The 288,358-nt window shown below is 41.0% G+C and overlaps 1 protein-coding gene and 1 long non-coding RNA gene across 2 annotated transcripts; one reads left to right on the forward strand and one right to left on the reverse strand.

The window, feature by feature from the left end:
* Positions 1-68,695: 68,695 nt before the first annotated feature.
* slc2a15a (solute carrier family 2 member 15a) lies at positions 68,696-223,295 on the reverse strand. The gene is made up of 12 exons (XM_062058896.1): positions 223,149-223,295; positions 176,437-176,535; positions 172,691-172,851; positions 168,292-168,416; positions 156,466-156,611; positions 156,139-156,271; positions 139,328-139,515; positions 124,942-125,052; positions 124,762-124,863; positions 122,109-122,184; positions 101,675-101,802; positions 68,696-69,530 (listed from the first exon to the last, which is right to left on the reverse strand). Exons 1-12 carry the CDS (start codon positions 223,191-223,193, stop codon positions 69,288-69,290), a joined length of 1,557 nt encoding a protein of 518 aa, XP_061914880.1. The 5' UTR covers positions 223,194-223,295; the 3' UTR covers positions 68,696-69,287.
* On the forward strand, positions 187,451-192,789 carry LOC133656880 (uncharacterized). Its single transcript, XR_009827188.1, has 3 exons — positions 187,451-187,496; positions 187,884-187,919; positions 191,550-192,789. It is a non-coding gene; the product is annotated as an uncharacterized LOC133656880 (long non-coding RNA).
* Positions 223,296-288,358: the final 65,063 nt, after the last annotated feature.

Genomic DNA, 288,358 nt, shown 5'->3' on the forward strand with positions numbered 1-288,358 from the left:
TGACTGAGTATTTCATGTAAGCTGCTTTTATACCCAATCATGGCACCCACCTGTTCCCAATTAGCCTGTTCACCTGTGGGATGTTCCAAATAGGTGTATGATGAGCATTCCTCAACTTTCTCAGTCTTTTTTGCCACTCATGCCAACTTTTTTGAAACATGTTGCAGGCTTCAAATTCCAAATGAGCTAATATTTGCAGAAAATAACAAAGTTTTCCAGTTCGAACGTTAAGTATCTTGTCTTTGCAGTGTATTCAAAGACAAATCATTGTATTCTGTTTTTAGTTACAATTTACACAACGTGACAACTTCACTAGTTTTGGGGTTTGTTGATCAAACCTGAAAAGTAGCCTAAAGCAAAATATAGAGAAATGTGTTAAGCACACTTGCTGTGTTTTGTGTAGGTGCTGATTTTCCTTGTCATGACAATTTGTTGTGGATTTGATTTCATATTGTTAAATATATTACTTAGTTATAATTGGGATTCATTTAAATTAGTATTCTAGTGTTTTTCACCTAATGTCAGGCTTGGACGAAGGAAGGGACTCAGATGCAGAGATGGGAGTTCTAAATAAAGCTTTTATTTTGAAAAAACTCTTTAACCTCCAGAGCAGAGAATATTCAATTACTATGAGGTACAAAACAGATAGCGAAAAAAGTTTCCAAAAAGGGAAAAACCGAAAATCACTCCAAAAGGAGGAAATACAAAAAATAAGACGAATTATAATTAGCACCGTATCTGCAATAAAAACTTTTAACAAAAAACGCTCCAACAGGAGGAAGAAAATAAGGACTATAAAAATTACTACTCTAAATTTTATTCTAATAAATGTAAACAAAAAATCACTCAAACACTTTGAGGAAGGAAGATCATTAGGAAAAAATCATAACTCACCTCTGCGGTTGAAAAAAAGACTAGATAACAAAAGTCGCTATGAGGGAGGAAAAAAGTTAACTCAAAATTACAGCGTGAGCAATACTGGATACAAGGAAGTAGACGTGGGACGAGGCAAAGCATGGACATGAACATGGATGCTAGACAGGCACGAAAGCTCGAGACAATCTGGCACAGAACAAGGGGAGGCATGGGCTTATATGGAACATGAGGGTAATGGGAAACAGGTGGAAACAATCAAGGGTCAGGGATGACGTCAGACTGGTGACACAAGAGGAAGGACCCGTGATCTGAAACAAGAGGAGTTGCTTTTCAAAATAAAACATGCAAATCACAAGACAGAAAAAACCAAGACAAGACTTTCCTCACCGCGGTGTGACACCTAACGTGTATGTTTTTATTTGATTAAATAAGAGCTTTTGCACCGTTTCAAAACTAGCGATTTTGGTATCAGATAATATCTAAACGATACATAGATTTGTGAAGTGAATTATATTTATATAGCGCTTTTTCTCTAGTGACTCAAAGCGCTTTACATAGTGAAACCCAATATCTAAGTTACATTTAAACCAGTGTGGGTGGCACTGGGAGCAGGTGGGTAAAGTGTCTTGCCCAAGGACACAACGGCAGTGACTAGGATGGCGGAAGCGGGGATCAAACCTGGAACCCTCAAGTTGCTGGCACGGCCACTCTACCAACCGAGCTATATCGCCCAATTTATAAGCTTAATAAGCTTAATAAATTAAGCTTAATAAATTATATTATATATTATATTATTATTATATTATAAAAATGCTTAAAGTGCTTAATAAGTGATGTTATTCTTCCAAATGGTAGCAAGCTGGACGGAAAATACTTTCATTTTTTGCCGCTCGCATTATAACCATTTTTGCAGGGATTAGCATGTTTACTATAAGCGAAATTATATTTTCATTTATTTATGTGAGTGAATTTGTATTGTGGTTATACATTATTACATCATATTATGAATTTAAAAGATATCATCTAATGAATATGTCATCATCATCATGTGGGTTTAGGTCAGTGGATGTCATTGTGATCTTGTAAAGTGATTAAGGGCTGTATAAATAAATGTTGAATGATTAATTAATGTTAGAGTTATTATACACTTTCATCATATTATGAAAAAAGATTATATTATCATCATGTTATGCATATACTTGATAATATCATCATGTAATGATATTGTATCATAATGGAATGATATTATCATCATAATATAAATGTATATTATATTAGCATCATGATATGATTGTATATTCTATCATATTTTGATTGTACTTTATCATGTTATGATTATAAATGATGTTATGGTAATCAAATATGATTATATTATTATTTTACGAATATACTGTATATGGTACTATACTCATGTAATAATATATTATCATTATACTATTCATTTAAATATTATCATGTTTGATTATAAATTATATTATCATCCCGTTACGATTATACATGAACATTATGATATGAAATTAAATTGTATTATCATCATGTTATGATTATTAATTATATTATCATCATGTTACAATTATACATTATCACATTATGATTTTAAAAGATATTATCATCATATTATGATTGTAAATTACGTTATCATCACGTTATCATCAGTAAACATGATACTATCGTCATGTTACAATGTATATTATAACAAAGAGACATTGTAAAAATGCCATGAATGGTGTTTGTGTCATGGTTGAAAGTAAAAAGCAAGTAAGTCGCAGGGGCGTCACTAGCTTTTAAGGACGGGGGCTTAGCCCCCAGGAGATGCACAGGATGCGAGCGAACTTAGCGCACGATCACAAAACTTCACAAACGGTTAACAAAGACTTAGAAATTAATCATTGTTATTATTATTATTTCAGTGGGTTTATTTTCAATGTGTGTTCAGTACAACAACTAAGATGGGTTTGCACAGTGACATTTTGTTTACAGCATCAACAAGAAACAATGACTTGCATGATCCTTCAAGATACACTGAAACACAATGAAAGTCATGGCAGTAGCCTCTATGTTATTCATTCACAACATAGAGGCTAATGCCACCACTTTCGCTCACGATACAATAATTCTTTGTTCCCAAATATTTTGAAGTTTCACGGATTACATTTTGGGCACATATGTGACTAAAATGGTTGTAAATTCAAGCCCTGGAAATATTACTTAATTACTTGAATTAAAGTAATATCTGGATCGGGATAATTTGGCTTATATATAATATATTTATATATATATATATTATGGCAAGCCGTTAAGGAAATTAAATATATATGGAAGTCTGAATAGAAATGAGAAACGTATATATATACAGTAAATAAGAAAGACTTACAGTCCGTCTGCTGATCTGAAAAAGAGCCAAAGCTGTCAAAGAGCTGAGGGACCATCTTCAAAGTGTAATGCTGAAACAAATAATGCAAACAATAAAATGTAACTTCCAGGGTTTGAGATTAACGTAGTCCCGTCGTCGCGGGGACGGTAAAAAAAATGCACCGGACGAAATTAAATGCTCCCCGGGACGATGGCTTTTAACCATTTTTTTTCTTTTTCTTTTTTTGTATTTATTCATTTTACATTTTATATTAAATGTCTTGGTTTTTCCACCCTCCGAAAATCCTATGAAATGTTTAACAAGCCATCATATAATAATACAACAGCTATTAATGTAACAATACAATAAAACAAATATATTTAATTATGTTTTTTTCATTATTTTAACAATAGGCTAATGTATATTACTTTATATAGATTCTACAAGAAACACAAAACTTCAAAAATAAATTATTTACAATTGCAGACACAAGGTTCTTGTTCTGCAGTGCTGTGTGCTAATGTGCTTCGTACACCTGGAGGACCGCAAGCAAGGTCGCAGAGACAATGCAGACTGGATTTTGAGTGATGTGGGCATTTTCTATATGAACAAGTCCAAGGACCGCAAGCAAGGTCGTAGAAAAAATGCGGACTGGATTTTGAGTGATGTGGGCATTTTCTATATGAACAAGAGCAATGGATTGGATACCGACGCACTAAAGGGGCTCTCTACCTTATGCTATGAGGTGAGGGGAAACTGAGTGAATAATGACAGGTTATATGATTATTTATTTAAACTCATATTCCGGCCACTTTATAATGAATATGTTGGCATGTATTTGTAAAAAAAACACCAAATTATTTAGGGGGGCTTAAGAACATTTTAGGGGGGCTTTAGCCCCCCTAAAATAGGCATAACAACGCCAATGGTAAGTCGTATAGGAAAAAATCTAGAAAGGATGTTGATGCCAATGCTAATGCTATTGCTAATGTAGTTCGTAGTTGTTGACAGTGTTTACAAATCAATAGAGTTGTAGAAAAAGTGACTTTTCTCCCAGCGTGTGTGTATGTTGGGGGTGGGAGCGAGCTGCACCACTTGATTCTTGTGATGGTGGATCTCTGACAGGAGCTGTCGCTGAAATAGCAGGGGGGTCCTTATCAATCAACCCGCTGGCCGCCAATCAAATCCTCCTGCCAGGACAACCAAGGCAATCTACACAACTGTCAACTCTCTCTCTCTCTCTCCCTCAGTCTGACACGCTAATCACTCTTAGCGCTTAGTCAATGCATCTTTAACCACATGGAACATTCCTTTCAACACATTAAATAGAAGATTACAAAGTCCTTCATTGTGTGTTTGAATTCATATATTTTTTTTACATTTTAATGAACTTCAGTCCAAATAAAAATAGCAAACATAATGTTGATGTGACATGTACATGCACATGTATATGTATATTAAAGGCCTACTGAAATGAATTTTTTTTTATTTAAACGGGAATAGCAGATCCATTCTATGTGTCATTCTTGATCATTTCGCGATATTGCCATATTTTTGCTGAAAGGATTTAGTAGAGAAAATCGACGATAAAGTTCGCAACTTTTGCTCGCTGATAAAAAAGCCTTGCCTGTTCCGGAAGTAGCGTGACGTCACAGGAGGTAATATTCCTCACAATTTTCCTTTGTTTACAATGGAGCGAGAGAGCTTCGGAGCGACAAAGCGACGATTACCCCATTAATTTGAGCGAGGATGAAAAATTTGTGGATGAGGAACGTTAGAGTGAAGAACTAGAGGCAGTGCAGGACGTATCTTTTTTCGCTCTGACCGTAACTTAGGTACAAGCTGGCTCATTGGATTCCACACTCTCTCCTTTTTCTATTGTGGATCACGGATTTGTATTCTAGACCACCTCGGATACTATATCCTCTTGAAAATGAGAGTCGAGCACGCGAAATGGACATTCACAGTGACTTTTATCTCCACGACAATACATCGGTGACACACTTAGCTACTGAGCTAACGTGATAGCATCGTTCTCAAATGCAGATAGAAAAAAAATACATAAATCCCTGACTGGAAGGATAGACAGAAGATCAACAATACTATTAAACCATGTACATGTAAGTACACGGTTAATAACTCTCAGCCTGGTAAAGCTTAACAATGCTGTTGCTAACGACGCTAAGGCTAAATTAGCAACTTAGCAACCGGACCTCACAGAGCTATGATAAAAACATTAGCGCTCCACCTACGCCAGCCAGCCCTCATCTGCTCCTCAACAGCCGTGCTCACCTGCGTTCCAGCGATCGACGGTGCGACGAAGGACTTCATCCGTGGGTTTGGCGGCTAGCATCGGCTAGGCGTCTGCTATCAGGGTAAGTAGTCCTTGTTGTGTTGCTACAGCCAGCCGCTAATACACCGATCCCACCTACAACGTTCTTCTTTGCAGCCGCCATTGTTCATTAAACAAATTGCAAAAGATTCACCAACACAGATGTCCAGAATACTGTGGAATTTTGTCGAAGAAAACAGAGCTCTGTGTATTGTGTCCAAACACTTCCGTGGACCTCGCGACGTCACGCGCATACGTCATCCTCCAAAGGCGTTTTGAACCGGAAGTTCCCCGGGAAATTTAAAATTGCACTTTATAATTAACCCGGCCGTATTGGCATGTGTTGCAATGTTAAGATTTCATCATTGATATATAAACTATCAGACTGCGTGGTCGGTAGTAGTGGGTTTCATTAGGCCTTTATATGACAAATGCAAAAAATACAAGTGAAACTCAGAAAATTTGAATATTTTGTAAAAGTCCATTCATTTCAGCCATTCAACTTCAAATGATATAAACTCATTACATACAAAGTGAGATATGTCAAGCTTTTATTTACTATATTTTTGAAGATCATGGTTTATAATTTTTGATTAATAATTTTTTCAATTCGTAAGCCATAATTATCAAATTTATATCAAAAGAAGTCTTGAAATATATTGAGTTGCATGTTATGAGCCTCTGTCATAACATGTCATATTAGTTTCACCTTGCGGGTATTAGCCAACCGTTTGCGTGATATTCACATGTTTTGAGTTTCACCTGTATACTGTATCGTTATTCAGTGTAACTGTCCTACTCACGAGAAATATTAAATTTCTTCATACGTATGTGCAGATGCGGGGCGGCATGATTTCCAATGGGGGGCACGTCTCACCATAGCACTGGTGTAAACGCTGCCTATACAATGGAAACAAAAAAAAAACCCCAAAAAACCAATGCCTTTTATTTTATGGCATTGAAGTTGAACAAAATGGTAATTTAAATACTCCAATGATATATGTGAACTGATATCTAGTTAATCCATTGAAAAATAAGAAATACAATCCCCAATATATTGTGATAATTATTGCGGCAATACATAATATAGAGAATATGCACAAAAAAAAAGACTTTAGTTTGTGTTGCAACGTTGTTACTCATAATTCTCACTGCTCAAAAAAATTCTGTGTCCTGTTTTCAAATGTACATAAACGTATTATAAACATATTTTACTAGTGTATGCAACAGAATGTACACAATTATTGTGTTATTTGTTTCCATGACATCTACAACAATTAAATACTTTGTCACTGATAGTTTGGGTACACGACTAAAAGTGGTGTGACTTATCTAGTAACTGCACATCTATGGTTGTGGCTACTGGCTAGCACTATGGGCCATAGCGGTGTTATGAGGGCTGCTGTTAGCGTGTTAAAGGCCTACTGAAATGAATTTTTTTTATTTAAACGGGGATAGCAGATCCATTCTATGTGTCATACTTGATCATTTCGCGATATTGCCATATTTTTGCTGAAAGGATTTAGTATAGAACAACGACGATAAAGTTCGCAACTTTTGGTCTCTGATAAAAAAAAGCCTTGCCCCTACCGGAAGTAGCGTGACGTAGTCAGTTGTTCGCCTCCTCATATTTTCCTATTGTTTTCAACGCAGCTAGAGCGATTTGGACCGAGAAAGCGACGATTACCCCATTAATTTGAGCGAGGATGAAAGATTCGTTGGTGAGGAACGTTAGAGTGACGGACTAGAATGCAGTGCAAGACATATCTTTTTTCGCTCTGACCGTAACTTAGGTACAAGCTGGCTCATTGGATTTCACACTCTCTCCTTTTTCTATTGTGGATCACAGATTTGTATTTTAAACCACCTCGGATACTATATCCTCTTGAAAATGAGAGTCGAGAACGCGAAATGGACATTCACAGTGACTTTTATCTCCACGACAATACATCGGCAACGCTCTTTAGCTACTGAGCTAACGTGATAGCATCTGGCTCAAATGCAGATAGAAACTAAATAAATAAATCCCTGACTGCAAGGGTAGACAGAAGATCAACAATACTATTAAACCATGTACATGTAACTACACGGTTAATAATTCTCAGCCTGGCAAAGCTTAACAATGCTGTTGCTAACGACGCTGAAGCTAATTTAGCAACTTAGCAACCGGACCTCACAGAGCTATGATAAAAACATTAGCGCTCCACCTACGCCAGTCAGCCCTCATCTGCTCATCAACACCCGTGCTCACCTGCGTTCCAGCGATCAACGGCGCGACGAAGGACTTCACCCGATCACAGATGCGGTTGGCGGCTAGCGTCGGCTAGCGCGTCTGCTATCCAAGTAAGTCCTCCTGGTTGTGTTGCTACAGCCAGCCGCTAATACACCGATCCCACCTACAACTTTCTTCTTTGCAGTCTCCATTGTTCATTAAACAAATTGTAAAAGATTCACCAACGCAGATGTCCAGAATACTGTGGAATTATGAGATGAAAACAGCTATTTTGTATTGTTTTCAATGGGGTACCGATACTTCTGTTTCACTGGCTGCGTCACGCGCATACGTCATCATCCAAAGCCTTTTCAACCGGAAGTTTAGCGGGGAATTTAAAATTGCACTTTATAAGTTAACCCGGCCGTATTGGCATGTGTTGCAATGTTAAGATTTCATCATTGATATATAAACTATCAGACTGCGTGGTCGGTAGTAGTGGGTTTCAGTAGGCCTTTAATGTCAATTATAAAGTTTAAAAAATCACTACTGCTACTACATTACTTACAATATATTACTTGTACACAATCACTTCTATTTTTCATTTTTATTTTGCATTTGTTCACACACACACACACACACACACACACACACACACACACACACACACACACACACACACACACACACACACACACACACACACACACACACACACACACACACACACACACACACACACACACACACACACACACACAATAAACATGAAAACTACATAAAAATACAACCAATAGGAAAAGACAAATAAGTCTAAAACAACGTAAATAACGACTAACAAATATCTTTAAATAGAAACCAGAGTGCGAGGTAACATACACAACAATCCATTTGGAATGACGGAAGAGTTGAAAGTTTGAGGAAGTGTTGAAAGTAATTCCAGTCGCATGTTGCAGCATAACTAAAATGGTTTTGGCCCAAAACTGTCCATGGTTTTGGAACAGACAGACTAATGCAGTCACTGGATCTCAAGTGATAATTATTATGGGAAAGGTGCTACAGATTAGCGAGCTATTGTGGAGATTTTCCTGATAGAGTCTTGCAGACAAGCAGAAGCCAGTGATGAAGCCGCCTGGTGTGAAGACTATCAGACTATCAGTTTGTACAGATCGCAATGGTGGGTAGAAAAAGGCACACCAGAGGTCGAATGGATGGCTGAATGGTGGAGAGCATCCAGCCCATTGAGGGCACACTTGTAGGCCATTTTATAGATGGCATTGCTATAATCAATCATGGGCAGTATGGTAATCTTCACCAGAGCATGTTTGCCAGAGCATGATAATGAAGCTGTATTGCAGTAGAGGTACCATGCATGACCTTGGCCTGCAGGTCACTGATGTGAGTCTTGAAGGAGAGTAAGCAGTTCAACCAGAGAACCGAATATTTGTAGGAGCTGACAAACTCTAATTCTGAGCCGTCAGCACAAGTAATATTGAGGGGACAGGTGACATTATTTTTCTAGTCATACAACATACATTTGGTTCCATTTGAATTGAGACACAGTGAAGGTCACAAAAAGATTTTTCAACAGAAGTGGGGCGAGGTGGATGCAGCAGAGTGGACTGAAGGACCAAATGAGTAGATGACGGTACAGCAGCATAAAGATGTATCCAGGAGGCGCTGGTAGCCTTGGCCACATCATTTATGTAAATGGGGAATAATGTTGGGCCCAAGATGGAACCTTGGGGCACACCTTTAAAAATAAAACATTTTCAGACTTCGCTTGTTGTATGCGGTTATTAAGATAGCTCGCAAACAAGTTGATGCAACTCTTAGACAAGCCAATATTAAAGTGTGTAATTAGGAATATGTTATGGTCTACTGGATTAAAGGCTGTGGCCAGATCTAAGAAGGCAGCTATGCAGACATGTTTATTATCCATGGAATTGATGACATCATCAGGGACCTTAAGTGTAGCGGTGATGCATCTGTGGCCAGTTCTGAACCCAGACTGCAAATCTGACACGATAAGATTAATGAGTCAATGAAGTTAAGTTAGCTGTTAGTGTACTAGTCTCTCTAGAACTTTAGCCAGGCAAGGCAGGATGGATATAGGCTTGTATCACCGCACCTGCTGTTTTGGGTTGGGCCCTCTGGGTAGCTGGGGTCCTACTTTGACTCCTGCACACACTGGGAGACAAATATATTGTACATGCAAATTCACATAAATACTTACATACACACAATTATGCATACATTTATACACACATATGTATATTAATTCATTAATCCATATATACGTGCACACATTGGTACTTACCCACATACTGTACATAGGTACTACGCTCCCATATACATACACAAATACAGTACATACATACACACTCAAGGTACATACCTCCACACGCACATTCACTGTAGAAACATACACTACCGTTCAAAAGTTTGGGGTCACCCAAACAATTTTGTGGAATAGCCTTCATTTCTAAGAACAAGAATAGACTGTCGAGTTTCAGATGAAAGTTCTCTTTTTCTGGCCATTTTGAGCGTTTAATTGACCCCACAAATGTGATGCTCCAGAAACTCAATCTGCTCAAAGGAAGGTCAGTTTTGTAGCTTCTGTAATGAGCTAAACTGTTTTCAGATGTGTGAACATGATTGCACAAGGGTTTTCTAATCATCAATTAGCCTTCTGAGCCAATGAGCAAACACATTGTACCATTAGAACACTGGAGTGATAGTTGCTGGAAATGGGCCTCTATACACCTACATAGGTGATAGATATTGCACCAAAAACCAGACATTTGCAGCTAGAATAGTCATTTACCACATTAGCAATGTATAGAGTGTATTTCTTTAAAGTTAAGACTAGTTTAAAGTTATCTTCATTGAAAAGTACAGTGCTTTTCCTTCAAAACTAAGGACATTTCAATGTGACCCCAAACTTTTGAACGGTAGTGTACATATACACACACTGTATATATACAAGCACATGTGCATGCATACATCTCATTTCATAAACATATATTAACGTTGTTCCCTTGGGGAGAAACTGGGTAAAGCACAGCACACTGACAAAGCTTAACCTGATGTTACTATAACAATCTACAAGGTTAATACAGTTCGCTTCTCTTTTTTCCCTTCCATTTATCTACTTTCTTTTGTAATTCAAGTTGTAATTACATATATGTATTGTTGCATTTTAAATAATTGTATTATTGATAATAGAGGTAATAATTGTTACTATTCATTATCAATAGTGCTATTTCTATTAGTATTTTTATTGCTCCATTTGTAGTGTAATAATGTTCATTGTTCTGTGTTATGAATATAAACTTCACTAACTGCTTCTCTGCTCTCACTTTTACTATCATATGTGTACATATCGTATTTGCTGATGCTGTTCTGTTGTTGTTGTTGTTGTTGTCGTCTCTCTGTCTTATCCTCTCCTCTTGTCCCCGCAATTTCCCCCTCTGTCTTCCTTTTTTCTCTTTCTATCCCCTCCGGCTCCAATCCGGCTGTGTCAAACACTAATATAAATCCATTTAATAAATTAAAAATACAAATAAGAGAAGTATCCCGCACTTGTCTTTTGTAAAGTAAATATGTACAGCCGATATGGGCATCTACATCAACAATATACCTACTCAGTGGCCTTGGTACCTACTCAGTTATCTTATGGTTAGAGTGTCCGCCCTGAGATCGGTAGGTTGTGAGTTCAAACCCCGGCCGAGTCATACCAAAGACTATAAAAATGGGACCATTTCCTCCCTGCTTGGCACTCAGCATCAAGGGTTGGAATTGGGGGTTAAATCACCAAAAGTTATTCCCGGGCCCAGCCACCGCTGCCGCCCACTGCTCCACTCACCTCCCAGGGGGTGAACAAGGGCATGGGTCAAATGCAGAGGACCAATTTCACCACACCTAGTGTGTGTGTGACAATCATTGGTACTTTAACTTTAACTTTAAATATGACTTGCCTGAGTAGCTGGACAGGACAAAAAAAAGGAAAATAAAATAAAGGCTGAAATATACTCTCGCATCACATCTTGTTTGATTTATGTTCCTCCCGTGGTGGGTGGCGCTAGACTTGGAATTCTCCTCCAAAACACTAAGGGGCAGTGTCTCCCAAAGGAGCAACCGCATTTGCCGTTGACTAGATATATTTCCTTCTTCGTAAATAGTGATGCCAATCGCAACGTCGACATCTTTGTCTACACTAGAACTAATCATTAAGAATAATCATCCATTCAGCCATCCATTTTCCACCGCTTGTCCCTTTCGGGGTCGCTGGAGCCTATCTCAGCTGCATTCAGGTGGAAGGCGGGGTGCACGTATTTTACGTATAAACCTTGCACAGTCCAGCTTCACGTTTTTGAAGCTGGACTGTGCAACTTCTGAACGAGTCGCAGCACAGGACGGCCGAATTTGCAACTCTGTTGGGCAGTTCGGGACATGAGAGAGCTATGTAATTGAAAAACAAAACAAAACTGTTAAAAGACTACTTTAAGTTAACAAAAAGCTTGCGTTAATGTGTATGGTCGTGTGTTATTGATGTATAAAGTTCAGATGTTCATGAACATACCGTGCTTGAAAGATGATTGACGGAGAATGCGGAATCGTCTGCGGGAGAAAAAAAGTTTAAAAGAGTGTCATTTGTATGACTTCTATTGGACAAAACTATTGAATAAGCTGAAAAAAGAAACATTCAGTAATTATTTTCAGACGGCACCGAGATACACAGTATCAGTGTTCATATTTAATCACTGTTGCTCTATTTAATACACTAATATGTTTTTTTTTCAAGCACAAAGTCTGGTCTCCTGTGCTCAGGGACCCTCTTCTTCAAAAGCTGACCAATCACAGCGCTGCGGTCTGTGTTGACGCCGACACGAAGCTAGGATTTTTGGGAGGTGCACGCAAAGTCTGCGAGAAAGGTACGCAGGGACGGGGGGCAACACGGCGTCGTTTACGCAAGTTATGTGATGCAAGATTTTGAACTAGGTTAAAGAGAGAGCACAGCTCGTAGGTTCAATGTGCACGATAGCAATGTGTTTATATACGTTAATTCTGGGTTATGTCCTTTCTTAATGTGGAAATATGTTAATGTCTCTTGTTGTCATGTTAGTAATTGAACTAGCGAGCTGGTGCCAGACAGCCCAAAGTGCAATTATCAATCTCGGTTTTTCCATAATTTGAATTTAAACCAGTAATATCAACCACCGGGAGTTTAACCGCGGTTATAATTAGTGACATCCCTACTCTCGACTTAATGATTGGGATTTCTTATCAGTTGTTGTATTAACTTTTATTATTATCACAGCCATAAACATAGCTGACCAGGACAGTAAAACAACAAAAAGCTAAGTATTAGTATTGAAAAATGTAAATTAAAACGCAGCAGTAAGCAGTAAATCCTGTTTCTCTAACTCTATACACAATTACTACACCAACACTTTACAGCAAGCATGACCAAAAAAATAGGGTAAGTATAAAAATAACAATAATATCAGTCAGTTAGTTTTCAAACTTTAGTCAATATAAACATTAGTGCATTACATAAGATTAAGTACTGCTTTCTATCATGAGTTTGTCCTCAAATGGGATTGTCTCCGTAACAGTAAAAAACACTTAAACAACCCCCAACACACACACTAGTAACACACACACACACACACAACACTGGCACACTACCTTTGTTTAGCAGCAGAATGAATATGTAAGGAACATCTCAGAAAGACAGCTGAAAGACCCCCAACGGAGGCAGCTTTGGGCTTGCCTCTCGCCACAAACGCATGCAGGCTGACACACACACACACACACACGCACACACACACACACACACACACACACACACACACACACACACACACACACACACACACACACACACACACACACACACACACACACACACACACACACACACACACGCACACACACACACACACACATACAGTCTTTTAGAAAGAGACAAGCAGCACTCAATCAAGGGTCTGTAAGGGAAATAGTTCTTAACTGATCAATCACCTGTAGGATGGAATCACAGAGGACCAATCAATCTATTACTAATGTCACTGCTTCACCTGACACACGCACACACACACACACAGGCACACACACACACACAAACACGCACACACACACACGCACGCAGGCACACATGATGAGTTGACTTCAACTCATTACAAATATTTTGGTATGTCCACAGATCTCGACCAAAATTATATTTCTCTTTTCGTCTGAAATACTGTCTGGCGTTAGAAACTAATTCACTAAAAAAACATTACCATTGGTTATCCATCCATCCATTGTCTACCGCTTGTCCCTTACGGGGTTGTGGGACGTGCTGGGGCCTATCCCACCTGCACACCTCATCGCAGGGCCAACACAGATAGACAGACACACTCACATTCACACACTAGGGCCAATTTAGTGTTGCCAATCAACCAATCCTCAGGTGCATGTCTTTGGAGGTGGGAGGATGTCGGAGTACCCGGAGGGAACCCACGCAGTCACGGGGAGAACATGCAAACTCCACAGAGAAAGATCCCGAGCCCAGGATTGAACCAAGGACCTTCGTATTGTGAGGCACACGTACTAACCCCGGTCCTACTGTGCTTCCCCCATTGATTATGGTATTAGTTTATTTTGAACATGCATACAATAACAATATACACTATTAATTATACCTTTAGCACAACGAGCTAACTGATCCCAACACCCGAAATTAAGAAACACTAAAATAAATCAAGAATATACTGTAAATTGTGGTAGTCAGTAACAATTTCATTTTTAGATAAAGCAGAGTGAACAGTTTTTTGGATGCACTCAATTCTGAGAATTTTGTTTTTGTTTTTTTTGTCATAAAAAAATATAATCATGTGTGCTTACAGACTGTATCCCTGCAGACTGTATTGATCTATATTGATATATAATGTAGGAACCAGAAATATTAATAACAGAAAGAAACAACCCTTTTATGCGAATGAGTGTGAATGAGTGTAAATGGGGGAGGGAGGTTTTTTGGGTTGGTGCACTAATTTTAAGTGTATATTGTGTTTTTTATGTTCATTTAATAAAAAAATAAAGAAAATAAATAAAAATAAAAATGTTTTATTTATTTTTTTATTTCTTGTGCGGCCCGATACCAATCGATCCACGGACCGGTGGTTGGAGACCACTGTCTTAGGCCATGTCTACACTAAGTCGTTTAACTCCTTAAACAAATAATTATTTAGCCTAAGCCCCGTTTCAGCCACTGTAAACCAGCGTTTAAGGTCCCCCTCCTCGGACAAATTTTTACACGGGTAAGTCAGCCATGTAATTCTTGAATCTCCGGCTCTTAGCTTTGTATGGACTCATTGATCGTTTACAAAGTGAGTTCTGAGAGGAAGTGGCACCGGGAAGACATCGCCCACACAGGAAGTGACATCAGAAAGAACACGCCACAGCCACCTTCATAATAAAGCGGTTTCGTAACTTGGAGCTAACCGCTGGAAATATGAAGGCGAGTCATCCAGAAATTCCCGTGTTTCTCCTTTTTCTACATATACAGACGCTTGTGGAAATCACACATGAATACCTTAAGAGAAAGCGATTGCAGCTATTTGGGATACAACACTTCTCAGACGGCAAGAGAACTTTCCAATGTCTGGCCGGGTCAGCTGTGATGTTACTTAGCGAAAAACTTTGTCCATTTGTCGAAGGAGAGACAACGAGAATCCGAGCTCCCGTGGATGTGATAAAAAAGATAGCGTGTGCTTTGAATTACCTGGCCGTCGAGGAAAACGGCGAATGCATTTGGACTGGCAAAGCAAACTGTATCAGTTATTGTCCCCCATGTATGTCACAGACTCAACGCCTCGGTCCAGAGTATATAAAGTCACCAAAAACGAATGGACAATGAAGGTGAAGGCAAAAGAGTGAGGAGTGTCCTGACCAGATATCGAGATCCCTAGATTGATTAATGTTAAATGTTCTTTGTCACATTGTTTACGTGTCTAATAAATATTTTATTAATTTAAGATGGCTCAGGTGTGATTCACTACAATAGGGCCCCACAGCACACTGGATTTCAGTTATTTGAAATACCGCAATACTGGATATTGTTCAGATAAGTTAAATTTAAGAACTGCACACAAAGCAACACTGGAAGTGACTATGTCGTGCGCATTTTCTGCGTACGCGTACTAGATCGCGTTGCGCCGGCGGAAGGAGGGTGGCGGGGGTCTTAAACGGTGGCATTGTTGTGTGTGGACACGGATAAGGTTAGTTGTGATTTACCCTGGATAACCTTATCCGGCTTAGTGTAAACGGAGCCTTAGGCATGGACTTATTAACAAGTGACAAACTGTACTTTTCTTGAATGTCAGCTTTGCAGGTTGGAGTCTTGTCATGGACCATTTTCTTCGATTTCCACAAAAGATTTTCAATTAGTTAGAAATACAGACTATTTGCAGGCCATTACATTGACCGTATGTTCTTTTTCTTCAAGGAATGTTTTTACAGTTTTCTCTGTAGCAAGATGCATTATAAACCTAAAAACTGTGTTATCAACCCAAACATCCTTTCAATTGATATAATAAGAAGAGTGTCAAAAATGTCAATGTAAACTTGTGCATTTACAACATTGAAGATGTCATGACAGCCATCTCCTCAGTGCCATTACCTGACATGCAGCCCCATGTCATTTGCATGTTTTCCTCAGGCAGTCGTCTTCAAAAATCTCATTGGAAATGCACCAAACTTAAGTTCCAGCATCATCACCTTGCTCAATACAGATTTGCATTCGTCACAGAGTATGACTTTCATGTAGGAAAATACATTCAAAACAGGTTCTTACTCAGAACCGGCTCCTAGTGTATCAATTTCTTGGAATAACTCTCCAATTTTTCAAACAATTCCCTTAACAATGGCAATCAGTGGCTTAGAATAGTCACAACACGATGTACGTCGTGACGTCAGACGGCACAATGGTGGCGCCCGGGCAAAACAAACGCTCTAAAGTTAAATATTACAAGAAAAGACTGCAATAGTGCTACTTTTAATAATTGCAAGATTTCATCAAAAGGAGGACATACGAGCAATATGCTAAAACATTTGAACATACAGCATGCAAAAACTATAAATGAAAGTCAGGTTTTAGAACCATCTCATCCCAGCAGCAGTAATGTTAGCATGTCATCTGCCATTAATACATCAGGTATTAACTACCTGTCTATTTTTGCGCTATTATTTGTTAAATTGAAATGAATTCCTTCTGATTTAGATGAGCAAAACAGTGGAGAGGTTCTGACTGGCTCCGAGGATGGCAGTAAGAACCTGCTCAAGTTCATGTCTACCGCCCGGCGTAATAGCGTGTCCTTTCACCACAACAGGGAAGGGTACACGCAAGACAGACAAGCAGTGACTAAGTTTGTGGTCAAAACCTTATACTAATTTGCCACAGTGCTCCTGATTTTCATGAGGTGAATCACATTTTCACTTAATCATTTCCATTATGCAGGTGAAACCCCTAAAATTAGAATATTGTGCAAAAGTCCATTCATGTCTGCAGTCAAACTTCTAATGTGAAACTAATATGTCATATAAACTCATGTAAAGTGAAATATGTCAAGCCTTTATTATCATTTTGATGATCATAGCTTACAGTTTTTGAAACCCCACATCTTCTGAGATTTTCATTGCGGAAATCTGTTTATCGAGGTCATGTCTGGTCCCAAAACTAGGAACGACTGTCTATACAACATGAACGACAATACAAATAGCTGTTGTTGTCACACAAGGTATTAGGTGACAGCTACACTAATAATACACTCAATAAATGTCACAGTTTCAATGATTTTTCATCAATATGTGTTTTTCATTCAATTCAAAGTACATTTGTACAATACTAAAAAAGTGTATTGTTGACTACTTTCGAATAAGGAATCCTGTTAAATAAAAAAATTAAAATAAATCAGAGGCACATATACTGCAAATACAAATGTAAAAATCATTATTATTCAAAACTGTAACAATAATATTATTATTTGTATTATTATTATTTGTATTATTAAACACTGTACAAACAAGTGTGAACAAGGGAAACAGTCAGCACAGAATTCAGTCAGTAATTGCACATACAATTGTGTTTAAAATGTTTAAAAAGTAAAAATTGTCAATCGAAGAAAATAAACAGCAGTAGCAGAAAGAAAAACAAATGCAATAATCCATCCATCCATCCATTTTCTACCGCTTGTCTCTTTTGGGGTCGCGGGGGGTCGCTGGAGCCTATCTCAGCTGCATTCGGGTGGTAGGCGGGGTACACCCTGGACAAGTCGCCACCTCATCACAGGGCCAACACAGATAGACAGACAACATTCACACTCACATTCACACACTTGGGCCAATTTAGTGTTGCCAATCAACCTATCCCCAGGTGCACGTCTTTGGATGTGGGAGGAAGCCGGAGCACCCGGAGGGAACCCACGCAGTCCCGGGGAGAACATGCAAACTCCACACAGAAAGATCCCGAGCACAGGATCGAACCCAGGACCTTCGTATTGTGAGGCAGACACCACACATTACGAAGAATAAAAGTGAGAAATCAAAAACATTAATTGCTTAAATATTAAAGTATTCTAACAGTTGAAAATTCAAGTTACAATACATTTGTCATTAACAATGTGAAATATATGTACAGTAAAATAGTGACATTTCAAATAGTGCTGTCAAACAATTACTATTTGTATTAATCACACATTGAATTATGATTAATCGCGATAATCACAGTAAATTACTTGCTTGCATGATTTCAAGTAACTTAAAAACGACCCCAATATTTGGACACAAATGTAATTTTAACAAAACACTTTTAAAATGTTTAACAATATTCAACAAAACAATACATGTATTTTTGCTTTGGTTTGCTGTCATTGTTTTTACATTCTATTCTATTTATAATATATTCCTTTTAACCTCTGCTATTTATAACCTGCTTTATTTTATGCGGTCCTCTCCAAGGTTTCTCATAGTCATTCACACTGACGTCCCACTGGGGTGAGTTTTCCTTGCCCGTATGTGGGCTCTGTACCGAGGATGTCGTTGTGGCTTGTACAGCCCTTTGAGACACTTGTGATTTAGGGCTATATAAATAAACATTGATTGATTGATTGATTGATTGATTATTTTTACCTTATAGTTAAATATTTATGCCCAAACTATTGTTGACATGGTAATCATTAAGATAAACCTGGGACTAAATGTCTTATCATCTTTTGTGTGCTGCTCTGACAGTAAAGTTCCTTGAATACTGATTTGTTCAAAATTCCTATCCGATTTTACATGAATAATGTGATAATTTTTGTGATTAATCGCATGAGTTACCTCATTAAATTGGACAGTCCAAATGTGAATGCATGCTGTGTGTTATAGCCTCCATTTTTGCATTGAAACGATCCTACAAATGAGATGACCTTGATTTGAAATGCTTCTTATATGCAAACCTACGTTGTCTCACACTGACTGTATTGTGATATTCTATTAGATAGATTGATGGATCAACAAGCTAAAGAAAGTTTTGGACATTTAATGCCACAAAAAAGCCCAAGAATGTGAGCAAAGAGCCGTGAAAAAGTCGTATTGTTATTCGTAGAGGCAGACACTTGCTTTCTCTTTGGAGTGCTGCTGTGGGATCCTTCATTTCAGGTAGTTGTGAAGTGCCGCTACTTGTTAAGATGAGGGTGTAGTACACAATGAAGTACAATGACTTCAAATAGCTTTCAAACTACAACACAAAACACAAAAGAAGACTCAGACTCTCCTTGCTGCCTTGCGTATTGAGCTGTGTATTGCTGATTGTTTCCGAAATGAGCGATGACAAGTGTGTGTCGCTTTGCCAGTTAAAGGAAGATGCAGAGATAGGAGGAGCAATGCCGGAGGATCAAATGGAGGTCTGGAAAGACTCCACTTAACATCCTTTTTATTATCACATTCTACACATAACATTAAGACTAAGAATAACAAAACAATGTTATCAAAGTGATACTAATGTTTATTTATGAAACGCAAAGCTGACATGTACTTTATATGTACTATATACTGGGGATGTCCGGATCCGATGTTGATGTCAGATATTGGTCCAATATCACTCAAAAAAAACAAGTAGCAGATGATATCGACTTGCATATAAAATGTGTGATATAATCTCCGATAAAAGCACGCCTGCAGTGTTTACTTGTGCAAGGCTGTTCAGCCAGTTCACGTCTAAATGTTCTCCAATAAGCACAGATGGTTGGTCTTTTCTTCTATTTTAGAAGAAAAGACCAACCATGCGTGCTTAAACATGGTAGGCTATAGGCTACTAGGAGCTAGCAGCTACACAAGAGCTAAGCACACAATAGCACACAAGCTAGACATACACAATAAGTGTCCTTAATTGAACAATATTGCGGCTTCAAACAGCACATTTGTAAATATAACAGGTATCAAATAGTTGCATATCACTTACACAACTTACCAGTGGTGTGCCGTCAGGACCAGCACAGCTGGCCTAACATAACTAGAAATCATGATCATAATTAAAATAATTATTTTTTAATTTACTTTACCTAAATATACACTACCGTTCAAAAGTTTGGGGTCTCATAGAAATGTCCTTATTTTTGAAGGAAAAGCACTGTACTTTTCAATGAAGATAACTTTAAACTAGTCTTAACTTTAAAGAAATACACTCTATACATTGCTAATGTGGTAAATGACTATTCTAGCTGCAAATGTCTGGTTTTTAGTGCAATATCTACATACGAGAGAGTTTCAATTCCCACCTCCGGAAGAACTTTGAACATGTCACGAGGGAGGTGCTGGACATTGAGTCCGAATGGACCATGTTCCGCACCTCTATTGTCGAGGCGGCTGATTGGAGCTGTGGCCGCAAGGTAGTTGGTGCCTGTCGTGGCGGTAATCCTAGAACCCGTTGGTGGACACCGGCGGTGAGGGATGCCGTCAAGTTGAAGAAGGAGTCCTATCGGGTTCTTTTGGCTCATAGGACTCCTGAGGCAGTGGACAGGTACCGACAGGCCAAGCGGTGTGCGGCTTCAGCGGTCGCGGAGGCAAAAACTCGGACATGGGAGGAGTTCGGGGAAGCCATGGAAAACGACTTCCGGACGGCTTCGAAGCGATTCTGGACCACCATCCGTCGCCTCAGGAAGGGGAAGCAGTGCACTATCAACACCGTGTATGGTGAGGATGGTGTTCTGCTGACCTCGACTGCGGATGTTGTGGATCGGTGGAGGGAATACTTCGAAGACCTCCTCAATCCCACCAACACGTCTTCCTATGAGGAAGTAGTGCCTGGGGAATCTGTGGTGGGCTCTCCTATTTCTGGGGCTGAGGTTGCTGAGGTAGTTAAAAAGCTCCTCTGTGGCAAGGCCCCGGGGGTGGATGAGATCCGCCCAGAGTTCCTTAAGGCTCTGGATGCTGTGGGGCTGTCTTGGTTGACAAGACTCTGCAGCATCGCGTGGACATCGGGGGCGGTACCTCTGGATTGGCAGACCGGGGTGGTGGTTCCTCTCTTTAAGAAGGGGTACCGGAGGGTGTGTTCTAACTATCGTGGGATCACACTCCTCAGCCTTCCCGGTAAGGTCTATTCAGGTGTGCTGAAGAGGAGGCTACGCCGGATAGTCGAACCTCGGATTCAGGAGGAACAGTGTGGTATTCGTCCTGGTCGTGGAACTGTGGACCAGCTCTATACTCTCGGCAGGGTCCTTGAGGGTGCATGGGAGTTGGCCCAACCAGTCTACATGTGTTTTGTGGACTTGGAGAAGGCATTCGACCGTGTCCCTCGGGAAGTCCTGTGGGGAGTGCTCAGAGAGTATGGGGTATCGGACTGTCTGATTGTGGCGGTCCGCTCCCTGTATGATCAGTGCCAGAGTTTGGTCCGCATTGCCGGCAGTAAGTCGGACACGTTTCCAGTGAGAGTTGGACTCCGCCAAGGCTGCCCTTTGTCACCGATTCTGTTCATAACTTTTATGGACATAATTTTTAGGCGCAGTCAAGGCGTTGAGGGGATCTGGTTTGGTGGCTGCAGGATTAGGTCTCTGCTTTTTGCAGATGATGTGGTCCTGATGGCTTCATCTGGCCAGGATCTTCAGCTCTCGCTGGATCGGTTCGCAGCCGAGTGTGAAGCGACTGGGATGAGAATCAGCACCTCCATGTCCGAATCCATGGTTCTCGCCCGGAAAAGGGTGGAGTGCCATCTCCGGGTTGCGGAGGAGACCCTGCCCCAAGTGGAGGAGTTCAAGTACCTCGGAGTCTTGTTCACGAGTGAGGGAAGAGTGGATCGTGAGATCGACAAGCGGATCGGTGCGGCGTCTTCAGTAATGCGGACGCTGTATCGATCCGTTGTGGTGAAGAAGGAGCTCAGCCGGTAGGCAAAGCTCTCAATTTACCGGTCGATCTACGTTCCCATCCACACCTATGGTCATGAGCTTTGGGTTATGACCGAAAGGACAAGATCACGGGTACAAGCGGCCGAAATGAGTTTCCTCCGCCGGGTGGCGGGGCTCTCCCTTAGAGATAGGGTGAGAAGCTCTGCCATCCGGGGGGAGCTCAAAGTAAAGCCGCTGCTCCTCCACATCGAGAGGAGCCAGATGAGGTGGTTCGGGCATCTGGTCAGGATGCCACCCGAACGCCTCCCTAGGGAGGTGTTTAGGGCACGTCCGACCGGTAGGAGGCCACGGGGAAGACCCAGGACACGTTGGGAAGACTATGTCTCCCGGCTGGCCTGGGAACGCCTCGGGATCCCCGGGAGGAGCTGGACGAAGTGGCTGGGGAGAGGGAAGTCTGGGCTTCCCTGCTTAAGCTGCTGCCCCCGCGACCCGACCTCGGATAAGCAGAAGAAGATGGATGGATGGATGGATGGATGGATCTACATACGTGTATAGAGGCCCATTTCCAGCAACTATCACTCCAGTGTTCTAATGGTACAATGTGTTTGCTCATTGGCTCAGAAGGCTAATTGATGATTAGAAAACCCTTGTGCAATCATGTTCACACATCTGAAAACACTTTAGCTCCTTACAGAAGCTACAAAACTGACCTTCCTTTGAGCAGATTAAGTTTCTGGAGCATCACATTTGTGGGGTCAATTAAACGCTCAAAATGGCCAGAAAGAGAACTTTCATCTGAAACTCGACAGTATATTCTTGTTCTTAGAAATGAAGGCTATTCCACAAAATTGTTTGGGTGACCCCAAACTTTTGAACGGTAGTGTATACAAGTATTCATATTCTCTTCATGTCATATTATGCTCGTTCCAGTGCTGTTGTTTTTAGTTTTAGTTTGTATCCAATCAGAATTCAGCTAGCTTATGTTGCCATGCTGTAATAAATCTGCCAGGGGGCCTTCAGAATCAACAATGTGGGCGTCTGTGCACTGTCAGTGAACAAGGACATACAGTTGATAGACAGTTGCGATAGCCAATCAGATCACAAGCTGTTGTCAGTAAGGCCTTCTAGATGGCCTAAGGTTGAACGTGACATTTACGCGTCCTGTGATTGAATACCCGTAGGGGACTGTTAGCGGATACATTTGAGAACAAATAGAGTTGAGAGACAGTTGCAATAGCCAATCAGATCACAAGTTGTTGACTGTAGCCTATCTAAGTAGCCTGATGTTAACAAGACTGTGATTGGATACTCCCTCGTCACTCCAAAGTGAGTATCTATTCACAACTTTCAATTTAGCAGGAAGCATGAAGTGTTGCACCGTAGCCCGACCGGGATAGCAGAGAAGGAGAACAAAATGTTGATTAGGTGGCAGATCGATATTTGCAAGGCCATTTTCAAGAAGGATATTTAAAGAGAAACTATATCTTGTGAGACGCTGTCGGCCAACCCCGGAAGCTAGCTCAGCTAAATGATGAAATGGGGAAATGCCCGCCACTTCCACTCGAATCAACCGACTATGAGCGGTACCACTGGCTTATATGGCGTTGAATGGGTGCTACAAATGGTAATTTTAAATATTTAATTTTTTTCACTTTTAATATGTTTTTTACAATTTTAATTTTGACAGTGCCACACAAGATATGTTTTAATTGCTGATGCATTTTAATTGATTTTTAAATGCGCTAGAAAATAACCCGTATTGTACACTGCCTCAGTAGGGCGTAAATGTGTTCCTATATAGTATTTCTCCAGCAATGCTCAGGTGGTGACATAAATGATGGTGTTTTGAGGAGTAATCATTGAAGTCGGACATCACTGAAGGCCTAGGTGGGGAAACGCACGGGCCGCCACTGCAACTTACTGTGTCACGAGTTTAAATAATAAATAGGTTAGTGGTTTTCATACCTACCCTTGTTCTCTGTTTGACTAATTTCACTATACCGTTTCCAACAATCTACACTACATAACGCCCCATACTTCCATACTTAATGATGTGTTTTTCGTAAACCTTTTCAAACAAGTTTTCTTTGCTTTACATCCATGTCTTTACTTGCTGACTTTTACACTTTTAAGTACTTCTTATTGCTTCATAGAAAGGTAACAATTGTCTCACATGAAATTGGTTTGTTTTTTCTTAAAAGTACGTAGACATTATGAAAAGGTCACAAAGCAGTAATCATGCTTATTTAATCAAACTGCTTCTGTCCTTTTAAGCATGCTCCATGTGCCCATGCCAATCATAACTGTAAATACATTCATAAACATAAGTTGATCATCACATGCTTTTCCTCGCCAAAGCTTCCAAACCTTACACCAAGAAAAACAAAAAACAACCCTTAATAAGCACATATGTGGTCTAGTTGGGACAAAATACCATGTTCCATTGTTACCTTTTGACCCTGAAACAACTTCACACGCACGCACGCACGCACACGCACTCACACACACACACGCACACACACACACACACACACACACACACACACACACACACACACACACACACACACACACACACACACACGGACACACACACACACACGGACACACGGAGAGAGAGCGAGAGAGAGAGAGAGAGAGAGAGAGAGAGAGAGAGAGAGAGAGAGAGAAGTGTAAGTGTCACAGACATTGAGGCAGAATAGGCGGCAATCAACAAGTAAGTGATTTTAATGATGAGAAAAAAACAAGCCCTCAGTTATGGAAATAACAAATATGCTAATTGGGTCTCCTCGTTAGCACACATTAGCATACTAATGCATTAGCGCATGTCTGGTGCCCTCTGAAAAGTACGGAGTCCCTAAAGGGACATGGATGTTTTGCGAGATTTCGTAAAGGTTTTTTTTCCTATGTCAGTGAACCGGAAGTGAAACAGACACAGCGATGGAGGAGCGGTAGCCTACCCATCATCTGTGCTCTGTTGTGGGACCATAATACGATTTGATGTCTTTATATGTTAGGCCAGTGTTTTTCAACCTTTTTTGAGCCAAGGCACATTTTTTGTGTTGAAAAAATGCAGAGGCACACCACCAGCAGAAATAATTCAAAAAAAGAAACTCAGTTGACAGAAAAGAGTTGTTGTCGCAATTGTTGGATGTGACTTTAAACCATAACCAAGCATGCATTACTATAGCTTTTGTCTCAAAGTAGGTGTACTTGACTTATTTGGAGTTTTTTGCCGTTTTCCTGTGTATAGTGTTTTACTTCTTGTCTTGCGCTCCTATTTTGGTGGCTTTTTCTCTTGTTTTGGTATTTTCCTGTAGCAGTTTCATGTCTTCCTTTGAGCGATATTTCCCGCATCTACTTTGTTTTAGCAATGAAGAATATCTCAGTTGTTTTTATCCTTTTTTGTGGGGACATCGTTGATTGTCATGTCATGTTCAGATGTACATTGTCTTTACTCCACAGTAAGTCTTTGCTGTCGTCCAGCATTCTGTTATTAATTTGTAGCCAATTCAATTTTAGTTTTGTTTTGTATAGCCTTCTCTAAGCTTCAATGCCTTTTCTTAGGGCCACTCACCTTTTGTTTATTTTTGGTTTAAGCATTAGACACCTTTTTACCTGCACACTGCCTCCCGCTGTTTCCGACATCTACAAAGCAATTAGCTACCTGCTGCCGCCTACTGATATGGAAGAGTATTACACGGTTACTCTGCCGAGCTCTAGACAGCACCGACACTCAACAACAACACGTCATTTGCAGACTATAATTACTGGTTTGCAAAACATATTTTTAACCCAAATAGGTGAAATTAGATAATCTCCCACGGCACACCAGACTGTATCCCACGACACACTAGTGTGCCGCGGCACAGTGGTTGAAAAACACTGTGTTAGGCCAATACTAAAATAGAAATCAATAAACTTCTCCCACGGATGATGGGCATACTTGCCAACGCTCCCGAATTTTCCGGGAGACTCACAAATTTCAGTGCCTCTCCCGAAAATCTCCCGGGACAACCATTTTCCCGAATTTCTCCCGATTTCCAGCTGGACAACTATATTGGGGGCGTGCCTTAAAGGCACTGCCTTTAGCGTTGTCTCTCACCTGAAAAGGAGACTATTATATATGTGTCCGTTATCCATAGGTTTATCTATAACCCATAAAGTTGGCGGGCACGGAGCTATTTTTCAGCGTGTGTTTATACCAGCCGGCATGTTAATACACTGACACACAACATCCGGATTCCCATCATGCATTGATTCAAAACTACGGCAAGTAGAAATGTCCAAAATTTCCAGCCGGACAAACAATATTGGGGGCGTGCCTTAAAGGCACTGCCTTTAGCGTCCTCTCACCTGAAAAGGAGACTATTATATATGTCTCCGTTATCCATAGGTTTATCTATAACCCAAAACACGGTGGCCGAATTGATATAGTCACGCAAGAACGGTCAGAGAAGCACAAGGCGGCGGCAACGCAGTATTATGGGCCACCTTGCAAGCAACATCCCGTTAACATTTGCGGATGTTTTCAACAAATCCGTGAAGGATATGTTCCTGGATTCAGAGATCGCTCGCCAGTACTCAAATGGTAGAACAAAGGCTACTCAAATAGTGAAAGGTAAGTGTTATTTTTTTTAAAAGTAAGCAGCAAGTACAGTACAGTTAGTAGAACAACTGTGTTTTCATTACTGTGTACTGTACTATATATATATATACACTACCGTTCAAAAGTTCGGGGTCACCCAAACAATTTTGTGGAATAGCCTTCATTTCTAAGAACAAGAATAGACTGTCGAGTTTCAGATGAAAGTTCTCTTTTTCTGGCCATTTTGAGCGTTTAATTGACCCCACAAATGTGATGCTCCAGAAACTCAATCTGCTCAAAGGAAGGTCAGTTTTGTAGCTTCTGTAACGAGCTAAACTGTTTTCAGATGTGTGAACATGATTGCACAAGGGTTTTCTAATCATCAATTAGCCTTCTGAGCCAATGAGCAAACACATTGTACCATTAGAACACTGGAGTGATAGTTGCTGGAAATGGGCCTCTATACACGTATGTAGATCCATCCATCCATCCATCCAAAAGGGCCGTCATAAAAAGGATACAAAGTGTATTAAAATTGATAGCTAAAAGGTGAATTAACTAAAATCTTTATTAAAAAGAGAAGTTTTCAAATGTTTCTTAAACATTTCAACACAGTCAAGATCAAGGAGGGACTGGTGCAAATTGTTCCAGAGTCTGGGAGCTATAGTCTGGAATGCCAGGTCTTCAAGGGTTTTAAAATTGGGATCTTTAGAAGACCCTGGCCTGAAGACCGGAGGCTGCGCCCAGAAGAGTAGGGGAATAGCAAGTCAGTGATGTACTGAGGGGCCCCACCATGCAACGCACGGAACGTCAGGACTAAAATCTTAAACTCAACTCAGTAAAAGAGTTAGGCTAATTGCACTCAGCTTTACGTGTATTAAAATGCATTTTATCAGTGTTAAATACTATAAAATTGCAGTAATAAAAAAAGTAAAAACAGTCATAAAAAAAACTGTAAGGGTGAGATCAACTCAATTTATTGTTCATCCATCCATCCATTTTCTACCGCTTACACATGAAAAAATCAATACTGCTTTTTTTTTTTGGTGTTTTATTTGTGGAGTTCAGTAGTCTGGTGGCTCTTGATAAAACACATACATACAGACAGACAGACAGACAGACAGACAGACAGACAGACAGACAGACAGACAGACAGACAGATAGATGGATAGATAGATTTTTGTTTGTGTCCCACATGTGTGAATGTTGTCTGTGTATCTGTGTTGGCCCTGTGATGAGGTGGCAACTTGTCCAGGGTGTACCCTGCCTTCCGCCCGAATGCAGCTGAGATAGGCTCCAGCGACCCCCCGCGACCCCGAAAGGGACAAGCGGTATGAAATGGATGGATGGATGGATGTGTTGAATTGATGTGCTCGCCCTCACGATGGTCATCCACACATGAACCAACACTGACCTCTGCTGGTCACAATGTGACCAAGAATGTTCAAGTCTCAATTTTTTTAATGTTTACTGCACATTATTGTTCAGTCTTCATATGTTTTCATCATATTGTATTTTTGCTTACATATGCCGTGAATTTGGTATGGAAGTTAGGATGGGCTCCAGTTCACCGAGTGCAGATCTGCGGTATAGAAACAGGACGTGTAGGATATCCAGTAAGTCTAAAAGTAAAAAAAAGTCTCACATTCTTAAGCACAAAACATCCCTTTGAAATTTACATTGTAAGCATTATTTTTTAGGATAAATCTGGATTTAGGTTTTAGAATTGGTCAAGTTCACTACTCTCCAATAGATGGCACAATGTTGACCAAATTTGGCAAATGGAGAAAAACATGCCATTGTAACCTATTTCCACCAGATGACACTATCTCACATCACCAAGCCTTTGACCCTGAAAAGCATCTTGTGTGTGCGTGTGTGTGCATTTGTGCGTGTGTGGGAGTGTGTGTGTTGTGTGTGGTGTGTGTGTGTGTGTGTGTGTGTGTGTGTGTACTTATGTTGTACTGATTAAACAAGTCAGATAAATGTCTGACATTCACAATACATTTTTAAAGGATTCAGAAATTAAAACATTTGATATCGAGAATATAATTAAATTTGGGTAAAAATTGCAATTATAACCTAAACTAAGTAGGGCTGGGGAGGCCTTCTATGCCCTCCATCACTCACTCACAATATCAAACGTTTTTATTATTATTATCATTATCATAATTATTAGTAGTAATAATAATTGTAATAATACACGTACAATATTACTATTTATATTATTATGAACATATTATGTTTATTATTATCATCAGTGTTATAATCATTATTATAGTATTGTTAATATTATCACTTTCGTATTATTATTGTTGTTTTTGATTTAATTATTATAATTATTAATTACTAAGTGGTGTCACAAATAAAACGACTGCCATGATCCCACATTGTCATTATTTCTTTAGTTCTTCCTGTCTTGAGCGCTAAACTACACACCTGCCTCTGATGATTGATCACAGGACTCACATGCCTCAAATGAACAATCAAAAGATTTAAATTTTATCTTTATCGTTTTTCTGCCGTGCTGCAAGTATTCTATTTTCGCCCAAAGTTGACTGCTCTGTATTACACATTTATTTGCTGACAGTTATTATACTATTTTACCTGCACCTTGTCTACCGTCTCTGTCATATCACGACAAACAATACAACCGACTACGATTGTAGATAGACAGACTTCACAAAGGTAGCAACACGGAGGCAAAGTTTTAAAAAACAAATACTAAAGATGTCATCATAAGCCCTATAAAATATCCACGACAGGCTGACACTGAGGATGAGGAAACACAGGCGTTTGTGTTTTTGTATCATAGAATACCATAATTTATCAGTGGTCAGTGGCGGCTGCTGGTCTTTCAAGTAGGAGAAGCTCAAAGACGAGTACAGTCTCCAATAACAGATACAAGATATAAAGATGCTAGATTTTACAAAGAAAACATGACTTACAGGATTGTAAAATTCTCTATATCAACACAGAACAACGAAATGAAACTTAAAAAATGCACTGGCAGTGGTTTATATTTCAAGATTTGCTCATTTGCTCATTTTACTGTCAATCAAAGGGATTACGACTCAGACAGATCATCCAATCATCATGGCCCAGGCCAGCCAAGGCCGCGCCCACTAATCGTTCACTTCCTGTGACGCTCAGCGTCTGTGGGCTGTACAAAACCGAGCATTTATCCAACAATTGTCTAGTTTGGCTGCAGTGAAACAACCCACCCTGAGCTCCCCTATTGAAGTCAATGAATGCTCAGCTTCAACACTGTTTTATGCACTGTGACTCCAAAGAGGCTGATTATGAACATAAGTTGAATGCATTTTAGACCAAATTTAGTCAATGAAATGTACACAAACACAAAAGTACATATTGAATCACTTTTTTTTTTTTTGTACATTTGAGGGGAATTTGAACTTCCCTCCCAGTCCCCACATCTGCAGTCCACTCCAAGGTTTCGCATTACACCAGAGGTGGGACCAAGTCATTGCTTTGCAAGTCACAAGTAAGTCTCAAGTATTTGCCCTCAAGTCTCAAGTCAAGTCCCGAGTCAAGACAGGCAAGTCCCGAGTCAAGTCCAAAGTCAAGACTGGAAAGTCTCAAGTCAAGTCACAAGTCCTGCATTTTGAGTTTCGAGTCCTTTCAAGTCCTTTTAACCACAGACTAATATTTTTACACAGATTGTGTATGCTTTTAAACCGCTGTATTTATTTATTAAAACAAGTGCATTTGAAATAGCAGGAAAAAAAATAGTACTGACATTGCAATTCATAATAGCACTATTAACCAGTCATTTTAATAGTTTAAACAATTTTAAACATTTAACTCATTCCTTTACAGAATAAACACATTTGCAAAAACAAGTGCAACTGTACTTATTTGTATAAAAGTGTTAACATTGTATTTCCATGGCATATTGCATTGTAACTAGTTCCACAGCAGTTTCTATTCTGTTCTTACCTTATCTCATTGATCTCATCTCATACTGTACGTGTGTTTATGTGTGCGTACACATGAAAAACATAACAAATACATGAACATAACAATGAACAGAGTTGTACTTTTTAGATGTCAGGGCCCTATGTAATATGTACACATATTCTTAATATACTATACATTTTAACTGACCTTTATTTGACTATGTTTGTCTTTTTGTAGGTGGCTAAAATACGCGGTGCTGCTGACCGCCGTCTAATGTTATGTTACTGTGTGTGATACATTGACTAACGTAACGTTATGTGTAGGTACCTCATGCAACCCTGCTTAAAAAAATCACTTGACAAAAAGTATGAATAAGGTAGCAAACTGCAGTGGACGCAACATATTGCTGTGGTTGAAATGATGTTATAACCATAGACATCTTATAAGTAGACGCAGTATTGGTTGCTGTGACGCGAGCAAATTGCATCTTGAAGTGGTGATGAGGAGCCGGCGAGCAGCCTAAACTGACAGTTGACAGGTAGAAAACAAAGATGCCGGGCTGGTGTTCAGCGTTTTCCTGCTCAAATGAGCGGACTGTTGAAAATAGGAATCGGGGGATTACTTTTCACAAGTAAGATTTAACATTAATGTACTATTGGTTGTATTTCATGAAAATAACATTACCACAGAGTTGAGAAGGAGCAAAGATCTTCAATATTTGTATGTGAAAATCACAAATAAATCTTCTGGGGGAGGATGACGCCCCTACAGGGGTTTGGTTTACAAACTTTCAGCCCCACCTAAAACAAAATTCACCAGCCGCCACTGATTAGGATGCATTCTCATTTTAGGCAAAACATAAGACAATACTTTCTTAACAGTATAATTGTAACCAGGAATAAGTCTTCAAGTAACAATATTCAAATACTAACATTGTTGGGTAAGACAGCATTTGGTTTTATTCTGAATCCAGTGAAACAGATTGGTGGTTTTAGCTGATATAAAGACTTTCAGGTGTTTATATATGTTTAAGTATTTGGCAGACGCTTTTATCCAAAGCGACATACATAAAAAATACATATATAACAATCATTGTAAACATGATCATTTAAGGGAAGAATGTAATAGAAAATATCAATACAAAGTGTCAAGACAGAATAAACTCTCTGCTGCTGCAGCAACAGAGATACAGTCTATAAGATATATAGATATCTAATGTATTCATACATTGTTTATGTAGGATATACGCATGTATATATAACGTAATTATATTGTTTCTTCAACTTAAAAATAGCTGGCCGTTTTTTTCCCCCTTCTCTGGGCTTATATTCCCAGTTTTGATCTCGGACGTCTGGTCACTTATAGCATATAAGAATATTATATTACTGTTAAGCAAACTATGAATAATAAAACATGTGTCCGTTATCATAGCTACACGTATGACAAAAAAGCGCGTGAAAATGAGTGGTATTCAGTGAGGTAAAATGAATTAAATGCGCTGACAGTTCATTGCTCCTGCCAAATGAATTGCACTGAGTGGAGCGGATCACCACTCCAAGATGGCGGCCCTGCGTCTCGTCTGCGCCAGTAAGCAGTAGCGCTCGATGCTGCGTCTACTTATAAGTCTATGGTTATGACGTTAGCAGTGAGTTTACAGCCTCACTGATTTAACTACACAGCAAATAAAAGTCATGTTACTTAGCCAATAAACGTTATCTTACATTCAAAACTTACCCTTCTTTGTGCAACTTCAAATGTCGAACGAAGTTGGAAGTTGTTGCGTCTCCGTCTGTAATATTTGAACTGCGTGATTTGCATACGGCAATTCGTTTTTTGTTGACCAAGTCGTAGCTTTTATACCCGAACGAAACCAACTTTGGTATAAATCTTTCTCACTGGCGCGTTGTTTGACAACTCTTGTTCATTGGTTGTCCTGCAATTTGATTGGCTGAATGCTGTGTGATGAAAACAATGTAGATCTAATTTGATTGGCTGTTGTACTGAGAGCACACACGCTGACACGCAGCACACACACAGATAGACAGACACCTACAAAATGAAAGCTACGGAGCGCTCCCAAATAACTTTTTAAACTTTAGGTTTTGGGGTAAGTAGCAAGTCATGTCAAGTCAAAAGGCTCAAGTCCAAGTGAAGTCACAAGTCATTGATGTTAAAGTCTAAGTCGAGTTGCAAGTCTCTTTACATTTTGTCAAGTCAAGTCTAAAGTCATCAAATTCATGACTCGAGTCTGACTCGAGTCCAAGTCATGTGACTCGAGTCCACACCTCTGCATTACACCCATTGGGTTGAGTTTTTTCTTGCCCTAATGTGGGATCTGAGCTGAGGATGTTGTTGTGGCTTGTGCAGCCCTTTGAGAAACTTGTGATTAAAGGCCTACTGAAATGAATTTTTTTTTATTTAAACGGGGATAGCAGATCCATTCTATGTGTCATACTTGATCATTTCGCGATATTGCCATATTTTTGCTGAAAGGATTTAGTATAGAACAACGACGATAAAGTTCGTAACTTTTGGTCTCTGATAAAAAAAAAGCCTTGCCCCTACCGGAAGTAGCGTGACGTAGTCAGTTGTTCGCTTCCTCATATTTTTCTATTGTTTTCAACGCAGCTAGAGCGATTTGGACCGAGAAAGCGACAATTACCCCATTAATTTGAGCGAGGATGAAAGATTTGTGGATGAGGAACGTTAGAGTGACGGACTAGAATGCAGTGCAAAACTTATATTTTTTCGCTCTGACCGTAACTTAGGTACAAGCTGGCTCATTGGATTCCACACTCTCTCCTTTTTCTATTGTGGATCACGGATTTGTATTTTAAACCACCTCGGATACTATATCCTCTTGAAAATGAGAGTCGAGAACGCGAAACGGACATTTACAGTGACTTTTATCTCCACGACAATACATCGGCGAAGCTCTTTAGCTACTGAGCTAACGTGATAGCATCTGGCTCAAATGCAGATAGAAACAAAATAAATAAATCCCTGACTGGAAGGATAGACAGAAGATCAACAATGCTATTAAACCATGTACATGTAACTACACGGTTAATAATTATCAGCCTGGCAAAGCTTAACAATGCTGTTGCTAACGACGCTGAAGCTAACTTAGCAACTTAGCAACCAGACCTCACAGAGCTATGATAAAACATTAGCGCTCCACCTACGCCAGCCAGCCCTCATCTGCTCATCAACACCCGTGCTCACCTGCGTTCCAGCGATCGACGGCGCGACGAAGGACTTCACCCGATCACAGATGCGGTTGGCGGCTAGCGTTGGCTAGCTCGTCTGCTATCCAAGTAAGTCCTCCTTGTTGTGTTGCTACAGCCAGCCTCTAATACACCGATCCCACCTACAACTTTCTTCTTTGCAGTCTCCATTGTTCATTAAACAAATTGCAAAAGATTCACCAACACAGATGTCCAGAATACTGTGGAATTTTGAGATGAAAACAGAGCTTTTTGTATTGGCTTCAATGGGCTACCGATACTCCTGTTTCACTGGCAACGTCACGCGCATACGTCATCATCCAAAGGCGTTTTCAACCGGAAGTTTAGCGGGAAATTTAAAATTGCACTTTATAAGTTAACCCGGCCGTATTGGCATGTGTTGCAATGTTAAGATTTCATCATTGATATATAAACTATCAGACTGCGTGGTCGGTAGTAGTGGGTTTCAGTAGGCCTTTATGGGCTATATAAATGATTTTTGATTGATTGATTGATTGAGTTGCGATGAGGTGGCGACTTGTCTAGGGTGTACCCCGCCTTCCGCCCGAATGCAGCTGAGATAGGCTCCAGCACCCCCCGCGACCCCAAAAGGGACAAGCGGTAGAAATTGGATGGATGGATGATTGATTGAGTATTACAGCAATCGCCACTGAATGTTAACCATAACATTTTATTGAATCATGGACAACAGAGACAACAACATGCAATAAAATGATGAAAATAGTAGTTTCATATTCCGTATCAACACCGTGAGCTTCAGTTCTTTCGTAACTGTGCAACTATGGCAAGTACACCTAAAACAAACTGAAATGAATGCATGCTTGCAAATGAGACCAGAAGTGTAAGAAAACATGATACAGTGGAACTTCGATTCACAAACTTGATTGGTTCTCGAACAGTAAATCGAAAACTTTGTATAGTGAAGAAAATTTCTCCATAAGAAACAATGTGAATATGAAGAATGATTTCCAGCCTTGACAAAATTCCATATTTTAGTGACAGTGTGTACACTTTGAACACTATATGAAGTGCTTTACAGTACTGGATATCAAACAAACATAACAAGAAGGTAATTAACCAACTTTCTACTTATCAACAAGTCAAAACAACAAGGAGAAGCTGAAGTCTCCTGTATGCACTACTCTGCAACACACAGAAGTCCCTTTGGTGCTCTCACAAACGTTCAGAAATCACGAAAATCGTAAACTTTAACAACAATTTTGCAACAATAATAAAATGATAACAAAAAAAGTATAATTTACTTACATTAACATCGGCAAAAGAGGAGTGACGAGAAATGTGCAGACAGAGAGATGAGGAAAGGAGCGGGTGTGTGTGCGGACGAGGCACCACCGAACGAGAGGTACTGTAGCTCTTTTCCTCCACTGTGATACAAGTTTGCGTTGGCATCTTTTCTCAAAAGGTCCGGTCTCATCATTATTAAAACTATCTGTGGTATGAAACCTGTCTCGACAATTTTTCCATACGTGGTACTCACAAATAGTCTTTTTTTTTTATTTAACCCCACAGCGATTCTCTCCTTCTTACCACGTTGGTCTGTTGTCTTTTTGCGACTCATATTGATTTAGCCAAATGGACAAAACTTGTCAAAAGGTGAACGAACACAAAAGGGCACATACGTTGAACACGAAAGGAATGAATGAATGATGTGTTCGTACACAGAGACAAGTTTCCCACACAGAGGCATGCTTGGCTCCATTTTGTAGCTCGTAAATTGAAACGTTTGCAAATAGAGGGGCTTGTAACAGCTGGACAGCACATTTATTATCAGCTCCCTGTTAAACATTGTTAAATTTTACATGAAAAATGGGTTTTATAATGAAATCAATTAACATTTATTACCACATGAACACACACAAAAGTACCAAAAATTTATACCGTTGAGTACTGGTATTGAGTACCACAGTTAGACTATTGTGTAGCAAATATACATTTAAATGCACTTTCCAGGCAGCACGGTGGGACAGGGGTTAGTGCATGTGCCTCACAATACGAAGGTCCTGAGTAGTCCTGAGTTCAATCCCGGGCTCTGGATCTTTCTGTGTGGAGTTTGCATGTTCTCCCCGTGACTGCGTGGGTTCCCTCAGGGTACTCCGGCTTCCTCCCACCTCCAAAGACATGCACCTGGGGATAGGTTGATTGCTAGCACTAAATTGGCCCTAGTGTGTGAATGCAGCTGAGATACGGACAAGCGGTAGAAAATGGATGGATGGATGGATAGATGCACTCTATGCAGTTTTAAAGGCCTACTGAAACTCACTACTACCGACCACGCAGTCTGATAGTTTATATGTCAATGATGAAATCTTAACATTGCAACACATGCCAATACGGCCGGGTTAACTTATAAAGTGCAATTTTAAATTTTCCGGGAAATATCCCGTTGAAAACGTCTCGGTATGTTGACGTTGGCGTGTGACGTCATGGATTGAACGGAAGTATTGGGACACCACTGTGTCCCAATACAAACAGCGTCTGTTTTCATCGAAAAATTACACAGTATTCTGGACATCTGTGTTGGTGAATCTTTTGCAATTTGTTTAATGAACAATGGAGACAGCAAAGAAGAAAGCTGTAGGTGGGATAGGTGTATTAGCGGCTGGCTACAGCAACACAACCAGGAGGACTTTGACTTGGATAGCAGACGCGCTAGCCCCCGACCGCACCGATGATCGGGTGAAGTCCTTCGTCACGCCGTCGATCGCTGGAACGCAGGTGAGCCCGGGTCGGGATGAGCAGATGAGGGCTGGCGTAGGTGGAGAGCTAATGATTTTAGCATAGCTCTGTCGAGGTCCCGTAGCTAAGTTAGGTTCAATGGCGTCTTTAGCAACAGCATTGCTAGGCTTTGCCAGGCTGGACAGCATTAACCGTGTGGTTACAGGTCCAGTGTTTGGTTCGGTGATAAAAGTCACTGTGAATGTCCATTTCGCGTTCTCGACTCTCATTTTCAAGAGGATATAGTATCCGAGGTGGTTTAAAATACAAATCCGTGATCCACAATAGAACAAGGAGAAAGTGTGGAATCCAATGAGCCCTTGCACCTAAGTTACGGTCAGAGCGAAAAAAGATACACACACTTGTGGTGACACAAGGGCGCCTCCTGATGGCCTTGTTGTGCCAAAGCCACCTGGACTATTATTCCTTGCACTCGCCCCCACCTTAGTGCAGCCATGAGTGTGATTGTCTGGCCCAGATGGACTTTGTTTTGCATGGATTATAAGACGAACGAATAATCATTGATCCAGGTTCATTCCTCTCGGCTGAAGCTGATTGCTGAGTGAGACCAATGCTGTCATATTCACCTGTGACCTGTTTTGAATAAATCTTGTTAAATCTTTCAGAAAGCCATGGCCTCTGATTGTTCAATTGGAGAACACCACATACCGAGAATTGGTACTATATTGGTTCAAATATGAAAGATATCCATCCCTCGTTGTCACTTCATTAAATAGTTGTTCATTATACCTCAGTATTAGTAGTAGCAGTAGTTGTAGTAGTACTAGTAGTAGTTTGTTACACTACACACTACATGTTTTTCCGCTACAAGGCATTCCGGTTGAGGTCGTTGTAGGGTGTGAGTGTGTGTGTGTGTGTGTGATGGAGGGTTGGGCGTTTGGGGGGCTGTTCCTGTGTTTGTATTTATGCTTTTCTGGTTGTGCTCGCTCTCACCCTCTTGTTGCCATGACGCCAGGAGAAGGCTGGAGCATTGAACACACCTGCTGGCAGTTATAACTGCTCCTTTAGGTTGATTGCACACACCTGCAGATCGCTGGTTCATTCCTTCGAGTCCTTACTGTTGAACACTAAACAAAAATATAAACGCAACACTTTTGTTTTTGCCTATTCCTCTCAAGTATTGTTCACAAATCTGTCTAAATCTGTGTTAGTGAACATTTTTTCTTTGCCAAGATAATCCACCTATATTATCTCATATTTCCTTTTCTACAATATTTTTTTTCTCCATGCTCCTCAGCTTTCTCACGAGTAGTCTTATTTTATTACTTTGCTTCCTGTATTTTTTGTGCCAGGTGGTTGTCCCCTCCCTTACAACGTTCCCCCCATGCTTATAAATATAGACTTCCATATGCACAGACACACTTGTCTTTCTGGGGTCCATTCTAATACTGAACGTAACATCATGAGCTTGTTCAGTAATATGACTTTACATTAGAGAATAACTGAAAGCGCACAGAAAATACTGAGAATAAAAGGTTTAAAAATTGAACAATAGAAAACATGTAAATAAAGTTACTATCCTCCCTCCCCTACAGAGTCATGTGAATCCCTTCACCAGCGCTGAGTGTGGGGCGAGAGAGAGAGAGAGAGAGAGAGAGAGAGAGAGAGAGAGAGAGAGAGAGAGAGAGAGAGAGAGAGAGAGAGAGATAGATGAAGAGTCATTACTTTGTCCACTGTGTGTCCTGGGACAGCCTTTGAACGAGGTTGTGTCCACGCTAAACCCCCTCACTGCATGTGGTGGAGTGTTGCATCCGCAGGTGCGCTCCGAACACAGAGAGCCAATTCCACGCTCGTCATGTGAAGGCCGTGACTAATTTTAAGTGTCTTTTAGTGCAGTTGTTATGTACGGCGGAGGGAAGGAGACAACAACACGGCAGAACTGCGGTTTACCAGGTTTATTTAAACCTTTGATGAGTGTGTGGGGTGTGTATGCTACTTCAAGTGAATGAGTGAGGATGAAGTGCAGAATTAACAATGTGAATGTCACCAGGGTTTGTTGTCTTTGAGTGTTGGATGAATCTTTCGTCAAACCAAGGGGGCAAGGCGAAGAGGCAGTCCGTGGGGAGGCAAGCAGTCGAGGGTTGGAGAGAGGCAACGATATCTGTGTCCAAGCAGGAGTCGAGGATCGGGGAAGGCCGGCAGAAATCCGGATGGAAGTCGAGAAGCAAAACTCGATTACAGAAGACGGGGAAGACACTGCGAAAGACACAAGGGACATCAACTAGTGGACACAAGGAAGGAGCACAGAGAAGGCGAGCGAGTGTGAGGGAGGGAAGCCAGAGACGTGATTCTTACTGTAGAAGTTAGGCTACGTTCTGGCAAGGGTTCTTCTTCTTCTTTTGTTTAATGGCGGTTGGCAAGCAAACTCCTGGTGTGCATTACCGCCACCTACTGAAATGGAGTGTGGACCGAGGTGGATCCCTACTCTATATTATTTTATTTAGCCCAGTGTTTTTTAAATATGTGTATAATGCTTTATAACCTATGTACAGTAGTCTGAGTGTAATCCTAAAATATCTTCCACCGCTAACCTAATCTTCTCTTTCGCGAACTTACTTTCCAGTATTTCCCTTTCTCTACTGTATTTCCTACAATGTGTTAAAACATGTCCTACACTTTCTCTCTGATGGCAACAGTCACACAGTCCTGTATTATGTTTCCCTTTCAATTCCAGTGAACTATTTAGATATGTATGTCCTAAACTCATTCTAGTAATAATGTCTTCTTCCTTCCTATTTCTATTGCCTCCTCTCATTACGCCTACTCTCTTCTGGACTTTGTAATACTCTCTACCTTTTGTTTCCTTATTCCAATTATCCTGCCAATTTTTATTGTGTTCTATATTAATTATGTTCTTCATGTCTTCTTTACTGTGGTTAATCTCCATGTTTACTTCTGTTTTAGTGGTTGCCTGTTTTGCGTATCTGTCTGCTAACTTGTTGCCCACAACGCCTACATGAGCAGGAACCCAGAGAAATGTTACCACACCTCCCGCTTTATTTATTCTGCAGATTGCATGAACTATTTCATAAACTAAATCTTGTCTTGTTTCTGATGCTATGTTTTTTATGCTAATCAATGCACTGCTGGAGTCCGAGCACACGACTGCTTTCCTTGCTTTATTTTCCTCTATTCAATTAACTGCCATATAAATTGCAACCAATTCCCCCGTAAAAATAGATAACTTATCACTGATTCTTTTATTTAATACTATGTATCCTTGTGGGATAACTGCTGCAGCTCCTACTTTATTACTTATAGTTTTTGATGCATCTGTATATACAGTTGTGCTCATAAGTTTACATATCCTGGGAGAATTTATGATTTCTTGGCCATTCTTCAGAGAATATGAATGATAACACAAAAACCTTACTTCCACTCATGCTTAATGGTTGTGTGAAGCTATTTATTGGCAAACAACTGTGATTACTCTTTTTAAATCAAAATGACAAAAGAAAGTACCCAAATGACCCTGATCAAAAGTTGACATACCCCAGTGACTTTGATTTGATAACATGCACAAAAACACAAACAGGTTTGAATGGCTAATCAAGGTTCCAATCCTCACCTGTGACCTGTTTGTTTGTAATTAATGTGTGTGTATAAAAGGTCAGTGAGTTTCTGGGCTTCTGACAGACCATTGCATCTTTCATCCAGTGCTGCACAGATGTTTCTGGATTCTGAGTCATGGGGAAGGCAAAAGAATTGTCAAAGGATCTGCGAGAAAAGGTAATTCAACTGCATAAAACAGGAAAGGGGTATACAAAGATATCCAAGGAATTGAGAATGCCAATCAGCAGTGTTCAAACGCTGATTAAGAAGTGGAAAATGAGGGATTCAGGTAGACCAGCAAAGATTTCAGCCCCAACAGCCAGGAAAATTGTTCGAGATGCAAAGAAAATTCCACAAATAACTTCAGCTGAAATACAGGACTCTCTGAAAAATTGTGGTGTGGCTGTTTCAAGATGCACAATAAGGAGGCACTTGAAGAAAAATGGGCTGCATGGTCGAGTCGCCAGAAGAAAGCCATTTCTGGGCAAATGTCACAAAGTATCCCGCTTACATTACGCCAAACAGCACAGAGCCAAGCCTCAAAACTTCTGGAACAAAGTAATTTGGAGTGATGAGACCAAAATTGAACTTTTTGGCCACTCGACCATGCAGCCCATTTTTCTTCAAGTGCCTCCTTATTGTGCATCTTGAAACAGCCACACCACAATTTTTCAGAGAGTCCTGTATTTCAGCTGAAGTTATTTGTGAATTTTTCTTTGCATCTCGAACAATTTTCCTGGCAGTTGTGGCTGAAATCTTTGCTGGTCTACCTGAATCCCTCATTTTCCACTTCTTAATCAGTGTTTGAACACTGCTGATTGGCATTCTCAATTCCTTGGATATCTTATTGGACCTTATTATCTAATCACCTGTCGCTCTGTTTAAGCAGCAGCCGGGAGAAGAGACGTTGTTGGAGCTGGGGCAAGAGCGTGAGAGAGAGACACTTTATGCTAAAAAGCAAAAAATATGAAAAATAAACCAGCGTTGTATCCCGGAACCCGGGCTCTCGTGTCAATGCTTGGTGGTCCGGAGGACCCACGGGAGGGCAACCTCCACAACTTAATTTATCATTATCAAAAATACAACTGGACTTATTATACTCACTTGCGGGGTCCCATTTTCCACTTCATATTCTCTACTATATTCATTCTCTATTTTTACTAAAATAGTTCTACTTGTTAATAAGTCTTTTATCCATCTATACATTTTCCCTCTAATCCCAATTGTATTTAATTTGATCAGCAAACCCTGTTTCCACAACATATCATAATCTTTCTCTATGTAAAAAAATACTGCAATTATACTTTCTTTATTTATTTGTCTTTTTCTAATTTCCTCTTCCAGCTGCACTGCTGGGTTGTTTGTGTTTCTTGCTTTCCGAAATCCACTTTGGTAGTTGTTTATTATTTATTTTGACTCTAAATAATATACTAGTCTTTCATTAATAATGTTTTCCATTACTTTGCACAAATTTGAGGTCAATGCTATCGGTCTATAATTACCTGCCTCTTCCGGGTCTTTTCCTGGTTTGCATATTGGAATTATTACAGATCAGAATCAGAATAGTTTTTATTGCCATTGTTTGAGAACGGGTTCTCAAACTAGGAATTTTTCTTGGTGTTTCTTTCTACTCAGCTGGAAATTTTCCTTCTTCATATTTCCTCTTATATAATTTCAAGACCACTTCTTTGCCAATATTACCTAAGTTTTTGATCATCTGATAACTCACCTGGTCTTTTCCTGGTGTCACATTTTTAACCTTTTTCAATATTCGAACCAAAATGTCATATCTATAGTGTTGCAAAAGCCATTATCGTTATCTTCCATCATTTCCACAATATTTAAACTAATTGTTTCCTCTCTCTTTTCTTTTTCTACATTTCTCAAATTATCATTACTGTGCACTTTAACAAAGGTTTTTGCTAAAAGTTCTGCTTTTTCTTTATTTTCTACCACACAGTGTCCCATCTTTCATCACATGATTTTTATGTTCACTTCTGATCCCTGACATTTTCTTGATCATTCCCCACACTTGGCCTAGAGGAGTAGTTATATTTAGTGATTCACAAAATGTTCTCCAATAGTGTTTTCTCGTCTTTTTAATAACATACCTTACTTTAGCTTGGTGCTTTTTATACTGGATCATATCTTGAAAATTATGTGTTCTTCTTAATATTCTAAATGCTCTATTTCGTTCTTTTATTGCGTCTGTGCACGCTTGTGTCCACCACGGCACTATCTTCCTTCTTTTCCCTATTCTACTCCTTGGTATGCTTTGTTTGACTGCTTTCATTATGCACTTTGTAATATCTGTAATTAATTGTTCAATATCTTGATTTATATCCACTTCCTTTAATGTCATGTCTGTAATTTCCCTAAATTGTCCCCAGTCACCATGACTATACTTCCATCTTCCTTCTTTCTTAGTGCTTTCTGTCCTTTGGTTTATGTGAATGAAAATTGGGCAGTGATCACTTCCTATAGTGCTTCCTATAGTCTTTATTTACTTCCCACTCCACCTTTCCTGCTAACCCTTGTGATACTAGTGTTAAATCTATTGCTGTTTCTTTACCCGTAACTACATCTAACCTTGTTCCCGACCCATCATTCACACACACCAATTGTTTTTCCTCCAAAAATGCTTCCAATGTTTCCCCATTCCAGTCATCCCTTTCACCCCACACTGTGCTATGTGCATTAAAGTCACCATTAAGCCATCCCTTTCACCCCACATTGTGCTATGTGCATTAAAGTCACCACACCAAATGATATTGCCACTCCAGTGCTCGACTATTGTTTCTAGTTGATGTATTTGTAATTTCTTGCATGGATTGTAGAGGTTTAGCACTTTGTACCTTTCTTTATTATTCCATATTTCTACCTCTACTATTTCTAGTTATTGTGTTACTTTTAATATTGTATAATGCATGTTTTCTTTAATAAATATGGCACATCCCCTCCTTGCCCGCCATCCCTATCTTAACGTATCCTTTTATTATAAAGTTCAACTTTGGCTTCAGCCATGTTTCTTGAATACATATTGTATGTGGTTTAGTTTTCACATTATTAATAAATCCCTTTAATTCCTGTCCGTTTGCTATTAAACTTCTAGCATTTCACTGAACAATTAACATGGTGTTGGATTGTGGTAACATGACTCCCTTTTGTCTACTCTGTGTAGTTCACCTTGCACCTGTTCCCAAGATAGTTATTTTATATTTAAAAACTTTGCTGCTGCTTTGACGATTATTTTGATCTTCTCAGTCTTATTTATTGCCTGTTCTGTACAGTTATTACATATGCCAGGAACACAACTAGTTTGTCCATGGAAATTCCTGTATTTGCTGCCTTTTGTTTTTTATTACTTGAACTGTTCTCACTTCTGTCTTGTTCTCCACTTTCTTGCTGTCTTACTTTAACTGCCTCTGCATATGTAATATTTATTTCTACTCTGATTTGCTGTACTTCTGTTGCCTGTTTCCTTATGACGCAGCCCCCATACGCTGCTGTGTGATTCCCGCCACAGTTACAACACTTGATCTGTTCATTGCCTCCACATTGTCCATATTCATGCTCCCCTCCACACCTTCCACATCTCATCTTAGCATGACACACACTAGCTATGTGCCCATAGCGTTGGTACTTGAAACAGAGTACTGGGGGTGGGACGTAAGCTCTAACGTAGAAGCTTAAAAACCCTATCATGATTCTTTCCGGGAGGACTTCCTCGACAAACTGCACTAGCACAGATTCGCTCTCCGTCTTTTCTCCGTTTCTAAATGCCATCAATCTCTTCATCTTTGTGACAGTTTCCCCTTTTATTTCTATTTTCAAATAATCTAACTTCTTGGGATTCCTGTCACGACTCCTCTTGCCCCTTTTCGTTCTCCCACTTCGATATTTTCCTTTATTATCTTGTTGCACAGCTTTTGCAACCGCATTGCTTTGTTCTTTTGCTCTCCATTTTTACATTTGATCAAAAGCCGTCCGTCCCTTAGCACCTTCGCCTTCTCCACTTCTCCAATGTCCTTTTTTAGTCCCTTAACCAATGTCATCAAACTAATATCGTTCATGTCATGATCTGATTAAAATGTATATATGATCCTGCAGTTATCTATCATAATCCTTTTCCTCTTTTATATTCCTTCATCATCTTCGTGTACTCTTTTTGAACTCGACTTTCCTTCATGACCTCCTTTCCCCTTCTTTCCTCTCTCCCCTCTAGTACTATCCATGTCCATACCTTCCTCATACACCCCATCACTATCCCCTTCCATCTCGATCCAGTCACAAATCAGTTTATGCTCAACCGCCAAAAAGATTCAGACACTCTCACTGTCAGCCACCGCGCCTTGGTCCACTTCCGCTTCCGAGCCCGACTCTGGCAAAGGTTCCTCGGGTCCGCTGGTCTTTATGCCGCTCCCTCTCATTAGTCCCAGGTGCGCTGATTCTTGATTGCCTGCAGCCTTGTCGCTGCGTGGGTGTGATGCGCCCAACGCGAGCAGTGGCGTGTCTGGTGCAGGTGCTGGTAGACCCAGCTGCCGGGGAAAAGTGTGTTCGAGTCCGCACCGTGACAGCAGTGTAACCTTTAGTTTGGTGTGTTGTTTTGCATTAGGTATTTTGTTTGCTGTTTGATCTGATTTTGTTTTATTTTGAAGTTATTTTACTTACGCTTTGCATTTTTTCATTTAAATGATAAATAAATGATAAATGGGTTGTACTTGTATAGCGCTTTTCTACCTTCAAGGTACTCAAAGCGCTTTGACAGTATTTCCACATCTACCCATTCACACACACATTCACACACTGATGGCGGGAGCTGCCATGCAAGGCGCTAACCAGCAGCCATCAGAGGCAAAGGGTGAAGTGTCTTGCCCAAGGACACAACGGACGTGACTAGGAAGGTAGAAGGTGGGAATTGAACCCCAGTAACCAGCAACACTCCGATTGCTGGCGCAGCCACTCTACCAACTTCGCCACACCGTCCCATTTGTGTAATTATTGGGATTTCTGTCATCATGTCACTATTTTAAATAATTTTATAACTGTAATAATATAAAATAAAGTGTGTATTTTTGTATTCAGTTCACTGTCCCTAAATAATTTGGTTAGATTTTATTTTTTATTTTAAATGCAGAAAAATACAATATAAATATGCAGGAATATGAGTTTAATCAAATAATAATATATAACCTGACATTTTTCACTATGATTATAAATCATTTGAAGGCCCTTTGTCAGCGCTGATTATCCAATCCAATCCGTTCCACCAGTAACGCCCACATTAGTATATTGAACATTCAATCCACGTTTTCACTGTTACCTGAGCAAGGTCGAGCAAGACAGAAGCAGCTACTTTCAGTGCTCTCACAAGACTGCAAGGTAGGATGTCAAATTTAGATACATTCTTGTCAAATTAAAATTGTATGTAGTCGTTCACATTCCAAAAAAAATGTGTCCGGACTCCAATGTGAATGCAAACTGACCCAAATATACAGACATGGCGTCGCACGTCCTGCAGTGTTTACGGAAGTAAACATGCTTCAATTCTAGTCTGTGCAATAAAAGTCAACATTTTCTGAACCATGGGTAAGAAGACTATGAAAGAAGATGTCTCCCGCAGTTTTGGGGATATTTGCCTCGATGTCTGCTCTGAAGAGCGTGTTGGAGATCAGTGGTGGAACATTTGATTGACTTGAGTTCCTAAAACAAATATTTTCGCCTGTTCCTGCTAATTTGTCAACTATTTACTTTGTATCCGTCTATTTTGGTGAATAATGATGAGGCGTATATAAGTCTGCATCATTATTCACCACTATGCGACCAGAGCGTGGGAGAGTTCACACTGAAGTTGCATCATAACACTATCTGATTGATTTGTAATATAAAATCATAATAATAATAATGTTTATAATATTGCTGACAGAAAAATAACCATATGATAAGCAAAGAACATTACTTCAGCTATGCAGTATAGGTGTGCTACTGAAACCTAATTGATGTAGTTTAATTATAAATGATAAATGGGTTATACTTGTATAGCGCTTTTCTACCTTCAAGGTACTCAAAGCGCTTTGACAGTATTTCCACATTCACACACACATTCACACACTGATGGCGGGAGCTGCCATGCAAGGCGCTAACCCGCAGCCATCAGAGGCAAAGGGTGAAGTGTCTTGCCCAAGGACACAACGGACGTGACAAGGAAGGTAGAAGGTGAGAATTGAACCCCAGTAACCAGCAACACTCCGCTTGCTGGCACATCCACTCTATCAACTTCGCCACGCCGTCCCTACTAATAACCTTAGTGTTATTTTAGAGTAGTGTTTTGGGGGCTCTGAAGACTGAATGCACTGACAGACTCATAGTCAAAAAGGTGGAGTTCTATGGGTGTTTTTTATATTCACTTTTAGCGTTTTCACCATAAATGGCAGGTTTTTGTGATCGTCTATATCACCCATCCCTACTGGCCAGGTGTGGCCTGTGGGCCTTGAATTTGACACGTGTGAATATAAATGCCTTAAATTACCATTACAGTAATAACAGGACACTAACATTATTGCTTTTCAACCATTTCGATTTCTTCAGTATTTGCTGTGTAATTCTAATACAGTAACAACAAATTGTATGCAAAAAAATCTTGCAAGTGCAAACATTCTGAATCAAAGAGGTTGTGCACAGACGACATATCTTTGGGTGGACTTCCAGACAAGACATTTTATTTCCACCAGAACCTCCACTGTTTTCAGGTCAACTTTGTAGTGCTGTGCAAGTTTGTTTACTCTGCTATCATCTGTGCAATGTTTCCCTGTTTGCAAGTTGATTGCGAGCTTTTCCAAGCAACAACACTGTCCTTTTGTGTTTGGACCATCTCATGCTTACTAAAGATGACTAAAGCGTTCTTCCACTTCCACTTTCAACCCATTAGATGTATTCAATGTGTGTTGTGTAATTCTAATGCAGTGCAAAAAAAGCTGTGAGCGAAAAGATCTTGCAAGTGCAAACATTGTTTGCTTGCATGCTTTGCGTCAGGTAGCCATCAGGTAGCCTCCTGGGGGCTAAGCCCCCCGATGTTCTTTAAACCTTGTGACGCACCTTAACACAAAACTCGTACTGGTTGGGGTCCATTTTATCCCTAATGGCGTTGACAGCTTTCACTTCATTTAAATATGCAAGTATTGAATTTAACCGCTCCTGCCATGTCTCTTGAGTTAAGTCAACTTAATTCAGGTATGTGTAATGGGAGACACCTGAGGGTGTTGTGATTTTAGGGATGCAGATGAACGAGGTAGCGGCGTAAAGTAAAAAGGGGTATTTATTAATAACTGAACAAAAAGCGAGAGCAACAGGGAAGGGCTCTGACCGCACAGGCTGTGACAAAACAAAACAAAATGCAAACCACTTACAGGAAAGGTGGAGCAGACAGCATCCACACACACGGATGTAATTGCAATAAGCATCAACAAGGGATCGTCTCTGGTCATCAACGAATAGGGAATCGAAAACATCCACAAACAAACAATGTCCAGAGAACGAAGGGAGAAAAGGGATCGAATTAAATGGTCTTGATAGCTAACAGAAAGCAGGTGAGGGGAAATGCCCTGTGACAAAAGTGAAGCAGCACTAACACACCAAGATGGCGCCGCTGTAGTGGCTGCTGTTGGCAGGAGCTCTGTGCTCTTTTGTCATCCTTTTGTGTTTCCTTCTTGTTTTCATGTGTTATTATATATATATATATATATATATATATATATATATATATATATATATATTTTTTTTTTTTTGCATTTTGGTTCGGGACCCTTTGGGACTGTGTGACAAGGGGTGGCACTTTTGTGACTTCTGCGGTGCTTTTTTGTGGACTTCTGGATCTTCCTCCCGGGAGCCTTTTGGCCATGGAGACTAGCTGCTGGGTCTCTGCCACACCAGAGTCCGTTTGGAGAGACTGGAGGAGATGCAGATGAAGAGACAGGGCTGCGGACCTCGCACTGAGCGCCGGGACGGACAGGCTTCACAGTGTCTTGGCTGAATGAGCAGGTATCGGACACTTCAGTCTCCTTAGACGTATCCTCGCTCATCCATGCGGACTGGACACTGGCCGAGAGTTAGTGGGCGGTTGAGGGTGGAGTCGGCTCTCTTGGTTGCTTTGTTGGGTCTGCACCTGTCTCTGGCCATGCTCCCTCCACCCCAGCAGACGATGGCGTGGAACACCGCAGAGGCCACCACAGTGTATATGTTTCTTTTACTTTTTATTCCTAGCTGTATGTAGAAGTGGCTGGTTGCATAAGCTCTGCTCTTTTGTCTTTAATGTCCTTTGTGTTCTTTGATGTTTGATGTTTCCCTCTTACACAAATGTAAGAGGGATGTGTGCTATGGCTATGAGTTGTTTTTTCCCTTGGCCTCAGTCTGGACCCCCTCTCCAGGGGCCCAGGCTTAGACCGATCCCCCCCCCTCATTGTTTACCTGTATCTCACCTTTTTTGTAAGGGGCGCCGGAAGTTGGCAGACCCGTCAGCGATCCGGTTCTGTCTCCCTGTAATGTTTGTCTGATCTTGAATGGGACTGTACTGAAAATTTTAATTTCCCCTCGGGGATTAATAAAGTATTTCCGATTCTGATTCTGAAACACTAACAAAACCAGAAAAGCCGCCAAAATAATAGCACAGAACAGGGACTAACACAAAACACCGGAGAACACTAACAAAACCCAATGTAAAAGGCACAGACTAGTGTAACCAGCAGTGGCAGGATGGTCACTTGTCCATTATTTAATTGCTAACTTAGTTAGTGTTACCAAGTAACATCAACAGTAGCTAAAATGTTTTGTCATTCCCTTTCAGGTAGCAAAATGCCACTAATAAAAACAGCAACAGGATTTACTGTTATTTTAAAAAGAGTAATGTCAGTGTGAGTAAAAGTAGTGAAGTGAAGTGAATTACATTTATATAGCGCTTTTTCTCAAGTGACTCAAAGCGCTTTACATTGTGAAACCCAATATCTAAGTTACATTTAAACCAGTGTGGGTGGCACTGGGAGCAGGTGGGTAAAGTGTCTTGCCCAAGGACACAACGGCAGTGACTAGGATGGCGGAAGCGGGGATCGAACCTGCAACCCTCAAGTTGCTGGCACGGCCGCTCTACCAACCGAGCTATACCGTCCCACTACAACACAAAGACAACACCTAATTATTTGACCATTTGTCAACATGTATACAATGATATCAGTTATGATGTGCAAATATGTCTTACAGTAGTAATGATAATAATGAAGTGAGGCAAGTGAAGTAATGAAAGGTGGAGGGACTGAGGAAGCTAAAGGGATGTCATGAATGCATGAGTGAATCATATATTAGCCTTTTATTACTTTTTAGACAAACCATTTTATTTTAACATGAGAACTACTAATAAAGTCAGGGAAGTGAAGGCAGTATCAGGTGGAGCTTCAGGGTGTAGGAAAATATTTCAAAATCCTATTATTGATCATAAGAAAGGAGATCAGCCTTTACTGATGTCAAGTAGATTTTTTTTAAGACATTTAATTTATTATGATAATTTCTTAATCATGTCTACCATACTAGGGTTTGGGTTATGTTTTTACGACAAATGCTGGACTATATATAATGCTGTCTGTTGTGAGGAACATCACAGGCTTGAGGCAGGGAGTCAAAGTAAAGGAGAGAGGAGCAAACTGACAGGTAAAAAACAGTAACATACCTGTATAACAGTTGATATTTTACAAAAGTTGACAAAAAAAGTAGAATATGGTGTAGATTGCCTGTAGTAAGTGCGGTTATGTGACATTGTGACTTTTGCCACACCCAAAATTCATGGACACACAAGTCGTGTAAAAGAAAGTTCATTATGATGTTGTTATTGCAAGGCAATTAACCAGGACAAACTCATACTATTTTCTCTAAAATCAGAGCCCACCTTCATCACTTCTGGATTTAGAAATTGGAACAAAGCTATCAAAAAATTTAAAGCACATGAAAATAGTCATACATGCTGACTGTGACTGGAAATGCACACTTGTCCTGTGCTTTGGCAAAACAACCAGCAGGCAACAGGTACTTGTAAACGTGTACGTGTGTGTACGTGTGTGTGTGTGTGTGTGTGTGTGTGTGTGTGTGTGTGTGTGTGTGTGTGTGTGTGTGTGTGTGTGCACACGTGTGTGCATACGTGCATGTCCCCCCCAATGTTGAACACGTTCCTACACCGCTGGGTATAAACAAAAATAGTTTATGTTTACTGCAGTTTTTGAAAAGACAATATGGTCCTCTGCCATTTTTACCATGCAATCCAATGTCACACAATAAAGCTGGAGACACGACAAGCACTAGGACCCAGTGAAAAATGGTTTCCCTTTATATAACTCATTAATTGGCTTTTCCGCTTTTCTGCTATGAGTGTCTGTTCCCTCTGTTACTCAATCTGATCGTGTTGAGGAGTCCGTGTTCATGTGTTGCTGGAAGTTGTTTACATGTTTGTTGTTGTTGTTGTTCTGCCTGGATCACATCAGCTCGACACACTTTAAAGGCCTACTGAAATGATTTTTTTTTATTTAAACGGGAATAGCAGATCCATTTTATGTGTCATACTTGATCATTTCGCGATATTGCCATATTTTTGCTGAAAGGATTTAGTAGAGAAAATCGACGATAAAGTTCGCAACTTTTGCTCGCTGATAAAAAAAGCCTTGCCTGTACCGGAAGTAGCGTGACGTCACAGGAGCTAGTATTCCTCACAATTCCCCGTTGTTTACAATGGAGCGAGAGATTCGGCGCGACAAAGCGACGATTACCCCATTAATTTGAGCGAGGATGAAAGATTCGTAGATGAGGAACGTTACAGTGAATGACTAGAGAGGCAGTGATGGACGTATCTTTTTTCGCTCTGACCGTAACTTAGGTACAAGCTGGCTCATTGGATTCCACACTCTCTCCTTTTTCTATTGTGGATCACGGATTTGTATTTTAAACCACCTCGGATACTATATCCTCTTGAAAATGAGAGTCGAGCACGCGAAATGGACATTTAAAGTGACTTTTATCTCCACGATACATCGGTGACACACTTAGCTACTGAGCTAACGTGATAGCATCGTTCTCAAATGAAGATAGAAACAAAAGAAATAAACCCCTGACTGGAAGGATAGACAGAAGATCAACAATACTATTAAACCATGTACATGTAACTACACGGTTAAAAATTCTCAGCCTGGTAAGGCTTAACAATGCTGTTGCTAACGACGCTAAGGCTAATTTAGCAACTTAGCAACCGGACCTCACAGAACTATGATAAAAACATTAGCGCTCCACCTACGCCAGCCAGCCCTCATCTTCCCATCAACAGCCGTGCTCACCTGCGTTCCAGCGATCGACGGCGCAACGAAGGACTTCATCCGTGGGTTTGGCGGCAAGCATCGGCTAGGCGTCTGCTAAGTAAGTAGTCCTTGTTGTGTTGCTGTAAGTATTGTACTTAGCCGCTAATACACCGATCGATCCCACCTACAACGTTCTTCTTTGCAGCCTCCCTTGTTCATTAAACAAATTGCAAAAGATTCACCAACACAGATGTCCAGAATACTGTGGAATTTTGTCGAAGAAAACAAGAGGTTTTTATATCGGGTCAGATGGGGTACAACCACTTCCGTGGATTTTGTGACGTCACGCGCATAAATCATATCCAAAGGAGTTTTTCAACCGGAAGTGTGGCGGGAATTTTAAAATTGCACTTTATAAGTTAACCCGGCCGTATTGGCATGTGTTTCAATGTTAAGATTTCATCATTGATATATAAACTATCAGACTGCGTGGTCGGTAGTAGTGGGTTTCAGTAGGCCTTTAATATCACAGTTTTAATTTACTTTAACATTTCAATCTGTGTCTGTGTCTGTGCGTTCGGTAATAAATAATTAGCCTCAAATCCAAATTTTTGATGGATATAATTGATACACATGGATCAAATGGATGTTTATAAACTATTTTTTTAACATTTTACTTTAAATTGTAATGTTAAATTATATAACATGCATGCAAAGAACTCATTTGCTAACTCTATCCTGTAAACACGCCCCCTTTGTTTACATCCGTCTCGTCAAAAATATACCTTTTCCCTGGCTACTAATAAATACAAACAATGTTTGGACTGTAATCATCCAAATAAGTTTGACAGCAAAGTGGACAGCCGCCAACGTTGTGTCTCGGAGAGCAAACGAAGGCAACGACAAGTAAGCTAGCTAGATGATGCTAACTATGCTAACTAGCAACTTGTTTTCGGTGCCCCTATTCGTCTCCCTGTCCTGCAATTCAGTGGGGCATTTAGGCAAGAGGAACAGCGAGTACAGCTGAGGCAAGCACTCAACAAATTTTGTTTGGATCGTCAATTTTTAATATTTCATAAAAAAAACGCGCAAGTGATATTTAGACGCAAAAATTAATTTGTGTATCAATTTGTCTTCCGTAAAAACCGCACAACACACTCTGCTAAGGTGAAAAATGAGATGGCAGCAGAGACAAAGTTGAGGATAAATATCTAATACACACACTCTGTGGGGAGCAATTGCCTCATTTACAGAACACCAGGTGACATGCTGGGCTGGACTAATCCAACCATTTGGCTCGCTCTTAAGGAAATAAAGAATATCTCCAATCCAACCTTCCAATTTAGCACAATGAGTCTTCATTGGCGCCCTTACAAAGGTGGGAAAAAGGTTGTGCTGAGGAAGGATGAGTAAAAAAAGTTGATCTCAGACTGGGCTCCTATTAGGAAAAGGGCACAGACTGGGGCTGAGAAAAAAACTTGATAGCAGAAAAGCATATAAACTTTTTTACACAGAAACCAAAAGACTTGCAACAGGGGAGGAGGGGGCAGGCATTCGTTCCGAAGCTGCCAGTCACTAGGGCGCTGCTTTGTTGTCCATCATGCCACGTGGGGTGAAGCGGTGGCAAAGGCTTGGAGTGGGGGTGGGAGGTATGTGTGCATATGTAGCCATGGTCCATGGTGTGTGTGTTAATTCTGTATAGGCCTTGGAGACGTTCTGCAATCGGTGTCAGAGTAACAGAGTTTATCTTTCCAGGTGTTGTTGGCAGGAAGGAGTTTGTTTTGTCTTCGCTGCACTGTCGCTGCAATGTCTTCCTAAATATTTCAGTCCAATAACTGCACAGGGATGGACGAAGCCAAAACAAATGTATGAAGTAAGCTGGAGACTGTTGACACCGATTTAACATTTCTGTCCAGGGTCCCTCATACGTAAGTCACCCTCCCGAAGTGACTTAATTGAATTCAGAGACTTACGGCTTAAATAAAAAATGTGATAGTAAATATTTGTATTTGATCCTTTTAAAGTCGGAAGTGGTGTCAAAAAAGCATCGGTAAGTTTGGAAACCTGAGAAAGGTAATACGAACAAAACTGAGGATATGTAAATATTTAAAACGGTGTTGATTAGGGAGTGAAAATGTATCACATAGTCGCTGGAAAGAGGTAAAGGGGTTGCCAATGTATACATCTTTAATGTTGTTGATCCCTAGACTTGACCATCTTAAAAAGGCACTGTCAACAAGAGAGGGAGAGAAAGCATGATTAGCAGTGATGAGTGCAAAAATAAAAATAATCTGTAAACCAAAATAGCGCTTAAACTGAACCCAAATTCTGAATGAGGTTTTTACGATTGGATTTTTTGTAAAAGCGGAAGTAGAAGAGTGGATGGTAGAGTGAACCAGAGCCCTAAGAGCAGGGGTCTCAAACATGCGAGATGTATACATTGGTAACCCTTTTACCTCTTTCCAGCGACTTTGTGATACATTTTCACTCCCTAATCAACACCGAGACGTTATTTTGCGGCCCCCACCTTAATATGAAAGTTTAATGTTAGTCAACACGCGAGTTTCAAATGAGTGGCGCTTGACAGCGTTGTGTGCGGAGCTGAAGGAATCTACCAATCACGGTGTGGCGAGGGCGTGCCGTGATGGCACTGCCTTTAGTGTCCTCTAGAAACTGTCACCGCATCATCTTTTTGTCCATAGTAACAGCGTGCCGGCCCGCAAGTTATTGCAAGACATACTTGAGGAACAGCCATACTTGTCACACTGAGGGTGGTCATATTTTGTTGTATTTATTTTTTAACACTGTTACAAATATGCGCCACACTGTGAACCCACACCAAACAAGAATGACAAACACATTTCGGGAGAACATCCGCATCTAAACACAACATAAACACAACAGAACAAATACCCAGAATCCTTTGCAGCCCTAACTCTTCCTGGCTACAAAAACACCCCCGCTACCCCCAACCCCGCCCACCTCAACCCCCCACACACACCTCAACCCCCCCCCCCCCCCCATCTCCCGAATTCTGAGGTCTCAAGGTTGGCAAGTATGCATTGACGTCACTTGCGTGATGCAAGCAGAGAAACATTTTGCCGCTTTTCCACGACACCCGCACACGCTCTTCCTACCTCCCTCTCTGCCTCCCTCGCTCGCCCGCCTGCTCGCTCGCGCCCCCGTTGTAAACAGTCCGGGCGGGGAAGACGAGCACACCGCCGAAGGACCGAGTGACAATACAAAAGTGTGGTGCACTGGACCCCAGCGCTGATTCTCCGACAGAAAGTCGCTGGGCGAATCAGCTGTGTAACACGTTAGTGGTGATGTTAGCCCGTTCGGGGCTAATTGTGCTACCGTAACTGTAAACTCCACGGCGAGACGCCGCAACCCCCAATAGCGGGCCGCTGCTCCCCCCCCTCCCGTTGGCTCCAGACAGAGACGATTTTTGATGCAATATATTCTTATTTCATTACATTTTTATTTATCTCCTTCATTGATGTGCATCTTTGATCGATAGACAATTATACCTCAATTTTTCAATTAAACATTTACACACCAATGCCTGAGAAGGAACAGGATGAAGAAAAATCTTATATTTTTTTGCCCCCTTCAACATAATACGTAGTCTACGTATCATACGTATCATCCATATATAACGAAAACAAACAAAAAAACACACAAAAAAACACAAGAAGTGCAAAACTTCATGAAGTACAAACCGAACAAAAAAAACAAAAGAAGTAATATACCATACTTGCCAACCTTGAGACCTCCGATATCGGGAGGTGTGTGGGGGGGTGGGGGGTGGGGTGGCGTGGTCGGGGGGGGGGGGGGCGTGGTTGGGGTGTGGCTAAGGGCGTGGTTAAGAGGAGAGCATATTTACAGCTAGAATTCACCAAATCAAGTATTTCATATATATATATATAAATATATATATATATATATTTATATGTATATATAAATATATATATATATATATATATATAAATATATATATATATATATGTGTATGAAATACTTGACTTTCAGTGAATTCTAGCTATATATATATATATATATATATATATATATATATATATATATATATATATATATATATATATATATATATATATATATATATATTTTTTTTTTTTTAATATTTTTTTTAATTTAATTTTATTATACATGTAAATAAAATACTTGAATTTCAGTGTTCTGCAGGCTATCCAGTAGATGGCAGTATTGTCCTGTTTAAGAGTGTCACAACATTGCTGTTTACTGCAGACGAACTGCTTTACGGTAGACTAAACGTGACTGCTGTTGTTGTGTGTTGTTACCGCGCTGGGAGGACGTTAATGAAACTGCCTAACAATAAACCCACATAAGAAACCAAGAACTCTTTCTCCTTGTTGTGCACTCTACTCTCTAAAAGCCGTAGATGTTATGACGTCATTGGGCAGGCAAGCTGTTTATATCGTGGGAAAGCGGACGTGAGAACGGCTGTCCCCACTCAGGTCCGCATTGAGCTGGAGGGGGCGTGGCCTCCAGCTCCGGCTGAATACCGGGAGTTTGTCGGGAGAAAATCTCTGCCGGGAGGTTGTCGGGAGAGGCGCTGAATACCGGGATTCTCCCGCTAAAAACGGGAGGGTTGGCAGGTATGTAATATACACCTCACAGGATGATACAAAACAAATACAAACCAGGAAAAAAATAAGTAAAATAATAAATATAAAGCTAAATGTAAACACTTATGGCTGTCCATATGATCTTATTGTTCTGTCTTTATATTTTTTTTCAATTGGAATATATTTTTACAATCTTTCATCTCATTGTAAAGATAATTCCATAGTTTAACCCCCACCACTGATATGCACATTTGTTTTAAAGTTGCCCTTGAATACTGATGTTGGAAATGACCTTTTCTTCTATGCTCTTCATTCTCAGAAGTGATGACAAACATTTTTTTGTAAATTTGCTGATAATGTTTTACTTTTAGCCTTAAACATGACACATAATGTCTGTAACTTTACTAGCTCCTGTAATTTCAATAAACCCGAATTAATAAATAATATGTTAGTGTGTTCTAAGTAATCTACTTTATGAATAATCCTTAAGGCTCTTTTCTGTAGTTGATACAGAGAAAGTTGCGGTGCACAAGGAATACAATTTGAAACGTCATTATACAACTAGACATGCTGAGGAGTATGCAAAATACCAGGGAGATGAAAGAGTGAACCGGGTTGCAAATTTTAAAACCAGTCTACTGAGGCAACAAGATTTCGTCAAGAAAGCAAGCGAAAAGAGCGATGCAGCAGTCAAAGCTAGCTACATGGTGAGTGAGATGGTTGCTAGGGCGGGAAAGCCATTCAAAGAAGGTGAATTCATTAAAAAGTGCATGTTAGATTTTTTTTAAGAAATCTTTTCTTGCGGCCCAGCCTCACCCAGTTTCTGCATCCAGTGGCCCCCAGGTAAATTGAGTTTGAGACCCCTGCCTAAGAGATACTTATTTTGTTGAGTTAGCCTCCTTAACAAGCCATAACGAAGGGGGATCAAAAGCTTTATATTGCAGCCAATATTTAAGAATTCCAGCGTTGGTGGCACAGTAGTGTAGTGGATTGTCCGAAGCTTAAACAGCAACAAAAGTGAATTTAGTACAAAAAGTTTATTTACCCATAGTCAAAAGTGCAAGTCGGATTGAGCTGTCCATGCAGACAAACAAACGTCCTCCGGAGGACACAATAATCAAGCAATCTTCTAGAGTCCTGGGGCCATACTTATCAAGCTTCTTAGAGTGCCATTTTACACTTAAGTCCTGAGAATTTGCGAAATTTAGTCCTACTCTCAAACTTAAGAATAAAAGCTTTTTATCAACGTTCTTAAGTCTAACAATCACTCCTACTCTCCACGATATTTAAGAGACCTTCAGAGGTGTCTTAAGTGGTTAGGAGTTGCCAGCAGGGGATGGCACTGAGGCAAGGGAGACGTGCGAGAATGTTCAGGGAACGGAACAATGTTTTTTTTTTTTTGATGACGAGCAGCTGATCAAACGGTATCGTTTAGACGGATATTATTTTTGTCACAGATTTAATACTTTTCGATTCCTTGTTGATTTCTGCATGTGTCTGCAGTGGGCTAGTATATATAGAGCCACCCACACCAGTTTCAAATTAGTTGCCTAATTAATAAATTGGAAAGAAAATGTTATGACAGTAGCGTATATGTGTGGCCGTGAGGTGAGTGACGTCAGTGAGTGTGTGGGCGATAGAAGAGAGGGAGCGGTAGCGTGAGTGCCGGCGGGGACTAGTTTGTTTTGTATTATTTTGTAGTTTATTGTCAAAATATACACTCCCATTGTCCACTTAAATATTTCCAAGATATTTCTTTATTCTTAGACAACGGATTCCCTTCCGTGATTGGTCATTTCTATGGACACAGAAATGACGTCACCTAAAATTCCGTTTACGGCACATAGTAATGTCGTAATTCAGCTCTGAGTGTGACACTTAAGATTCAGTCCTACACTTCGCTGAAAGTGTGAGTAAGACGCTTGATAACTAACTTTTAAGTGCAGCTTTCAGCGAATAATTTATTTACTCTTAAGTCAACTCTTAGCAGACTTCTTAGGAGTAATTCTAAGAAGCTTGATAAGTACGGCCCCTGGTCTCCTGGCCATTTTATCTGTTTCCCCACGCCCCAAGGTCCTGTTGTTTTCGACATGTTTGTTTTGCAACATCCTTGAATCCCTTAGTCATGCTTAGACAATCAAAACATTTTGTAGAATGGTCAGAGCGACTCCATATTCAACTTTGTCCTACATCTGGTCCTTCAATGGTATAGAATAGAAGATAAATGAAATGAGCAGACATTCTTAATAGACACGAAATATAGTTCAAAGGTCAGAAATTCTACTACATATCCCTCTTCCAGGGTTCTAGAACCCTGGCCCATACCGATTTCTGACGTAGGCCACATACTTAACATCTCTACCACAGATAGAGGCAAAAACCTCAATGTTTTTATATGAGGCGAAATTCCTCTATGACCCTTCTACGGAGCGATCGCTGTTATCAGCTTGTAGTAAAACCATATCACAGAACACAATTAGTGGCCTACCCTTTGATTTAGTAAAGGAATAACAGAATACTTTGATCATGAACATCATTGAACGTAATTAGATTAATATATATATGCTTATGCTTTTTCAGATGTATTTCACATTAATGATCAAACAAACAAATCTGTACAGTATATAGACTTATGACTATAAGGCATTTGCATAATTATTTTTCCGACATTTGCAATGCATGTAGTTACCAATATTGTTGATTACCAATTGATTTTGAACACAAAACTGAATTTCGTATGAGTCCATGCTCGATTAGTGCTCGTGTAGATGGCTCGGTGGTGCCGCAGACAGGTGGCCTGCCGACACCTCGTTGGGCTTTTGGCTGCCTTAGTGAAGAAGGAGATCCACTCAAACAGTCTGTCTCTGTCTCTCCTCGGGGTGTGGTTCAGTCCATTGGGCAGACTGTTCAATGGCATGTGCGCGCTGGTCGCAATGGGGAAAGCTGAGGTAGAGTTGGAGCTGTGCAGGCTTTGGGGAAGGCTGGGGCAGAGTATGGGGCGTTGGGGCTTTGGTCCAGGCCCTCGGCTTGCTTCAAGGCCTCCTCGCCGCTTCGGCACTCCCAACACCTCCTTCCACAGCTGCTGGAGTCCCAACGGACGCATCGTGGCTGGCAACCTTAGTCGTTCTCGTCATCGCTGGCAAGGTGTTGTCTCTCCTCTCGGTTCCTTCCAGTCAGGTATCGGGTGTTGGTCCTGGATTGGCTTTGACCCTGCCCCTCTCGGCGGGTGGAAGGGAATCTGGAGTGGCGGCTATCATCATCGAATCTGCACAGAGGAACTGGCACACAAATTCTGCATTTTGTAAACATACCATTTTGGTCTCATGGTCTTTCCGCCTTCCTAGGAAGCTGCTGGTCCTGGGAAGGGCTGATCTGTATGCAGTTCATTAGGGTGAAAAATTCAAAGGCCGTAAAAACAGTTTTATTCAGGGGCATTCGAATGATCATTAACGCTAATGGCAACATGTCAATCAAATTCAATTTGGTCTGTGCACAGATTTTAGCCAATTTGTTTTGATTTTCTGGTTCCTCCTTTCAACCTTACCTTGTGACTAAAGATGATAACCTGCTTTCTTAAAATGGGTGCCGTTGTTTGACCTAATCTTTTTGGGGAAACTATGTCGGGATATTAGATCATTCATAAACACTTAATTACTGAATTGGCATCCTCCTTTGAGGTTGGGGTTGCTTCCGCCAACCACTGTAATTGTCAACCTAAATCATTACGTACCTTTATCCTTGTACCGGATTGATCATATCAATTAAATAAAAAACTTGACACGCTCAAACTTGACACAATCCAAACTCACCTCCCCCCTCTGTCCCTGAAACAGGGACAGTGTTAGTCGTAGTAATAGTAATAGTAGTAGTAGTAGTACTAGTAGTGGTAGTAGTAGTAGTTTCTGAAACTTCCAAGAACAAGAAAAGGCAGCTGATAGTCAAGCGCAACAAGAACAGAGGCGGAGGACAGGTCATGTTTGAGGTCAATGTTTGCTTTTGCAATAGTAATTTGATATTTTACAACACCTAGTGAATTATTGTGGCCTCAATAATTCACTAAATAGTTGTATTTAATTTAGTCTATCTATGATGGGACAATGCACAGAAACATTAAGTTCAGAAACAGATATGTTCTGTACCAGATTATATCTAAATAGCTACTTTCCATCTGCAGTCCCTGGCTACCTAAATTAAAGGGATCCACAAATCAAGCAATACATTATGACACTAATATCATACTAAATAATATATATACATTCATAATAATTAATAATTAATCAATAAATAATCATACTATAGCATGTCATAAAATTTAAGAAAAGTCACAAAATGCCCCTTCATCGACACATACTTAATATACAATACAACCACACCTTATTTACATCATCACCTCTAAGACAATACATGCTCTTGTTCACATCTGTCATCATTTGTAAAAACAACAAAGATTTTAACAGCCATACCTCACAATTTACAACAAAAATGCTCTCATGGATAAATATAATATAATACACATTAAGTTGATGTGTCTACATAATGCCCCTCTTAGTGACCGTGTGAGCAGCTTTGATAGCTCCAAAGCCACTTTTTAACTATACATTTTCTATTCCTTTGGATATAACGGGGAGAAGGCTAATTGGTCTGTAGTTGTTGATGTCTTGAATTATTTCCTGCTTTATGGATTGAATTATAGTAGCAGTTTTTCAACGTGGTAGGGAAAGTGTTTTCTGTTATTGATTTATTTATCAATTGTTGTTATAGGAGCGATAAGACTATCCTTGATATTTTAATGTTATAGTGTTGTTTCTTGTTTGCTCTCTTCCCGTAAGTTTGTACATGGTTTTCCATAACTGTCTAATGTTCCCTTTTGCGGCTTTGATTAATTCTAAGTGAAAGTCAGCATTAGACTTCCGCATAAGCATTGTAACTTTGTTCCTCAAAACTTTCAAAATCATACGATCTGTATTTAGACCTGTTTTAATTGCTCTTATGAGAGCTGAGTCCCGATTTTTCATTAGAATCCAAATTGTTTTATTAATCAAAGGTATTTTACATTTTAGCACTCTTCTTTCTGGTTTTTGTATTAGTGTATTTACAGATGATCTCTTTGATTTTTGTCATCCACATGTAATTCTAGTAGGGCTGCTTATCATTTGTATCATGTAGAAGCCATTTATAATATCCTTAAGTTTTGTTTTTTTCTACGCGTCTTATTTAACCTGTCCAGATTAAAGTCCACCATGACGTTCAATTCTTTCATACTGTGCTGTTTGAGGATGTCTGAAAATGAATCGAGAAAAATGTCTTTAGCTGTGGTCGGTTGGTATACTACAATTACCTTGAAATACATTTCTGAGGAAATGTGATTTTAATTCCAACACACTCAAGATGAACTACTGGGAGGGTTATCTGTTCACTTTTAATGTTTTCCCTTACATAAATCATAACTCCTCCCCCTTCAGTCACTTGATCTGTTTTTTCTGCAATCTTGTACCCCGGGACATTAATTAGAACAAAAGGTGTTGCAAGTTTTAACCATGTCTCCGATAGACAAAGGTACCCCAGATTAGAGTCCGACAGTAACTGCTGGATTTGTTCAGTATGTTTCCTGTTGTTTAAAGTTTAATGATGCAGACATGTTTGTTACTGAGTACTTTCTACAGACTTCTGTCTCTATGCGACTTTGTGTATGTAATAAGAAACTATAATTCTTTGATATGCTTAAATGTGTTATTTCAGCTCAGCTGTCGATTGTAGCTGAGATAGGCTCCAGCACCCCCCGCGACTCCGAAGGGAATAAGCGGTAGAAAATGGATGGATGGATGTTGTGTAGCTTCTAGCTCCTTGTAGCCTACAGCAGTAGTGTCCAAATTGCAGCCAATAGCTATGTTTTTAACAGACAACCGAAATAATTAAAAATGTGGTATTTGCGTATCGGTTCACTCAGCGGCAGCTACGCCCTGTTTTATCATTCGACCTGAATCTTTGGTTTCGTAGGCAGGACAGAGGGCAAGGGAACAATGTGGGACAGCAGTTGTCCATCTTATACCATGCTAATTGTTGTAAGGATAGTTCACATGAGCGGCCATACCTTGAGTTCCACCATATATAAGAGTCAAAGGGCTCCTATTATGAGTCGTCTAATTGGTTTTAATCACAGCCAGAAAGAGTAACTTGTGGGGTTCCACAAGCCTTGTTATTGGGACCTAAGTTTTTTATACTTAATCTAAATGATATTTGTTCAGTATCTAATAAATTAAATGTATTACGTTTGCAGATGATACAAATGTATATTGTTCAGGAGAAAACTTGAAGAAAGCGTTGAGGAAAATCGAGGTTGAGTTGACACTTATAAATGGAGTCCATTTGCAGCTCCTTCTGACCAAAAGCATCGATAACTTGTTTATAGAAGTCTTCCTTATTTTCTTTCTTCAGTTTTAAAAGTATCTGTTTCGATGGAGATATTCCTTTAATTATTACCTCCTGCTTCGATTGAAAGTCCAGTTTAGAAAACTGTTTTATTTTAGATACCGGTATGTAATCCTCCATGTTAAAAGTTCAGGCAGAGGAAAAAAAAAAAATCTCTTGCTGCGTGTGTTCACTTCTTCTGCAGTACCGGAAGTCGCAAGAAGGATCACTAGCGCGGCAGCGCCCTCTACCACCAGGAGGCGGGAGTCATTTAATGACTTATACAGTATTTCACACACGCAGCTACGGTATATTAATAAAACATAGCTGCTTACTGTTCTCTTTAGCATACTGTACCGGTATTCAATAGCTTGGACCTTAAATCCTACTGAAAAGCTCTTTATCTTTTTTCCTTTGTGCGATTGTAAACTACTGAAAGCAGCTTCCTCCATTTTGAAAATGAGGACAGATGCGTCACTCGTGACGTAACGAATTTGACCCGGTGGAAGTTCTAGCCATATGCTAAATATTTTGCGAAACGAGTTTGACCCGGCGAAAATTATAGACATGCGATAATAAAATTAATATTTTGCGAAATGAATTTGATCCAGCTTCAATAATAAACCGGCGATAAGGCCAAGCATGCGTTAATTATTTTTGAGAAACGAGTTTGACCCGGCAGTAATTCTAGACGTGCGAATACTATATTCCCTGCGCCAATTCAAGGAAATACGGTATCTTAGTTTTATTTATATTCAAAGATAATTTATTTGTGTCCATCCATTTGTTTACCATGTTTAGTTCTGTGTTTACTGTATTTATGAGCTCATTATAGTCATCACTACTGTAGAATAAATTTGTGTCGTCTGCAAAAAGTATACATTTCAGTATTTTGGATGTATTAAACATATCATTAATATATACATTAAACAGTTTTGGCCCCAACACGGACCCTTGGGGGACACCACAAGCAATGCCAAGAGTATCAGATAAAAATTTACCCATTTTAACAAACTGTACCCTCCCTGTTAAATAACTTTTTAACCAGTCACCAGCCAGCCCCCTAATTCCATATATTCCCATTTTATCTAGTAGAATTGAATGATTAATGGTATCAAATGCTTTCTTTAGGTCAATAAAAATACCAACTGCATATCTTTTATGCTCCAGTGCATTAGTAATTTCCTCAATAGCTTCAGTTATTGCCATTGAAGTTGTTCTTTTGGACCTAAAGCCATACTGACCGTCATTGATTATATGATGCTTCTCAAGAAAAGATTCAAGTCGAGAGTTAAATAGTTTCTATAAGATTTTTGAGAACTGAGGCAAAAGAGAGATTGGACTGTAATTGGTGAAAGCGTGTTTGCTGTCACTTTTGAAGAGCGGAGTTACTTTAGCGATTTTCATTTGACTTGGAAAGCAGCCAGTCTGGAATGATAAATTACATATATAAGTTAATGGTTTTACAATATTCAGGATAACATTTTGAACCAATATCATGTTGATATCATGGCAGTCAGTGGAGCACTTACTTTTACACTTCCGCACAATGTTTGTCACTTCCTGCTCATTTGTAGCTGAGAGGAAGAATGATGAATAATTCTGTTCAATAGTTGATTTTGTAACTCCATTGTCTGGGATATCAACAGCCAATTTAGGACCAACATTTACAAAAAAACTATTGAACTTGTTTACTACATTACTCATATTATAATCTTCACCGTTTTCATCAATAAAGTAATCAGGATATGTCAACTTGGAATATCCTTGTTTTATTAGACTATTCAAAACATCCCAAGTTCCTTTTATATTATTTTTGTTTTCATATAGTTTTTTTTGACAATATAACCGTTTGCTTGTTCTTATAATATCAGTTAATTTATTTTTGTACTTCTTGTATCGTTGTTCGACTTCTTTTGTTTTTATTTTGATGAAAAGTTTGTAGAGATTGTTTTTCTTTTTACAGGCATTAATTATCCCTTTTGTGATCCAAGGGCTATTTTTATTTTTTCCTTTTATAAAATATTCTTTTACGGGGCAATGTTTATTATGCAGGGAAGTAAAGATGTCTAAAAGATTACAATAAGCACTGTCCACATTAGGTTCTCTGTATACTGAAGTCCAATCCTGAACTGCTAAACTATTGTTTAGGGCACATATTGTTTCCTCAGTTGTTATTCGTTTAGAGATTTTTGCCATAGTGTCTTTGGTTTTCTTGAGATGACAGTCATATAAAGTAAAAACAGGTAAATGGTCAGTGATATCACATGAAAATAGGCCACTGGTGACTTGATTTCCCATAATGTTTGTAAAAATGTTGTCAATGATTGTGGCACTATGTGTTGTTATTCTGCTTGGTTTGGTTATGGTTGGATATAGAGACTAGCTGTACATTGTGTCAATGAAGTCATCAACATGTTTTTGCTTGGTTGAGTTTAACAAATCAATGTTAAAATCACCACAGATAAATATGTTTTTTTGGTTCACAGAGGAAAATAGTTTACCCATCCACTCATTGAAAGTTTCTATGCTTGAACCAGGTGCCCGATATACAAAACTCATGAAGATATTTGTCTTTTTGTCATTTAGGATTTCCACTGTTAAACATTCAAATAATCCATCGACTGCTATGGTCATGTTTGTTAAAACTTTAAATGTAACAGTTTTATGAATGTACAATGCGACCCCTCCTTCTATTTTATTTATTCTGTTTATGTATGTTAATTCATAGTCATTCGGACTAAAATCAATACCTTTATCACTGTTGAACCAGGTTTCAGTGATTGCAACAATGGTAAATGAATGACTAAATTCTTTCAAGTAATCCTTGATAGCCTCAAAGTTAGTGTACATGCTTCGACTATTGAAATGTATTATAGATAGACTATTACACTGTATATTGTTCACTGTTTTTATATTGTTCGCGGGAAAAATAATTACAGTTTTTAACAATCGCAGAGAAAAAATTATTATCAGGGTCTATGTCCATATCAGTCTCTGTTGTGGTGTGCTCTTCATACTCACAAATGTCCAGTTCTTTTTGTTGATGTTGGAGATTCTGTAACATGTCCATATTAATACTTGGTGTGGTCTGTGTTCTTGGTGTGGGTAGCATTGAGATGATGTAAAAGTCACAAGCTACATTGATACCAAGTACTGCATCAATGTCAATACTTATCAAGATCTTCTATTTTCCTTATCACCAAGACTTTTGCTTCCTCCGGCATCCCATTTAGTTTGATGAAGATCTTACAGTTCGTTACCCAGGTTTGTTGAATCTTGCTTTGCCTTTTAAGTTGTCGTGCGACCCTTGCGATGTCAGCATTTTTCTTGGTCAAGTGTTCATTGATGAAAACATCTGTTCCTTTGAGTTTGCGTCCTTGCCTTAATAGTGCGATCTTCTTCTTTCTGTTTGCGAATCTCATGATGACAGCGGGTGGTCTCTGGTTCCTCATGGGCAGTGGGTGACAAGCCTCGATGTGCTCCAGGTCCATCTCTATCCCCCTGCTTTGGAGATAGGAGGCCACCTGTTGCTCCACCGACTGTGCCTCCTGCACGCTGGGCTCCCCGCTGTCCGCGGCCACCGCACGCGCGCAATTGCGTGGCTTGATCTTGATCCCGGTGATGACCACATCATTCATGCGGGAATATTGCTCCAGCTCGTCCACTCGCTGCTCCAGGTCCACAATGCGCCGATCTTTTTCCACGTTCTGGAGGCGCAATTGTTTCACCTCCTCCAGTAGACCCAAACGCTGCTCCTGGTGCTCCCTCACCGCAGTCACATCACCGCACAGGGAAAGGAGTGTGAGCCTCATCTCCTCGAACTCCTCCGATGTGGGGCTTTTCCTCGGTGCAGGCATCACGATCTATCTGCCGACGCATCCAGCAACAGAAGGAAAAATCCACCTCCGTATCTCAGGCCGGTAATGCTAGCCGGCTCCGGTGTGCTAGCTCGCAGCACCGATCGACACAAGCTACAAAGTGTCACGGCACAGTGACACAGCGAAGCCAAAAAAGCACAAAAGTACAAAAAAGTACAAAAAGCGATTGCCAAACTCAACAGCCCCACTTCGAAAACAGCCAAACGCACGCAAACTCCAAACCGGAAGTGACGTGAGATGCTTCACACTCCAAACCGCCAAAATTCTATTAACAATCCCCTTATTGTTAAAACAAGAAATCACAAGTTTTCAACAAAAACACAGACAAATAATCACATATAAAACAACTCAATCCAACCATAATTTACCCCATTCCAGGTTGTTTTTGGAGAACCTGACTAGACCTATATTTGATCAAAAACAGGTTCAGCAATTAGTCTTACCGATCCCGTTCTCTCCAGACAGACAATTTTTACACATTAAGCAAAACTGCTTACCTTGTGATGTGCGCGTGCAACCTTTGTCTGCCTGAGAGAGAGAGAGCGGGAGCAGCTGTCGACCTGCAGCGTTCTGGACCATTCTGTTCGTGACGCCAATTTTGTGTAGTGGATTGTCCGAAGCTTAAACAGCAACAAAAGTGAATTCAGTACAAAAAGTTTATTTACCCATAGTCAAAAGTGCAAGTCGGATTGAGCTGTCCATGCAGACAAACAAACGTCCTCCGGAGGACACAAGAATCAAGCAATCTTCTAGAGTCCTGGTCTCCTGGCCATTTTATCTGTTTCCCCACACCCCAAGGTCCCGTTTTCGACATGTTTGTTTTCCAACATCCTTGAATCCCTTAGTCATGCTTAGACAATCAAAACATTTTGTAGAATGGTCAGAGCGACTCCATATTCAACTTTGTCCTACATCTGGTCCTTCAATGGTATAGAATAGAAGAGAAATGAAATGAGCAGACATTCTTAATAGACACGAAATATAGTTCAAAGGTCAGAAATTCTACTACAGTAGTAAAACCTAAAGTTTGGTAGTACTAATCCTCCTGACGATGTGGGTCTCTGTAAATAATGCTTACGTAATCTGAGTCTTTTTAGTCCAAATGAGGTCTACAATCTGACCATCTAATATACGAAAGAAGGACTGAGGGAAAAAAAGTGGTATACAATGGAACACATAAGAAAATCACAGAAGTACATTTAATTTAACACAGGACCAGCAATCAAAATCTCCCTGGATTCTGGACAACAGTAGAACAAGGTTGACTTTGTAAAGCTATGCAAGCGTATGTGTGACCTGGACGGCCAAGTATGTGAAACTTTGCGAGGCAATTTTAAGGGGAAAAATTGTGCAGAAGATATTTCATAGCAGCAGCATTCACAGGAAATATTTCACTTTTACCCAAGTTTAATTTGTAACCAGACACATGACCAAAATCTTGGGGAGAACTTATGGTAGCCGGGACCAAGAAAAAAATGTCCGAGACATACAGAAGGAGGTCATCTGAATAGAGAGAGACTTTCACCTGCACAATGTATCTAGATATGCCCGTAATAAGAGGATTGTTGGAAAGCGCTATTGCAGAGGCTCATTGGCAAGAGCAAAAAGCAATGGGCTCAGGGGAAAACCCTGCCGCGTTAAAAGGTAAAGGCGAAAACATTCAAATAGAATATTATTTGTCCTGACCAAGGCCTCAGGAGATTAATATAGGAGCTTAATCAATTAAATAAAACTGTTACCAAAGCTGAATCTCTCCAGGACATAAAATAGATAATACCACTCCACTCGGTCGGATGCCTTTTCCTCATCCATAGATATCACTGCCTCTTCAGTGTTAAGAGCAGGCATATCATAAAATATATTGAAACAACGTTGAATATTAGAAAAGGAGTGCCTATTCCGAATGAACCTGGTTTGATCCACATTAATAAAAGAAGGGAAAATAGTATCCAGACATAAAGCCAGCAGTTTGGATAATAATTTAAAGCCTACTTTTAACAAGCTAATAGGACGATACGAAGTTCACAACAAAGGGTCCTTGCCTTTTTTCAAGAGGAAATACATTGACGCTAAGTTGAGCATTTGCGGGAGACAGCCAGATTCAAACGATTCATTGTACATGTCCAATAATAGGGGGGCTAGCTTATGCCACATTTTTTGAAGGGAGGATAGCCATCTGGTCCCAGGGATTTTCCGTTTTGTAGTGACAACGCTGCAACATTTAATCCCGCAGCAAAAATATTTAAAAACAATATTAAACTCAGGAGTAGAATAAGCAGATGAGTACAGGGATATATAGAAATACTTAAATACATTATTGACCTCAAGATCATCCATAACTATACCTGAATCAGATTGAATCTGCAAAATATAATGGGATGCTGATATTTTGCGTAGTTGATGAGCTAATAGTTGACCAGCTTTATCACCGTGTTAATAGAACTGAGATCTTGATCGCAGCATTTGTTCAGTAGCACAATCTGTCACAAGGACATCAAATTCTACCGAGAGCTGAAGTATTATATTTTAAACATGAATCATAATTAGCTTCAAGCAAATTATATGCGTACAAATATTAGTGTAAGAAATAGAAGATAAGGAATCACATGTGTATCTGTATTGGCAGCCATACAATACAAGAGTGCAGTATTCTGAAAAACATTAGAAAGTGGTTTCAAAACAACCCATGCATTATCCTAAAGTAGATAAAAAGGTTGCACATTTATATAGCAGAACTACATACCACAGAGTATTGTGAGCAGTGTTTTGAACCTGAGTGGATACAAACGAGCCCTCCAGCTTGACACAAATACAGTATGCAGATATAGTAGTTTGGTAGCTTTGTTATGGTACTGATTAGGAGCTGTCAAACGCAAATGATGCCGGTTCTAGCACTCCGTAGCCGTTTATCTTATTCAGTTTCATCTGGTCCACAAGGAGAAGGCACTCGGTCTCCAGAACGGGTTCTTTCTTGGTGAACAAGTGGCTGATCTCCATGAAAGTCTTGTTTTTGGTTTCAGGCATGACAGCGTAGACGTAGACGGCCACAAGTATACAAATGCTGGCGAACACCAAGTAGCAGTAAGACCCAGCTGACATCTGGTAGGATGAAAAAGAAAAGCATGATTATGTCTTAAGTTTTTTATTTTTTTCAGGTTTTTTGTTGTTGTTTTTTTTAGCATGTCCTGTCGAGCTACTTAGGCAAATAATACTCTTGATGTATATGCCCATATCTGCTGTACAGATGTACTCTACAAAAGACAAGTGTGGGATACTTCTCTTGTTGCCTTATTTGTATTTGACTTTATTAAATAGATTTATTTAATGTTTGTCGCAGCTGGACCGAAACAGGAAGGGATATAAAAGAGAAAAAGGATAACAGAGGAGGGGGAGATTGCGGAGACATGAGGGGGATAAAAGATACAGAAAACAAAAAAACAAAAAAAACAACAACAACAGAAGAACAGTAGCAACTACGATACGTACAAATTTGACCAGTGTTGGGTTAGTTACTGAAAACCAGTAACTAGTTACAGTTACTAGTTACTTTATTTAAAAAGTAACTCAGTTACTAACTCAGTTACTTACACCAAAAAGTAATGTGTTACTGTGAAAAGTAACTATTAATTACTTCTATTTTTACAAACCCCGTTTGAGTTGGGAAATTGTGTTAAATGTAAATATAAACGGAATACAATGATTTGCAAATCCTTTCCAACCCATATTCAATTGAATGCACTACAATGACAAGATATTTGATGTTCAAACTCATAAACTTTATTTTTTTTTGCAAATAATAATTAACTTAGAATTTCTTGGCTGCAACACGTGCCAAAGTAGTTGGGAAAGGGCATGTTCACCACTGTGTTACATGGCCTTTCCTTTTAACAACACTCAGTAAACGTTTGGGAACTGAGGAGACACATTTTTTAAGCTTCTCAGGTGGAATTCTTTCCCATTCTTGCTTGATGTACAGCTTAAGTTGTTCAACAGTCCGGGGGTCTCCGTTGAGGTATTTTTGGCTTCATAATGTGCCACACATTTTCAATGGGAGACAGGTCTGGACTACAGGTAGGCCAGTCTAGTACCCGCACTCTTTTACTATGAAGCCACATTGATGTAACACGTGGCTTGGCATTGTCTTGCTGAAATAAACAGGGGCGTCCATGGTAACGTTGCTTGTATGGCAACATATCTTGCTCCAAAACCTATATGTACCTTTCAGCATTAATGGCACCTTCACAGATGTGTAAGTTACCCATGTCTTGGGCACTAATACACCCCCATACCATCACAGATGCTGGCTTTTCAACTTTGTGCTTATAACAATCCGGATGGTTCTTTTCCAAAAACAATTTGAAATGTGGGCTCGTAAGACCACAGAACACTTTTCCCACTTTGTATCAGTCCATCTTAGATGAGCTCAGGCCCAGCGAAGCCGACTGTGTTTCTGGGTGTTGTTGATAAACGGTTTTTGCCTTGCATAGGAGAGTTTTAACTTGCACTTACAGATGTAGCGACCAACTGTAGTTACTGACAGTGGGTTTCTGAAGTGTTCCTGAGCCCATGTGGTGATATCCTATACACACTGATGTCGCTTGTTGATGCAGTACAGCCTGAGTGATAGAAGGTCACAGGCTTAGCTGCTTACGTGCAGTGATTTATCCAGATTCTCTGAACCTTTTGATGATATTACGGACCGTAGATGGTGAAATCCCTAAATTCCTTGCAATAGCTGGTTGAGAAAGGTTTTTCTTAAACTGTTCAACAATTTGCTCACGAATTTGTTGACAAAGTGGTGACCCTCGCCCCATCCTTGTTTGTGAATGACTGAGCATTTCATGGAATCTACATTTATACCCAATCATGGCACCCACCTGTTCCCAATTTGCCTGTTCACCTATGGGATGTTCCAAATAAGTGTTTGATGAGCATTCCTCAACTTTATCAGTATTTATTGCCACCTTTCCCAACTTCTTTGTCACGTGTTGTTGGCATCAAATTCTAAAGTTAATGATTATTTGCAAACAAAAAAATGTTTATCAGTTTGAACATCAAATATGTTGTCTTTGTAGCATATTCAACTGAATATGGGTTGAAAATGATTTGCAAATCATTGTATTCCGTATATATTTACATCTAACACAATTTCCCAACTCATATGGAAACAGGGTTTGTATTTTTTATTTTTTTTAAGGCCCCCTTTATTGCCCTTTTAGCTTTAATTTCAGTACTGTTATTGCACCGGAGAATAATACAATCTGTTGATCAACTTGACATGCATTTGCATCACTGAACTCTGCTAAGCAATGTGGTCTACATACAACACACAAAGACAAAGATATGTTTCAAAGTGCCAATTTGTTTCAGGCCAGAAAAAATGGACAAACGTATTTTAAATAGCTGCAACATAACATACATAATTAACAAACATCATAATAACAACATGTCACAACATAGCTGTAAACCTGGCTTCACCCAAGGAAGGCACACATGACAAGCACACAAAGCCTAACCAGGTGTTTTTTTCTCTCAAAGAATTCTGAAATAAAATCATGTTTTCAGGAGATCAACACTGTACTGAAGCCCAGAACACTCTACACATTTCCCCACTTTTAGTTTAGAGATAAGGAAAGATTGGCCTTGCCCACTAGGATCCCTCTTTATGTTTGTGAACTTTATAGTCTATACATTTAGAGTGATGTGATAATTAGACAATCTAGAATGAAAGAGCAACAGTATATAAGAGAATTGACTGAGTGTGTGTACCTTCAGTGCTTAATGATAAGCAGAGGCAGAGTTTGGAGTGTTTTCTTTACCTTGCTTTCCATTTGTATGTCCTCACTGTCCAGGTACTTGGAAAATGTTTTCCGTGCCATTTGCCATTTGCCGTTTGACGGCGGGTGTCATGCTAATTAGCTGTCTGAAAGCGGGTGACTCCACTGTAGAAATAGCCTGCATGTCTTCTAGCACATACGCTGCAATGGCTCTATCAATGTTGTTCTGGCTAGCAGTCCCTCCGTTAAAATCCAGCCGCTGTTGCTTAAGTGGTGGTGGAGGTGGAGGTGAAGTGTGTCTCTCTTTACTAGCTTTGTCCAAGCATGTTGCTTTTGTAGCTGTTTAAGCAGATTTGAAATGCTGTTTTGGGCAGTAGATAGGATCTTTGATCCAAGACACAACTTACATTTAACTAAAATGTTCTTTTCTTTGTGCTCGACAAAAGAAAAGTAGTAAGAATATCTCCATGTTAAGAAACTTGACTTCGGCTCCGCCATGATGTCTTGTTAGTAAACACAGACACAAACACCCCCCACCCCACACCACCCCACCTCCACACACACACAGCGCGCCTCTTCTCCCCCTTGTGACACAGGAAGATTCAGAAGGACGACACTGCAGCTCTCCAATAAAACACACTCAGATATTCTCAGTTTGTAGCTGATACTACATAAAAAATAACGTAAAATAACGCAGTAACGCATCATGTAGTTAGATTACGAGTTACCGCCGAAAATAACGGCGTTACAGTAATGCGTTACTTTGTAACGCGTTAGTCCCAACACTGCAGATAACACAGAAAGACAATGAACATTAATGCACTACAAAAGGAAAAAATTAAAATACCAATATAAATAACACAATTGATATTGAATAATAATAATGATTACCTTTAACAGTGCAATTGTTTCAAATGCAACAATACATAAATGTAATGAAAACATGAATTACCAAAGAAAGCAGATAAATGGAGGGGAAAAAGAAAAGAGTGCTACATTAACCTTGTAGATTGTTAAAGTATAATAGGTTAAGCTTTATCAGAGTGCCTTTTTTTACCCAGTTCCCCTCGGGCGTGACAACATAAATATATGTTCGATGAAACATGATTATATGTATGTATACATTGATGCTTGTGTGTGTATAGTATGTGTATATGTATGTTTGTACAAGGAACGTGCGTGTGGATGTATGTACCAAGTGTGTATGTATGTACTGTATTTGTATATGTATGTGGGAGCGTATGACCTATTGACCTATGGGCACAAAGGACGGCGCAACAGAGTGGGAGGGCATGCCTGGGCCGACACCTGAGAAGCCAAACAACATGACAACAAACCAAAACTAAGCCTTGACAACCATCATGTGCCATCACAAGCCACAATAGCAGCCACCCCCTCGAACTAGACTAAGCAACCACAGGTGCCAGCACCACAAACAAACAAACAATCACAGCAAAACCCCCAACAGCTAGCACCACCTGATGAAATTAAACGACCGAAAAACAGCGACTGACAACCACACGCCGACAAAACCATGGACACTAGCCAGCGCCAGACCGTTAGTCAGCGCAAATGCCACTACATAAACATGAGACATCAACGCCACTCCCTAATCCAAACTTGCACAAACACACCGCCGAAACAACCAAGCCACAGAACCAACACCAAGCAAAAGGGCTGCGCTGCCCTCACACCAAGTCATTGATAGCGCTAAGCCGACACAGACGGACACGGACTCGTGCGACGCCACAAACAACCGACAACCTAATCCACATCTATAAAAAAAAACTGTCAAAAAGATGACAACCACGTCTAAATACACAAATAAAAACACCATGAAGCCAGAACAACACTACATGACCCCTCCACCCAGAAAGCCTACTGCGCAGCCTCTCAATCCAGTCAGACAAACCCCCCCCCAAAAAAAACCACACAGCGCGGCAAAAATACACCAACCTGTGCACAACCAGCCCCCGAGTACACCAAACAACACTACAACCACAATCGCGGAAAATAAAACGACACACAACAACTCCATCCAGCCACTCCACTCCACTCATTGCCTCGGCTGCGCATACCTGAGGGTCCCCCACTCCCTCCCCAACAGAGATAGAACCCACCCCACTGGCCTTAGATGTGATCTAAACCAAGCGCAAAACTCCGCCCACAGACAGAACACGTCTCACTCTCACACCATCAGCGAGGTCCCTGCACAAGATTGGTAGACCAGCAGACCACAGTCCCCAGAGCCTGTGCCAGTTGTGAAGGAAATGAGGGGCCCGGCGCACCCCTAACCCCATCCCACTTGTGCATGTGATATGGGAGTGTATAAGGCCCCCCAGAGTGTCTAATGTGTGTTAAAATTAGGAGGTCAGCCATCACAGCTGACATCCAGTCCCTGAGGCAGATATGTATGCAGGTGGGGACTAATGATACGATTAAAAATGGGTGACATTAGGGTCATGGTGGGTACCTCTCATGTCGAGCTCCCCTAAATGTGCAGTCAAAATTGAGGAATGGACGAGCAGAGGACAAGTCAGGAGGACTGGAGCCCCAGAGAGGTATCCTCCTACCCCCACCACACCTCCCCGCAGGCTATTCCCTCAAAGTCTAAGTTGTAAGTTTTAAGCAAAGTCCAAAAAATGGTTGGAATGTGTTCGTCTTGTTGCTATTGTGCTGCTGATTCTGCCTCTGTCTTTTGTCTGCAGTTGCCCTTGTTTGTACTTACTGGGCAGAGTTGCTGCAGCACACCTGTGGCCACTTCCTATTAGGCCAGCTCTTAAGCTTCATACTGAGACATGCTCAACGCTGACACCAACGCTCCTTTTACACTGGACACCAAATCTGATGTTTTTTGCCCTGAAGTGACACAGATCGGATATTTTTTTTTACCAGTTTAAACACTGTAAAGTTCGTCAAAGCTGATATTTTCGCATCAGATTTGGGCCACATCAGGAGTTAGTACGAATCCGTTTATAACCGGATCTTTTCAAATGTGACTGCAACTACAGTGCAAACAGCACTGGGACCCGTTTGCAACTTTTTTGTCATCTTTGGTCTAGCTATGTAATTTGTGTGTGCAGCACGATCACTTTCCTTTTTGCAATTCTTTACTTCCTCCTCCTGCAGCTGGTTTTCCATCATCTGCCTATTTTCTCTACACAACAGCCACGGCACAAACTTACTAACCCACTGATCTGTGGCGTCCATTTTTCCCCGTGAAGTAGCAAGTTCCTTGTTCATTTACGGAATCCGGTCAGATACATTTAGAGTGATGTGATAATTGTTTGCCGCATGCAAGTGACTTCGTATAACAACAGTAGACGTGTTATAGGAAGTGGATAAGCTAAATTGTTGGCGCAGACATTTTACGAAAGCTGGATGACGGAGGACAGCAAACAGCACACAGTACACAGCATTGCGTTTGCCTGCATACTCAACAGCAACCCTCTGCAGCCATTTATTGATAATTAGACACATCGATGTGTTAGTTCCACCCACACCCAGAGTCAGACCAATGGTCAGCAAGAACATACAACTAACAAAGTTCAACACCCCCACTTGTTCTTGGTTTGACAGGATACAACACAGTGCATTACATATTTACATCCCAAAAATAAGATACACATTTGGCAAAGTTGTAAAATTGTCTATGTGGAGGGGGGCGTGGTCGGCACACCTGCTGCAGGAGTGGGGTGTGTAAGGACCGGTCTCGAAGCACAGCTGGCAGGTGATTGGAATACCCAGCTGGGGCTGATCATCCAATCACCTGCCATGCTTATCAGCAGCAGACACACTGTGGGAACTGGAGTTGAAGCAAGACCCTCAGGTCAGCTGATCAGCTGATCCTGGAGGTACCCAAAACAAAGCGAAAAGCTCAGAGGGGACAGAGCCTTCTCTGTTGCGGGTCCCAAACTCTGGAACGATCTCCCTCTCCATGTGAGACAGGCCCCTTCTTTGGCTATGTTTAAGACCCTTCTTAAAACCCATTTTTATTCACTGGCTTTTAACCCAGCATGAGATTTTAAAGGCCTACTGAAATGAGATTTTCATATTTAAACGGGGATAGCAGATCCATTCTATGTGTCATACTTGATCATTTTGCGATATTGCCATATTTTTGCTGAAAGGATTTAGTAGAGAACGTCAACGATAAAGTTCGCAACTTTTGGTCGCTGATAAAAAAAGCCTTGCCTGTACCGGAAGTAGCGTGACGTCACAGGTTGAAGAGCTCCTCACATCTGCACATTGTTTACACCAGCAGCGAGAGCGATTCGGACCGAGAAAGCGACGATTACCCCATTAATTTGAGCGAGGATGAAAGATTTGTGGATGAGGAAAGTGACAGTGAAGGATTAGAGTGCAGTGCAGGACGCCAGGGTGTATCTTTTTTCGCTCTGACCGTAACTTAGGTACAAGGGCTCATTGGATTCCACACTTTCTCCTTTTTCTATTGTGGATCACGGATTTGTATTTTAAACTACCTCGGATACTATATCCTCTTGAAAATGAGAGTCGAGAACGCAAAATGAACATTCACAGTGACTTTTATCTCCACGACAATACATTGGTGAAGCACTTTAGCTTCGGAGCTAACGTGAAAGCATTGTGCTTAACTGCGGATAGAAACAGAAGAAACATGCCACTGACTGGAAGGATAGACAGAAGATCAACAATACTATTATTACTTCTACTATCAGGAGACACCGAACCAAACCCTGGACCTGTAACCACACGGTTAATGCTGTCCAGCCTGGCGAAGCCTAGCAATGCTGTTGCTAACGACGCCATTGAAGCTAACTTAGCTACGGGACCTCGACAGAGCTATGCTATAAACATTAGCTTTCCACCTACGCCAGCCCTCATCTGCTCATCACCACCCATGCTCACCTGCGTTCCAGCGATCGATGGCGCGACGAAGGACTTCACCCGATCATCGGTGCGGTCGGCGGCTAGCGTCGGATAGCGTGTCTGCTATCCAACTCAAAGTCTTCCTGGTTGTGTTGCTGTAGCCGGCCGCAAATACACCGATCCCACCTACAGCTTTCTTCTTTGCTGTCTCCATTGTTCATTAAACAAATTGCAAAAGATTCACCAACACAGATGTCCAGAATAATGTGGAATTTTGCGATGAAAACAGACGACTTAAGCTGGCCACCGTGCTATTCCAAAATGTCTGCTTCAACCCGTGACGTCACGCGCAAACGTCATCATACCGAGACGTTTTCAGCCGGATATTTCCCGGGAAATTTAAAATTGCACTTTATAAGTTAACCCGGCCGTATTGGCATGTGTTGCAATGTTAAGATTTCATCATTGGTATATAAACTATCAGACTGCGTGGTCGGTAGTAGTGGGTTTCAGTAGGCCTTTAAATTGTTTTTAGCTTTTAACTTTTTTAACTGTTTTTAACTTTTAAACAGTTTTTTATCTAACAACTGTTCTTAGGGTAATTTATATTTGCTTTTTCAATGTGTATTTTTATTTCTGTTTTAAATGTTATTTTTTAGTCTGTCCTTTGCCTCTATTTCTTTGTGGTGTACAGCCCTTTGTTTTTCAACTGTGCTTGTTTTTAAAGGGCTTTATAAATAAAGTTGGTATGGTATGGTATGGTAAGACACACGTATGCAAGACCACGCCACGCCACGCCAAGAGGAGGGAGAGAGAGCAGAAAAGACTGAAAAGTCACAGAACAGTGTGCTGTCCTGGCGCGTGTGCGCAAATAAAAGCATTGTTAAACCTGACTACCGGGCTCACGAGAAGATCTGTCGTGATCAGGGGAACCCACAAGAGGGCAACCTCTACATCTGGCACCCAACAAACCTGATCATCAAAGATGACAAGGTCTGACCCCCTGGCAGCATTGGGGCAGGTTTTTGCGGAGGTGATGGCGGCCAGCCAGCAGCAAGGAGAGGCGCCCCGACTCCAGCTGGCCCAGCAGACCCGGATCCTGCAGTCGCTGGTGGACCGGGTCAGAGAAGCGGCGCCAACATCAGCGGTTGCGGCCATCCACCGCATGGCGGAGACGGAGGACCCCCAGGCGTTCCTGGACATTTTTGTGGCCACTGCGGGGCATGCGCTTGGCCGGAGGAGGAGTGGGGAGTGCGGCTGCTGCCGCTGCTGGCAGGGGAGGCGCAGTGAGCGGCGCCCAGCCTGCCGCTGGCTTCCTGCGTGCGCTTCCAGGACCTGAGGCGGGCGGTGTTGGACCGCAAAGGGTGCTCCAGAGAGGACCACCGGCAACGATTCCAGGTGCTGCATCTAGGCCCGGAGGATTGGCCGTTTGCGCTAGGGCAGCGGCAGCAGGACGCAGCGACGCGATGGCTACAGCCAGAGGAAGCCGACGGCCGGGTGGTGGAACGGCTCATCCTTGAGGAGTTCCTGGAGACGATCCCGGCGCAGACATCGGCCTGGATCCGCTACCACCGCCCTCGAGACCTGGCAGCAGTGGTGAGAATTAAAAGTGTGCATGGGGATATTCACGAGTACCCTATAATGCCGGTGGAAATTTGTTTCAACGGGAGAAAATATAGTGTTAAGGTGGCTGTAAGTTCGCACCTGACGCACCCCTTAATCTTAGGGACCAATTGGGCGGGGTTCGGCGAGTTGGTGAAGCAGTGCGCAGGGGTGCGTTCACGACCGGTAGGGAAACTGAGTATCTGCGCTGTTCTCAGTGGTGACGCGAGGTCATCCGACACTGCCAAGGGGAGGGGGAACCGGCGGGGGATTCGCGGGAGGCCCCCCTGGCTCCCCTGTGTCACCCCATGGAACATTTCCCACTTGAGCAGTCTCGTGATGATACTCTACGCTCAGCCTGGGACCAAGTGATATCCATTGATGGTCAGCTGGAGCGCCCGGGAATAGCGCGGGTATTCCCTCACTTTGCATTAATCAGGGACAGATTATACAGAGTGAGTTGTGACACTCAGACGGGGGAAGAAATCACCCAGTTGTTGGTGCCTAAAAGCCGTCGGTAAATGGTTTTCTAGGCGGCTCACTTTAACCCCACGGCCGGACACATGGGGTATGATAAAACACTCAACCGGGTAATGGTCCGGTTCTATTGGCCAGGCAGACGTGCACCGCTGGTGTGCAGCCTCTGGACTGCCAGCTCGCCAATCCAGCGTCCACCCTCCGGGCGTCTTTGTGCCCATTACCACTCATGGAGGTCCCGTTTGAGGAGATTGGCATGGACCTCGTCGGACCATTTCACCCGAGCACCCGGGGATATCGTTTTGTGCTAGTCCTGGTGGATTATGCAACTCGCTATCCCGCAGCAGTGACGTTGCAGTCCATCTCAGCAAAGAGTGTGGCGCAAGCGCAGTTTCAGGTCATCTCCCGAGTCGGAATCCCGAAAGAGATTCTGTCTGACCAGGGCATGTTCTCCGTGCCATTTGCTGTTTGATGCCCGATATCATGCTAATTAGCTCCACTGTAGAAATAGCCTGCATGTCTTCTACCACATACGCTGCAATGGCTCTATCAATGTTGTCCTGGCTAGCAGTCCCTCTGTTAAAATCCAGCAGCTGTTGCTTAGGTGGAGGTGGAGGTGGAGGTGGAGGTGAAGTGGCATCGGAGTCTGTGTCTCTCTTTACTAGCTTCGTCGAAGCATGTTGCTTTTGTAGCTGTTTCAGTAGATCTGAATTGCTGTTTTGGGCAAGAGATGGGATAGGATCTTTGACCCAAGACACAACTTACATTTAACTAAAATGTTCTTTTCTCTGTGCTCGACAACAGAAAAATAGTGAGAATATCTCCATGTTAAGAAACTCGACTTCGGCTCAGCCATGATGTCTTGTTGTTAGTAAACACAGACACGCCCGCCCCCCGCCCCACACACACACACACGCACACACAGCGCACCTCTTGTGAGACAGGAAGATTCAGAAGGACGACACCGCAGCTCTCCAATAAAACACACTCAGATCTTCTCAGTTTCTAGCCGATACTATATAAAAAATAACGTAAAATAATGCAGTAACGCATCATGTAGTTACGGTAACTGAGTTACTGAATATAAAAAATAATGCGTTAGACTACTAGTTACCGCCGAAAATAACGGCGTTACGTTAGTCCCAACACTGCCAATAACACAAAGGTTTTGTCTTTATATATATATATATATATATATATATATATATATATATATATATATATATATATATATATATATATATATATATATACATATATATATATATATATATATATATATATATATATATATATATATATATATATATATATATATATATATATATACATATATATATATATATATACATACATATATATACATATATATAAGGGGTGTGAATCTTTGGGTGTCCCACGATTCGATTCAAAATCGATTCTTGAGGTCACGATTCGATTCAAAATCGATTTTTTTTTTCAATTCAACACGATTCTCGATTCGAAAACATTTTTTTTTTGTTTTTTTTTGTTTTAATGAAAACAATACACAACAATACCATAATAATGCAATACAAATTCAAAACCAAACCCGACCCAGCCACATTCAGAATAGCAATAAACAGAGCAATTGAGGACACACAAACATGACACGGAACTATCTAAAAGTAGTGAGACAAAAATGAATATTATCAACAACAGTGTCAATATTAGTAACAATTTCAACATAGCAGTGATTACAAATCCCTCATTGATATTATCATTATAAACATTAATAAAAATAAAAAAAAATAAAAAATGAACAATAGTGTCACAGTGGCTTACACTTGCATCTCATCTCATAAACTTGACAACACACTGTGTCCAATATTTTCCACAATGATATAATAAGTCATATTTTGGTTCATTTAATAGTTGAAACAAATTTAAATAATGGATCCCATATCCCAATATATGACTCGTTATTATCTAAACTAAATGCAGTTTTTTCTACTGATATCATCGCCATAGCTTGTGTCAGTATGAGTTGGACTATCAACATCTATCCATGTTTTCAATATTACCCTTTTTGTTATAATGCATATTGAAAGAAATGCATTTTTACTCTTTGATGACACGTTACTAAATTGATGGAGATCTCCAAGAATACAAGTTTGCAGTGTCATTGGACAATTTATATTAAGGACTGTGATTGCTTCTTTTGTTGTTTTCAATGAACAAGAGTTGCCTCGGCTGCCCGACACTTCATACATAACTTGCTATCTACTACTTCAATTTTAAACAGCTGAGAAGATGTAAAATACAAACTATTCAATATCTTAAATTGAGTAAGCTTATCTTTAATGCTTCTAAAGGGCTTATTGGCATTTTTCCAAATATCATTCCATATGTCTCTTTCATCTAAAATGTTTAAGTCCATAATCCATTTCCCAACACATGCATCATTTGCATTTCTAGTGTGGTGTTCATTTATTATTCCATAAAATAGTTTAATTCATTTCTTAAATGTATCTTGATTAAAAAGTGCATCTTCCAGTTCATGGCTATTTAAAGACATACTTTCAGAGGATATGCATTTATTTACAGCGTGTTTTAAAGAGATACAATTTTAAAAATTATTTCTGGGTACATTATATTGCTCAACTAAATCATTGAACGGTTTAAAAGAGTTTTTATTAATAATATGATGAGGTTTAGTAATACCTCCGTCTTTCCATGTTGTCCATTTAACCACATTTTTATTAATTATGATATTAGGATTGTACCAAAGCGGTTGATTTACAGATGTCATTGACTTGATTCCTAGTATTTTCTGACACAGTTTTAGAATGTTAAGGGTGGCTTCTATTGGGCTCTGCCTCAATTCATTAGGTATTTTTTTAATATAATATAAACTCCCCAAAACAATGTCCAAATTCATTAACATATTTTTTTCTATGTTGATCCAGTCCTTATCTGCAGAAGAATGAAACAAGTGGCTTGCTTGTTCACAACCGAAGGAGATATAATAATGTAAGAAGTTTGGTAATTGTAGTTCTCTTTTAACTTGTGTACAAGACAACCTTAAGTATGAACAACTGGCTTTCTTTCCACACCATATCAAATGTGATATCATTGTATGTATTTTCTTAAACCAACTTTTATTAATTAGGACAGGCATCATTTTCAGTATATAATTAACTGCTCGCAGTATACTAATTTTTACTATGTTCACCCGACCCCAAAGTGATATTTGGAGACGTGACCAGCGTTCCATTTTGGATTCTATCTTATTTTTTAAATGTTTAATATTTAGATCTCTGCTTGTATAAAAGTTTGGTGTAATGTGTAGTCCTACATATATGATTTCTGCCTCTTTCCATTTAATTTTGGAGTTCTGAACTTGTGATTTCTTGCAGTGTTTATTAAGTGGTAATATTTCACATTTGTCCCAATTGACTTTATACCCTGATAAACACCCATATTCAGTGATGACATTATTGGTATAGTGATGAGAGGAGTTAAAATGTGACAGGTAGGGAATTATGTCATCACAATACATCGATAGCCTATTATACTGAGAGCCAATTTTTATACCATGAATATTATTTTCACTTCTTATTTTTGCAGCTAAGGGTTCAATAACCAAATTAAATAATAATCCATATGCAGGACATCCCTTTTTTAGTCCTTTTTTTTAACAAAAAGGTTCTGAAATATGATTATTGGTTTTGACTGATGCCATGGGCCTTGTATAAAGCATCTTAATCCGTTGAATAAAATTATCTCCAAATCCAAATTTACGTAATGTGCAAAACATAAATGACCAGTTTATGCGGTCGAATGCCTTCTCCGCATCAACAGTACATACTGCTGTGGGATAAGGGAGACTTCTAGCATAGTAAATAACATTAAATAATTTCCTTGTATTGTCTGAAGATTGTCGACCTTCCATGAAGCCAGTTTGGTCAGTATGAATTAATTTTCCTATTACATTTGATAATCGTGTGGCTAAGATTTTTGCCAAGATTAAAAAGGATTCTCTATTCATTCAATACATAGGATTTCAGCAGGATCTACCCCAGTCTGCTGACATGCAAGCAGAGTAGTAGATTTTTGTAAAAAGCTTTTATAATTGTAAAGGACAATGTTTTATCAACTGATTGCAATAATGTAAATTTGTTTTAACTATTAAATGAACCAAAAATATGACTTATTTTATCTTTGTGAAAATATTGGACACAGTGTGTTGTCAAGCTTATGAGATGCGATGCAAGTGTAAGCCACTGTGACACTATTGTTCTTTTTTTAAATTTTTTATAAATGTCTAATGATAATGTCAATGAGGGATTTTTAATCACTGCTATGTTGAAATTGTAACTAATATTGATACTGTTGTTAAATGATAAATAAATGATAAATGGGTTATACTTGTATAGCGCTTTTCTACCTTCAAGGTACTCAAAGCGCTTTGACAGTATTTCCACATTCACCCATTCACACACACATTCACACACTGATGGCGGGAGCTGCCATGCAAGGCGCTAACCAGCAGCCATCAGGAGCAAGGGTGAAGTGTCTGGCCCAAGGACACAACGGACGTGACAAGGATGGTAGAAGGTGGGGATTGAACCCCAGTAAACAGCAACCCTCCGATTGCTGACACGGCCACTCTACCAACTTTGCCACGCCGCCCCATATTGTTGATAATATTAATTTTTGTTTCACTACTTTTGGTTTGTTCTGTGTCGTGTTTGTGTCTCCTCTCAATTGCTCTGTTTATTGCAGTTCTGAGTGTTGCTGGGTCGGGTTTGGTTTTGGAATTGGATTGCATTGTTATGGTATTGCTGTGTATTGTTTTGTTGGACTGATTAATTAGATAAAAACAAAATTAAACTATAAAATTTTTTTTTTTTTAAATCGATTTTTTAAAAATGAGAATCGATTTTGAATCGCACAATGTGACAATCGCGATTCGAATTCGAATCGATTTTTTCCCACACCCCTAATATATATATATATATATATTAAGATTAAAGATTAAAGTACCAATGATTGTCACACACACACTTAGATGTGGTGAAATTTGTCCTCTGCATTTGTCCCATCCCCTTGGGGAGCATATATATATATATATATATATATATATATATATATATATATATATATATATATATATATATACACAGGAAGTCCCCGGTTTATGGCATTTCAACTTACGGCAACTCACCGCTACGAACGTGCTCCAGGGGCGGGGCGAATAAACGAGGAAGGAGGAGAGACTAGTTTAACGACATATTTGATTGAAACGTTTCGCACATCCTTTGAGTTCCGTGCATTTTCAACACTGTTTTTTTGGACTCATCATGCCTCCCAAACGTGCAGCAGATGCGGGTGCAGGTGGTGAATCAAGGAAGAGTAAGGCTATCACGATGGAGGTGAAATACATAAAGCATGATAGAGCATTCTGAAAAGGGTGAGACGCCATCGATCATTGGGAAAGCATTGTCTTTAAACCGTTCGAGTGTAGGCACCATTGTGAAGGACAAAGCACGCATTCTCAAACATGTGAAAGGTTCAGCACGTATGAAGGCCACAGTGATTACTAAACAACAAAGTGGCCTCATTATCGCGATGGAAAGATTATTAGTGCTTTGGCTAGAAGACCAAAATCAGCGTTGTACGTCCGTCAGCTTGTAGGCCATAAGGTGAACCAGGAAAAAGTGGCTAGAAAGGGATTTTCGTTCCCACGTCTGGGCACTACTCTTTTTTTGCATTTTTGCATAGAGAATGCCATTGTGCACATTAGGTTAAAAGTTATACGCAAAATATCCTGGCCTTTTTTTTTAGAGCCATAAATGTATAACAATAGCAATTACAAAAAAACAAAAATCTTATGTAGCTGTTTTTTCTTGTAAATGTACATTCATTCTGTTAACAGAATCTCTCTCAAAAATTGACATTAATACATATACCTAACATTTGAGACAAGTATTTTAGCATTGGTATACTTTAATTTGAATTTAAACAATGAAACATACAAAAAAAATTAAACAAACGCTTCAAAATAAGTGAATAGCAACCTGTACAATTGAACATACACATGGTACCTTTTGCTAAACAATGATGTTTTATACATAAAAAAAATTCAGTAGATACTGTGTTATAAGAGGAAGTAAAAAATAAAATAAAATAAAGAACAATTTGGCCCAAAATGGCTGACATCAATCAAAATATCGAATAATGCAGAAAAATGAAAATACAACAAACACTGCATTACAGTTTAGAATCTGTACACAATATGGTATATAACAATATTTAAATGAACAAAACAATGTATTGATGTCACAGCAGGTCTTGAGTATTTTTTGTATACATTTTTAATTATTTTGTCTTAACTCTGCACATTGTTAAAGCCATATCTCAAGAATTCTTTGATAGATTTTCCTCAAATTTTGCACAAACTCAAACTATGATTATTATAATTATTTTAAGGTCAAGTGCACTGTAACCTAACATTCTATTTTTAAAGTATTTAACTTAAGTAATTAAAAAAACGGAAATAGTAAAATACTCAGGGATTGTTCTCAAATGTGGCAAAAACTCACATTTTTATTAGAGAACTAACTGATTAAGTGTGACTTTGCGTATTCTGAACGAGGGAGACATTGTTCATCTCTTAGCAAAAACTATCATCAGAGCCATCTTCCCATGTGCTTTTATCCTCTGTTTCCATGGAAATATTGGCACAATTTTGGCACCGACACAAATCAGTACAGGACAGTCGTGCAGACATACAGGAACATCTTCCTATCTCACATTTGCTCTGCTTGCAGCTGCAGTGGACTACCTTTAACATACTATCAGGGGCAGGATTTGAAGTCATCCATGTAACTTTTAACTCCCCATCCTCAATGTGCCATCCATTTCCATTGGGTGATATACCTTTTTAGAGAATGCCTCATTATTGCAGCCTGGTAGTTTGCCCTTTTGCAGTGTTGGTGCAGGGCGTGACTTGTAGGGGGCATTGAGAGTTCCAGCAAAGCTGATGATGCCTTGCAGAATACTCTGTACCAGTGACGTGCAGTCAGGGGAGTCAGGTGAGGCGGGGCCTCACGTGCCATCATGCAAAGAAAAAAAATGTAAAAATAAAAATAAAAATTAGATTGTTATATGTATCCAGTGATTATACTATAAAGTTATTTTCCATTTAACTTCACCAGTTTTAGATTATTTTTGTTCAAAATCGCTGAATTTTCACATTTGTCGTTCAAATACTGGAGAAGAGACTTGCGGTGAGTCACCAGCCAGTTGAGGTACGTCACTGAGTTGAGCCTCACCATGGATTGCGCAATGACTCGGCTAACTGCTGGCCTGCTGTGCAGTGAGACCGTATTGCTATATGAGATATATTATACATTTCCATAGTTTAGTTAGCTGAGGTATATAATATACAGTGTATTTTGTCAACAACTGTATGTGTGTAACATATTTCTTGTGCTGAGCAATCATAAAACGGCTACAAAAGACGCACTGTGTGAGGCTCGCAGTAATCCCGCCTCCTGGTGGTAGAGGCTAGTGATCCCAGAGATCATTCTTGCGACTATTCGGCTGCAGAAGAAGTGACAACAAGCAGCAACAGTTAGCAGCGATCGTTTATTTTTGCCTCTTGCCTGGACTATTAACATGGAGGATTACATATCTAAAATAAAACAGTTTTCTAAACTGGACTTTCATTGTAAGCAGGAGGTAATAATTAAAGGATCATCTCCATCGAGACAGAGAGACTTTTAAAACTGAAGAAAGATAAGGAAGACTTCTATAAACAAGTTACCGATGCTTTTGTTCAAAAGGAGCTGCGCATGGACTTCATTTATAAGTAAAGGTAAGATCATAATAACGTTTTTTTTAAATTAAATGTGCTTTTTTGTGTGCTACAGTTTGTATGTGTAAAGTTAAAGTTAAGATAAAGTACCAATGATTGTCACACACACTAGGTGTGGTGAAATTTGTCCTCTGCATTTGACCCATCCCCTTGCTCACCCCCTGGGAGGTGAGGGGAGCAGTGGGCAGCAGCGGCGCCGCGCCTGGGAATAATTTTTGGTGATTTAAACCCCAATTCCAACCCTTGATGCTGAGTGCCAAGCAGGGAAGAATGCTGGTATGAACTTTTAAACATAACCCGTTAACTGCTGCCAATGAAATGGTGAATAAGATACTCTTTAGGGTTCATATGTTTGTAAATCTGACTGTGATGAAGTCAGTGCCTCACCAGCCATGAACCTCACCGCACGTCACTGCTCTGTACCTTGCACCGTTGACATTTTCTGCAGATGATTGGCCATACAGGTGGCACACATATTTGCTCAGCACATCAAATGTTGACTGGTTCAATTCAAAACTGCTTCCCAGATGTGTAAATGCAGACAGGTATTCTACCTTTTCGCAAGCAACAGAAAACGTCTTTCTTTTCCCCTTGCCATGAAAGGCGCTTGTGGAGTCGCAACCTGAGAAAGTATGAAGTCCAATAAGTGCCGAACACACAATGTTTCCAAGGGCTGTTGACACCTTAACAAGGTCAATGATTATTGTCCTGTTGCCAACTCCCGTGAAGAAATACAAGCTACATGGAAAATCTCTCTGCAGACTTAAAACAATAACTGCCACATCTGTATCAGGGCTCTTAATGATGAGTTTCATGTTCTTGTGCAGCATGATGTGCATGTAAGAACACCCTTGTGTCACATTCCTCATGATCACATTCAAGATCCTTAACAGCATTTACAGTTTGTGAACCATCGGTTACTTTCAAGTAGTGACACAGATCTCCATGTGCTATGTACACAGTCAAGTCCTTGCCCACATCTGTTAGATAAGCATCTTTCCACACATCAAAGAGGAATTCAGCCAGTGCCGCTTTGTTTGTTCCATCAGATAGAAACTGTTTCCATTGAATTGGTGTCTTCTGGGTCCTGCCATAAATTTGCATCTGTTGTGTGCCACCAACGGCTCTACGTGACTGTTCTACATTTGTAATGCTCATTTTAGGATACTGGTCTATCACAAAGTCTACCCTTTCACACTTGTACTGCAGAGCCAGCTTGACTAAGTACTGTAGTATGGTCTCAGCGAGCTCTCCAAAGGTGGTTGGTCTGGACTGAAGGGCTTGTATGACCGCCATGCCATCGAACAGAATAGCTCCATTTGCTGGGATTGTATCAACTAGGCAGTCCCCACCTTTAGCCTGTAATAAATCCATGAGAGCTGATTTGTTAGTTTTGGCAAGTGAACCATCCATACTGGCTATAGGATAGGAAACCGTTCCCAGTGAGTAGGATATAATCTCCTTAAGGTCAATTTTTCTACTCTGGCCTAATATGAACATTGAACAGTTCAAGTGGCACAACAGATTTTGCATCGGACACATTTAAATCATCTGATGTGGGTGGCCAGGGGCACGTCATACCGGGAGAGTCACATAGTAGCTGCTTCAATATCATCGCTGCACTATAAAGTGTCCTCGTGTTCTCAGTAGTTTGCGGACCAGCTGTTGTTCTTTTCATGTGTTCAGTGTCACTTTCACCTTGGCTTACTTCAGTTGACTCAGTTGTGTCTGTACCTGATGGACGAGGTAGCCTGTCTATCAGCTTATCTGCAGACAATGTCTCAACAAAAAACAGTTTGCAGATGTTGCCATGCCGGGGCAGTGAAACACCAGTTGGGGAAAGTCCAGAGTCAGCCTTTTCTTTAATTTATCCTGCCTGCAACATAAGAACACAGGGAACGAGGAGCACAAGGGTGTTAATAAAGATATATTCATACTGAAAAGTATTAGTAGTTTAAATATACTATCAAAGCCTATTTATTATCATTCTGATATTTTCCAGCATAAAAGTGTTTTACATCGCCAAAAAAAGCTTCTGTTGTTACCTGTAGTTTGAAGCATCACAATCTTCATGTTTTTGCACCGTATTTAAAAACATTTGTCGTAGCTGGTTCATTCTCAGCACCTCCTGATTAACAGTTATCCTTTGGCGGATAATCCTCTCGCAGAATATGTTGTAGCTGGCATCAAAGGTTGGTTCACTTCTGAAAAGAAACACACAGTCACACACACACATTTAATATGTGCCAATAGGTATGCAGTCAAGATTGTAGCTACATACAAACAGCCTTTACAAGTGCATCTAAAACAAATGTAATATCATGGAAAAGTCCATTCTAAAAGTGAAACTTTTATTTATTCTATATTCATTTCATAATTATTGACACTGTATCTGTCATGCATCTTTAATATGAATTGTAATTTATAGTGTGTAAATAATTGATAATGCAATTTAATAACTCACACTTCTTCAACTGCGGTTCCAGTAACTGTTACATCAGACTTTGTCATGAACCTGATGTACCGTCTGTAACAGGACTTGTGGTACCGTACCTCCATGGCCACACAGTCTCGGTCTTCAATATGCAAGAGAATGCTATTGTCTTGCTTTATCCTGGCAGCGTTCATCAACTGGCCTAAAAATAAAATATGATTAAATGGTTTGTATGTGTGTAAGTGCTACGTGTAGTGTGTGTGTGTTTACCTGCTGAAAGCGTTTCTGCCTGTGAAAGATGGTCCTTCTGCCGTTTGCCTCCCACAGTAACTCTCTTGTCCGTTTTCTTGCAAATGATACAAATGGCAGGGAGCACAGGGCCAGCAGAACTGATAGGCAGGCCCGTCTTCGATCTTAGTTTTTTCTTTGGAATGTCACTTGTCGAGCCTGAAGCGTTGTCCGATGCCACTGACTCATCTTGACCCCCATCCAGCCGTTTGGCCAATTTTTAGGCAGAATCCAAACACTTCTTATCAATGAACCGCCGGAAACAAGTCGGGTGAAGCCCAGCGTCATCAGGAATATCTTTAAATTCAACATCGATACAGGATTTTGAATGTCTCAGCTACTTTATGAAACTCGCCATCACAGCAAAGCCACCGTTTTAAACAATTCCTGTAAGTATCCCACCTTGTGATAGTGAAATCATTCACCTCTTCATTCCTTACAGACGTAACATGCATGTAGCATATTTTGTTGTTCTTTTTTCGGACTTTTTTAAGGTGTTTTAGTGTATTTTCCTCTTCATCGCTAGACGTTGTTGACATCGCTATTTTGGATCTGCGCGGCTACCTGATTGGTCGAATGTGAAGCACGTGACAAAAACATCACCTCTTGGGACGAATATATTGTTACCCTAAGCAAGAAATAGTCCCGACTTTAAACACTAATTAAAAAAATACTCCTGGATGTCAAGTGGAGAACCTTTTTTTTCTCATTGAAAACCAAAATATCTTTTTTAAGAACCAAAAATTATTTAGTGCCCAGACATGGGAACGAGATGAAACGAAAAACGGGTTCACCTTACGGCCTATTGATGCTGATTCAAGAAAAGGCCGAAAGTCTTTTTGAAAAGTAAAAGGCTGAAAAGGGTCCCGAATACGAAAGTGAAGAGTTTGCTGCCAGTCGTGGCTGATTTCACCGTTTTAGGTCTCGTGCAGATTTACATAATATTAAAGTGCAAGGGGAAGCGGCAAGTGCGGATCATGCTGCAGCAAGTGACTTTCCTGATATGTTGGCTGAAATAATTAAGGAAAGGGGATTACAGTGCCGAACAAGTATTTAACGTGGAAGAGAGTCTTATTTTGGAAGCAGATGCCGGATCGTATGTACATCGCCAAGGAAGAGAAATCAGCGCCAGGACATAAAGTGGCTAAGGAGAAACTGACACTTTTGCTTGGAGGGAATGCTGTGGGAGACTGTAAACTTTAGCCTTTGCTTGTTTACCAAGCTGAGAACCGAAGGGCTTTCAAGGGTATTTGGAAGGGCTCACTTCCAGTTACCTGGAAGTCCAACAAGAAGGCCGTCTTTGAAGATTGGTTTACCAACCATTTCGTACCTGAGGTTGAGAGATACTGCGCTGCAAAGAACAATCCTTTCAAGATGTTAGTTCCTGACAATGCACCTGGCCATCTTGTATTTTTAGATGACTTTAATCCTAATATTTGAGTTGCGTACCTTCCACCAAATACCACATCCCTTCTCCAGCCAATGAACCAAGGTGTGATTGCCTCTTTCAAAGCCTTCTATTTACGAAGAACATTCTCGAAGGCAGTCAAAGCAACTGGATGACAAGATGGCAAGACGTTAAAGGAATGGTGGCGGTCATAAAGCATCTATGAAGCTGTCAAGAACATTGCTGATGCATGGGATGAGGTTAAGATTTCCAATATGAATGGTGTGTGGAAAAATCTATGTCCTCAATTTGTGAATGATTATCACGGTTTTGAGGATACAGTTGAAGAAGTGACTGAGAAATTGATGGCTCTTGGTAACCAGCTGCAACTCAAATTGGAGATGGATGATGCGACACAGCTGCTCGAATCTCACGGCGAGGAGCTGAGCACTAAGGACCTCATTGAACTGGAGAAGCAGATGACAGAAGAAGTGGAAGCAGGAGAAGAGCCAGAACCCAAGAGATTTATAGCCAAGGCATTGGCATAAGCTCTTTGGATGATCGAAGAGGCAATATCAATGATAGAAGGCCAAGATCCCACCTCAGCAAGGTACACTAAGGTCTACAGATCTGCGACAGATTCTCTGAGGTGGAGATTTACGAAAAGAAAAAGAAAGCTTCTTATCAAACGTACCTTGTACGTTTTATCAAGAAGGTTGAAAGAACTCCATCACAAGACCCTGTGCCTTCTACCTCCAAAGCATCACAAGACCCTGTGCCTTCTACCTGCGCAGACCTTGTACCTCCAATCGACAGACTCTCCAACTTCCTTTGCTTCAAGCTCTTCCGAATAAGCCTGTTTTTGTGCAAAGCACAATAAAAGTAAGTGCTGAGACTCAATTGTTGTTTATGTTATATTTATGTATATACTTTAGATTTACGTACGTACCCGCATAAAATAGGCTTGTGTTCCGACTTACATACAAAACCGACTTACAAACGTACGTAAGAACGGGGACTTCCTGTATATATATATATATATATATATATATATATATATATATATATATATATATATATATATATATATATATATATATATATATATATATATATATATATATATATATATATACACTACCGTTCAAAAGTTTGGGGTCACATTGAAATGTCCTTATTTTTGAAGGAAAAGCACTGCACTTTTCAATGAAGATAACTTTAAACTAGTCTTAACTTTAAAGAAATACACTCTATACATTGCTAATGTGGTAAATGACTATTCTAGCTGCAAATGTCTGGTTTTTGGTGCAATATCTACATAGGTGTATAGAGGCCCATTTCCAGCAACTATCACTCCAGTGTTCTAATGGTACAATGTGTTTGCTCATTGGTCAGAAGGCTAATTGATGATTAGAAAACCCTTGTGCAATCATGTTCACACATCTGAAAACAGTTTAGCTCGTTACAGAAGCTACAAAACTGACCTTCCTTTGAGCAGATTGAGTTTCTGGAGCATCACATTTGTGGGGTCAATTAAACGCTCAAAATGGCCAGAAAAAGAGAACTTTCATCTGAAACTCGACAATCTATTCTTGTTCTTAGAAATGAAGGCTATTCCACAAAATTGTCTGGGTGACCCCAAACTTTTGAACGGTAGTGTATATATATATATATATATATATATATATATATATATATATATATATATATATATATATATATATATATATATATATATATATATATACTTGTCCAGGGTGTACTCCGCCTTCCGCCCGATTGTAGCTGAGATAGGCTCCAGCGCCCCCCGCGACCCCGAAGGTAATAACTGGTAGAAAATGGATGGATGGATATATATATATATATATATATATAGCTATATATATATATATGTTTTTAGCATTTCTTTTTAATGGTAAATGGTTTACACATGTATAGCGCTTTTCTACCTTCAAAGTACTCAAAGCTTTGACACTATTTCCACTAAATCGGCCCTAGTGTGTGACTGTGAGTGTGAATGTTGTCCGTCTATGGCAGGGGTCGGCAACCCAAAATGTTGAAAGAGCCATATTGGACCAAAAATACAAAAACAAATCTGTTTGGAGCCTCAAAAAATTTAAAGCCATATTACACATAGTGTGTCATGAGATATAAATTGAATTAAGAGGACTTAAAGGAAACTAAATGAGCTCAAATATACCTACAAATGAGGCATAATGATGCAATATGTACATATAGCTAGCCTAAATAGCATGTTAGCATCAATTAGCTTGCAGTCATGCAGTGACCAAATATGTCTGATTAGCACTCCACACAAGTCAATAACATCAACAAAACTCACCTTTGTGGATTCACGCACAACGGTAAAAGTTTGGTGGACAATATGAGACAGAAAAAGAAGTGGCATAAAACACGTCCTAGAAAGTCAGAGAAAGTTATACATGTAAACAAACTACGGTGGGTCCAAGGACCGCCAAAATTAGTAGGACAAAACGGTGCTCGCCAAATACTCGAATCAGTGAAGCATGTTTAATATAAACAGTGTACTTTAAAACAATTAGGGAGATTTGTGTCATGTTTGTCCTCCTACAGAAACCATATTAACACAAAAAATATATTTTTTTCCCCTCATCTTTTTCCATTTTTCATACATTTTTCAAAAGCTCCAGAGAGCCACTAGGGCGGCGCTAAAGAGCTGCGGGTTGCCGACCCCCGGTCTATGGGAACAATCAATTCTAGCTCTAAATCACTTTACAAATGTATAAAAAAAACATCAACAATACTTCACTTACGTTCCGTTCCATAACCCATAAAATAACCAAACTGTAGCGACAGTGTTATTGTAATAGCAAACTTACTCTTTTTCTAGCAGTGTAACACATTGGCGTGCTACAGCAATCAATTCTAGCTCTAAATCACTTTACAAATGCATAAAATAACCGTCAACAATACCCATACAATAACCAAGCTGTAGCAACAGTGTTATTGTAAGAGCAAACACGGGGGAATTATTTTTCTAGCATTGTAACACATCGGCGTGCTACAGTATTAGCCATGAAAGCTTACTACGGCAATTTGATTGATTGATTGAGACTTTTATTAGTAGGTTGCACAGTGAAGTACATATTCTGTACAATTGACCACTAAATGGTAACACCCGAATAAGTTTTTCAACTTGTTTAAGTCGGGGTCCACTTAAATTGATTCATGATACAGATATATACTATCATCATAATACAGTCATCACACAAGATAATCACATTGAATTATTTACATTATTTACAATCAGGGGTGTGGAGGGGGGGGGGGGGGGGGGTAGGATATGGACAGCAAGTAGTGGACAGAGAGAGAGAGAGAGAGGGATCAGAAGGCATAAGAAAAAGTATCTGCATTTGATTGTTTACATTTGATTATTAGCAATCCGGAGAGGGTGTTAGTTTAGGGTTGTAGCTGCCTGGAGGTGAACTTTTATCGCGGTTTTGAAGGAGGATAGAGATGACCTTTCTTTTATACCTGTTGGGAGCGCATTCCACATTGATGTGGCATAGAAAGAGAATGAGTTAAGACCTTTGTTAGTTTGGAATCTGGGTTTAACGTGGTTAGTGGAGCTCCCCCTGGTGTTGTGGTTATGGCGGTCATTTACGTTAAGGAAGTAGTTTGACATGTACTTCGGTATCAGGGAGATGTAGTGGATTTTATAGACTAGGCTCAGTGCAAGTTGTTTAACTCTGTCCTCCACCTTGAGTCAGCCCACTTTGGAGAAGTGGGTAGGAGTGAGGTGGGATCTGGGGTGGAGGTCTAGAAGTAACCTGACTAGCTTGTTCTGGGATGTTTGGAGTTTAGATTTGAGGGTTTTGGAGGTGCTAGGGTACCAGGAGGTGCATGCGTCATCGAAAAAGGGTTGAACGAGAGTTCCCGCCAGAATCCTCATGGTGCTTTTGTTGACCAGAGAGGAGATTCTGTAGAGAAATCTCGTTCGTTGGTTAACCTTTTTGATTACCTTGGTTGCCATTTTATCACAGGAAAGGTTAGCCTCTAGAATGGAACCTAGGTAGGTGACCTCATCTTTCCTGGTGATAACAATGTCACCCACTTGTATAGTGAAGTCATTGACTTTCTTAAGGTTGATGTGGAACCCAAACAGGATGGATTCCGTTTTACCCAAGTGTATGGATAGCTTGTTGTCAGCGAGCCAGGTGCAAGTTCTACAGAGCTCAGCACTGAGGATTTTATCCACCTGTGACTTGTCCCTGTCTGATTCCAGCAGGGCAGAGTCATCCGCAAACAAAAACAATTCACAGTCGCATGCCGATGACAAGTCGTTTATGTATATTAGGAATAGTAAAGGTCCCAATATACTGCCTTGGGGGACTCCACAGCTCACCGAGAGGGGGGGGGGGGGGGGGGGGACACGGTGCCGTTTACCTCTACCACCTGCTCCCTCCCCTCCAAGTAAGATTGCATCCAGCTCCATGAGGTTTTGTTAAATCCGATTGCTCTGCGCTTATCCAACAGTATGGCGTGGTTAACGGTGTCAAAGGCCTTCTGAAGGTCCAGCATGACCATGCCGCAGTATTTGCCCGCGTCCACCTCATGTTTGATGTGGTCGGTCAGATAGAGAAGGCATGTCTCAGTGGAGTGGTTAGTTCTGAAGCCGGATTGAAATTTGTACATGAGTTTATTAGTGGCAAGGTAACTATCGACCTGCTCATAAACTATTTTCTCCCATTACTTTCGAAATGGAACTGAGAATAGAAACAGGTCGGTAGTTGCCAGGTTCCAATTTGCTTCCTTTTTTAAAGAGGGGAGTTACTCTTGCTATCTTAAAATCTTTTGGTACTTGGCCTTGTGTAATTGATTTATTGTGCGTTATTATTGATTTATTATGTGCGTGATGATCGGGGCAATGATGGAGGCAGAGTCCCTGAGGAATCTGGAGGGAATATTATCAAGGCCGGTGGCCTTGTTTGGGTGGAGCGTGCTCAATTTTTTAAACACTTCATCAGCTGTGACCATTTCTAATTTGAAATCATCGTTGGTACTCCTAGCTTTCTGTAGAAGGCTTTAATGTGCTCTACACCAAAGCGACCAAAGTGGTGGGACAGCTTGTTGACAAGAGTTGCGGCTATGCTGGTGAAAAAGGTGTTAAGTCTGCTAGCTACCTCCATTTTGTCTGTAATGAGGGAGTCGCCCTCCTTGATGCTGATGTTGGTGAGTCTGGTTTTAAGTTTCTGGCTGCAACCAGGAAGCTGGTTGTTGAGAATTTTCCAGAACTCACGTGGCTTATTTGTGTTTTTCTCTATTTTGTTGTTAATGTAATTTTTTTTTAAGGATTTAGTCAGGTTGGTTGACTTATTTCTTAATTTATTGCATTGCTTTTTGAGAGTTGAAAGGAGTGATTTGAGGTTGATATTATTGGGTTGTTTATCTACTTCTGTTTTACATTTTTGGTATTCGGAGTATTTTCTGTCTCTGTCTTTTATGGCAGCTAATAGGTCCGGATTCATCCATGGCAAGAGATAAGGTAGCTTCTACAACAACACAAAACGCTTTTGAGTTTGTAATGCACAACACTGCGATACGACACCAATGTGTACTGACTGAAAAACGTGAACAATTATATGCTATTATCATATTATATTAGTATTATATAGTACCTGTAAAGTATTAGCCCACATTTCATGTTTTGTTTGCACACAGCTAAGCTCGCCAGACAGGGAATGTAATGTAGTTGTACTAACACGCATGACGTAATGCGTGTATCATGATCGATATTCAAGTGACTCACTTGATGGACATTTATTCGTAAGGTCCAGCTGGCCGGGGACGTTTCCTGTTGATTTCGGGTAAACAATCCATTTTTGTCGAAATAGCTTGGATTAAACTTCCATAATTATAGCAACAAAATTGCTTTCATCCCCCTCTCCTGGGTTACGTCTGCTCCAACGTCTTGCTCTTCTTTCGTGCTCGCTTCTATAATAGCAGTACATTTAGCTTCAAAAGTATAAGGTTGTAAATCCTCATTTGTCTAAAAATAGTAATTTTCGTTGTCTATTACCAAGTCTGCCATGATTAGAACACACACTCGTGTTTGATTCCGAAGTAGGAACACACATGTTGCCAGAAGTCAGACGTGCGCTGCTATAGAAACAGAAATCCAATGCGCAAAATAAATCAGTCCCAGAAATGATTAAAAGGATCAAAATACGGTAAAAATTTAACATATTACACATTGTTATGAACGTGTCTGTTACTAAATTATATAAAGACTTGCACTGTGTATAAAACGTTGCTGGAGGGTTTTGAAGTTGTTTTAGAAGGCTTCAAAGGCTACAATGGTGACTCCCATTAGCCCCATCTTTCAAGCTTTTTTTTATCATCTTTAAAAAATATTAAAGACATGTGTGTTCTTGTCTCTCATAATGATTGTGAATGATAGGCAAATTTTCCCCAAATTAAGGATTTTTACATGAAAACAAATACAAGTAATATAGTACTGTAGTCTCCAGAAGAATCCACACAAAGTCAGAGGCTATTTTTAACCTTTATTGCCAATCTTATGATAACAACCGGCCCAAAATCCACACACATATGTCACCGTGCTTTCCCAGACACAAAACAACACTTCCTCATTCTCCGTCAAGCTCATTTCAGTCACGGACGGTGTGTTTGCGATGCTGGGAACAATAAACATCGAAAACACTACGAACATAAAACATTACCACCGGCAGGTCGTTGTATGAATGGATATATATATATATATATATTATAATATATATATATATATAATATATATATATATATATATATATATATATATATATATATATGTAACCCGGATAATAATCCATGTGTAATATAAAGTACATTAGATAAATTGTTATAAAAGTTAAAAAGGTAATTCATTTGAAATGGTTAAAACATAGTTACAAGGTAAAAAATGTGAAATACATATTTGTTTTATTTACAATATGGTATTTGTGGAGAAGTGTTTTTTCCGATTCTTTTTCCGGTCCTTGAAGGGGACATGAGACCTCATGTGGGGAGAGACGAGACAGGCGTGATGCTCGAGATACAGCGATAGCTAAAGTTCTTCGTTTTAGAACTTTCAGTCAAGTTGTGTGCCATGGTTTGTCGACAAGCGAAGCCATTGTGAGTGTGTGATTAGTGCTAAAAGACAGTAGCTACAACGCGGAGCTGTGGACTGTGCTTTTGCCGCTTATTACTAGCTTGTCGAGTTTGTAGCAAAACAATCTCGCTAAAAGACTGTTTCACCAACAAGGGAGAATCACGGAGCTTGCAGTGTATCGTTACCTAACTGGACAACGAGACAGACGGACAACAGATAGCACTCTCAGTGCCCACGACGCTCAGAGTACCTCTGGATATGTGGGAGATGGAGAGGAGAGATTTTGGACCGGAAGGTACCGCGCACCTGCTCCGCCATTGAAGTCACGCTGAAAACTGGGATAACGCTTTGTCGAGAACACGAGGACATCACAGAGCTGGACAGGACACGTAATCTGATTGAATTAAAACGCTAAAAAGTTTTTGGTCTCATCGCACACAAGCATCGATACAGGCCTGCAACGTAGGGTGTATTTGAATGCCGGCTTTAGTTTAGTTATTTCCAAGTCATTATTCTGGGTGAATAATATACTGTTGTTTCTGTGTGTGAACAGTGCTGTACATTCATGTCAAACTTGAGATAATAATTTGCACTTTTTTCATTTTTGCATTTTATTTATTAAAGGAGGGGTATTTTTTCATACTTTACCTGGTGTCTGGTGTTAATTTAATTCAGGTCTTTATGTCTGGTAGATTTTAGACTACTGTGTCATAGTTTAAAAGGTATAGCCCTGTGACCCAAATTAATAAAAATATCTTTAGATTTTAATATATAAGTACATGAGTACACACTTGAAAGAACCCAATAAAGTACCAACCCAGTAAACAAGGGCTACATATACACTATTATTTGCGCACTATTGACAACTGATGCAAGCAAAATTTGGCCACCAAAAAAAAGACCACTAGAAAAGCGCTGCCAAAAAAGGGTGTTGTGATGACATAAGCAATATGCACCGGATTGTCTGGAGCATAGTCAGCATGTCTGCGATGTGGACTCACTATAATATATTCCCAATATACCCGCGGGCAGCAATCCACAAAATGTGCAAATATTAAGACATTATATTATAACAACAACAAGCCCTGGTTCACACCCAAGATCCGACAGCTGCGCAAGAAGAAGGAGGCTGTGTGGAGGAGCGGGGACCGGAGTACTTAAAGAGAAGCGAAGTACCACTTCAACAGGGAAGTGGAGAAAGCTAAATCTGTGTACTCTAACCGTCTACAGGAACAGTTCAGCTCCAATGACTCTGCAGCGTGTGGAGAGGGCTAAAGACCCTTACGAACTATAAGCCCAAAGCCCCCCAGGCCCTGAATGACCGGACTCTCGCTCAGGGCCTCAACACACATTACTGTCGTCACGAACGGCCTTCAACTCATCAAAGCTCTGCTCCCCCCACCAACGCCAGCACTTCATTAAAGGACTTAAAGAACTCCGAGGACATCAAAGGGCTCCAAGAACATCACAGGACTTCATCAAAGGCCCTCTCTATCCGAGAGGAGGATGTACGCCGGCAGTTCTTGAAGCTGAACAAGCGGAAGGCCCCCGGGCCGGATGGTGTCTCCCCCTCCACCCTGAGACACTGCGCAGGACAGCTGGCTCCTGTCTTCACTGACATTTTTAACACCTCTCTGGAGCTATGCTGCGTGCCATCCTGCTTTAAGACCTCCACCATCGTCCTTGTCCCCAAGAAACCACGGATCACAGGACTTAATGACTACAGGCCGGTGGCGCTGACAACTGTGGTCATGAAGTCCTTTGAGCGCTTAGTCCTGCCCCACCTCAAAGACATCACCGCCCCCTTCCTGGGCACACTGCAGTTCGCCTACAGAGCCAACAGGTCTGTGGATGATGCAGTGAACCTGGCCCTCCACTTCATCCTGGAGTATCTGGACTCCCCAGGAACCTACGCCAGGATCCTGTTTGTGGACTTCAGCTCTGCATTCAACACCATCCTCCCTGGACTGCTACTAGACAAGCTCTACCAGCTCAGCGTGCCCGACTCCCTCTGCTGTTGGATCAATGACTTCCTGACGGACCGAAGACAGCACGTGCGGCTGGGGAAGATTGTCTCAGACAGTCGAACCACGAACACTGGTACTCCTGAGCGCTGTGTACTTTCCCCCTGGCTCTTCTCGTGGTATACAAACTGCTGCACCTCCAGTCACCAATCCGTAAAGCTGCTCAAGTTTGCGGACGACACTACCCTCATCGGGCTCATCTCGGATGGCGACGAATCCACCTACAGGAGAGAGGTGGACCGGCTGGCGACCTGGTGCAGCCTCAACAACCTGGAGCTGAACGCCCAGAAAACAGTGGAGATGATCATGGACTTCGGGAAGTCACAGCTCCACCATCCCCCCTCACCCTGATGGACTCTCCCACCCCTGTCTCCATTGTGGACTCCCTCCGTTTCTTGGGCACCACCATCACCGAGGACCTCAAGTGGGAGCTGACCATCAGCTCCCTCATCAAGAAGGCCCAGCAGAGGATGTACTTCCTGCGGCAGCTGAGGAAACTTAAGGTGCCGACCAAGATGCTGGTGCAGTTCTACTCAGCCACCATTGAGTCCATCCTCACCTCCTCCATCACCGTGTGGTTCCCCGGCGCCACAGTCCGGGACAAGCATCGACTGCAGCGCATTGTACGTGCTGCTGAGAAGGTTATTGGCTGCAAGCTCCCATCCCTCCAGGACCTGTTCTCCTCCAGGACCAGGAGGCGTGTGGGTCGGATCACAGCTGAGTCTTCTCACCCTGGACACAAACTATTCTCCCCTCTCCCCTCAGGCAGGAGACTACGATCCATCCAGACCCACACCTCCCGCCATCTGAACAGTTTTTTCCCCTCCGCCATCAGGCACATGAACAATAACAAGATCTGATAACTCAGTTCCAGCTCATTTTATGACCTATTCTGTTTTATATGTGTCTTATGTTGCACGATTGCACCCAGAAAAATTCCTAGTTTGTGAACCTGTTCTCAAACAATGGCAATACAAACCATTCTAAAATATGATTCTGACAATGGCGGCTTTTAAAGAAAATTAATGAACAGACCACATCAAAAGAAACAAAGTTGTAAACAAGACAAAATCACTCACACATGCTGTTCAACTTAACCTATTAGAAGCAATAAACAGCTGGCCACATCCTGACCACCTCCTCCGCGGCTGAACAACCCGTGTTAGAAGTACACTCAGATCCTACAATTTGGTATTCATGCAAAGTTTTCAAGCAGTTGTCTTCAAACTTGTATACAGATAATTTAGTACACAATATGTCAGAACACATATCAAAATGTAAATGCAATAACCCATATCTGAAAGAGATTGGTATGTGTTCCTTGTTGGAACAATGTCGTGTGTCTTTTACAAACAAATTGCTGAGGTTAACTATCAGGTTATTTGTTCTCACCTATCTGACTTGTTAGTGCAGGTCGTTGAAATGTTTTACCTGTAAGAAGGGGAAAACAAATCCCACAGTGAAGTTGGACAGCCAGTTGAGAGATCCTCCAACAATGTAGGCTGCTGGACGGTGGGATTGTGTAAAGAGTTCTGCTGTGACCAGGAAGGGAACTCCAGCTAGAAAATGCAACAGACATGACATTTTTATAACCATGAATATAATTAACTTTACTCAAATATCAAATAAATTATGGGCCTGTAAAAACATTTAAAAACATCAACATCCATTAAAATAAGATCCATAGGGGTTACAGCTCAGAACAAGTGGAACACATAAAAAAACAAAAACAGTAAAAATACAAAACCCATTTTTGGCGATTTCACAAAAAAACTGATGTTTCATTCAGGACATATAACAGCAAGTTTTCCCTCTTTGAACCAGAAAACATTCTATATTTATTAAAATATGAAGAGTTCAGGCACAAAAAACACCATTCCACCGATTTTGAGCAGTGAGTTCCACTGAATAGTTAACATCATTCTCTACCGAGAGGTAAAATCTAATTTTCCCCAAAAACGGCTGATCTTTTGCATTTCAGTGTTGAATATTCCATTTTAGAAACCGACAACCGCCCTGCTTTTTCTTTGCAGCACAAACAGACGAATCCATCAGGACCAATCAGTGCATCTGAATTTGATGATGTCGTTCAACGTCAGCGCTCCTGTTCGCTTGCTTTGTGTCTGTATGGTTGTGATTGTAACTAAATTAAAGCATCAATAGCAGCTGAGATAGGCTCTAGCCCACCCGCGACCCCGAATTGGAAAAGCGGTAAAAAATTGATGGATGGATGTATAATGAGTAACTTTGATGAAATCAGCGAGTGTGTGGTGCCCTCGCCTACTGGGCGCAAAAATAGATGTAGCGGTCCATGAGAGCCAGAAATGTCGACACAGTGCAGTGGGAATATGCCGTCTATTGCCTGTGTACATAATGTACAGGATACATGAGTAGCCACTATTCGCTTGAATGACTAACTACATTGTGTGTTCACTGAGCTGTTGTTGTCTTGTGATGCAGCTGTCAATGTTATGATGTCACGATCCACCAGTTAATGAAACCCCTGGACCTCCATGTCCAGGGTTTACCCAAAAAGGTGTTTGTTTAGATAAATGCATTCATTACAGTGATGGAATAAACATTCCTTTGAAAAAACTGATCTGTTTCACTCGTTATTTACAGCCAGGCTGGCACCATGTAGGATTAATCTATTTTGAAAAGAAATGTTGTTTGGAATTATCTGTTTTTGTTGCAAAATATTATCAAAATGTATGTGCATTTTTTTAAATTGAGACTATCATTTTGGTTCTTATAAACTATTTATTTGCAACCCAAATCAGAAGAATGGCTGGTTCATGAAAAGTTTCAAAAATACTTTAATTTACTGTATTTTTAGGACTATAAGTCGCTCCGGAGTATACGTTGCACCGGCCAAAAATGCACAATAAAGAAGGAAAAAAAACATATCATGTCGCACTGGAGTATAAATCGCATTTTTTGGGGAAAATTATTTGATAAAATCCAACACCAAGAATAGACATTTCAAAGGCAATTTAAAATAAATAAAGAATAGTATACAAAAGGCTGAATAAGTGTACGCCATATGACGCACAATTAACCAACTGAGAACGTGCCTGGTATGTTAACGCAACACATCATGGCAAGAGTCATTCAAATAACTATAACATATAGAACATGCTATACGTTTAGCAACAATCTCTCACTCCCGATAGCTAAATCAGATTAAATCTTCCTCCCCGGTGTCGCCTCTGGTATGTCCTTTTTTTCTGCTGCTCGATCACTGTTCTCTGCTGCATATTTCACTACGTCCAGCTTTTAATCTGCAGTATATGATTTCCTTTTCGGTGCCATTTTAGTTCAGTCCTTCTCAGTTTTTATAAATTACCGCCAACATTGATGTGATCCATTTTAATATCTACAGCAGTAGCATATAGCATATAGCAAATAGCATCCCATGACCCACAATGCACTTCTGCCATGACCCTCCCCCGCCGAATTCTTATTGGTTAACGTGTGAGTGACGATTGCTGACATGTGTGTGACAATTGCTGCCATTTGCTTCGTCTCTTACGCGAATGAGATAAATAATGTTATTTGATATTTTACGGTAATGTGTTAGAAATTTCACACATAAATCGCTCCGGTATATGTCGCACCCACGGCCAAACTATGTAAAAAACTGCGACTTATAATCCAAAAAATACGGTACTCAAAACAAGGAAAATGGAGATATTTGTTTTTGCGCTTGAACTTTTACGGCTCAGACTCCTGCTGCCTCTTATTTATCTGTGCGCTCCAGCGAGAGCCACGCAGCGTTTCCTCTCCGCTGCGGACGCGCATCCGCATGGCTGCAGGACATCTGCAATCAGCGCACCTGCCTGTGAAGAGCGAGCTGCCTTCTTAAGCTGGCGCAACCTTCGTTCCTGTGCCAGAACGTAGCTTCATGTCGTAGTACTGTAAGCCCACACGTATCTAGCGCCTCTCTCTCTCTCTCTCTCTCTCTTTCTCTCTCTCTCTCTCTCTCTCTCTCTCTCTCTCTCTCTCTCTCTCTCTCTCTCTCTCTCTCTCTCTCTCTCCGTGATCTCTGCCCTCGTGCTCACCTGCCTTTGTCATCTCCCTTGTTCCCTCAGATACCCTCCGTTGCCTTGGAAGTGAGCTGTGCACCTCACTTCCCTGGACCCATCTGGATTCGGACTGCCTACGTCTATCCTCGACCCCGCTTTGGACACAGACCTCTCGAAACCTCTCTCTCCAGCCCCACGGACCTCCCGCTTGTGTGACCTCCATCTGCCTAGCCCCTTTTGGACTTGTCTGCTTCTTCACTCAACACGCACCTTCAACAACCCCCCTGGTAATATTTCATTGCTAACGCTTTACGTAGTCCTGCTTGACACACACCTAGTAGCATACACACTCCACCGCATAATCAATACTCAATAAAATATTATTGAGCTATACCTTCTGCCAAAGCGCCGTTTCCTTCTCCATAGTACTGTCACAGTACGTTCTGGCCATGCCAGAACCGGACAACATTGTCAGAGTGAAGACCACGCTCCCTCCCCGAGCTCCAATGAGCCCTGAAGTAACTGCGATGCACGGGATACTCCAGCAGCACCAAGAGCGCTTCTCTTCACTGGAAAACAAGCTAGAAGTCGCCTTTGCTAGCCTGCTCGCTAGAATGGACTCCTTAACTCCGAGTATGCCGACTTCCCCCACACCAGAACCGGCAATTTCTGCTGCAGCTTCCCCCGGGAATCCCCTTTATACCCGAGAATCAAAGATTGCCAGTTCCAGTCCCTTTGAAGGCGATTTTGGTCTATGCCGTGGATTCTTGGTCCAATGCGAGATGACTTTCCAACATCAACCGTCTCGCTACGCTTCTGATGGGGCCAAGATCGCGTTTATTTTTTTCTCCTGGCTGGAAGAGCGCTCAAGGGGGTCACGGCAGCGGTGGACCGGAACTCTGGGGTGGGCACAAACTATTTCGCCTTCCGCTCTGAATTCCAGGCCGTATTTGCTTAACCGGAGGACGGGGGGGGGGGGGGGGGGGGGAGAGACGCCACCTCCCGCCTCCATTCTATTCAGCAGGGATCCCGCTCTGTAGCTGACTACATCCTCGAATTCAGCACTCTCGTAAGCCGACAGTAAGTGGGGCAACAAGGCACTCCTGAGTGCGCACCGGCGGGGACTAAGTGAGGACATCAAGGATGGCCTACTACGGGACCGTCCAACCTGTTATCAGGACCTCATCGTATTGGCTCTTCAAATGGACCAGAGATTAATCGAGAGAGCTGCGGAATGAAGAAAAGCAGCTCTCTACCAAGTCCCCAGATCTACCTATGTTGAGACTTGAACACCTGCATTCTCTCCCTCAAGTCCCAAGTTCCAGCCCGCTAAGCACACAAGCATGGTTCCACCAACCACTTTCCCCATACCAGTTCAGATGGAGGAACCCATACAGCTAGGCAGAGCACGCCTAGCGGCGGAGGAGAGGGAAAGGAGATTCCGGCAGCACTTTTGTCTTTAGTGTGGGTTTGCGGGACACGCAATGAAGACATGCCTGACGCGACCAAAAGACAAGGCTCACTAGCAGAGAAAATCCTAGTGAGTCACACTTCCGTTCTCCAAGTCAATAAAGACCTTGGCATGGTGTGGAAAACTATGTGCCCATAAAACAATACAAGATATACCCAAACCAAAAACCCTGGATTAACAGTGATGTTCGGTCCAAGCTACATGGCTGCTCCACTGAATTTGTCTCAGGCAACGCTGAGGACTACAAGAAGGCCAGATATGACCTGTGTAGATCCATCAGCGAGGCCAAGGGACAATACAGACTAAAGGGATTATACTCCACCACAGATTCCCGGCACATGTGGCAAGGCCTGCAACACAAACACATCACAGACTACAAGCAGGGGAGCAGGGGTCACAAACAGCCAACCCCCAATGCCAGATGAGCTGAATGAGTTTGTTGCCCGCTTCGAGGTCCCCAACACCAACCAACAGAGAGGGGTTCTGACCACGAAGCGCACGCAGGACCCACCACTCACTGTGACAACAGCAGAACTACGTACAGTTTTGAGGAGAACAAACCCACGGAAGGCAGCCGGCCCAGACAACATCCCTGGCCGGGCCCTCAGGGTCTGTTCATCAGAGCTGGCTGACGTACTTGCTGACATATACAAAATGTCACTAGCACAAGCTATAGTGCAAACCTGCTTCAAGACCACCACCATTGTGCCCCTGCCAAAGAAAAACACTGTAACCTGTCTGAATGACTATCGCCCCGTTGCACTCATCCCAATAGTGATGAAGTGCTTCGAGAGGATAGTCATGTCACACATCAAGATGACCATCCCAGACACACTGGACACTCTGCAGTTTGCCTACCAGCAGAACCGGTCCACTGAGGATGCAGTCAACACCGTCATCCACACCACCTTCACCCACTTGGAGGGCAAGGACATCTATGCCTACAGCTCTGCTTTTAACACAGCCATCCCACACAAACTCACTGCTAAACTCCTCACTGTTGGTCTGACACCGGCTCTCTGTGACTGGGTGCTGAACTTTCTCACAAACCGACCTCAGACATCAGGCACAAAGGTTCTAAGCAAAGGGACCCCCCAAGGCTGCGTGCTGAGCCCCATGTTGTACACCCTCTTCACACACGACTGTGTGGCCTCCCAGAACAACACCAGTATCATCAAGTTTGCAGATGATAGTACGGTTGGACTGATCACCGGGGGAGCTGAGGAAGCGTACAGAAGGGAGGTAGCGGAACTGGTGGCCTGGTGTCAGGATAATAATCTCTCATTGAACACAGACAAGACCAAGGAGATGATTATTGACCCACGGAGAAGGAGTGCACAGTACACATCTCTGTACATAGGGGAGACAGAGGTGGACAGGGTGAAACCCTTTAAATTCCTCGGGACCCACATCAGCGAGGACCTCACCTGGGCTCACAACACCCAAAAAACAATAAAGACAGCCCAGCAGCGACTGTACTTCCTAAGAAGGCTGAGAAAATTTGGCATGCCACCCAAAATTCTCAGCAACTTCTATAAAAGTACGGTTGAGAGTGTCCTTACCAGCTCAATAATGGTCTGGTATGGAAACTGCGCTGCTAAGGACATGAAGGCACTCCAGCGAGTGATTAAAACTGCTCAGTACATATCAGGAGCAGCCCTCCCCTCACTACAGGACATGTACTCTACCAGGGCCACCAGGAGAGCACACAACATCATAAAGGACAGTACACACCCCCTTCACAGTCCCTTCAGCCTCCTACCATCAGGCAGACGATACAGGAGCCTGAAAGCCAGGACTACGAGACTGACAAACAGTTTCTACCCACAGGCTATCAGGCTTGTGAATGCTAACCTGTGAATGCTAGCTCCCCCAGCTATCCCCCTTGTAGCTTTTTACTTTTATCTTTTGAACAAAAGATAGCTACCATGACCACCCCCAAACTGTGAACCATCACTGTAGACACTTTTAATCTTTGATCACTAAATACACTTTAAACTGCTGCTGTGACCCAATGTCACCTCCATATTTATACTGTTAACTGTGAATCAGAATGTGCAATAATGTTATGTTATTCACTGTGCCTTCTATATAGCTTATACTTTTTTTAATACCTTATTTTAAACTGCTAAACTGTACATTTTTATTTTTTTATTTTAGCTAAGTACCGTGACTTGTTGAAGGGTGGACTAACAAAGAAAGATTTTCATTGTACGGCAAACTGTCTGTTTAACTGTGCATATGACAATAAACAATCTTGAATCCTGAATCTTGAATCTTGAATTATCTTCCCGGCTATCCTGTCCTGGAGCTCGAAGAACCTGACCGCCGGGGCCTATCTGGACTCGGGGAGCCGACAAAAGCTTTATGGACCAGGAGTTTGCCCGACAGGCCGGAATCAGTCTCCTTACCCTGGACACCTCACTACCGGCTCAAGCCCTGGATGGACACCCTCTGGGACCTATTACTCACCGCACGGAACCCTTATCCCTGACCCTCTCGGGCAACCACACCGAGACCCTCAGCCTTTGGATCCTTAATGCACCGATCGCTCCACTTGTCCTTGGCCCATCCTGGCTCCGGAAATATGACCCTCATATTTCCTGGTCCTCGGGAGAGGTCTTGGCCTGGAGTACGGCATGTCATGAACACTGTCTGAAATCTGCATTACCCGGGTCAGAGAGTCCCAGACCTACATCCCCTCCCGCAATATTCCTTCGGTTTACCATGATCTCGCCGCAGTCTTCGACAAGGAGGGTGCACTCTCCCTTCCCCCACACAGACCTTATGACTGCGCCATCAAACTAATCCCCAATGCTGTCCTTCCTTCTAGCCGCCTGTACAACATCTCCCTGCCTGAGAAACAAGTGGCAGTAGGATTTTTCTTTGTGGCTAAGAAGGACGGTTCATTGCGGCCCTGCATCGAGTACCATCAATTAAATAACATCACCATAAAGAACAAGTATCCACTACCCCTCCTGAGCTCGTCCGTCGAGCCCCTTGCGCCAGAGACCATCTTCAGCAGAATCAACCTCCATAATGCCTACCATCTAGTCCGCATCAAGGAGGGCGACGAATGGAAAACGGCATTCAACACACACCTGGGCCATTTTGAGTACAGGGTAATGCCTTTTGGACTTACTAATGCCCCACTGTCTTCCAGGAATTAGTTAATGACGTCTTGAGGGACATGTTGAACCAGTTTTTCGTTGTTTACTTGGATGACATTCTTGTGTTTTCTAGAAACCTACAGGAGCATCAGAGACACGTTCGCCTGGTTCTTCAGCGCTTGCTCGAGACCCGGTTATTCGTCAAAGCCGAGAAGTGCGAGTTCCATTTCCCCTTTGTCGGATTTTTGGGCTATATAATTGAGAAGGGGCACATCAGGGCAGACCCCAGGAAGGTCAAGGCAGTGATTGAGTGGCCCCAACCGACTACCCGCACGGAACTAAGGCGTTTCCTTGGGTTTGCGGGGTTCTACTGTGTCTTCATCCAGGACTTCAGCCAGGTAGGCGCTCCTCTTCATTCTCTCACATCTACTCTTTCGCTTTTTCAGTGGTCCAAGGATGCCAGCACAGCCTTCCTGTTAACAGAGTTAAACGAACGGTACCCAAGAACCTAAACTAACACTGAATGAGGAGCAAACAAATACGCAGCAGGCGGCAGGTAATGTGAAAAGGGAAGAACAAAAATTTATTAGCACCTGTGCAGCACATATACAATCAGGGCATGTCACGTGACCAGCAAGTGGCCAATCAGTCATTGAGAGCACAAGAGACAATACGTCAACACTCCCACTAGCTCTCATACTGTTAACATCATCATAAAAATAAAAACATTTGAAACAAAATCAAAAATCACATGTCATAAATCACATGAATTATTCTCCAAACATAAAGCTTGAGAATTTCGACAATTTGCATTTGGTTGCAGGCTTTGTCATTACATCTGCTACCATTTGATCTGTGGGAAGATATTGTAGACATATTTTACCATCATTCACAGCTGATCTGACAAAATGATATTTTATGTCGACATGTTTGCATCGCTGTCTGTTTACAGGATTCTTGGCTAATGCAATTGCACCCTGGTTATCCTCATAAACCTTTGGTGTAGCAGACTGACTCCCATCAATGCCATTTAAAAGTTGGACTAAATACATACATTCTTGTGTAGTTGCAGCTAAGGCCATATATTCTGCCTCACATGTTGACAGTGCAACTGTTGGTTGCTTTTTGGTCTTCCATGAAACCAAAGGACCATTTTCACACAAGCTTATACAATATCCAGTTGTACTCCTATCAGTGGCGTCAGTCGCCCAATCGGCATCACTGTAAGCATGTAGACTCAAACCATTTTCACAATATTTGTAACACAAAACTTTGTCTGTTGTACCTTTTAGATATCTCAGCACATGTTTCACAGTAACCCACTGTTCCTCTGTTGGATTACTAAAGTATTGTGACAATTTGCTTACTACAAAGCTTAAATCTGGTCTTGTACATGTACTCAGGTAGATCAAACTTCCTACTACTTCTCTGTACAATTTTACATCTGACAAGAGCTCAGAATGGCTGTAATTTAGCTTTGGTTCACAAGGTGTCGCTCTAGGTTTGCAATTCACCATGTCAAACTTTTCAAGCAATTTTACTGAATATTTTTTCTGTGACATTTTCACACATGCATCACTCTGGCTAAAATCAATACCCAGAAAATGTTTCAGATGACCTAAATCTCTCATGTGGAATCTTGCTTTAAGCATTTCTTTTACATTCATCACTGCATTTTCATCACTGGCAGCAATGGTCAAGTCATCAACCCATATTATCAGAATCACTTTTTCATTGTCAGTTTCTCTGATGTAAACACAATGGTCTGTCAGGTTTTGTACAAAGTTGTTGTCAGATAAATAGTCATGTAATAACTTGTTCCAGTTCCTGCCTGACTGTTTCAAACCATATAGTGACTTCTCTAACCGATACACCTGTTTGGTACTAGAGTGCTCTTTATAACCCTCAGGTTGTTCAATATAGATTTCGCAATCTATTGGAGCATGCAGATACGCTGTTTTAACGTCCATCTGATGTAAAATCAGGTTCTCCTGAGCTGCTTTTTGCATGATAACACGGACACTGGTCAAGTTAGCTGTAGGAGAGAACGTCTCGTCATAGTCAACGCCCATTTTCTGACTATATCCCTTAGCTACGTATCTTGCTTTATATTTGTCAGAACCATCAATGTTATTCTTAATTGCATAGACCCATCTACCCCCCACTACGTCTTTACCCACAGGTAAGTTGGTCAGGGTAAATGTGTTATTCTCTCTGAGTGACTGCATTTCGTCATTCATTGCATTAACCCACTTTTCTGAATTAGTTGAGTTTACAGCTTCCCTGAAGGTCAGGGGTACATCACACATGACTCTATAACAATAGTCCATGCTAAAATGTGTCTGGTCATCACTATCCACTTCACATGTATAATCTTTTAAATATTCTGGTGGTCTCCTATCTCTGGTAGGATAACGTGTAGTGTCCTGTGCTGGACTGCCCTCAGGTTTTGTCACTGGACTCTGAACATGGGGACTTCTCTGAGCTCGACCTGGACTCCTCTGTGCATGGTCTGGACTCGCATGTCTATGCCTAGTCTCCTTTTTCACCCCAAAGTCATCATCATCGTCATAAACAGGCGTTGTGTCAGTCTGAGTCTGCTGCTCAGTAATCTTCCTGCATGAAAATTTCACAAGTCTGTGCTTTTTCACTCTATGAGTGCCAGGATAATAGACTATGTAGGCCGGGCTATTTTTGTCATATGCTACAAAAATACCCTCTTCACACCTTGACTCTAGCTTTGTCTTGTCCTGTTTATATGCATAACATGTTGACCCAAACTTTTGCATTCTAGATACATTTGGTCTTTTTCCAGTCAACAGTTGGTAAGGAGTCTTTTTAGTGCGTCTGTTAAAACACCTATTTCTAATGACAGCAGCTGTCTGCACTGAATATGTCCACAAACACTTAGGTAACTCGCTCTCTATGAGCATACACCTAGCCATGTCAAATAAGGTTCGCCAACTGCGTTCAGCAGTACCGTTTTGATGCGGCGAGTACGGTGCCGACGTCTCATGTCGGATTCTATTAGTACGAAGCAGTGTTTGGTAATTCTTACCAGTGAATTCCGTACCCATATCAGACCTAATACATCTGACCTTCCCATAAGGGGCTACGTCTGCTAAGAACTTTTCAGTTGCTTGGACTGTGTCACTCTTATTTTTAAGAAAATAAGTAAACATTGCACTGGAATAATCATCCGTAAAACATAATGCATATTTATGCCCATCCTTAGACTCTGTGGCTATTGGTCCTGCTAAATCAGTGTGTACCAAATCTAGAGGAGCTTTGGCCCTCATATCAGGCTTCCTGTTTCTAGTTTGGACAAACTTGCCTTGTGTACAGACATCACATTGTAATGTTGACTTGTCTACTTTACCTTTAATAGTCATACCAGAAACAACATTTTGTAATTGTTCTACATCTGCATAATTACAGTGACCTAGGATCTCATGCCATGTCTGTAAATCATTACATCCCATACACTGGTCATCACATTCATTTTTCTCCACTGTGTGTAAATAGTACAATCTATTGTGTTCATGGATATAGAATTGTGTACCGTTTCTGTGTTGTAGGACGTCTTCACCCTCCTTGAAGATGACGGTTGCTCCGCTGGCAGTAGCTGCTTTCACAGAAAAGATGTCCTGCGGGTATGAAGGCACAAATAGTGCATCTTTCAGCACTGTGCGTCGGTGGCGTCCTGCGCTGTCCACCAAATACACCTCTGCATCTCCTCTGCGCTCGGCGACCCCTTTGCTCCTGGTTCCATCGGCCAGCTCCACACAGTGAGTTTCTGCCTGGAACCCGTCGTCAAAGGATTTGAACCTTGACACGTCGGTGATGATGTGAGAAGTGGCTCCTGTGTCCACCATCAGACCTTTTCCTCTGACACCAGATCCGCGTCGGATGTCTCTGCGTCCACTTTGGATGTCTCCGCGTCGGATGTCTTCGCGTCCTCGCTGGATGTCTCCGCGTCGGATGTCTCCGGCAACGAACGCGTAGTCATTGTCCTCCACTGCCTCGGAGACCCCTCGGGCGTTGTCTCGCCTCTGTCTCCGTCTGCAGGTTGCGTCACGGTGTGTGTTGCTCCTACAGTGGCTGCACCACTGTGTTTGTTCACATGAGGTGGATTTGTGACCTCGTTGGCCACACCTGAAGCAAACAATATTGTCCACACTCCCCGTCCAGCGAGTCCCACTAGCACTGGCCGTAGCAGGTTTGCCCCTCGGCTGAACTCGGGCCTTCATGACGTTGTCCTCTGATGCAGTCGTGCCGCGTAGTTTCTCTGTATCCTCATAGCTGCGGAGTTTTGTCTTGAATTCAGCAAACGAGAGTGTCCTCTCACTCTGCGTAACGTGGATTGAGAACGGTTTGTATGATTCTGGTAATCCCTTCAAAACCATAGCTATTAAAAGCCCATCACTCAAAACCTCTTCCGCGTTTCTCAATGCAGTAATTGCAGTCTCTGCACGTATCATATATTCAGTCACACTTTCACTGCTCAACTTTTGCAGTGAAGTAAGTTCAGTATACAAACTGATTACACGTGGCTTCCCTTTACCTGCGTAGTATCCCCTCAGGATTTTCAACGCCTCGCGCCCATTGTCTGCTGCCTCCCTCATTACAAGGGACAGACTCTTATCGTCGAGGAATTGTATGAGCTCCGCGTAGGCTTCACCATTCTTTTCTGCATCTGCAGCGCGGACAGCAGCCGTTGCTCCTTCTGCTGGCGGTGTCAAGATTGTGTCTCTTAGTTTCTGTAGGCGAAGGTGGCCTAAAAATTTGGTCTCCCATAATTCATAGTTCTTTTCGTCTCCGTCAAAGACGAGTCGATACCATCGACCACCACCAGTACCTCCATCTCTACAAGCCATGGTGCTAGTAGTAGTAGCCTACTACTAAAACTAAGACACGCCGTTTTATCTCGGTGGCTCACCGGTAAAATAAATATCCTCTTGGGTAAACTCGACCTGGGCCCATAACCTGTTAACAGAGTTAAACGAACGGTACCCAAGAACCTAAACTAACACTGAATGAGGAGCAAACAAATACGCAGCAGGCGGCAGGTAATGTGAAAAGGGAAGAACAAAAATTTATTAGCACCTGTGCAGCACATATACAATCAGGGCATGTCACGTGACCAGCAAGTGGCCAATCAGTCATTGAGAGCACAAGAGACAATACGTCAACACTTCCAGACCCTCAAGAAGAGATTCAGTTCAGGGTTAGGTTTTTTTTTTGGAATTTTGCCTATCGTTCACAATCATTAAGAGAGACAAGAAAACGTCTTTTTTTTTAGGATTTTAAAGATGAGAAGAAAAAAAAACTTGAAAAATGCGGCTAACGGGAGTCACCATTGTATCTTTCAAAGCCCTCTATAACAACTTCAAAACCCTCCATCAACGTTCTATATACAGACTGCAAGTCTATATATAATGTAGTAAGAGACACATTCACAACAATATGTTCAATATTTACCGTATTGTCATCATTTTAATCAATGATGGGACTGATTTCTTCAGCGCATTGATTTATGTTTCCATAGCAGCGAAGGTCCAACTTCTGGCAACAAATGTGTGTGTTTTCTAATCATGGTAATAGACAACGAATACGACTATTTTGGGATAAAATAAGGATTTACTACCTTATCTTTTTGAAGCTTGATATACGGAGGATGAACTACTGCTTATAGAGGCGAGCACGAAGGAAGGGTAAGATGTTGGAGCAGACTTAAGTGAAGTGAAAATGTCTTTGAAACTAAAAAATTTTAACTTGAGCCAAGCTACTTTGATGTAAATGGATTGCATACCCAAAATAAATAGGAAAAAACATCCCCGGCCAGTTGGACAGGATGAACAACTGTCCATCAAGTGAGTCACTATACTATCAATCATGATACATGCAGCACGTCATGCATGTTAGTACAACTACAGTATATACGCTGGCTGGCTAGCTGTGTACAAACAAAATTAAATGTGGGCTCATACTTTACAGATATTGTAATATGATTGTTCATTTTTTTAGTCAGTACAGATTGGTGTCTTATTGCAGTGTGTTGTGCATTATAAAAACTCAAACACGTTTTGTGTTGTCGTAGAAGCTAGAAAGTGTGCTAGAAAAAAAGTTCCTCAATGTTGCCTCTTACAATAACAATGTTGCTTCAGCTTGGTTATTATACAGGCTACGGAACGTAAACAGAGGTGGGTAGAGTACCCAAAAATTGTACTCTAGTAAGAGTACCGTTACTTTAGAATAATATGACTCAAGTAAAAGAAAAAGCAGTCATCAAAATAATTACTTGAGTAAGAGTACATAAGTATTCTGTGAAAAAACTACTTAAGTATTGAGAAACTTTTTGAATAACTTCTGATTTATTTAGTAGTTATTTCTTAATGGTTCTTGGACTACAAACATACTTAGTGTGTGTGTGTGTGTGTGTGTGTGTGTGTGTGTGTGTGTGTAAAACATTAAATTAATTTACAATTTACTTCAACATGTTTTCTCAAGTTGAAAGTGGAATTCTTGTAGGCTAAAATGTGAACATTTCTACTGACACAGTAACAGCACATTCTACTAATATTCTTTTTACAAGTTTGAAAGAATTCATTGAAGATTGTTTTGCTGCCTTGTCTGACGTCATGTCACTTTTTACAGTCAGTACATTCCTTTTTATTAAATTAGTCTGATTTTTCAAGTCATTCAGTTTCTTCTATTTTCACAGCAACATGTGAAGTCGTAGTTTCCATGCTCTTATCTCTAATGTGACTGATGGCCATACGCAGTGTGCCTCTCATACACTAGGGGGCGACTGTGGTCATTTCAGCTTGTTTAGCTATGCGAGATGTAAATACAGTAGAAGAACATAATGATGCATGCTAATAAGCTAGTGCTAGTAACTTTAAAGCTACGGATAAACAGTTAAGTACAACTTTCCACTGATTTTTTAAGTTGTTGTTAATATTTTAATGTGTTTAAATGATATTTGTGGTAATTAGGATCATCAGAGATATGCATAAAGATCGTTTTTTAGTCAACTGTTTTAGGAGGTTTCTGTTCAGCAGTTCTCTAAAACATGTCTTCTATGGGAACAGTCTTATACTTATTAAATGAGTCAGTAGATCTCCATTTTATCATATACTTCAAAAAATACTGACCTATTTCAGTTTCCAATAGGAGTGTTGCAATCGCGTGACCTCGAGACACGTCCGGGCAATTCCGAGTTTCGGGCAATGGTCTAAGCCCCATTAGGCTACTGTTTATTTACTTGAATCAGTGCAAATTGAGGCACATTTTGAAAGGTTTAAAGGCAAATATAAAAGTGATCATGAAAAACATATTTTAAATGGGATGGAGTGGATTTTTAAACTCTTAGGAAAAATATTTTTTTTAAAAAGAGTCTTAAACCATTTATCATGACCAAGAGATTACTGCTACATCACTTCACTTGACACTCATGGTATTTACAGAAGAAAGGATTGAAGGCACATCATGTCTTTATATCTGAGGGGTCCACAAATTAAACAGTAATCCGTGAAAGACAAAGTTGGACTTATTCGTACATCAATAAGCAACGTATTTGATTGACATAACAAGTCCTGCAGTGATCGTGATGCTAATGAGAAAAAAGGGATACGTTTGTTTGCAGTTGATTTCCTGCAACAAATATTAGTCTCATCTACAATTCATGTCTGCAGTTGTTTTTATGATGTGAAGTTCATATTTTGTGTCATTATTTGACTTTAGATGTCCCTGTTGTTCAGCATGGATCTTTGCTAGCGATATTAAGATACAGTTTATGCGGTTGAGCCTACAAGAGATGTATTCATTTAGTTTATTAATACTATTAAGGATATTTTCCTGATGCTAGCAAATATCACCAAAGACGCTATCATGTAGTCATCCTTGTCGAATAAAGCACTTGGCTCTTCTGCATAACAACAACTAAGCTTCAGTTTCTGTTATGAAAATGGAAAACGAAAACACGGTGAATTGGACCAACAATCACAATATTAATTACCAGGACTTAAGATGACGTTAGTTTATTTGCACAACCAGGTCTTTGTATTTATATTTAGGCATAGCAACCACAAAAGAACACAAACTCATGTGATCTCTTGTCCTTTCTTTACGTTTAGTTCTGCTCTCAAACAATACACTCACTCTCACTTGTTTTAATGCTACACTCAAGCTTCTTGACCATCGTGTGAACAAAGTCGCGAAGAAGAAAAACGGACGTGATGTCACATGCAACCCTCCTATATCTGTACTTTGTGCTTGTTTGATTGGTGAAATAGAATCAAACGTCACTACTGCTTACGTTGGATTGGCAAAACAGAGTGAAGTGACAGTGCCTGCCGGAAGCATGGTCGCTGACATAATCAATCAATCAATCAATCAATGTTTATTTATATAGCCCTAAATCACAAGTGTCTCAAAGGGCTGCACACGCCACAACAACATCCTCGGTACAGAGCCCACATAAGGGCAAGGAAAACTCACCCCAGTGGAACGTCGATGTGAATGACTATGAGAAACCTTGGAGAGGACCGCATATGTGGGTACCCCCCCAGGGGAGACCGAAAGCAATGGATGTCGAGTGGGTCTAGCATAATATTGTGAAAGTCCAGTCCATAGTGGATCTAACATATTAGTGAAAGTCCAGTCCATAGTGGATCCAACATAATAGTGAGAGTCCAGTCCATAGTGGGGCCAGCAGGAAACCATCCCGAGCGGAAACGGGTCAGCAGCGCAGAGATGTCCCCAACCGATGCGCAGGCGAGTGGTCCACCCCGGGTCCCGACTCTGGACAGCCAGCACTTCATCTATGGCCACCGGACCTGTGTGTCTCCCCCTCCACAAAAGAGATGGGGGCAGAGGAGAAAAAAAAGAAACGGAAGATCAACTAGTCTAAAAAGGGGGTCTATTTAAAGGCTAGAGTATACAAATGAGTTTTAAGATGGGACTTAAATGCTTCTACTGAGGTAGCATCTCTAACTGTTACCGGGAGGGCATTCCATAGTACTGGAGCCCGAATAGAAAACGCTCTATAGCCCGCAGACTTTTTTTGGGCTCTGGGAATCACTAATAAGCCGGAGTTCTTTGAACGCAGATTTCTTGCCGGGACATATGGTACAATACAATCGGCAAGATAGGCTGGAGCTGGACCGTGTAGTATTTTATACGTAAGTAGTAAAACCTTAAAGTCACATCTTAAAGGCCTACTGAAACCCACTACTACCGACCACGCAGTCTGAAAGTTTATATATCAATGATGAAATCTTAACATTGCAACACATGCCAATACGGCCGGGTTAACTTATAAAGTGCAATTTTAAAGTTCCCGCTAAACTTCCGGTTGAAAACGTCTTTGGATGATGACGTATGCGCGTGACGTAACCAGTGAAACAGAAGTATCGGTACCCCATTGAATACAATACAAAATAGCTCTGTTTTCATCTCATAATTCCACAGTATTCTGGACATCTGTGTTAGTGAATCTTTTGCAATTTGTTTAATGAACAATGAAGACTGCAAAGGAGAAAGTTGTAGGTGGGATCGGTGTATTAGCGACGGACTACAGCAACACAACCAGGAAGACTTTGACTCGGATAGCAGACGCGCTAGCCGACGCTAGCCACCGACCGCACGGATGATCGTGGTGAAGTCCTTCGTCCTTCCGTCGATCGCTGGAACGCAGGTGAGCACGGGTGTTGATGAGCAGATGAGGGCTGGCTGGCGTAGGTGGGCCGCTAATGTTTTTATCATAGCTCTGTGAGGTCCCGTTACTAAGTTAGCTTCAATGGCGTCGTTAGCAACAGCATTTTTAAGCTTCGCCAAGCTGGAAAGCATTAACCGTGTATTTACATGTCCCTGGTTTAATAGTATTGTTGATCTTCTGTCTATCCTTCCAGTCAGGGATTTATTTATTTTGTTTCTATATGCAGTTAAGCACGATGCTATCACGTTAGCTCCGTAGATAAGTTAGCTTCAATGGCGTCGTTAGCAACAGCATTTTTAAGCTTCGCCAGGCTGGAAAGCATTAACCGTGTATTTACATGTCCGTGGTTTAATAGTATTGTTGATCTTCTGTCTATCCTTCCAGTCAGGGATTTATTTATTTTGTTTCTATATGCAGTTAAGCACGATGCTATCACGTTAGCTCCGTAGCTAAAGTGTTTCATCGATGTATTGTCGTGGAGATAAAAGTCACTGTGAATGTCCATTTCGCGTTCTCGACTCTCATTTTCAAGAGGATATAGTATCCGAGGTGGTTTGAAATACAAATCCGTGATCCACAATAGAAAAAGGAGAGAGTGTGGAATCCAATGAGCCAGCTTGTACCTAAGTTACGGTCAGAGCGAAAAAAGATATGTCTTGCACTGCATTCTAGTCCTTCACTCTAACGTTCCTCATCCACATATCTTTCATCCTCGCTCAAATTAATGGGGTAATCGTCGCTTTCTCGGTCCGAATCCCTCCCGCTGCTGGTGTAAACAATAGGAAAATATGAACAATCAGTCCTTCCTCCGGTGTCGTCACGCTACTTCCGGTAGGGGCAAGGCTTTTTTTTTATCAGAGACCAAAAGTTGCGAACTTTATCGTCGTTGTTCTATACTAAATCCTTCCAGCAAAAATATGGCAATATCGCGAAATGATCAAGTATGACATATAGAATGGATCTGCTATCCCTGTTTAAATAAAAACATTTCATTTCAGTAGGCATTTAAGTGCACAGGAAGCCAGTGCAGGTGAGCCAGTATAGGCGTAATATGATCAAACTTTCTTGTTCTTGTCAAAAGTCTAGCAGCCGCATTTTGTACCAACTGTAATCTTTTAATGCTAGACATAGGGAGACCCGAAAATAATACGTTACAGTAATCGAGACGAGACGTAACGAATGCATGAATAATGATCTCAGCGTTCCTGGTGGACAAAATGGAACGAATTTTAGCAATATTACGGAGATGAAAGAAGGCCGTTTTAGTAACACTCTTAATGTGTGACTCAAACGAGAGAGTTGGGTCGAAGATAATACCCAGATTCTTTACCGAGTCGCCTTGTGTAATTGTTTGGTTGTCAAATGTTAAAGTGGTATTATTAAATAGATGTCGGTGTCTCGCAGGAACAATAATCAGCATTTCCGTTTTCTTGGCGTTGAGTTGCAAACAGTTAGCGGACATCCATTGTTTAATTTCATTAAGACACACCTCCAGCTGACTGCAATCCGGCGTGTTGGTCAGCTTTAGGGGCATGTAGAGTTGGGTGTCATCAGCATAACAGTGAAAGCTAACACCGTATTTGCGTATGATGAGTGCAGGGCCAAGAACCGAACCCTGGTGAAATCCGCACGTTACCTTAACATAGTCCGATGTCACATTGTTATGGGAGACGCACTGCATCCTGTCAGTAAGATAAGAGTTAAACCAAGACAAGGCTAGGTCTGACATACCAATACGTGTTTTGATACGCTCTAATAAAATATTATGATCGACGGTATCGAAAGCAGCGCTTAGATCAAGAAACAGCAACATAGATGACGCATCAGAATCCATCGTTAGCAATAGATCATTAGTCATTTTTGCGAGGGCTGTCTCCGTAGAGTGATTTGCCCTGAAACCGGATTGAAAAGGTTCACAGAGATTGTTAGACACTAAGTGTTCATTTAGCTGCTGTGCAACAATTTTTTCGAGGATTTTCAAAATAAAGGGAAGGTGGGACACCGACCGGTCGGTAGTTTACCATGAGGTCAGGATTGAGGTTAGGTCTTTTGAGCAGAGGATGAATAACTGCTTTTTTGAATGCTAGGGGAACAGTGCCAGAGGAAAGTGATAAGTTTATAATATTTAGCACTGATAAGATATGAAAGATAAAAATATATCTTTGCAAGCCTTAATCGATAATTATAAATACTTGTCATATAAATAAATGTAACGATCGGAATGAAACTCAATGTAACAGAGTAAAAGTAGTGTTTATTCTTCTCAAAAACATGCGAGTAAAAGTAAAAAGTATGTTACATTAAAACTACACTGACAAGTACAATTTATCCAAAAAGTTACTTAAGTAAATGTAACGGAGTAAGTGTAGCGCGTTACTACCCAACTCTGAATGTAAATTAAGTATTGTTAACGATTTTTGAATGTATTTTTAAAGTGATTTTGAGGTAGAATTGATTGCTCCCATTAGTTGCATTGCTAGCCACCAAAAACGAGACGATATGTACATGATCAAATGCAAAAAACCACAACTTTTGTCTTCTTGTCTCTCATAAGTAATGTGAAAAAAAAATTGCAGTTCCCCTTTGAACTAGAATTTATTTAAAGGATGCATGTTTTACATAGTTTATTAGAATACATGCTAAATAAATTGTTTATTTTTAGTCTACAATTCTAACAATTACAATAAAGAAAACAACTGTGGCATACCCCCTGCTTAAAATATTTTCTACTACAAAAACACTAACGGCTGGACCACCAGAAAACGACATGTATCAAGTGAAAGGTCAAATTCAAAAATGTCAAAAATTAAACGGTGATAGGTTAATTTGTAAGGTGAGTAGGTTTGTTACAAATTTCACATATAACACCCTGTCATTTAAAACTACTGATGGCTAATCTATTCCTGTAACCCATCACAATGTAAATGACACCTGAGTAGAACAAAGTGTATTATCTCACCGACCAGTCTAACAGCAACCATGTTTATATATTTTATATCACAAACATCTCTCTCTTCTGTAAATGATCTGGCAGACGCATATCTGTGTACGAGTCCCATAAACTCGGTGGCCCCTACGTTTTAACCCTGGTAACCCTGTGCATTAGGTGCCACTGTACATTCATATTAAAAATGTTCGAGTGAGCTAAATGTTTTCATATTTAAAGCCTTAAATCAATTGAGAAATGTGGGGACTTAAAACAAAAACTAAAATATTTCAACAGGGATAGTTTCGTGGGAAATGTGGAATTTGGAATTTATGTGTCCATAATGTCCCTCATGTTCATGATAGAGCTGAAGATTCTGATGTTGGAATGGTTTAAGAAATGTAGAATGAGTGGAGCATCATAGAATGGGTCAGAATAAGAATAATAGAGAGAAGAATGTTGGTGAACATACATATTTTCATCTTTTACATTTCAGTCACCATGCATGGAATTCATGAGAGCATTTAGTTTGAACAGCCAAACAAAAACAATGAAAAAAACATTTTCTTTTCTGTGTACTACTACAACTGAGCAAGCAGTGAAGTAACTTACCTGGGCCGATACAGAAGCCACCGATGATACCAACCACAAAGCCAACGCTGATATAGCGCATGAAAGGTGAATGATTCTGTGGAGATAGACAATAGTATGTCAGTTCTTATTATATACTACTATGTGACAGTCAGTCTATTTCATTTATATAGCATCAATTATCAACAGAGGTTATCTGAAGACATTTTCCACGTAGAGCAAGACAACCAACCGAACTCCACATTAGCAAGAACTTGGCGATGGCCCAGGGGCGGACTTACCATTAAGCAAACACAGGCAGTTGTCTGGGGGCCTGAAATTTCCAGCGACCCCACAGATTCTCATAAAAAAAAAGATTGATAAAGTTTTCTTCAATTTAAAACAATTCTTTATTTTTTGTGTTGATTTGTGTGCTTTAAAGTACATTAACATGTTCAATCAGTTATGATCATATTCGACAGGTGCCCTCTTCCTTTCTTACGCAATATCAATCATCCATCCATCCATCCATCCATGTTCTACCGCCTGTCCCTTTACAGATAACATTCACACTCACATTCACACACTAGGGCCAATTTAGTGTTGCCAATCAACCTATCCCCAGGTGCATGTCTTTGGATGTTTACTGACACGGCACCTTGAAAAAGGGCATGCAGTTTCCCAGCATGCCTGGCCGTTGAGCTGTTGTCATTGTGCTGTGAGCTGAGCTGAAGCAGTAAAATCATATTAACGAAGATAATATGTGTGTGCCGGTTCATCTTTGGTACACCACATACCCAAACCTGGTGTCAGAAGTGGACGTAACCTAGTGTCTATGGCTGCATTGTGTCATCGAGCTCAAGCCCCAGGAGGTCCAGGCGGGGAAATTAAGGAGTGTTTAGGAAGCAAAGTGTCGACGTGTCGACAAATGTTGACAATAAAATTTGTCGCCCATAATTATATTTGTCGACAATAGTCATGACGTCACACTCGTGTTTTTCCTGGCGGAATCAGGTCTGCATCGCCACTTGCAAAAACATTGTCAGTGATAACATGTTAAGTGTGAGAATATTTCCTCTTATTCTTGTTAAAAACATGAATACCTTCCTCATTTTGCAAAGCAGACCTTGTTTTTATGGCTGTATATCTGTGATACGAGAGCATTTAAAGCGGAGGCATGATGTCGTACATCTGTAGGGAGGACGTGGTCTTAACCTCGGTAAGAGTGTCAGCTTATGCCTTGCTACCTAGTTAACACGTTTGCGTTCATTTTAGTCTAAGTCAGCCAGCTAAACTTTGTCTACATTCATTCAAGTACTTTTTAATGCAGTGTCAATTTGCAATGCCGTATAAAAGGGCACAATAACAAACGCGAACCGCGTGCGCACAGACGCAGACACACTCACACATAGACAGACAAGGCACCAATGCGGAGGTATCATAATATTAAAAATACAATTTATTAACACATTGAGTCTATTAGAGTGCTAAAACTGCCAAGAGTTAATCAATAGTCTTGTGTGCAGCGTTTTAAACTCATCATCACAAAATGCTTTATTTATTTTTGAGGAAGTTAGATTTTGTGTTTTATTGTTTGTTTTCATTGCTGCTATTTTACCAGTTTTTTTTATACATAGATAAGGTTATTTTTGTAAATCAATTTGACTTTCCTTTCTTTTAAATAGACAATGTTTAATAGTAATTTTAGTTTTTGCAACAGCTGAATGAGCAGCAGTTACAGTAAAAATTAATATTTATGAATTAATTAGTCGGGCAGCACGGTGTAACAGGGGTTAGTACGTGTGCCTCACAATACAAAAGTCCTGGGATCTTTCTGTGTAGCAACACTAAATTGGCCCTGGAGTGTGAATGTGAATTTTGTCTGTTTATCTGTGTTGGCTCTGCGATGAGGTGGCGACTTGTCCAGGGTGTACCCCACCTTCCGCCCATGTGCAGCTGGGATAGGCTCCAGCACCCCCGCGGCCCCATAAGGGACAAGCGGTAGAAAATGAATGGATGGAATGCATTAATCATCTTTGTTGTTAGTAAGCACATGCCTAAAATAACTTAAGCTGCATTTAGAAGTCCATGGAAAAATTAGAGCCATTAAATATGTGTACGCTTTATTATCCGACTAATCGTGAAGATAATTGTTAACTAATCGACTATCAAAATAATCGTTAGTTACAGCCCTATTGATGAGGCAGGAGTTGAAGTGCATCGAAGAGTTGTTCTGCCATAAGTTGGTCAACTTGATTGTCACGGCGCCAAGATTACCCACCTTGGTGGTGTTAGCATTGTCACCCTTGACCCGGAAACAGAAGTTCCGCTTGGTGAATATCTTATTTGATTGCCACAACATAATAGTAGAAAATACGACCAATACGGCACTCTAAGACATATAAGATATATACATTTTCTTAAATCCATAATGTATTAAAGCTGCAATATTTGAGGCACACTTAGCAAGGGATGACTCTACTTTTTTTAGACAAATCATAAGCAATTATCTGTGTGCTCATTCTATCCAAATGAGTTTCAGTCAGGCATTTTCCATGGATGAGCTGGAGACTAAGCATTATTTTACTTTTTGTTGTAATATAATAATTATAATACCATACATGGAAAAGGATGAACAATTTATGTAAACCAATGACTTGGTCCTCAAAGAAAACCCACAAAAACACACACTTACTTGTAAAATTAAGGAACAAGTGATCCCAGCACTGCAGACACCCATCATGGTAAAACCACCAATCATAAGAGGCTTCCTCCCCAGCTTCTCTATGGTGAAACACTGCAGAAGAAGGTCAGAATGACACACTTTTTATTAATAACTTAATAATAATAATTATTATTATTATTAAGCATCTACCCCAATGAGTCCAGCAATGATCTCTATTACTCCAGTTCCTGCTGTCGTATACGGTATTTCCACCTCAGGGATTCCTGCATTCTCAAATATGTCATTGGTGTAGAACCAGATCTGCCATGGAAAACAAATTTTTTTCAATGCATTTGTAAACATGGAATACTTACATCTAGTGCAGTGGTCTGCAAACTGTGGGCCTGGAGCCGCATGCGGCTCTTTTATCCCTGTGTTGTGGCTCCAGCTAGTTTATGCTTCTGTGTACTGTAGTCACTATGTCATAATGAGACTTTAAAAGCTCTGCATCAGCCATTCAATTCTAAGGGCAGTGTTTTCTGGTGAGAAACCATGACACCCAACTTGTCATGATTTAGCTTGTAAGCGTCCTTTGTTGCTATAAACAATGGTAACTAGAGAGCGATTGAGTGTTTTTGGAACTGTTGCTGTGCTACAATATTTGAATTGCAAACAAAACATTTTTCAAAGGTGGGCAGTATGTCTCATAATTAAATCACAACAACACAGGACAAGTACTTTGCCGCGTCGCTACTATCAAGGTTAGGCTTTATTTTAGGTGTACATCACGCTACACAAAAAGATTTGGAGGGGGACGCCATAGCTCGCCTTAACGCAGCAACATATACAAGAAACATGGAAGAAATAGGGATGTGTGACAACTAGTGTTAGGTATAATGCTGTTACATAATAATGGCGTTACTAACACACACACAACCTTAACTTCAACGGGGGAATAATACAACAATTTAATGAAGTGATGCATGTGATCCCACACTACTCTGTTTGTGGACAAGTAGACATGCAGCCACCAAAGCAGATAAATTAAACATTTATTTTTCAAAGTAATTTGCCTAACACTGATGATCACAAAACAAAAATCCAGCAAAATTTGATTTTGACTAATTGCCAGGTGGCTACAGGTGTGGGTCAATGCCTACAGTGAGGTAATAAGGAAAAACTAGAAAATAAACCAGAACCAAAATAACATTCAAAATATGGGGGTGGGGGGAGAACAAGACAGGAACTTAATGTTTTAGATCAGGGGCAACATGACCTTGCTTGTGATTTTTTTATTACATTAGCTGCACATCTTTATTTTTGAGAATATCCCATTGTCAGTTTGTCGGGCACAATTTTTTGGGGTGTGTTTAAAGACCCAATGAGTCAGTGCGAGCCTATTGTGTCTAAAATAACTACATTGCAGGCTATGGCGACACAACCAGGACGTTTTGGTTTTGTCGAGTGGCCAATACTAGTGTAGTATTGAGCCATTTTTAATCTTGCAAAAGCTTAATTTAGAGCAGAATTACATAATGTTTTACTATCAATAAAACAAAGCTAAGATGTGGATGTTGTGTTTCAAATTTAGCATATATTGATAGACCTATATTGTATTGGTTTTAGTATCTTTAATGCACAAAATGTATCAAAATGGCATTGCATTCTTCAAATGTTGTTTATGTGGCCCTCGCTGGATAAAGTTTGCCTTAAATCATGGTCCACATGCCCCTCCCAGTCCAGTCAGACAATTTACTATCCTGAGGTCCATGCTCCAGTGAAGTTTAGGCACAGGCGGCTAAAGTTACGGCCAATATGTGGGATGAGGATAGTAGGCGTACATGCAGGCAGTGTAACCAATCGGGTCACATAGCAAGATCTTGTAAACTCTTCTGAAACCATCACAGGTTTGAACTAAGTGCCCCTGCATATCCGATGTGTGACCATCACCTTAGGCTCCTAGTGGATGTTGGTTTAAGGGTTGCTCCTGTAAAACATTGCGAAAATGTAATTTGGGTTAAAGAGTATCAGAAAAAAACAAAAGAAGAAACGGAAGGTCATGGGAAACTGCACAGTTGGTGGGATCCAGATTCTGGTGGTTGAAATAGTTGGGAACACAGGGTTGGTTTATCTGGATAGGTCAGAAAAGGGAGGCAATGAAAACACTATTCACAGAATGTCCTTAAAACGTGCGTTGGCAAAATAGACGAGGCACCCAGAGTCAGCAGAGGAGAGAGCAAGCCATATGAGCCCAACACTGTACTAGTAAAGGCTTTTAAACGCAGTTGCCATTGTTGGGACTTGGTCAAGGTGTTGACCCCGGATGCAGAGACGGGAGGCAAGATGGAATCAAAAAAGGACAGTCTTTAATTAAGACCAAAAGCTTAACAAAAGGTGATGGGGCAAAAATGCACACCATAAAACATAGCCAATAAGCAGGAACTTCAGAGGTCGGTGGGGGGAAAGGCCAGGGCACACTGAGCAAAGGAAACGTCCACAACAGATATCTTCTCCACCTCAGGGAGGAAAGAAAAACACACGGAGGTTAGGTGTATAATAACAAGGGCGAAAAAACGTACCCGGACTTGGAGGTCAAGCAAAAGCATACAACGTGAAAAAAACAGGAAACAATAACCAGCAAGGCACAGCTGTCTGTGCCCAGTTTAAATAATCCATGAACTGATTAGCTGCAGGTGTGCCCCAAGGCCCGCCCCTCACCCAGGAAGAGTAAACTAAAGAAAGAGGCACAACTGGGAAAATACAGGCACAAAATAAAAGGGAAGGCAGGAAAACAATAAAACACAACAGTACCCCCCTCCTAAATTTATGCCCCCTGGCGGCTTATCTGGCTTCTCCGGAAAACGATCGTAAAACGCAGCTAAAATTGTAGGGTCAAGAACAGGGGCGTCACTAGCTTTTAAGGACAAAGGGGGCTTAGCCCCCAGGAGATGCACAGGATGCGAGCGAACGTAGCGCACGAGCACCAGGCATGTGATTTTTCCGTCTAAAGTCGGAATTCCGTCTTTTTTAATCTCGGGAAAAAAAAAATTATCTCCCGTTTTTCAGTTTTTTTTGCCGACCCTAAATCAAGATTCGAGACGTAGTTTATATTACGCTGTAGTTGATTGGTCGATATGTTCCTTGTGACCAATCAGGACATCTGTTATGAATGATGACGTTAATAACGTCATCATTCATAATGGTTATTACCGCCATTGTCCATATGTAAACGATGTCGGTTCTCGAGAGAAAGGACGCTTTACGAGTAAAAGAAATTGATAAACATGTCAAAAATAAGTTTCGATGGGACTGGATGGAAAGGGAAATCACTGATACTGTTGGGAAGAAGGAAGTTATGACTTTGTTCGGTGATTTTATTCGGAAAATCGATCGTCCCAGAAAGGTTTTGTGCACGTGGTGTCATGATAATATTGACTATGGATCACGAGGTTTCAAGGCTTTGGAAGTACATGCGAAACGCCAAAAACATATGAAACAACTTGAAGCAAGGAAAAACAACTTTTCACTAGCTGGTACTTTTGGATGTCAACCGAAAGTGACATCGAGAGGAAAGATCCACCCACAACCCACTTCAGTTGCAGACAGGGTTGTTGTTAATGAGGTAAGCTAAAAAGTATTTGCTTGCGAAATACGCATGTTTGTTTTAAATATTAACCAATTATTGCTTTGCGAAATATAAATGGGTTTTTCTAAAAATAAAAAGCCACGTGAAAATATATTATGAAATTACAGAAATTCTTAGAGTCGCATTATTGATTCCAGTTAACAATTTATTTGAAATAAATTTGCATAAAATACTATTTTGTAATATTAAGTTCTTATGTAGTCTCTTGAAACTATTGTCAGTGGTGTAACAATCTTGAAGGTAAATATTTTCACACTTGTTTCATGCAATATGTAAGTGTCCTCACATTATTATTATTTCCTATTTTCAAATATGAGTAAACAATACTAAACATGTTTAATTATTTTCATAAATTTATATCCTATTTTGGCGAAAAGAATGAAATGTTTACATTTGGTATTTTGTTATATTTATCCAAAAATCCAAAAAAGAAGCTACAAAAGCAGAGACCAAAAGGAAAATGCAGGCTGTTCAGAAATTTGCAAGGAAAGCTCACGTTAGGGCTCTCCGAGAAAGCTAATGTGTGAAGTGAACTGAAGTAATGTGGTAATACTGTAAATAAACTGCAGATAATAACACTGATCAATGTGACACCTGTGGATGTGAAATGAACACAAGATGTAAATATTAGTGACTAAATACTGTTGGGACTGAACCATATACAGTGATTCATTAGGATAATTGGGTTATGTATGTTCTATTAATGATGTTTTCATGTCTTTAAACACTAAAATATTTTCTTCAAATGGTGCTGTCTTTGTTAATTTTAGCATGTTAAATTGGTGAAAAACCAGGAGCTTCGGGGGACGTTGCCCCCCTTGTCTCCCCACCTGGCCTTCGTCCCCCAGACCCCCGGAAATGTTTTCAGTCTTTTTCATTGTGGTCAAATCACATGCCTGGAGCACAAAACTTCACAAACGGCTAACAAAGACTTAGAAATTAATCATTGTTATTATTATTATTTCAGTGGGTTTATTTTCAATGTGTGTTCAGTACAACAACAAACATGGGTTTGCACAGTGACATTTTGTTTACAGCATCAACAAGAATCAATTACTTGCATGATCCTTCAAGATACACTGAAACACAATGAAAGTCATGGCATTAGCCTCTGTTATTCATTCACAACATAGAGGCTAATACCACCACTTTCGCTCACAATACAATAATTGTTTGTTCCCAAATATTTTGAAGTTGCACAGATTACATTTTGGGCACATATGTGACTAAAATGATTGCAAATTCAAGCCCTGGAAATATTACTTAATTACTTGAATTAAAGTCATATCTGGATCGGGATAATTTGGCTTGTACATCATATATTTATATATACACTACCGTTCAAAAGTTTGGGGTCACCCAAACAACTTTGTGGAATAACCTTCATTTCTAAGAACAAGAATAGACTGTGGAGTTTCAGATGAAAGTTCTCTTTTTCTGGCCATTTTGAGCGTTTAATTGACCCCACAAATGTGATGCTCCAGAAACTCAATCTGCTCTACGGAAGGTCAGTTTTGTAGCTTCTGTAACGAGCTAAACTGTTTTCAGATGTGTGAACATGATTGCACAAGGGTTTTCTAATCATCAATTAGCCTTCTGAGCCAATGAGCAAACACATTGTACCATTAGAACACTGGAGTGATAGTTGCTGGAAATGGGCCTCTATACACCTATGTAGATATTGCACCAAAAACCAGACATTTGCAGCTAGAATAGTCATTTACCACATTAGCAATGTATAGAGCAGACCTGGGCATTGTGCGGCCCGCGGGCCGCATCCGGCCCTTTGTACGTCCCTGTCCGGCCCGCGTGAGGCCAATTATAAATTACAAAATACATTTTAAAAAGCATCTATTTCGAGTGTGCAATACAACGGTGCTGCTTTTGTTTTGAAAAGCGTTATTTGTATTACTTCCGTGTGGACGTATGCTCGTGCGCGCAGCGGCAATCTCAAATTACAAAATAAATTAAAAAAAACATCTTTGTCGTGCGTGCAATACAACTGTGCTGCTTTTATTTTGAAAAGTGTTATATGTGCGTATGTCCTGTGAGGGAAGGCGCACAGCGACAAGTGATGCCCGCTAAAAAGAGAAAAGTTGATGACGAATGGCGTGTTTTCAACAAGACAAGTAAAGGTAAAGCTGTGTGCTTATTTGTGGTACACACGTTGCTGTGTTTAAAGAATATAGTGTAACGACCTGCTGAAGTAGATGTTGTCTTCTTGAGTTGCGTAAATGAGGAGTGAGGAGACGTGCGTGTGGAAGGAACGAGATATGTTGAGCTGTGTTAGTATACCGGTAGCTTGCTCAATAAAAGTTTAAAAAGAGCATCAGACTTGATGTGCACTTCTTCTGGACGCTACAATTGGTGGCAGAAGTAAAACTTTGCGCATACTGCACTGTTTGTGTGCTACGTCATCGGGAGGTACGTGCCACGTGAGGAGCTCGCCGCAAAGAGAGAGAGAGAGAGAGAGAGAGAGAGAGAGAGAGCGTTTACAGGTGCAGCCACGCTGCTTGCCACGGGGGGAATTCCGCCCTCAATGAAGACTCCCAGGTTTGATGGCAAGGCGAACTGGGAGGCATTTCATCCCACTTCTGACATCAATTGTAGCGTCCAGAAGAAGTGCACACCAAGTCTGATGCACTTTTTAAACTTTTATTGAGCAAGCTATACTAACACAGCTCAACTTATCTCGTTCTTTCCAAAAGGAAAACCAATCCTCACTCCTCATTTCCGCAACAGCAACGCTTCCTCCTTCTTCGCCAATCACCTTACAGGCGTGCTACGTTCACAACGTTTTCTTATCTGGTTAAATAAAGGTTTTACAACAAAGAGGATGTAGGATAAAGTGACAGAAATTGAAATGTTTGTATTGTAATATACATCAGGAAGTGTTGTGTAAGAAAGTGTTAAAAATAAAACCATCAAAAGCCATCTGCTTTTGTATAAAGATAAGTTAGGTTAAATGAAAATATTATTATTATTATTATCTATCTTACGGTATATCAAAAATAATTTGAGCAAAATTTAATTGAAATATTGTCAGTGTGGCCCTCCAGCAGTGCTCGGGTTGCTCATGCGGCCCCCGGTAAAAATTAATTGCCCACCCCTGGTATAGAGTGTATTTCTTTAAAGTTAAGACTAGTTTAAAGTTATCTTCATTGAAAAGTACAGTGCTTTTCCTTCAAAAATAAGGACATTTCAATGTGACCCCAAACTTTTGAACGGTAGTATATATATATATTATGGCAAGCCGTTAAGGAAATTAAATATAAATGGAAGTCCGAAAAGAAATGAGAAACGTTTATATATACTGTAAATAAGAAAGACTAAGAGTCTGTCTGCTGATCTGAAAAACAGCCAAAGCTGTCAAAGAGCTGAGGGACCATCTTCAAAGTGCAACGCTGAAACAAATAATGCAAACAATAAAACGTAACTTCCAGGGCTTGAGATTAATGTAGTCCCGTCGTCCCGGGGACGGTAAAAAAAATGCACTGGACAAAATTAAATGCTCCCTGGGACGATGGCTTTTAACCATTTTCTTTCTTTTTCTTTTTATGTATTTATTCAAGATCTTTAATCTTTAATTTTACATTTTATATTAAATGTCTTGGTTTTTCCACCCTCTGAAAATCCTATGAAATGTTTAACAAGCCATACTATAATAATACAACAGCTATTAATGTAACAATACAATAAAACAAATGTATTTAATGATGTTTTTTTCATTATTTTAACTGTATATAGATTCTACAAGAAACACAAAACTTAAAAACTAAATTATTTACAATTGCAGACACAAGGTTCTTGTTCTGCAGTGCTGTGTGCTAATGTGCTTTGTATACCTGCAGGACCGCAAGCAAGGTCGCAGAGAAAATGCGGACTGGATTTTGAGTGATGTGGGCATTTTCTATATGAACAAGTGGAATGGATTGGATACCGACGCACTAAAGGGGCTCTCTATCTTACGCTATGAAGTGAGGGGAAACTGAGTGAATATAGACAGGTTATATTATTATTTATTTAAACTCATATTCGGGCCACTTTATAAAGAATATGTCGGCATGTATTTGTAAAAAAAAAAAAAAAAAAATTGAATTTTTTTAATTTATTTTTTTTAACACCAAATTATTTAGGGGGGCTTAAGAACATTTTAGGGGGGCTTGAGCCCCCCTAAAATAGGCCTAACAACGCCAATGGTCAAGAATAAGGGAACAAGGAACCCCGGATTGGTCCTCTGGGCCGAAACCTTCCCAGTCGACCAGATACTGGAAACCCCTGCCCCTTCTCCTCACGTCGCGAATGGCCTTGACTGTAAATGTGGGATGACCATCAATAAGCCTGAGTGGTGGAGGAGGCACTTCCAGCATCTTTGAGTCCAACTGAAGAGGTAGGTCGCGAGATGACAGCCACACCCTCTGACCGGGCTTGTATTCTGACACTATGCTGCGGTGGCGGTCAGCGAGACACTGGTTGCGCTCTGAGGTGCGCTAAAGTGAAGTCCGGGTATTATGCCAGGCTTGACGTGCACGGCGCAGGTAGGCAGCCACAGACGGGACGGAAACCTTGGATTCCAGGGAAGGAAAAGCAGGAGGCTGGTACCCGTAGGGGGAGTGAAAAGGAGACATGCCTGTTGCAGAGCTGACTAGAGTATTATGGGCATACTAGATCCAAGGTAGGCTGAGTGCCCATGAGGCCGGCTGATGGTGGCAAACGCAGCGGATAGCGGCCTCCAGATCTTGATTGGCGCGCTCAGTCTGACCCTTTTTCTGCGGGTGGTATCCCAAAGAAAGGCTGGGCGATGCTCTTAAAGACTTACAGAAGGCCTTCCAAATAACAGATGAAAATTGTCTATCCGAAACCACATCAACAGGGATTCAATGCAGCCGGAAAATGTGGCGTACCAGCAACTCAGCAGTCTCGAGTGCAGAAGGCAAATAGGGAAGAGCAATGAAATGGACAATTTTAGAAAAACGGTCCACCAAAGTGATATAACTGTTTTGCCATTGGATGGTGAGGTGGCACAGGCCGACACAAAGTAGCCCAACAGAAGCGCTGGGATAGGAGAAAAGATGTGCGGGTTATCCCTGGGTGGCAGGCGACCTTGGAGCTGTGGGCCCAGTTCAGGACTTCTGGTCGAAGCTCTAGGACCACAAACAAACACCCCGAGACAGTTCTTGGGGGAGGGAAAGTTCTTTAGTGCCTCCATCACCCGACCTTCAATGTCCCACTGTAATGCTCCCAGCACTCGGAGGGATGTTGGTCTCCGCCTTGACCTCTTCCGAGGGACAGGAATATATTCTCGACAGGGTGTCCGGTTTACTGTTCTGGGATATGGGGCGGAACGTCATGGTGAAGTTGAATCTGGCGAAGAATAGTGCCCACCTTGCCTGTGTCGGGTTGAGCCGTTGAGCGGTGCGAATGTAGGCCAGATTCTTGTGGTCTGTGAACACAACAGCCAGTGCCTCCATTCTTGAAGAGGCAAAACAACAGCAAGTAGTTCTCTATTGCCAATGTCGTAATTGTGTTCCGCTGGAGTATAGCGACGGGAGAAAAAAGCGCACGGGTGCAGTCTCTGGTCGGATTAGGAACGCTGGGAGAGGACCGCCCCTGCGGCGGAGTCTGATGCGTCGATCTCAACAAAAAATTGAGAAGAAGTGTTAGGATGAACAAGAACCGGTGCAGTGAACAACAATTTGAGTCTATCAAAAGAAGACTGAGCGTCCGAGGTCCACAAAAAGCAAAGCTTAGTGGATGTAAGTCTCGTCAAGGGTTCAGCTGCCTGACTACAATTTCGGATAAAACGATGATAAAAGTTTGCAAAACCTAAAAACTTTTGGAGGTGCTTTCTAAAGGTGGGAGTAGGCCTATCAACTACTGCTTGGATCTTAACCAGATCCGCTCGGAGTTGACCCCTCTCCACTATGAATCCCCAAAAAGGAACGGACTCAGAATTAAACACACATTTCTCACCTTTACAAAAAGACGGTTTTCGAGAAGACGGAGAACAAAACGAACATGCTGACGTGTAATTCGGGAGTGGGTGAGAAAACAAGGATATCACCAAATACACCACCACAAAGCGGTCGAGCACGTCCTGCAGGACATCATTGATGAGGCCAAGAAACACAGCGGAAGCATTGGTGAGACCAAACGGCATAACAAGGTATTCAAAATGTCCTAGTGGTGTGTTAAATGCAGTTTTCCATTCATCTACCTCCCTTATTCTAATCAGATGATATGCGTTGCGGAGGTCCATTTTAGTGAAGTGTCTAGCAGCGTATAGAGGGTTGAAAGCCGAATCGAGAAGCAGGAGAGGATATTTATCTTAACAATTAAATCATTAAGGGCGTGGTAATCGATGCAAGGGCGTAGTGACTTATATTTCTATTCCACTAAAAAGAAACCGGCAGCTAGAGGAGAGTTGGAGGGACGGATGAGACCAGACGCAAGAGAAGTGGTAAAATAGTCCTCTAGTGAATCTCTTTAGTGTTTAGAAATGTTGTATTGTCGCAAATAAGGGAGTGTAGCCCCAGGTAAGAGATTAATACTACAATCATAGGAGCGATCTTTGCTAAATACTTCTCTAAGATTGTGGAAAACAGTGGGGACAACAGACAAATCTATGACTTCCTGGGTGTCAACACGTTCCCTAAGATCTTCTTCATCCATCCATCTCACTGTCCCTTTATTTAAAGTGTCCACCATGGGTGCCCGAGCTTTCAGCCGCTCTGCCCCACATCTTTGGAACTCTTTACCACCAGACCTTCGCAACTTAAATTCAATATCCCTCTTCAAATCAAGACTCAAAACATATCTATTCCTGACTGCTTATTCATTGTAATCATCTTTTCTTTTCTCTTTGTTGTTGTTGTTGTTGTTGTTTTTATCCAATTTGATTTTATTGTTGTGATTTTGTACGGTGTCCTTGAGTGCCCAGAAAGGCGCCTTATAAATAACATGTATTATTAATATTATTATTAAGGCACTGTGCGAGGGCATGTTAAGTTAAAGTTAAAGTACCAATGATTGTCACACACACACTAGGTGTGGCGAAATTATTCTCTGCATTCGACCCATCACCCTTGATCACCCCCTGGGAGGTGAGGGGAGCAGTGGGCAGCAGCGGTGGCCGCGCCCGGGAATCATTTTTTGGTGATTTAACCCCCAATTCCAACCCTTGATGCTGAGTGTCAAGCAGGGAGGTAAAGGGTCCCATTTTTGTAGTCTTTGGTATGACTCGGTTTGAACTCACAACTTACCGATCTCAGGGCGGACACTCTAACCACTAGGCAACTGAGTTGGATGTGGACCGGAGACAATGTGTATGGCAAAATACTCCCCAGTTAATGATAGTTGTCTTGGCCCAATCGATATGGGGATTGTGTTTAGCAAGCCAGGTAAGCCCGAGCACAATTGGAGCAGAACTAGAGGGAATGACTAGACAATTAATAGATTCAAAGTGGTTACCAGATAATTGAAGGGATAAGTGATTAGTCTGATGGGTTACGCTCGCCGGGTGGCCTCTGTCAAAAGATCGGACAACTCTAGGTCTAGGTAATTTAGAAAGAGGTATGGAAAAACGCTTAATGACTGATTCATCAATAAAATTATAATCGGCACCAGAGTCAATGAGAGCCCTAATGTCCAATTTCTGATCCTTAATCCAGGCAAGTTTACCCGAGAGTTGAACCCTAAACAACATCTGTCCTGTAGCTGGCAGTCGAGGAGCAGGGTCGGTCGCTGGAGATCTGGATCGTAGCTTAAATAAGACGGCGGGCAGGGCGAAGAGGACAGCGCGCGATGAGATGTTGCGCTTCGCCGCAATATAAACACAGCTGCAAATGAAGGCGTCGACTCCTCTCAGCGGGGCAGAGACATTTTCCTCCAAGCTGCATTGGTTCCCCCTCCAATGCTATCGGCTGGGCATCGACATTGGGTGTTGGTCCGATAGCAGTTTGACAAAAGCAACAGCACCACTCGCACTATACGCCGAGGCGCCGCGTCCCTGCTGCCGGGAGTCTCTGTCTCTCCCAGTCAATGAGACGATTTTCGGTCTCCACTGCCAAAGCCACAAACTCGTCTAGGCTGTTGGGGGTATTAAGTGGGATCATCTGCATCTGGACACGATCAACAAGGCCGAGGGAAAATACGTCCACCAATGCAGAAGTCGGCCACCGGCTGTTAGCAGCGAATCTTCTAAACTTAATGGCGAAGTCTGTGATGCTCTGCTGTCCATGTTGCAGCCGAAGCAATGACCATGCCATATCACATCCTGGTATTTCGCGCTGAAAAATGTTCTTCATAGCCTTGGCGAAGGCAGCGTACGAGGCACACACAGGTGATCGACGTCCCCACTCTGTTGTAGCCCAGGCGGCCGCCCGGCCGGTCATACGGGACATGACAAAGGCCACAAAAGCTCTTTCAGTGCAAAAAGAAGTGGGTAACAGTTCAAAATAAACCTCACACTGGGTGAGAAAGGGTCGCACGTCACCTGAGAATCGCTCGGGCATGGAGAGGGGCGGAGAAGTGGCAGGGGGGGTGTCGCAAAGTGACGGAATGTCTGCGGGTAGAGGAGGATTCAGCTGGACCATTGGATCGGCTGTGGGGGAAGTCATCGCCTGCAGCGTGGTGAGTACATTACCCAACTGTGTGTCCAGAGCATTGAGGCGAGCATTCCGCCAAGGCATTGACGCAAGTCCCAAGAACACCAAACTGTTCCTCTTGTTGGCCTCGTCGTCTTGCCTGTTGACGCAGAGCCATCTTGACCTGGTCGGTCTGCGCGGGTTCCATGATCGGGCTGGTTATTATGATAGAACTTGGTCAAGGTGTTGAACCCAGATGCAGGGACAGGAGGAAAGATGGAATCTTTAATGAAGACCAAAAGGTTAACAAAAGGTGATGGGGCAAAAACGCACACCATATAACATGTGACAGTCATTGGTACTTTAACTTAACTTTACACTTACAAACTGTAGCACACAAAAAAGCACATTTAATAAAAAGAACGTTATTATGGTCTTACCTTTACTTATAAGTGCGGGAACAGTGGTGTTCGTGTTGGAGGAGTTGTGAATGAATGAAATATGAAATCCGTGCTTCAGTCTGCAGGTGTACCTAATGTTGTGTCCCTGCGGTCGTTCGCGGCTTCTCCAGCGCGAGCGTTGTTGTTTTTGCACTTTTTGGCTTCTTGTTAAGTGACTTTTTTTGGGTGGATTCGGTCTTGCACGTGGAGGGTTTGGGTGTGGGCTTTGGTTGGTGTGGCCGCGGCGCTCCCGTCGGGCGGTGCTTTCTGCGGCGGAGGTGCTTGGCACCGGGAGGCGGGGTTATGAGACGAGCCTCTCACAGTGCGTCTACGCAGCAGATTTATGATCGCTCAGCACAAGAAATACTTTACACACATACAGTTGTTGACAAAATACACTGGACATTATATACCTCAGCTAACTAAACTATGGCAATGTATAATATAATTCATATAGCAATACGGTCTCACTGCACAGCAGACCAGCAGTTAGCCGAATCATTGCGCACAATCCATATTGAGGCACAACGCAGTGACGTGCCTCAACTGGCTGCTGATCACAGCACCGTCTCTTCTCAGTATTTGAACGGCAAATGTGAAAATAAAAATAAAAACAATCTAAAACTGGTGAAGTTAAATGGAAAATAACTTTAGTATAATCACTGGATACATATAACAATTACATTTTTTTTTTTTTTCTTTCCATGATGGCAGGTGAGGCCGTGCCTCCCCTGCCTCTAGTGACTGCACGCCACTGATATATACATGATATATATATATATATATATAAATATATATATAATGTATGTGTATATATATATAAATATATATATATATATACACACACATACATTATATATATATATATATATATATATATATATATATATATGTATATATATATATATATATATATATATATATATATATATATATATATATATATATATATATATATGTATATATATATATATATATATATATATATATATATCATGTATATATATATATCTTATGTATATATATATATATATATATATATATATATATATATATGTATATATATATCTTATGTATATATATATATATATATATATATATATATATATATATATGTATGTATATATATATCTTACGTATATATATATCTTATGTATATATATATATATACATATATATATATACATGATATATATATATATATATATATATATATATATATATATATATATATATATATATATATATATATATCTTATATATATACATATATATATAATATATGTGTATATATATATATACACATATATATATATATATATATATATATATATATATATATATATATATATATATATATATATATATATATATATCATGTATATATATATATATACACATACATTATATATATATTTATATATATATATATATATCATGTATATATATATATATACACATACATTATATATATATTTATATATATATATATATATATATATACACATACATTATATATATATATATATATATATATATATATATATATATATATATATATATATATATATATATATATATATATATATATATATATATATATATATATATATATATATATATATATATATATATATATATATACAGATACAGCCCGACCCCCGGACAGATTTTTGTAACCCAATGCGGCCCCCCCGAGACAAAAAGTTTGGGGACCCCTGGATTAGAGCATACCCACATGAAGATAAGACATACCGAAACCCTTTACTCCGCTGAGGTGGAAAACATCCCTCTAACAGTGTCTAAATACTTTTGGACATAATTGAAAGAGCGTGAATGGCAAAACATTTAAAAGACATGAGGAAGATCGACAAGGTAAATGCTGGTGAAAAATGAAACATATATATAATATAAAACTTCCTTACAGCATCAATGCCAGACAGCTGCATGCCAATGTTGATGACCATCACAGAGAGGACCTGCCATCGAACGGTTCGGTCATGAAGCAGATTCCACACTGACAGCGTTTTGACGGATGACAAGGAACGCTGCTCTTCTTGCATCTCCTCAATCTCAGCCTGGATGTTACAGTTGGCCCTGTACCACTTGAGAGCTATGGGAAGAGATATCATAAATGCAGTGTCAACCATCTTCTTCTTAGCTTATTTGTTGGAACGTCATTGACTATTGCTTTCATATTCACCAAGCATGTCTATTGTCTAATGTGCTCAAGAAAGATAAAGCAAACTCCACTCTTGCTAAGTCTCCTCTGCAGGTGATGAGTGTTGTCGTGTCAGATGTCATAGTCAAGATAATGTTTTAACACTGAAGTATTTATTTTACATTGGGCAGGCGAGAGAAACTAGAAGGAATATACAGAATTTCAAGCAGTCACAGCTGGTCGGCTTAGCACAAACGGAGGAGGCTTTCCGACACAATGTGTCCTAGAATGACCACATAAGTACGTTCACCTCACTGTGACATCACTGGATTCACACAGTTAAAAAAAACAGTGTAAGACACAGCGTTCATAGGCTTCCACAACTGTGCAAACTCACGGCACAATCCATGGCCCTTATGATTTGATGCCTTTGTATTGTTCAACACGATTATAACATTGTAACAACATTAAAGGTCAGAAAAGACAAAATCATAGGTCCACTTTCGGAACACTCCCATCCTTTAACAAAACTGCTTCAGTTTAAAAAAAGAAAACCTTACATAAACATTTTTTACTTAAAATGTATGAATTATATTGGTACATTTATGTCACCAAATTATTATGCTTTGACTTTTTTCTTGCCCTGATGTGGGATCTGAGCCGAGGATGTTGTTGTGGTTTGTGCAGCCCTTTGAGACATTTGTGATTAAGGGCTATCTAAATAAACTTTGATTGATTGATTGATGACTTAAAATACTGCTCAAAATTGTCCAGTGATGTATTGCATAATAATGTAAGGAGTTTCAAATTAAATTAATGGACCTTTAATGCAAAACAGTGACAAATTATTTATTTTATCACAATATTGCCAATTTGTTGTTCTTGTAAAATAGTAAAATTTTTTGAGTAAAATTATCCATCCATCCATTTTTCTACCGCTTGTCCCTTTGGGGGTCGCGGGGGGTGCTGGAGCCTATCTCAGCTGCATTCGGGCGGAAGACAGGGTACACCCTGGACAAGTCGCCACCTCATCGCAGTATTAAGTATAATTATGACTTGTAAAATTATGACTTTTGTCATAATTTTGCCAAGTAAAATTCAGATTATTATTGTAATATACCCAACATTTTTAAGGTTTCTTATAAAATTGACTTTTGTCGAGTAAAATTACGACTCTTTTCATAAAGTTGCCAACATTTTAAGGTTTTCTTGTAAAATTGAGACTGTTATTGAGTAAAATTACAACTTTTGTCATAATATTGCACAAATGTTCAGTTTTTCTTGTAAAATGTTTACTTGCGTTGAGTAAAATTACGACTTTCATTATAATACTGCCAACATTCAAAGTTTTTCTTGTGAAATTGTGACCACTTTCTTGTGAAATTCCAACAAATTTTTCACAACAAGCTTTTTTTATATTCGCATAGTTATTTTATGTTATTAATGTTGTAAATACAAATATTTATATATCTAGAAAGGGTGGTCCTAAAGAGGTAGGCATTTTTTGGAGGTCTCAAGAAGGTAAGAAATACAAGCGTGTGTGCGTGTGTGTGTGTGCGTGCGCGACCTCCTATGAGGGGCCGTTAGGGACATTATTCAGAATTACCTCTTACATACACTACTGAAATGCTCTCACATAAACAACTAAAATGTTTTTCTCTCACACACCCTACTGAAACACTCTTACATACACTACTGAAATGCTCTCACATACACTACTGAAATGCTCTCACATAAACTAAAATGTTTTTCTCTCACACACCCTACTGAAACACACACTACTGAAACACTCTTACATACACTACTGAAATGCTCTCACATAAACTAAAATGTTTTTCTCTCACAAACCCTACTGAAACACACACTACTGAAACACTCTTACATACACTACTGAAATGCTCTCACATAAACTAAAATGTTTTTCTCTCACACACCCTACTGAAACACACACTACTGAAACACTCTTACATACACTACTGAAATGCTCTCACATAAACAACTAAAATGTTTTTCTCTCACACACCCTACTGAAACACTCTCATATACACTACTGAAATATTTTTCTCTCACACACACACACACACACACACACACACACACACACACACACACACACACACACACACACACACACACACACACACACACACACTCACACACTCACACACACTCACACACACTTGTGTATAAACGGATTTCACCTGTGTGTGTGTGTGTGTGTGTGCTTTTTACACGTGCGTGTGAGAGACAACAATTTCAGTAGTACGTGTGCAAGGATTTCAGTTATGTGTATAAGAGCATCTTACCAGTGTGTATGAGCGAGTTGCATTCCGGTTCAGGTCACCAATAATCCCCGCCCCTTTTCAGACAAGTTTTTTTTTTTTTTTTTTTTTTTAAAGCCAAGTTGTTTGTGAACAAAATGTCCGCCTGACTGCCGACAAGTAGCTTAACCGGGCAGGAGCTCTACTTCATAATTTGAGGGCTTCAGCGGAGAATATAAGAACACTTGCAATGCAACAAGGGTCGGGCTGCCGCCGTGGGTTGCACCTGCGTGCCGCGACACCTGAGCGGCATGCTCCCGACCAGGGGCGCCGAAAAGGGGGGTGGGGGGGGGGGTAAAGGAGACGGATTCTACGGGCCCATGGTGGAGGGGGGCCCAGAGAGGCCCCTATGATGATGAAATTATAATACAGAAAAAATAATGACACTAAGTTATTAACTAACATATAATCACACATGTTTTATTTTCCATGTCCTGGTAACAATACCTTTATTTGTTTTGGAAGCATCAACACATGCAGGGCCCTCCCTTGCCCCCCTCTATTTACGTAAAATGGTTCAGTCCGACTGGATCAGCTGCAGGTAGAGAACCGGCGATTTGTCACAGACAGCGCCACAGCGGGCAAAGCGGAGGAGACAGCAGTATGCCTCAAAAATCAGGCAGCCAAAAAAAGGAAAATAAAATAAGAGAGGAGAAGGAGTTGAAGGGTCGACAATATGTCACCCAATATTTAAAAAAAAAAAAAGGTGGGTTTGTTAGTTGTGGTGGAAAGTTATGCATATTAACGTTGTCCCTGTCTGTGGTAATAAGCTAGCTCACTTTTCTCACCATGTTAGCTCAAGAAAACTCTGGATTTTTACACTTTACTGCTATATTAGTTAAATAATCAATCCAGTCAAACATTTATCAAGCTGTTCTTATTCAATAATAGTTTATCTCCCCTCTGTCAAAATGATGCCTCATTCTGAACAGTCAAGTGCACCAGCAGCAGCAGCAGCTGTCTGTCAGCCCCCATGTCCCCCTGCCCCTGAATCAGCCCCAGTGCCCCCACATGAGGAGGGAGGTGAGCAGCTGTGTGTGTTGAAATAATAATAATAATAATAATATCATACAAAATATATTACATTTTACTACAGTCTCAAGAATCAGTGGTGCAGCAAATAAATGACTCAAAATGAATTCCATTGTATTCAGAGTGCTCAGTTCTTCCCCTACTGTACATGTCAACTGTGATGCTGTTCTTCTTTCAAAAATATGGTAATGATAGTTAAAATGCATAATTGTATGTAAAATAGCATCAAAAAATGTTGCCGCTGTGTTGGGGGCCCTGTAAAGATTATTTTCATGGGGCCCAAAATCCCTAGCGGCGCCCCTGCTCCCGACAGCCAAGCAGCCTGGAGCACTCGTTCCATTGCGAGTGTGCGCCGCAGCATTATCAAGCACAACGTTCCAGTTCATGGACATCGAAGCAAGAGGAGGAAAAGGTAATTAGACATTATTTATTTCTAAATGACTGTTGAATCCCACGAAATGTAAGGCAACATGGCATTGTAGTGAGCTAAACAGACCTTGTTTGCCTCCACTACAAACAAGTTAGCAACTAGTGTTTCCGCGGCTCCTAAGAGTCTGACATATATTGCAAACTTGCCGTTTGTCTCAAAGGAAGCGGACAAAAGTACACCGTCAAATCAGCTAGTAATGTTTGCAGCGTTGTTGCTATGGTAACATGTCGAAATGTGAGTCATGTCGTGGTACGTCAGTAGCTAATCATATACTAATAAGAATGGATTACATTTATTTAGCCCTTTTTCTCATGACTAGATAAGGGGTCCCCAAACTACGGCCCGCGGGCTGGTTACGGCCCGCCAGCGTCCAAAATCTGGCACGTGGGAAAAAATAAATAAAAAATATCATTTTAAATCTGAATTTTCTAATCCAGTTTTTGGTGTCTCCTAGCCGCTCAGGCAAATCATATTGTCTAAAAATGCATTTCCCTGTATGACCTATATTGTATTAGCTGTTTATGTGATCTGATTGTTACATTCTTATTTCAGAGTCACCACACAGTTTCATGACCATTTCAACAAGGAATAAACAACCTCTGGATTCCTGGAAGTTGGCTTCCAAACAACTTCTCTCCACACTAATATATTGTTTGGAATATTCAGTATATTTCACATAGAAACATACTAAATATACTTTTTTTATTTTTTGCTCAAAAAAAGACTCCTTATGTCGTATTATTCATGTACTTTTCAAATGTTCTTGTAGTCAGACAATCTTTTCAGTATATTAGAGCGAATCTTTTGTTCCTCTTTTTTTGACAGAAATTGACTTTCATTCAAACATAATAATTTGTTGAAAAATATATTGACATGAATCCCATTGATTATAAAAGATTGGTAAATGGCATTTCAGTCCAGCTTCTTCAGCTCTTAAAGTCTTCTCTACGGGAAGAACAGATGGAGTAAGTTTCTCCATGCTTAATGATTGCTAAAATAAACATATTAGTTAGAAAATGTAACAATAACACAAGGAACACAATTCATTCTGATAGAACTTGTCCACCAAAAAGGGTTGTGTCCCAGAGAAACTTCTTACCTCATATTCATTTTGAAAAAAATTGGACTAAACATAACACATTTAAAATAAAGTTACAATCATGTCACAATTGTTACCTTGTAAATCTCTTCTGTCTAAATTCATCCAGGCTGTTTCTTTAGAATGCTCTTTTTTTGTCCCATTGAAAAATAGTCAATTAACCATGAATGTCCAATCTCACAATTATTCTGGACTGAACTTTCTGTCGTACTGTTTAGTACTTACAATATACTGTTTAGTACTTACAATATACTGTTTAGTACTTATAATATACTGTTTGAGTTCAAAGAAAGGGTTCTGTTCTTACAGGGTAAATGTCATAAAAACTTGAGTATGCTGTCAAACTGCTGTGTCTACTAGGAGTATTACATATTCCATCCATCCATTTTCTAACGCTTGTCCCGTTCGGGGTCTTATTCATAAATACAATGTTATGTCATGCAAACCAAATAGTTTTTCATTTTATTATCCATCCATCCATTTCCTACTGCTTGTCCCTCTCAGGGACATAATAAAAAACATTACATCAAAGAAAAAACAATATGTAATGTGTAATATGATGCTTTTATTTGATTTTTGTTTTATACTTTTAACTGTTATTTCTTACGTTTCTTGTTTTGTGTTAGTGTTGTTTAAATATATTGTTTAATGATTGAAAATTATGACGAAAATAATTTGTAAATACTTAATTTGAAAATGTTTAATATCAAATATCTTTGTTATGGTAATAGCTTTAAAGAAAAATGCACCATTCTAGTCATTGCTGTTCGATGGCCTTTTGTTTTCTTCCAAACAGTGAAGTACATATAATTTTGCTAAGTTTGCAGCACACTACTCCATTGATAGCAGAAAACACAATCTGTCCACGCATGCGTGTAGACTATGTCACTGCCGGAACTTAAACATTTTACGACAGAGTCTGCTACATCATGTTCTGTGTTATTTTAATGTTTTGTATAAAACTATAGCTTACCAAGGAGTAAAAGGGAACAATAATATACAAATTAACAGAATGTACATTTAAAAAAGGGAGTATTATCGCCACATTTTCAACCACTTTTACTTTTCTGTCACACAGGGGCACCACTAACTCATCGCATACTTCTTTTTAAACAACACATTTTAACAAAAATCTATCTGTGGTGTAACAAAAACTAGACTTTTAAATGATCAGTATTGTGAATTGATGTATTTAATGTAATAGTAAAAAAATATGTATTTGCTATTTAAGGCTGCTGTACGGTTTCAAAATAAATACTGTATTCTTAAGTAACATTTGTTTTGTATGTAATCTTTTATATGTTATTGTTATTCAAATAATGATTACAAAAGCGAAAACCATGATAACTGGTATGACGGGTATGATCATAATTGCGTAAAACAATTTGACGGAAGTGACGTCGTCTTCGTGCACGCATGGACTAATCGTGTATTCCGGTAACGATGGAATATGGTGACAAGCACTTCTTGCTTCATCCACAACATATGTTCATATGATATTCTTCATTTTTCAGATTCAAGCTTTATTTTTGGAAGTGAGAGGCAATGAAGAGGATGTTTTCTGTTTTTTTTTTTACTAGTGTTCTGCACTGCATTGAGAGGCTGCAAAAAGAGGACTCTGATAACTTCCATCAGGAGAGGCTTTATCGAGACCTTAAATGAGCAAACTCAAACTGTATCTGCATTTCTTGGTGTGTGTGATGATGCGGATGTTCAAAACCTTCTATGATCATTGTATAGATCAGTGGTTCTTAACCTGGGTTCGATCGAACCCGAGGGGTTTGGTGAGTCGGGCTCAGGGGTTCGGCGGAGGTCAAAACACACCCGACTCATCGTGTAAACAAAAACTTCTCCCTATCGGCGTATTACGGATACGGCAACAGCAGAAGTCACACTGATTTGCAGGTGTGTAATTTGTTGTGAGTTTATGCATTGTGTTGGTTTTGTTCTATGAACAAGATGATGTTCATGCACGGTTTATTTTGTGCACCAGTAAAAAAACATGGTAACACTTTAGTGTGGGGAACATATTCACCATTAATTAGTTGCTTATTAACATGCAAATTAGTAACATATTGACTCTTAACTAGTCATTATTAAGTACTTATTAATACCTTATTCGGCATGGCCTTAATATAACCCTAACCCTCTAACCCTCTAACCCTAACCAAATAACTCTAAATTAAGTCTTTGTTACTTAGAATATGTTCCCCATACTAAAGTGTTACCAAAAACATATACTGTAACTTTGTCTTGAATTTGAAAAAATATATATATATATTTTTCACTAAAGAAGGGTTCGGTGAATGCGCATATGAAACTGGTGGGGTTCGGTACCTCCAACAAGGTTAAGAACCACTGGTATAGATGTTTTTGCAATGTGCTGCATGAACATGAGGCCAGACAGAGAGCCAAATTTGGCACCTCCAACACCCATGACTGGCCACCCAGGGCGGCCCAGTTCCAGTATAGCCACTGAACACATTTCTCACTGTGTGTCCTACGCTATATCATGGCAAATAATTGCATCATGCTTTGGAATTAGTCGAAGAACACAATCCAGAGGCTGTTTGTTCCGTCCTTGTTGAAATGGTCATGCAGCTGTGTGGTTACTCTGAAATAAGAATGTAACAATCAGATCACATGAAAACAGCTAAGACAATATTAAGTCATACAGGGAAATGCATTTTAAAAAAATAAGATTTGCCTGAGCGGCTATGACACACCAAAAAATGGATTAGAAAAGTGCCGTAGTTTGGGGACCCCTTATCTAGTCGATAGAAAAGGGCTAAATAAATGTAATCCATTCTTATTAGTATATGATTAGCCACTGACGTACCACGACGTGACTCACATTTCGACATGTTACCATAGCAACAACGCTGCAAACATTACTAGCTGATTTGACTGTGTACTTTTGTCCGCTTCCTCCGAGACAAACGGCAAGTTTGCAATATATGTCAGACTCTTAGTAGCCGCGGAAACACTAGTTGCTAACTTGTTTGTAGTGGAGGCACACTAAGGCTAACTGGTTAGCTCACTACAATGCCATTAGTGTTGTGTCGTTCGCGAACGATTCGTTCGAAAGAACGAATCTTTTGAGTGAACGTACTGAACCGAATCACTTCATGAACTGATTCATTCCTTTCTCAGTTCAGTTGAGCTCCGCCGCGACCATGCCGGTATGAGTGGAACTGGCGCATTCTGTGACTCACTGAATCCTCGACGTCGGCGAACGACGCAGCCAATGAGAGGGCGGGGGGAGGGACTGAGCGAACGATTCGTTCACCGCGGATTAACGACATGAATCACTCAGTGAACGTCAACGCTCTTGCTCTCTGCTCTGCTTGCCCCAATGCCGCGAGTGATTCTGCCCCCGTCGCGGGAATATGTTTCATGCCATTGGCATCCGTTCTCCATTCATTCTCCAAGCTAACGGCTAATGTTGACTCAAGCCACATGAAAACAAACACACGTTCCCATTATCTCAACACATAAAGTTAAAGAAAATCCGTGCAGGCTGAGCAGCAGCGACGCGAGGGGGAGGGGCGGAGGGTAACGATCCTGTTTTGAGAAGATTTAAAATAAAAATAATAACTAATGTATGTGCACATACATAGGCTATTATTTACACAGTTATTGTAACAAAAATAAATTTCTCCTTGGGGATCAATTCTGATTCATATTATTATTATTATTGTTATCCATTCTACTGCAACTGTTGTTGTTGTTGTTGTTTAGTAGCTATCATCATCATTATAATAATGCTGATTTGCAATTAAACTGTACTGCTGCTGCAGAAGTGATTCGGTACACGTACTGAACTGGCCACCGTGTGGCGTTGTCAGTCACTGATTCTAGTGATCCGTACCGTCAAAAGAACTGCAGAAGAGATTCGGTACACGTACTGAACTGGCCACCGTGTGGCGTTGTCAGTCACTGATTCTAGTGATCCGTACCGTCAAAAGAACTGCAGAAGAGATTCGGTACACGTAATGAACTGCGGCCACAGTGTGGCGTTGTCAGTCACTAATTCTAGTGATCCGTACCGTCAAAAGAACTGCAGAAGAGATTCGGTACACGTACTGAACTGGCCACCGTGTGGCGTTGTCAGTCACTGATTCTAGTGATCCGTACTGTCAAAAGAACTGCAGAAGAGATTCGGTACACGTAATGAACTGCGGCCACAGTGTGGCGTTGTCAGTCACTGATTCTAGTGATCCGTACCGTCAAAAGAACTGCAGAAGAGATTCGGTACACGTAATGAACTGCGGCCACAGTGTGGCGTTGTCAGTCACTGATTCTAGTGATTCGTACAGTCAAAAGAACTGCCGATCCCATGAAAACAAGCCACATGAAAACAAAATGAGAGTAGACTAGTAGAGGAGACAGAAAGAAGGGGCGGGGGTAAAGTGTAAGCAGGCTGTTTTGAGAAGATTTAAAATAAAAATAATAACTAATGTATGTACACATACATAGGCTATTATTTACACAGTTATTGTAACAAAAATACATTTCTCCTTGGGGATCAATTCTGATTCATATTATTATTATTATTATTATTATCCCTTCTACTGCAACTGTTGTTGTTGTTAGATTAACGCGAGTCCCTACGCAGTGTGCGAATGTCTGCACTGTACTGTCTGTACTACGCACGCCCCCCCAATTTTTTTTTTTTTGGGGGGGGGGGGGGGGGGTGATTCGGTGAACAAATTTTTTGAACGAATCAATTTAAGGAACTGATTCTAGTGATTCAGTACAGTCAAAATAACTGCCGATCCCATCACTATATGCCATGTTGCGTTACATTTCGTGGGATTCAAAAATCATTTAGAAATAAATAATGTCTAATTACCTTTTCCTCAGGCTATTGCTTCGATGTCCATGAGCTGGAACGTTGCACTTGATGATGTTGCGGTGTAAACTCGCAATGGAACGAGTGCTCCAGGCTGCTTGGCTGTCGGGAGGAGAAAGGCACCGCTGTGTGGCCGCTCGGGTGTCACAGCACGCAGGTGCAAGCCACGGCGGCCTTGTTGCATTGAAAGGGTTCTTATATTCTCCGCTGAAGCCCTCAAATTATGAAGTAGAGGTCCCGCCTCGGTTAAGCTACTTGTCGGCAGTCAGGCAGACATATTGTAACTTGGCTTTAAAAAAAAAAAAAAAAAAAAAAAACTTGTCTGAAAAGGGGCGGGGATTATTGGTGACCGGAACCGGAATGCAACCTCGCTCATACACACTGGTAAGATGCTCGCATACACACTGGTAAGATGCTCGCATACACACTGGTAAGATGCTCTTATAAACATAACTGAAATCCTTGCACACATACTACTGAAATTGTGTTCTCTCACACGCACGTGTAAAAAGCACAAACACACACACACACACACAGGTGAAATCCGTCTATACATACTAGTGAAAAATAATTCCAGGCGTGTGTGTGTGTGTGTGTGTGTGTGTGCTTAAGAGAAACACATATTTTAGTAGTGTTTATGAGAGTCTTTCAGTAGGGTTTGTGAAAGAAAAACATTTTAGTTGTTTATGTGAGAGCATTTCAGTAGTGTATGTAAGTGTTTCAGTAGTGTGTATAAGAGTGTTTCAGTAGTGTGTATAAGAGTTTCAGTAGGGTGTGTGAGAGAAAAACATTTCAGTTGTTTATGTGAGAGCATTTCAGTAGTATATATAGAGTGTTTCAGTAGTGTGTATAAGAGTGTTTCAGTAGTGTGTGAGAAAAATGTCAGTTGTTTATGTGAGAGCATTTTAGTAGTGTGTTTCAGTAGTGTGTATAAGAGTGTTTCAGTAGTGTGTGAGAGAAAAAGATTTCAGTTGTTTATGTGAGAGCATTTTAGTAGTGTATGTAAGAGTGTTTCAGTAGTGTGTATAAGAGTGTTTCAGTAGTGTGTGAGAGAAAACATTTTCGTTGTTTATGTGAGAGCATTTCAGTAGTGTATGTGAGAGTGTTTCAGTAGTGTGTATAAGAGTGTTTCAGTAGGGTGTGTGAGAGAAAAACATTTCAGTTGTTTATGTGAGAGCATGTCAGTAGTGTATGTAAGAGTGTTTCAGCAGTGTGTATAAGAGTGTTTCAGTAATGTGTATAAGAGTGTTTCAGTAGGGTGTGTGAGAGAAAACATTTTAGTTGTTTATGTGAGAGCATTTCAGTAGTGTATGTAAGAGTATTTCAGTAGTGTGTATAAGAGAAAAACATTTCAGTTGTTTATGCGAGAGCATTTCAGTAGTGTATGTAAGAGTGTTTCAGTAGTGTGTATAAGAGTGTTTCAGTAGTGTGTTAGAGAAAACATTTTAGTTGTTTATGTGAGAGCATTTCAGTAGTGTATGTGAGAGTGTTTCAGTAGTGTGTATAAGAGTGTTCAGTAGGGTGTGTAAGAGAAAACATTTTAGTTGTTTATGTGAGAGCATTTCAGTAGTGTATGTAAGAGTGTTTCAGTAGTGTGTATACGAGTGTTTCAGTAGGGTGTGTGAGAAAAAAACATTTCAGTTGTTTATGTGAGAGCATTTCAGTAGTGTATGTAAGAGTGTTTCAGCAGTGTGTATAAGAGTGTTTCAGTAGTGTGTATAAGAGTGTTTCAGTAGGGTGTGTGAGAGAAAACATTTTAGTTGTTTATGTGAGAGCATTTCAGTAGTGTATGTAAGAGTATTTCAGTAGTGTGTATAAGAGAAAAACATTTCAGTTGTCTATGCGAGAGCATTTCAGTAGTGTATGTAAGAGGTAATTCTGAATAATGTCCCTAACGGCCCCTCATAGACTTCAGTCTCACTGACTGCTTTAGTTCACGTTATGCTGCACAATAGTCCTGCCCTGAATGCAGACTCGCAAGCACTCACATGTCTTTGCGACTGAACTATACTGTATTGGTCCTGATTGGCAAAATTAACACATTCACTAATTTAATCAGAAAAATGCATTTTTATATTTAAATATTTTAATCAGACTTTTTGTTTATGTGTCTGCAAAGATTCAACTCCTTTGATATCATCATCATCATCATCATCATCATCGCACTAAAACACTTTCTGTTCAAATCATCTTTGAGTTTGTGGATAAAAAACATTGTGTTCCTGAAATAATCATTAAACTTTGTGTAGCTGCTGACAGAAGTAACATGTATATTTGTTATATAATTTCATAGTTGGTGAGAATAAATAAATACAATGCATAAATATAAGTTCATATTGTACACATCATGTGATTAAAAAGTATTTCCTTGGGTTAATTCATGCAAGTTTATGTTAACTTTTTTTTTTGTTACAAAACCCATGTAAATTGGAGGGAAACATATTTTTTGTTCCGGTTGGTCACATTGTTAGGGGGACAATTAATATGTGACGGAATTAAGGAAACAGCATGAGACAACAAGTGTTTGATGTGGAAGACGTTAATGGAGTCTCAGATTGAAAATAAACGTTATATATTCCCTTGGAGTTTATGAAGCCAATGAGGTATGATTCTTTCTGACATGTTGTGAAATCAATGTGTTTTATTTTATTGGATGTCAGACTAATTGTAAGTTCTGTTTGCTTATTTTATTAGTTCTGACGGCATTTTATTTGGCATCGTTGGTAACGTGAAGAAGGCGTGGCTAAAATAAATGTCTGTGAGCAAAACGAACCACTTGAGCCTTGATTAACACCTCGGAGGTAGTAATACTTTGTTTATGTGTTGGTACGCAATATTACACAGTAACTCAAATTCAAACAGCACTTTAATGTACTTTTATTAAATATCCATCCCATCCATCCATTTTCTACCGCGTGTTCCTATAAGCTACAGAACTTAAGAGTTAGAATTTACAGTCTTACAACACTCTGGTGAGAAGCACTGATGTATGCAAGTCAATAAAATAAAAAAATTGTCCTTGGAAAGTGTTGTTTAATAAATGTTAACTTGGAATAAAATTCTCGGAGTATTCACTACACCAATGATACTTTGTTTACTGAAGAATGTTTGTGATGACAAGCAAAAAACTAAATAACTTTGAGAAGAAAAAAGTTGTTCTCTTTACCCCCACAAAACGTACCGAAAAAGAAGCAAAACCATAGTCCTAAAACTGAGGCACGGACCGTAGCGTGGTTATCTGTATTGTTACAGCTCTAGTAAACACAATTATAGATATGAACAAAATGACAGTTGTCAACTGTTAGCATATATTACTTCAATCAAACATGGCAGAAATGTCTGTCACACGATACTGCAGTAGTTAACAGTAGAAATGCAACGGTACTCTGTATAACCCTGCACAGGACATTCCAACTTAATTTAAAAAAATAAAAGTGTGATATTAATGGAGATCGGTGAAATTTAAAAAATTAACTGTGATTTGACTGATGGGTTCCCACTTCTCTGTGAGCGCTTTGAGTATCTAACAATAGAAAAGCGCGATATAAATCTAATTCATTATTATTATTTATTATTGTTTGTACGTACGCACCAAACAAGAGTTCAGAGTATTCGGCCTTCTTGGATACCTTGCATGGGGTATTGTATGGGGCGCCGGCAGGGGATTCCATAGTCTTGCTGGGGGACTTCAACGCGCACGTGGGCAATGACAGTGATACTTGGACTGGCCTGATTGGGAGGAACGGTCTCCCTGATCTGAACCTGAGTGGTGGATTGTTATTGGACTTCTGTGCTAGTTACGGACTTGCGATAACAAACACCATGTTCAAGCATAAGGATGCTCATAGGTGTACCTGGCACCAGAGCACCGTAGGCCAAAGATCAATGATCGATTTTGTAATCGTATCAGCTGATCTGAGGCCGTATGTTTTGGACACTCGGGTGAAGAGAGGGGCTGAACTGTCAACTGATCACCATCTGGTGGTGAATTTGGTCAGATGGCGGGGGAACCTCTGGACAGACCTGGCAAACCCAAGCGTGTAGTGCGGGTGAACTGGGAACGTTTGGAGGAGTCCTCTGTCCGGAAGGACTTCAACTCCCACCTCCGGCGGGACTTCTCTGCCATCCCTGTGGAGGTTGGGGGCATTGAACAGGAATGGGCAATGTTCAAAGCCTCTATTGCTAAAGCTGCAGCTGCGAGCTGTGGCCAGAAGGTCTTAGGTGCCTCAAGGGGCGGTAACCCTCAAACACCCTGGTGGACAGCGGTGGTCAGGTAAGCCGTCTGACTGAAGAAGGAGTCCTACGGGGTATGTTATCCCAGGGGACTACGGAGGCAGTTGCAAGGTACCGACAGGCCCGAAGGGCAGCGGCCGTGGCTGTGGACGAGGCTAAGCAGAGGGTCTGGGAGCAGTTCGGGGAATCAATCAATCAATCAATCAATGTTTATTTATATAGCCCTAAATCACAAGTGTCTCAAAGGGCTGTACAAGCCACAACGACATCCTCGGTACAGAGCCCACATCCATGGAGAAGGACTATCGGGCGGCACCAAAGCTGTTCTGGAAGACCATACGGCACCTCAGGAGGGGGAAGCGGGGAACCATCCAAGCTGTGTACGGCAGGGATGGGACTTTGCTGACTTCAAGTGAGGAAGTCGTAGGGCGTTGGAAAGAGCACTTTGAGGAACTCCTGAACCCAACTACATAAGACACACCCTCCCTGACAGGAGCATAGCCTGAGGATGATGGGGGATCGACGTCGATCTCTCGGAGTGAAGTCACTGAGGTAGTTAGACAACTTCACAGTGGCAAAGCTCCGGGGGTTGACGAGATCTGTCCAGAAATGCTGAAGGCTCTGGGTGTTGAGGGGCTGTCTTGGTTGATACGCCTTTTCAACATTGCGTGGAAGTCTGGGACAGTGCCGAGGGAGTGGCAGACTGCGGTGGTGTTTCCCCTTTTCAAAAAGGGGGACCAGAGGGTGTGTGCTAATTACAGGGGTATCACACTACTCAGCCTCCCTGGGAAAGTTTACGCCAAGGTACTGGAAAGGAGGGTCCGACCGATAGTCGAACCTCAGATTCAAGAGGAGCAATGTGGATTCCGTCCTGGTCGTGGAACAACTGACCAGCTCTTTACTCTTGCGGGAATCCTGGAGAAGGCCTGGATGTATGCCTATCCAGTCTACATGTGCTTTTTGGATTTGTAGAAGGCGTATGACCGGGTCCCCCGGGAGATCTTGTGGGAGGTGCTGAGGGAGTACGGAGTGAGGGGAACCCTGCTGAGGGACATCCAATCTCTGTACAACCCAAGCAAGAGTTGTGTCTGGGTGCTTGGATGTAAGTCGGATCCGTTTCAAGGGGGGGGTTGGTCTCCGCCAGGGCTGCGCTCTGTCACCTATCCTGTTAGTGATTTTCATGGACAGGATTTCTAGGCAGAGTCGTGGCCATGGCGAAGAGGGTATACGTCTCGGGGGGCTTAAGGTTGCGTCACTGCTTTTTGCAGATGATGTGGTCCTGATGGCACCTTCGGTTCGTGACCTTCAGCTCTCACTGGATCGGTTTGCAGCCGAGTATTCAGCGGCTGGAATGAGGATCAGCATCTCCAAATCTGAGGCCATGGTTCTCAGCAGGAAACAGATGGTTTGTACAGTCCAGGTAGAGGACGAGACTCTGTCCCAGGTGGAGGAGTTTAAGTATCTCTGGGTCTTGTTCACGAGTGAGGGAAAGATGGAGAAGGAAATCAGCCGGAGAATCGGAGCAGCTGGGGCAGTATTGCAGTCTCTCTGCCGCACTGTTGTGACGAAACGAGAGCTGAGCCAGAAGGCAAAGCTCTCGGTCTACCGAGCTATCTATATTCCTACTCTCACCTATGGTCATGAAGTGTGGGTCATGACTGAAAGAATAAGATCGTGGGTACAAGCGGCCAAAATGAGTTTCCTCAGAAGGGTGGCTGGCATCTCCCTTAGAGATGGGTGACTGAACTTCTCACCCTGAGAGAGACTCGGAGTAGAGCCGCTGCTCCTTCGCTTGGAAAGGAGTCAGCTTAGGTGGTTCAGGCATCTTGTGCGGATGCCTCACGGGCGTCTCCCTAGGGAGGTCCTCGTTGCACGTCCCACTGGGAGGAGACCCCGTGGCAGGCCAAGGACCAGATGGGGGGATTACATCTCCTCTCTGGCCTGGGAACGCTTTGGGATTCCCCAGGAGGAAGTTGCTAATGTTGCTCTGGAGAGGGAAGTCTGGGGGTCTCTGCTGGAGCTGTTGCCCCCGCGACCCGATTCTGGATAAGCGGTTGAAGATGGATGGATGGATGGATAACTGTGATTTATTTTTTTGCCATATCGCCCAGCTCTTGTTACACCCCTAATACTGGCTGTTGCTTGTTTGACTGGTCAGACTGCTCAGACCACATTTTTTTGGAATTTTTAAAAATGGCAACTGAAATTCTACTTTATTCTTACAATAGTTATTCTTACAGCGTATATACCACATGAAATAAATGTAGTTTACACTACAGTGACATTACTATATAAGAACGTCCAACAATACATTGTATTTGGCTGATTTAGTGTGACAAAAACGAATCAGAAGTGCTAATAACGGATATTATAGAAGCAGAGCAGCCATCTTTGAGACAAACTCGGGGGTGGTGAAAGTGCTCCGACTTTCCGAGTAGGAAAGCCGACCTCAAGGGGCGTTCCATTTAATATTCCGACTCTGAACTTGGAAATTCCTTTTTCCCAGTACAAATGGAACACATCATTATAAAAGTAAAAAAAAAAGTTTGCTCCAGAAAAATCGCTAGTTAAAAATATCTGCCAGCTCATGTACACCAGCACTGACCTGTGATGGTAGCGTGGACATTGTGCTTCTCAATCAGCAGGTATCTGGGGCTCTCTGGGAACCATGGCAACAGCATCAACTGGATAATTGTGGGTACCACTAGCACAGATAGGAACAGAGGCCAGTGTTCTTCCTGTGAGACATAAATTGCACACAGAAGCGTAATTTAAGACACAACCATTAGGTAATGTTATCATGTCACTTTCAGCCACTCAGCTTCACATTAATATGTGCCTGACAGAAATATTAATACCGGTATACATATAGGAGTTAAGACAAACACATGTCATTCATGTTTGGTTGACATGTTAATGTACCATTGTGTACCTTTCCTAAAAGTTCATTTAATCCAAGGACTTGGGCAATGAAGACACCAAGTCCGATGAAGATGCTTGGCACCAACCCCAAAAAGCCCCGCAGGTTCTTGGGTGCAATCTCGCCCAGGTACATGGGAACTACACTTAAAGAGATACCTGCAATAAAAACAAAGAAAGATAATGTTTAAATTGTACCCGGTCGGCCATTTATAAACATCATAATTAAGAATGTTGATTACAACATAATTAAAATACAAACATCTTCATTGGTTAGTCGTATTGGTTGTAACATATCTTGAATAATTAATCAACACAATTAAAAAAATAATTAAACTATTAATGAACACCAAGTATGGTGTTCATTTATTATTACATAAAATACACATGTCCATTAATTTCAATATGCATAAATGAACACCAAGTATGGTGTTCATTTATTATTCCATAAAATAGTTGAATTAATTTCTTAATTGTGTTGATGAATTCTTGAAGATATGCTACAACCAATACGACTATTGAAATGCAAATGATGCATGTGTTTGGAAATAGATGATCGACTTAAACATTTTAGATGAAAGAGACATATGGATTGATATTTGGAAAAATGCCAATAAACTCTTTAGAAGCATTAAAGATAAGCTGACTCAATTTAAGATCTTGAATAGATTGTATTGTACATCTTCTCAGCTGTTTAAAATCGGTGTAGTAGATAGCAAGTTATGTATGAAGTGTCGGGCAGCCGAGGCAACTCTTGTTTATTTATTGTGGGAATGTCAGAGAATAAAAGAGTTATGGTTGAAAACAACAAAAGAAGCAAATTTAAAAAATGGATCCGATGTTCTCCCCGTGACTGTGTGGGTTCCCTCCGGGTACTCCAGCTTCCTCCCACCGCCAAAAACATGCACCTGGGGATAGGTTGATTGGCAACACTAAATTGGCCCTGGTGTGTGAATGTGAGTGTGAATGTTGTTTGTCTTTCTGTGTTGGCCCTGCGATGAGGTGGCGACTTGTCCAGGGTCCGCCTTCCGGCCGAATGCAGCTGAGATAGGCTCTAGCACCCCCCACGACCCCAAAAGGGACAAGTGGTAGAAAATGGATGGATGGATCCCATATTCCAATATATGACTCATTATTACATTCCTTAATATAAACATCCCAATGACACTGCAAACTTGTATTCTTGGGGATCTCCATCAATTTAGTAACGTGTCATCAAAGAGTAAAAATGCATTTCTTTCAATATGCATAATAACAAAAAGGGTAATATTAAAAAAATGGATAGATGTTGATAGTCCAACACATACTAACTGGTACACACAAGCTATGGAGATGATATCAGTAGAAAAAACGGTGTCAGAGTTTGTAGGTGACAAACCCCAAGATGCAGAGAAGGCGGCAGGCATTGTGAGAGAAAACTTTTTAATTTAATTTAATTTAATACTATAGCATAAAAAACAAACAAAAGGGTACAAACAAAAGGCGCGCACAAGGCGGAGAACAAACTTGGCTATGAACTAAAATAGCAAAAAGGCTAACTGTCGACAAGAAACAAAAACACTTAATGTGACACGAAGGAACTATGACATGAGCAGAGTGAACAAAAGTAGACAGAGCTACAATGACAAGTATTATGACAGGTAGTAGTGACAATAATCCAGCACTGACTGGAGAGGAAGGCAGGTTCAAATAGCAGCTGGCTGATTGACACCAGGTGTGGCCAGGAGCCAATCAGCCACAGCTGAGGGGACAAAGCACTCAGGGAGATAATCAGGAAGAAACCAAAATAAGAGCGCTGACAGGAAACAAAGACAGGAAAAACCAAAACATAACTGAACTGTTAGTGACAAACCTGACAATAGCCCCCCTTCCCATAACGGATACCAGACGTTTTTAAACAAACCCCCCCCCCCAAAAAAAACAGTCCAAAGTCACGGGAGGGTGGAGGGAGGACAAGGAGGTGGGCCACCAGGACAAGTGTCCCCGCAACCAGCGGGGAAGAGTTAGGTGGCGACGGCGAATTGAACGTCGCCGCAATTGGCCAGGCGGCTCGACCGCCGGCGTGGGAGGACCCATCGGAGACGATGGTGTCGCCCTCTACTGGCCCACCGGAGAGGATGGTGGTGGCGCCCTCTGCTGGCCCACCGGAGAGGATGGTGGTGGCGCCCTCTGCTGGCCCACCTGAGAGGATGGTGGTGCCGTAGGTTGTAGACCCACCGGAGTGCATGGTGGTGCCGTAGGTTGTAGACCAACCATAGTGCATGGTGGTGCCGTAGGTTGTAGACCCACCGGAGTGCATGGTGGTGCCGCAGGTTGTAGACCCACCGGAATGCATGGTGGTGCAGCAGGTTGTAGACCCACCGGAATGCATGGTGGCGTCTGCTGGCCCACCGGAGTGCATGGTGGCGTCTGCCGGCCCACCGGAGTGCATGGTGGCGTCTGCCGGCCCACCGGAGTGCATTGTGGCGCCGTAGGTTGCAGACCCGAAGGAGATGATGGTGGCGTCTGTTGCAGACCCCTCAGAGATGGCGCCGTCTGTTGCAGACCCCTCGGAGATGGTGCCGTCTCTTGCAGACCCACTGGGGCGAGAAGTAGCTGTGCCTCCCCAGCTGCACAGCTACTCATAGCCCCCCCCCCAAGGGACGGATCCCAGACGTCCCCAGATAGGCCCACAGACGACAGGGGTGGGTGGGAGAGGGCTTGAAAAGCGGCCGGACTTCTCTTCAAATTAGCCATTAATTCCAAAGCTTTGTTAAGCCTCTCCGCCATGGACATCTCTGCGAGGTGCGAATTTGGCTGGATTATTATGTCAGAGTTTGTAGGTGACGAACCCCAAGATGCAGAGAAGGCGGCAGGCATTGTGCGAGAAAACATGATTTAATTTAACACTATAGCAACAAAAACAAACAAAAAGGTACAAACAAAAGGCGCGCACTAGTGATGGGTCCGGCAACACCGATGCATCGGCGCATGCGTCGAGCTCATAGAGCGAAACCCTGTGTCGGTGCGCGTACCGCTTTTAGAAAGTCATGTGACCGATCATGAGCTGTTTTGGTCACGTGACCGATACGCGAACTGTGTCGCACTCCCGCCTCCTCTGTGCCCTGTGAGCAATGTTCCCTCTAAGGTGCGCGCCTGCGCAATTGCGCACTGCTCATGCGTCCTCTGCGCACAGCAAATATATGCCGCGCACCAAATCAAACCCATCTGAATTCTAAACAAAATAAACACATTTATTCTGTGTAATTTTGCAATGCAACTCTGAGTGACAGTGACAACAAGCGGCCCTAACGGTGTTCGTCAACACCGTTCAATTATTGTAACTTCTATCGAGATGCTTCGAGGACAGGAATTATATCGATCACTTTATTGAGCAAAACTGTTTATATTCGGCCATAACCACACCAAAAACATGAGTAAAAAACTTTTATCTCGAAAAACTAGTCATTTTCTGCCGTACAAACCAGGCCAAAACCAACTTGTCATCTGTCACCAACACACATAGCACTAAGCCACTGGTGCGTTTATGGCCACACAAAAAGTCAGACAACTCAAACACCACACAAAGTTACACTATGATTCCTCAGTCATACGTGTGCTTATTCTACTGTCATTTATAATTAATGTTAATTTATTTATATTAATCATGGAATGCTGTTACTAGAGAAAGTTACAGGAATGCACACTTCATCCTATGCTTACATTTCATTGTGCAACATGAGGATGTTTAAGGGGAACTAAATGTGATCTCTGAAAGGGGTACAAATGATTTCCAAAGCAGGACCCCCACCCAGACATATTGTACAATACTAATCCATAGTTTATGAAAAACAAGATTTCTTTTATTTTCATTACAAGTGGGCCAAATCACTAATATTCCAAAATAACCTCATGAAAATGACTCCTCTCATTTGAGTGTTATTATAAAAGATTGGTTTGAAACAGGTGTGCTGCTGGTATTGCCACATGTGATGTTGCTCACATGTGCTCCACTGAATGTTCAGGGAGTTTTTGTGTTTGTTCAGACACATGAACAATTAGAGGGAACATTGCCTGTGAGCGGGTCTTTTCTACAGCCGGATAAATAATAACTAAGAGAAATCATCTAAAATTCAATACGTTGGAAAAACTGTTTTTTTTAAATAAAAATGTGTAAAAAAAATAAAATAAAAATTCCCAGTCCACAAGCATCCTCATTCACAACACGTTCTCTTAGTTTTCCATGTTATGATACATGTTCACATTATTTATTGACTGTATCTAAAAAAGATAAAAATATATTTTTATTTAAATGAAGATATGAAATAATCCTAAATGAAATACAATCACTTGGTTTATATTATTGTATATACTAGGTCATAAAATCAGTGTCAGTTGAGTCGGTCCATAGGTTGCCTGTAGGGATTTTTAATGTCCAGCAGATGTCAGTATTTAGTGGCACAGTATCATCACAGTATCAATACAGTTTTGCAATGTGTCGAAACGCTTAATGACGCCTCATCAACCCATCACTAGCGCGCACAAGGCGGAGAACAAACTTGGCTATGAACTAAAATAGCACAAAGGCTAACTGTCGACAAGAAACAAAAACGCTTAATGTGACACGAAGGAACTATGACATGAGCAGAGTGAACAAAAGTAGACAGAGCTACAACGACAAGTATTATGACAGGTAGTAGTGACAATAATCCAGCACTGACTGGAGAGGAAGGCAGGTTCAAATAGCAGCTGGCTGATTGACACCAGGTGTGGCCAGGTGCCAATCAGCCACAGCTGAGGGGACAAAGCACTCAGGGAGATAATCAGGAAGAAACCAAAATAAGAGCGCTGACAGGAAACAAAGACAGGAAAAACCAAAACATAACTGAACTGTCAGTGACAAACCTGACAAACTCCATTTACCGTAGTTTAGATAATAATGAGTCATATATTGGAATATGGGATCCATTTTTTAAATGTGTTTTAACTATTAAATGAACCAAAAATATGACTTATTTTATCTTTGTGAAAATATTGGACACAGTGTGTTGTCGAGCTTATGAGATGCGATGCAAGTGTAAGCCACTGTGACACTATTGTTCTTTTATTTTATTTTATTTTTTTTATAAATGTCTGTAATGATAATGTCAATGAGGGATTTTTAATCACTGCGATGTTGAAATTGTTACTAATATTGATACTGTAGATACTATTCATTTTTGTTTCACTACTTATAGATTGTTCTGTGCCATGTTTGTGTGTCCTCTCAATTGCTCTGTTTATTGCTATTCTGAATGTTGCTGGGTCGGGTTTGGTTTTGGAATTGGATTGCATTATTATGGTATTGCTGTGTATTGTTTTGTTGGATTGATTAATAAAAAATGTATAAAAATAAATAAATAAATAAATATAATAAAAATAATTCAACACAAGATTTATTTGTCAGATAACAGAAACAGCATGCAAAAACACCATTCTACATTTGTTTTTACATTTCACATATAATTTATTAAAATTACATCTAATACTGTTTTCAAACTACACCAGTTGTATTGTAGCATCAGCACAGCTAGTGCTTCTTTAGTTTACCCTCCTGTAATCATATGAACAGTCCATATTTGTTATAACACTGAAATAAATGTTTTGAGTTATATATATATATATATATATATATATATATATATATATATATATATATATATATATATATATATAGACAGAGAGAGAGAGAGAGAAAGAGAGGGAGAGAGAGAGAGAGAGAGATGTCAAATAATATTTATTTAAATCAGATAAATAATTTTTTAATATTGATTAATCATAGTAAATTTGCTTGCAACAATTTTAATAATTTAAAAAAATACTCCAATATTTTAACAAAAATGCCATTTTATTGTCAGAATGTCAAACAAAAATGTAAAATGTTTACTAAATATACTGTATATAATTAATTTTGCTCAAAACGTGGTAACAGTATTATCTAAGGTCTAATCGGGGTGTATTTTGAAGGGAGCTCACCAATCAGTCTCCTGATTTATCAATGCACTGACCCGATCACTGACCGTATAACAACCCACACCGCCTTTCAGGTAACCATCCACGGTTAAAGTAAAAAAAAACGTGTGAGGAAAACATCATTTGGTTCATTAATCTGTGTGTACATATGATTATTGTGATCATGTTTTGTGATCAATCATATGAGTTAACGTGTAACATTTTGACAGCCTAATATACAAACCCCGTTTCCATATGAGTTGGGAAATTGTGTTAGATGTAAATATAAACGGAATACAATGATTTGCAAATCCTTTTCAGCCCATATTCAATTGAATGCACTACAAAGACAAGATAGTTGATGTTCAAACTCATAAACTTAATTTTTATTTTGCAAATAATAATTAACTTAGAATTTCTTGGCTGCAACACGTGCCAAAGTAGTTGGGAAAGGGCATGTTCACCACTGTGTTACATGGCCTTTCCTTTTAACAACACTCAGTAAACATTTGGGAACCGAGGAGACACATTTTTTAAGCTTCTCAGGTGGAATTATTTCCCATTCTTGCTTGATGTACAGCTTAAGTTGTTCAACAGTCCGGGGGTCTCCGTTGTGCTATTTTAGGCTTCATAATGCGCCACACATTTTCAATGGGAGACAGGTCTGGACTACAGGCAGGCCAGTCTAGTACCCGCACTGTTTTACTATGAGCCACGTTGATGTAACACGTGGCTTGGCATTGTCTTGCTGAAATAAGCAGGGGTGTCCATGATAACGTTGCTTGGATGGCAACATATGTTGCTCCAAAACCTGTATGTACCTTTCAGCATTAATGGCGCCTTCACAGATGTGTAAGTTACCCATGTCTTGGGCACTAATACACCCCCATACCATGACAGATGCTGGCTTTTCAACTTTGCACCTATAACAATCCGGATGGTTCTTTTCCTCTTTGGTCCGGAGGACACGACGTCCACAGTTTCCAAAAACAATTTGAAATGTGGACTCGTCAGACCACAGAACACTTTTCCACTTTGTATCAGTCCATCTTAGATGAGCTCAGGCCCAGCGAAGCCGACGGTGTTTCTGGGTGTTGTTGATAAACGGTTTTCGCCTTGCATAGGAGAGTTTTAACTTGCACTTACAGATGTAGCGACCAACTGTAGTTACTGACAGTGGGTTTCTGAAGTGTTCCTGAGCCCATGTGGTGATATTCTTTACACACTGATGTCGCTTGTTGATGCAGTACAGCCTGAGGGATCGAAGGTCACGGGCTTAGCTGCTTACGTGCAGTGATTTCTCCAGATTCTCTGAACCCTTTGATGATATTACGGACCGTAGATGGTGAAATCCCTAATTTCCTTGCAATAGCTGGTTGAGAAAGGTTTTTCTTAAACTGTTCAACAATTGCTCACGCATTTGTTGACGTTCAAAAGTTTGGGGTCACCCAAACAATTTTGTGGAATAGATTCATTTCTACGAACAAGAATAGACTGTGGAGTTTCAGATGAAAGTTCTCTTTTTCTGGCCATTTTGAGCGTTTAATTGACCCCACAAATGTGATGCTCCAGAAACTCAATCTGCTCTACGGAAGGTCAGTTTTGTAGCTTCTGTAACGAGCTAAACTGTTTTCAGATGTGTGAACATGATTGCACAAGGGTTTTCTAATCATCAATTAGCCTTCTGAGCCAATGAGCAAACACATTGTACCATTAGAACACTGGAGTGATAGTTTCTGGAAATGGGCCTCTGCAATGTAGATATTGCACCAAAAACCAGACATTTACAGCTAGAATAGTCATTTACCACATTAGCAATGTATAGAGTGTATTTCTTTAAAGTTAAGACTAGTTTAAAGTTATCTTCATTGAAAAGTACAGTGCTTTTCCTTCAAAAATAAGGACATTTAAATGTGACCCCAAACTTTTGAACGGTAGTGTATATATATATGATTTTTCTTTTATCAGATCAATCACACTCTTAAGCTTTGATTAATCATGTTTAAACATATGTTATTACTTGCTTGCATATATAAAATGTGCTTAACAAAATACCTCAATATTTGGACACAAATGCAATTTTGTTGTTATTAATTTGCCTAAAACTTGATGACAGTAAGTAAAGAATTAAAAGCACATTTTGAAAGTATTTGCAATAATATAGCAAACAAGATACAGATAGTAAACACACCCATTAACAACTTGACATAGTGGACCTTTGACATCAGCATTTACTCTTCCTTTAAACAAGAAAAAGACACATCATACAATGATATTTGCATCCTTTAGATGCATTAAAATAAACTGAGTCGATTAAACATCTTTAATTGTATTTTACACCCTCTTAATCGTTAAACATGTCCAATTCAGACCCTTGAGGTAATGGGTCCCATTTTTATAGTCTTTGGAATGACTCGGCCGGGGTTTGAACTCACAACCTACCGATCTCAGGGCAGACATTCAAACCACTAGGCCACTGAATGTGTTGTATGTGTGTCTGTTAAGGACTACACGCCTACAGTCATCAAAGTTTGGGCCCCCAGTACCGTTTTATTTGCCGTATGGAGGCAGAACTTTTCACACTTTTAAACGACCTCTTGTATGCCGTTTGAAAGTCGCAGTTGAAGAAAAGAAACACACAGACAGACGTAGCAATGTATCTATGCCCGCAAAGATATTGAGTTCATTTTCACTTACCAGTCGACTGATTGACTTCCTACTATCATTTAGTTTCTCAGGACATCAAATTCAATGCTTTTTAAAGTCATTTAAGGCGTTCATTTATGCAAAATTCATTTAATGCTTTTTAATGCCCTGCAAAAAACCTGCCTGTGCTTTGTTTTGAGATACTGTTTTGAACTTGTTGTGGCCAATAATGAGAAAGTTTGTCGCTGCAATTACCTCTGTTTTATCTGAAGTTCCATTTGAGTGTGTTTTGAAGTGAAATTGGCCACCTCTCATCACTCATCTTTGCACCGTCTAACAATAGGCACTGACTTTTGCGTTTATTTGATTCACTCATGATAACGAGGTAATATTTTTTATTAATCGCATGCGTTGACGTTGACAGTACATGTACAAAACTAGTGAAGTTGGCACGTTGTGTAAATCGTAAATAAAAACAGAATACAATGATTTGCAAATACTTTTCAACCTATATTCAATTGAATAGACTGCAAAGACCAAAAACTTAACGTTCCAATTGGAAAACGTTATTTTTTGCAAATATTAGCACATTTAGAATTTCATGCCTGCAACATGTTTAAAAAAACTGACACAAGTGGCAAAAAGACAGAGAAAGTTGAGGAATGCTCATCAAACAGTTAGCAGGTGAACAGGCTAATTGGGAACAGGTGGGTGCCAGGATTGAGTATAAGAGTAGCTTCCATAAAATGCTCAGTCACTCACAAACAAGGATGGGGCGAGGGTCACCACTTTGTGAACAAATGTGTGAGAAAATTGTCGAACAGTTTAAGAACAACATTTCTCAATGAGCTATTGCAAGGAATTTAGGTATTTCACCATCTACGGTCCGTAATATCATCAAAAAGTTCAGAGAATCTGGAGAAATCACTGCACGGAAGCAGCAATGCCCGTGACCTTCGATCCCTCAAGCGGTACTGCATCAACAACCAACATCAGAGTGCAAAGGGTATCACCACATAGGCTCAGTTCAGAAAACCACTGTCAGTAACTACACTTGGTCCCTACATCTGTAAGTGCAAGTAAAAGTCTACTATGCAAAGCGAAAGCCATTTATCAACAACACCCAGAAACGCCGCCGGCTTCGCTGGACCCGAGCTCATCTAAGATGGACTGATGCAAAGTGGAAAAGTGTTCTGTGGTCTGACAAGTCCACATTTCAAATTGTTTTTGGAAACTGAACGTCATGTCCTCCGGTACAAAGAGGAAAAGAACCATCCGGATTGTTATAGGCGCGAAGTTCAAAAGCCAGCATCTGTGATGGTATGGGGGTGTATTAGTGACCAAGGCATGGGTAACTTACACATCTGTGAAGGCACCATTAATGCTGAAAGGTACATACAGTTTTTGGAGCAACATATGTTGCCATCCAAGCAACGTTATCATGGACGCCCCTGCTTATTTCAGCAAGACAATGCCAAGCCACGTGTTACAACAGCGTGGCTTCATAGTAACTAGACCGGCCTGCCTGTAGTCCAGACCTGTCTCCCATTGAAAATGTGTGGCGCATTATGAAGCGTAAAATACCACAACGGAGACCCCCGGACTGTTGAACAACTTAAGTTGTACATCAAGCAAGAATGGGAAAGAATTGCACCTGAAAAGCTTCAAAAATGGGTCTCCTCAGTTCCCAAACATTTACTGAGTGTTGTTAAAAGGAAAAACCAGGTAACACAGTGGTAAAAGTGCCCCTGTGCCAACTTTTTGCAATGTGTTGCTGCCATTAAATTCTAAGTTAATGATTATTTGTCTCTGCTGCGTTTGAGGCTAACTTTCATGCGTCATGCAAATCTGCCAATTATTTGACCAGTATTTTCTTTAGGATAGCAGAATTAAGATTTTGTTCAGCCCTGTACTTTCTAGACTTCCAAACTCTCAGAAATTATTCTCTGTGATGGAGCATGACAACGCTGAAACATTTTACGAAAACGTGCTTGCACTTTAGTGTATGATTTCTTAGAGGAATAACTGTATTTTCATTGGCTGACCTAGACATGTTGGAAATACTATTGCTCCAATATTTCATGCACATAGTCTACATGTATACCCTACAAATGATAAAAAATCATAACTTTTATTGATTTATGTATTCTTTTTGATCATTTGTGTAACATTGACGAGCAAATAAGCTCAAACTGCCTTACTACAGAAGGTCAAATCATATACAAAGGCCCATCAATCACTTTAGAAACAGTCGTGAATGCACTGATAACATCTTGCTGAGACTACTGTAATTCTCTCTATTTTAGCATTAACCAGTCCTCCACTTGCCGTTTACAGCTAATGCAAAATGCAGCTTCACCCCTGCTCACAGGAACAAGAAAAAAAGACCACATTACTGCCCAGTTTCTTTCCAATGGCTGCCTGTTGTTATTAGAATTCAGTTTAAGATGTTTGTGTTCTTAATTCACTTCACGGGCTGCTTCCACAGTATTTATCTGACTTATAGTACGTATTTTGCACACCCTCGTCAGAACTCTAAGCTCTCTGACCAGAGCTTTTTAAACTGCCCAAGGTCAAGACTGATGACCAGAGGTGACATAGCTTTTGCAGTAGCAGGCCCTAAACTCTGGAATGCTTTCCCTTTGAATTTCAAATCTGCTGCCTCTCTTGAGAATTTTAATTCTTCTTTAAGAACACACTCATCTGCATAGGCATTTAAAACAAGCTGAGCTGGACACATTTATGGACATTTTTATGTTTTTATTTATAATGTTTTATTATTTTTATGACAATTATTTATTTGATTTGTAGTGTGTGTAGTCCTATTTTAGTTTTTACTATATTATCGATTGGTTTGTTTAGCTGTCTTTTATAATGTTCTGTACTTATTGTGATTTGTATCCTATTTTTTTAACCTGTTTTTAATCTGCACAACACTTTGGTGGCAGTCGTGGCTGTTTTTAAGGTGTTATAAATAAACAAACCTTGACCTTCAAAGATTTGTGGGCTCAGTTTTTTGGGTGACCTTGTACTAAATAAACTAAATAAAAACATATTTCTAACGTTTATGTTATGTTTATGTTATGTTGATGTTTATGTTGTCTGTTGACACAAAATGGTGCAGTGTTAATATCTTTGTAAGGCGGCAAATTTTGAAAATCAGCAGGGGAACAAACATGTATTTCCCAAGTGTCTGTGAAAAGGTGTGTGAAGGAGTGCTTACCTGAGTGAATACCTGTGATGAAACGACCCAGTATGACCATCTCAGGTGAACCACAACTTCTGCTAAAGACCATGAGTGAGCTAGCAATAACAACTAACACTGTAGTTTTTACCACCGTGCCTTTCCTGAAACGACACCACAAACATCAAGTACAGAAATAGTTATAAGGAAAATATTATTCAGAGCATGTGAATCGGAAATGCATGAAATAAAGTCAAGACACAGACAAATAACCCACAGACAAGAATAAACTGTGAAGCAGCATGTATAATGTTTGACTTCAGAATGCAGGAGACAGGAGGTAACATGCAGGTAAAAGTCCTTTAATATTAGCACAAAGGTGTGCAGCAGGGCAAGCTGTGCAAGTTCAGCAAACCAAGTATAAATGACAAATGTAAAACTTGTAGTAACAAAACTTGCCGTTTCCAACAGTTGGCAACTATGACAATTCTCGAGAGACAATCCTCCAGCCCTGACTGCAGTACAGGCTGACATAATATAGCTCTCTGATTAGCGACCAGAAGCAGGTGTGTCTCCTGATCACCAAACAGAGGCAAGTGCGGGAGACAGGTTGTAACACAAAGTTGAGAAAAAATTTAACAATTCAACAGTGAAAAGTCCAGACACAAATCCAAGACCTTGGGATGCTCTTATAATCTGACTAATTTAAACCGCTTTTGTAAGAAAAGTGGGCAAATTTTAATATTGCTACCCACCGACTGACTAACAAAATGAAAAGATGCTTTAACAAAGTATGACATAAAGGTTCTCACATAATTACTTGGACTTGTTTCTTGAAAGTGTGTTAACCCCCAGAGAATCAAAGTCTTGGGGAAATTAAGCTAAATGATGGTATATCACATAAAATACATGTTTTTTGTAAAATACTACTTGTTCATGTCTAAGAGTTTTATCCTAAAGGATTTGCCTATTTGAAAATAAGTCATTCTTCCTTAAGTCATCGCAGTGTCCCCAATAAATATTTCCTGTCTACGCAAGCTCTTTCTTCTCTAAATATTTGGGAGCCTGATCAAGAAACAACTTGCCAACAATCTCAAGACTCACAACATCGTTCGGCAGTTTGGTTTCAGATCTGGACATGGTTAAATTATGGCTTTTTTTTAAGTTATTGAGCAACTTGATAAGTGCCCATCATAACATAAATTGTTGTGCTGATGTTTTCTATTGACTTGGAGGTAATGGCTTTTGACTGTGAGGACCGTGGCCTGTGAAGACCGCGGCCTGGACAGGCTAAGATTAATTGGTGACTCTAAGAGCTGTCCAGCATGGTTCAATAGGTAATAATTTGATAAGCCCGCTTACTATAAAACCTCCATCATTCATCTCTGCTTAAAGGGTAACTGCACTTTTTTTAAAATATTGCCTTTTGTTCACAATCCTTGTAAGAGACAAGAAGACAAAAGTTGTTTGGGTTTTTTCTTTTGCTTTCTAACATATACAATTGTCTCGTTCTTGATGGCTTGCAATGCAGCTTATGGGAGCAATCAATTCTACCACAAAATCACTTTAAAAATGCATTCAAAAACCGTCAACAATACTTCATTTGCATTCCGTAACCTGTATAATAACCAAACTGTAGCGACATTGTTATTGTAAGAGAAAACACTGAGAAACTCTTTTTGTAGCGTACTAACACATCGGCGTGCTTCGGTATTAGCCGTAGAAGCTAACTACGGCAAGAGATAAGCTAGCTTCTACGTCAGCACGAAACGCGTTTGAGTTTGTAATCCACAACACAATGCAATAATATAACAATCTGCACTGAATGAAAAACATTAACAATCATATTACAGTATCTGTGAAGTATTAGCCAAAGTTTCATGTTTTGTTTGTACACGGCGAGCCAACCAGCATACTGTGGTTGTAATAACACGCATGACGTGCTGCGTTTATCATGATCGTATTATAGTGACTGTTTGGTCCAGCTGGCCAGGGACGTTTTTTCCGGTTAATTATGAGTGAGCAAAAATTCAGATTCAAAAAGATAAGGTTGTGAATCCTCGTTTCAAAAATTGGCGTTTTTGTTGTTTCTAACTGAATCCGCCGTGATTGGGTGATTTCCATCTGGAAGTGGTTGTTGCCAGAAGTCAGACGTGCGTTGCTATGGAAACGGAAATAAGTGCGTAGAATAATTAGTTCCGGCAATGATTAAAATAGGGTAAATATTTAACATATTGTTATGAAGGTGTTTGTTACTACATTAAATATAGACTTGCAGTTTGTATAAAAAACGTTGATGGAGGGTTTTGAAGTTGTTTCAGAGGGCTTTGGAAGATGCGGCTATTGGCAGTCACAATTGTAGCCTTTAAAATCCACCCCAAAAAAGACAGGTGTGTTCTTGTCTCTCATAATGATTGTGAACGGGAAAAAAAAGTATAGTTCCCCTTTAACTGGCCCACAATCCACGTTCACTCAATGCACCTGTTCATATACAAAACTCTGAATTGTTCAAATCCTTCATACTGTCAGTCACTTCTTAATATTAACTCCTTCACAACCATCAGTCTGCAACTTCATTAACCTCCTAATCCCAAAATCTCATTCTGTTCAGTGACCAGAAGCAGGTGAATCTGCAAATCGCCAATCAGAGACAGGTGCGGGAGACAGCGCTCAGGAGCCAGGCAAAAAGTGGAACAGAAATTAGAGTGCTGGACAGAAAATAACAGTAAATTAAGGAAGATAATTTAAAACTAAGGACACACAAGAATTTCGTATGACGTGACAGGTTGTGACAGTATCCTCTGCCCCAAAAAACAGACACCAGACGTTTTAATCCCAACAGCAATAAAAGACTGAAAAATAAAGAAGGATGGAGGGGGGATTTAAGAAAGGGTTGCCAAAGCCGTGCGTGTCCACAACCAGCGGGGACGAGTCAGGTGGCAGCGGCGACTGGAAATGCGCCGCAGCTGGCGAGGAGGATAATGGAACGCGCATGATAGCTGCCTCAGTAGCATTTTTCAACCTCCTAATCCCCAAATCTCATCCAGTTTCCTGCTGAAGATGACTGGAATCTTCTTTAGCAGACCCTAAGTCTCAATTGTCCCAATCTGCCCCTTTGGAAAGCTCTGTAAAAATAATTCACAATCATTGCACTTGCTTTTTATCTACCTGGCCTTTGACCTCCTGTTTTTTGTCATGTTTAGTTTTGTTATGTTCTCGACATGACTTTGTTGTACTTCTGTCTTTAAATACCAAAATGTTCTCAATTGTCCTACCAAGTTAGATTGATAACATATTTGCTGAGTTTTTGTTTGATTGCAAACATGGAGAGGAGGTTGTGTGGATGTAAGCGTCACACAGCTCATTCAAAATGATGGCATTCCCAGTCAGTAGTAAAGATAGTTAATTAAACGTTAGTTTCACTTTCTCTAATCTGCTCATTTCAATGTTATTTCAACTACATACACAACACTACTTTTTTAATGAATATTGTTGTGGGTAATGGGTTCATGTTTTCATGGGTGTAAGCATTCATAGGATTTATGCATCCATGTGTTCATGAGTTCATGTGTGCATGAGTTAATGTGCTAATGGTTTCATTTGTTCATATGTCAATGGCTTCATGTGTTTGTGAGCAGCTCGTCTCGAGCCCCTCCAAGCCGACCCACAGCCAGTTGCGCCACACCACCGCAAGGGAAATGCCAGCTAGCGTCAGGAAGAGTGGGTTCATGTGTGCATGGGTTCATGTATTCATGGGTTCAAGTGTTAACATGTTCATGGGGTCATGAAGTTGTGTGTTCATATGTCATGGATTTATGTGTTCATATGGTCATGCGTTCATAAAATCCAGTATGAATGTGTTTATGCACACATGGGTTCTGTTCATGTGTTCATAGGGGCATGCGTTCAAGGATTCATGTGTTCATAAGGTCATGCGTTCATGGATTCATATTTCAATGGATTAATGTGTTGTTAGTGTCATGCGGTCATGATTTTCTGTGTTCATGGGATCATGTATTCATGAATTTATTGGTTCATGTGTTCATATGGTCATGCATTGATGGATTCATGTGTTTGTATGTCCATATGTTTATGGATTAATGTGTTCATAGGGTCGTGCACTCATGTTTTCCTGTGTTCACGGGGTCAGATGTTCATGGATTCATGTGTTTTTTGTTTCATGTGTTCATATGGTCATGCATTGATGGAATCATGTGTTCATAGGGTCATGCATTGATGGATTAATGTTTTAATGGATTCACGTGTTCATAGAGCCTTGCGTTTATGGAATTGTGTGTTCATGTATTGTAGTAGAACTGTCTGATGTTTTATGTCATTGCAGGTGACTTTTAGTGAAACATAGTGCTTGACTTTTGGTTGGACATTGTATGAATAATTTCTTATTATGAAAGTATGTGCAAAAAGAATAAATCTTTACCTGCCAAAGCGAGTGACCAGCACACCCACAATGAGAGAACCAAGAAGACCACCGATGGCGAAAATGGACACTGTGAATGAATACATGAGTGTCAGCGCCTCCCCACTGAGTCCTTCTCCATAGCGGCTCAAGGCGGTTTTGTTGTAGAAGTTCTTGATGTACTAAAGCAAGAGAGAGGAAGTGGTTTTAGTATTAGTTTGAGATACTGACAAACAAATCAATTTCCAGATTTGGGCGGAATCCCCATCGGATCTGTCCATGCCTCGTCTGCATGAAGCAGAGCTCCGTATGTCACTGAAAAGTGCAGATTCTAACCATTGGAATAATTTCTATAGTTTGAAAATATCCAGCGGGCTGGATTGAAATTTGATTTATGTTGTATTATGCGCAGGTAGACCAATTAACTGCCTTTTTTTATGCTGTTTTGCAGCATAACAAAAAAATGCAGCACATTTTTTCCACACTGAATTTTTCAGCACTGATTTATTTACACCAATTTTTTTTCTCACTGAATGTTTTACACTGAATTGTTCAGCACTGAATTATTAACACCAATTTTTTTTCAACACTGAATGTTTTACACTGAATGTTTCACAATTAATTTTTGTACACTGAATTTTTGTACACTGAAATTTTAAACACATGCTGTGGGGGGCGTGGCCTGCGGGCCTGCAGCGACCGGCTTTGAGATCAGCGGCAGGTGCGTAGATGACACAGCTGAGAGTGTTTGTCTGATCACCTGTCGCTCTGTTAAATGCAGCAGCCGGGAAGGAGAGTAGAGAGAGTTGTTGGTGGATGGCGGAGCACGACGAGAGAGCGAGACTGACAGACAGACCAAAGACACTTGCTGAAAAGCACGGAAAAGACTTTATTGGTGAAATAAAACAGTGTCTAAAAACCTGAAAAGGAGCGGTGATGTCTACACTTGGTGGTCCGAAGAACCCGGAAGCAAGAGACTTCCACACATGCATTTTGCTATAATTTTTTTTTTACAATAAAATTGTCAGCATAATTTGATGTAAAAAAAATCAGTTCACAAAATTCAAATGCAAAAAATTCAGTTCCATCAATTCAGTGTTAAAAAAAGTTTTTGTAATAAAGACACAAATTAACCTCCATAGAAGAGCTGTTTCTTGTTGAGCAGCGCCTTTATCACGGCACACAGGGCCCCTCCCACCGCCCCATCCCTCCACCCCTGTTCTCCCTCTGTCTGTCTATATATATATATATATATATATATATATATATATATATATATATATATATATATATATATATATATATATATATATATATACACACAGATACAGCCTGGCCCCCGGACAGAATTGTTTAACCCAACGCGGCCCCCGAGACAAAAAGTTTAAATTTATGTATATATATATACATAATTAAATATATATAATTAAATATATATATATAAATATATATATATATATATATATATATATATATAAATATATATATATATATATATATATATATATATATATATATATATATATATATATATATATATATATATATATATATATATATTTTTTTTTTTATTTTTTTTTTTTTTTCAATAGACCCATAATAAATTCATAAAAGAACCAAACTTCATGAATGTTTTTTGTAATCAACGATATGTACTCCAATCACTCTATCACAAAAAAATAAGAGTTGTAGAAATTATTGGAAACACAAGACAGTCATGACATTATGTCCTTCACAAGTGTATGTAAACTTTTGACCACGACTGTATATGTGACCTCCATGAAGAACATTTTGATTTTGATGTATTTAAAAAATACATTACTCTGTTGATAACTATTGAAATCTAACATGAAACTGAATATTTTGATTAGCCTATTAAACCCTACGCCATTTTGTTAGCGAAGTCAAACAAATGTTTTTATTTTGATAAAAAACGATCCTCCTCAATTGTGATAGAGTGATTGGAGCACATACTTGTTGATCACAGAAAACATTCATGAAGTTTGGTTCTTTTATGAATATATTATGGGTCTATTGAAAATGCACCCCCCGCGACCCCAAAAGGGACAAGTGGTAGAAAATGGATTGATGCATGAAACTGTGACTAAATCTGCTGGGTCAAAAGTATACATACAGCAATGTTAATATTTGGTTACACGTCCCTGGCAAGTTTCACTGCAATAAGGTGCTTTTGGTTAACCAGATAATGGACAAGTGGCTTATCCAATCACATACAATGATTTTTTTTTACAAGGCCCCGCCTTCTGAAATATATCTCCTATTGAGAAGTCTCAGATCCTTGTGTGGAGCTCAGCGAACTACAGGGATCTAGCGAGAGTCAGGTTAGCTTTTAATAGCCATCCACAAGCTTCTGGCAAGCTTCTGGTTGAATTTTTGACCACTCCTCTTGACAAAATTGGTGCAGTTCAGCTAAATTTGTTGGTTTTCTGACATGGACTTGTTTCTTCAGCATTGTCCACACGTTTAAGTCAGGACTTTGGGAAGGCCATTCTAAAACCTTAATTGTAGCCTGATTTAGCCATGCCTTTACCACTTTTGGCGTGTGTTTGGGGTCATTGTCCTGTTGGAACACCTAACTGCACCCAAGACCCAACCTGATTTTAGGTTGTCCTGAAGAATTTGGAGGTAATCCTCCTTTTTCATTGTCCCATTTACTCTCTGTAAAGCATCAGTTCCATTGGCAGCAAAACAGTCCCAGAGCATAATACTACCACCACCATGCTTGACGGTACAGATGGTGTTCCTGGGATTAAAGGCATCACCTTTTCTCCTCCAAACATACTTTATTGTGGCCAAACAGCTCAATTTTTGTTTCATCTGACATCACATGGACAAAGATAAGACCTTCTGGAGGAAAGTTCTGTGGTCAGATGAAACAAAAATGTAGCTGTTTGGCAACAATACCCAGCAATATGTTTGGAGGAGAACAGGTGAGGCCTTTAATCCCAGGAACACCATCCCTACCGTCAAGCATGGTGGTGGTAGTATTATGCTCTGGGCCTATTTTGCTGCCAATGGAACTGGTGCTTTACAGAGAGTAAATGTGACAATGAAAAAGGAGGATTACCTCCAAATTCTTCAGGACAACTTAAAATCATCACCCCGGAGGTTGGGTCTTGGGCACAGTTGGTTGTTCTAACAGGACAATGACCCCAAACACACGTCAAAAGTGGTAAAGGAATGGCTAAATCAGGCTGGAATTAAGATTTTAGAATGGCCTTCTCAAAGTCCTGAGTTAAACATGTGGACAATGCTGAAGAAACAAGTCCATGTCAGAAAACCAACAAATTTAGCTGAACTGCACCAATTTTGTCAAGAGGAGTGGTCAAAAATTCAACCAGAAGCTTGCCAGAAGCTAGTGGATGGCTACCAAAAGCGCTTTATTGCAGTGATACTTGCCAAAGGACATGTAACCAAATATTAACATTGTTGTATGTATACTTTTGACCCAGCAGATTTGGTCACATTTTTAGTAGACCAATAATACATTCATAAAATAACCAAACTTCATGAATGTTTTTAAAAAAGTACGTGCTCCAATAACTCTATCACAAAAAAACAAGAGTTGTAGAAATAATTGGAAACTCTTTTTTTATTTTTTTTTATTTTTTTTAATGGGAAACTCAAGACAGCCATGATATTATGTTCTTTACAAGTGTATGTAAACTTCTGACCACGACTGTAATTTGTTTGCAGCTCTATAATACATGATAAATAATAATAGAACATATCACAGTATGTCTTACCACAGCTGGAGAGTTGACCACGGCCAGGTTGTATCCATAAAGCATGGAACTCCCAAAGGAAGTTAGAAATGCCACGGCCAGCAGCGAGCCAGTCAGATGCTGCGTACACGTGGGAAAACAAATACACTGAGTCAGAAAGGACCACTTCAAATTGCTAAATATGATTATAGTTCATGAAATACAAGAACACTAATGCAAGACCAGACTAAAAGCATTTTAACCCATAAAACCCCAAAACTTATACTTTACCAGTGGTCTATATAGCAGTGGCATGTCCATACTTTTTTTAAGGGGTGGCACGGGGGTGGGGGAGTGGAGAATTATCCGGACTGTAAGCTGCACTGACTACATTTTAGAAGAAAAAAATATTTTTCCATGTGTTAGCTATATAGCGGTATAAGCCTCAGATGTATACGTTTTGAAAAGAGTTATTTACACAGACAAATTGCGTAAATGTAAATACCTTAATTGTTTCCAAACGGTGTCTGTAACTCGGCATTCAAAATGCTGATCAAATAAAACAGAAGTTTTACGATTCTGTTTTTAGTTTTTTAAATATGCATTTCTTATTTACCAAGGCGGAAGAAAAAGTAGTTCCCATCAATCACGTTTCATTGAGACAAGATCAAATGATTTAGTTGCTTTACACTGTGTTCCTGTTTAATTATGTAAATGATCTCAAATACCAAACGTTTGATTTGAATATTGATATTAGAGCATAAAGATCTGGTATTGATGGTATCAATATTTAAGTAACGATCCACACTTCACGAGTGGACAAGCAAATTTAGCACATTTTTTGTGTTACTCATGCTGCTCACAGAGCCTCAAACAGCATCACATGCTTTTATTATTTTATTGTATTGGCATTTAAAAAATATATATATTTTTTCTATCCAGATTCCAAACCGACCACAACTCCTCGCAGAATCTGAACCGTGCCCCGAAGCGAAGGCTTCATCCGTCATTATTTCTAGCTCCTCCCCTACATGAAGAAAGCCTTGACACGCACTATGCGGAAACACCCCCTGCATTACTCCACACACACGCCTTGAAGCATCGACACATCACATCACTCCATTAAGCAAACTACTGCCAACCGCACAATTTTTGCATTTTGACCCATTATGTTTGTATGCTTCAAATCCTTCCGCCTCTGAGTGGGGTAGCCTATCTGATTCTGATTCTTGGGGTGCCACCCGAGGCCACCCCCAGACATGCCACTGCTGTACAGAACTCTTTAAGTTAAAGATTGTTGAGGAAACATTTAGGAGCCTCTGTCATTTCATCGGTGTAACATTTGGTAAAATATAAAATGCTTAACTTTGAAAATTCTATTCAGCTGTTTCATTTATAAAGTTCTTCATGGACTAGCCCCACCACCATTCTCCACATACATTAATTACACTGAGGACTGACATTTTGGCACCAAAGCCTCCTCCAGAAGAGACTTTGATGAAAAACAACCTTTGGACAAACAGTTCTGTCAGTCCAAATACGTAATTTCTGGATTTCTGGAACAGACTTCCCAGTAATATAATAGCATGTCCCACTTTTTACACTTTTAAAAAGCATCTTAAATTGTTTCTTATAAACTTACAGTCATGTCGTCACTTTAACTAATGTTTCAATATGTTGTGTCTGTGTTTTTGACATTATAATGTTTTATTGTCCTTTGGTGTTTGTGTTTTTATGTCTGGGACTACAGATGTAAATCACCAAATATGCTATAATGTGGCCCATTTACAATCTGTAAATCAGATTGTTCATCAATGTGCATTGTCCTGAATAAAAAAATTAAAAATTAAGGAGTTGTTGTCATGTGATGCTCATGTGACAATCCCAGATATTTCCCAAAATGACCGCCTATCAGGTAAGCTTCAGTAATTCATTTGAAAAATCATATATTTTTTTTTTTTTACCATTAAACATTATTTTAAATTCATATAACAATGGTAATGTTTCAATAGTGTGTAAACTATTACAATTAATCTGTTTTTATTATATATAAATAGTTGATTTATATAGGCTAGTAAGGTTGATATAAATCAACTATTTATAAATACACATTAGTAGGCTAAATGAACCTCTTTAACATGTTTTTATTATATTTCTTCAATAAATTCATAGAATCAAAGCTAGCAAAATATCACAATTAACAAAATGGCAGTGCATAGGTAAATTGGCCCTTTTCCAAATTATTTTAAAGTCCATTTAAATCCATGTAACAACAATTAAATAATTATAAATATTTAATTAATATTTATAAATACTTAATACTAACAAAAAGTACAATATGACTGTTATTATATTTCTTCAATCGATTCATAAATAAAACAAGTTAGCAAAATATCACTATTAGTATTAAAATTCTTATAAAAAGTCTGACGTGACGTTTTTGTGACGATGGAAAAAATGGTAATAAAATACTTGATAAATGTTACTATTTAAATGATTTTACTCGATATAAAACATATTTTCTCTACATATAAAGTACATTTGCACTACATTGATAAGGGTAAATAATAAGTGTCATATGTAACTCCACTTTAACTTGATTATTTTGGGTTAAACATCATTGAAGATTCATCCATCCATCCGTTTTCTACCGCTTATCCCTTTCGGGTATGCGGGGGGTGCTGGAGCCTATCTCAGCTGCAATCGGGCGGAAGGCGGGGTACACCCTGACAAGTCTCCACCTCATCATGGGCCAACACAGATAGACAGACAACATTCCCACTCACATTCACACACTAGGGCCAATTTAGTGTTGCCAATCAACCTATCCCCAGGTGCATGTCTTTGGAGGTGGGAGGAAGCATGAGTACCCGGAGGGAATCCACACAGTCACGGGGAGAACATGCAAACTCCTCACAGAAAGATCCCGAGCGCAGGATCGAACCCAGGACCTTCGTATTGTGAAGCGGACGCACTAAACCCTCCTCCACCGTGCTGCCCTCATTTAAGATCTATTAAGTATAAATATTCTACATTACAAAAATGAAATACAGAATGAATGCAAATAAAATTTGTACAGTAGGAAAATATTACACTGAATCTGTGTATAAAGATTAATAATCCTCAATACCACTCTATAATGCGTTAATGCCACTGGATATATACACACACACACAAAATACTTAGAACGAATCAGAGGTGGGTAGTAACACACTAAGTGACTGTTTGGATAAACTGTACTTGTCAAAGTAGTTATAATGCTACATACTTTTGACTTTTACCTGAGTATTTTTGTTAAGAAGAAACGCTGAGTTTAATTTCCATTGATTGATTAGTATCGTAAGTATAAATAATCTATTGTTTCTGTTTGCAAAGACGTAATCATTCATTCAGCGAGCACTGTCACATGACTCTGTTTCACCGATGCAACGTACGCACTAGTGACATTTGGAACCATTTTCACCAATCAATGCATACTACATTTGCAGATGAAGAAGAACAAGCTGGGGGTGGGAGGGACAAACACTGTTCACCCCAACTAGCACATGTACAAGTATATAAGTAAAAATACAAGCAAAATACAAATTAAAACTTGTTTAATAAGTGTCAGAATGTTCTCAAAGAAGACACTTTATTTACGTGAAATGACACTAGCACATTTTGGCTGGTGGAAAGATCCGTAGAACAGAAATTTTTAAACAGACATATATTGACACTAAAACTTTTACTGTACACACAATGAAATTAATACAGCATTAAGAATGTGTATGTTTCGTCAGTGGGTAGACAAAAATAATAAATAGTAGATCTCATGACTTCAAGACAGCATTGATCTTATTCAATTAAATCATCCACAACATATTTTTTCATACTTTCCTTAGCGATGTAAAAATTGAATTTAGACAAGGTCATTAACATGTAAACCCATCCATCCATCCATCCAATTTCTACCGCTTGTCCCTCTCAGGGTCGCGGGGATGCTGGAGCCTACACCGATCGTGGTATGGACAACAACTGTAAGTTAAAGCTGGGTGTATTTGCTGCTTCAGGTGTTCTGTTGAAATGAGCTGTCAGTTGCTATTCCTGTTTAAACAATGATGAAAACAAATATGTAGGCTACCATTAGTTGTGCCAATGTAAACTTCACCACACTGTAATTTTCTGTATGCTTTGCTTTCTGTCTGTTAATATACAATGTGAACCTCCTCACGCTGCAAGTGTCTACACACGTACTGATCAGACAACACAATTAAATAAATATAATTTAAAAGAACAGGAGAACTGTTGACTGCCAGTTAGTTGGTACAATAAAACACAACTTGGAAAACAAAACATTACTATGTCTAGAGTGTAGGCAGTGTTGTTAAGTTTTTTCTGTCGAAATGAATGGAGAATGCAGAAACTTTGAGTCATGAGTCAGCTGACCGGATCATAGACTAGTTTGAGAATAATTATTGTGTATTATTCATAAGACTACTGTACTTTTCAGTTTTGAAAATATTGACTATTGTGTGTGAAGTCCTACTTAAGGTTAAATTCAGTTTAAGAATTAGGCCATCAAGTTAAAATAAATGGTTTAAAAAAATGTGAAGGATACCTAATTTTATTTATTTTACTTGTATTTTTTTAGTTTCCCCTCTAAAAGATTGCCACCTGATTGTAGTTAAGAACTACCAGCAGGAGCTTAGTCTTCAGGTGGTAGCTGACAAAGTGCAATCCTCTTCTCCAGGTTAGAGTTTGACACATAGGTGTCACGGCGCGGACTCGAACCCGCTTTTCTCCAGCAGCTGAGTCTCCCAGTTCCTCCTCTGGCTGCGTGCCCAGACACGCCCCTGCTCGCGCTGGGTGAGCACGCCCACGCAGCGACAAAGCTGCAGACAATTGCTAATCTGCACACCTGGACCTGACGAGAGGGAGCGACATAAAAGCCAGCGGACCCAAGAGACCTTTGCAAGAACGTAGCCTATCTTTCACAGTAAGCATCACGTCTGGCACCCCTCCCTCGTTCTTTGCTCGCCTTCTTTGTGCTCTTCCTCGTTCCCGTGTTTGATGTCCCTTGTGTCTTCCACAGTGTCTTCCCTGTTGCCTGTGATCGTGTCTTGCCTCATGACCTACTCCCGGATCTCTGCTTGCCTCCCTCGACCCTTGACCCCTGCTTGGACTCTGACATCATTGCCTCTCTCCAACCCCCGACTGCTCGCCTCCCTGCTGACTGCCTCTTCGCCTTGCCCCTTGGATTCGGCGAAAGAGTCACACAACCCCTGGTAAAACTTACATTGTTAATTCTACACGTCGTCCGCACTCATTCACTTGTGGTAGCATACACACCCCACACACTCATCAAGGTTTTCAATAAACCTGGTAAACCGCAGTTCTGCCTTCGTGTCGCCTCCTTCCCTTTGCCCGGTACACAACAGTACGTTCTGGCCAAAAACATGGCGAAACCAGGCGAGGCCCAATCCCGATCTCCCAGGACATCTGGCCTGACTATCCTTAGTGCCATTGTCAACGAACACCAAGAGCGTTTTTCCGCCCTTGAAGACAATTTGGAGAGAGCTTTCACCAGGCTGGACTGCCTAATTCCTAGAGTGACCCCCGCGGCAGCTACTCAGCAGCTTATTTCCCCAGCCTGGTGACCTGAACGCTGCAGTCTAGCACGGGAACCCAAGATTGCCAACCCTAGACCCTTTGAGGGGGATTTTGAACTGTGCAGGGGATTTCTTGTGCAGTGGGATCTTATTTTTCAACACCAGCCCTCACGCTATTCCTCTGATGGGGCTAAGATTGCCTTCATTTTCGCCCTGCTCACTGGACCTGCACTCAAGTGGGCTACGGCCGCCGTGGACAGGACCGTGGGATTGAGCTCGGACTACGCTGCCTTCCGTGCTGAATTCCGGGCCGTATTCGACCACCCCAAGGATGGGGGGTACGCCGCGGGACGTCTTCACTCCATCCAGCAGAGACTACGCTCTGTGGTGGCCTACACGCTGGAGTTCTGGACCCTGGCGGCTGACAGCGGCTGGGACGACCGGGCGCTCCAGAGCGCGTTCCGTCGGGGGCTCTCCAAGGAAATTAAGGACGGCCTACTGAGGGAAAGACCCACGTCCTGCAGGGGTCTCATCGAACTTGCACTCATGTTTGACCAGAGACTGTCTGAACGTGCGGCTGAGCGCACTCAGGGAGCCGCGAAGATCAGTTCCAGGGCTCAACTCCTACCCACCTATGAGCCCCCAGCCGCTCCACTCCAGCCTCCACCCACCATGATGACTACTCTGGAACCCATGCAGCTGGGAAGGACCCGGCTGGCCGTTGAGAAGAGGGAGAGGAGGTACAGGCAGCGCCTCTGTCTCTACTGTGGTCTAGCCGGACATATCCTCCACTATTAAGGAGGATATTATAAGGGTCCAGCCTTAGACTGATGAGGGTCCAGCCTTAGACTGATATTTTTTTTACTCTTCCCCCTTTCCCAATGTCACCTTTTTCCCACCTTTTTAAGGAGCGCTGTAAGTGGCTGTTCCGTTGGCGGTCCCGTCTTGTCCCCCTGTAATGTATGTCTGCTCTTAGTGGGATTGTGCCGAAAAGGTCATTTCAGTTCTTATGTGTCTTGTGCATGTTAAGAATGGACAATAATAAAGCTGCTGTCTGTCTATTGTCCGGCGAAAACAAAAGACCAGGCTCACCAGCTGAGGGGATCTTGGTGAGCCATACGTCTTTTCCCCAAGATGAGGAGAACCTGGACTTCCTATTACCCGCTACACTAGCATGGAGCTCAAGGACCATTCAAGTGGAGGCGTATTTGGACTCAGGAGCTGACGAGAGTCTGATAGACTTCGAGTTCGCCCGGCAGATGGGCGTTCCTTTGGTCCACTTGGACAAGACTCTCCTGCCCAAGCCCTGGATGGGCGACCTTTGGAACCCATCAAATATCGCACTGAGCCCATTTCCATGACCATTTCAGGGAACCACATCGAGACCTTCAGTCTTTGAGTATTGGAAGCACCCGTCGCCCCGCTGGTCCTGGGTAGGTCTTGGCTCCGTCAACATGACCCCCACGTCTCTTGGACTTCGGGCAAGATCTTGGTGTGGAGTACACCCTGCCACGCTAACTGCCTCAGGTCAGCTTCCCCTCCGTTCCACCATCCCAGTACCAGTGCCCCTCAGACTGACCTGTCTCTAGTACCAGCCTGCTACCATGACCTGGCGTGGTCTTCAACAAGGAGCGGGCTTGGAAAACGGATACCAGGTTTGGACGGTCAAGGAAATCCTCAGGGTCCGTCGACAAGGTAGGGGGTCGTTTATCTGGTCGACTGGGAGGGATTTGGACCGGAAGACAGATCGTGGGTGCCAGCCTCCTACCTTGCCGATCCCTCTCTTTTAGAGGATTTCTACTGTGCCAATCCTGATACTCCCCGGCGCTCGTCGAGTGCCTCGCTTAAGGGGGGGTGTACTGTCACGGCACGGACTCGAACCCGCTTTTCTCCAGCAGATGAGTCTCCCAGTTCCTCCTCTGGCTGCGTGCCCAGACACGCCCCTGCTCGCGCTGGGCGCAGCACGCCCACGCAGCTGCAAAGCTGCAGACCATTGCTAATCATCACACCTGGACCTGATGAGAGGGCGCAACATAAAAGCCAGCGGACCCAAGAGACCTTTGCCAGAACGTAGCCTATCTTTCACAGTAAGCATCACGTCTGGCACCCCTCCCTTGTTCCTTGCTCGCCTTCTTTGTGCTCTTCCTCGTTCCCATGTTTGATGTCCCTTGTGTCTTCCACAGTGTCTTCCCTGTTGCCTGTGATCGTGTCTTGCCTCACGACCTCCTCCCGGATCTCTGCTTGCCTCCCTCGACCCTCGACCCCTGCTTGGACTCTGACATCGTTGCCTCTCTCCAACCACCGACTGCTCGCCTCCCTGCTGACTGCCTCTTCGCCTTGCCCCTTTCATTCAGCGAAATATTCACACAACACGCACCGACAACAACCCCTGGTAAAACTTACATTGTCAATTCTACACATCGTCCGCACTCATTCACATTTGGTAGCATACACACCCCACACACTCATCAAGGTTTTCAATAAACCTGGTAAACCGCAGTTCTGCCTTGGTTTCGCCTCCTTCCCTTTGCCCGGTACACAACAATAGGTCCTGATTTAATAGTTGTAGTCAGCTGGAGGCGTGTCTTAATGAAATTAAACAATGGATGTCCGCTAACTTTTTGCAACTCAACGCTAAGAAAACGGAAATGCTGATTATCGGTCCTGCTAGACACCGACATCTATTTAATAATACCACCTTAACATTTGACAACCAAACAATTACACAAGGCGACTCGGTAAAGAATCTGGGTATTATCTTCGACCCAACTCTCTCGTTTGAGTCACACATTAAGAGTGTTACTAAAACGGCCTTCTTTCATCTCCGTAATATCGCTAAAATTCGTTCCATTTTGTCCACTAGCGACGCTGAGATCATTATTCATGCGTTCGTTACGTCTCGTCTCGATTACTGTAACGTATTATTTTCGGATCTCCCTATGTCTAGCATTAAAAGATTACAGTTGGTACATAATGCGGCTGCTAGATTTTTGACAAGAACAAGAAAGTTTGATCATATTACGCCTATACTGGGACGGCGTGGCGAAGTTGGGAGAGTGGCTGTGCCAGCAATCTGAGGGTTACTGGTTCAATCCCCACCTTCTACCATCCTAGTCACGTCCGTTGTGTCCTTGAGCAAGACACTTCACCCTTGCTCCTGATGGGACTGGTTAGCGCCTTGCATGGCAGCTCCCGCCATCAGTGTGTGAATGTGTGTGAGTGAATGGGTGAATGTGGAAAATAGTGTCAAAGCGCTTTGAGTTCCTTAAAAAAGGTAGAAAAGCGCTATACAAGTACAACCCATTTACCATACTGGCTCACCTGCACTGGCTTCCTGTGCACTTAAGATATGACTTTAAGGTTTTACTACTTACGTATAAAATACTACACGGTCTAGCTCCAGCCTATCTTGCTGATTGTATTGTACCATATGTCCCGGCAAGAAATCTGCGTTCAAAGAACTCCGGCTTATTAGTGATTCCCAGAGCCCAAAAAAAGTCTGCGGGCTATAGAGCGTTTTCTATTCGGGCTCCAGTACTATGGAATGCCCTCCCGGTAACAGTTAGAGATGCTATCTCAGTAGAAGCATTTAAGTCCCATCTTAAAACTAATTTGTATACTCTAGCCTTTAAATAGACCCCCTTTTTAGACCAGTTGATCTGCCGTTTATTTTCTTTTCTCCTCTGCTCCCCTCTCCCTCGTTGAGGGGGAGTTGCACAGGTCCGGTGGCCATGGATGAAGTGCTGGCTGTCCAGAGTCGGCCCTTTGACACACTTGTGATTTAGGGCCATATAAATAAACATTGATTGGTGAAGGTTTGCATGCACTAAAACATGTGCAAACTTGATAGCACACGCAAAGCTGATCAACTAAAAGTGTGCAAAGTGGATTGTGTCTGTTAAGTGAGCAGAATAAGGCAAGCAATACAAGAGGCGACGTCCCTGCAGCAAACACCTGCTGCGCCCGTCAAGAGGCACTTGAACACTTCCATGTTCAGATTACGGTAAAGGTGCAGTGATAACATAACACTTAGATTGTTACTGTGACTGCTTTAGTAAGTAGGATTACATAAAAGCTCAACAGAAGCGAAAGACGGTCGGCAGGATGTCAAAAGGAGACTTTTTTTTATTGCAAACAGTCGATCTGACATCAAAACATGTCAAGATACTTTCTCAAACCAATTACACACTTTTCCGGCTTCAGAACAAAAGTGCTACGCTAAACATCCGGTTTAACTACATTTTGGGTTTCTCCTTAATGTAAATAGATGCTAGATTTGTGGCCAGTCCTTTTTATTAAAGACAAGAGTGACTAAAGGGATTAGAAAAATCTCTAAAAAAATCAACAAAGTACATTGTAAAGCGCTTTTTCGGGTCGTTCTCGCCAGTTCCAGGTCCTAAGTGGCTGTCAAAGTGTCCCATCTTGTCGGATTATATCACCAGCCACCTTCAGTCCAGGTGAGATGCATGATTTATGATCTGCATTAAATTTACAGGGAGCAGAGACGTGAGAAAGCAGCAGACCTCTCGATTACTTAAACATCGGCACACAGGAAGGGATCTGGGCGCCACTATAAATACAAACCCCGTTTCCATATGAGTTGGGAAATTGTGTTGGATGTAAATATAAACGGAATACGATGATTTGCAAATCCTTTTCAACCCATATTCAATTGAATGCACTACAAAGACAAGATATTTGAAGTTCAAACTCATAAACTTTTTTTTTTTTTTGCAAATAATAATTAACTCAAAATTTCATGGCTGCAACACATGCCAAAGTAGTTGGGGAAAGGGCATGTTCACCACTGTGTTACATCACCTTTTCTTTTAACACCACTCAATAAATGATTGGGAACTGAGGAAACTAATTGTTGAAACTTTGAAAGTGGATTTCTTTCCCATCCTTGTTTTATGTTGTCGTAGAATTTCTGACCTTTGACCTATATTTCATGTCTGTCAAGAATGTATGCTCATTTGATTTATCTTCTATTCTGTGTCCCCGGGTGTGGGACAAAAGTGAATATTACGTCGTGCCAACCTGTCTACAGAATGTTTTGGTTGTTTGGGTATGATTGGGGAGTCCAAGGATCATGACGCACGAGATAAACACAGTGACGCACAAGAGACATATAAAAAATGGCAGAAGACCGGGACTCGAGAGTGATTTTGGCTTGTGTGTGTCTTGTGTGCTCTGGAGTACATTGTGTCTGCTTGCACGGACAACTTAATTCAACCTGCACTTTTGATAATGGGTAAATAAATTTGTTGTACTAAACTACTTTTGTTGCCTGTTTAAGCCTCGGACAATCCACTACACAAATTGGCGTTGTCGGCAGGATGGTCCAGAAGCTACAGGTCGACAGTCGCTCCCGCTCTCTTTTTCAGGCAGACAATTGATTGCACGCGCGCATCACAAGGTAAGCAGTTTTGCTTTAAAGTGTAAACATGTTCTGCCTAGAGAGAGCCGGATCGATAAAGACTAATTGCTGAACCTGTTTTTGATAAAAGATAGGTTTACTCAGGTTCTCCAAAAACAACCTGGAATGGGGTAAATTATGGTTGGATGTGATCATTTGTCTGTGTGTTTGTTGAAAACTTGTGATTTCTTGTTTTTAACATAAGGGGATTGTTATTAGAATTTTGGTGGTTTGGAGTGTAGAAGCACAGACGATGTGAGACGAATACATTTCTTAACCTTTTCCTCCTTTGTCGTTGTCGGTCGAGGAGACTTTTTCCTGCAAGTGCATCAGAATTAGCCAGAGTTGGACAAAGATAAATTTAAGGCAAGGTTTGCTAACTGGTGTGACATTTGTCCCATATAAAATTGATACGTCTGTGAAAGTGCGAGACACCTGTCTATGTGGAAACTGCAGCGGTCCCTATTTTTGATAAAAGATAGGTTTAGTCAGGTTCTCCAAAAACAACCTGGAATGGGGTAAATTATGGTTGGATTGAGTTGTTTTATATGTGATCATTTGTCTGTGTGTTTGTTGAAAACTTGTGATTTCTTGTTTTTAACATTAGGGGATTGTTGATAGAATTTTGGTGGTTTGGAGTGTTTTTGAAGCGTAGACTATGTGAGACGAAAAATTTCTTTTAACCTCTTCATCCTCTGTCGTTGCTGGCAGAGGATGCTTCTTGCTGCAAGTGCATCAGATTAGTCAGAGTTGGATACAGCTAAATTATAGGCAAGATTTGCTAACTGGTGTGACATTTGGCCCATATAAATTGATGACGTCTATGAAGGTGCGACATATCTGTTTATGTGGAAACTGCAGCGGTGGGAAAAGCCTCTTATAGGTGACCGCTCATTGACTCCGGTAAAGGAGATCAACTGAGCGTATAGCTGTCACAACGAATTTGGAAATTTGCTGCAAATAGACAGGTATTGATCGGGCTGCATATGGTAGAGCTTTGGTGAAACTTGGTGAAACTGTATGGACTGACCAGACACGAGTCTGTAGGATTGCTGGGTGATTTCCAGTGGTCCTACTGGGCGTTAGGCCAGGTTTTTCCGTGTTGGTCAGGGATAACGCAGGTGTTGCTCCAATGAAACGGGTTAATCGCCGTTTTATGAGCAAAGATGGAACCTGGTTTTTGTGATATGAGACGGCCGATTCCACAAAAGCATGCGTGCATTAGTTGTTTATATTTGTCCGGACAATGGGGTGGTATGGTATATTAACAATGTGTGTGTATAATGATGAATGCTGAAATGTGTGTGTATTGAGTGAGTCAGTTTATGTTGGTACATTTAGATATATGCGTAATTTAATAACTTTTGTGTAGCACCTGGTTTCTTATCTGGTTTAATTCCCCCCTTCCTTTTCCTCCCCCCCCTCGCAACCTCCCTTCACGCTTTTTCTCACAGCCCCGCTATCTGTAAAAGTTGGGAAATTGTCTAAAATGTGTGTGCGTGTGAGAAAGTAGACAAAGTTATGTACAGAAAACACATGAGTGAATGATCCATCCATATAATTATTTTCTTCCGCTTATCAAGAGGTTGGATCGCAGAGGCAGCAGCCTAAGCAGGGAAGCTCCCCCTCTTTGGCGCTGCAAGCGAATTCCAGTCATTTGAATTTGTTTTAAACTATACTGGTGATTGTGACTGTGCGATATTACAATTGTTTTACACACTGAGATTTTGAGTACGGGAAAAAAGGCTCTTGCTCGCTGGTAAATTCTCTGTGTGAGTGACTGTGTGACGCATATAAAGAAAAAAAAAGGGAGTCTCAGCTGGGAGACATTTTGAGATAAGAGTGTGTCAGAAGTGGCAAGGCTGTGTGAGTGTCAGCTGTACGAGGCATTGGGCCGAAGAGGTGTGACACTGTTAGCATAGCATTGGATTAGTTTAGCATTGAGCTAGGTTTAAAGAATAAATAAATAAAAAATATATAAATATATATAGTGGACAGCTGTACTCAAATCTGAAGAGAAGGCTGACAGGTTGGTTTTGATAATAGGAAAAATAAAATATACTGTATATGAATAAATAAACATTTAAATATCAATACATACATTTGGACTGGGACATTGAAGCATTGTTAAATTCATTAGTCATTAATTATGTGTGTAATATATTGTATTGAACAGCCTTGCTGCTTATCTGATCCATCCAGTTCCTGTGTGGAAGTTGAGACAAACACATGCACATCATAGAGTAGGACACACTGTAACTTTGAATTAATAGTTATACAACAAATACATTAATAATATTGAATTTAAATTTGATACAGATAAATTGATTATACATTGACATTTTAATTTTTTTTTAGGAATAAACACACAATAAAATAAAAGTTAAATTTATGTTCTAATACATCTAAGGGCATCTGTGCAAACTGTGAAACATAGAGTCTGAAGAAGTACAGATAAGCGTCGCCAACACTCAGCGCCATTGTCAAAACAAAACGTAGAGAAGCGTTAAACAAATTCTAATCAGAAGGAAGACAGACCAAAATATGAGAACTTAAGTAAACAGACAGCAAGTAAACCAGAAATAATAATGTAAATAAGTAACAAAGCTACTATCGCAGACAGTCTGGACATAAGTAATAATTTTAATGAACATTTCATCCAGTCTGTACAAACCCTGAATAAAAAATCCCTCAAAATCAGTGCAAATAATTGTCATTTATTCAGGATGGACTAATTTTAGAATTAACAAATGAAACAAAGTTAAACAAAATCTTCACTGCATTATCAGACTCACGATCTAGAGAGATATATATATGGGTTGGACACTATCTTCCTAAAAACATATAAGGATTGTATTATTGCTCGTATAACAACAATTGATAAATAAATCAATAACGGAAAAGACTTTCCCTACCACGTCGAGAAACTGCTACTATGATTAAATCCATAAAGCAGGAAATAAAGAAGACCAGAACATGTACAGACCAATTAGCCTTCTCCACGTTATAACAAAAGGAATAGAAAATTGAAATTAAAAAGTGGCTTTGGAGCAATCAAGGCTGCTCATACGGTCACTAAGAGGGGCATTATGTTGACACATCAATTTAATGAGTATTATATTTATCCATGAGAGCATTTTTGTTGTAAATTGTGAGGTATGGTTGTTAAAATCTTGGTTGTTGTTACGAATGATGACAGATGTGAACAAGAGCAGGTATTGTCTTTGTGTGATGATGTAAATAAGGTGTGGTTGTATTGTATATTAAGAATGTGTCCATGAAGGGGCATTTTATGACTTTTCTTAATTTGATTACATGCTACAGTATGATTATTTTTTTATTAATTATTGATTATTATGAATGTATATATTTATTATGATTAATTAGTGTCATAATTTTATTGCTTGATTTGTGGATCCCTTTAATTTAGGTAGACAGGGACTACAGATGGAAAGTAGCTATTTAGATATAATCTGGTACAGAACATATCTGTTTCTGAACTTAATGTTTCTGTGCATTGTCCCATCATAGATAGACTAAATTAATTACAACTATTTAGTGAATTATTGAGGCCACGATAATTCACTAGGTGTTGTAAAATATCAAAGTACTATTGCAAAAGCGAACAGTGACCTCAAACATGACCTGTCCTCCGCCTCTGTTCTTGCTGCGCTTGACTATCAGCTGTCTTTTCTTTTTCTTGGATGTTTCTGAAACTACTAATACTACTACTACTATTACTATTACTACGACTAACACTGTCCCTGTGAGAGGGACAGAGGGGGGAGGTGAGTTTGGATTGGGTCAAGTTTGAGCGTGTTGAGGTTTTATTTAATCAATATGATCAATCCGGTACAAAGATAAAGGAACGTAATGATTTAGATTGACAATTGCAGTGGTTGGCGGAAGCAACCCCAACCTCAAAGGAGGGTGCCAATTCAGTAATTAAATGTTTTGTGAATTATCTAATATCCCGACATGGTTTCCCCAAAAAGATTAGGTCAAACAACGGCACCTAATTTAAGAAAACAGGTTAATCTTCTTCAGTCACAAGATCAGCACTTCTCAGGACCAGCAGCTTCCTAGGAAGGTGGAAAGACCATGACACCAAAATGGTAAGTTTTCAAAATGTAGAATTTGTGTGCCAGTTCCTCTGTGCAGATTTGAGGATGAAAGCAACCACTCCAGATTCCCTTGCACTCGCTAAGAGGGGCACGGTCAAAGCAAATCCAGGACCAACACCCGATACCTGACTGGAAGGAACCGAGAGGAGAGACAACACCTTGCCAGCGATGACGAGAACAACTAAGGTTGCCAGCCAATGTGTCCACCGGGACTCCAGCAGCTGTGGAAAGAAGTGTCGGGAGTGCCGAAGCAGCGAGGAGGCCTGAAGCAAGCACTCTGCCCCCGCCTTCCCCAAAGCCCCCACAGCTCCAACTTTTTCTCAGCTTTTCCCCAAAGCGGCCAGCGCGCACATGCCATTGCACAGTCTGCCCAATGGACTGAACCACACCCCAAGAAGAGACAGAGACAGACTGTTTGAGTGGATCTAATTCTTCACCAAGGCAGCCAAAAGCCCAACGAGGTGTCGGCAGGCCACCAGCCTGAGGCACCACCGAGCCATCTATACGAGCACTAATCGAACATGGACTCATACGAAATTCAGTTGTGTGTTCAAAATTAATTGGTAATTAACAATATTGGTAACTACATCCATTGCAAATGCCGGGAAAAATATTTTTGCAAATGTCTTACAGTCATAAGTCTATATACATTCATCTATTTATGTTCAATGATGTTCATGATCAAAGTATTTGTTATTCCTTTAGTAAATCAAAGGGTAGGCCACTAATTGTGTTCTGAGAGATGGTTTTACTGCAGGCTGGTAACAGCGATCGCTCTGAAGGAGCGTCATAGACGGAATTTTTGCCTCGTATAAAAACATTGAGGTTTTTGCCTCTATCTGTGGTAGAGATTAGTGGTCTACATCAGAAATTGTTTTGGTCCAGGGTCTTAAGACCCTGGAAGGCGGGTATGTAGTAGAATTTCTGACCTTTGACCTATATTTCTTGTCTTTTAAGAATGTCCGCTCATTTTCAATTCTCTTCTATTTTGTGCCATTGAATGGACCAGTTGTGGGACAAAGGTGAATATGGAGTTATGCCAACCTGTCTACAGAATGTTTAGATTTTCCAAATATGACTAGGAGATATAAGGTTGTTTTGGAACAGACAAAACCAAAACAAAACAATCGTGGCGCATTAGATAACAAACAATGACGCACAAGAGACATATAAAAAATGTCAGAAGACCGGAACTCGACAGTGATTTTGGCTTGTGTGTGTCTTGTTTACTCCGGAGTAACATGTGGTCTGTCTGCACGGCCAACTTAATTCAACCTGCACTTCTGATAATGGGTAAATAAATTTGTTGTACTAAACTACTTTTGTTGCCTGTTTAAGCTTCGGACAATCCACTACATCTAAATCAGTAGTTCTCAAAGGAGGGTATGGTGTTTCCTCCCGGACAAAAAGGGGGGTACCTGAGATTTTAAATATTCTAAAAATAGCGACAATTCAAAATCTTTTATAAATATAATTATAGAATAATACTTCAACAAAATAAATATTTAGAATCACTGTTACAATATCCAAAGAAGGTTGATGATAGATTATATGTATATACATCATTATTATAATTTAATCACTTGTTTAATTTTTAAAACGTTTTAGTTATTCTTATATCTTTTTTTGTTGTCCAAATAGTTCAAGTAAGACCACAACAAATGAGCAATATGTTGCACTGGTATACAATTTAATAAATCAGAAATTGATGACATTAAGCTGTATTTTATTTCTTTATTTTCCTGGGAAAAAAGGTTGAAAACTACTGCCCTAAATCATATTAAAGCCAAAATTATAAAATGCAGGTTATGAAGGAGGAAAAATTGTTAAGAGATAAATAATGATACAGGTTTAGATTGCTGCTGAGCCTGTTGTATTTTATAAGACTGATTATTTTGGATTATTGTGTTTGTATTGTGAGAGAATGAGAGAGAGTGAGAGAGAGAGGAAGAGAGAGGAAGAGAGAGCAGGTGAAGGAAGATTGAGGGTGAAGAGGATGGTTTGAGAAAATATGGGAAAAGGATGTTTATAACCTTACGTTACGTGAATGGTTTCTAGGAGAACAGAAAATAGAAACATTGTGTGAAGTGTAAGGAAGAGATGGATACAGGATGTTGTTTGTAAAGGAAAACGAAAGTGAAGAAAAGATGAGAAAGTGACAAATGAAGGTATTCGTAAATGGTATGCTGTTGATTGTGGTTAGCTGCGAGTGTGTTTATTTGTTTGTTTAGTTGTTTGAGTGAAATGGGAAGAAATCAATAGGAATAATTAGATGCAAAATGGAATACAACTATGAGTGCGATAGATAATGAATGAATAGATGAAATAGGTTTATTTTGGTCATATAATCAACCATCAACCAGTTTGTGTGAGCAGTTTAACAGTACAGATTAGACAAATTAATATTCATACACATTTACACACAGAAAGAAAATAAAAGAAAAAGGATGACCGAAAAAGGAATAGGCGGAAGCCAAAGCTTATATTGGCCTATCCTATACATTCACTGAACATTAGATTACCTGGAACATCAACGTTAAAAGATGAAAGTAATTGTTGCTATATTACATAATGTTCAAAAACTTCACCTTTCAAGGGTCTCTTAAACCATAACAAAAAACTACATGTGTTCAGCTCATTACTGAGGATGGTCCATCATTTAACTCCTAGAACTGAAATACATTTGTATTTTTATTTTTATTTTACTTGACCTATTTCAAAAATCAATATCCCCTGTAAATGATAGTTTTCTCCTCATAATGTAAATAAGCTAAGAATACAAACTGGAAGGCTGTTGTTCTTCACTCGAAACATAATTGCCATTGTTTTAAAAATAGATTATCTGAACATTTAACACATTATAACTTATAAAAAATGGATTGGTAGGATCATAGTAATAATGCTTTGTGTATTATTGAAATGAGCCTTTTAGGTTTAAGTATTGGGTCTATATTTCTTCTATAAACATTTCCCCAAACTTCAAAACAATGTTACATATGGAAAAAAATAAATAAATGAATGACACAACATATGCAGACATTTCTTATTCAGCATGTGTTTTACTTTATACCGAATAGCAATGGATTTGGATATTTTTCTTTAATATGTTCAATATGCAGCTTCCAACATATTAATGATCAATTATTATTCTCAAGAATGTAGTTCATATACTCTGTCAATTTCCACTTGATTCAACTTTAATTTTTGTTTCACAATTTGACTTTGCATCACTAAACACCACAAATTTAGTTTTGTTATCATTCAATGATTACTTATTTGTATTAAATAATTTTTTAGGTGAATCAACGCGACCTCAATTTCCTAAACGCTTTCTTCAAGTCTTCTCCGGAACAATATACATTTGTATTATCTGCAAACGTGATACATTTAATTTATTAAGATACTGAATAAATATCATTTAGATTAAGTATAAATAGTTTAGGTCCCATCTGGGGTGCACCCTGGACAGGTCGCCACCTCATCACAGGGCCAACACAGATAGATAGACATACAACATTCACACACTAGGGCCAATTTAGTCTTATTAATTTCCACATATTGAGATCTATTACTCAAAACAACTACTTAACCACTATTGTGAAACACCTTTCTAATTTATGGGAGTATTGGGATAGGATTGAGGAAGATGTCTGCTGTGGTGGAGGTGAGTTTGGAAATTAATTTAATAAAAGTAAGTTTAAGTCGGGTAACTTTAAAGTGTAGTCTGACATTTTTAATTTGGAGTGATTTATTTTTATTTAGACATTGCAGTACACCATACTTCTGGGTGTTGAGCTAAAAGAGGATAATGGCATGACAGAATAAAGTTAAAGTTAAAGTTAAAGTACCAATGATTGTCACACACACACTAGGTGTGGAGAAATTTGTCCTCTGCATTTGACCCATCCCCTTGGTCACCCCCTGGGAGGTGAGGGGAGCAGTGGGGAGCAGCGGTGCAGCGCCCGGGAATCATTTTTGGTGATTTAACCCCCAATTCCAACCCTTGATGCTGAGTGCCAAGCAGGGAGGTAATGGCTCCCAAATGTTTTATAGTCTTTGGTATGACTCTGCCGGGGTTTTGAACTCACAACCTACCGATCTCAGGGCGGACACTCTAACCACTAGGCCACTGAGATGAAGGAGGCAAACCAAATCTCAACAGCTTTCAGTTAGCTATAGATTTTGAGAGTATAATGCGAATAACTATAACTTTACAACTGTTTGCTGTGAATAGTGTTGAATAATAATTACAAATAACAGCCTACATTAATAATTAGAATAAGAGCCGATATACAAAGTGTTAAAAGAGGAGAAGTGTGATTAGGCCTGGCGTTTAGAGCTTGGCCTTGTGTGTTTGTTGTGACTAGGTTGGAAAACCGGTCGGAGACAGGCAAGGCAAGGCGGGGCAGCTTTGTTTGTGTGGCGTTTTTCATGCAAAGGGCAGACTCAAAGTGCTTCACAGACAACAAAGTGAAATGAAACAAAATAAAAGCAAAATTAAAATGCAGACAATAAAAATAAAACCGGTGCGGACGTTAAAAGGTAAAATATTTAGCTGAAAGCTAAGGAGAAAACGAGAATAAAAACATTCTTTTGTTTTGGAGAATATCATGCATAATGGGAGGTCAGAGTGCACAAGTGAAGTATTAATTAGATTAAAAATTAATTTAAAAGGGTACTTAAATACACATGAAGTAGTATGTATAATCTTTGAATTAGGGTTATTGATTAACATTTAATGGGATAGTTAAGACTGTGATTTTAAAACGTGATATGCAAAATTGAACTAACCGAGAGGATATGAAAACGATGGGTGTACATGTTTTGAGTTCCAAATTCTGGAGGGAAAAAACCTCAACAAAACGTAAAACCAGACAGACGGACTTGGGTGGTAGTTGCGGTTGTCCTAGGTCAAGCTAGGGTGGAAACTGTTATGCAGCCGGGGGACTGCCAACTTCTCTGAACAAGACAAGCTCCAAAGTTGTAGCCAGAACATGCTCACAAAAAATACAGGTGTGACAGAGGACGCCCACAGCAGGACGAACAGCAGGATACAAACAGACCCCTGCTGGACATAAGTGTCAACGGACAATGTTCAACACAATCTTTGAAGCATTCCTTTGTGGTCAACCTGCACACACCTTGTAATGACCTGCTTACGAACTGTGCCCTGACATTCAATACCGCACAGAAGGAACTTCCTGATGTTGCCTGACAGCACGACATCAGCTGACAACTACTGGGGACGCCTCCCAGGAACGAATGGAGGACGGGGACTGCTCCTAAAGGCCTAGCACTGGCTGACTGAGGTGCGTCCGTGTGCCCTGCCACCCAAACCGCCAAAGTGTATGATCACCAATTAGACGACTCATAATAGGAGCCTTTTGACTCTTATATATGGTGGGACTCAAGGTATGGCCGCTCATGTGAACTATCCTTACAACAATTAGCATGGTATAAGATAGACAACTAATGACCCACATTGTTCCTTTGCTCTCTGTCCTGCCAAGAAACCAAAAATTTAGGTCAAATGATAAAACAGGGCGTAGCTGCCGCTGATTGAACCGATACGCAAATACCACATTTTCAATTATTTCGGTTGTCTGTTAAAAACATAGCTATTGGCTGCAATTTGGACACTCCTGCTGTAGGCTACAAGGAGCTAGCAGCTACACAACAGCTGAGCTAAAATAACAAATTTAAGCATATCAAATATTTATAGTGCTTATTACATACACAAAGTCGCAGAGAGAGAGAAGTCTGTAGAAAGTATTCAGTAACAAACGTGTCCGCATCATTAAACTTTCTACAACAGGAAACATACTGAACAAATACAGCAGTTAATGTCAGACTCTAATCTGGGTTACCTTGTCTATCGGAGACATGGTTTAAACCCACAACACCTTTTGTTCTAATTAATGTCCCGGGGTACAAGATTACAGAAAAAACAGATCGAGCGACAAAGGGGGGAGGAATTATGATTTATGAAAGGGAAAACATTAAAAGTAAATCAATTTGAGTATGTTGAAATTAAAATCACATTTTCCTCAGAAATGTATTTCAAGGTAATTGTAGTATACCGACCGACCACAGCTAAAGACATTTTTCTCGATTCATTTTCAGACATCATCTGTAAATACACGAATACAAAACCAGAAATAAGAGTGCTAAAATAAAAATACCTTGGATTAATAAAACAATTTGGATTCTAATAAAGACATCGGGACTCAGCCATTATAACAGGTCTAAATACAGATCGTATGATTTTAAAAGTTTTGAGGAACAAAGTTACAATGTTTATGCGGAAGTCTAAGGCTGACTTTCACTTATAATTAATCAAAGCTGCAAAAGGGAACATTAGAAAGTTATGGAAAACCATGTACAAACTTACTGGAAGAGAGCAAACAAGAAACAAAACTATAACATTAAATATCAATGGTGCTTCTATCACAGACAGTCTGGACATAAGTAATAATTTTAATGAACATTTTATTCAATCAGAACAAACCCTGAATAAAAAGTCCCTCAAAATCAGTGCAAATAATTGTCATTTATTCAGGATGGACTAATTTTAGAATTAACAAATGAAACAAAGTTAAACAATATCTTCGCTGCATTATCAGACTCACGATCTAGAGATATATATATGGGTTGGACACTATCTTCCTAAAAACGTATAAGGATTGTATTATTGCTCGTATAACAACAATTGATAAATAAATCAATAACGGAAAACACTTTCCCTACCACGTCGAGAAACTGCTACTATCATTTCAATCCATAAAGCAGGAAATAAACAAGACATCAACAAGTATAGACCAATTAGCCTTCTCCCCGTTATATCCAAAGGAATAGAACATTTGAAGTTAAAAAGTGGCAATCAAGGCTGCTCACACGGTCGCTAAGAGGGGCATCATGTTGACAAATCAACTTAATTTGTATTATATTTATCCATGAGAGCAATTTTGTTGTAAATTGTGAGGTATGGCTGTTAAAATCTTGGTTGTTTTTACAAATGATGACAGATGTGAACAAGAGCATGTATTGTCTTTGTGTGATGATGTAAATAAGGTGTGGTTGTATTGTATATTAAGAATGTGTCCATGAAGGGGCATTTTATGACTTTCCTAAATTTGATTACATGCTACAGTATGATTATTTTTTGATTAATTATTGATTATTATGAATGTATATATTTATTATGATTAATTAGTTTCATAATTTTATTGCTTGATTTTTGGATCCCTTTAATTTAGGTAGCCAGGGACTACAGATGGAAAGTAGCTATTTAGATATAATCTGGTACAGAACATATCTGTTTCTGAACCTAATGTTTCTGTGCATTGTCCCATCATAGATTGGCTAAATTAAATACAACTATTTAGTGAATTATTGTGGCCACGATAATTCACTAGGTGTTGTAAAATATCAAAGTACTATTGCAAAAGCGAACAGTGACCTCAAACATGACCTGTCCTCCGCCTCTGTTCTTGCTGCACTTGACTATCAGCTGCCTTTTCTTTTTCTTGGATGTTTCTGAAACTACTACTACTACCACTACTACTACTACTATTACTATTACTACGACTAACACTGTCCCTGTTTCAGGGACAGAGGGGGGAGGTGAGGTTGGATTGGGTCAAGTTTGAGCGTGTTGAGGTTTATTTAATCGATATGATCAATAATCAAGGATCAAGGATAATGGTACGTAATGATTTAGATGGACAATTGCAGTGGTTGGCGGAAGCAACCCCAACCTCAAAGGAGGATGCCAATTCAGTAATTAAATGTTTTGTGAATTATCTAATATCCCGACATGGTTTCCCCAAAAAGAGTAGGTCAAACAACGGCACCCATTTTAAGGAAGCAGGCTATTATCCTCAGTCCCAGGACCAGCAGATTCCTTGAAAGGTGGAAAGACCATGAGACCAAAATGGTATGTTTGCAAAATGTAGAATTTGTGTGCCAGTTCCTCTGTGCAGATTTGAGGATGAAAGCAGCCACTCCAGATTCCCTTGCACTCGCTAAGAGGGGCACGGTCAAAGCTAATCCAGGACCAACACCCGATACCTGACTGGAAGGAACCGAGAGGAGAGACAACACCTTGCCAGCGATGACGAGAACGACTAAGGTTGCCAGCCAATCTGTGTCCGTCGGGACTCCAGTAGCTGTGGAAGGGGGTGACGGGAGTGCCGAAGCGGCAAGGAGGCCTTGAAGCAAGCTGAGGGCCTGGACCAAAGCCCAAACGCCCCATACTCTGCCCCAGCCTTCTCCAAATTCCCAACTCTACCTCAATTTTCCCCAAAGCGGCCAGCGCGCACATGCCATTAAACAGTCTGCCCAATGGACTGAACCACACCCCAAGAAGAGACAGAGATAGACTGTTTGAGTGGATCTCTTTCTTCACCAAGGCAGCCAAAAGCCCAACGAGGTGTCGGCAGGCCACCAGCCTGAGGCACCACCGAGCCATCTATACGAGCACTAATCGAACATGGACTCATACGAAATTCAGTTGTGTGTTCAAAATCAATTGGTAATTAACAATATTGGTAACTACATTCATTGCAAATGCCGGGAAAAATATGTTTGCAAATGTCTTACAGTCATAAGTCTATATACATTCATCTAATTATGTTCATGATCAAAGTATTTGTTATTCCTTTACTAAATCAAAGGGTAGGCGACTAATTGTGTTCTGTGAGATGGTTTTACTGCAGGCTGGTAACAGCGATCGCTCTGAAGTATGGTCATAGACGGAATTTTTGCCTCGTATAAAAACATTGATAGTAGAGATTTAAGTTAGTGGTCTACGTCAGAAATTGTTTTGGTTCAGGGTCTTAGGACCCTGGAAGGAGGGTATGTAGTAGAATTTCTGACCTTTGACCTATATTTCATGTCTGTCAAGAATGTATGCTCATTTGATTTCTCTTCTATTCTGTGTCCCCGGGTGTGGGACAAAAGTGAATATTAAGTCGTGCCAACCTGTCTACAGAATGTTTTGGTTGTTTGGGTATGATTGGGGAGTCCAAGGATGTTACAAAAACAATCATGACGCACGAGATAAACACAGTGACGCACAAGAGACATATAAAAAATGGCAGAAGACCGGGACTCGAGAGTGATTTTGGCTTGTGTGTGTCTTGTGTGCTCTGGAGTACATTGTGTCTGCTTGCACGGACAACTTAATTCAACCTGCACTTTAGATAATGGGTAAATAAATGTGTTGTACTAAACTACTTTTGTTGCCTGTTTAAGCCTCGGACAATCCACTACAATGTAGAGTCGTAATGGTTCAACAGTCCGGGGTCTCCGCTGTCGTATTTTACGCTTCGTAATGTGCCACACATTTTCGATGGGAGACAGGTCTGGACTGCAGGCGGCCCAGGAAAGTACATGCACTTTTTTTTTACAAAGCCATGCTGTTGTAACACGTGCTGAATGTGGCTTGGCATTGTCTTGCTGAAATTAGCAGGGGCGTCCATGAAAAAGACGGCGCTTAGATGGCAGCATATGTTGTTCCAAAACCTGTATGTACTTTTCAGCATTAATGGTGCCTTCACAGATGTGTAAGTTACCCATGCCTTGGGCACTAATGCACCCCCATACCATCACAGATGCTGGCTTTTGAACTTTGCGTCAATAACAGTCTGGATGGTTCGCTTCCCCTTTGGTCCGGATGACACAATGTCGAATATTTCCAAAAACAATTTGAAATGTGGACTTGTCAGACCACAGAACACTTTTCCACTTTGCATGAGTCCATCTTAGATGATCTCCTGCCCAGAGAAGCCGGCAGCGTTTCTGGATGTTGTTGATAAATGGCTTTCACTTTTCATAGTACAGCTTTAACTTACACTTACAGATGTAGCAACCAACTGTATTTAGTGACAGTGGTTTTCTGAAGTGTTCCTGAGCCCATGTGGTGATATCCTTTAGAGATTGATGTCGGTTTTTGATACAGTGCCATCTGAGGGATGGAAGGTCACGGTCATTCAATGTTGGTTTCCGGCCATGCCGTTTACATGGAGTGATTTCTCCAGATTCTCTGAACCTTTTGATGATATTATGGGCCGTAGATGTTGCAATCCCTAAATTTCTTGCAATTGCACTTTGAGAAACGTTGTTCTTAAACTGTTTGACTATTTGCTCACACAGTTATGGACAAAGGGGTGTACCTTGCCCCATCCTTTCTTGTGAAAGACTGAGCATTTTTTGGGAAGCTGTTTTTATACCCAATCATGGCACCCACCTGTTCCCAATTAGTCTGCAAACCTGTGGGATGTTCCAAATAAGTGTTTGATGAGCATTCCTCAACGTTATCAGTATTTATTGCCACCTTTCCCAACTTCTTTGTCACGTGTTGCTGGCATCAAATTCTAAAGTTAATGATTATTTGCAAAAAAAAAAAAATGTTTATCAGTTTGAACATCAAATATGTTGTCTTTGTAGCATATTCAACTGAATATGGGTTGAAAATGATTTGCAAATCATTGTATTCCGTTTATATTTACATCTAACACAATTTCCCAACTCATATGGAAACAGGGTTTGTAGTTTGTCTGTGTTAGGGCTTGTAATAACAATATCACTAATACTTGGTTAATATTCAAATCACGTAGTAATTTGAGTGTTGTTGGCACTTTTTGAATGGTTATTTATCCGATTTTATGGGTGAAATAGTGGAGCTCCCATTGGCTCTGCTGTAAGCTTACTTTTATTTACGTTTATTTAATATTTAGAATGCATTAAAAAATAATCCATCTATCGTCATCTCTTTCATAATGGTTGTGAACGATAAACACAATTCTAAAAAAAGTGCAGTTCCCCTTTAAGGCGGGTATGGGGGGCTCAAATGTAAACAATCATAACAATAAATAAAATAGCTAAATAAAGTATATAACAAACAAAGTTGCACTTTGTGGAGGGGGTGTGGTCGGCGCGTCTCCTGCGGGAAGGGCGTGTGCAGGAGCCGGCTACGAAGCAGCTGACAGGTGAGTGGATTTCCCAGCTAAAGCAGGTTATCTAATCACCTGTCTCCTTTATTAGCAGCGTCCGAGGCCATTAAAGGAGAGCAGACAGGGGAGAGGCGAGCGCGTGCGAGAGAGAGACCCGGAAGCAAGAAACAAAAAAAATAAACAGAATAAAGAGACTGTTGAGCATAAATTGCCACAGAGACTGGTCACGTTGGCGCCCAACTAGCCTGTGGTAAAGGATGACGGCACCGAACCTCCTGACAGCGCTGGTACAAGTGCTGGCGGACGTGGCAGCAGTGAGCCAACATCAGCTGGAGCCTCAAACAGCATCACACGCTTTTATTATTTTATTGTATTGGCATTTACAATTTTTTTTTTCTATCCAGATTCCAAACCGACCACAACTCCTCGCAGAATCTGAACGGTGCCCCGAAGCGAAGGCTTCATACGTCATCATTTCTAGCTCCTCCCCTACATGAAGAAAGCCTTGACACGCACTATGCTGAAAGACCCCCTGCATTACTCCACACACACGCCTTGAAGCCTCGACACATCACATCACTCCATTAAGCAAACTACTGCCAACCGCACAATTTTTGCATTTTGACCCATTATGTTTGTGTGCTTCAAATCCTTCCGTCTCTGAGTGGGGTAGCCTATCTGATTCTGATTCTTGGGGTGCCACCCGAGGCCACCCCCAGACATGCCACTGCTGTACAGAACTCTTTAAGTTAAAGATTGTTGAGGAAACATTTAGGAGCCTCTGTTATTTCATCGGTGTAACATTTGGTAAATTATGAAATGCTTAACTTTGAAAATTCTATTCAGCTGTTTCATTTATAAAGTTCTTCATGGACTAGCCCCACCACCATTCTCCACATACATTAATTACACTGAGGACTGACAGAGGTTTTGGCACCAAAGCCTCCTCCAGAAGAGACCTTGATAAAAAACAATCTTTGGACAAACAGTTCTGTCAGTCCAAATAAGTAATTTCTGGATTTCTGGAACAGACTTCCCAGTAATATTATAGCATGTCCCACTTTTTACACTTTTAAAAAGCATCTTAAATTGTTTCTTATAAATTTACAGTCATGTCGTCACTTTAACTAATGTTTCAATTTGTTGTGTCTGTGTTTTTGACATTATAATGTTTTATTGTCCTTTGGTGTTTGTGTTTTTATGTCTGGGACTACAGCAACTGTAGAAACGTGATGTCCACTCTTGCTTTATAGAACTGTGTTTAATGAACACCTTCAAACATCAATCATACTCCGCTGTACGCTTTCCAGCATCGTTACCGCTCTCAATGTTATGAACATTCAACTTCCGGGATCACGTGAGAGACTCGTGAACTCAGTCTCTTAAAGGGGCCGTGCCCATTTCACAACATTACATCCCTCCTATTCTTTCAAATTAAATGTCCTTGTTTCTGTTGAAAAAAGGAACTGTATGGTGACACTTAAGTCAAACTAAAGATTTTGCCAGTTCAAACTTTCACAATGACAATACAATACAAATATTTTAAATGGATAATAAATGCCTCCTGACATTAGTATACAGGAGCAAATAGAAGTTCAAAGGTTAATTCCGTCCAAGAGTCTCCTTGGGAGTCGTCTGTCTGCTCTGACAAGGTAACACCTCTGGTCTTGATCCGGACCTTGTTGTTGTTGTTGTTGATCCTGGTCATGAATCTGATCACCGGTACTGTCCTCATCATCATCATCATCATCATCACTGCTGTCACTGTCACAATTCAGTGGGACAAATGGTTGGTGTTTGAGAAGCTTATACAGGGACCTGTGCCTGGTGACTTCATGTCCCTGTCTTTTTGCGGTGACCATTGTTCCTTTCACTGAGATGACCTTGTTTGGCTTGGGGTTGAATGGTGTGACCATTTTCCCGGTTCTCCTCTGACGTATCAGGACAACATCACCCTGTTTCAACTGTGAGTGCACGGCATTCCTCCTTTCATCCGCATATAGTTTCATTTTCATCTACCTTAGTGCATCAGTTTGCCTGAAGTCATTGTCGTCGGTGGGGTGAGAGATGGAAGGCAGTTTTATTGACATGGGTCGACCAAAGAATAATTCTGCTGGAGACCGGTTGGTGGCGCGATAGTTGCGAAGGAACTTGTACAATTCTTGCTTCCATGGCTTACCTTCAACCATGGCAGTGTGCACAGCCTTGATTAAAGGCCTACTGAAAGCCACTACTACCGACCACGCAGTCTGATAGTTTATATATCAATGATGAAATCTTAACATTGCAACACATGCCAATACGGCCGGGTTAACTTATAAAGTGACATTTTAAAATTCCCGGGAAATATCCGGCTGAAACATTGCGGTATGATGACGTATGCGTGTGACGAAGTCCGAGTAACGGAAGTTATGGTACCCCGTAGAATCCTATACAAAAAGCTCTGTTTTCATTTCATAATTCCACAGTATTCTGGACATCTTTTGCAATTTTTTTAATGAACAATGAAGGCTGCAAAGAAGACAGTTGTAGGTGGGATCAGTGTATTAGCAGCGGACTACAGCAACACAACCAGGAGGACTTTGTTGGAGCGCTAGCCGCGCTAGCCGCCGACTTCACCTTGACTTCCTACGTCTCCGGGCCGCCAAACGCATCGGGTGAAGTCCTTCGTCCTTCTGCCGATCGCTGGAACGCAGGTGAGCACGGGGTGTTGATGAGCAAATGAGGGCTGGCTGGCGTAGGTGGCGAGCTAATGTTTTTAGCATAGCTCTGTGCAGTCCGGTTGCTAAGTTAGCTTCAATGGCGTCGTTAGCACAGCATTGTTAACCTTCGCCAGCCTGGAAAGCATTAACCGTGTATTTACATGTCCACGGTTTAATAGTATTGTTGATTTTCTATCTATACTTCCAGTCAGGGGTTTATTTCTTTTGTTTCTATATGCAGTTAAAGCAAGATGCTATCACGTTAGCTCGCAGCTAAAGCATTTCGCAGATGTATTGTCGTGGAGATAAAAGGCACTGAATGTCATTTCGCGTTCTCGACTCTCATTTTCAAGAGGATATAGTATCCGAGGTGGTTTAAAATACAAATCTGTGATCTACAATAGAAAAAGGAGAGTGTGGAATCCAATGAGCCAGCTTGTACCTAAGTTACGGTCAGAGCGAAAAAAGATACGTCCATCGCTGCCTTTCAAGTCATTCACTGTAACGTTCCTCATCTACGAATCTTTCATCCTCGCTCAAATTAATGGGGTAATCATCACTTTCTCGGTCCGAATATCTCTCGCTCCATTGTAAACAACGGGGAATTGTGAGGAATCCTAGCTCCTGTGACGTCACGCTACTTCCGGTACAGGCAAGGCTTTTTTTTATCAGCGAGCAAAAGTTGCGAACTTTATCGTCGATTTTCTCTACTAAATCCTTTCAGCAAAAATATGGCAATATCGCGAAATGATCAAGTATGACACATAGAATGGATCTGCTATTCCCGTTTGAATAAAAAAAAATCATTTCAGTAGGCCTTTAAAGGTCTGTTGAATCTTTCAACTACTGCATTGGCCTGTGACCAGTAAATGATAATGATAAATGGGTTATACTTGTATAGCGCTTTTCTACCTTCAAGCATACTTGCCAACCTTGAGACCTCCAATATCGGGAGGTGGGGGGGGGGGGCATGGTTAGGGGCGTGGTTAAGAGGAGAGTATATTTACAGCTAGAATTCACCAACTCAAGTATTTCATATATATATATATATATATATATATATATATATATATATATATATATATATATATATATATATATATATATATATATATATATATATATATAAATACTTGACTTTCAGTGAATTCTAGATATATATATATATATATATATATATATATATATATATATATATATATATATGTCTTAATTAGATTATCCAAAAAATAGTGCTCGATACCGTGGTAGAGCGTAATATGTATGTGTGGGGAAAAAAATCACAAGACTATTTCATCTCTACAGGCCTGTTTCATGAGGGGTTTCCTCAATCCTCAGGAGATTTTAATGGAAGCATTCACATACCATGGTTTATATAGGGCACAGAACGGGTGGGTACAGGCAGGCGTGGGGGCGTGGTGATTGACTCATGTGTTACCTAGGAGGTGTTTCCTTCTGTGACGGCATGCTGATACAATTTCGCTGCGTTTGTTGAGGGATGACAACTCTGGACGGTATATGATAAACAGTTTCTCTTTTAAGCATAGGTTGCATCTTTTGTTACCACTGTTGTAAGGTGTGCTGGATGCAAGAATTTGCCATGTTATTGAGTATTCAACAGACAATTGTCAAAGACAATAATGTTGAATACTCAATAACATGGCAAATTCAACAGACAATTGTCAAAGACAATAATGTTGAATACTCAATAACATGGCAAATTCTTGCATCCAGCACACCTTACAACAGTGGTAACAAAAGATGCAACCTATGCTTAAAAGAGAAACTGTTTATCATATACCGTCCAGAGTTGTCATCCCTCAACAAACGCAGCGAAATTGTATCAGCATGCCGTCACAGAAGGAAACACCTCCTAGGTAACACATGAGTCAATCACCACGCCCCCACGCCTGCCTGTACCCACCCGTTCTGTGCCCTATATAAACCATGGTATGTGAATGCTTCCATTAAAATCTCCTGAGGATTGAGGAAACCCCTCATGAAACAGGCCTGTAGAGATGAAATAGTCTTGTGATGTTTTTCCCCACACATACATATATATATATATATATATATATATATATATATATATATATATATATATATATATATATATATATATATATATATTAATATATATATATATATATATATATATATATGTATATATATATATATATATATATATATATATATATATATATATATATATATATATATATATATATATATATATATATATATATATATATATATATATATATATATATATATATATATATATATATATGTGTGACGGTCCACAACTGTATGTGGCAAAATGCAGCTCCACACTGCTGTCGCTTCAACATATCACTAGCACCAGGTGGATTATGAATTTCTTTTATTACAGTGTCCTGCAAAACAGTGCAAATTCTGAGACTGTGAGTCCACTTGGGTCACGGGATTATCAATTGGAAGGCGTCACAGTTCTGAGCACTTCCCGCAGGTAAAGTACATACCACTTCTCGCCAGCAACAGGCGCTGTTGCAACAATTCATTCATAATTTGATCAAGCATAATGAACGTCTGTTTCTACACCGTTACATATATATATATATATATATATATATATATATATATATATATATATATATATATTGATTTTATTATATAAATAAAATAAATACTTAAATGTTAGTGTTCATTTATTTCATCATCATCGGCGGTCACTCGTGTCAAGTATGACTGTCCTCCTTCCTGGTCCTTGTGGGTCTTCAGGTGGGGGTCTTCAGGTGGGCGTAGAGGCCGATTCTGGACCCGATTATTCTGGGGCAATGTGGACAAGGGAATGTAGTGGTGGTGGGTTTGGGTTGGGCCTGCTTGATGGATGCTCTCTCCTTTCTTAGTCTGCACTTGTCTTGTGCAGCATGGCGGAGGCCGTCATTATATTGCGCGGCACCCTCACGGACAAGGTTTCTCCACATCGTTCTGTCTGTTGCCTTGATTTCCCAAGACTTAAGGTCTATGCGACACTTTGTCAGGTTTGCCTTGATGTTATCCTTAAATCTCTTCTTTTGACCTCCCGGGGCCTGTTTCCCTTCAACAAGCTGTGAATAAAGAACTTGTTTTGGGAGGCGAGAGTCAGGCATGCGAACTACATGGCCAGTCCATCTAAGTTGGTTTTGGGCAATCGTGGCAGTGATGGTGGGCAAGCCAGCCTCCTCCAGGACGCTGGTGTTGGTGCGTCGGTCCTCCCAGCTGATCCTGAGGATTTTTCTGAGACATCTATGATGGTAGGTCTCGAGTGCCTTTAAGTGCCTGCTGTAGGTGGTCCAGGCTTCTGACCCATACAGAAGGGTGGGGAGCACGACTGCTTTGTAGACCAGGATTTTGGTCTTTGCTTGGAGGTCACGGTTCTCGAAGACTCGCTTCCTCAGCCTTGAGAAGGCCCCACTGGCACAGCTGAGGCGGTGGTGAATTTCATCGTCAATGACAGCTTTAGATGACAGGAGGCTCCCGAGATATTGGAAGTGGTCCACATTTTCCAGTCGGATTTTGTCAATTGAGAGGTTTGGGGGCAGGACAGGCGCACTAATGTTTGGTGGTGATTGGTGGAGGATTTGGGTTTTCTTTATATTGATGGCAAGACCAAGCTGTTTGTATGCCTTCGCAAAAGCAGACAGAGTGCACTGTAGGTCCTCTTCTGAGAGGGCTACGAGGGCATTATCGTCTGCATACTGCAGCTCCATGATGGATATGGTGGTGGTTTGACCTTTAGCCCTGAAACGGTTGATGTTGAGGAGTTGACCGTCGGTTCTGTACATTATTTTGACTCCCTGGGGCAGATGTATGTTTGTGAGATGGAGGATAGCAGCAACAAAGATGGAAAATAGTGTTGGAGCAATGACACATCCCTGTTTTACACCTGTGTCTACCCTAAAGGGTTCCGTTTCATCTCCACTGCCACTGAGCACTGTGGCTGACATGTTATCATGCAGTAGTCTCAGTACCCGGATGTATTTGTCTGGGCAGCCAATCTTGGACAGAACCAGCCAAAGGGCCTTACGGTTAACCGAGTCGAAGGCTTTGGTGAGGTCTATGAAGGCCATGTATAATGATTGGTTTTGTTCCCGGCATTTTTCTTGCAGTTGTCGTGCGATGAAAATCATGTCTGTGGTGCCTCTGCTTGGGCGAAATCCACTCTGAGACTCAGGAAGCACGCTTTCTGACAGGGGGGTGAGTCTGTTGACCAAAACCCGAGCGAGGGCTTTCCCAATGGTGGACAGGAGAGAGATGCCACGGTAATTCCCACAGTCTGCCTTGTCTCCTTTCTTAAATATGGAGAAAATTAGGGCATCTCTGAGCTGTGCAGGGATTTCCTCTTCTTCCCATATTTTGAGAAGCAGGACATGGATGTGCTTGGTAAGATCGGGTCCGCCTTTCTTCAGGACCTCTGCTGGAATGCCGTCGGGCCCAGCAGCCTTGTTGTTCCTCATCTCCCCAATGGCATCCTGCAGCTCATCCAAGGTAGGTGGTTCTCCCATGCTTTCATCTGTGGGTTGTTGTGGGAGTTGGTCAAGAGCCTCCATCTCAGGTATAGTGTCCCTGTTTAAGAGGTCCTCATAGTGTTCTTTCCACCTGTTTGAAATTGCGTCCTTGTCCTTCAGCAGCAGCAGACCATCCTTTGAGCGAAGGGGGGTTAGGCAGCGGTGGCTGGGACCATACACCACTCTTGTGGCATCGAAGAAGCCTCTCGTGTCTCCAGAGTCAGCAAGCTGCTCGATCTCCAGAGCCTTGTTTGTCCACCACTGGTTCTTCAGTTTCCTAACCTGTGTTTGGACAGCTGCCTTCGCTTTGGCGTGGGCTACTCTTTTCACTTTGCAGTGGATGTCGTTTTGCCAAGTGATGAAAGCTTGCCGCTTGTTGTCAATTAGTTGCTAGATCTCAGTGTCGTTCTCATCAAACCAGTCTTGATGTCTCCGCTTTTTGAGACCAAGGATATTTTTGCAGGATTTCATTATAGCAGTCGAAAGTGTGCTCCAGTGTGTTTCCGTGTCCTCTGGGTACTGTTTGGGCAACGCTGCGCTAAAGGCCTCCTGCAGCTGTTGTTGGTAGGTGGTGTCACTCAACAGCTCGAAGTTAATTATTGGCCGGCACTGTCTTTTCTGCATCCGTCTTTTCCGCATTAAGCGGATGGACATGATGGAGCGAATGAGGCGGTGGTCGGTCCAGCAGTCGTCTGCACTGGTCATTGCTCTGGTGTTTAGGACGTCGCAACGGTCTTTAGAGCGGACAATGACATAGTCAATGAGATGCCACAGTTTGGAGCGAGGGTGCATCCATGATGTTTTGAACTTGGTTTTCTGACGGAAAAGTGTGTTGGTGATGACCAGGTTGTGCTCCGAGCACTTAGTTAGCAGTAGTGTGCCGTTAGAGTTTGTATTTCCGACTCCTTCTCTCCCCAGCGTACCCCTCCATAGGTGGTGGTTTCGTCCCACTCTGGCGTTGAAGTCTCCGAGCAGGATTAACTTGTCCTCCTTGGGGACTTCAGATAGAACTTTGTCCAGGTCAGCATAAAAGGCCTCCTTAACTTCATCCTGTGCATCAAGGGTTGGTGCATAGGCACTAAAGACCGTGGCCATATGACTGCTAGCAAGCATAAGGCGTAAGGTCATTAGGCGCTCGTTGATGCCCACAGGGAGTTCATGGAGGTGGTTGATGAGGCAGTTCTTAATAGCAAAACCCACACCGTGGATTCGTGGCTCATTTGCAGGCTTTCCTTTCCAGAAGAAAGTATATCCGCCTTTTTCTTCCTTCAGCTGCCCTTCGTCGGCCAGTCGGGTCTCGGAGAGTGCTGCGATGTCGATCTGGAACTTCCTTAGCTCTCTGGAGATGATGGCAGTTCGCCTTTCAGGTCGATCGCTGGCTTGGTTGTCCGTGAGGGTTCGCACGTTCCAGGCACCAATGTGTAGTTTTTGTTTTCTTTGTTTCTGACCGCATGGTGGTGATCCCTCTGGATGCGGTATTCCAGACAGGATGTTGCGAGGCAGGCTATTTTTAGGGTACCTTTTCTAACCCCCTCCCCTACTGGGGTGAGCAGAGTGGATCCTGAATAGGGCTGCTCAGTCATGGGTGCAGCTGCCGAGAAGCTCTTCTGCCTCAGTCCATGAGCTTAACGACTGAATCTAACACCCACCGCCTGTGTGCCAGGTTGTGGCTAAGGACTGCCAGACTTCACTGTCCTGCCCCCGTTACCACTTCCCGGTCGCCAAAGGACTTTGGAGTATCCGGGATGTAAAATGGATGGGTTCCCATTCGGGAGGACGCCTGCGCGTGACGTCTTTTAGCGTGGGGAGACTGATGGGCCTGCAGCCACCACACGGTCCTTGGCAGAGAGGGGCCTTGATCCAGTGGCATGGATCCATGACGACTAGAGACCACTCTCTGTTGCAGCCTTCATCCGCCTTCAGTGCCGTTGTGACATGCAGTGTCATCCTCCGCCACTTCCACCGTTGAGGTCTTATATCTATTTAACCCATAGATGGGGCAGTGGTTGGCGGACGCCAGGGCGTGTCCACACACTGGTGGGCCTGCACGCCTCGCCTCTGGGGCCCACTGCTGCTCCGAGATCCCCTACAGTTTAGCCTGTGTCCGCAAAGACGCAGTTTACCGTGTGTGGCCACGAGGAGGCACCCCAGGGGTCTTGGTGGTGGAGAGGCTTTGTACCAGCAGGAGGAGACTTACGCACTCGGCTCCTCTTTTCACCCACCCAGGGGCTAGCTGGCGGCGATAGCTGTAAGCAGAGAGTAGCAAGCAGGGGCAGCATGAACTAACTACAAGCACTTCTGCCACAAATCTAACGCACTGACACATCACACGCACCCTGTGCGCGAGCACTCACACACTCAATTATTTACACACATACACACACACACACAACACTCATCTACTCATTGTTGTACTTGAAAGTACAGTGCTTTGTTAAGGGTTGAATTGTCCATCCTCTTTCTATTCTCTGTCACTATTTTTCTAACCATGCTGAACACCCTCTCTGATGATGTATTGCTGTGTGGCACGCACAAAAGTGCTTTCATCAAATGCACGAGAGTGTGAAATCTTTCATCTCTCCCTAGCATGGCCCAAAACCGGTCAATCCTTGCTTCCTGGGGAAGATCTTCCCTGGCAAGCAATTGGTACTCCAGTACTTGTACCCGGAGGCTGGTCAGGTCCAATCGCAGCTGCGGCAGACTTTTTTTGGGGGGGGGCGTGGCCTCCAGCTTCGGCTGAATCCCGGGAGTTTGTCGGGAGAAAATCTCTGTCGGGAGGTTGTCGGGAGGTTGTCGGGAGAGGCGCTGAATATCGGGATTCTCCCGCTAAAAACGGGAGGGTTGGCAAGTATGCCTTCAAGGTACTCAAAGCGCTTTGACAGTATTTCCACATTCACCCATTCACACACTGATGGCGGGAGCTGCCATGCAAGGCGCTAGCTAACCAGCACCCATCAGGAGCAAGGGTGAAGTGTCTTGCCCAAGGACACAACGGACGTGACTAGGATGGTAGAAGGTGGGGATTGAACCCCAGTAACCAGCAACCCTCCGATTACTGGCACAGCCACTCTACCAACTTCGCCACGCCGTCCCCAGTATGGTGTGATTTTCCTGTGGTGGAAACTGAGGTAGTGAGAAAAGTCACAGAATATATTGCCTGCGAATGCGGGCCGTTGTCAGTCTTGACGACTTCTGGTGTGCCCACCAAGGAAAATATTGTATCCATGACAGGGATTATTGTGTGTGCTGAGGTTGAGGATGTGATCTCGACGAAGGGGAATCTTGAGTATTCGTCCAGCATAACAAACAGGTAATCACCGGAGGGCAGGGGACCGCAAAAGTCCACGGATACATTTTTCCAGGGTCCAGTTGGGAGTTCAGACATTTGTAGTGGCCAAAATGACCGCCTATCAGGTAAGCTATTACATTTAAAAATTCATATTTATTTTTTTACAATTAAACATTATTTTAAATTCATGTAACAATGGTAATGTTTTAATAGTGTGTAAAATATTACAATTAATCTGTTTTTATTATATCAATCAATCAATCAATTTCTTCAATAAATTCATAGAATCAAAGCTAGCAAAATATCACAATTAACAAAATGGCAGTGCACAGGTAAATTGGCCCTTTTCCAAATGATTTTAAAGTTCATTTAAATCCATGTAACAATAATTAAATAATTATAAATATTTCATTAATATTTATAAATACTTAATACTAACAAAAACTACAATATAACTGTTATTATATTTCTTCAATCGATTCATAAATAAAACAAGTTAGTAAAATATCACTATTAGTATTAAAATTAATATAAAAAGTCTGACGTGCCGTTTTTGTGACGATAGAAAAAATGGTAATAAAATACACAATAAATGTTACTATTTAAATGATTTTACTCAATATAAATCTTATTTTCTCTACGTATAAAGTACATCTGCACTACATTGATAAGGGTAAAGAATAAGTGTCATATGTAACTCCACTTTAACTTGATTATTTTGTGTTAAACATCATTGAAGATCTATTAAGTATAAATATTCTACATTACAAAAATGAAATACAGAATGAATGCAAATTAAATGTGTACAGTAGGAAAATATTACACTGAATCTGTGTATTAAGATTAATAATCCTCAATACCACTCTGTAATGCGTTAATGCCACTGGATATATACACACACACACAAAATACTTAGAACGAATCAGAGGTGGGTAGTAACACACTAAGTAACTGTTTGGATAAACTGTACTTGTCAAAGTAGTATAATGCTACATACTTTTGACTTTTACCTGAGTATTTTTGTTAAGAAGAAACGCTGAGTTTAATTTCCATTGAATGATTAGTATCGTAAGTATTAATAATCTATTGTTTCTGCTTGCAAGGACATAATCATTCATTCAGCGAGCACTGTCACATGACTCTGTTTCACCGATGCAACGTACGCACTAGTGACATTTGGAACCATTTTCACCAATCAATGCATACTACATTTGCAGATGAAGAAGAACAAGCTGGGGGTGGGAGGGACATACACTGTTTACCCCAACTAGCACATGTACAAGTATATAAGTAAAAATAAAAGTAAAATATGAATAAAAACTTGTTTAATAAGTGTCAGAATGTTCTCAAAGAAGACACTTTATTTACGTGAAATGACACTAGCACATTTTGGCTGGTGGAAAGATCCGTTGAACAGACATTTCTAAACAGACATATATTGACACTAAAACTTTTTTACTGTACACACAATGAAATTAATACAGCATTAAGAATGTGTATGTTTCGTCAGTGGGTAGACAAAAATAATAAATAGTAGATCTCATGACTTCAAGACAGCATTGATCTTATTCAATTAAATCATCCACAACATATTTTTTCATACTTTCCTTAGCGATGTAAAAATTAAATTTAGACAACGTCATTAACATGTAAACCTATCCATTCATCTATTTTCTACCGCTTGTCCCTCTCAGGGTCGCGGGGGTGCTGGAGACTACATCGATCGTGGTATGGACAACAACTGTAAGTTAAAGCTGGGTGTTTTGCTGCTTCAGGTGTTCTGTTGAAATGAACTGTCAGTTGCTATTCCTGTTTAAACGATGATGAAAACAAATATGTAGGCTACCATTAGTTGTGTCAATGGAAACTTCACCACACTGTATTTGTCTACATGCTTTGCTTTCTGTCTGTTAATATACAATGTGAACCTCCTCACGCTGCAAGTGTCTACACACCAGTGACGTGCAGTCAGGGGAGGCAGGTGAGGCGGGGCCTCACGTGCCATCATGGAAAGAAAAAAAATGTATAAAGAAAAAATATTTATTAAATTGTTTTATGTATCCAGTGATTATACTATAAAGTTATTTTCCATTTACCTTCACCAGTTTTAGATTATTTTTATTCAAAATCGCTGAATTTTCACATTTGCCGTTCAAATACTGAGAAGAGACTTGCTGTGAGTCACCAGCCAGTTGAGGCACGTTACTGAGTTGGGCCTCACCATGGATTGCGCAATGACTCAGCTAACTGCTGGCCTGCTGTGCGGTGAGACCGTATTGCTATATGAACTATATTATACATTTCCATAGTTTAGTTAGCTGAGGTATATAATATACAGTGTACTTTGTCGACAACTGTATGTGTGTAACGTATTTCTTGTGCTGAGCAATCATAAAACTGCTGCGAAGATGCACAGGCTGAGGCTCGCAGTAATCCCGCCTCCTTGTGCCGGATAATGCACCCCCGCCGTAGAATGCGCCCCCTGACGGGAGTGTTATATCGACTAAAGCCCACACTTAAACTTTCCACGTGCAAGATTGAATCTATTTAAAAAAGTTATTTAATAAGAAGCCAAAAAGTGCAAAAACAATAATGTTCGTGTTGGAGGAGTTGAGAATGACTGCTGGGCCACAAAATTAGGTACACCTGCAGACTGCAGCACGGATTTCATATTTCAGTCATTCACAACTCCTCCAACACGAACATTATTGTTTTTGCACTTTTTGGCTTCTTATTAAATAACTTTTTTAAATAGATTCAATCTTGCATGTGGAAAGTTTAAGTGTGGGCTTTAGTTGATACAACACTCCCATCAGGGGGTGCATTCTACGGCAGGGGTGCATTATCCGGCACAACAGCGGCGCATGGACTTCATTTATAAGTAAAGGTAAGACCATAATAACGTTTTTTTAATTAAATGTGCTTTTTTGTGTGCTACAGTTTGTATGTGTAAAGTTAAAGTTAAGTTAAAGTACCAATGATTGTCACACACACACACTAGGTGTAATGAAATTTCTCCTCTGCATTTGACCCATCCCCTTTTTCACCCCCTGGGAGGTGAGGGGAGCAGTGGGCAGCAGCGGCGCCACGCCCGGGAATAATTTTGGTGATTTAACCCCCAATTCCAACCCTTGATGCTGAGTGCCAAGCAGGGAAGAATGCTGGTATGAGCTTTTAAACACAGCCCGTTAACTGCTGCCAATCAAATGGTGAATAAGATCATCTTTAGGGTTCATATGTTTGTAAATCTGACTGTGATGAAGTCAGTGCCTCACCAGCCATGAACCTCACCGCACATCACTGCTACACACGTACAAACAGTCGATCGGACATCAAAACATGTCAAGACACTTTCTCAAACCAATCACACACTTTTCCGGCTTCAGAATAAAAGCGCTACGCTAAACATCCGGTTTAACTACATTTAGGGTTTCTCCTTAATGTAAATAGATGCTAGATTTGTTGCCAGTCCTTTTTAATAAAGACAAGAGTGACTAAAGGGATTAGAAAAACCTCTCTAAAAAAAGAAGAAAAAATCAACAAAGTACATTGTAAATCGCTTTTTCGGGGCGTTCTCGCCAGTTCCAGGTCCTAAGTGGCTGTCAAAGTGCCCCATCTTGTCGGATTATATCACCAGCCACCTTCTGTCCAGGTGAGATGCATGATTTATGATCTGCATTAAACTTACAGGGAGCAGAGACGTGAGAAAGCTGCAGACCTCTCAATGATTTAAACATCGGCACACAGGAAGGGATCGCGGTGCCACTATAAATAGTTTGTCTGTGTTAGGTATTATAATAACAATATCACTAATACTTAATATTCAAACCACGAAATTGAGTGTTGTTGGCACTTTTTGATTGGTTAATTATCCAATTTTATGGGTGAAATAGTGGAGCTCCCATTGGCTCCGCTGTAAGCTGACTTTTATTTACGTTTATTTAATATTTAGAATGCATAAAAAAAATAATCCATCTGTCATCATGTCTTTCATAATGATTGTGAACGATAAACAAAATTCCAAAAAAAGTGCAGTTCCCCTTATGTATGGGGGGGCTCAAATGTAAACAATCATAACAATAAGTACAATAGCTAAATAAAGCATATAATAAACTAAGTTGCACTTCAACATTGAACATGTAGGCTGAGGTAGAGTTGTACATGACTTAACTGACAATTAAGTTAGGACCTTGTTAAACAAAAGTGCAAAGTAACAAAATACACACTACAGTTTAAACAGATGTATCAGGTCATATGCAAAACAAAATTTAGTTTGGCAGATTCCGAGTGAGGAACCAACAAGTCATGACAACATGACAGCACTTTTGAAAAATGCTAGTTTTATAACAGTATTAAATGGCAGCATGTCTTTGTCGATGCATGTCTGTGAACGCACAGTATTTTGCACTTTTTTGTTTACACTGACCCTTCACCTGGCTTCTTCACCAAACGCAATGTGAGTTTGGACTGTCGAGCGGTTGTATTTAATGTAGGCGTTGTTGCAGTCGTGCACATTCGGCAAACTGACTTCTCTGTCTTTATCGGCTCATCTTGTTCTAAAGGTTTGAACTGAAATGTTCCCACACTGGTGCGGTGGCATTTGGTTTTGTGTTCATTTTGTCCATGTTAGCTGCTACATGCTAACTGGTTGCACTGTGTAATGCTAGATGGCCAGTGGCCCGCGTCACTGCACAGGTAGTAAAATACACTTAATGAGGACAAGATAACTTTCCCCCTTCAGTTCATGCCGCTATGGTACAATCACGCGTAGCCGCTAAAAGCGATGAAAAGCTCTTGAAACATGCACACGGCGATTTAACAACGACACTGGAAAACCTATAGACCAGGGGTGCTCAATACGTCGATCGAGATCTACCAGTCGATCGCAAAGGTAGTATTGGTAGATCGCATTACATTAAAAAAAAATTAAATACAAATAAAAATGTGCATTACATTAAAAAAAAACGTCTTTTGATTGATAAACAGGGCATCCAGTCAGATGACATCTGCGTTTTTCTGACACTTAGGTCACTGCGCATGCGCAAACAACGGCGCTCAGTGCAGCAAAACTAACAAGCTTGTCAGCGAGTTACCGCCGATTTTCAGCCCTCGCTTTTTTCTCTTAAGGGTATAATAATGAGTGGTGGAGCTGGACCAAGTAAGAAGACAAAAACGTATCACTTTCATACGGAATGGGTGGAGGACTTTTTTTTCATGATGACATTTTTGAAGTGCGTTTGCCTCATCTGCCAGTCTGCCATCGCAATACCAAAGAAGGGAAATGTGGAGCGGCATTTTCGGACTATTCATGGAAAATACGACCCCGACTTCCCGCTGAAAAGCGAGCTGAGAAAGAGAAAGGTGAAGGAACTGAAATCCCAGTTGTCATTTTTCACACAACAAATTTCAAAAGCGAAAGTCGCCACCGAAGCATCGTTCCGGGTGAGTCACATCATCGTTAATAACAAGAAGTCCTTCCAAGACTCATGCGGTTATGCATGTACATCAACATACATTGTAGATATAAAGAATCCTCAATATATTTAGAAATAAATATGTTTTGCATTTTTGTAGTAGGTACATCATTTTGAATTGATCATTTTATAAGTAGCTCGCATGCTGAAAAAGTGTGAGCACCCCTGATTCTTGTATTATCATTAAACACCTTTAATTTATTAACAATATTAACTATATGTGTTAAACATGCTTGCATTATCATTAAACACCTTTAACTTGTTAACAAAAACATATATTTCATAAATAAGTAAATATAAATTATATATATGAATGAGGTAGATCCCCACGACTTGATCAATTGAAAAGTAGCTCGCCTGCAGAAAAAGTGTGAGCACCACTGCTATAGACTAACTTTCATTTATTGTTTGTTAATTTACTTATCGAATATTGGCCCAGGCCTAAATGCAAATATTATTATTATTATCGCACGCGATGTGATTTATCAACACATCACCGTTTTGCGAGCAGTATTTTGTGTTTTATTTAGTAATTGTGCAAACTGACAGTTCCACACACGGCTGTGAGATCAGAGCTCGCTGCACAGACAGATGAGAATCCTCCGACATACGTGTGTATGTCAACATTTTTGGATGGTCAGAAATAAAACATATCAGCCTTATTGTCTATTCAGCAATATACTTGTATAGCTGCTAGAGGACTTAAGGGGCTGATTAAAACAAATTCTGATGCGTTTTTGGTGTTCTTTAGTATTTTTTGAATGGCGTTTATTTTGTTCACATACAATATATATCATTGGAATATTTTTTGTATAAAAAACCTTCTTGAAATATGCCTTTTTGCGTATTGAACGGAGTAAGTGCAGCCTCTCTCCCATGCACCTTCAGTGGTAAAAAAAGAAAATAAAATGGTCTCAATGTAGATGCACTGCACGACTGCTTCTAAAATGCCCTTAAAAAGTGGTAAATGTCTTGCATGTTTAAAAAAAAAAGCAAAACGTCACAGGTTAGGGGCATGATAACATGGATGGATCTCCGAGGTGATGTCACATATAGTGCACAAAAAATTATCATTTAAATAAAGCAGTCTGCAGCACTTTACAATTGTACACAGTCTAAATAAATCACACGCAACACCACTAACAGTACACGCTATTTTATAGATTGCTCATGGTGTTTAGTGCATGGTATTTAGATCTTAGTAAACAGGCCCATATTGTAGCTAAAAACCACATTCTATGAAGAAGGCAATGTTATTACTGTATTAGCACAAAGAAATGTGCTGTAGCGCGATGGAGCAGTGTGTACACATGATGCCCCTTTCACATTTCTGACTGCCCCCTCATATATGCCTGCCTAGAACCCGCCTGGTTTTAGTCCAAGGGAACCATTAAAAATAGCTACTAAATAAATCAGAAGTTACTCACACGTAGGGGTGTATACCGAGGACCGGTATTTTTTGGCACAGGTTCACATTCAGTTGAGCTGCCACTGCTACACATTAACATCAGCTGTGAATAATGACAAATAAGGAAGTAACACCACACAAATGTTTGTAACACAACAATATTTCCTCCTCAAAAGTACCTCAATGTGCTCGGATGTACTGAAATGAAACAACTGGGGACGGCGTGGCGAAGTTGGTAGAGTGGCTGGGCCAGCAATTGGAGTGTTGATGGTTACTGGGGTTCAATTCCCACCTTCTACCTTCCTAGTCACGTCCGTTGTGTCCTTGGGCAAGACACTTCACCCTTTGCCTCTGATGGCTGCTGGTTAGCGCCTTGCATGGCAGCTCCCGCCATCAGTGTGTGAATGTGTGTGGGAATGGGTAAATGTGGAAATACTGTCAAAGCACTTTGAGTACCTTGAAGGTAGAAAAGCGCTATACAAGTATAACCCATTTATCATTTATCATTTAACTGGAAAAATGTGATGAATGACATTGTATTGTATATATGTTCGAAATAAACCTGAAACTAAACTGAAAGTCACACACGCTTTGTCAGTTTGAAGTGAAGGCACTTTACTCACGACCGCGTTTTATCAACCGTCCTCCTAGCAATCCAATAATCCACAGGCCAATATTAATCCACTCAAAAAAGTGAAACATGTAGGTAATATAATAATCCATTAAGTTGCTTTGAAGCATCCGCTGTGACTCTCAGGTTTCTAGCTCACTCCATTGCGCTGCATTTGCGTGTCATTAAAACACCCATCCATCCATCCATTTCCTACCACTTATTCCCTTTTGCTTAAATGTGTTTCAGTTCGTTCTGTCTCTTGATTACAAACGATCGAGCATTACACTTGATCACTGAATCATTTTATTTATATAATACACACTACACACACATACATCAGTACGTTAACACTTAATATGTCCGTCACTCAAAAACGTCTGTGTGCAACATAAACACAAATAACAATTTCTATTGTTACAAAATGCACACCCACATAACTTGCACATTTATTGTATTGATGTATCTAATATAGTTGATTTATAATGTAAAAAGTATGTGCTCTGCACATGCATGCTATATATAAATCTTATTTCCAGCTGAGTGTCATTGTGATTGTAAATAAATGGATCTGTGTGGTCTTCCCAAGAAGATGACATAACGACATTTCACCTTGCACTGCACACAAAGCTGACTTTTGTAAGACTTATAAAAAAAATGTGTGTTATGGTTATGGTTTAATTTGTGCCAATATAAATGCTAATTCAAATGCAGTTTTTCACATCTTTATTTCCACAAATTACATATAGTACCGATAACAGTATCGATAAATACTGGTATCTATAAGGAATATCGATAAGGGTATCACACCGAAAAAATCTTAACTCTATACATCCCTACTCACAAGTGATTCAGTACTTGAGTAGTTTTTTCACGTAATACTCAGGCTCCTTCAGCTTTGTTCCCACACTGTGCGATTCAGGAACTCCTTCATTTTGCACTCCATCCAGCTGTATAATCACTCGCCATACAGCAATAGATGATATCTGTCTATTACCTGACCGCTTCTATGTTAGCTACCTCTCTTTGTTTATGATGTATATTTTCTGCTGGCTCAATTTTTGTTTCTTCTGACCACATAACTTTCCTCCAGAAGGTCTTATCTTTGTCCATGTGATGTCAGATGAAAAAAAAATTGAGCTGTTTGGCCACAATACCCAGCAATATGTTTGGAGGAGAAAAGGTGAGGCCTTTAATCCCAGGAACACCATCCCTACAGTCAAGTATGGTGGTGGTAGTATTATGCTCTGAGCCTGTTTTGCTGCCAATAGAACTGGTGCTTTAAATGGGACAATGAAAAAGCAGGATTACCTCCAAATTATTCAGGACAACCTAAAATCATCAGCCCGGAGGTTGGGTCTTGGGTGCAGTTGGGTGTTCCAACAAGACAATGACCCCCAAATACACATCAAACGTGGTAAAAGAATGGCTAAATCAGGCTAGAATTAAGGTTTTAGAATGGCCTTCCCAAAGTCCTGACTTAAACGTGTGGACAATGCTGAAGAAACAAGTCAATTTCAGAAAACCAACACATTTAGCTGAACTGCACCAATTTTGATAAGAGGAGTGGTCAAAAATTCAACCAGAAGCTTGCCAGAAGCTTGTGGATGGCTACCAAAAGCGCCTTATTGCAGTGAAACTTGCCAAGGGACATGTAACCAAATATTAACATTGCTGTACGTATACTTTTGACCCAGCAGATTTGGTCACATTTTTAGTAGACCCATTATAAATTCATAAAAGAACCAAACTTCATGAATGTTTTTTTGTGACCAACAAGTATGTGCTCCAATCACTCTATCACAAAAAAATAAGAGTTGTAGAAATTATTGGAAACTCAAGACAGCCATGACATTATGTTCTTTACAAGTGTATGTAAACGTTTGATCGCGACTGAATATTATATACTGTATATATAATATGTAAATATTACATATATGTTATATTATATATTGCTACTATGGTACATTTTTAGTCTACTTTATACCTTTTGTTTTGACCCTCTTTTTGTGCCCATGTGTGCATTATCCTTTCCAGCCTTTGTTACTGAGCTACTGTGTGGAACAATTTCCCTTGTGGATCAATAAAGTTTGTCAAAGTCTAAGTCTAATTTATAAAAATATGAACAGATTTGTAAAAAATTGTAAAATCAGAACTATCAGCTGAAAATGAAGCTTTGCTGCTTGGCCCATAGCTTGTTATTTTAATTAAATACAAAAAAACTGCAGCAAAAATGTCATAAATGTCAAAAGAAAAGAACAAATGTTGTTACGAATAATAGTAATAAAATTACACAAATGTGATAGTGTTTTTTCTTACATCTAAGGTTTTTACCCTTTTTTCTGAATGAAAAACTGCTGTTTGTGTCCTGGCTTAAACAACTTCTGGTTTAATATGTGAAATGAGCTTCAAATGAAATAGAATGTGAATATCAGTACATGTAAATACTTTTAATCACTTAAAATTTTAGTGTGCTTTAGAATGATTTATACCCCTACCCACTCTGCTTTGGTTCAACATGGTTGCAATAAGGAGTGAATAACAGGATTAGTAAAGTATTATCTGATGTGTTTAGCAGGAGATTAGAAAATTGGTAGTAAAATGTGGCATCTAAAGGCATCAGGGATTAATCATTCAGCTAACATATTCTGCTTACCGCTGTTAGTTTCCCAGCTGGTGGAATCAAAATCTCCTCTGCCATTTAAGAAATGTGTCATGAAGTCCAAAAGGCTGAAGAGCAGAGATGTTTCTGTCCGAATTTCAAGATGGCATGGCTCAACAAGTCACACTACAACAAGTGCAAAGATTGTGTCCATGCAGGCAACCCTGCACTCGGCCAAAGCACAGCGTCCCATTTACAAGTTTGTCATCACATGACGGGAGGCAACGTGATGGAGCGAGAGGAAGGCCTGCTGGAAGCAATTATGTCTAAGTCAATTTTAAGCAGGCAAGAATGAAGAAGAGGAGCTGGAAAAAAGCCAAGCAGGGCTGAAGAAATTCTCCCAGAAATGGAAGAGAAAGAAAAAGGTCTCACTGATGACAAATGTGCTGCAATGTCTGAAGTAAAGCAACAGAAAGGGTTAGGAAAAAGAAAGCTGGAGGAGAACGAAGATTAGAGAGGAAGGCGGTTATACTCAGCAACTGACATCCCTTTGACTTTACAGCCGTCCCTTGTTTATTGCAGCTATTTGGTCACGGCCTGACCTGACGTAGGATTGGTATTAAATTGAATATTTTTTGTAGTTGAGGCATAAAAAAAACTGTTTCCAACCTTCTACATAAGTACCGGTATACATAAATAGAGCCCTCTAAAAATGAAATAACAGCCGTACCTTTACACTTGTTTCACCCAATATAGTTGCCTTGAGTGTGTTCTACTGTAGATTACAGTATTCACTGGTAGCCCGGAGGATCCTAGAACATGACCACTACGTGGAAATACTTCACCACATCCTGGGTGACTAAGTTAGAACTGTGCTGCCATGTGCTGAAACAGCTGTTTTGCAAAACCTTGGTCAACTTGATAGTCACAGCTATTATAACAACCAGTATGATGTGGAATGAAAGGGTCATATTCCATTTATTTAATGGCCTTCAAAAGGATTTTGAACCTGTAGTAATTTTATTTGAAATGTGATGGGGTAAATCTGCAATTTTCTCCTCCTTGCTGAAACGCTCAGGTTCAGCAGCCTCCCCCCCTGACCACGCCTACTCTGTTGCCATTGGTCAGGGGTTGTGGGTCTGCGGCATAAAGAGATGCCCCCTCATCCGGATATGTGCTAATTGTCTTGAGCAAAAAGGAAATAAATTGGATATTGGATATTATTGATAAATATTAGAATATTAGTTCATCAAACATCTCTCTGAAACACAGCAAGTTTTCATACATGAACTTCATAAAGGGGTAACTTGAGGAATTTAAAAGATAGTCAGGGTCTTTGCAGGTTTCAGCAAGTCAGTTTTACAACTTTTTAAAGACCAAAATTATTACAATTTAAAAGAGTCATTTAAATTTTGCTTTTTAGACCCCATCTTCAAGCCATTTTTTGTCTCTTGAAAACAAGCTGTTTTGGGGGTCGGTCACCTTGCCCCAGTCCCTCATGCTGACTAAAACAACTTCCTTGCTCCGTCAGTCATTCTTATAGTGATTGAGTCGGATAAGCTTCTCACGAGGGACTAGGGTAGTACGGTACACAGGTACTAATAACGTACCACGGTACTAATAAAGTACCACGGTACTAACGATTTAAAAAAGACACTTATTATACTACCTAGTGTTGTACGGTATACCGGTACTAAATAACAGTGGTACTGTAATGATGCCAAGTACAAGAGCGTATCTAACCAATACTACAATGATTACATCGATATTTTTTATCATCACAAAATCTTTTTTCATTAAAAAAAATGTATATCATGTTTATTTTTTTATTATTTTTTTATTTTTTATTTTTTTGTCCTGCCCAGCTTCTCAGGCAAATCATATAGTAGATGTAGATGCCCATATCGGCTGTTCAGATTTACTTTACAAAAGAGAAGTGTAGGATACTTCTCTTGTTGCCTTATTTGTATTTTGACTTTATTAAATGCATTTATATTATCATTTGGTGCAGCCGGGCCGGAGCAGGAGGGAATAGAAAGAGAAAAAAAGGAAGACAGAGAGGGGAATTGTGGGGACAAGAGGGGGATTAGACAGAGAGACAAAAACAACAACAGCAAACACAACAACAACAACAACAACAGAGCAACATCAGCAAATATGACATGTACAAATATGACGGTAAAAGTAATAGCAAACAAGCAGTTAGCGAAAATAAAAAATAATACAGAAATGACAATGAGCATTATTGCACTAAAAATGGAGCAATATGAATACCAATAGAAATAGTGCTATTGATAATAAACAATACCAATACTTTTCCTTTATTATCAACAATACAATTGTTCAAATGCAACAATACATATACGTAATGATAACTTGAGATACGAAAGAATGCAGAAAAATGGAGGGGAAGAAAGAGAAGCAACCTGCATTAACCTTGTAACCTTGATTGTTATAGTAACAATAGGTTAAGCTTTGTCAGTGTGCCATGTGTTGTACCCAGTTTACCCTAGGGCAGGGGTCGGCAACCCGCGGCTCCGGAGCCGCATGCGGCTCCTTGACCACTCTGATGCGGCTCAGCTACATACATGCCGACCCCCCCGATTTTCCCAGGAGATTTATGGATCTCAGTGTCTTTCATAGATTACTCCCAGGGAAAAAATAATCCTATTTACACTCTAATTACTAAATAAAGGGCATGCCCTAATTGCACTGCAGTAATTGTCCTCTATAACATTTACATACAGCGTGCCAGTCCAGCCACATGTTGCATGTTGTTATTACTTGCACACACAGGAGACAGCAAAGCATACTTACTCATCAGCCACACAGCTTACACTGACGGTAGCCGTATCAAACAACTTTAACATTGTTACGTTACAAATATGCGCCACACTGTGAACCCACACCAAAAAAGAATGAAAAACACATTTCTGGAGAACATCCCACCGTAACACAACATAAATACAACACAACCATTACCCAGAATCCCATGCAGCCCTAACTCTTCCGGTCTACATTATACACCCCAGCTACCACCAAATCCCCCCACACATCAACCCCCCCCCCTCTCCGTGCGTTGGTTGAGCGGAGTTAGGGCTGCATGGGATTCTGGGTATTGGTACCGTCAGTGTATGATGTGTGGCTGCTGAGTTAGTACGCCTTGCTGTCACTTACGTGAGCAAGCTGAAATTGCATTCTACGTGTGGTTGAGCAGGTACACTGTTAGGGCAGACTGTAGAGGGCGCCAAATGCAGTGTCATCACGCTCTGATATTCGGGAGTCTCCCGGGAAAAATGAGAAGGTTGGCAAGCATGACGCTATCAAGCGGCATTCATTCAAAACTTGCGGGCTGCACTAACATCAAATTTCCAAATTAAAGTGTGTGCCTGTGCGTGTGTCAGAGACCCCTGGTTAACATAGCACAAAGCATTTAAGCTTTGTATGCAGTGTTTTTCATTTTAAATTTTTTTTTGTGGCTCCCATTACTTTCTTTAATTTGTGAAACTTGCCAAAATGGCTCTTTGAGTGGTAAAGGTTGCCGACCCCTGCCCTAGGGCAACAACGTTAATATATGTTTGATGAAACGTAATTATGTGCATGAGTGTATGTGTGCATATGTACTTGTATATGTACAGTATGTGTATATGTGTGCTTGTACAGTGAATGTATGTGTATATGTGTGTTTGTACAGTGAATGTATATGTATAGAATGTGTATGTGTGTGTTTGTACAGTGCATGTATATGTACAGTATGTGTATACAGTATATGTGTTTGTACAGTGAATGTATATGTACAGTATGTGTATATGTGTGTTTGTACAGTGAATGTATATGTATAGAATGTGTATGTGTTTGTTTGTACAGTGAATGTATATGTACAGTATGTGTGTACAGTGAATGTATATGTACAGTATGTGTATACAGTATGTGTGTTTGTACAGTGAATGTATATGTACAGTATGTGTATATGTGTGTTTGTACAGTGAATGTATATGTACAGTATATGTATGTGTGTGTTTGTACAGTGAATGTATATGTACATTATGTGTATGTGTGTGTTTGTACAGTGAGTGTATATGTACAGTATGTATATATGTATGTTTTTACAGTGAATGTATATGTACAGTATGTGTATACAGTATGTTTGTATAATGAGCGTGCGTGTGGATGTACGAACTTTGAGTGTGTAAATATGTACTGTATTTGTATATGTATGTGGGAGCGTAGGTACCTATGTATGTGTGTATGTATGTATGTGAGTATATGTGAATTTGCATGTACAATACATTTGACTCCCAGTGTGTGCGGGAGCCAGAGTACGGCCCCAGCCTCCCCGAGAGCCCATCCCACAAACAGTAGGTGTGGTGCCCAGGGAACCAGGGACCACCGCCCCCACGCAGCCAAGCCGGACAGTGACAGGAACCCCAGAGCCTGGCCCACCGTGCCGCTCACAAGGGCCAGCAGCAGGCCGCAGACAGACGCACCCGGCAGAGGACAAGGCACGAGAAAAGCAGGGGGAAGCCAGACCACAAGTCAGCGAGAGACCACACCCCACACGGACAGAAAGGCGGGACGCCCGCCCGAGGGCCCCGGAGACCCCCGCAACCGGACGGGAAGACCGCCCCCCGCCCCACCGGCAACCGGGCCCCAACAAGCCCACCCCCATCCCCGGAGAGCACGGCGAGGCCAGCCCACGGCCACCCCACCCAAGCCGGCCGCCACAGGACCACCCAGCACGGGGCCACGGGAACCACCCACCCCACCCGCAGGGACCCCAACGATGGAGATGGAAAAACCATCAACCGCCCCCGCCGAGTCCCCCCGTGAGGTAGGGGAAATAAATAAATAAAATAAATAATAATAATAATAATAATATTAATGAAATATATTAAAAAATAAGAATAAATAAATAATTAAATCTATTTAAAAAAAAAAAAAATAATTAAAAGAAGATCACAGACATGCTGACACACAAGGTCGCTACCCCAACAACAGGCCGACTCGCAGCACCCCGGAATACCCTGCAGCACCAAGCTACCACAGTAGACGCAGGGACCAGACCCAGCAGGCCCCAACCAAGACGGGCACCCGGAAGGGATGGACGGTGGGACCCAGGAGCTCCAGACACGCAGTCCGGATGCAGTAGCCTGAGGCGCCGACCCCCCACCCGACAGGCAGGCCCAGAACGTACCCCCAGAAATATACATACATATCTATATACATACACATACACATACACATGTACACATACACACACATATATATACATACATACATACATACATACATACATACACACACATACACATACATACACACAGTTTGTCAGCCCCGACAACCACCACCACGGGCGCGCGCTGCCACCAGTCACAACATCAGCCACCCCCCTGCACCAGACCCAGCAGCTACGGGCGCCCGCACCACAAACAAACGGCAGCAGAAACAGCAGCCACAACACCCCCAGACAGCCAGCACCACCCAATCAAATCAAAGCGATCAAAAAAACCTGCGACCGGCAACCACACGCCAACAGGATCACGGAGACCAGCCAGCGCCAGCTCGCCGGCCAGCCCAAACGCCAACACGCAAACAAGAGACACCAACACCCCCCCCCCCCCCCCCCCCCACCAAAATACCCCACCACCCCAACCCAAACCCGCACAAACACACCACCGCCCAAACAACCGAGACACAGCATCCAGACCAGACACGGGCGCCGCGCCGCCACCACATCAAGCGCAAGGTCGGGCCACACGGGCACGGACCCCACCCAACAGGAAGCGAGACCCGCGCGACGCCACACACAAATAAATAATAAGATTAAACAAAAATAATAATAATAATTTAAAAAAACAAATAATAATAATGAAATAAATAAAAATAAAATACAAATCAAATTAAATTAAATTAAAAATAACAAATAACAAATAAAAATAAATAAATAAAATAAAAATAAAATAAAATAAAGTAAGTAAATAATACAAATGATAAAAAATAAAAAATAAAAATAAATAATAAAAAATAAAAAATAAAATAATAATAATAATAATAATAATAATAATAATAATAATAATAATAATAATAATAAATTAATAAAAGCCTGGCAGGCCACCAGAACGCAGTCCCCGGAATCCGCGCCGGCCGACGAGGCAATGAGGGGTGCGCCGAACCCCAACCCCCCCACATGCATGTGTACAAGGCCCCCAGAGTGTCTACTGTGTAGTTAAAATTAGGAGGTCAGCCATTACAGCCGACCTCCAGTCCCTATTGATGCGTGTACTGTAGTGTGAGTGAGATATGTATGCTTGTGGGAACTAATAATGCGATTAAAATTGGGGGACATCAAGGTCTTGGTGGGTCCCAACCAAGCCGAGCCCTCCAAATCCTAAGTGTCTAATATGCAGCTAAGATTGAGGGATGGACGATCAGGGGACAAGACAGGAGGACTGGAGCCCCATAGGAGGCATCCTCAACCCCCCGCCATGCCTCCCCGCAGGACAATCCCCCAAAGTCCTATATTTGTGTGGCTGTGTGTGCTATAAGTAGGAGGAGTAGAGGGCCCGGACATCCCCCCCAGTCCATGCGGCCGACAACCAGGAACTACGGCCAGGAAGCCGCCCCCCCCCCCCCCCCCCCGCTTTTCACACATAATTTTTAACAAAACAACCAAATGGGAAATGACACAACAGGGGGGCCTCCGTATGTTACTGCATTCGTCAGCAGGAAAATTAGGAGCCTTTTTAACCTTTTTGCTTACTCATTACTAAAATATAAGTTTTCTAGTATGTTTATTATCTTATGTTATGTCAAAATTGTTCTTTGATTGCAATAAGAAACATAGTTTAATGTATCATAGTATAAAATTCTGGATCATCATTTGTCTCCAGGTAGTCGTTGGCTTTAATCAAGTCTGCTATAATTAGTGGTGTTGTTGTTGTCGATGGAAGTAGCATTCATTTCTAGTGTTCGGAAAAACAGTGTTAAATAATAAATAACTTCTCTAGTAACAAGTAAACTAGTTGTGTTTATGTACGTTACAAAGCTGTTACCGATACGTGGTACACAACTTTTGATGCAGACAAGCCAGCTGTCGTATATCAATAAATTCACTTCCGTAAGTAGCTCTTTACTAGTGCAAACAGCAGCCACCGCACACGCACACACACGCATGCATGCGGACACACACACACACACACACACACGCACACACGCGCACACACACGCACACACACGCACACACACGCACGCATGGTACCACTACTGTGGGGGAATAATGAACAATAAAATGGTAAGAATGATAGCATAAAATTATAAAAATTATAAGAATGTTCTTGTTCCTATTCCACTTTTGTTTCTGCTTGACGATTCGGTCCTATCAATTCTTATTTGAAAAAAAAAGAACAAAAAGGTAGATTAGCATCAACTTTGTTTAGTTTTCAGGTAAGGTGACCTTATAAAGCCAACAATGAGGTCTTAATACTTTTTAAATATGAGAAATAAATATTTTTCCGTAGAATTTAACAAAATTAAACATATGTGGAAGTTACCCAATAGTGTAAAATTTACATAATAATTTACTTCAACTGTCTCTGTTTGGGGGTTTTATTCAGAGTGGAAAATATTTGTCATCTCCCTAAAAACATACACTGATTTAACGGCATAGCCTGGGGTTACTATGTTTGGGGTCCGGTGTGAACGCTGACCTGACCTGGGGGCGGGAGCTCAATGAGCGAGGAAGTGAGTGGCGATATAGAAAGAGGTGTTTGTGCAGCAGGTGAGCGGAAAATTTGTTGTTTTGAAAGTTAAGGGGGCCTGTGTTTGACATTAAAAATAAAGCCTGCATGTTGCATCATCATTCCCAAGAAACAAGTCCATGAACTCCTTGAGTTGTTTACCAACTGACCGAGCCAACTAAAGAAGCCAGTAAATCCTTAATGACAGTTCACATCTGAAGATACTGCCCAGTGATAAAAAGGATATCAATGGGAAAGTCTGAGTAAAAATCTGTTTGGAGGAAAAAAGTTCAACTTTTTTCTGACTACAATTGAACATTCACCAACTGAAAATCAGCAGCATGATCTACTGTGGCAAATGGATGAAAGCGTTTGACCACAAACTTAGTCACCACTCTGTGACAATTGTAGTCAGAATCTGTCTCTCGTCATGCTCATCTAAATGATAAAGCGTTCACTTCAGTGTAACAGGTACTGTAATAGCAGCTTTGACATGAAAAAATCTGATAGGACAACTTAAACTTCACTAAGGTGAAGATTTTTTGAAGTAGTACGAAGCTGTCTGTACTGCTAAGTCAGAGGTCGGCAACCCAAAATGTTGAAAGAGCCATATAGGGCCAAAAATACAAATAGGAAATTTGTCTGAAGCCGCAAAAAATTAAGAGCCTTATATAAGTCTTATAATGAAGGCAACACATGATGTAGGTGTCTATATTGGCTATAATAGCCTACTATCAAAATTACTGTGTCGCAGGCAAAATCTTTGTTGACAGAAATGTTGAAATGTAATATTTATTCTACAACATTACAACATTGGAAAACATTAGTTAAACAGAGGGTGAGAGAATTCCTGGAAATTACTGGCTTAGAATGGCCAAAGGTATACAGTATATGCGTGTTTCTACGTTGAAGGAACTGGCAGGCTGTCTCTAATGGATTTAGTATAATATTTAGCAAGCTGGGTAATGTTTACTGTGGTCTATAACGGCACAACTATAAGGAATGCTGCCAATATTACATAAAGATAATGTGTCATGAGACATGCACATATAAATTAAATACACAAAGGACATAAGTAAAGGAAATTAATTGAGCTTAAACATACCTCCAAACGAGGCATAATGATGCAATAGCCTAAATAGCATGTAAGCATCAATTAGCCTGCAGTGATGCACTTACCAAATATGTCTGATTAGCACTCCAACAAGTCAATAACATCTACAAAGCTTACCTTTGTGCATTCACGCACAGCATAAAAAGTTAGGTGGACAAAGTGAGACGAAGAAGGAGTTACATAAAAAAACGTCTTTCTGTGGCAGGGTCAGAGAAAGTTGTACATGTAAACAAATTGTGGTGAGTTCAAGGACCGTCGAAATTAGTTGGACAAAACGGCACTCGCCAAATACTCTCATCAGTGAAGCATGTTTAATACAAACAGTGAGATTTCTAACTATTATGAAAGTTAATGTCATGTTTGTCCTCCTACAGAAACAATATTGAAACAAGAAAATACATTTTTTCATGCATCTTTTACTATTTTCATAGGTTTTTGAAAAAGCTCCGGGGAACCACTAGGGCCACGCTAAAGAGCCGCGGGTTGCCGACCCCCGTTTTAAGTCAAGACCTGCCATTAATAGCAGCGACCGCAGCCAACGTAAAGCCACAACAGAGTTTGATAAGAGGCAACCGTTCACAACATCTCTCTCTCTCTCTTCTCTCTCTCTCTCTCTCTCTCTCTCTCTCTCTCTCTCTCTCTCTCTCTCTCTCTCTCTCTCTCTCTCTCTCTCTCTCTGTCCACTACTTGCTGTCCATATCCTACCCCCCCCCTCCACACCCCTGATTGTACATATCCTACCCCCCCCCCCCCCTCTCCACACCCCTGATTGTAAATAATGTAAATAATTCAATGTGATTATCTTGTGTGATGACTGTATTATGATGATAGTATATATGATAGTATATATCTGTATCATGAATCAATTTAAGTGGACCCCGACTTAAACAAGTTGAAAAACTTATTCGGGTGTTACCATTTAGTGGTCAATTGTACGGAATATGTACTTCACTGTGCAACCTACTAATAAAAGTCTCAATCAATCAATCAAAGTTTAGAAATAAAGACCATAGGGCGAAATAATTTGACGACAAACTTAGTTGTTGTTTATGCTTAACATTCTGGTTCATCTGGAGGCAAAGGCTTTATTTAGTTACTTACAGTACCTTTTATGATTTATTTGTGGGATGCACTTTCTCATTTGAACTCCAATTTCCTTATGTTCCACAATTGAATGTTGCCTTTTTAAGGGGAAGGCACTATTAGTTTATTACATTTTCATTTATATTTATTTTGTCAATCAACGGGAGAGGTGACTCCACTTGTTTCGGTGTTGATGCTAAGGGCAATGTGGACTCTATTATTGGCCTCATTAATAGATATTTTGGTGGACGGATTGTTTTTTTTCCTATTATGAAGTCATATTCAGAATGTGTGAGTTTGTTTTGTAAATAATGAAATAGTTGAAAAGTTGAAATAATAATACATTCAAACTTTTTTGCTATACACAATGATTCTAATTGTTTGCATGGGTTAGAAGTACAGTAGGAAGTGAATTTGTACTCAGATTATAGTCAAGTTAGAAAATTATCAGTTGACATTGGGGCGGCGTGGCTCGGTTGGTAAAGCGACCGTGCCAGCAACTTGAGTGCTCCAGGTTCGAAATCCGCTTCCGCCATCCGAGTCACTGCCGTTGTGTCCTTGGGCAAGACATTTTACCCACCTGCTTCCAGTTTAAATGCAACTTAAATATTGGGTTTCACTTTGGAATGCCCTTTGAGTCACTAGACAAAAGCGCTATATAAATATAACTCACTTTACTTAACAATATCCTTATCCCTCCAATAGATTTGTATATTTGTGTATACATTTAGGGCAAAAGTGTGAACTGTTAACTTAACTTCTTCTCACAAAAGCTTGTCTAATAAATAGATACATAAATATCGGTTATCGGTTTAAATGTGTATTATTGTGCATCCCTAGAAATAACCAACAAAAAATTGTATCCAAACTAAAACTGTTACTTGTTCAATTTTGTATTAAGTTCCAAATAAGAAATCAATCGTAGTGCCCTTTTAAGAGGTGTTACAAAAAAGATTCTGGATTTACATCTTGAAATAAAAGTATTGTTAGAAAAATAAAAACTCCTATGCAGCTTTGGACATAATTATGGTCTAATCATAGCAGTCATGTGCAAATCATTTAGCACTGCTGAGAAGCAGGCCAGTGTGTTATTTAATCATTGAGTCCAAATCACCCGCCTTGATCACGTTGCTTTTAATCCTGTGACTTGAACTCTGCTGCTGCACAATCAAAGCTTTGTTTTCTTCACAAAATTCTCCCAGCTGGAACAAATCTCTCCCAAATAGGCCACGATTAATTGCATTTATGAATCAAAGAATGTAAGTCACACGATCATCTTATTGCGCATGAAGAGAGAAAACACGACGAACAAATAATTTTTTTCGGATTATGTACAAATTATTTTTGGAAAATGGATTATGTATTTTGATAAGTATTGTACAATTATTACTTCATCACCTCGGAATAGAAGAACAAACTACCGGTATGTTGAGAAGCTTTCAAAACTGCTGAAACAACAACAAGGTGACAAGAAAGCAAACTTTTATCCAAATTGTGGACAGCAGTTATCAAATATGCTGTTATCCCTTCAATGCATGATAATATGTCAAACACTTACAATATACCAGGGGTGTCAAAATCATTTTAGATCAGGGGCCACATGGAGAAAAATCTACTCTCAAGTGGGCCGGACTGGTAAAATCACGGCACGATAAGTTAAAAATAAAAACAACTTCAGATTGTTTTCTTTGTTTAAAAATTTAAAAAGCACATTCTGAAAATGTACAAATCATAATGTAGATGTTTTTTTTTTTGCACTTACATGTTGCGGTAATAGTATTCTATCTTTATTTGTCGTTATTTATACTTACTGAATAAATTATGTGACAATGTTCATCAGTCAACTCATTGGTGTTAATTTTCAATCTATCAAGATAAAACAAATATCAAAATCAAATTACAGGATGTTATTTTTGCTATTTTTCCTCCCTGGTGCACTAAGATCATGTGGTTTATTTTTTTTACATATGCAGCATAATCTGCAAATAATTTCTATTGCGACATCTAGTGGACACATTTAGAACAGCAGTTTCTTTCATTCAAAGATGTTGCCTCATTTTTATACTTAGCAAACTCATCCCACGGGCCTGATAAAACCTGTACGCAGGCCCTACGTTTGACACCTCTGCAATATATAATATATAAATAGTGCGTTATGTGTGCCAGCCAACAAGTTTATCTTTGGAGTTGAAAAGAACTATCAAGTCCAGCCTGTCTAATTAGTCGTGTGATAGTTTCTGCTCTGACCTCAACCAAACAAAACAGCAAAAATAAGTATTATTATTTGTGCAAATGAAATGCTTGAAAAGTAGAATGTTGAAGTGAAAAGCCAAAATGTCCTCATTGTTTTTAAAATTTTGAGTTTACAAGAGAAATGTGGAAGTAAAAAGAACTATGAGTTTTGATAAGTGAAAATGCGTACATTTTAGCAAAAGTGGGAATTTTCAGAATATATTACAATAATGCTTGGAAGTCCTAAATCAGTGTTTTTTAACCACTGTGTCGCAGCACACTAGTGTGCCGTGAGATACAGTCCGGTGTGCCCTGGGAGATAATCTAATTTCACCTATTTGGGTTAAAAATATTTTTTGCAAACCAGTAATTATAGTCTGCAAATTATGTGTTGTTGTTGAGTGTCGGTGCTGTCTAGAGCAGTGTCTTTCAACCACTGTGCCGCGGCACACTAGTGTGCTGTGAGATACAGTCTGGTGTGCCGTGGGAGTTGGGTTAAAAATATTTTTTTGCAAGCCAGTATATATATATATATATATATATATATATATATATATATATATATATATATATATATATATATATATATATATATATATAGTTATAATCCGCAAATGTGCCGTTGTTGAGTGTCTGTGCTGTCTAGAGCTCGGCAGAGTAACCGTGTAATACTCTTCCATATCAGTAGGTGACAGTTGGTAGCTAATAGCTTTGTAGATGTCGTGATTACAATATGCGGGAGGCAGTGTGCAGGTAAAAAGGTATCTAACACTTAAACCAAAAATAAATAAAAGGTGAGTGCCGCTAAGAAAAGGCATTGAAGCTTAGGGATGGCTATGCAAAACAAAACTAAAACTGAACTGGCTGCAAAGTAAACAAAAACAAAATGCTGGACGACAGCAAAGACTTACAGCGTGTGGAGCAGACTGCGTCCACAAAGTACATCCGTACATGACATGACAATCACCAAAGTCCACACAAAGACGGATAGCATCCACACAACTTAAATAGTCTTGATTGCTAAAAAAAAGCAGGTGTGGGGAACAGAGTTCAAGGAAGACATGTAACTGCTGCAGGAAAATACCAACAAAACAGGAAAAGTCACCAAAAATAGGAGCGCAAGACAAGAACTAAAACACTACACACAGGAAAACACCAAAAGAAAGTCAAAATAAGTCAGGGTGTGATGTGGCAGGTGGTGACAGAACACCTACTTTGAGACAAGAGCTATAGTGATGCATGCTTGGTTATGGTTTGAATTCATATCCAACAATTGCGAGAAAGATTTTATTGTCAATATTGGCTAGGGAGTTTTATTTTTTAATGTTTTCTGCTGGTGGTGTGCCTCCGGATTTTTTCAATGAAAAAAATGTGCCCTGGCTCAGAAAAGGTTGAAAGACACTGGTCTAGAGCTCGGCAGAGTAACCGTGTAATACTCTTCCATATCAGTAGGTGGCAGCCGGTAGCTAATTGCTTTGTAAATGTCGGAAACAGTGGGAGGCAGCGTGCAGGTAAAAAGGTGTCTAACGCTTAAACCAAAAATAAACAAAAGGTGTGTGCCCCTAAGAAAAGGCGTTGAAGCTTAGGGAAGGCTATGCAGAACGAAACTAAAACTGAACTGGCCACAAAGTAAACAAAATCAGAATGCTGGACGACAGCAAAGACTTACTGTGGAGCAAAGACAGCGTCCCCCACAAAAAAGGATAAAAACAACTGAAATATTCTTGATCGCTAAAACAAAGTAGATAAAAAAAAGAGAAAAAGCTACCAAAATAGGAGCGCAAGACAAGAACTAAAACACTACGCAGGAAAAGAGCAAAAAACTCAAAATAAGTCAGGTCGTGACAGTACACCTACTTTGAGACAAGAGCTATATTGATGCATGGTTGGTTATGGTTTAAAGTCATATCCAACAATTGCGACAACGACTTTTTACGGTCAACTGAGTTTCGTTTTTTAATGATTTCTGCTAGTGGTGTGCCTCCGGATTTTTTCAACGCAAAAAATGTGCCTTGGCTCAAAAAAGGTTGACAAACACTGTCCTAAATAATACTGGTAATTTAAAAAATAACATGTTGATGTTAAAATTGGTTTACATGTGGCATATATGCTATTTCACGTGGGTAAAGTTCAAATTCTAATTGTTAACATGTTAGTATATAGCTAGATAACACTAAGTACCAAAAGTACTAAGGCAGGTGTTAGTGACTTGACATCCAGCTTTGTGTATTTTGATAGTTTACCGAACATCAATTATCTTAATGAGTAGTCGACTAGTCGGATTACAAAAAAATATTTTCAGTGGTCCTAAATTAGCCATCAGCTTTTTAATTAGGCTTAATATGTTTTTGGCATGTGCTAACTAACAATTAAAACAATAAAACATACTACGTCACTCATAAATATTAATTTAGGAACTGTGCTGCTCATTGAGCTGCTACAAAAATAAATATAAATAAACTTTTTTTCGTTTAATAACAAAGTATCAATTTCTTAGATAAACAAAGGACAGTCAAAATAGCAGGAACAAAAAACCTAAAAAACAAAACAAAAACAAATCTAGCTTCCTCAAAAAGAAAAGTGCATGTTGTGCACAGAACAGAAGTGTTGTTATCAACAGTAACACATTTCTCAAAGTGCCAATAGAAAAATATCTCTATATGTAAATGTAGTAGTTATAAAATTGCTGTAAATATGAACATGCAGACAGTAAACGAGAAGGAAGAAAAACAAAGCTTTAATTTATTATAGTATCTGGTAAAAGTAAGAAAAAAAGGGAGAAAGAACATCATAACTAATTACTTTACAAAGTTTAAAAAAGGGTATGAAGACAAACAAAGCTGTGATAAGGTGATCTGCCATCTATTACTGTTGCCTGGTGCAGAAGAGTCTAAAAAGACAAATGAAAAAAATAGTAATCTGTGTCAAAAACATTCTAATGCTTGTTTGGAAAATACTTCCTGGTTTTATGTTGTTTTTCTTTAGTACCTGCGTTTTAAAAATGCTTAATTGTTGTTTTAGTTACTGATCGGGTTTGAACTACTTTTGCCTGGGGAGACACGTTCTTTCATTCAGCCATTACAGACTGGACTTGAATGAGTGAACATCGTGTCTGTGTTTCTGTTCAGTATTCCCCCCTCTACAGGGGTGTAAAATTTTGGAGGCACCGCTGGGATCGGGTGAGACGAGGTTCGACTTCTGCCAGCGACAGACGTCCCCAGCTCTCATTCAGTCCCGTTCAACTTACCCAGGGAGGCAGCATCCAGTGACTGAAACGGTGACGGTTGGAGTGTCTACAACACAGCACAAGCAATCTGAGGTGAACTTAAAGCACCAGGAGCGCCATTGCCAAGGTTTAGCACACAAACTACCACTGCAACAGTACACTGAGTCGTTGCCACAGCAATAATGGAGTCAACTGAGATAGAGACATTGCAGTTGGAACTAATTGGACTATTATGTAAACTGTCAGCAGACAATCTAAAAGAACTGTGTGTCTCTCTTGCTATTGCTGGAGATGCTCTTAAACATGTGGAAGGAAAAAATAGAGCATCGTTAATTACAATGATAAGTAACCACCTGCAGAGAGAGGAGCTAGAGCAACTCGAGGATATGGGAATGGCAGAGCTCCTCTCCTTCAAAGACGAAGTAGACAAGATCTGTAATAAGGTAGTACCAAAGGAAGAGCCACAAGGACCTCAAACCCCTATCTCCTGGCACAAAGAATTTAAAATAGCTGGACAGATTGGAGAACCAGGACAAAAGGACCGCCTCACATTTTCCAGCTTAGCCCGACAGATTGAGCATGGCCTTCTCAAAGGTTTCCCAGAGACTGAAATTGTTGATGCTGTCATAAGAGCCATTGTTCCAGGAATGCAGTTACGCAGCTACTTAGAGGGGAAAAGTGACCTCACGTTACCGACTTTGAGAAGAATACTCCACTGTCATTACCAAGAAAAGAGTGCCACAGAATTATATAAGCAGCTCTCATCTGAAGTCCAAGGCACAAAAGAGACTTCTCAAAACTTCCTCATCCGTGCTCTCGATCTAAGACAGAAGATTCTGTTTGCCTCACAGGAGGCGGAGTCAGGCTTAAGGTACGACCCAGTGCTAGTGCAGAACATGTTCCTTCACTCAGTTATGACTGGCTTGCAGAATGATAATATCAAACGGGATCTCCAGCCATATCTAGAGCAAGCTCGTGTTCCTGATGAACTCCTGTTTGAGAAACTGAATACTGCATGTGCCTACGAAAGTGAGAGGCAAGATAAGAAAAAAATGACAACACCACAGCGACCTGTAGCTGTTCACTCTGCTCAGTCTGACCACACTCCAGCTGAAAAGAAGGAGAAAACAAGCCACAATGAGAATCAAACTGATATTCTCACAGAACTGCAGGAGATGAAAGCTAACATGTCCCTCTTAAAAGATCTTAAAGCTGAAGTGGCTTCCATTAAAGCAGGGGTGTCAAAGTCAAATGGACGGAGGGCCAAATAAAAAATTTAGCTACAAGCCGAGGGCCGGACTGTTCGAATGTTCATTGAAAAATTTTTAAATGACGCATATAGTCTAGTGAACCTAATTGAACCTACTGAAAACCTAACAAATATATTCCAATATGATCAGATAAATAAAGCAATATTTTCTTATGGCTCTGTCAGTAATCTTTAATTTTCAACAGACACAAAAGAAAAATTTCCTTTATATAAAAATCCCCATAACATGAACATTAAATGAAAGAAACCGGTATTCAAGGCACCATCAGTAGCCTATATTTTCTATTTTAGCAAAAGTGGGCTAAATTTACTTCAAAGAAAAAAACAATAATAGCAATTTTCTATCATCCACTCAACTGAAATATTTTTAAAATATAATTAAATTGAAATACAATAAAATAAAGTGCAAAAATCTATAAATCAAAAACAACACTTTGTTTAAGGAGAAGTAACATGCAGTGAAAACAAATATTAAACTTTAACTTTTAAACTTGAATTGAGTAAAAACTCTAAATATGTGATTGCACAGTAATGTTCACATTAAACCCCCCTCCTCCCTCCGTGGGAGGGAGGCGAGTTGGGTGCCCGAAACCCCCCGCTGGTTTCGGCCCGACCCTTGGCGCGCGTGGCACGGCGGGCTCCGCGACCCGACGGCTGGCCCTCGTGGCTTGACGGCGGGCGCGTCCCGACGGGCCGCGCGTAGGGGTCAAACGCAGAAGTCTCAGGGCCTCGTGGTGAGGGGGTGGCCTGCGGGTTTCGGCCCGCTTGACCCCCCCGCTCCGCTTGGCGCGCGCGGCACATGACGGGTTCCGCCACCGACGCTCGGGCTGCAGCCCGACGGTGGTGCGGGCCCGGCGGTGACGCACGGTTTGGGGAAACAAAGCAGAAGTCTCAGGGCCTCGGGGCCGGGTTTCGGCCCGCCCCCTTGGCGCGCGTGGCACGGCGGGCTCCGCGACTGACGCCGGGCTGGAGCCCTTCGGCCGGCAGGCGCGTCCCGGCGGGCCGCTTGCCCCCTTTCGGAACCTTGGACCGGCATCCGCTTGGTGCGTGTAAAAGATCTGCGGTCTGCGGGCCGGTTCTAATAATAAATCAAGATCATCCCAAGGGCCGTAAAAAACCTTCTCGCGGGCCGGATATGGCCCGCGGGCCTTGACTCTGACATATGTGCATTAAAGAGTCTATGCAGCAGCCTTCTTACTTCCCCAGACAGCACCCAGATCCATCAGCTGCACCAGACTGCCCTCCACATCAGTCAGCACCAGTTCACTATCACCCACCACAGAGACACTGGGCCACTCCTGCCCCCGCAGCACAACACTGCTATCCTCAACTCAACCAAAGGTTTGGCAATCAATATGCTCCGCCCACACCAGCACCACGCCGTAGAATAAGATGTTATGCTTGCCAGCAGACAAACACTGAAGATTGCATTCACTGCTTCAAGTGTGGCAGTAGTGAACACTTCGCAGCTGGTTGCAGAATGGGAAGATCAGGTCCATTCAGAGGGAGTGGTTTAAACGGGCAAGGGTCACCCCAGCGGGGCAGGGAGTGACCGTCTCATCAATCGTGCCCCAAGTCTGTGCAAAGTGTGGTGTACATGGAAGAAATGTGAGGCTGAGACAATGTGCAACATGTAAAGGTGTGTTATACTGTTCAAAAACATGTCAACATGAACATAGGGAAGTCCACAGGAATCAATGTACAACAACCTCATGCAATACAGTCCAAACTACACCACAAAAGAGAAAACAGGTCAAAGTCGCTCCACTAGTTGGAAGGAGATATTTAATTGACTGCCATATTCAAGGTCAGCAGGTTAGAGCTCTGTGGGACTCTGGCTCACAAGTGAATATAGTGAGTGAACAATGGAAAACAGAGCACTTACCACATGTAACATTAAGGGACATTTCTGAACTTCTTGAAGCTGATGAAACTTTAAACCTCATTGCAGCTAATGGGGGAGACATGCCATACACAGGATGGATAGAGGTGACATTTAAATTAGCTTCAGAAGGAGTCCCTACAGCAGAGGTCATTGTTCCCACCCTGATCATTAAAGGTAACAGTCTTTCTCAACCTATCATTGGCTCAAATGTGATTGGACTGATAGTTGCTACTGAACTGCAGCAGGATAATGCCACCAATAAACAGCAGCTAATCAAAACTGTCCAAGCAGCTTTTCCTGGCTTTGGGATGGATCAGGCTGAAGTTTTTTTAGAGCAAATTACTGCTGAGCAGCAACCTCAGGAGTATGTAGTTAAGACGACCAGAGAGCGAGTGCACATCCCCAGACACACCTCTGTAAAAGTAGAGTGTCGAGTTTTGACTGCACCTTTACAAAAGGAGACAACGCTGATCTTTGAGCCTAGTGTTAATCCACAATGGCCAGAGGGCCTTGAGTTTACTGACACTGTTGTGATGTTGAGGAAGGCCGCAAAACCATTCATACTTGTCGACGTGCAAAACCCAACAGATCATGACATCGTGCTCACTGGCAGAACTGTTATTGGGACGGTACAGCAAGTTCAAGCAGTTTATCCAGCGACAGTCTTTGAACGGCCCTGCACCACCCCTCCAGTAACAGTGAGTAATGTGGGAGTAAGGAATGAAAAAGCTTCTGGTGGTGAATGGGATCCCCCCGTCAACTTGGATCATCTCAGCTCATCTGAAAAAGAAAGAGTGAAACAAATGTTAAAAGAAGAGTCAGGCTCCTTCTCAAACTCTGATGACGACATCGGCTGTATTGAGAATCTGCAGCTCACCATCTCACTGAAAGACACAGAGCCAGTGGCCAAGACCTACCTCTCTGTACCAAAACCACTGTATCAGGAAATGAAAAGCTACCTACATGATCTCATCACACAAGGTTGGGTGCGCAAATCAAACTCCCCCTACGCGTCCCCAGTCGTGTGTGTCCGGAAAAAGGATGGGAGCTTACGACTGTGTATAGACTTCCGTGAGTTAAATCGTAAGACTGTACCAGACCGTCAGCCCATCCCCAGGGTGCAGGACATCATGGATGGCCTGGGTGGCAACTCCTGGTTTTCACTCTTAGACCAGGGGAAAGCCTACCACCAGGGGTTCATGGCAGAAGAGAGTCGCCCCCTCACTGCTTTTGTGACCCCCTGGGGTTTATATGAATGGATTCGAATCCCTTTTGGCCTAATGAATGCACCGGCTGCCTTCCAGAGGTGCATGGAAGAATGTCTTGAGGGGGTTCGAGATGACATTTGTGTACCATATCTTGACGATGTCCTTGTGTTCAGTCAGTCATTTGAAAGCCATGTTGAAAATGTCAGAACTGTGCTGAGGCGCCTGAGAGAGAACGGTATAAAGTTGAAGCCGTCCAAATGTGAGATGTTTCGACGAGAGGTTCGCTATCTTGGGCGGGTCATTTCAGCAGAGGGTAGCAAAATGGACCCTGCTGACACCATAGCTGTCAGAGCCCTAAAAAACAAGCCACCAACCAATGTGGGAGAATTAAGAGCTATCATGGGTCTCCTGAGTTATTACCGTCAGTATATTCGGGATTTTTCTCAAATCGCTGCCCCTCTCTATGACCTCATGAGAACCCCTGCTGATGTACAAAAGACTGACGAACGTGCTAAAAGAACAAGACAGCTTACAAGAAAACACAATGGCGCGCCATCCAACCAGCCCATTGTATGGACAGAAAAACATCAACACTTACTTGAGGAACTGTTGGACCACTTAGTTGAACCACCAATTCTTGCCTTTCCTGACTTTAACAAACCTTTTGTTTTACACACAGACGCTTCCAACCTGGGCCTGGGTGCAGTTTTGTATCAGGAACAGGAAGAAAAACTGCGTGTAATAGCATATGCGTCCAGAGCCCTCACCACATCCGAGAAGAACTACCATTTTCATTCTGGAAAACTAGAGTTCCTCGCCCTTAAGTGGGCCGTGTGTGAAAAATTCAGGGACTATTTGATCAGTTCATCATGCACTGTGTACACGGACAATAATCCGCTCACATATGTCTTGTCTACAGCTAAACTAAATGCAACTGGATGCAGGTGGGTTGCTGAATTAGCGGATTTTCACCTCACCCTTCGATACAGGCCAGGAAAAGAAAACGTTGATGCCGACACACTCTCGAGGATGCCATTGGATATTGAGACAATGTTTAAAGACTGTACTGAGGAAATGTCATCTCGTTCGGTACAAGCAGTCGTACAGTCAATTGAGGACCCAAATCCTAACACAGTGTGGTCCATGGCTCTGTCTGCTCAGTGTAAAGACATCAACAAGCCAGAACATCAGCCTCTCTCGCTAGCGAAGATTTGTCATGCTCAGAAGGAAGATAAAAATATCGGCCCAGTGATGGAGTGTCGTCAGTTAAATAAGAGACCTGAAAACAAACAGTTAAAATCATTCAGTGCGCAGAGTAAAAGACTGATGAGTGAATGGGAAAAACTTACCTTGGATGATGACGGCGTCCTGCGTCGAAAAACAGCTACACGAACACAGCTCGTTTTGCCAGAAAAGTACAAAGTAACTGTTCTGAAGGAGCTGCATGATGATATGGGGCACCAAGGGATTGACCAAACCACCTCGCTGGTAAGAGAACGCTTCTTTTGGCCCTATATGCAACAGGACATTCAACACTATGTGGCTCGAAGCTGTTCATGTTTGAAAAACAAGAAGCCCAGCCGAGAGATTAAGGCACCCATAACCAACATTGTCACAACTCAGCCCTTTGAGTTAGTCTCCATTGATTTTCTACATGTTGACCAGAGTGCAGGCGGGTATGAGTACATTTTGGTAATTATTGACCATTTCTCAAGATTTGCCCAAGCGTACGCTACAACCAACAAGTCAGCAAAAACAGTGGCAGATAAACTTTTCAATGATTATGCACTGAAATTTGGATTCCCTCAACGTATCCATCATGATCAAGGTGGTGAATTTCAAAACCAGCTCATAGCACAGCTGAAAAAGACCTCTGGAGTGTTAGGTTCGCGAACAACGCCCTACCACCCTGAAGGAAATGGACAAGTCGAACGTTTTAATCGTACACTCATACAGATGCTGAGAACACTGACAGAAAAAGAGAAATCAAGCTGGAAAGACTCATTGAATAAGTTGGTTTTTGCATATAATAGTACAAGATGTGAAGTCACTGGCTTTTCTCCATTTTATCTTCTTTTTGGGAGGACGCCAAGACTACCTGTCGACATACTCTTCCGACTGACACCAGCAACAGGTACACCTGACCACAGAGAGTACATGCGGAAGTGGCGAAAAGGGATGCAGGAAGCCTACGAAATTACAAAGAACAATGCAAAAAAGTCAGCTGAAAGAGGAAAAAGAAACCATGATCGCAAAGTGAGGAGCTCAGAGTTGGAACCAGGAGACCGTGTTCTGGTCAGGAACTTGACCCCAAGAGGAGGAACTGGCAAGCTACGCAGCCATTGGGAGGAAATTATCCACAAGGTTGTTCGTAGGGTGAATAAGGATGCTCCAGTTTACGAAGTTGTACCGGAACAAGGAAAAGGGAGAGATAACAGGATATTACACCGCAATCTCTTGCTCCCGTGCGATCACCTGCCCTTGGAAGTTCCCCTAAAAGTTGCTAGACCGCAGAGAAAAAAAACGACAAATGAGGGGACGATCAATACTCAGCAAGAGGATGACAGTGATGAGGACTCAGAGGATGACTGGTTTTATTACCTACCTCCACAACCTCCTCAAGATGCACAGCCGCAGACATGTAATGAAGAGGAGCATACTGGCCAGTCGGTAGGCACTGAACCTACAAGAACACATGACAAACAAGGAGAGGAACAGGAAAGACTGCTACAGCCGGAGGAGGATCACAGCAGGATTGATTTGCTGGATAGCGATGAGGCACCTGAGAGACTTGGAATTCTTGGAAATGACCCTGTGCTGCCACCTCTGTCACTCCCTGCACATGAAAGCCACCGTAACAACAGACAAGCACAAGAACGCTCAAGGAGGGAACGACGACCACCAAAGTTATTCACCTATGATGAGTTTGGTAATCCAGCCTGCTACAATATGGATGTCCCAGCCAGATCCATGTACCCAATGCAACATTACGGAGCCTATCAACCAGGGACCCGGTGGCCAGATTATGTTCAGGCCCCCACCTACCAACCTGTGCTTCTGTACGGGTAACCACTCACATGGACTCTTGTGAAACTGAACACATCACACCCATATACATACACATACATTCATGGACTCTTTGACACGCACATTCACACTCACATGGACTTTTGCGAAAACAGAGTGCTCACAAACATACACACATCCCACTACACTCATGGGCTTTTGCGAAAACAGAGTGCTCACAAACATACACACATCCCACTACACTCATGGACCGTTGCGAAAGCAGAGTGCTCACAAACATACACACATCCCACTACACTCATGGACTTTTGCGAAAACAGAGTGCTCACAAACATACACACATCCCACTACACTCATGGACTGTTGCGAAAGCAGAGTGCACACAAACACACACATCCTGCTACACTCATGGACTTTTGCGAAAGCAGTGTTAATACACACGCACACTCGTCCTGGACTGTTGAAACAGCTGCGATTTAGAATAGACGTTACCGGTTAAGCGCAAGGACTTTGGGTGGGCCGATTGTCTATGCACGAACTGTTGAGAATCTGAATTGTATACTATGTGACTGCCTTACTCGATGAATGTCGAGGACGACATCTATAGTGAGGGGGAGTGTGTAGTAGTTATAAAATTGCTGTAAATATGAACATGCAGACAGTAAACGAGAAGGAAGAAAAACAAAGCTTTAATTTATTATAGTATCTGGTAAAAGTAAGAAAAAAAGGGAGAAAGAACATCATAACTAATTACTTTACAAAGTTTAAAAAAGGGTATGAAGACAAACAAAGCTGTGATAAGGTGATCTGCCATCTATTACTGTTGCCTGGTGCAGAAGAGTCTAAAAAGACAAATGAAAAAAATAGTAATCTGTGTCAAAAACATTCTAATGCTTGTTTGGAAAATACTTCCTGGTTTTATGTTGTTTTTCTTTAGTACCTGCGTTTTAAAAATGCTTAATTGTTGTTTTAGTTACTGATCGGGTTTGAACTACTTTTGCCTGGGGAGACACGTTCTTTCATTCAGCCATTACAGACTGGACTTGAATGAGTGAACATCGTGTCTGTGTTTCTGTTCAATATTCCCCCCTCTACAGGTAAAGAAATGTGGTTATTCAACACTTTGCAATGTATTTTTGCTCTCCGTCTGTAAGGTATATACCTACATGCTTTAAAGGCCTACTGAAACCCACTACTACCGACCACGCAGTCTGATAGTTTATATATCAATGATGAAATCTTAACATTATAACACATGCCAATACGGCCGGGTTAACTTATAAAGTGACATTTTAAATTTGCCGCTAAACTTCCGGTTCGAAACGCCTCTGAGGATGACGTATGCGCGTGACGTAGACCGGCGAACACGGGTATGCCTTCCACATTGAAGCCAATACGAAAAAGCTCTGTTTTCATTTCATAATTCCACAGTATTCTGGACATCTGTGTTCGTGAATCTGTTTCAATCATGTTCATTGCATTATGAAGAAGGAAGCTGAGCAAGCAAAGAAGAAAGTTGTCGGTGCGAAATGGACGTATTTTTCGAACGTAGTCAGCCACAACAGTACACAGCCGGCGCTTCTTTGTTTACATTCCCGAAAGATGCAGTCAAGATGGAAGAACTCGGATAACAGAGACTCTAACCAGGAGGACATTTGACTTGGATACACAGACGCCTGTAGAGAACTGGGACAACACAGACTCTTACCAGGATTACTTTGATTTGGATGACAAAGACGCAGACGTGCTACTGTGAGTATGCAGCTTTGGCTTTTTTTTGCGTATGTACGTAACTTTTTTTAAATATATAAGCTTTATGAACCTTGGGTTAGGTGAACGGTCTTTTGGGCTGAGTGATTGTGTGTGTTGATCATGTGTTTGAATTGTATTGGCGTGTTCTATGGAGCTAGGAGCTAGCAGAGGAGCTAGGAGCTAGCATAACACGTACCGTACCGTACGTGCGCGTCACATACGTAACTTTTTAAAAATATATAAGCTTTATGAACCTTGGGTTAGGTGAACGGTCTTTTGGGCTGAGTGATTGTGTGTGTTGATCAGGTGTTTGAATTGTATTGGCGTGTTCTATGGAGCTAGGAGCTAGCAGAGGAGCTAGGAGCTAGCATAACAAACACGCAGGTGTTATTATGCAGGATTAATTTGTGGCATATTAAATATAAGCCTGGTTGTGTTGTGGCTAATAGAGTATATATATGTCTTGTGTTTATTTACTGTTGTAGTCATTCCCAGCTGAATATCAGGTACGGTGAGTATGCAGCCTTGGCTGCTAAACATTCGATAACTTGACCGTATGTGCGCGTCACGTACGTAACTTTTTAAAAATATATAAGCTTTATGAACCTTGGGTTAGGTAAACGGTCTTTTGGGCTGAGTGATTGTGTGTGTTGATCAGGTGTTTGAATTGTATTGGCGTGTTCTATGGAGCTAGGAGCTAGCAGAGGAGCTAGGAGCTAGCATAACAAACACGCAGGTGTTTTTATGCAGGATTAATTGGTGGCATATTAAATATAAGCCTGGTTGTGTTGTGGCTAATAGAGTATATATATGTCTTGTGTTTATTTACTGTTGTAGTCATTCCCAGCTGAATATCAGGTCACCCCCGGCTCTCACAGCATCTTCCCTATCTGAATAGCTTCAACTCCCCACTAGTCCTTCACTTGCACTTTACTCATCCACAAATCTTTCATCCTCGCTCAAATTAATGGGGAAATTGACGAATCTCTCTCACTTCATGCGGCCATCATTGTAAACAATAGGGAACTTTGCGTATATGTTCAACTGACTACGTCACGCTACTTCCGGTAGGTGCAAGCCTTTTTTTTATCAGATACCAAAAGTTGCAATCTTTATCGTCGTTGTTCTATACTAAATCCTTTCAGCAAAAATATGGCAATATCGCGAAATGATCAAGTATGACACATAGAATAGATCTGTTATCCCCGTTTAAATAAAAAAAATTCATTTCAGTAGGCCTTTAAAGCTGCCAGCGTGTGGATGACCGCGTGTGACTGCGTGTGCGTGCATCTGCGTGTGTGTGCGTGCATGTGCGCGTGTGTGCGTGCATGTGCGCGTGCGTGTTGAGAGTAGTTTGATGCAGAGATGTATTTTTTTATGTTGTGTAGTCGTTTTCATGAGAGTAGATTTTGAGATGAAAGATTTTGCTCTGCTGTTGTTATTTTGTACAGGAAAATGAAAAGTTAAAAGTCAATGCTTTATCAGTTATATTTGGTGATGATAATTATGCATTTCTATTTGTGTTTACAGTAAAGGAGTGTCAGTTCTGATCTGATTAGCGATTGATAAAAATATGATACAAATATTATATATTTTTACAGATTAAATTTCCAGCACAATGCTTTATTTTTCTACTTCTTTCATGTTTTGAATAGAGAAATGTAATGCTTAAGAAAAGAGTAATGTTTAAAAAGGTGCAATGTTTAAAAAGTATTGTTTAAAAGTGTATGTTTTTGGAAAATTGCCATTACAGACTGGACTTGAATGAGTGAACATCGTGTCCGTGTTTCTGTTCAATATTCCCCCCTCTACAGGGGTGTAACATAAACATTTGTCAGACAAATGGTAATTACTCTTTTAAACTCAAATACGCTATTAAGATCATTTCTATCCAATATATGTTATTGTTGATTGTAGAAAAGATAAACAAGGTTTAGCTTGCGAACTTTGACAAATATGATAGTTTAAACAAGTTTTCACACAACTCTATTTATAGAAGTATTCCATCCATCCATCCATTTTCTACCGCTTGTCCCGTTCGCGGTCGCGGGGGGGGTGCCTCGAGCCTATCTCAGCTGCTTCAGGCGGAAGGCGGGGTACACCCTGGACCTCATCACAGGGCCATTTATAGAAGTATTATTGTAGCAAAATTATTTGCAAACGTGTATCTCAATCTGTGCGCATATGTGATCCAGTTTGCGTGCGTGTGCACTAATTTGTGTCTGTATATCAATTTGAGTGTCTGTATTAAGAAACACCTACGTGTTTTAGATCCACGTACATGTGTTTTAAGTTGTCTGTGTCCCTAATCAGAAAGAAACCCTCGATAGGCCGTCTAGTGTTACTACAGAAGGTACAGGAATGACGGCGTGGCGAAGTTGGTAGAGTGGCTGTGCCAGCAATTGGAGGGTTGCTGGTTACTGGGGTTCAATCCCCACCTTCTACCATCCTAGTCACGATACATGTTCACATTATTTATTGACTGTATCTAAAAAAGATAAAAATATATTTTTATTTAAATGAAGATATGAAATAATCCTAAATGAAATACAATGACTTGGTTTATATTATTGTATATACTAGGTCATAAAATCAGTGTCAGTTGAGTCGGTCCATAGGTTGCCTGTAGGGTTTTTTAATGTCCAGCAGATGTCAGTATTTAGTGACACAGTATCGACACAGTATCAATACAGTTTTGCAATGTGTCGAAATGCTTCATTAGGCCTCATCAACCCATCACTAGTTCCCTCTAAGGTGCGCGCCTGCGCAATTGCGCAGTGCTCAAGCGTCCTCCGCGCACACCGTGCGCCGCACAGCCAATATATGCCGCGCACCAAATCAAACCCATCTGAATTCTAAACAAAATAAACACATTTATTCTGTGTAATTTTGAAATGCAACTTTGAGTTACAGTGACAACAAGCGGCCCTAACAGTGTTCGTCAACAACACGCATTGCGCCGCTTCCTAATAAACACAGTTTGGCGCGCAGGCGTCAGTGCGATACAGTTCGCGTATCGGTCACGTGACCGGAACAGCTCATGAGCGGTCACGTGACCAGAACAGCTCATGATCGGTCACGTGACCAAAACAGCTTGTGTTCAGTCACGTGACTTTCTAAAAGCGATACGCGCACCGACACAGGGCATCGCTCTATGAGCTCGACGCATGCGCCGATGCATCGGTGTTGCCGGACCCATCACTACCGTCTACTTACACGTGACTTTTGCGACACTTCTGCCGTCTAAGATTTGAGCGCGCGCAGCCAGATTCATGAGCGTGTAATACAACCTGTGCCCGCGCATTCAGATGTGCATGTGTGTAATACAATCTGCACGTGCAAATCTATGATCCGTGAGAAGCAGGAACCCTCTATTGCATTGGTCCCCAACCTTTTTTGCACCACAGACCGGTTTAATGTAGGCATTATTTTCAGGGACCGGCTTTCCACTTGTGCCAGATAAATACAGCAAAAATAAGTGCATGAAAAATACAACTCACTATAACGCTGAATTAGTGGGAGCCCTGGGCTTGTTTCTTCGCAATGAAGGCTAAAATCTATCACATTTATATTTTATATGTTCATTGATGTGCATTGTATCATGTCACAAAGTTATAACAAATGGAATAGAATAGCATAGAATAGAAAGTACTTTATTGATCCCTGGGGGATATTCAGCACCACAGTTCGCTCACAATAGACCAGGGGTGGGCAATTAATTTTTACCGGGGGCCGCATAAGCAACCCGAGCACTGCTGGAGGGCCATACCGACAATATTTCAATTAAATTTTGCTTAAATTATTTTTGATATACCGTAAGATGGATAATAATAATAATAATATTTTCATTTAACCTAACTTATCTTTATTCAAAAGCAGATGGCTTTTGATGGTTTATTTTTTAACACTTTCTTACACAACACTTCCTGATGTGTAATACCATGCAAAAATTTCAATTTCTGTCACTTTATCCTGCATCCTCTTTGTTGTGAACGTAGCACGCCTGTAAGGTGATTGGCGAAGAAGGAGGAAGTGTTGTTGTTGCGGAAATGAGGAGTGAGGATAGACGTGCGTGTGGAAAGAACAAGATAAGTTGAGCTGTGTTAGTATAGCATGCTCAATAAAAGTTTAAAAAGAGCGTCAGACTTGGTGTGCACTTCTTCTGGACGCTACAATTGATGTCAGAAGTGGGATGAAATGCCTCCCAGTTCGCCTTGCCATCAAACCTGGGAGTCTTCATTGAGGGCGGAATTCCCCCATGGCACCTGTAGACACTGCCCCTCTCTCTGTCTCTCTCTCTCTCTCTCTCTCTCTCTCTCTCTCTCTCTCTCTCTCTCTCTCTCTCTCTCTCTCTCTCTCTCTCTGCGGCGAGCTCCTCACGTGACGCATACCTCTCGATGATGTAGCAGGCTGAGCACATAAGCAGCGGCAGTATGCGCAAAGTTTTACTTCTGCCACCAATTGTAGCGTCCAGAAGAAGTGCACACCAAGTCTGACGCTCTTTTTAAACTTTTATTGAGCAAGCTATACTAACACAGCTCAACTTATCTCGTTCCTTCCACACGCACATATCCTCACTCCTCATTTACGCAACTCAAGAAGACAACAACTTCAGCAGGTCGTTACACTATATTCTTTAAACACAGCAACATCCATCCATCCACACGGCTTTACCTTTACTTGGCAGTCCATGTCTTGTTGAAAACACGCCATTCGTCATCACCTTCTCTTTTTTTAGCGTCTCGGGGATAACCGGGCATCACTTGTCTCCCACTGGGGTGAGTTTTCCTTGCCCGTATGTGGGCTCTGTACCGAGGATGTCGTTGTGGCTTGTACAGCCCTTTGAGACACTTGCGATTTAGGGCTATATAAATAAACATTGATTGATTGATTGATTGATTGACTTGTCGCTGTGCGCCTTCACTAACAGGACATACACGCCCATAAATGACACTTTTCAAAATAAAAGCAGCACAGTTGTATTGCACGCACGACATGGATGTTTTTTAAATGTATTTTGTAATTTGTGATTGCCGCTGCGCGCACAAGCATGCGTCCACACGGAAGTCATACAAATAACGCTTTTCAAAACAAAAGCAGCACCGTTGTATTGCACACTCGAGATAGATACTTTTTTAAATTTATTTTGTCATTTATGATTGGCCTCACGCGGGCCGGACAGGCACGTACAAAGGGCCGGATGCGGCCCGTGGGCCGCAGAATGCCCAGGTCTGCAATAGACAATAAACACTTGGGTATTTTTACATGTGAATAATATAAATACAGCCTATTATACAGCATCATTCACATGTGAATAATATAAATGCAGTCTATTATACAGCATTATTCACATGTGAATAACAGAAATACAGTCTATTATACAGCATTATTCACATGTAAATAACATAAATACAGTCTATTATACCGCATTATTCACATGTGAATAACATAAATACAGTCTATTATACAGCATTATTCACATGTGAATAACATAAATACAGTCTATTATACATTTAAGTACAGTCAAAAAGGAATATATGCATTATACAGTCTGATGACTGTCGGTATGAATCGGTATGAAATATAACAAATAGCAACTTCCTATGAGGAGTTTTATTGTACATCTATAAACAAGCTTTTTGGTGTGTCTAGTGGGACAGGCAAAAGTTAAGTTGGAGAAAATGCAGTCGTTTATAAATTATTTAATGTTTCCCTGTGGCCCGGTAGCAAATACGTCACTAACCGGTACCGGTCCCCGGACCGGTGGTTGGAGACCACTGCTTTATTGGCTGTCTTTTTTACACGTGACTTTTGCGACACTTCTGCCGTCTAAGGTTTGAGCCAGATTCGTGAACGTGTACAAGATATGCAAACTCCCTTTGCCTTTCTTTAGACTCGCCACAAGTCGGCGCCTTGCAGCCTCTGAACATGTTATTCTGCCTTGAGGTAAACAACCATAACGTGACTCTCGCCAGATCCTTGTAGTTCGCTGAGCTCCACACAAGGCTCTGGGCTCCAGGGCATTGCAAACTCCTTCAAGATAGCAAAACATAATGACCTAATCAGGATCGCCGGGCGGGATTTCATAGATGTGACGTAGCGCCGAAGCGACTGTGCTGACATTGATTCTGCTATTGCAACTGTTTTGTGACATCAATCGTTTACTGACATTGCTGCGTTGTTTCAGTAAAAGTTCTCTAATTTTTCACTCTGTCGTTATCCAATATGTCGGCTGCTCTGTTTTGGATTTCCCAGCGTCGCTGTCATCAGCGTCATGGGTTGATTTCGATGTAAATGGTTGAAGTAGCACGTCATTCAAGATAACGGACAAGTGGTTTATCCAATCATATACAATGATTTTTTTACAAGGCCCGACCTTCTGAAATACATCTCCTATTGAGAAGTCCCAGATCCTTGTGTGGAGCTCAGCAAACTACAAGGATCTGGCGAGTGTCAGGTTAAAACAACCATGGACCATGCTCCAACACTCGTAAAAGTTCATGTTTTAGCAGTAACTTGGGTTGGGTTTTTTTCTTCTTCAAATCAGTTATCAGAAACAAGTTAGGTTTTCTTAGCGTGTGGGTCACTGAGCAAAAACACATGCATGTAACGTTAGCATTTAAAATAGCTTCTGAACTACAACTAACTTTGGCTGAAAAGGCTGCCCACGCAAGCAGGAGCTCATATACGGCATGTCGAATATTGGGTATTATTATTATTATTATTATTATAGGTACAGGTAAAAATATTAATGAATATGTGATATGTTTAAATGCACACACGGTTTAAGCACATAATTGTGCATAGGTACATACTCATATTTTGCAAATGAAGCCAATTGTCTTTGTCATTTTCACTCTTTAATATAAGCTTTCCATGCTCCTTTTGTTGGGCATTTTATTTTAGTTCTTAATAAGGTGTTTTTAAAAACATGTTCTTCAAATGGCCCACTGCCTCTGATTAGCACAAATAACCACCTTGCCTAATCTCAATCTCAGCAAATACCGTAATTTCCGGACTATAAGCCGCTACTTTTCCCCCTCGTTCTGGTCCCTGCGGTTTATACAACCATGCGGCTTATATACGGCCTGTTCTTCTCCGACACCGACGAAGAGGATTTCGGTGGTTTTAGTACACAGGAGGAAGACGATGACACAATGATTAAAGACTGACTTTTCATATACCGGTAGGCTGGTTATTTTGATAACGTACAGGCGAGCACTTTGTATTACTTTGCACCGTTGTATTATTTGTACTCTGCACAAATGCTGTTCGCCATGTCAAAGATGTGAAAGTTTGATTGAATGATTGAAAGATTTATTGTTAATAAATGGGACGCTTTGCGTTCCCAAACAGTCATCTCTGTCCCGACAATCCCCTCCGTGGTAGCAGGAACCCCTATATACTACGGTAATTACACATCAAAACCCTGCGGCTTATAGTCGGGTGCGGCTTATATATGGAGCAATCTGTATTTTCCCCTAAATTTAGCTGGTGCGGCTTATAGTCAGGTGCGGCTTATTGTCCGGAAATTACGGTATATAACATTTCTTACATGTACCATGAGAAATGAGTGAGTGAAAGAAAGTGAAAAACTTTTTGTATACAAGAATTGCTCAACTGGGTGGTCAAAAAATCATGTTTCATCCGTTTAAAGTAATAGCAAATAATTTATAGTAGAAAACTTAATCTGAATTTATGCCAAATATACAGTATAGTTTTTGGTATAAAACACAATTGCACCTGTCCTGATCATGCGCTGCATCCTCAGGCAATGAGACCATTCTCATACCTAGCCCTGCCTGGCAAAACCTGAGCTCCTCATTTGATTTTGGAGTCGTAATTGCAGGACAGGGAAGTAGGGATGATGTTTGATAAGAAATGATCGAGTTCGAGCCTATTATCGAATCCTATTATCGAACCGATTCCTTATCGATCCTCTTATCGAGTCCAGATAGGTTGTTGTATATGGAAAAAAACACACAATATTTGGTTTAACAAAAGCTCACTTTTATTATATAAGAAAACAATTTAATCCAATAAATAAATAAATATTGACTGTTACCCCCCTAAAAAAATTAAATAAAATAAATATTGACTGTTGTTACCCAAATTATATTAAGTGGGATTTTTCAGAAAAACAAATATATACAGTAACACAAAACAACCTGTCTCTGTGATCACTATAGGTGTATAAATAATAATACAGTGTTAAATAAAATCAGTCCTTTGGGCACAAAACTGAAAATAATACAGCTCTCCAAAAAATGCAATTCTGCTGCTATTTGACATAACTGTTTGTTATGATGCTTTGACATTTTTGCACTTTATTTCTTTATTGAAAGAAAATTCTATGAACAGAAAAGTTGTTTGCAAATGTGGTTTCAATGCTAAAAAATGAAAAGTTAAAGCTAAAAAAAGAAATACACTTTATTGAGTTAACATTATTTCTTTATTATTATTATTATTAGCCTTTATTTAACCAGGTAAAATCCCATTGAGATCAAAGATCTCTTTTCCAAGGGAGACCTGGCCAAGAGGGCAGCAGCAAGGTTACATTAAAAACAGTAAACAAATACATAAAACATCACATTTACGACATTAAAACTTGCTCACATAACACATGTGCATACAGACAAGGTAGACTGCAGTCCTTTCACAGAAGCTTTAAACTCATTCAACGTAACAAGGGTTTGAAGTTTAATATTCGATTGTAGGTTATTCCAAGCCTTCGCTGCTGAAAACCTAAATGCTTTCTTGCCCAGTTCAGTTCTTACTTTGGGGACGACAAATTGCAGAACATTCATTGAACGAAGATTGTGACTTCCTTGTTTCTTTGTTAAAAGACAAGACAGATAAGATGGAGTGATACCCAGAATGGTTTTGTAGATGAAAACATACCAATGATTGAGGCGTCGAGCACATAAAGATGTCCAGTTAACCATTGAGTATAATATGCAATGGTGAGTAAGGGGAGCGCAGTTGGTGATAAATCTCAGTGCACCGTGGTACACACTATCCAGCTTGTGGAGACAACCAGCAGTACCACTCATGTACAACACATCTCCATAGTCAATAACAGGTAAGAAGGTTGTTTCCACCAATTTCTGTTTCACAGTAAAAGAAAAGCAAGACTTGTTTCTATAATAAAATCCCAGTAAAAGTTTCAGTTTTTTTACAACATACTGAATGTGCTCCTTAAAACTCAAGTGGTCATCAATTAAAAATCCTAAATATTTAAAAGCACATACTAACATAATTTATAGGTGGAAAGATGTTATGAGCTAGGGCAGGGGTCGGCAACCTTTACCACTCAAAGAGCCATTTTGGCAAGTTTCACAAATTAAAGAAAGTAATGGGAGCCACAAAAAATTTTTTTAAATTTAAAATGAAAAACACCGCATACAAAGCTTAAATGCTTTGTGCTATGTTAACCAGGGGTCTCCGACACACGCACCGGCACGCACTTTAATGTGGAAATTTAATGTTTGCATTTGGCGCCCTAACAGTGTACCTGCTCGACCACACGTAGAATGCAATTTCAACTTGCTCACATAAGTGACAGCAAGGCGTACAACCTCAGCAGCCACACATCTTACACTGACGGTACCAATACCCAGAATCCCATGCAGCCCTAACTCTTCCGCTCAACCAACGCACGGAGAGAGGGGGGGGGGGGGGTTGATGTGTGGGGGGATTTGGTGGTAGCGGGGGTGTATAATGTAGACCGGAAGAGTTAGGGCTGCATGGGATTCTGGGTAATGGTTGTGTTGTGTTTATGTTATGTTACGGTGGGATGTTCTCCAGAAATGTGTTTTTCATTCTTTTTTGGTGTGGGTTCACAGTGTGGCGCATATTTGTAACGTAACAATGTTAAAGTTGTTTGATACGGCTACCGTCAGTGTAAGCTGTGTGGCTGATGAGTAAGTATGCTTTGCTGTCTCCTGTGTGTGCAAGTAATAACAACATGCGACGTGTGGCTGGACAGGCGCTGTATGTAAATGCTATAGAGGACAATTACTGCAGTGCAATTAGGGCACGCCCTTTATTTAGTAATTAGAGTGTAAATAGGATTATTTTTTCCCTGGGAGTAATCTATGAGAGACAGTGAGATCCATAAATCTCCTGGGAAAATCGGGGGGGTTGGCATGTATGTAGCTGAGCCGCATCAGAGTGGTCAAGGAGCCGCATGCGGCTCCGGAGCCGCGGGTTGCCGACCCTTGAGCTAGGGAATATAACAACTACACTACCCAGCATGCAACGGGAGTGACGCGCATGCGCGGTAGCCCCGAAAAGTGTTGTTGCATGTCGTCACCCGGCAGCTAAGAATGAGGTTATGAGCACACTGTGAAAGTAAACGTCAAGAACTCAGCCAACAGGCCTCGTCTGCATTATTTATAATTAGACAGACAACACATATACAGTGTGATTTTGTTTTGTTTACAAGGAAAGAAAAACAAAAGTTAAAAAAGGGAGATGTCATATATGTATGTGCTACGGTTGCTTTAAGAACGTTGCGACAGCTGCCGTAAAGGAGGTGCGTTGCTAGCCTGGTTGCTTTGTTTCCGGTTGGTCGTAAAAGTGTTCCTCATGTGTTTGTACCCTGCTCAAATCTCTCAGTAACGTTATTCATTGGATTATACCTTTTGTTTTGAACTTTAATACACCTTGGAGTGCTTTTTCCCGTCCATTTTTTTCTTGCTTTCGCTATCTGCGCCAAATGACTGAGCTACGTGACGTCATTTCTTGTGATGTCACACGGAGCATTTCTGGTCGGGACGGGATTCGTTCCGAGGGATTCGAATAAAGAACCAACTCTTTTTCTTTACTATAGTGGTCTCGATAACGGGTACCGGTTCTCAAAAAGGGATTCGAGTCCGAGGACTGGGTTCTTTTCTTATCGAACAACCGGGAAAACGGGTTTCAAGTATCATCCCTACAGGGACGTTTAAAACATTGAAATGGATGGAATTTGTGAGCGCCTCTTGGTTCCAAACCTCCTTTTTCACCATGACAAGGCCTGTAAATGATTTTTCACAAAAATATTAAACCAATAGAGTATTTACAATTGATGATATTCATATTTTTACATATCACTCAGTTCTATTTATTGATACACTAGTGTATGTGCAGAACTGGTTCTTTGAACTATTGAACTACCTTTGCATTTCTGATGACACAGAAGTTTGCATCACTGTGGTCCTGGATGAAGGGTTAAAACGACAGCTTCCCTGATGGGCCGATGTCTGTATCTGCTCTTCCTTCACCACAACTCTCACAATGTTTCTTAATGAGTGTGATGAGGTCTCTGGCTACAGTCCTGATGTCCTTACCTGGGGCAGGACTCTGATCATTCAGACTCGAGACAATTTACAGCCAACGCACATTTCTTTTAAAATTAGGTTATAATTGTTACCTTTGCAGCCTGCTTACAACTTTAGGATATTAATATTAATATCTAACTATATAACATTCGACACGCCGTATATGAACTCCTGCGTGCGTGGGCAGCCTTTTCAGCCAAAGTTAGTTGCAGTTCAGAAGCTATTCTAAATGGTAATGTTACATGCATGTGTTTGCTGAGTGACACACATGAATTGATTTACGTGGAACTTATTCGGTCGTTACCATTTAGTGGTCAATTGTACGGAACATGTACAGTACTGTGCAATCATAATAGACAGAGTCGTCATGGGGAGCATTTTTTCTCCCCCACAGTAGCGGTCGTTTGATTCCACACTTTCTCCTTTTTTTATTGTGGATCACGGATTTGTATTTTAAACCACCTCGGATACTTTACCCTCTTGAAAATGAGAGTCATGAACGCGAAATGGACAATCACTCTGACTTGGGTGGGGGGTGGGGGGGGGGGGTTATTTACAGCTAGAATTCACCAACTCGAGTATTTCATATATATTTCATATATATATATATATATATATATATATATATATATATATATATATATGTATGAAATACTTGACTTTAAGTGAATTCTAGCTAAATATATATATATATATATATATATATATATATATATATATATATATATATATATGTATATATATATATATATATATATATATATATATATGTATATATATATATATATATATATATATATATATATATATATATATATATATATATATATATATATATATATATATATATATATATATATATATATATATATATATATATATATATATATATATTTTTTTTTTTTTTTTTATTTACATAGAAGAAAAAAAAATACTTGAATTTCAGTGTTCCGGTGGCTATCCATTAGATGGCAGTATTGTCCTGTTTAACTTCTCCGTTCATGATGAGTATATCATTTCGGCCACCGTGTTCAATGGAGAAGTCTGTTCTACAAAATTTACAGGCAACATACACCTTCCCCTTCGAACTGTCCTGGATGAACTGAAATTCTTGTTTCCATTCGTTTTGGAACTTGCAAGCGTATTTCTTCATCTTGCTCGTCGACGGCGTCGCCATGTCTGTAATTTCCTCGTTCTTCTGCTTCGTCTCCTTGTTGTGTGCGCAGTTGTGCACTCTACTCTCTAAAAGCCCTAGATGTTATGACGTCATTGGGCAGGCAAGCTGTTTATATTGTGGGAAAGCGGACGTGAGAACAGGCTGTTCCCACTCAGTCTCAGGTCCGCATTGAGCTGGAGGGGGCATGGCCTCTCTGCCGGGAGGTTGTCGGGAGAGGCGCTGAATACCGGGATTCTCCCGCTAAAAACGGGAGGGTTGGCAAGTATGTTCTACATCAAAACAGAGAACTGGACTGCCCTTCATCTTCAACTTCAACTTCAACAACAACCAACATGGCCATCCCTCCTTTTTCTGATCATTACCACTATACAGCGGACTTTGATGCTCTTTTTGGTTCCAGTGGGCTACACATCATACACCTTAATGTGAACAGCCTCTCTGGAACCAAACTCGACCAAATCAGAGAAATGTTCCTCAACAAGAAGGTAAAAATACTGTGTTTCTCTGAAACCAAATTAGATCAAAGTGTTTCTGACTCAGAGATATAGATAGAAAACTTTTCGGTTATCAGAAAGGACAGGAATAAACATGGTGGGGGTGTTTGTATGTATATTCAAGAGGATATTACATACATAACTCGCACCGATCTCAACCACAATGCCCTTGAATCTGTGTGGGCTGAAATCAAATTTAAAAACGTGAAGCCAGTACTAATAGGGACTGTATATAGACCCCCTAATCAGAGTGACTTCTATGAGGCTCTCGAGGAGTGCTTTGCTGGGGTAGACAACGTGGAGAAAGTTCTAACTGGGGATCTGAACACAGATATTCAACGCAAAGATGCACCTGTCTTCAGATCATACAGCAAGTTTTGTAATCTACACAGTCTTTCCCAGCTAATAACACTACCTACAAGGGTGTGTGATTCCACCCAATCAACCATAGATCTCATTCTCACTTCGGACCAGCCTAAAATAAAACATAGTGGGGTCATGATCTGTGGTCTTAGCGACCACTATCTAACCTTCTGCACCCGCAAAATAGCTAAACCCAAAGCCAACGGCCACATAACAGCCCAATCCAGATCCCTTAAAAAATACTCCAGTGACCATTTCAACCTAAAATTAGGTGAGTGGGATTGGTCCCCTGTGCTCGCGAGCAACCTGGTCGATGATGATTGGGATCGCTTCAAAACAGCTTTCCTAATGATACTAAACGACATCGCTCCCGTGAAAACAGTCAGGATCAAAGCCCGCTCAGAACCATGGATGAAACCGGACCTATTAGCTGCCATAACAGACAGAGACAGAAAATACTCTGAATACCAAAAGTGCAAAACTGAAGTAGATAAACAACCCAATAATAACAACCTCAAATCACTCCTTTCAACACTCAAAAAGCAATGCAATAAATTAAGAAATAAGACAACGAACCTGACTAAATCCTTTAAAAAAAGTTACATTAGCGACAAAATAGAGGAAAACACAAATAAGCCACGTGAGCTCTGGAAAATCCTCAACAACCAGCTTCCTGGTTGCAGCCAGAAACTTAAAACCAGACTCACCAACATCAACATCAAGGAGGGTGACTCCCTCATTACAGACAAAATGGAGGTAGCAAGCAGACTTAACACCTTTTTCACTAGCATAGCCACAACTCTAGTCAACAAGATGTCCCACCACTCTGGTCGCTTTGGTGTAGAACACATTACAGCCTTCTACAGAAAGCTAGGAGTATCCAACAACGATTTCAAATTAGAAATGGTCTCAGCGGATGAGGTGCTTAAAAAATTGAGCGCGCTCCACCCACACAAGGCCACCGGCCTTGATAATATTCCCTCCAGATTCCTCAGGGACTCTGCCTCCACCATTGCCCCTATCATCACGCACATAATAAACCTCTCAATTTCTCAAGGCCAAGTACCAAAAGATTTTAAGATAGCAAGAGTAACTCCCCTCTTTAAAAAAGGAAGCAAATTGGAACCTGGCAACTACCGACCTGTTTCTATTCTCAGTTCCATTTCGAAAGTAATGGAAAAAATAGTTTATGAACAGGTCGATAGTTACCTTGCCACTAATAAACTTATGTACAAATTCCAATCCGGCTTCAGAACTAACCACTCCACTGACACATGCCTTCTCTATCCGACCGACCACATCAAACATGAGGTGGACGCGGGCAAATACTGCGGCATGGTCATGCTGGACCTTCAGAAGGCCTTTGACGCCATTAACCACGCTATACTGTTGGATAAGCTCAGAGCAATCGGATTTGATAAAACCTCATCGAACTGGATGCAATCTTACTTGGAGGGGAGGAAACAGGTGGTAGAGGTGAACGGTACCGTGCCCCCCCCCCTCCCCCCTCAGTAAGCTGTGGAGTCCCCCAAGGCAGTATATTGGGGCCTTTACTGTTCCTAATATACATTAACGACATGTCATCAGCATGCGACTATGAATTGTTTTTGTTTGCGGATGACTCGGCCCTGCTGGTATCCGGCAAGGACAAGTCACAGGTGGAGAAAATCCTCAGTGCTAAACTCTGTAGAATTTGCACCTGGCTCGCTGACAACAAGCTATCAATACACTTGGGTCCCACATCAACCTTAAGAAACTCAATGATTTCACTATAAAAGTGAGTGACATTGTTATCACAAGGAAGGATGAGGTCACCTACCTAGGTTCCATTCTAGAGGCTAATCTTTCCTGTGATAAAATGGCAACCAAGGTAATCAAAAAGGTCAACCAACGAACGAGATTTCTCTATAGAATTTCCTCTCTGGTCAACAAAAGCACCATGAGGATTCTAGCGGGAACTCTCGTTCAACCCTTTTTTGACTACGCATGCACCTCCTGGTACCCTAGCACCTCCAAATCCCTCAAATCTAGACTCCAAACATCCCAGAACAAGCTAGTCAGATTACCTCTAGACCTCCACCCCAGATCACACCTCACTCCTACCCACTTCTCCAAAGTGGGCTGGCTCAGGGTGGAGGACAGAGTAAAACAACTTGCACTGAGCCTGGTCTATAAAATCCGCTACACCTCCCTGATACAGAAGTACATGTCAAACTACTTCCTTAACGTAAATGACCGCCATAACCACAACACCAGGGGAGCTCCACTAACCACGTTAAACCCAGATTCCAAACTAACAAAGGTCTTAACTCATTCTCTTTCTATGCCACATCAATATGGAATGCACTCCCAACAGGTGTAAAAGAAAGGGCATCTCTATCCTCCTTCAAAACCGCACTAAAAGAACACCTCCAGGCAACTTCAACCCTAAACTAACACATAATACCTCTTCGGACTACAAATAATCAAATGTAAACAATCAAACAATCAAATGTAGACACTTTTTCTTACACTTTTTCTTATACTTTCTGATCTCTCTCTATGTCCACTACTTGCTATATATATCCTACCAAGTCAGTCCTACACTGTTTCAATATCCATTTCTCTGATGATGAAATTGTTGATGCGGATTGTTGATGTCTGAAGTGTTGATACCAACCAAACCTACCCCCCCCCCCCCCCACCCCCCCTCCATATCCCACACCCCGGATTGTAAATAATGTAAATAATTCAATGTATATACTCTGATGAGTATCTTGTGTGATGACTGTATTATGATGTTAGTATATATGATAGTATATATCTGTATCATGAATCAATGTAAGTGGACCCCGACTTAAACAAGTTGAAAAACGTATTCGGGTGTTACCATTTAGTGGTCAATTGTACGGAATATGTACTTCACTGTGCAACTTACTAATAAAAGTTTCAATCAATCAATCAATCAATCAATCAAGCAATCAATCAATCAATCAATCAATCAATCAATCATCTACTAATAAACGTTTCAATCAATCAATCAAAAACACGCTGAGGAAACCTAACTTGTTTACAGACAGAATTACTGAAAACTGATTTGAAGAAGACAAAAATACAACTCAAGTTACTGCTAAAACATGAACTTTTACTCACAGCGAGTGTTGGAGCGTGGTCCATGGTTGTTTACCTCAAGGCAGAATAACATGTTCAGTGGATGCAAGGCGCCGACTAGTGGCGAGTATGAGGAAAGGCAAGGGGAGTTTGCATATCTTGTAAACGTTCAAGAATCTGGCTGTGCCCACTCAAATGTTAGACGGCTGAAGTGTCGTGTAAGTAGACGGCCTATTGAGGGCTCCTTTCTGATTAGGGACACACAGACAACTTAAACACGCGAACGTGGATCTAAAACACGTACGTGGTTCTGGATACACACACTCGGATTGATATACAGACACACAAATTAGTGCACACGCACGCAAATTGGATTACACGTGCACAGATTGAGATACACGTTTGCAAATAATTTTGCTACAATAACACTTCCATAATTGTCTTCCTGTTTTGTATTTGGAAGTGATATGTAATGACAGCAATATAAAAAAAACAATATTCCAGAAAACAGTGATATTAAAATGAAGCAATGTCAGTATGAACAAAGTGAGTTACAGTACATGTAAAATGACAATGTTGCTCAGTAACAGCACCATCATGTGGTTATCACGTGGTCGGATCACAGCTGACTCTTCTCACCCTGGACACACACTATTCTCCCCTCTCCCCTCAGGCAGGAGACTACGCTCCATCCAGACCCACACCTCCCGCCACCTGAACAGTTTTTTCCCCTCGGCCATCAGGCAAATGAACAATAACTCCTAACAGCAGCTCCTTGAATTCCTTGAATCCCTTCTAAGTCTATCTGATAGCTCAGTCACAGCTCTTTTTATACCAAATATGTGTTATATGTGTTTTATGTCACACGTTTGCACCAAGAAAAATTCCTAGTTTGTGAACCCGTTCTCAAACAATGGCAATAAAACGATTCTGATTCTGATTCTGATTATTATCACACACAAGCAAGATAGTGTTGGTGAATATAACAATTTACCTCCATGTCAATCTGGATACATATGTCATTAAATTGCAAATGTAGGTAATTGTTCGATATTGTGTATGGACATGTTTGGAATTAAAACAATTTGGATGTTATTCAAAGCAAAATAAAATACAATAAGAGACAGGCCACAGCCTGCCTTGGTGCGAGGCCTGTAACATAAGCACTTATAATCACATTCTGTTTTTTTAGCTAATATCCGATCGGGACACCCCTAGTTGTCATGATGTCAACCTGCATAAGAAACTGGGAAATTAAAAACAAAATCAGGCAACCTACAGGCCCAGTTGAACCTATCACACAAGCTACGTACCCAGTTGGGAACCATTCAGTGTTTTTCATATGCACACGCACTCGCACACGCACACACACACACACACACACACACACACACACACACACACACACACACACACACTGCTCACTCTTAGACTCCAGCAGAACGGTTCGACACACCTATTAGGCTCTGAAGCCATACTTTATGTAACCTATAACATTATTCACATGGTTACCAAGTATTAAGCACAACACCCAAAACTAATTGCTGTGTTGCATATGACGTCACACCCGGCTCATGTCAGGCTCATTCAATACGCGTAATGGTCAAGCCAGCGTCTTCTAAATGGGTGCTAGGTGCCATTTACCTGTTCTAAAAAAAAAAGCCATATGATTGCATTGTTTTTGGCTGTATGAACCGTTCAAATTGCGAAAAGGGTAAACATTTCTTCAGAGTTGCTCGAGAGGTACTCAAGTAGGGCGGAAGACTGAAAGATTTTACGAAACGACCCAGAGGCGGGGTGTGACAACTAGCAGGCACCCGAGTCCAATAATGCACAAGTTTGCAGTGATCACTTTGTTAAAGATTTGTTTGATGCACTCTTAACATTTAGTGTTTCCCATTTAAGTATTATCTTGATAGTATTTGTATTTCTTAAAACAATTTTTTTCTACCAGCATTTCGTAAAGCACCAACTCGGCGAGTCTAAATAAAAGAAAGCAAATGTGAGCAAAACCTAAAAGAGTTAAGCTTTTACTAAAGGCAGCAATCATAAATTAAGCTTTCAGCACATACACAATGTTAAGATCCAATGTTATATTTTGATATAGACGGGAAAAAATGTGTACTCTTAAAAGGCGCATGTAACTGACATGGCTGTAGACCCGAAGTCAAATCATGAAATGCAACCTTACAAAAACGATGCATGATTTGTTTGGAAGAATCTTGATACCAATTCCCTGAACCCAGACACACACGAATAAGTTGTAGGCCTCCATGCTTTTCCAAGTTTTCCTCGGTTTTGTCGTGTAGAATGATGTCGAGAGCATTTGATAGTTCGACATGTCTGAGAACGAGACCGACGGATACTTACTTCTTGATGTCACTCAACAAATCTTTATTTGATAAATAATTGGAATCTATTCCATTGCATAGTTTTTGCTAATTTCTGCTTTTTGCAGGAAGATCCAATCAATCAATCAATCAATCAATCAACAGCCATCTTGGCTTGGCTAACGATCACTGTTTTTCACTTGCAGGAAGAAGTCACGTCATGGAATACAAGCAATATCTAATTGTGCAATACTTGGTCACAAGGGGACAATGAGTACTAAAACAAATATGTGATCAACCTGATCATTAACCTATTGGTGTTAATTACCGGTTTAATTATGACGCTGCAGAGCGTGTTTGGAGAACAATAATGTGTAGAAGGTGTGCGTGTCTTCATAGGGTGGGACCAACAGTTGAGAACATCGCAACCGTCCTGCATCAATTACCAGGACACAATTATGGTTATGGTATTGCTGTAATTGTTTTTTTGCTGATATCGATCGGGATAGGCCTAGTTGTCATGGTGGCAACCTGCATAAAATCTGGGAAAATACAAACAAAAACAAGCAACCTACAGGCCAGTTGAATCTATCACAAGCTATGTAACACTTGGGCACCATTCAGTGTGTTTCATACACACACACATGGACACAAACATACACACATCATACGTGCCCAAAGGACTACTGGCTGTGGTGATGGCCCTCGTGAACATTTAACTGTGGAATTTCTCATCTTTTGAACTGTTGATTTCCAAAGTGGGTCATTATAATCCTTTTTATTTTATAAGAGGCTGTAAGAGGTTCTACTTTAGCAGATTTTAGTGAGTTGTTAGCTTCCCTTACTAAATTTGAGTGATTTTTAATATTGGGTTATTTTAGTGTGCTTGTCTGTCATTATAGATCGTTCAACAATTATGCTTACAAAACTCTCCAGTATGTCAAAAAATTTATCTGCAGAGAAATTTTTTACTGCATTTGTTTGACGATCTGTCACTTCATTTCTGTTTGTGCTTCCTGGTTTTGTGTTTACTTTCTATCAGTGCTCTTATTATGTTTCTATTTCCTGCTTGTCCTGCTGAGCACTGTTTTGCCGTCACCTGCTGTTGATTGGCAGCCGGTCCACACCTGGTGCCAATAAACATGTTTCTATTTATGCCTGTCTCACGCGCTCCTCAGTGCTCGAGGATTGACTTTATGTTTGGACCTTACATGCACGACTGCTTCATTTTCTGTGTAAATACATTAAAATCCTCTTAGCTGATCTTCGTCCTCCTCGTTCCTGCATCTTGGGGTCACTACTACTGCAGCCATGCGAGCTCCTGACAATTTGACAGTGTTGTGCAGCCTTACAACATTGATGTTGATATTGGTACTCAAGTTTTATTTTGTAATTCTCAATGCTCTGACATTCTTGATGGAATCGCTCCTTTAAAGCCTCATAAAATTGTGAATCTCACTGCCCGGTTAAACAATATTTGTTGCCTTCGTCGCAAATAATGGAGAAGTCGGCGCTTGTGGAAGTAATCAAAAATTCTTGTCCATCGTCTCCAACTAAAATATCATTAATTCAACTCTATGGTTAAAGTAGCCAGAGCCTCTTAATTTGCATATCCTATTACCGACAATAGAATAAATCCAAGGGTCATTTTTGACACCATAAGTTGTGCACTAGTCCCCCCTCTGTCTTCTGATAAGGACTGCAGTTATATGTTGATGTTTTTTGTCAACACAGTTGGCATGTTCAAAGCCAATATTATACCACCGTTCATCGTTTTCCTTCCTACTCCACCCCAACCATGGCCGTAACTACCATTGAGGACACCAAGGAGATAATTTAACTGACTGTAAATGTACTTTGTGTAGGACATCATGTGTGCTGTATATAACCATCTTTGGTCATGCACAGCCCGCTACAACTCCAACAACATAACGCAAAAAAGTCCACTTTTAGGCCATGTCCACACGAACACGGAGAGTTTCAAAAACACATATTTGCTGTTAAAACGATCTCCATCCACACAAGTGTAGTTTCAAAACTGTCTATGTCTACACACAAAAGCACACACTTGCTGTCATGCACATGTTGTCCAATCAGAAGCCTGAAAAAAGCAGCAACCGCTGACTTGTTGGCATTATGTTTATTTTAATATACTAGACGTACAATGACATGTACATTATCTTTGAAACCAGCCCGCACATACACAGTGCCCTGGAAATATATTGTATTTTTTTTTGTTCAGTGTTTAAAGCACACATGCACACCTGTGCTGCTGAAACCCAACACTCACGGTCGCTCCATCTATAAAAATGGAAGCAACACACGTAAGTTAAATTCATGATGCGTCGTTAAATAAGAACTAAAAACATAAGATAATGTTGCACCTTTCTTATGACACAGAACAATAAGTCTTGCTTGTCAAAGTTGTCCCATCAGGTGGAGGTCCGACAGCAATCGTATCTAAAACAGCTGTCTGTCATTAGGGCTGGCGAGAGTGTCACAAAGCCCATTTTGATGTGTCTTTTTTAATAATGTTGAGTGAAAATAGCAGCCTCCTCTCTGAGCTGCCACCTTACCGTGGTAGAGGAGTTTGCGTGTCCCAATGATCCTAGGAGCTATGTTGTCCGGGGGCTTTATGCCCCCTGGTAGGATCTCCCAAGTCAAACTGGTCCTAGGTGAGGGATCAGACAAAGAGCAGCTCGAAGACCTCAATGAAAGATAAAAACAAGGAACCCAGATTTCCCTCGCCCGGACGCGGGTCACCGGGGCCCCCCTCTGGAGCCAGGCCCGGAGGTGGGGCACGATGGCGAGCGCCTGGTGGCCGGGCCTGTCCCCGTGGGGCCCGGTCGGGCACAGCCCGAAGAGGCAACGTGGGTCCCCCTCCAATGGGCTCACCACCCATAGCAGGGGTCATAGAGGTTGGGTGCGAAGTGAGCTGGGCGGCAGCCGAAGGCAGGGCACTTGGCGGTCCGATCCTCGGCTACACATGTTGCCAGACCTCTTAAAAGGGGAGGGGGTGTCGCACTAATATACAATGAAAACTATAATCTTACACCTAACCTAAATAATAAATATAACTCGTTTGAGGTGCTCACTTTGAGGTTTGTCACACCGCTGCCTCTCCACCTGGCTGTTATCTACCGCCCGCCTGGGCCCTATTCGGACTTCATCAGTGAATTCTCAGAGTTTGTTGCCGATCTAGTGACACACGCCGACAATATAATCATAATGGGGGACTTTAATATCCATATGAATACCCCATCGGACCCTCCATGCGTGGCGCTCCAGACTATAATTGATAGCTGTGGTCTTACACAAATAATAAATGAACCCACGCATCGCAACGGTAATACGATAGATCTAGTGCTTGTCAGGGGTGTCACCACCTCTAAAGTTACGATACTCCCGTACACTAAAGTAATGTCCAACCATTACCTTATAAAATTCGAAGTTCTGACTCATTGTCAACAAACTAATAATAATAATAATAACTACTATAGCACCCGCAACATTAATGCTGCCACAACGACGACTCTTACTGACCTACTGCCTTCGGTAATGGCACCATTCCCAAATTATGTGGGCTCTATTGATAACCTCACTAACAACTTTATTGACGCCCTGCGCGACACCATTGATATTGTAGCACCGCTAAAGCTAAAAAAGGGCCCCTAAAAGGCGTACCCCATGGTTTACAGAAGAAACTAAAGCCCAGAAATGATCATGTAGAAAGCTGGAACGCAAATGGCGTGCGACTAAACTTGAGGTTTTCCATCAAGCATGGTGTGATAGTTTAATAACTTATAAACGCATGCTTACCTCAGCTAAAGCTAAATATTACTCAAATCTCATCCACCTCAACAAAAATGATCCTAAATTTCTGTTTAGTACAGTAGCATCGCTAACCCAACAAGGGACTTCTCCCAGTAGCTCCACCCACTCAGCAGATGACTTTATGAATTTCTTTAATAAGAAAATTGAAGTCATTAGAAAAGAGATTAAAGACAATGCATCTCAGCTACAACTGGGTCCCTTAACACAAATACGACTGTATATATACGACGGACACTGCCCTCAAAAATAGTTTCTCTCTCTTTGATGAAATAACATTGGAGGAATAGTCAAAATGTGTAAATGGGACAAAACAAACAACATGTTTACTTGACCCAATTCCTGGGAAACTTATCAAGGAGCTTTTTGTATTATTAGGTCCATCAGTATTAAATATTATAAACTTACCACTTTCCTCTGGCACTGTTCCCCTAGCATTCAAAAAAGCGGTTATTCATCCTCTAATCAAAAGACCTAACCTCGATCCTGATCTCCTGGTAAACTACCGGCCGGTGTACCACCTTCCGTTTATCTCGAAAATCCTCGAAAAAATTGTAGCACAGCAGCTAAATGAACACTTAGCGTCTAACAATCTCTGTGAACCTTTTCAATCCGGTTTCAGGGCAAATCACTCTACGGGGACAGCCCTCGCAAAAATGACTAATGATCTATTGCTAACGATGGATTCTGATGCTTCATCTATGTTGCTGCTTCTTGATCTTAGCGCCGCTTTCGATACTGTTGATCATAATATTTTATTAGAGCGTATCAAAACGCGTATTGGGATGACAGACTTAGCCTTGTCTTGGTTTAACTCTTATCTTACTGACAGGATGCAGCGTGTCTCCCATAACAATGTGACCTCGGACTATGTTAAGGTAACGTGCGGAGTTCCCCAGGGTTCGGTTCTTGGCCCTGCACTCTTTAGTATTTACATGCTGCCGCTAGGTGACATCATACGCAAATACGGTGTTAGCTTTCACTGTTATGCAGATGACACCCAACTCTACATGCCCCTAAAGCTGACCAACACGCCGGATTGTAGTCAGCTGGAGGCGTGTCTTAATGAAATTAACCAATGGATGTCCGCTAACTTTTTGCAACTCAATGCTAAGAAAACGGAAATGCTGATTATCGGTCCTGCTCAACACCGACATCTATTTAAAAATACCACCTTAACATTTGACAACCAAACAATTAAACAAGGTGACTCTGTAAAGAATCTGGGTATTATCTTCGACCCAACTCTCTCGTTTGAGTCGCACATTAAGAGTGTTACTAAAACGGCCTTCTTTCATCTCCGTAATATCGCTAAAATTCGTCCCATTTTGTCCACAAGCGATGCTGAGATCATTATCCATGCGTTCGTTACATCTCGTCTCGATTACTGTAACGTTTTATTTTCGGGCCTCCCTATGTCTAGCATTAAAAGATTACAGATGGTACAAAATGCGGCTGCTAGACTTTTGACAAAAACAATAAAGTTTGATCATATTACGCCTATACTGGCTCACTTGCACTGGCTTCCTGTGCACCTAAGATGCGACTTTAAGGTTTTACTACTTACGTATAAAATACTACACGGTCAAGCTCCTGCCTATCTTGACGATTGTATTGTACCATATGTCCCGGCAAGAAATCTGCGTTCAAAGAACTCCGGCTTATTAGTGATTCCCAGAGCCCAAAAAAAGTATGCGGGCTGTATAGCGTTTTCTATTCGGGCTCCAATACTATGGAATGCCCTCCCGGTAAAAGTTAGAGATGCTACCTCAGTAGAAGCATTTAAGTCTCATCTTAAAACTCATTTGTATACTCTAGCCTTTAAATAGACTCCCTGTTTAGACCAGTTGATCTGCCGTTTCTTTTCTTTTCTTTTCTACTCTGCTCCAAACCCGGGGTGGACCGCTAGCCTGTTCATCAGATGGGGACATCTGTACGCTGCTGACCCGTCTCCACTCGGGATGGTTCCTGCTGGCCCCACTATGGACTGGACTCTCGCTGATGTGTTGGACTTTCACAATATTATGTCACACCCACTCGACATCCATTGCTTTCGGTCTCCCCTAGAGGGGGGGGGTTACCCACATATGCGGTCCTCTCCAAGGTTTCTCATAGTCATTCACATTGACGTCCCACTAGGGTGAGTTTTCCTTGCCCGTATGTGGGCTCTGTACCGAGGATGTCGTTGTGGCTTGTACAGCCCTTTGAGACACTTGTGATTTAGGGCTATATAAATAAACATTGATTGATTGATTGATTGATACAGAAGCTAGCTCTTGGGACGTGGAACGTCACCTCGCTGGGGGGGAAGGAGCCTGAGCTAGTGCGCGAGGTGGAGAAGTTCCGGCTAGACATAGTCAGACTCACTTCGACGCACAGCAAGGGCTCTGGAACCAGTTCTCTAGAGAGGGGCTGGACTATTTTCCACTCTGGCGTTGCCGGCAGTAAGAGGCGACGGGCTGGGGTGGCAATTCTTGTTGCCCCCCGGCTCAGAGCCTGCATGTTGGAGTTCAACCCGGTGGACGAGAGGGTAGCTTCCTTCCGCCTTCGGGTGGGGGAATGGGTCCTGACTGTGGTTTGCGCTTACGCGTCAAACCGCAGCTCAGAGTACCCACCCTTTTTGGATTCGCTCGAGGGAGTACTTGAGAGTGCTCCCCCGGGTGATTCCCTCGTTCTACTGGGGGACTTCAACGCTCATGTTGGCAGCGACAGTGAAACCTGGAGAGGCGTGATTGGGAAGAATGGCCGCCCGGATCTGAACCCGAGCGGTGTTTTGTTATTGGACTTTTGTGCCCGTCACAGATTGTCCATAACGAACACCATGTTCAAACATAAGGGTGTCCATATGTGCACTTGGCACCAGGACACCCTAGGCCGCAGTTCCATGATCGACTTTGTAGTTGTGTCGTCGGTTTTGCGGCCTCATGTTTTGGACACTCGGGTAAAGAGAGGGGTGGAGCTTTCTACCGATCACCACCTGGTGGTGAGTTGGCTGTGATGGTGGGGGAGGATGCCGGACAGACCTGGCAGGCCCAAACGCATTGTGAGGGTTTGCTGGGAACGTCTGGCAGAGTCTCCTGTCAGAGAGAGTTTCAATTCCCACCTCAAGAAGAACTTTGAACATGTCACGAGGGAGGTGCTGGACATTGAATCCGAATGGACCATGTTCCGCGCCTCTATTGTCGAGGCGGCTGATTGGAGCTGTGGCCGCAAGGTAGTTGGTGCCTGTCGTGGCGGTAATCCTAGAACCCGTTGGTGGACACCGGCGGTGAGGGATGCCGTCAAGCTGAAGAAGGAGTCCTATCGGGTTATTTTGGCTCATAGGACTCCTGAGGCAGCGGACAGGTACCGACAGGCCAAGCGGTGTGCGGCTTCAGCGGTCGCGGAGGCAAAAACTCGGACATGGGAGGAGTTCGGGTAAGCCATGGAAAACGACTTCTGGACGGCTTTGAAGCGATTCTGGACCACCATCCGCCGCCTCAGGAAGGGGAAGCAGTGCAATATCAACACCGTGTATGGTGAGGATGGTGTTCTGCTGACCTCGACTGCGGATGTTGTGGATCGGTGGAGGGAATACTTCGAAGACCTCCTCAATCCCACCAACACGTCTTCCTATGAGGAAGCAGTGCCTGGGGAATCTGTGGTGGGCTCTCCTATTTCTGGGGCTGAGGTTGCTGAGGTAGTTAAAAAGCTCCTCGGTGGCAAGGCCCCGGGGGTGGATGAGACCCGCCCGGAGTTCCTTAAGGCTCTGGATGCTGTGGGGCTGTCTTGGTTGACAAGACTCTGCAGCATCGCGTGGACATCGGGGGCGGTGCCTCTGGATTGGCAGACCGGGGTGGTGCTTCCTCTCTTTAAGAAGGGGAACCGGAGGATGTTTTCTAACTATCGTTGGATCACACTCCTCAGCCTTCCCGGTAAGGTCTATTCAAGTGTGCTGGAGAGGAGGCTAAGCCGGATAGTCGAACCTCGGATTCAGGAGGAACAGTGTGGTTTTCGTCCTGGTCGTGGAACTGTGGACCAGCTCTATACTCTCGGCAGGGTCCTTGAGGGTGCATGGGAGTTTGCCCAACCAGTCTACATGTGTTTTGTGGACTTGGAGAAGGCATTCGACTGTGTCCCTCGGGAAGTCCTGTGGGGAGTGCTCAGAGAGTATGGGGTATCGGACTGTCTGATTGTGGCGGTCCGCTCCCTGTATGATCAGTGCCAGAGTTTGGTCCGCATTTCCGGCAGTAAGTCGGACACGTTTCCAATGAGGGTTGGACTCCGCCAAGGCTGCCCTTTGTCACCGATTCTGTTCATAACTTTTATGGACAGAATTTCTAGGCGCAGTCAAGGCGTTGAGGGGATATGGTTTGGTGGCTGCAGGATTAGGTCTCTGCTTTTTGCAGATGTTGTGGTCCTGATGGCTTCATCTGGCCAGGATCTTCAGCTCTCACTGGATCGGTTCGCAGCTGAGTGTGAAGCGACTGGGATGAGAATCAGCACTTCCAAGTCCGAGTCCATGGTTTTCGCCCGGAAAAGGGTGGAGTGCCATCTCCGGGATGCGGAGGAGACCCTGCCCCAAGTGGAGGAGTTCAAGTACCTTGGAGTCTTGTTCACGAGTGAGGGAAGAGTGGATCGTGAGATCGACAGGCGGATCGGTGCGGCGTCTTCAGTAATGCGGACGCTGTATCGATCCATTGTGGTGAAGAAGGAGCTGAGCCGGAAGGCAAAGCTCTCAATTTACCGGTCGATCTATGTTCCCATCCTCACCTATGGTCATGAGCTTTGGGATATGACCGAAAGGACAAGATCACGGGTACAAGCGGCCGAAATGAGTTTCCTCCGCCGGGTGGCGGGGCTCTCCCTTAGAGATAGGGTGAGAAGCTCTGCCATCCGGGGGGAGCTCAAAGTAAAGCCGCTGCTCCTCCACATCGAGAGGAGCCAGATGAGGTGGTTCGGGCATCTGGTCAGGATGCCACCCGAACGCCTCCCTAGGGAGGTGTTTAGGGCACGTCCGACTGGTAGGAGGCTGCGGGGAAGACCCAGGACATGTTGGGAAGACTATGTCTCCCGGCTGGCCTGGGAACGCCTCAGGATCCCCCGGGAGGAGCTGGACGAAGTGGCTGGGGAGAGGGAAGTCTGGGTTTCTCTGCTTAGGCTGCTGCCCCCGCGACCCGACCTCGGATAAGCGGAAGAAGATGGATGGATGGATGGATGGGCTGTTCTCAACTGCCCAACCCTATGAAGACACTCACACTTTGTTTTCTCAACATGTGTCGTATGTGTGCCTATAATTACCAGCAGTTAGTTTAATAATCAGGTTGATCACATATTTTTTCATGCTCATTGTTACCTTGTGGCCAAGTATTGCACAATGAGTTCAGTGTTGGGTATTGTGTGTCATACTTTATAACAATGTGAATGACGTTAGAGGTTATATAAAGAATCGCTTCAGGGTGTAATAGGTGTGGCACATTGTCAAACCGATCTGCTGGACTCTGAGAGTGAGCAGTTTGTGTAAGCAAGTATGAATGTACATTTTATTTATATAGCACTTCTCACAGAGAGAGCTCAAAAAGTGCTTAACATAGTTAAAATCCAAATAATTACAATCCAGACAAGAATACAGCTTGATGCAACAACAGAAACATTGCAAAATAAAATAAAATATAATATCAAAAAATAAATAAAAAATTATAGGAGTCTACACTTCAATGTGTTTTTAACTGACTTTTAAAAATGTCAACAGAAGGTGCAGCTCTCAGCTCATGATGGAGTGCATTTCACCATTTAAGGGCAATTGACTCAAATGCTCTATCTACTTTTACTTTTTAATCTTGTTGTGGTACAAAAAGCAGAAGGCGGTCAGCAGACCGCAGTGACCTAACAGGACAGTTTAAAGACAAGAGATCTGTCAACTAAGCTGGTGCTTGGCCAATGAGGACCCTGTAAGTAATAGATACAATGCTGTACTGTATCCTGAAATAAACAGGTAGTCAGTGCAAGGACGCTAAAACAGGAATAGTAAGACTGAATTTATGACATCTTGACCAGAGCCTAGCGGCAGCATTCTGGGCTAATTTCGGCAAGCTATGGATGTTTTGTTAAGAGTGAACTGCAATAGTCAAGACATAAAAAAACAAAAGCATCAATGACCATTTCTAGTTCAGAATTAGATACCATGGAGCTGTATGGAAATGTGGACAAAATGGCCTCATACCCACAAGCCTACGCCTTTATTTCACCATGAAAAGCCACAGGACAGACACAATAAAAGCCTGACTTAAACAAAACAACAGAACCTAAGTAAGACAAACAAGACAGTAAGTAATAACACCTCCAAACAGCAAGCACTCATTTGAAGGAAAAAATCTGGGAACTCAACTGATAATCCATCCATTTTTACGCCACCCATCCAAGTCCGGGTCGCGGGAGCAGCAGTCTAAGCAGAGAGGCCCAGACTTCCCTGTCCCTAGCCACCTCCTCTCGTTCCACAGAGGGGACAACGAGGCATTCCCAGCCCAGCTGTGAGACATAGTCCCTCCAACGTGTCCAAGGTCTGCCCCGAGGTCTCCTCCCGGCTGGACATGCCCGAAACACCTCAGCAGGGAGGCATCCGTAGTAGATGCCCGAGCCATCACAGCTGGCTCAACATGAAGGAGCAGCGGCTCTACCTAAGTCCCTCCCGAATGACCAAGCTCCTCACCCTACCTCTGAGGGTGATCCCAGACATCCTGAGGAGAAAAAAGTTTTTTTCTGCCGCTTGTGTTCACGCCCCTGTCCTTTCGATCCTTACCCAAAGCTTGTGACCCTAGGTGAGGGGAGGAACGTAGACTGACCAATAAATCGAGAGCTTTGCCTGCTGGCTCAGTTCCTTCTTCAGAACTACAGACTGGTGCAGTGACTGCATCACTGCAGATACTGCACCAATATGTCTGTCAATCTTGCGTTCCATTCTTCCCTCGCTCGTGAACAAGACCCCGAGATACTTGAACTCCTCTACTAAAGGCAGAACTTAACTCCCAACCCGAGGGGTGCAGTCCGTCCTTTTCCAACTGAGAACCATGGCTTCAGATTTGGAGGTGCTGAGCCGTATTCCAGCAGCTTCAAACTCGGCTGCAAACCGCCCCAGTGAAAGCTGAAGGTCCCAGCCGGATGAAGCCAACAAGACCACATCATCTGCAAAAAGCAGAGATGCGATCCTGTGGCCATCAAACTGGAAACCCTCCACTCCCATGCCCACTCCAATAACCGAGCAAGGGTATAAATCTGGTCCTGTCTTCCACCAGGATGAAAACCACAATATTCCTCCTGAATCCGAGGCTCAACTAATAGCTGGACTCTCCTCTCCAGTACCCTTGAATATACTTTCCCCGGGAGGCGGAGAAATGGGATCCTTCTATAATTGGAGCACACCCTCCTTGAAAAGGAGGACCACCACCCCGGTCTGCCAATCCAGAGGTACCGCCCCAGACTTCCACGCTATGTTGAAGAGAGGTGAAAGCAACATTAGTTACATCAGTATGATTGATTGTTAACAGCAACATTTCGGATCGGATGTTTAAAGTCCATGCCCGCATGAACACAGATCCTTTATAAACACATACTTATCTCTGCATTTAGGCCTCTTCTTCACACGGAAACGTGTACTTCTGTCTTTAAAAACGCAGATGTTTGCAAACGCTGGTCAAAGTGTAGTTCCAAAACTATCCACTTAGCGTATGTGTGTACACGGCATTAGCAGAGACTTGCGATGACGTCAATGTTGTGCGCTGTCATTTTCAAAGCTCAACAACACTGCCTTTCTGGCTGTACACACTTTAAGATGACTTACTGTATGTTTGAACGTAAAAATGCTGCTATTTTCCATCCATCCATCCATCTTCTTCCGCTTATCCGAGGTCGGGTCGCGGGGGCAGCAGCCTAAGCAGGGAAACCCAGACTTCCCTCTCCCCAGCCACTTCGTCTAGCTCCTCCCGGGGGATCCCGAGGCGTCCCCAGGCCAGCCGGGAGACATAGTCTTCCCAACGTGTCCTGGGTCTTCCCCGCAGCCTCCTACCGGTCGGACGTGCCCTAAACACCTCCGTAGGGAGGCGTTCGGGTGGCATCCTGACCAGATGCCCGAACCACCTCATCTGGCTCCTCTCGATGTGGAGGAGCAGCGGCTTTACTTTGAGCTCCCCCCGGATGGCAGAGCTTCTCACCCTATCTCTAAGGGAGAGCGCCGCCACCTGGCGGAGGAAACTCATTTTGGCCGTTTGTACCCGTGATCTTATCCTTTCGGTCATATCCCAAAGCTCATGACCATAGGTGAGGATGGGAACATAGATCGACCGGTAAATTGAGAGCTTTGCCTTCCGGCTCAGCTCCTTCTTCACCACAATGGATCGATACAGCGTCCGCATTACTGAAGACGCCGCACCGATCCGCCTGTCGATCTCACGATCCACTCTTCCCTCACTCGTGAACAAGACTCCAAGGTACTTGAACTCCTCCACTTGGGGCAGGGTCTCCTCCGCAACCCGGAGATGGCACTCCACCCTTTTCCGGGCGAGAACCATGGACTCGGACTTGGAGGTGCTGATTCTCATCCCAGTCGCTTCACACTCAGCTGTGAACCGATCCAGTGAGAGCTGAAGATCCTGGCCAGATGAAGCCATCAGGACCACATCATCTGCAAAAAGCAGAGACCTAATCCTGCAGCCACCAAACCAGATCTCCTCAACGCCTTGACTGCGCCTAGAAATTTTGTCCATAAATGTTATGAACAGAATCGGTGACAAAGGGCAGCCTTGGCGGAGTCCAACCCTCATTGGAAACGTGTCCGACTTACTGCCGGAAATGCGGACCAAACTCTGGCACTGATCATACAGGGAGCGGACCGCCACAATCAGACAGTCCGATACCCCATACTCTCTGAGCACTCCCCACAGGACTTCCCGAGGGACACGGTCGAATGCCTTCTCCAAGTCCACAAAACACATGTAGACTGGTTGGGCAAACTCCCATGGACCCTCAAGGACCCTGCCGAGAGTATAGAGCTGGTCCACAGTTCCACGACCAGGACGAAAACCTCACTGTTCCTCCTGAATCCGAGGTTCGACTATCCGGCTTAGCCTCCTCTCCAGCACACCTGAATAGACCTTACCGGGAAGACTGAGGAGTGTGATCCCACGATAGTTAGAACACACCCTCCGGTTCCCCTTCTTAAAGAGAGGAAGCACCACCCCGGTCTGCCAATCCAGAGGCACCGCCCCCGATGTCCACGCGATGCTGCAGAGTCTTGTCAACCAAGACAGCCCCACAGCATCCAGAGCCTTAAGGAACTCCGGGCGGGTCTCATCCACCCCCGGGGCCTTGCCACAGAGGAGCTTTTTAACTACCTCAGCAACCTCAGCCCCAGAAATAGGAGAGCCCACCACAGATTCCCCAGGCACTGCTTCCTCATAGGAAGACGTGTTGGTGGGATTGAGGAGGTCTTCGAAGTATTCCCTTCCCCGATCCACAACATCCGCAGTCGAGGTCAGCAGAACCCCATCCTCACCATACACGGTGTTGATAGTGCACTGCTTCCCCTTCCTGAGGCGGCAGATGGTGGTCCAGAAGCGCTTCGAAGCCGTCCGGAAGTCGTTTTCCATGGCTTCCCCGAACTCCTCCCATGTCCGAGTTTTTGCCTCCGCGACCGCTGAAGCCGCACACCGCTTGGCCTGTCGGTACCTGTCCGCTGCCTCAGGAGTCCTATGAGCCAAAAGAACCCGATAGGACTCCTTCTTCAGCTTGACGGCATCCCTCATCGCCGGTGTCCACAGTGTTCGGTGTTGAGAACAGCCATTCTGCATAAATTCCTAGGACACATTTATGGTTATGGTTATGTTTTAGTTTTTTTTGAACATGCATATAATACCACCATATGATACTGTCACATATTTAGAGTTTCTCATTACAGCATATATATATATATATATATATATATATATATATATATATATATATATATATATATATATATATATAGGAACAGCCAAGATACTGTGCAGAACCCTCAAACTCCCAGGCCTTTGGTAGAGGACCCGAGCTTGAGAATGACACAGATACCACCCCACCGGGGTGAGAAGGAGATTTTCTTTTTTAAATATACAAACACACTAGAGATGCGCGGATAGGCAATTATTTCATCCGCAACCGCATCACAAAAGTCGTCATCCACCCGCCATCCACCCAAACCACCATTTTATCAAAACCACAGCCGCCCGCCACACGCCCGTTATATATATATATATATATATATCTAATATAGACGATGCAAGGCATTAGTGAGGTTAGAAAGCTTTTGCCTGTTAAAGAAAGGAGACTGATCCAATGCAGCAGAGACATTCAATGCGTGCCACGCATTAATATCTCTTGGCCACGCATTAGTGGCTAAGAGATATTAATGCGTGATAATATTATTTATCATTTGTATAATATTATTGTCATTTCCATTAAGAAAGTGTTGACTATTGTAGCCAATGCCCTCAGATCAGGAGTGCGTTCCTCACACTTTGTGCGCAGTTGCAGCAAGCAGAACGATGCTTTTAAGAAGTTAAAAAAATGTTTTAGAAAGACTAGGCCTATATTTTTGTTAGGTAAAAAAAATGTTCTGAATTTATTTCAGTGAAACAGTGAACAATTTCGTGACAAAGATGAACTTTATTGATTGATCCAGCCATGACAAAATATCAGACAATCTCCATTGTCAACGACAGGCAGGAAAATAAAGATAAACACATAGCCTATGTTGTAGGCATAGGCATAGGCTCATACATTTTTAAGTTGAAATAAAAAAATTAAAAAAATGTGCCTCATAAGCCTTCGGCTGTCAATCACACGCACAAACGTAAATTATACAATAACATATGTATGTCATCCCTATTTAAAAAAAAATAAATTAAATAAATAATAATAATACATTACCTGCAACTTATTGGCCAAGGCAAATAGCTGAAGGGGGCAAATCAAACCCATCAGACTGCACTTTATCATTCATCAAACCTGAATTATAATGAAAATAGACGGTCGCGACAAACAAAGCAGGCTAAACAGCCTTACATTGTAGCCAATCGGAGATGCGCTTCACTTGAAAGCTAGGCCAAATAATTAACACACAGTAGTATATCTCGAATAAAAAAAAAACACAAACAACGCAATTGACTTAATTCCTTTGCATTGTAGTGCGCCCAAACAACACGTAACCATCAAAATTATTCAGCTGACCGAACTCAATATAGGTTAGACATGGGCTTATTTGGTATAGCCTAGGTAACGTAGACTAATTTGTTTAACATATCCAACCGTATGTCTACTTACTTTTTTTTTTGTTAGCACTATGCAGGAATAAAATGGCATCTACAGTGCCAGGATTCAGGCGAGAGCGCCTGGCCTCTAAAATGCGCCCTGCTGCGCTGAAGTAGCGCTCACTTGCGGCACTTGTTGCTGGGACGCATAGGATTCTCTTGGCAAGGTGTTGTAGTCGTGGGAATGATTGTCCTTGTTTCCCCCAAAAGGAAAGTAGATTTTCCTCTGCTGATCCGTCGAGATAGAAGTTTGTAGAGGAATAATCTACTTCATCAACAAGCACAGGTGTATCCTCTTCTGTGAAGTCAATTATTTTCTTTTTCGGTGATGCGCCATCAGCTCCAGCTCCAGAATAATTGACTGTTTCAAAGAGTGCTGCTCGTTTTTCGTTTGTGGGTAACAACATTTAACTATGTATATATATTTCCGAATTGGTTCAACCGCCACCCGCCCGAATCTATTTAAAATCAATTTTTTTGTCATGTCACCCGCCCGACTTGCGTTTTATCCGCGGACTCCGCGGTTGTGTCCGCAAACCGCGCATCTCTAATAGACACACATATTTATATATATATATATATATATATATATATATATATATATATATATATATATATATATATATATATATATATATATATATATATATATATATATATATATATATATATATATATATATATATATATATATGTATACACATAAAGTACATATATACATATATTTATGTATATATTTATATGTATATACATATATGTATATATATATATATATATATATATATATATATATATATATATATATATATATATATATATATATATATATATATATATATATATATATATATAATCATCTGGCAGCTGTGTCTCGCCGTCAGCACATGCCATGCCCCCGTCTGATGGCGCTCTGTTTTCAGCACCATGGACAGAGGCGGTGACCTTTACTCCTACAAGCGCACTGATCACACTCCCTTTCCACATTATATATATATATATATATATATATATATATATATATATATATATATATATATATATATATATATATATATATATATATATATATATATATATATACATATATGTATATATATACATATATGTATATAATGTATATATATATATATATATATATATATATATATATATATATATATATATATATATATATATATATATATATGTATATATATATATATGTATTTATATATATACACATATATATTAATATATATGTATATATATATATGTATATATATACACACGTATATATATATATATATATATATATATATATTAATATATATGTATATATATATATGTATATATATACACACGTATATATATATATATATATATATATATATATATATATATATATATATATATATATATATATATATATATATATATATATATATATATACGTGTGTATATATATACATATATATATATACATATATATTAATATATATATATATATATATGTATATACGTGTGTATATATATACATATATGTATATATATATATATATATATATATATATATATATATATATATATATATATATATATATATATATATATATACATATATATATATATATATACGTGTGTATATATACATATATATATATATATATACGTGTGTATATATACATATATATATATACATATATATTAATATATATGTGTATATATATAAATACATATATATATTTATGTATATATATATATATATATATATATATATATATATATATATATATATATATATATATATATATATATATATATACGTGTGTATATATATACTTATATATATATACATATATATTAATATATATGTGTATATATATAAATACATACATATATATATATGTATATATATATATATATATATATATATATATATATATATATATATATATATATATATATATATATATATATATATATATATATATATATATATATATATATATATATAAATATAATGTGGAAAGGGAGTGTGATCAGTGCGCTTGTAGGAGTAAAGGTCACCGCCTCTGTCCATGGTGCTGAAAACAGAGCGCCATCAGACGGGGGCATGGCATGTGCTGACGGCGAGACACAGCTGCCAGATGATTAGATTGCGCAAGTGGTACGTGTTAATCTAATCATCTGTTGTCTTTAACAGTGAGTGGCCGGGTGCAGTAGGAGGAGGAGGACTGGTGAGACTGAAAAGTCTGGACAAACATACGAGTGAAAACTGGAAAAAAAACATTAAACCTTTGTTTAACCCTGCACAACTGGCTTCCAGAGTGTATATCCGTGAGTCTGTGAGTACGCAAAGCTTGCATCTGGCGCCCAACCAAACAAAAAAAAGAGAGAGGAACAATGTCGACGTCAAGCCCGATAGAGGCATTGGGGCAGCTCTTGGCGGAGGTATACACAGCGAACCACCGACAGATGGAGGCCATGCAGGGACAGATCGCTCAGCAGAGCCAAATACTGCGAGCACTGACGGAGAGGACCGTAGCGGGGCCACCCGCGACAACGAGACCATCACTGGCGGCCGTGGGGATGCACCGAATGGCGGAGACAGAGGACCCACAAACTTTTCTGGATATGTTTGAGGCCACAGCGGGAGCATGCACGTTGCCTGAGGAGGAATGGGCAGTACGGCTGCTACCGCTGCTGGTGGGAGAAGCCCAGCAAGCGGTGCTCAGCCTACCAACAGCTTCCCGGGTGAGGTACCAAAACCTGAGGCGGGCGGTACTGGACTGGACGGGAGGGTCCAAAGAGGACCACAGTCGCCGGTTCCGGGCAATGCGGCTCGGCCTTTTCGCCCTGGGCCAGCAACTAAGGGATGCGGCGATGAGATGGCTGCAACCCGGGCAAGTCCAGGAGGTGTTGGAGCAGGTCATATTGGAGCAATTCATGGAGCCGATCCCGGCGCGGACATCCGCGTGGGTCCTCTACTACCATCCTCAGGACTTGGCAGCGGCGGTGGCGTTAGCGGAGGACCATCTGGCGGTACAACCGCGAAAAAAAAAAGGAGAAGGCCACAGAGGCAGTGGAGCATCCAGTTCCAGCGCCGCGCAGGATGCGTGCGCCGCTGGCCGAGGGAACCCAGCAGTGGCCGAGGCTGCGGAATAATCCTACTGTGTTTTCTCCTCCTCGGGTCCCGGCCGCTATTGACGCTGTGTTTCCCCCGCAAATGGCTCCTCGAATGCCTGGGCAGGCGTGCTGGAGGTGTGGGCGGCTTGGACACCTGCAGCGGGAATGTCCAAGCATGGAGGTGGGACAGGTGATCTGGGTCGTCGATCCTGGCCCTCCCCCAGGCCAGGAGAGACGTACTATGTACCGGTAAGGATACAAGGGAGTACACACCGGGCGATGGTGGATTCGGGCTGCGAGCAGTCCATGATCCACCAGAACCTGGTTCGACCTGGGGCGTTGAGAAATGTTACAAGGGTGCGGGTTACATGTGTGCATGGGGATATTCACGAGTACCCTATTGTGCCGGTGGAAATTTTTTTCAAAAAGGAAAAGCATAGTGTTAAGGTGGCTGTAAGTTTGCGCCTGGCGCACCCCTTAATCATGGGAATCAATTGGTCGGGATTTTACAGGTTAATAAGGCAGTGCACAGGGGTGCGTTCACGACCGGTAGTAAAAGGGGATAGCTGCGCTGTTCTCATCGGCGACGTGACATTATCCGACGCTGCCGGGGGGAGGGGGAAGGGGACTTCGCAGGAGGTTTCCCAGGTTCCCCAATGGCGCTCCATGGATGATTTTCCACTCGAGCAGTCTCGAGATGACACTCTGTGCGTGACCTGGGAAAAAGTGATTTCAATTAATGGGCAGCGGGTTCGCCCGGGGATAGCGCTGGATTTCCCTCACTTTGCATTGATTAGGGACAGATTGTACAGAGTGAGTGTGACACTCAGACAGGGGAGGAAATCACCCAATTGTTGGTGCCAAAAAGCCGTCGGGAAATGATTTTCCAGGCGACGCATTTTAATCCAATGGCAGGTCGCATGGGATATGATAAAACACTCAATTGGATAATGGTCCGGTTCTATTGGCCAGGCATTCGGGCAGATGTGCGCCGCTGGTGTGAGGCTTGCCCGGACTGTCAACTAGTCAACCCCGCGGCCACCCTTAGGGCACCTTTGCGGCCATTACCACTCATAGAGGTCCCATTTGAGCGAATTGGCATAGACCTCGTCAGACCATTTTACCCGAGCACACAGGGATATCGCTTTGCGCTAGTCCTGGTGGATTACACAACGCGCTATCCCCAAGCAGTACCGCTGCGCTCCATTTCTGCAAAGAGTGTCGCGCAGGCACTGTTTCAAGTTATCTCCCGAGTTGGAATCCCGAAAGAGATTCTGACTGACCAGGGCACGTCCTTTATGTCACGCACATTAAAGGAGCTGTACGGTTTATTGGGGATCAAATCTATTCGGACCAGCGTTTACCACCCACAGACTGATGGGCTGGTAGACCGTATGAATAGAACCTTGAAATCCATGATCCGGAAGTTCGTACACGAGGACAAACCAAATTGGCATAAATGGTTGGATCCCCTGTTATTTGCAGTGCGGGAGGTTCCTCAGGCCTCCACAGGGTTTTCTCCATTTGAACTGTTGTTCGGCAGGAAGCCGCGCGGGGTGCTGGACCTAGTTAAAGAAAGCTGGGAGGAAGGTCCAAGCCACAGTAAAAACGAAATTCAGTAAAGGCCTACTGAAACCCACTACTACCAACCACGCAGTCTGATAGTTTATATATCAATGATGAAATCTTAACATTGCAACACATGCCAATACGGCCGGGTTAGATTAGTAAAGTACAATTTTAAATTTCCCGCAAAATATTCTGCTGAAAACGTCTCGGTATGATGACGTTTGCGCTTGGCGTCACGAATTGTAGCAGACATTAAGTCATCTGTTTTCATTGCAAAATTCCACAGTATTCTGGACATCTGTGTTGGTGAATCTTTTGCAATTTGTTTAATGAACAATGAAGACAGTAAAGAAGAAAGCTGTAGGTGGGAAGCGGTGTATTAGCGGCTGGCTGCAGCAACACAACCAGGAGGACTTTGAGTTGGATAGAAGACACGCTACCGTGAGTATGCAGCTTTGGCTTCCAAACATTTGATCGCTTGCCCGTACGTGCGTGCCGCTATGTGCATGTCACGTACGTAACTTTGGGGAAATATATGTGCTGTATGAACTTTACGGAGGTGAACGGTACTTTGGGCTGTGGGATTGAGTGTGTTGTGCGGGTGTTTGAGTTGTATTGGTGGGTTATATGGACGGGAGGGTGGAGGTGTTTGTTATGCGGATTAATTTGTGGCATATTAAATATAAGCCTGGTTGTGTTGTGGCTAATAGAGTCTTGTGTTTATTTACTGTATTAGTCATTCCCAGCTGAATATCAGGTCCCACCCGCCTCTCACAGCATCTTCCCTATCTGACTCGCTTCCACTGCCCTCTAATCCTTCACTCTCACTTTCCTCATCCACAAATCTTTCATCCTCGCTCAAATTAATGGGGTAATCGTCGCTTTCTCGGTTCGAATCGCTCTCGCTGCTGGTGGCCATGATTGTAAACAATGCGCAGATGTGAGGCGCTCTACAACCTGTGACGTCACGCTACTTCCGGTACTGGCAAGGCTTTTTTTTATCAGCGACCAAAAGTTGCGAACTTTATCGTCGATGTTCTCTACTAAATCCTTTCAGCAAAAATATGGCAATATCGCGAAATGATCAAGTATGATACATAGAATGGACCTGCTATCCCCGTTTAAATAAGAACATTTCATTTCAGTAGGCCTTTAAGAGCAAAACTCCACACACTGGGGCACTTGTCACGGGAGAATTTGCTCCAAGCCCAAGAACGTCAGCAGCGCCTGTATAACAAGGGGACGCAACTCAGACAATTTTCACCGGGAGAGAAAGTACTTGTATTACTCCCAACATCCAGCTCCAAATTACTCGCCAAGTGGCAAGGACCCTTTGTGGTACACAACGAGTAGGTGACGTGGATTATGAGGTCAGGCGGTCTGACCGGGGAGGGGCAACCCAAATATACCACCTCAACCTACTAAAAGGTTGGAGGGAAGCGGAGCCTGTCTCCATGGTGACGGCGATAGCGGAGAGCGAGGAGCTGGGTCCGGAGGTTACCCCCTTCCACCGGCCCTTCCTTCTCCACTTTGATAATCGTCTCACGCCGTCACAGAAAGCAGATGTGGCCAATTTGCAGCAGCATTTTGCTGACGTGTTCTCCCCCCTGCTAGGCCGCACAAACCTCACCCAGCATCACATAGAGACCAGCCCAGGCGTGACGGTGAGGTCTCGGCCCTATAGGCTACCCGAAAACAAGCGCAAAGTAGTTCGGTAGGAATTAAAAACCATGCTGGAATTGGGAGTTATAGAAGAGTCACACAGTGCATGGTGCAGCCCCATAGTTCTGGTAGGGAAGAAAGATGGATGTGTGCGGTTCTGTGTGGACTACCGCAAGGTAAATGATGTGTCACGTTTTGACGCCTACCCAATGCCCCGGGTCGACGAGCTCCTGGTCTGGCCTGCTCGTTTTTTCACAACACTGGATATGACTAAGGGCTACTGGCAGATTCCCTTGTCTCCAGAGTCTAAGGAAAAAACGGCATTCTCCACTCCAGAAGGTTTATACCAATTTGTGACCCTTCCATTCGGCTTGTTCGGTGCGCCTGCCACATTTCAGAGACTCATGGACCGGGTACTGCGGCCCCACGCGGCATATGCTTCCGCCTATTTCAGGGGTGGGCAATTAATTT

This window comes from Entelurus aequoreus, linkage group LG09 (genome assembly GCF_033978785.1).
Source record: "Entelurus aequoreus isolate RoL-2023_Sb linkage group LG09, RoL_Eaeq_v1.1, whole genome shotgun sequence".
NCBI classification, from domain to species: Eukaryota; Metazoa; Chordata; class Actinopteri; order Syngnathiformes; family Syngnathidae; genus Entelurus; species Entelurus aequoreus.

Excerpts from the sequence above, each read along its gene's own strand:
- slc2a15a (XM_062058896.1), bottom strand. The coding sequence starts at position 223,193 with ATGGCAGAGGAGATTTTGATTCCACCAGCTGGGAAACTAACAGCG. Across the intron at positions 101,803-122,108 it reads TGGCTTCTGTATCGGCCCAG|CTGGAGTTCCCTTCCTGGTC; the intron begins GTAAGTTACTTC and ends TGCATTTTCTAG. Across the intron at positions 69,531-101,674 it reads TTGTTTTCCCCTTCTTACAG|ATGTCAGCTGGGTCTTACTG; the intron begins GTAAAACATTTC and ends TCATCCTACCAG.